This window comes from Saimiri boliviensis, chromosome 9 (genome assembly GCF_048565385.1).
Source record: "Saimiri boliviensis isolate mSaiBol1 chromosome 9, mSaiBol1.pri, whole genome shotgun sequence".
Taxonomy (NCBI): Eukaryota; Metazoa; Chordata; class Mammalia; order Primates; family Cebidae; genus Saimiri; species Saimiri boliviensis.
The window spans coordinates 112,793,357-113,080,945 of NC_133457.1; the positions used below are offsets into that span (position 1 = coordinate 112,793,357).

A 287,589-nucleotide genomic window follows, 5' to 3' on the forward strand; every position below is an offset into this window, starting at 1 on the left:
TTTATTGAGGGACATTGAGGTTGATGTCAACCTTTTGATATTACAGTGAAACAGCAAATAATCTTGCATTCATGTTTTCCTGCACACACATGCCTCTCTCAGTAAAGATTCCTGAATCAAAAGATATGTGCTTTTGTCATGTAAAATTTTTTACTTATTCATTTCCTTTTGAGACAGGGTTTTGTGGTGTCACCCAGGCTGGATTTCAGTGGCACAATCATGGCTTATTGTAGCTTGACTTCCCAGGCTAAAGTGATCCTCCCATCTCAGCCTCCCAAGTAGCTGGGACCACAGGTGTGTGCCGCCATGCCTGGCCAATTTTTAAATTTTATTTTTAGTAGTGACAGCGTCTTCCTATGGTGCCCAGGCTGGTCTCAAACTTCTGGGCTCAAGCAATCCTCCTGCCTCAGCCTCCCAAAGTACTGGTGTTATGGGCCGTGCTTTTGTAATTTTAATAGGTTTGGACAAACTGAGACTATTGACGTGCTTGTTAGCAGACTTCATACTTAAGTGCCCCTTTCCCTACACCTTCCCCAGTTCTATCCAAAGAAAAATTAACATGTTTGATCTCTGCTGTGGAATTGGTAAGAAATATATCTCTGTACTTTTACATTTGAAATATATTCTTCGGAGATTGAGCATCTTCATATGCTTAATTGTCATGGCAACCACTTCTAGCCTTTGTAGTGATTTCTTCTATTGTTTATTTCTATCAAGCTAAATAATGTTTGCATGCAGCCATTCATTGATTTATCAGCATTAGACATTATCTATTGATTTTTGCTCCAATACGTGAGGATTTAGTTCACTTACAGTGTCATCCTTGCACCTCCTCTGTCTTTCTGCTCCTCCTTCCTTCTTTTTTTTTTTTTTTTTTTGAGATGGAGTCTTGCTTGGTGCCCAGGTTGGAATGTAGTGGCGTGATCTTGGCTCACTGCAACCTTTGCCTCCCAGGTTCCCAGGTTCAAGTGATTCTCCTACCACAGCCTTCCGATAGCTGGGATGACAGGTGCCCACCACCACACCCAACTAATTTTTGTATTTTTAGTAGAGACAGGGTTTCACCATATTGGCCAGGCTGGTGTCAAACTGCTGACCTCAGGTGATTCGCCTGCCTTGGACTCCCAAAGTGCTGGCATTATAGGCGTGAGCCACCATGCCTGGTGTCTTTATGAAAAATTTTACTGGCTTTCCATTTGTGGTAGTGATATCTTTTTTTCTTTTCTTATTAAAATAGACTTTATTTTTTAGAGAAGTTTTAGGTTCACAGTAATAAACAGAAAGCTTAGAGTTCTCATATATTCCCTGCTCCGTCCCCCTCCGCCCTTCAGTGTTCTCTACTGTCAATGTCCTATGCCAGTGGTACATTTGTTACAATCGATGAACCTTCACTGATACATTGTTACCATCCAAAGCCATAGTTTTCTTTAGGGTTCACTTTTGGCGTTGCACATTCTAATGGTTCAGACAAACGTACAATGTCATGTATCCACCATCATAGTGTCACGCAGAATAGTTTCACTGCCCCCAAAATCCTCTGTGCTCCAACTATTCATCCCTCCCTCCAGCCAAACCCCAGGACACCGCTGATCATTTTACTGTCTTCATGGTTTTACTTTTTCCAGAATGTCATATAGTTGGAATCGTACAGTATATACCCTTTTTCAGGTTGTCTTCTTTCACTTAATAAAATGCACTTAGGTTTCTTCTATGTCTTTTTGTGGTTTGATAGCTTATTTCTTTTCAGTTCTGAGTAATATTCCATTGCCTGGATGTACCACAATATATTTATCCAGTCACCTCCTGAAGGACACCTTGGCTGCTCCCAAGTTTGGGCAATCATTAATAAAGCTGCTATGAACATCTGTGTGGGGGTCTTTGTATGGACATAAATTTTCAACCCATTTGGGTAAATACCATGGAAGAGCTGGGTCTGATTCTGAGTCTTCTAGCTCCTTGCTGCCAAGAGTCACCAACGTTGGAAAATCAGGCAGTGGTGAGATGTAATTTTGGATGTGGTGCCTTCTCAAGCCATAGGCAAGTAAGAACTTCCAGATTAAATTTAAGGAAGGACTGCCTGGGAGTGCTTTTGTACAGGTTGATGTCCCCACTTAACGTGTTTCCTGTAGAGTTAGTACTCTTAGAGTTGTGACACAATTTAACTTAAACTAACAAGGACATTTATTGGCTCACGTAACTGAAAGACAACCCAGGGATTCTGGAGCTTCAGGCATGACTGGATTCAGGGGCACCAAGGATGTCATCAGGACTCTATCTCTTTTCATTCTTTGGCTTTTCTTGTGTTAACTTCTTTCACAGGCACGCTGTCACCAAGTGGTAGCAAAGATAGTACTCAAAGATATTAGCTCTAAACTGCCATCCCTAGTGGATTGAGGGAGCATCTTTCCCCAGTTCCAGCCAAAATCCCAAGGCTGGTTCTCATGGGCCCAGTTTGGATTAAATGCTCATTGCTGACCCAATCAATCACTGAGCCTAGGGAGAAGGAATCTATTAACTGGCCATGTCGGGGTCACATGCTTCATACTAGGAATGAGCGGGTGAGATCAGCCCCATCCAAACCATGTGGATTGAGAGCAGGGAGGGTTTGGGTCCTCAAAAGAAAACTGAGGTGGTGTTACCAGAAGCAGGGGAAAGGAGGCTGGGAGGGTATTACTGAGCTGTAGGAGACCTCGTGCTTTGGGAAACTTTGGGTAAAGTGTGCTGAGACAGTGAATAGGAGGAGGGCGCAGTAAATAACTGTGGATGAGTGGCAGGAAAATCTAGATTTTGAGGCGCTGAGCTTGGGGCGTCTCCATCTATAATCCACTATCAAAAAAGGCCTTTTGGGCCGGGCGCGGTGGCTCAAGCCTGTAATCCCAGCACTTTGGGAGGCCAAGGCGGGTGGATCACGAGGTCAAGAGATGGAGACCATCCTGGTCAACATGGTGAAACCCCGTCTCTACTAAAAATACAAAAAGTTAGCTGGGCATGGTGGCACGTGCCTGTAATCCCAGCTACTCAGGAGGCTGAGGCAGGAGAATTGCCTGAGCCCAGGAGGCGGAGGTTGCGGTGAGCCCATATTGCGCCATTGCACTCCAGCCTGGGTAACAAGAGCGAAACTCCGTCTCAAAAAAAAAAAAAAAAAAAGGCCTTTTGCAAACCCCCCAATAATTGATGGAAACCACTGAGGGATTTCAGGGGACAGGCCAGAAATGTATTCTAGAAAATCCTTTTGGTAGACAATGAGGAGGGCAGATGATAAGGGGGCTGGGCAGTGAGGTTCGGAGGAGAAAGTGGGGTTTGGATAATGCAGAAAGACATTCCTTGCCTGGGCACGGTGGCTCACGCCTGTGATCTCAGCACTTTGGGAGGTCGAGGTGGGCGGATCACAAGGTCAGGAGTTTGAGACCAGCCTGGTCAACATAGTGAAACCAGTCTCTACTAAAAATACGAAAATTAGCCGGGTGTGGTGGCACGTGCCTGTAGTCCCAGCTACGCAGGAGGCTGAGGTAGGAGAATTGCTTGAACCTGGGAGGTAGAGGTTGCAGTGAACTGAGACTGCGCCATTGCACTCCAGCCTGGGCAACAGAGTGAGACTCCATCTCAAAAAAAAAAAGAAAGAAAACAAAAGATGTTCCTTGATGGGCCTGGGCCATCAGGGTGGGGTGCAGCGAGGGAAATGTGGTTGGACTGAGGCAGGCTCAGCTGGCATGATGTTATCTGGGTATTGAGGGTTCAGTGAGCAGCCTTTAATACCCCCTCCCCTTTCAGTAAGACAGGGAAGCTAGAATTTCTCCGTTAGGAAAAGGGGGCCGGGCTTTGCTTTGAGAAACACCGCTATCTGGTGGTGCCTCTTTGCAATGTCAGCCTGTGGTTGTATTTCCTTTGTTGTTGCCAAGGCAAGATTTGCTCACTCAGTGTTCACTGGCACGTCACTTTCTGAGTTGCTGTGTGCCAGGCCCCGTGCTTGGTGATGGGACACAGCAGGGAACACGATAAATGAGGAGCCCATTGCTGTGGAGCTGATGCTCTAGTGGAGGAGGCAGACACGGCGCCAGTAACCACAGATGTCCAGAGTTTGTGATCCTGGGCCTATGTGAGGGGTGACAATGGTCCCCTCTCACGTGCGTGCTGTCGGTGAGATGGGCAGAATATGTGCAGTGTGGTGTCTGCCTACTTATCTCAAACTCTTTCACCTGCCTGGTGGGCAGCGCAGGAGATTGTGGTGGACTTCGGGGCTCCCTCTTGGTCCAGCTGTCCAGCTAGTGCCTGAATCTGGTCTGCAATCGTCCTGCCAGGCTTTTTAGACACTTTGTGAATTCTTCCAGTGACGCAAAACTCATTCTTCTAGCAGCTTGTTCTACTGTAGATAAAATCCTTTCTCTACTGGGAAACCGCAGGGGCCATCATGTTTCTGCCCTCCCCCCCGACTCAGATGGACAGGCAGCCATCCCTTTGAAACCTTTGGTGTGACCATGTCACTCCTCTGCCCAGAACTCAGCAATGGCTTTTCATCAGGCAAAGAATGAAATCTGAACTCCAGGCTGGGCGCGGTGGCTCACACCTGTAATCCTAGCACTTTGGGAGACCAAGGTGGGTGAATCATGTGAGGTCAGAGGTTTGAGACCAGCCTGGCCAACATGGTGAACCCCCATCTCTATTAAAAATTCAAAAAAATTAGGCGTGGTGGCAGGTGCTGGTAATCCCAGCCACTGGAAGGCTGAGGCAGGAGAATTGCTTGAACCCAGGAGGTGGAGGTTGCAGTGAGCCAAGATTGCACCACTGCACTCCAGCATGGGTGACTGAGCGAGACTCCGTCTAAAAAAAAACACAAAAAACTGAACTCCTTACAACAGTCACCAAGGCCCTGAATGCTGTCTCTGTCCCCTCCCTGTCTGATGTCACTCCTATCAGTTTCCCTCTGGCTTATTTTCCTGCAGTTACACTGGCCTCCTCACCGTCCCTCTGATATCCTACCTTGACCCTGCCTCAGCGACTTTGCACTGCCTGTTCTCTGTGCCCAGAATACTTTCCCTGAGATTTCTACCTGGCTCCCTTCATCACCTCCTTGGGGTCTCTGTTCAGATGTCCTTTGTCCTGGAGGACTTCCTTGACTCTGCCTAAAATAGTTTCTTATTACCCCACCCTTGCCACTCTTCGTTTTTTTTTTTTCCCTGCCTCTCCCCCAACCCTTGCCACTCTTACCCTGCTGTTTTTCCTCAAAGCACGGATCACTAGTTGAAATTACATGGATACATGTTATTGTTTATTGTCTGTTTCCCCCACTGAATGTCAGCTCCTCGAAAGCAGGGGCTGTACCTGCTTTGCTCATCTGTGTTCCCAGCACCCAGCCCAGTGCTCTACACATAGTAGGTCCTAAATTGTTGTTGAATGAATGTATAAAGACCGCTGTACTGAGCATTTACAATATGGCCAGTGCTTTGCATTCACCATTGCAACAACTTCGAGACAGTGGTTTGAATTCAGGTTATCTTGGATCAATTTAGGGATTCTGCCTTTTTTTTTTTTTTTTTTTTTTTTTGCTTTTATTGCCCAGGCTGGAGTGCAATGGCCCCATCTCAGCTCACTGCAACCTCTGCGTCCCAGGTTCAAGCGATTCTCCTGCTTGATTACAAGCAGGAGTAATCTCCTGAGTAGCTGCGATGATAGGCATGTGCCACCACGCCCGGCTAATTTTGTATTTTTAGTAGAGATAGGGTTTCTCCACATTGGTCAGGCTGGTCTCGAACTCCTAACCTCAGGTGATCTGCCTGCCTCGGCCTCCCAGAGTGTTGGGATTACAGGCATGAACCACCATGCCTGGCCAGGGGATTCTGCCTCTTAACCCCCAGCGGGCTCATCCCTGAGCTGAGTTTGACAATGGTGCAAACACATTAGGAGTTGAGCTCCTGGCAAGTGACTGATGGTACCCCCAGAAGGGCATAATGGAAAACAAGCGCTCTATTCACAGAGGTGGGGGCAGCAGTATAGCACAGGAGGAAATGGTGTAATGGAGCCAGTGAGAGCAGGATCCACAGCCAAGGGTCCCCTTCCCCAAAATGAGGGACGATAAACAGCTTGGCTGCACTCTTCTCCTGCCCTCTGTCCCTCTCATCCCTGCTGGTGTTCCTTACTGGTTCAGTGCTATTGGCAGCCAGGGAGAGGCTGGGAGAGGCACAGGCTTGATGAGGGCTGAGTACAAATAGGGAGTGCAGAGCTTCGGAAGACTGTTGTGAGAATCAAATGAAGTCATGTATGTGACTTGCTTGGTTTAGCAGCCAAAGCACAATGAGTGGGGTTATTAGATGGATGATGAAAGCAATTGATCATTCTTAGGTTGTCGCACACTGGATTTCTTCCTCCCTCCTCCTTCCTGCCCTCCCTCTTTCTGTTTCCTTTCTTCTCTTGTTTACCTTCCTTCCTTTTTCCTTCCTTCCCTCTGAGCATTTCAATTCTGCTAAGATGGGCAGATTGAAGGATTGTTTGCTCCAAGAAAAATATTTTAAACCTCTGAGATTTATGCAAAGAATATGTGACTTCCTGACATGCCAGAGGCTCTGCTGCTTGACTTCAGCACAATAATGCTGTTCCTTCATCAACGATGCACACGATTTTTCCCCTCTTCTCATTTTCAAGTTGCTGAACTAGGACATGCCTCATAGCTGGGAGTGCTTTTCTTGGAGACAGATCTCATCTTTCTTGTTAAACGCGGTGTCTCCAGCACCCAAGACAGTGCTGGGCTCTATGCAGACGCTCGGTAAATGTTTGGGGAATGAATTAATTCTGACAGTGGTAGCCGCCTTGCATGTGCAGGAAATGTGTGTGTGCCGCTGCCGCTGACAAAACTTGCTGGCACATCCGTAGAAAGTCTCTCATCTCACTGGGGAGGTGCCCAGATGGCGTTTCTGCCAGACCGCCTTTCCCTGTCTGATTTCCTCCAGTCCTGACTTGGAATGAAGAAGTGGCGCTCCCAGGGGTGACATCAGAAAATACCGCCTGTGGTAGACACGTGGAGCGCCCCAAGGATGGGGGACCCCAGCATCTATCTTCCTTTTGTGATGATGAAATATTTCAGACATACACCAACGTAGAGGGATAATACAACAAACTCTCAGGAAAGGCTAAGAAACAGACCTTTGCAATTGCCGCTGGAGTGCTTGTTCCCTCCCGCAGTCACCTTCCCCACTCTCCCCAGAGATAACCACAGTGTTGAATTTGACATTTAGACTTCGTGTGCATATATGGATGTGTGTGTGTTTAGGTACATAAATATACACAGTACATTCTTTTTTTTTTTTTTTTTTTTTTTTTGACACAGAGTCTCGGTCTGTCACCCAGGCTGGAGTGCAGTGGCGTGATCTTGGCTCACTGCAACCTCTATCTCCCAGGCTCAATCGATCCTTCTGCTTCAGTCTCCCTAGTAGCTGGGACTACAGGCGTGTACCACCATGCCTGGCTAGTTTTTGCATTTTTCTTTTTTGATAGAGATGGGATTTCACTATGTTGTCCAGGCTGGTCTCAAACTCCTGGGCTCAAGTGATCCTTCTGCCTCAGCCTCCGAAAGTGCTGGGATTATAGGTGTGAGTGATGGTGCCTGGCTACAGGACATTCTTGTGAGTCACAGTAGTTATGTTCTGTAAAGTTGCCATTAATACTAAATTAACCAATGGTCCCTATGAGAAATATGTACACACATATCTCACATAGATTATACTTTTTTTTTTTTTTCAAGATGGAGTCTCCTCCGGCCACTCAGGCTAGAGTGCAATGGCACGATCTCGGCTCACTGCAACCTCTGCCTCGTGGGTTCAAACGATTCTCCTGCCTTAGCCTCCTGAGTAGCTGGGATTGCAGGCACACGCCACCATGTCCAGCTAAATTTTGTATTTTTAGTAGAGATGGGGTTTCACCATGTTGCCCAGGTCGGTCTTGAACTCCTGACCTCGTGATCCACCCACCTTGGCCTTCCAAAGTGTTGGGATTACAGGCATGAGCCACCACACTGGCCAGGTTATGCTTTAGATCCTGAAAACAACTCATCCTGGTCAGTTCCATTTTCTTCATTTTACAAAAGAGTGTTAGGAAGTGTTAAGGGACTCCCAGAGGCTGCCCCATTAACAGGTGCTGGAGTTGGGATTCAAACCCCAGCCAACTGGCCCAGGGCTGGAGCTTCTTGCACTACAGAGACCTGCCCCTACGGTCTCTGTCTGCTTATAATGTCCTTATGAGACTGGAACAAGAAGACAGAGTGGGGCCCTGTTTGACTTCAGCTTGGAATGTGCACATTGAGTAACTCACATTTTCCGCTAATCTCTGCTTGTCTGTGAGTAACTACAAATGTGTTTCAAGTATTGATTTTAGGGTTAAAATAATTTTAACAAATAAGCGAAGTAGCAAATACAGAATCTGAATAATGAGGACTGGCTGCATATGTATGTATTTACTATACCTGTAATGAATGCCTAAATACTTTATAGTACCCTTTTACAGGTTTAAAAACTGTATATAGACTGGGTGTGGCACTCACAGCTGTAATCCCAGCACTTTGAGGGGCTGAGGTGGGTGGATCACTTGAGATCAGGAGTTTGAAACCAGCCTGGCTAACATGGAGAAACCCTGTTTCTGCTAAAAATACAATGAATTAGCCAAGCACGGTGGTGGGTGCCTGTAATCCCAGCTATTCAGGAGGCTGAGGCAGAAGAATTGTTTGAACCCGGGAGGCAGAAGTTGCAGTGAGCCGAGATTGCACCACTGCACTCCAGCTTGGGTGACAGAGCCAGACACCATCACAAACAAACAAACAAACAAGACTGTATATAAAAAGCATCACATTAGACAGTTGAGTCCTTTTACAAGTGATTTATTTCCTCTCCAGGTTATTGACAGTGTAGCTGTGGTTCATTTTCACTGCTGTAGAGGAATAGTGCTTATTAAGCAGCTGCTATGTTCCAGGAACAAATACTTTATATTTCATATTTGGTTGAACCTTTAATGCCCCTTCCCAATCAGTTAGATACTATTTTTATTCCCATTTGACAAAAGAAGAAATTGAGGCATCAGTTGCCCTAAGTGCTTAGGAAATGTTTATTGAAGAAATGAGTGATGGAGGCGACCTAAGTGATCATCAATAGGATGATTGGATCAATGTGGAATACTAAGTTTAGGTGGACATACGAACAGCTGTCATAGGGAAACTTTCAAGGAAGGCGTAGACTCAGGTTTGCAAGAGTTTTTAGCACTGGGTGTGGTGTTCTGGGGATTCAGCTTGTGGGGAAGGTGGAGAAGACCTGGATGCTGGCCAGCTAAACCCCACAGAGGTCTCACTTGAAGACACCACCTTCTCTTCCAGCGGTCCCCTGCGCTGTATCAGAGTGGAGTGGCTGGAGTCGCTGTGTGAAGCCCTGCCAGGCCTCCTACCATGTATGCCGGAGGCGTGTCCTGCAGGAGCCAAGGAACGGGGGTGTCCCCTGCCCCCCGCTGGAAGAGCAGGTGGGCAGTGTGGAGTACTGGAGCCACTAGGGAGTGGAGTGCCAGCAGTCCTTGAGTGAGTGGGGGTGGGGCCCAGGGGTGGCTTTCAGTGGGAACAGTCAGGCTGGACTGCAGGGCCCTCCACGAATTCCTGGGCAGGGTCTGAGTTTGGGGTGGGGCTTTGCCTGCCTTTGCCCTGATCCCCCTTCTCTTTTTGTGAATGAGTTCAGAAGCTCTGACCTCCACTGGGCTTCTCAGTCTTCCTTCTGCTTCTCTTCCTGTGTGAATAAGTCAGGACTTTGGATGCAGGTGACCGGAGACTCAACTTAATCTGAACTGAGCAAACATGGGTGGCTCCTGTAACTAAGATTCCAAGGACTGCATTCAGGCATGGCTGGATCCAGGAGCTCAAACAATGTTGCCAGGAATCTCTCTCCATATCTTAGCTCTGTTTTCCTCTCAGTTGGCCTCATTCTCAGGCAGACTTTTCCCTCTAATGGTCTTTGACAGCTTCAGGCTTCCCTCGAACCAGCCTAGCAGCTGAAGAGAAGACCCCTTTCCCCATAGTTCCAGCAAATATCCTAGGATAGAGTCTCATGGATAAAGTGCTCCCTTTGAAGCTGCAAAGGGGACTCAGCCCCACCTGAATGAGAGTAGAGAAGGGGTGTTCTTACAGGACAATCGTGGAGAATGGCTGCCTGGAAGGGAAAACAACAGATGCCCGCTACATTGCTCACGCTGATCAAGGTCACTACAAAAAATAGGCTGCTATTTTTATCGCTACAAAAAGTGGTGATGCCCATTTTATTTTATTTTTAAATTATTTATTTATTTTTGAGACAGAGTCTTGCTCTGTTACCCAGGCTGGAGTGTACTGGTGTGATCTCAGCTCACTGCAACCTCCGCCTCCCAGGTTCAAGAGATTCTCCTGCCTCAGCCTCCCAAGTAGCTGGGACTACAGGTGTGTGGCGTGTACCACCACGCCTGGCCAATTTTTTTGTATTTTTAGTAGAGACAGGGTTTCACTGTGTGATCCAGGATGGTCTCCATCTCCTGACTTTGTGATCCACCCGCCTCAGCCTTCCAAAGTGCTGGGATTACAGGCATGACCACTGCACCTGGCCACTGATGCCCATTTTATAGCTGAAGACATTGACCAAGAGAATGAAAGTGATTTTCTTAAGGGGTAGAAGACAAGCAATAGGACTAAAATGTCCTTTTCCAATCTCTTCCCATGCTTCAGCCTGGTGAGGAGGGAAGGCTGTTCTGAAACACTCTCCTAAGTTCTTCAGTAGCTGCCCATTGTCCTCTGGCTGAAACCCAAGCTCCTCATGGGGCATATAGAGTCTACGTGTGCTGGCTGTTGCCTTCTGAGACCTGGTTTCCCTGCTCATTCTGCCTGTGTTTTAAAGGATCAGGCTGGGTGTGGTGGTGAGCACACCTGTAGTCCCAGCTACTCGGGATGCTGAGGCTGGAGGATCACTTGAGGCCGGAAGTTTGAGGTTTAGTGAACTATGATTGCACTACGAGACGAGATATTGTCTCTAAAATCAATCAACTAACCAACCAATCAATCATAGGGTCATTCTGGCTGTTATGTGGACAGCAGACTGAAAGAGGTCAGAGGGAATCAGGAACTCCAGGGAAGAGATGGCTGCAATGGTTCAGGCAAGAGATTATGGTGGCTGAACTAGGGAGGTGGCAGTGGGGTGATGAAAAGTGGGAATATCATTTCCTCGGCCTGAAATGTTTCTCCCTACCCCCTGCCACCCCCATCCAGTCATTCCTGGATCATCAGTTCCTGTAAAGATGTCAGTTTCCCCCAGGAAGATCGGAAAGATCACCCTGACTTGCTAGTATGTGCCAAGTACCTCACCACATGACCTGACTCTGTGAGGTCAGTGTTACTATTCTCTTCTTACAGACAGGGAAACTGAGGCTCAAGAAGGCTACGAACCCTGTCCAAGTCACATGACTATTGACCAGAGAACCAGGATCCTCCCATCCTGATCATCTACCTACAATCTTTTGTTGTATTGTTCTTTTTTTTTTGAGACAGGGTCTTGCTTGTTGCCCAGGCTGGAGTGCAATGGTGTGATCTCTGCTCACTGCAACTTCTGCCTCCTGGGTTCAAGCAATTCTTCTGGCTCAGCCTCTCGGGGGGCTGGGATTACAGGCATGCACCACCACACCCAGCTGATTTTTGTATTTTCAGTAGAGACGGGGGTTTCACCCTGTTGGCCAGGGTGATCTCAAACTCCTGACCTCAGGTGATCCTCCTGCCTTGGCCTCCCAAAGTGCTGTCAGAATGTAATAAGATGATATATGATGAGCACCTGGTTCATAAGTGCTCAATAAACAGCAGCTGAATTATTTTCCTTGTTCGCTATTCCAGCCACGAGGCTCTGATCTTTATAACTGATCCCTCGAACCTGCTTTCAAAACATCTCACCTCTGTATCTGAGTGCTTGTCCCTTCACCATAGCAGGAGTCATAGCTGAATCACAGTAGCTAACAATGTCAAGCAAATTACAAAGGGAAGAAACACTGGCTCAGCACCTGCCTTGTGCCAGACCCTCGACCAATGTTGTGTTACATTCTGACAGTCACCCCAGGATGTAGGTACTAATATTACCTGCATTTTGCTGATAAGGCAAATGAGGCTCAAAGAGGTGCAGAAACTTGATCCAGGTCACTTAGCTATAACAAGAGGAGCTGGGACTCGAACCTGGGCTTAGCCGGGGCCCTCCTTACTGCTCTAGGTGACACCGAAAGTACCACGACAGCCGTTGGGAGAGGGAAGGGAGGCTGTGTGTTAGGCATTCCTAAGGAATCACCAACCTCTTGTGAACTGATTATCAATTATCCTCTTCTGTGTTCTCCTCTGTTTGAACTAGAAAGGAAGAAACTTGGAAGCTGGCCCACTGAAATAATTTTATTTATTCATCTATCCATCAATCCACCCCCCATACCTCCTTTCTCCCATCTTTCCATTGTTCCATTCACTCATTCATCTGTTCTCCCATCCATCCATCCGTCTATGCCTCTACTCATCCATCTAGCCATTCCCACTCATCTCTCTTCACATCCCTTCTTCCATTTTTCTATCTTCCCATCCATCCAGCCATCCATCTATCCATCCATTTCTTTATTCATTCACCTATCCATTCACCGTCAACTCTCCATCCATCCTTTCCATTCACCCTCTCTTTCACCCATCCATTATTCTACTCATCTCTCACTCTCCTTTCTTCCATCCCCCCATTTTCCCACTTATCTACCTTTTTTTTTTTTTTTTTTTTTTTTGAGGCGTAGTTTCGCTCTTGTTACCCAGGCTGGAGTGCAATGGCGCGATCTCGGCTCACCACAACCTCCGCCTCCTGGGCTCAGGCAATTCTCCTGCCTCAGCCTCCTGAGTAGCTGGGATTACAGGCACATGCCACCATGCCCAGCTACTTTTTTTGTATTTTTAGTAGAGACAGGGTTTCACCATGTTGACCAGGATGGTTTCGATCTCTTGACCTCATGATCCACCTGCCTCGGCCTCCCAAAGTGCTGGGATTACAGGCGTGAGCCACCGCGCCCGGCCGTTATCTACCTTTTAAAATCCATTCTTTCTTTCTTCCATCATTTCAGCTATCCATCCATTTATTAATTCAATCCTTGACTTTAAACATTTTATTTTCTTCTTTTTAAATTATTTAATTTTTTGCCTTTCCTATGGTGCTGATAGTTATTGATTATTTTATTTTATTTTATTTTGAGATCGAGTTTCGCTCTTGTTGCCCAGGCTGGAGTGCAATGGTGCAATCTTGGCTCACTGCAACCTCCACCTCCTGGGTTCAAGCAATTCTGCCTCAGCCTCTCAAGTAGCTGGGATTACAGGCATGCACCACCATGCCTGGCTAATTTTGTATTTTTAGTAGAAAAGGGGTTTCTCCATGTTGGCCAGGTTGGTCTCAAACTCCTGACCTCAGGTGATCTGCAGGCCTCGGCCTCCCCGAGTGCTGGGATTACAGGTGTGAGCCACTGTGTCCAGCCTATGGTAGGGACTTTAGCAGAGGAGTGACACAAACTGACTTAGGTCTTTGTAGGATTCCTTGGGATCCCACTTGGAGAATGGAATAGAGGAGAAGCAGGGGGGTCACTCGGGAGACCAATGAGGAGGCAAGGGCAGTGGTCCAGGTGAAGGAAGAAGGTGGTTTGGACCAGGGTGGTTTTGGCGTACCTCGTGAAGGATGGATTGTGTGGACTGGCGACAGATCAGCGTGTTGCAGGATCGCAGAGCTGAGGTCAAGCTTCCAGGACAGCGCCTGGCACATGATAGGTACTCAGTAAATATCAGTTGAAAGAATAAGGTCTGAACTAAGTCAGTGGCAATGGAGATGGACAGGAGAACTAAATGAGATAGGATTCTTTGGATTGCAAGTGACAGGAACTTAGCTCAGATCGCATCAAGTGAAAAGGAGAAGTATTGGTTCAGATAACTGGGAGGGAGGTTCTGAAATGACATTACTTCAAGCTGGGCTGGCCCCAAGAGTGCATGTAAGGCTGTCAGAGCTGGCTCTTGTCCCCTCTCTTTCTGTCACTTGCTCTATGGGTTGGCTTTATTCTTAAGCAGGCTCTTTCTCTGTGGTGGTCAAGATGAGCATCTTGGAGACGTTGTGGGGATAAGCAGCCCCACGTCCTCCCAGTTCAGTAACCCCAAAGGTGCCCTCTCGGAAGTCTCCGTGGATCATGTCTGGAGGAGACCCTGATTGGAACTGCTTGGATCCTGGGCCCATCCCTGAACCAGTCGTCGTGGCCAGGAGGATGGGGAACTCTGGCCGCTCAACTCTAATCATGTGTCTGCCTTAGTGGCAGCTGTGGGAGCCACAGCCAGGCTGGCTGAGTGATGACCCCTCCAAGACCGTAGAGCGATGGCAAGAATTTTCCAAACAAACTGCCAAAAGGGGAAGAGAAATTGTGTGTGGAAGACGCAATTTTCAGTGATCACAGGCATCTGGTAGGACACAGATACCCGAGGGGCTATAGGGGCAGATCAGAGAGGAAGGGACTAGGGACCGGCTTTGCGCGGCACCTGGAAGAAAACCGTGGGGCCCTCTGGCCACCAGGAGGCAGCAGCTTCGCATAGAGTCATTCCCGAGTCCTTGACATGCGGCGTCTCTTCCAGCAGGGGATGCTATTTACTGCTCCTTGTAGAAAAAGTTGGGTAGAAGTATAATTTTGGCAAATTCTGGGTCTTATTTCAGATACCCTTGAATGGGGAGCTTCTCTTTTAAATAATTCTCATTGCAAATCTTTTTTTTCTTTTTTTTTTTTTGAGACTGAATGTCACTCTGTTGCACACACAACACATGTGCAGTGGCATGATCTCAGCTCACTGTAACCTCTGCCTCCCAGGTTCAAGCAATTCTCCTGCCTCAGCCTGCCGAGTAGCTGGGACTACAGGTGTGAGCCATCATGCCTGGTGAAGTTTTGTAATTTTAGTAGAGACGGGGTTTCACTATGTTGGTCAGGTTGGTATCGAACTCCTGACCTCAGGTGATTTGCCAGCTTCGGCCTCCCAAAGTGCTGGAATTACAGGCCACTACAGTGAGCCATTGTGTCTGGGCCTTGATTTTTTTCTTTTTTTTGGAGGCAAATCTTTTTAATAAAATAGGATCTTTTGAAAAAACGCAGTGGGGTGCTTAAGAGCATCCCTTTAGGCTTATTTTCAGAAGAGATGGTTCCATTTTCGGTCCCACTGCTGATTAGCTGTGTGACTTTGGGCGAGCTATGTCTCTGATCTTCAGTTTCCTAATCTGTAAACTAGGGGAAACACCGACCTTGCTGGTGTTCCATATTCCGTTGGTCTCAAAGATTTGTTTAACATTTGAAAAATTGAGCTGGATATAATTCTAGGAGTTGGACCTAACAATAAAGAAAACAGATGAACATTCCTGGAATTGTGGAGCCAGCGTTCTAATGGGGAAGACAGAGGAAAAATAAAACATTCAGTCTTTTGGATAAAGTGCTTAGAACAGGGTACATGGTAAACCCTCCATAATGTTAACTTAAAAAGCAGGAGCTGAGTCTTGCTGTATGCAACTTGTTGAGGTCAATTGGGTTACACAAGGTTTCTGTATCAGGGAGAAATTGTACCACCTGGGCCTGAGAAAGGGCTAGGCACACACTAGGTGCTTCATAAATGCTCATGGGTGCTTGGGGTGGTATCTCCATGTGTCGCTGCACGTATCGTGTCCAGTTCCAGTTGGGGTCCATTCCAGGGAGCTGCAGGCAGGTGAGGGCACCTCATGCCCAGTGGACAAGGCATCTGACAAAGGGCAACACAGTCTGCGTGAGGTATGAATGGCCCACCCAGGACGCCGGGAGCCAGCGCTGCTACGGGGACGGCGGTGGGGCTCAAGGGTGAGCAACGGGACTCGGGCATGGGCAAATGTGGCTATAGAGCCCGGGGCATCTCTGCTGTCTGAGACAGCACCCCGGGAGAGAGAAGCTGCTCTCTGGTCAGGGCAGGGCCCAGCAGGGTCCCAAGCCCAGTGTCCCAGGAGACCAGCCAGTTAGGAGCTGGGTCCTGCCACTTCCAGTGGTGTAAACTTGGGCAAATCTTATCACCTCTCGGATCACTAAGTGCCTCATCTGAAGAGGCAAGATAATGAGAGGAATTCCCCCTTGGGCAGGGGCAGGGCTAAGTGAGCCCGTGCAAGATGAGGACCTAGGACAGCTTGTGACATCCAGAAGGTAGCCAAGAAAAGGAAGCTCACATGGTTCTTGAACCCTCACAAGTCCCTTAAAGGCCAAGTTTAGTTACTCTCATTTTTTTTTTTTTTTTTTTTTTTTGAGATGGAGTCTCATTCTGTCGTTCAGGCTGGAGTGCAGTGGCACAATCTCGGCTCACTGCAACTTCTGCTGCCTGAGTTGAAGCAATTCTCCTGCCTCAGCCTCTTGAGTAGCTGGGATGACAGGCAACTGTCATCCCAGCTACTTGCCACCGTGCCTGGCTCATTTTTGTAGTTTTTAGTAGAGACGGGGTTTCACTATGTTTGCCAGGCTGGTCTTGAACTCCTGACCTTGTAATCCACCCACCTTGGCCTCCCAAAAGTGCTGGGATTATAGGTGTGAGCCATTGCGCTCGGCCTAGTTGCTCTCATTTTATGGATGGGCAAACTAACTCAGAGAGGCAGTGTGACTTAGTCAAGGTCACACAGCAGGGTTTGACCCAGATTTGGCTTACATTATCCCTCTAGACTGCCTCCCACCGGGGCAGGGTATCTTGGAAAGCACTTCACGCATTCTAATTATAATACTGGTTTACACTGATCAAGTGCTTCCTATGAGCTGAGAATTATTCCAGGCTCTTTATACTCCATTCATTCCGTGCTGAGCATGTGCCAGGCACTGTTCTGGGCACTGGCGAGTCTGCAGTGAAGAAAACAGCCCCGGTGCCTTCAGTTCTGCCAGGAGGAGATGGGCACTGGACAAGTGCATCTACAGTCTGTCAGATGGGAGACTGGTGTTAGGAGAGGGAGCAGAGTGAGGGCGATGTCCTGGGCGTGTTAATTTGTTTTTCTTTTTTGGATCTTGCCCTGTTGCCCAGGCTGGAGTGCAGTGGTGTAATCGCAGCTCACTGCAGTCTCAACCTCCTGGGCTCACCTCAGATCCTCTCACCTCAGCCTCCCAAGTAGCTGGGACTACAGGATGCACCATGATGCTTGGCTAATTTTTATATTTTTTGTAGAGACAGGGTTTCACCATGTTGCCCATGCTGGTCTCGAACACCTTGGCTCAAGCGATCTGCCTGTCTCAGCCTCCCAAAATGCTGGGATTATGGGTGTGAGCCACCGTGTCCGGCCATTATTTTTAAAAGCCTGTTCATGGAGGGCAACAGAAAGGAGGTGATATTTGGGTGGACATCCGAAGGAAATGAGGGCGGGACCATGTGGCTCTCTGGAGGAAGAGCTTTGCAGGCAGAGGGACAGCGAATTCAAGGACACTGAGGAGAAGAGGCCACTGTGGCAGGAGCAGAGTGAATGAGGCGGAGTGTGGAAGGAGGTGAGGTCACACTAACATACACACAGAATGCCACTGAAACACTGCAAGAATCTATCACGGATACTTTTAGAATTTCTGCTTTCCAGACGAGTGGACTGAGATACAAAGAGGTGCCCAAGGTCACATACGTAGCAAATGGCAGAAACGAGATTTGACCCTGAACTGCTCAGACCCCACAAACCAAGCTCTAAAATCTAGTCTAGAGTGTTTCTCATTGAACGTGCTTTTCCAGTGCAGGGATTATTATACTGTTGGAATGTGAGCTGTCTTGGGGTCTGTGCAGGGAGTTCTAAACATTTCTTTTAAACATTTTTTTTTTAAACATTAAGCAGTCCTGCTCACTCTAAACTCAGAGCGAGGAGTGCTGAGGCCAGTTAGGGTGTTAGGGACAGATGCATCTGGACAGGACGCATTGGGGCCACACAGATCTGGGTTCAGATTCCACCTCTGGCCCTAACTGGCTGTGTGACTCTGGGTAAACCCTGAACATGACCCTGACAGTCACCACCACATATGATTGTAGGGAGGGTCCTGAGCCCTTTGCACAGCACCTGACCCCTATTAGATACCCACTAGTGGGGGCTGCTGTCATTATGTCTAATCTGCAGAATAGATATAATAAGACCTATTTTGTGAAAATGAGATGTAATGGATGTGATGAACCTGGCACATAGTAGGTGCCCAGTAAATACATGCGCAACAATATTATCACACTAGAGGGTGGCCCTTCCTGCCAGCCTCCCTTCTAACCTCCCTCCCACTTACCTGTCCTAGACCTGAGATTCCTCTGTTAGAGATTCATTCTTTGGGATAGACTCTCACATTTTAGAGCTTCCATTTATCCATCAGTCTTTGGAGAAGCCTTTCTAGCCTTAAGACTGATTAACCCCAAATTTCTCTTTCTGGACACAAATCCTCTGGGATATGAAACATGTACTTTGGCAAGGCTGAGATGTGGGTCCCAGGAGCCATAGTCCCCACCAGGAATGGGAAGGGACAGAAAGGAGAGTCAGGGCTGTGTCCGAGACAGGCGTCTCTCCACACTCCCCACCTGGGGCCAGGCTGGCAGAGCAGGTGACAGAAGGTCTGATGGGGGCATGAGCTCACCAGGAAGGACTGGCAGAGCAGGGAGATCCAAGCGAGGAGAGGCATGAGCCGTCAGCCAGATTCTTTCCGCGGGCAGCTGTGGGAGCGGGTGTGCCAAGGGCATGGGCCAGGAGAGGGATTAGCCTGTCAGTTGGGAATTTTTGGAGGGTTTATTTAGCGTGAGAAGTGTCCCTGAGTTTGGGTCAAGCATAAGGAACACCTGCCATGAGCCACTCACCTACTGCGCGCTGGGTACCAAGCAGGTGTGATGGCCTCGATCTCTTGACCTTGTGATCTGCCTGCCTTGGCCTCCCAAAGTGCTGGGATTACAGGCGTGAACCACTGCGCCAGGCTTATTTTGCATTTTTTGTAGAGTTGGATTATATCTACAGAAAATTGGCTTAAAACTGTATGAGCAGGTTCACAAATGTTTGGGAAGGTCATCCACCTTGATAGACACCGGCCAGGCAAGGAACAGAGCCTGGCCAGCACCCCCAGACCTGCACATGCACCCCCCCAGCCCCTCCCTCCTTGTAAAGGAGGCCACCACCCTGACTTCTCTGGTGATCCATTGTGCGGCTTCCTTTCAAGCTTTACAAGCCTCAGTGTGGAGCCCTAAACACCATAGTCCCATTTCATTTCGTTTTGTTTTGTTTCTTTCCAACTTTACATCAGTGAAAACACGCAGGATGTGCTCTTTGGAATTCGACTGCCTTTGTCCCACATAAGGTTACCAAGGTTCATCCACGTGCCTGCACTTGCAACATTAGCTGGCTCATTCTTGTTGCTGAAATAGTTAGCTGCTGTTATTATTATTGTTATTATTATTATTATTATTATTTTGAGACAGAGTCTTGCTCTGTCGCCCAGGTGGAGTGCAATGGCGTGATCTCAGCTCACTGCAACCTCTACCTCCTGGGTTCGAGATTCTTATGCCTCAGCTCCCCAAGTAGCTGGATTGCAGGGAAGTGCCACCATATGCCCAGCTGATTTTTGTTATTTTTAGTAGAGATGGGGTTTCATTCTGTTGGCCAGGATGGTCTTGAACTCCTGACCTCAAGCAATCTACCCACCTCAGCCTCCCAAAGTGCTGGGATGACAGGCATGAGCCACCGAGCCCAGCTGGTTCTCTGTTATTATGATCCTTTTTGTTTTCCTGGTACACAGCATCTGACGACCTCCCTACCAGTATCTCAGAGGGGCAAAGATGATTGATATCCCATCTTCCACTGAGGAGAGGGAGGCTCCTGGGAGCCAGGTCCCAAACCCCACCTGATTCCGGAGCCTGTGTTCTTAGCCACTCCCCGGTGTGGCCTCTCAACAGAGGAGGGAAAGGGGGCACAGAGCAGTTAAGCAACTTGCCTGGGTTTGCCCAGCAGGGATGTGATGGAGCTACCTCCCCAGACCTTTGGAGCTGACGCTGGAATGCCCCTGTGGCCTCCGAGGGTTGCTGGCTCTGTGGCCATCCCAAGGGTGATTTATGAGAGCTCAGGGCCCATACACTTTTAGGGCCCACAGAGACATTTTAATTTTAATTTCTTTTAAAACCAGAAGGAAAAAACTGCTGATACAATAACAATAATCATAGCAGATCACAAATCCAGCCTGGATTTTACTCATCTTTATACAGGGCAGTCACAAGCTAGGTGGAAGGGCCCCCGAAAGCAAATGTCCCTCGAGTCTACGAAAGCCATCTTTCCACTGAGCCAGCCTCATCCATCTCTTGCAGGAACAAGATGTTGCTGTGGCGAGCGGCCGGCCACCCCCGGTGCGGAGGGACCTGGGAGAAGCTGGAACAGCTCCGGCCTTGTTCCTGCCCTGTGGTCCACAGCCTTGTCTCCATCCAGCATCCACGCCCCCTAACCATCCGGAACCCCTCTTTCCAAAGCCTCTGGGATGGCAGGGCGACTGCAGGGCTTGGGATCCCACAGGACCAAAAAGTCTGCAATTTTGAGACTGAAGGAACAAGGCTCGTCGTTATGTTGACACTGAAAATAGCTTTATGCTTCCACTCAGTGCCAGCTGAGTCACAGCCCTACCGACATCTCCGCCCTTCAGGGCTTCCCAAATTTCATTTCCCAAACACACGCTCCTGGCCTTTGCCCTGTCTTCTCCTTATCGTCTCCTTGATTTTTTAATGAACTCTCTATTCCTTCCCGCCCTTCCTCCCTCCCTCCTTCCTTTCTTCTTTTTTTGGATGGAATTTCACTATCGTTGCCCAGTCTGGAGTGCAGTGGTGCAATCTTTGCTCACTGTAACTTCCACCTCCACCTCAAGTGATTCTCCTGACTCAGTCTCCCTAGTAGCTGGGATTACAGGTGTGCACCACCACACCTGGCTAATTTTTGTATTTTTAGTAGATACAAGGTTTCACCCCATTTACCAGGCTGGTCTTGAACGAACTCACTCCCTTCCTTCCTTCCTTCCTTCCTTCCTTCCTTCCTTCCTTCCTTCCTTCCTTTTCTTTCTTTCTTCCTTCCTACCTACCTTCCTACCTACAGGCAGTGGCTCATGCCTGTAATCCCAGCAGTTTGGGAGGTCGAGGCAGTGGATCACTTGAGGTCGGGAGTTCAAGACCATCCTGGCCGACATAATGAAACTCTGTCTCTCAGCTAAAATTAGGTTTTGAAATAAAAAGAAGGAAAGAAAAAAAACCAAATCCTGTCTCTACTAAAAACACAAAAATGAGCCAAGCATGGTAGCGGGCACCTGTAATCCTAGCTACTCGGGAGGCTGAGGCAGGAGAATTGCTTGAAGCTGGGAGGCGGAGGTTGCAGTGAGCTAAGATGGAACCACTGTACTCCAGCCTGGATGACAAAGTGAGACTCTGTCTCCAAAAACAACAACAACAAAAACAATAAAAAAAATAAATACAGTGGAAACCAAGGAAGTCCACTGTTGCCTGCTCAAGATGCTGAGCATGAAGCCTGCTCTCCTGATTCCAACAAGAAACTAGCAAGTGTAGAGTGACAGGAAGAACACACTCATAGCCAATGGAGATTTGTTCCTTGACAAATTAGAAAAATTATCCTGGAATCCCGGCACTTTGGGAGGCCTAGGTGAGTAGATTGCTTAAGCCCAAGAGTTTGGGACCAGCCTGGGCAACATGGCAAAACCTCATCTCTTAAAAAAAAAAAAAATACAGAAGTTAGCTGGGTGTGGTGGTGGGTGCCTGTAACCTCAGCAATTCAGGGGGCTGAGGTGGGAGGATCACCTGTGCCTGGAGGCGGAGGTTGCAGTGAGCCAAGATCCCGCCATCGCATTCCAGCCTGAGCAACAGAGGGAAACCCTGCTTCAAAAAATAAAATAAAATAAAATAAATGAAGAAATAAAATAAAAGACTTAAAAGGGTGCTAATTTTCTTCCTTTAGGAGTCAGTTGTCATAAATATTTTTTAACAGCAAATTCACGTACCACGCTATTCACCTATTTAAAGTGTACAGTTCAATTGATTTCAGCATATACAAAAAATTGTACCACCATTACCGCAGTGTAATTTAGAGCATTTTTGTCCCTCTCTGAAGAACCCTGTACTCACTAGCAGTCTCTCCTTGCTCCGACCCCTCTAGCCCTCAGCAACCACTCATCTTTTTTTGTCTTTATGGATTTGCCTATTCTGGACATTTCATATAAATGGAATCGCACATTATGTGGTCTTTCGTGACTAGCTGCTTTCACTTGGCAGAATGTTTTCAAGGTTCTCCCATTTTGTAGCATGGATCGGTACCGGAGTCAGTTATTTAATGCTGCATCCTGAGTTTGGGTAAAACCACCTAAAATATGAGTCCCCCACTTCAGGAAGTGCCACCGCAATGAATAAAGAACCTTTTTGGGAGAATCGTAGCTCAGTATCTTGCTAGTTCCAAGCGGGCTGGTTCAGGCTTCCCTGCCATGGTGTTGGGGGAGGAGGTTTATCTTTCAGCTGTCCTTGGGACTGGGCAGGAACTGGTTCAAATGTTACTGCTACTCTATCCTCCTTCCTAAATCAGGACTCTGGGCGCTCCTGGGAATCACTGTCTGTTCCTGCTCTCTGGGAGTGCGAATGAGTCACTGGGTGAGCATGTCAGCAGCACCTGTGTGTGCTGGTCTGGGGTGAGAAGCCTGGGCCAAGGGGCAATGGAGGGGAGAAAGAAGCAGATGGCCACGAGGTCAGCAAAGGGCTGCTCGACTCGTAGCCCGCAGCCAGCATTCCCTGCCTCTACCCTTACCCTTGTTTTGGCTGCAGGAAGCTGTTTTCGGTGGAAATTGTTTGATATGTGCAGGGGCTGTCTTCCCAAACACACTGCGCTCAATGATTGCCCCAGCTCTGCAGTATATACTTTTTGTAGTTCTTGGTAGCTACCAATGTTTTCAGCCCCTAAATAATGTAGTACTTGTTTTAATCCGATCATGGATTGTGGGAGGTAGGTGACCTTTTCCCCATTCACAGATGGGAAACTGAGCCTCAGGATGGTCACATGACTTGTCCAAGGCCTTATGATTAGGAATCGTTGGGGCTGGGATTTGAACTGGAGTGCAAAGCCTGTGCTCTTGACCAAATAGGGAGGCAGAGGCTGTGGTGGGGAGCAGCCTGGTTATGGATACCCAGAAGTCTCTTGTGTACCGTGAAATGGGACATTTACCTTGGGTACTCCCTTTGGCGTGTGTTACCGGACTTGAGCAGAGACTTCGGGAATCTTCTGGGGATGAGGCCAGTAATGTGCTGGGAACACTCATGGAGATGAGGAACACTCAGTGTTATCTTTTGGAGCCTTGCCCTATACCCGAGGACCTCCAAGTCTTTCTATTAGTCAAGACCCTTTGGGAAATGAGTGAAAGAACTCAACTCAACCAACTTGAACAAGGAGAATTGATCGACTCATGTAAAGAAAATATCCAGGATAAGACTGCCTTCAGGTATGGCTGGATCCAGGGGTTTAAAGGTTGAAGCTGCTGCTTCACCTCACAACCCTGGTTCATATTCCTGAATCAATTGGGGGGTAGCGTAGGGGAATGCTCTGTTTTGATTGGCTGGTGCTGGGTCAGATGCATATCCTTGGAAGTGGAGGCATGGTCAGTCCTACTTGAACCACATAAACCAAGAAGAAAACCTGGGGTCCTTGCCTCAGAAGCAGTGGAAATGGATGCTGAGCAGGTTTCAGACCACAGGCATCCTCCTCGTGGGTGGTAGAGAAGCCACCATTCACCTCTCTGGCGTTGCTGCCAACTTGCCTTGGGACCTTGAGCAAGCTGCTTCTCTTCTCTGAGTCTCAGTTTCCCCATCTGAACAGTGGTGATCTTTAAGGGCTCATAGAGCTCTGAACTTCTGAGGCCAACAGGTTTTGTCTAGCCAACAGCTTGGCATCCTAGCTTGACAGATCCAAGCTATGACTTAGGAATGCCTGGCCTTCAGAAACGCTGGGGTCGGACCTGGGGCCAGGCGCCTGGCCTCCTGTTCTTGCCCATCCTGGCAGGGTACAGCCTGTGATGTGGGAGGGAAGGGTTCTGAGGAGGGTTCTTTGCACATCCCCAGCATTCTCCATCTATACTTGGCTCCAAATGAAATGATCTCATCCCTGAACACTGAGGAAGAAAGGGTGGGGGTGAAACAGCTCGCTGGCAGCATCTGACATAGTTTGTGACTAACGCCCTTCCCTCCTGAGGCAGGGAGAGACTGTCCGCTCTCTCGAAGACAATGTACAATTTTGAGAAAAAAAAAAAACAAAAAACAAAAAAAAAACAAAACACAAAGTTTCGGTCAATAGATTGAGGAGGCTCTAGCCTCTTGAGCTTTTGGGAGGTCCAAGGCATCTCTCCTCTCTGCCCAAACCAGGTGTCTTTTTGACCCCGGCTCACAAGTCAACCTGACCCATGCTATTACCATACCCCAGACTTTTCCCTGGCCGGGAAGGTTGTGAGTGTAGCCAGTCCACCAAGCCATTTGTCCCTTATGGATTCTCGATTGAGTTTTGTGGCCGGCTGAAGCTTGTTTAAATGCCCATACATTAATTTTGAAAGATGAGCTCCTAATCAACTTTTAAAAAGCTTGTCACAGCACCATCTGTTTGGCGTTTGTCACTATTGCATTACATAAGAGGAAAGACATTTTTAAAGAATGCGGCTACATTTAGTAATTGGATCGCCGGAGAGGAGCCAAGCCGGGGCGGATGGCACCGTGATTCAGAAATGCCACGGGCCCTTCTCTGGGGTGTGGCGGCCTCCCCAAATTCCACGCGGTCTTGGCGGAGACCTGAGTGCAGCCCAGCTTGGGAGACAGGCTTGGGGTGGCTTCCCTTCCTCTTGCCTTGGTCTCCCTCTCATTTTTTCCATTTGTTCTCCCTCACCCCTTGCCACCCCAGTAATTAGCTGTGACCAAGTGGCTTCACTTCCCTGAGTCCCAGTTTCCTCATCTGGAAAACGGGATTCACAAGAGCACCATCTTACAGCGCTGGTGTGACGTTTAGATGCATTACTGCCTACGGTGCCTTGCACGTGGTGAGTGCTTTATAAGTATTGCTATTTTATAAAGCTATGTCTGATGCATAGTAGGTGCTGTATAGGTGTTCATTTTCCTTCATTTCCCCCTTCTTTCCATTTGGTTATTTATTTAGAGACAGGGTCTTGCTCCGTTGCCTAGGCTGGAGCACAGTGGTGCAAGCTCGGCTCACTGCAGCCTTCATCTCCCGGGTTCAAGTGACTCTCCCACCTCAGCCTCCTGAGTAGCTGGGACTACAGGTGTGCACCACCATTTTTTTTTTTTTTTTTTTTTTGTATTTTTTGGTAGTCACAGGGTTTCACCATGTTGGCCAGGCTGGTCTGGAACTCCAGCGTGGTCTGGAACTCAAGTCATCCGTCTGCCTCGGCCTACCAAAGTGCTGGGATTACAGGCGTAAGCCACTGCGCCCGACCCCTTCCTTCCACTTAATTCAACAAGTTCTTAGGAAGTGCCCACGTTTGAGGCAGAGCTGGCTTCGTGCTTATGCAAGGCCATTTGCACAGGGCCCCAGCATGCTTTGCACTCAGAAGCAACCTGAGCTTGGTTTATTGTTCTGCTGTCACTGGCTTGACATTCTTAACTTTTGAACAAGGGGCCCTGCATTTTCATTTTTCATTGGACCCCGCAAATTATGTAACCGGTCCCATCTGGAGGTCTAGAATGATATCATGTCTCATTTGACCATCCGATATTGAAAATAACAATGGAGTCAACATTTTAAAATCAGGAGAGTTCACACAGCAGTCTGGCTTATTTTAGAAAATTAGAACATGTTGCCACTGTGAGTCTGCATTCCCACACACTGCCACACGGGCTGGAGCTGGAGTCCTCTACGCAGGCCACATCCGCCACTGTCCCCACCACTCCTGGAGGCTTTGGACTAAGTCTCTTTGCCCATTTACAGAGCTTCCAGCATGATGGCTGGGATGATGGGCTTTGCAGCCAGGTATGTATTCAGCTTTACACTACTATTCAATCATCTCAGTAACCTCTCTCTTAGGGTAGTGAGGATCAAACTAGTTAATATATGCAAAGCATCCGGAATACGCTGTACTGTTACCACCACTGTTCTGCCCTATCCTGGTGCAGAAGCTCAGACCCCAAGTCTGAGAGCTGCCCCTCCAGGGGCCGGAAGCTGCACTCGGCCGCTGGCTGTGAGAGCATCTCCACCAGCCATCCCACGTGGCATCCGTCAGTGTTCACTTTCTTTCCCTCTACCTGCAGCACCAGAGTTCACGCCTTGGGCCCACCCTCCTAGCATTATTTTGAGGGAAGGGCCTTGGATCCTGTAAATAGGCTGGGTCATCCCTGCCTCAGGGCCTTTGCACCCGCTGCACTTGCCTCCTAGAATACTTCTTTTCCCATAGCTTTGCTTGGCCGTCTTGTTATTTTGGTCTAGCTCAAATGGTACTTCCTCAGGGAGCCTTTTCCTGATCACCTAAGAAAAGTAGCCCTGTCCTCTTTCCCCTGTCACACACATGCTCCTATATGATTTTCTTCCCAGAATTGGTTTGTCATGTATCTCCCAGAGGACCAGGTCTTCCTTGGTCACTGCTGTGTCACCAACACTTAGGCCATTGCCTGGCACATGGAAGGTGTTCGATGATTATCTGTTGAATGAATGAAGGAAGGAAGAAAAGAACTCATCAACTCCTCATGACTACCCTGTAAAGTAGGGACAAGAGACCTGAGTCATGGAGAAGGGACTCCTCAAGGTCACGCAGCCGAGAAGGGGCAGGAAGGGCAGTGAGAACTCAGGTTTGCTGCTTCCACATCTCCTGTTCCCCCAACCCCCCAGGTGGGAAGCAGGATGGATGTTTTGGATCTTTGGCTCGCCCAGCCACCCAGAACGGGTCAAGTGTGCAGCAAGGTCCGGGACACAGCGTCTGAGGGTGGTGAGAGCGAGTCAGTCAGGCAGCCAGGAGGCAAGACTGTTTACAGGGACTGGCGGCTGTTGCCATGACAACCGGTCAGCCTACAGCTTCCTGCGTCACCAGGGACGCAGGTTTGCTCTTGGCTGGGATGCAGTGGGGACAATGGAGGGGGGCGGGAAACACGGGGACCCTAAACACTCAGTCTGGGGGAAGGGGGTTCTCATTTCTGGTTTTCTTTTTTTGAGATGGAGTCTCACTCTGTCGCCCAGGCTGGAGTGTAGTGGTGCGATCTTGGCTCACTGCAACCTCTGCCTCCAGGGTTCAAGTGATTCTCCTGCCTCAGCCTCCTGAGTAGCTGGGATTACAGGTGTGTGCTACCACAGCCAGCTGATTTTTGCATTTGTAGTAGAGATGGGGTTTCACCATGTTGCCCAGGCTGGTCTGGAACTCTTGACCTCAAGTGATCCACTCAATTCAGCCCCCCAAAGTGCTGGGATTACAGGTGTTAGCCACGGTGCCCAGCCAGGAGTTCTCATTTCTGAGAATTGTTTGAAGGCTGGGAGGGCCTGGTGAGGCAACGTGTGTGTATGTGTGTATGTGTGTGTGTGTGTGTGTGTGTGTGTGTGTGGTGTGTGGTGTGTGTGTGTGGGGTGTGTGTGTGTGGTGTGTGTGTGGTATATATGTGTGTGTGTTGTGTGTGATGTGTGTGTGGTGTGTGTGTGGGGTGTGTGTGGTGTGTGTGTGTGGTGTGTGTGTGTGGTGTGTGTGTGGTGTGGATGTATGTGTGGTGTGGGTGTGTGTGGTGTGTGTGTGGTGTGTGTGTGGTGTGGATGTGTGTGTGGTGTGGGTGTGTGTGGTGTGTGTGTGGTGTGTGTGTGTGGTGTGTGGTGTGTGGTGTGTGTGGTGTGGGGGGTGTGTGTGTGTGGTGTGTGTGTGGGGTGTGTGTGTGGGGTGTGTGTGTGTGGTGTGTGTTGTGTGTGTATGTGTGTATGTGTTGTGTGTTGTGTGTTGTGTGTGTGTGTTGTGTGTGTGTAGTGTGTGGTGTGTGTGTGGTGTGTGGTGTGTGTGGTGTGGTGTGTGTTGTGTGTGTGTTGTGTGTGTTGTGTGTGTGTGTATGTGTGTGTGTGGTGTGTGGTGTGTGTGTGGTGTGTGTGTGTGTCTGTGTTGTGTGTGTTGTGTGTGTGTGGTGTGGTATGTGTGTGTGGTGCGTGTGGTGTGGTGTGTGTGTGTGGTGTGTGTGTGTGGGGTGTGTGTGTGGTGTGTGTGTGGTGCGTGTGTGTGGTGTGTGTGTGTGTGTGGGGGGGGGGGTGTGTGTGTGTGTGTGTGTGGTGTCTGGGCTGTGTGGAGTCAGGCTGCCTGGGTTTGAGTCTCAGCTTTGCCTCTTCTGTGCTGTGACATATGGGCAAGTGAGTTCACCTCTAAGTGCCTTAGTTCCCTCTAATGTAAAATGAGGTGAATGGTAATACCTCATAGGACCGTTATGAGGATTAAATGAGATAATATTCTCATGGCACTTACCATGTACCTTGCATTGTTCCTTAATTCTTGGCATCAATCTGCATCTGACTCTGGGTTGCCCTCCTGCTGGCGTAGTGGGAAATTTGGTCTCAGTCATCCTTAGGGATCCCCACTTCCCTGGCCTTTTTCATTCATTCAACAGATACTTTTTGGTTGAATACCTATTCATGCTGTCATGCTGCAACAATCCTGTGTGCCAGGTATTGTTCTAAAGGCTGAGACCATAGCAGTGAACAAAGCAAGCAAAAAATCCCTGCAAGAGTAGAGCTGATGCTCTAGTGAGGTAGAGATATCAAATATGCCATCAAGGAAAATAGCTATTATATCAGATGATAATAAGTACTAAGAAGGAAAGGAAAGCAGGGCTGGGAGGTTCCAGCCGTAAGGGGGATGTTGCAATTTTAGAAAGCAGTGGGGTTGTGAGTGTGTTAGGGAAGGCCTCAGTGAGAAAGTGACCTTTGAGGACAACTTGAAGGAGGTAAAAGAGGGAGTTACGTGGTGATTTGCAGCAACTGCAAAGGCCCTGAGGCAGGAGCACGAACACGTATGTGGCTGTGTCGTGTAGTCAAATCTCTCGGCGTGTCCGTGTGTGTGATGTTATGTGGCACACATTAGTGGCATAGAGGTGGTTATGCCTGGGCACATGGCTGGCAATGCACATACATGTTTCTTCGTGTACAGGTTTGCTGTGTTCAATCACAGAGGCTGTGCCTGCACCATTCGGGGAGTGCCATTCACACAGACTGCAATGAAATGTCACCTCCTGGAGCTGTGCAGCACAGTGGCCCTGAGCACAGATATAAGTAAATTGATGTAAAATGTCTGTGAAAATGTTCATATGTGTATGTGTCTGGATATTTAAATATAAGTGGCATGCAAATATGTGTATATGGATGTCTCTACTTAAAATGTTGATATTTCATTCCTCAGGGACTTTTGCTTGAATATAGATTTTTAAAAATATTGCATTAGATATTATTTCTCTTGATTACTCAGTTTTTGGGTGCATCTTACATTTGCATCAGAGGTGAGTGTCTCACTCTCTTTACGGTGGTCCTCACCCTGCCCGGGGCTGGGCAGTGAATGTGCAGGAGGCAGGGATGAGGCAAAGGAAGTCTCTCCTTCTGGCTCCTTCCAGCGTCTGGGCTCATCAGCACACGACTAGAATCCAAACCCAATCTGAGCACATTTTGTTCCTTTAAAACAATATTTATTGAGTGCTGACTGTGTGCCAGGGACTCTGCATACATTATTTTATTTTATCCTTACCACCATATCTGGGGCTAGATATTTGCTCATTCAACTGAACAGACATTTGCTTAGGACCTACTATGTGCCAAGGGTACAGGCTGGCATTTGTGCTGGTCTGGAAGCACTCGCAATTTTTCTGGTAACAGCACCCCGGTTTTCCTTTGCGGAACCTAACCTCTTCCCTTTACTGTTCAAGTGGTTCCACTGGGCCTTCTGTGCCCGTCCCTCAGATTCCAGGGGTGGGTGTGTGGTCCAGGTCACCCAATCAGCATACTCCATCCTTCTTGCTCCTATAACTAGAGATTAGTTATAGGATGAGTATCTGACTGAAGCTGGTCCAGTCAGAGTGAATCCTGGAATTTTTGCTGCCCTGTTGGGAAAAAGAGCTCCCTTTCCATCAGGATTTCTGGCCGTAAGAATTCCATAACCCTGAATTCCCAGTGAGAGTCTACTACAAGGAGAGAGAGAGGAAAAACTCATCCCTTATGATATCTTTAGAGGCCCTGGATCCAGCCACACCTGAAGTCAGTTGCCTTACGATTTTTCAATTCTGCGAGTTTATACTCGTTTTTCTTTTTAAAAAACAGTTTGAGAGGGTTTGAAATCCTGAAAAGCTGAAATCCTGCGCTTGACATCTTGGTGCATTATCTCCTTTAATTCAGAGATGAATCTCGTGGCGAAGGGGCTGTGACTGTAAAAGAACTGATCCTCAGGGAAGGAAGTGACTTATCCAAGGTCACACAGCAGGTTAGTAGTTGGAGCTTGAATTCAAGCCTAGGTCACTACTCCTGAGCCTTTCTGCCATTCCACACGGTCTCAGCTCTGGACAAGAGGGTCTGTGTGAGTATTAGTGAAATAGACCTGAGTCCTGTTATGGCCACTGTTTTGCTCTGTGACCTTGATCAAGTCATTTCGCCATTATGAGCCTTAGCTTCCCATCTGGAAAAACGCTTACTCCATCATGTTGTCATGAGATGATCCATGTAAGTAAAGTACTCAGAACAGGGCTAGATACGTAGCAAGGAACATAAACTATTATCACCATGGCTCTCTTTTATTTAGATTTTCTTTTTAATTTCATAGTTTTTGGGGGGAATAGGTGGTGGTATTTGGTTACATGAGTAAGTTCTTCAGTGATGATTTGTGAAATGTTGGTGCACCCATCACCCGAGCAGTATACGCTTCACCCACGCAGTATACGCTTCACCCACGCAGTATACGCTTCACCCACGCAGTATACGCTTCACCTACGCAGTATATGCTGAACCCAGTTTGTAGTTTTTTATCCCTCACCCCCTTCCCACCTTTTCCCCCGAGTTCCCAAAGTTTATTGTATCATTCTTTTTTTTTTTTCTTTTCTTTTCTTTTTTTTTTTTTTTTTGAGATGGAGTCTCACTCTGTCACCCAGGCTGGAGTGCAATGGCACAATCTTGGCTCACTGCAACCTCTCCCTCCTAGGTTCAAGTGATTCTCTTGCCTCAGCCTCCCAAGTAGCTGGGATTACAGGTGTGTGCCACCAAACCTGGCTAATTTTTGCATTTTTAGTAGAGACAGGATTTCACCATGTTGGCCAGCCTGGTCTCGAATTCCTGACCTCAGGTGATCTGCCCACCTTGGCCTCTCAAAGCTCCGGGATGAGCCACTGCCCCCGGCCCATGGTATAATTCTTATGCCTTTGCATCCTCATAGCTTAGCTCCCACTTATGACTGAGAACATAATGTTGGTTTTCCATTCATGCCATGGCTCCCTCTTTGAGGGAAGAAAGGGGATCCAGGGGGTTCCCTAGCCACCCCTCTTCCATCCTTCCTGGTGGCCACAGGCTCCCAGCAGCCCTTGATGGCACCTTCATCCATCTTCTGCCAGACACACAGAACTGGCTCGCTTACCCGGGATGCAGGCACTTAAAGAGGTACTTCCCCGGTTTCTCTTTTAATTTTCGTTACATAAATTTCACATTTCCTGGAATAGAGAACTTGAACGTCTGGACTCATTTGGAAATTGAGTCAGCAAAGGGCCTCATTTATATTAATGGGGCCTCGAATCTGACTTGAGACAACGCAGAGACAAGGATGGATGGCAGCGGTTCCCAGGCTGAGTCCTCCAGGCTGAGCTCAGACGCTGCCTTGAGAAGCAGATGCCTCCAGATTCAGGCTGGGACTGTTCCCATTGTGTGTGGGGTTCCTGGATACAAGGGCAGTGTTGACACACCTCTCCCACTGAAACTTTCCCAATGGCTGCTCACTGCTGCCAGGGGGAACTCCAGCCTGCTTGTCCTGCTTGACAAGGGGCTGCATGATGGACCCCTGCTAGCCTCCCTGCTCCTGCCCACCATTCTGCTCCCTCATCCTTCTTTAGCCCTGCTGGCCTCCTGAGAGCATTCCTGCCTCAGGGCCTTTGCGCTTGCTGTGCGTTCTGCCTGAAAGGTTGTTATCCCAGCTCTTCCCACGGCTAGCTCCTTCCATGTCTTGTCTCACAGTCACCATCTCAGGGAGGCCTTCCTTGATTGCCCATCTGGAGGAACAATTTCTCTGCATCATACCCATTTCATTTTCTCCATCACAATAAGCAATAGCTTCTATTTTCTTGTTTACTTATTTGACTATTTATTTATTGGCTGTCTTTCACATGAGGGTATAAACCGCATGAGAGCACAGACTGCATGTCTCATTCACCTTTGTCCCCCTAGGATCTGGCTCAGAGAGACAGATTTCTTAAACACCTTGATAAATATTTGTGGAATGAATGTTCGCGCTCATTCAGCAAACCCTTTCTGAGTACCTGCCTGGTGCCAGGCTCTATTCTAGGCGCTGGGAACACAGGTAAGAAAAAGACAAGAGGCCAGGTTCAGTGACTTACGCCTGTAATCCCAGTACTTTGGGAGGCCAAGGCAGGTGGATCACTTGAGGTCAGGAGATGAAGACCAGCCTGGCCAACATGGTGAAACTCTGTCTCTACTAAGGATGCTGGGTGTGGTGGCATGCACCTATAATCCCAGCTACTCAGAATTGCTTGAACCTGGGAGGTAGAGGTTACAGTGAGCTGAGATCATGCCACTACACTCCAGCCTGAGTGTCAGAGCAAGACTCTGTCTCAATTAAAAAAAAAAAAAAAAAAAAAAAGACAAGATTGTTGCCTGCATGGAACTTGTGGTCTGGCGCAGAGAGGAAAACACCATAGTAACGAACATTTATTAAGCGTGACAAGGATTTTACAAAGAGACATCACATTTCATCCTGACTACAGCCCTCAGAACTGTTACTCATACCAGTTCATGAAGCACAGAGAGGTGAAATAACTTGCTCAAGGTCAGACAGCTAGAAAGCAGGAGCCAAGACTGTGGCCGGGCTATCCAGCTCCCCGCTCTGCGGAGTTAACCAGCTCACTGAAGCCACTGGGAGTTAAAGCCTTGTGCTGTGAAACCTGTAACGGGGGAGGCTCTGGGGGTTGTGGGAGCTCAGAAAAAGCACCTGATCTATTAGGTTGGTGCACAAGGAATTGCAGTTCTTGTCATTGAAAGTGATAGCAAGAATCACAATTGCTTTTCACAACCTAATAGCTTTTGACAGGGGGAAAGATGAGCAAAGCCTCCTGAAAGATGCAGTGCCTTAGCTGTGTCTAGAACTTATTATTTATTTTTAACTTTACATTACAGCTTAAGAACTTTTAATATCTCCACACTGTCCACAGTTAAAATTTTAAGTAATGCATATTATTCCAGTAAGAGGCAGCATCATCCATCATTGTTGGGGAGTTTTGTGCTTGCAATTTTCAGGTTCTCTTTAATACTTTGAGGACCAACTTCCTGGCTTACTGGAGTAATGTAGCGCTCAGGTTTCAGCTCCTTCCTTTACTTGGCTCTGAGGATTCTACATTCCTGGAACAAAGGGCATCTCCAAAGTCACCAACATGGGACATAATGGATAACTAGAAGTCCCTGCCCCCTCCTCCATCCCTGCCTTGATGCCAGGTGAGATCCCCACCCCAAGAAGGGCTGAGCTTACATTATCTCCAGCTCAGCGGGTCCTTGGAAATTAGATTGTTTTAAGGAAATAAAGAAATGTGATATTTCTTTTTTCTTTTTTCTTTTTTTTTGAGACGGAGTTTCGCTCTCGTTACCCAGGCTGGAGTGCAATGGCGCGATCTCGGCTCACCGCAACCTCTGCCTCCTGGGCTCAGGCAATTCTCCTGCCTCAGCCTCCTAAGTAGCTGGGATTACAGGCACGCGCCACCATGCCCAGCTAGTTTTTTGTATTTTTAGTAGAGACGGGATTTCACTATGTTGACCAGGATGGTCTCGATCTCTCGACCTCGTGATCCACCCGCCTCGGCCTCCCAAAGTGCTGGGATTACAGGCTTGAGCCACTGCGCCCGGCAGAAATGTGATATTTCAACCAGACACTAGGAACAGCGGTTGCCTCTGCAGAGGGAAACTGGGTGGCCAAAGGATAGGTAAGAAGGAAATTTTCAGGCCAGGCTGGTGATTTACACTTGCAATCCCAGGACTTTGGGAGACGGAGGTGAGAGGATCCCTTGAACTCAGTCCAGGAGTTTGAGACCAGCCTGGACAACATGGGAAAACCCTGTCTCAAAAACAAAAACAACAACAACAAAAACCACAAAAATTAGCTGGGTGTGGTGGTGCATGCCTGTCGTCCCAACTACTCAGGAGGCTGAGGTTGGAGGATTACCTGAGCCTGAGTGTTTGAGGCTGCAGTGAGCTGTGGTTGTGCCACTGAACTCCAGCCTGGGTGACAGAGGGAGACCCTGTCTCAAAGGATAAAAGAAAAGAAGGAGATTTTCTTTCAGATCCTTTTATATGTTTCCCATTGGACACCACGTGAAATTATTACTGAGTAAAAAAATTAAAACATTGAAAAACAAAATGTAGAAGAAGTTAATGTGTTATTTCTGCATATCAGTCTGTGGACTAAGCTTTATACGATGCATTCATTTTCTTTATGTACTTCAACAATGTGGGAAGTAGCTATTATTGCCTCTGCCTGACCACTAAAGAAATGGAGGGCTGGAGAGGTTCACATGGTGTATTAGCGCCAGAACCGAGACTCCACTGGGTGCAGTGGTTCACGCCTGTCGCCTCAGTACTTTGAGAAGCTGAGGCAGGTAGATTGCTTGAGCCCAGGAGTTTGAAACCAGCCTGGGCAACATGATGAGACCCCATTTCTATTAAAATAAAAAATATAACGATTAGCCAGGCGTGGTGGTACACACCTGTAGTCCCAGCTACTTGGGAGGCTGAGGCGGGAGAATCGCTTGAACCCCAGAGGTGGAGGTTGCAGTGAGCCGAGATCTCACCACTACACTCCAGCCTGGGTGACACAGTGAGACTCTGTCTCAATTGAAAAAAAAAAAAAAAAAAAAAAGAATCAAGAGTCTACTCCAGGCCTTCTAACCCGTCCAGGGAGTCTCCACTTCTCCACGTACCTCTTCCTTCATTGGCGGAAGCCATGCCGAGGTGTGGACCGAAGGGCGGGGATACTTCTGTAGTCATCACCTACAGTAGTGTGGTCACATGTCGCACTGGTGTTATGCAATCTGGGCACAAATCCTGGGGCTGTCCCTGGCCTGCTGCGTGACCTCAGGTAAATCACGAAACCTCCTGGGCCTTGGCTCTGTGGCAGCTGACCCCCAAGATGGCTCCAGTGACTCTTACCTTCCGGCGTTCACTCCTTTGTGTGGGCCTCTTCGGCAGTGAATAGGGCTGACCTGTGGGACCAACAAGGTATTTTGGAAGTGATAGTATGTGTGACTTCCATGGCTAGATAAGAAAAGGATATTCTAACAATGGAATATTATTCAGCTTTAAAAAGGAAAGACATTCTGGCATATGCTACAACATAGATGAACATTATACTCTGTGAAATAAGCCAGCCACAAAAGGTTGCACATTATATGATTCCATTTATATGAGATACCCAGAATAATCAAGTTCATGGAGACAGAAAGTGGAGTGGTGGTTGCCAGGGGCTGGGGGGAGGAGGAGTAGAGAGTTACTGTCTAATGGATATGAAGTTTCAGTCTGGGAACATAAAAAAGTTGTGGAAATGGATGGTGCTGCTATTTGCCAAAAATGTGAACACACTCAAGATCATGGAAGTGCACAGTTAAAAATGGTAAAATGATAAATTTTATGACATGTGTATTTTACTGCAATAAAAATCTTTGGGGAAAAAGACATTATGGCTCCTCTCTTTCTCTTGATCTCTCATTCTGGGGGAAGCCAGCATCTACGTTGTAAGGACACTCAAGAAACTCTGTTGACCTTTGGGGAGAAAAAAAAAAAAAAAAAAAGAAACTCTGTGGAGAGATTCATGTGCCGAAGAGTCGAGGCCTCCTGCCATACCTCCGCAGCAATTTGCCAGCATGTGAGGGAGCCATCTCAGAGGCAGCCCCTGCAGCCCAGTAAGCCCCCAGAGGATGTCACCCCTGGCTGACATTTTTTTTTTAAGAGATGGAATCTTGCTCTGTTGCCCAAGCTGGAGTGCAGTGGCACACTCTCAGCTCACTGCAGCCTTGAACTTCTTGGCTCAAGCCATCCTCCCGCCCCAGCTTTCCAAGTAGCTGGGACTCCAGGCATGTACCACCGTGACCGGCTAATTTTATTTTTATTTTTGTAGAGATGGGGTCTCACTATGTTTCCCAGGTTGGTCTCAAACTCCTGACCTCAAGCGATCCTCCTGCCTCAGCCTCCCAAAGTGCTGGGATTACAGGCATAAACCACCGCTCCTGGCCCTGGCTGATGTCTGTCTTGACTGCAACTTTGCAAGAGAGTCCGTACAGGAATCATCCATCTAAGCCACTCTCAAACACCTGTGCCAAAGAAACTGTGTGAAATGTAAGTGTTGATTGTTGTTTTAAGCTGCTAAGTGTTAGGATACTTTGTTACACAGCAATGGGTAACGAATACAGTTCGTCATCTGTAAACTAAGGATTGTGGTAATTTCACAGTTTCATCGGTGATGATAATTTCATGGTGACTCCTCTGATGATGACTTCATAGTTTGTATTTCTTAGGGTTGTTGCTAAGACATTAGCAAATGCTAATTAGTGCTTGGAGCAGTGTCTGGAACCTAGTAAATGCTGAATAAATATTAACTGGTTTGATTTTATGTTCTTTGTGATTTCTGGTGCTGTGAGATGCTGAGCCTGAACAGTAGATTCCCCCCACCCCCCCTTTTTTTTTTATTTGGACAGAGTCTCACTCTTGTCACCCAGGCTGGAATACAATGGCATGATCTCAGCTCACTGCAATGTTTGCCTCCCAGGTTCAAGCAATTCTCCTGCCTCAGTCTCCCAAGTAGCTGGGATCACAGGCATACACCACCATGCCTGGCTAGTTTTTGTATTATTAGCAGAGACAGGGTTTCACCATGTTGGTCAGGCTGATCTCGAACGCCTAACCTTAGGTGATCCTGTCTCAGCCTTCCAAAGTGCTGGGCTTACAGGCGTGAGCCACTGTGCCTGGCCTAGATCCCCATTAAGGAACACAGCTAGGCCCCAGGCTGCAGTGGGATAATAGAGATGGTTACAATGAGAGCTACTGTTATTGAACACTCCCTCAATGCCTGTTCATAAACCCTTCATAACCTTCCATTGAAGCTTCAGCAGCAGCCCCCTGAAGTAGATGCTATTATTTCCCCATTTGATAGACTAGAAAATCAAGGTCCAGAGAGAGAAAATGACTGGCCCTAAATCACACAGAAAAGAAGTGGGGTAGCCAGGATCTGAACTCAGATGTTTCAGACCCTGAAGTTTCTACCGTGAACCACTAGGCTGAACTGCAGCTTGACTCCCCACCCCCGACCCCCACTCGCAATGCAAAGCTCATCCTTTCAATTTACCAATTTCTTGCTTATTAATACAAAGTTTATTGCCCACACATCTGAATGGAATTATTTGTTCCTTCACTTCCCATCTGCAGAGTGTCAAACTCCTTTGCATTTGAGAGGCTGGAGAGTAGATTCCCTTAGAAGTTTGTTGTTGTGATTCAGGTGCCCTCTCCCAGGCTATCCCCTTCAATAGCTAGGATTGAGAATAAGAGTGCACACATGTACAGAAAAGTGCAGAAACATCTGTCCGGCCTTAGTTCCCTGCAGTGTCTCATCAGAGGTGGTTCCATTAGCCCCAAGCCTTTAACAGCCTGGCACCTTCAGACCTGCCACCAGCTGGCTTTCCTAATATTTGCTGTGGGGCCATGTGGTCCTCAGGGGGGCCAGGTCCTCAAACAGGCGATGAGCTCAGGACATGGGCATCGCCGCACCTGCTCCTCTCCCCAAGGACGGGGGAAAGCTGTGCAGCCACTGACAACATAGCCTTTTATGAGCTTGAATCTGGTGTGCATACTTGTGTGTGGGCAGGAGAGCAGACGGGGACCCAGCCAAGGCTGACGGGGGTCAGAGGGAAGGGCAGGGGTGTTTGCGGGTGCCTGTGATGTGGCAGTGGCTGAGCTGGGCCTGTGTGCCTGCACATCACTGTGTTTCAAGTATTTTTGACCGTTCAGTTGCAGGAAGAAGTATATTTTGCAACATTACCTGTAATATGCACACACAATTGACATGAAAGTTTCATGAATCTGTATTACCTTTTATGAGCAATGCATGTTGACCTCGATTCCATTCTAGTTTATTCTGCTTCAGTCTATTTTATTTTTCATTACAAAATTGCTGGTCATGACCCATGAAACATATGTCAAAACCCCCAAATGCAGGGGCTCATGATCTGGGTCTACAAATTTGTATAGAATAAAACTATATAATTTTATTTTCACTGACATCTAGTTGAAGTATAGCACTTCCTTTAGGTATGACTATAGGCAACAAATCATAGTAATGTGTTCCAGTGACATTGTCACATACACAAAAATCACAGGCTGGGAGTGGTGGTATGTACCTGCTGTCCCAGCTACTCAGGAGGCTGAGGTGGGAGGATCGCTTGAGCTCAGGAGTTCAAGGCTGCAGTGAACTATGATCATGCACCTCAGCTGGAGCAACAGAGTAAGATCTTGTCTCTAGAAGAAAAATCACAGATTGTTTTGTATCTCATTACGGTTGTTGCAGATGTCTTAAAATAACATACTCTTCACGACCTCAAAATTGTGGTCGTTACTATACTTATTGCTAGATCTTTTTATTTATTTATTTGAGACAGGGTCTTGCTCTGTTATCCAGGCTGGAGTTCAGTGGCTCAGTCATAACTCACTGGAGACTTGAACTCCTGGCCTCAAGTGATCCTCCTGCCTCAGCCTCCCAAAGTGCTAGGATTACAGGTGTGAGCACCAGGCCTGGTTATTTAATTTGTTAATAAAGAAGCACTTGTATTACTACATCACACATCTAAAATATTTTGATAATTGCATTTCAGTAGGTTTCCTCTGCAACCTATGTATTTGGCTAAGTGCAGTGGCTCCTGCCTATAATCCCAGCACTTTGGGAGACCAAGACAGGAAAATTGCTTGAGGCCAGGAGTTCGGAGACCAGCTTGGGCAACATAGTGAGACCCTGTCTCTACAAAAATTATTAAGAGACCCATCTCTAAAAAAAAAAAAAAAAAAATAACTGGGTATGGTGTTGTGCGCCTGTAGTCCCTGCTACTTAGGAGGCTGAGGTGGGAGGGTAACTTGAACCAGGCAGATCGAGACTACAGTGAGCCATGATCGTGCCGCTGCACTCCGCCTGGGTGACAGAGTAAGATCCATCTCTGAGAGAGAGAGAGAGAGAGAGAGAGAGAGAGAGAGAGAGAGGAAAATTCCTTATGTATTGACATTTAAGTATTTTTCTGAGTCTGAGAAGGGGGTGTGGGTTTCATCAGACTTGTGAGAGGGTCCATGACGCACAGAGTTGGGGAGCTGTTGCCCAGTGGGTCCTGATAAACAGTTCATGAAATGCTGCCCCATGCCAAAAGCTCCTGGGGGGCAGAGCTCTGGAGTCTTGAACCTCGAGCCCAGTGTGGAAATCACATAGGTGGCCAATGTTTCCATAGCACATATGGTGCCAGCCTGTGTACGAGGCCCTTCGCATGGATTATTTCTTTTAATCTTTACACCAACTCTTGTGCGAGGGGTACTATTCTTAGCCCCATGTCTCTGTCTCTTTACCCAACTTCATTTTTCTTCTTAGCACCAGAAGTGTCATATATTTTTATCTGTTTATTGGCAGCCTCCCCCACTGGGATGTGTGTCTCTTGAAGGCAGGGATTTGCCTTGCTCAGTGCTTCATCTCCAAAATATCAAAATATGCAAGACTTAAGGGGATACCAAACACGCAGGAATCATGCCATGTCACATAACATGTTCACACACACAAAACCTCAGAAATCAAAATAAGGAATATTTTACTGCCTTTTTTTTTTTTTTTTTTTTTTTTTTTAGTAGGGGAACAGGGTCTCGATCTGTCACCCAGGCTGGAGTACATTGGTGTGACGATGGCTCACTGCAGCCTTGAATTCCTAGGCTCAAATGATCCTCCTGCCTCAGCCTCCCACGTAGCTGAGACTACAGGCACACGCCACCGCACCCAGCTGAGTTTTGTATTTTTTGTAGAGTTGGGGTTTAACCACGTTGCCCAGGCTGGTCTCCAACTCCTGGGCTCAAGTGAGCCTCCTGCCTTGGCCTGCAAAGTTCTGGGATTACAGGCATGAACCACTGTGCCCTGTCTGGTAATATTTTAAAAAATAAAAATTAATGCCAAAAATCCATGAACAAAATATCAAAATTTCAAATAGAGTTAGGATCCAATCCCCCATGTGTGTACATTACTGCCTGGATCTCCTTACCCTATTCCTTGTCCTAAGGGGCTTAAAACCTAACGGTTGCTAAAGTGAATTAGCCTCATTCTGCAGATGGGGACATTGAAACAAGGAGGCTAGAGACTTCCTCAGTCGGTGCCAAGAGCCAATAAGTGGAGCAGTCAGGATTTTGAACTCAGGCGATCTAGTTCCAGACCCAGCTTTCTTCAACCCTGCACAGCCAGCCCTGTGAATTATCATGCTTGATCCTTTTGGTAGTGCTAGTAACCTGGTAAAATCAGATAGATTTGAGTTAAAACCCCAATTTTGGCCAGGTGCAGTGGCTCACACCTGTAATCTCAGCACTTTGGGAGGCCGAGGTGGGTGGATCACTTGAGGTCAAGAGTTTGAGGTCAGCCTAACTAACATGGCAGAATCCCATCTGTACTAAAAATACAAGTGGACGTTGCAGTGAGCCAAGATCATGCCACTGCACTCCAGCCTGGATGAGAGCGAGACCGTGTCTCAAAAGAAAAATCCCAGTTTTGCCCCTTCCTAGCTGGGTGAACTTGGGCAAGTCACCTCAGTGCTCTGTGCACAGATTAAAGAGGGTAGAGGGGACCGGAAGGGGATCAGAATGGGGCTAGATCATTTGGTGGGCCCACAGTGGGTGCGTTTGAGGAAGAGCAGAGGATTGGAATGTTAGAGCACAGCACCCTTGGGTGAGAGCAGTAGGAGATGAAACAGAGACGCAGGCAGAAGCCAGTGTATGTAAGGATTTGCAGACCAAGCCAGGGACTTTGGACTTTATTTGATGTGTGACGAAAAGACTTTGGAAGGTTTGACAGCCAAGTGACATGATCAGACTGACAGCTTGACAGGATCCCTCTGGCCATTATGTTGAGAAGACCCTGAAAGATCAAGGGCAGAAATGGGGAAGCCAGTCTGGACACGGCTGCTGCAATACGAAGGCAATAGACAACTGTGGTGTGGCCCCAAGTTGGCGCAGCGGAGGAGGGAGAAATGCAGATCCCAGATCTATTTTGAAGGCAGAGCCCAGAGGAACGGCTGACAGGCCATTCATTTCAGCACTGTTGGTTTCAGCAAAAGTTGAAAGCAACTTGAATGTTCAGGAGTAGGAGACTGGTAATTACCAAGTACAATAGAACACGACACAGGCTTATGAAAGAGTGAGGAGGCTCTTGGTGTATTAGTACAGAATGATTTCCAAGATACATTAAAAGAAAAAGGCCAGATGCAGAGCAGTATATATGGCACTCTTACTATTTGTATGGGGTAAAATAAAACAAAGCAAAACAAAACAACACATACACGCTCATATGTATGTGTGTATGTTTGCAAAAATGATCTCTGGAAGGCTACATGAGAAACTGGTAGCAGTAATTGCCTCCAGGGAAAGGGGGACGGGGGTCTGGGGTGTAAGGGAAATTTCACTTTTCATTGCACCTTTTGGATTTGAGATTTTGTATATCTTCTCAACTGGAGATGATTGTAATCCCCAGGGACATCCGGCAATTTCTGGAAGCATATTTGGTTGTTGAAACTTGGGGGAGGTGTTATTGGCATCTGGTGGGTAGAGGTCAGAGATGTTGCTAAACACCCTACAGTGCCCAGGACAGACCCCACAACAGAGAATGAGCTGGCCCTAAATGTCAGTAGTGCTGAGTTTGAAAAGCTCTGATTTAATAAAAATAGATAAGGCCAGGTGCGGTGCCTCACGCCTATGATCTCAGCACTTTGGGAGGGTGAGGCAGATGGATCACCTGAGGTCAGGAGTTCGAGACCAGCCTGGCCAGCATGGTGAAACCCCCTCTACCAAAAATACAAAAATTAGCCGGATGTGGTGGCGGGCACTTGTAATCCTAGCTGCTCGAGGCTGAGGCAGGAGAATTGCTTGAACCCGGGAGGCGGAGGTTGCGGTGAGCCAAGATCTTGCCACTGCACTCCATTCTGGGCAACAGAGTGAGACTCAGTCTAAAAAAAAAGAAAAAAGAAGAACAAGTCTTTTTTTTTTTTTTTTTTTTTTTTAGGATGATCTTTATTCTGAGATTGTATATTTTATGGGTTTGAAATATCCTTTGTTTTACTAAGATAATGTGTAGTACATGATAGTCACTTTTTCAACATCTTTACTTGGCAAAATAAAATGTCAGGAAGGCTTATACACTTCCCTAAGCTGAATAAAAAATTAGCTGGGCATGCTGGTAGGCACCTGTAGTCCAAGCTACTTGGAAGGCCAAGGTGGGAGGGTGGCTTGAGCCCAGGAGTTGGAGGCTGTAGCTATGATTGCACCACTGTGCTCAGCCTGAGCTTCAGAGTAATACCACATCTCTAGACAAATATGAATATAACATTTTTTTTTTACTGGGCTATGAAATCCTAAAGTCTGGAAATTACCCTTTTCATTTAATGGGCTTTGAAAGGTAATGATTTAAAATACGTCCACAAAATATTTGATCCTTTTTCCCCAAGAGGCAGAATTCCCTCTCTCTAAGGGTGACCTGGATTTGGTGACTCACTGCTAACAAATAGATTTGGTGTGAGTGATGGTTTCTGATTTCTGAGACTAGGCCACAAGACGCATGGTGCCTTTCTCCTAACCCCTCTGTCTTGGACCACTGCCTCTGGGGGTTCGCCAGCTTCTGTGTTCTGAGGCCATTTAAGAGCCCTGTGGAGAAGTCAGCATGGTGAACAACTGAGGCCTCCCAGCAACAGCCAGGAAGGAACTGAGGTCAGCAGAGCTACCTTAGAGGCAGGTCTTCTATCCCAGTCAAGCAGAGGACTACAGCTGGTGTCTTGATTGCATATCTTGTGAGAGACCCCCAGCCAGAACCACTCAGCTAAAGATGCTCCTGAATGAGATAATAAATGTTTCAACTTGCTAGAGTTTGGGGGGGTAATTTGTTACATAGCATTAGATAACAAATACAGAAGGTTGGGCATGGTGGCTCATGCCTGTAATCTCAGCACCCTGAGAGGCTGAGGCAGGCGTATCACTTGAGGCTAGGAGTTCAAGACCAGCGTGGTCAACATGGCGAAAACATCTCTATTAAAAAACACAAAAATTAGCCAGGCGTGGTGACACATGCCTATAATCTCAGCTACTCTGGAGGCTGAGGCACGAGAATTGCTTGAACCCCGGAGGTGAAGGCTGCAGTAAGCAGAGATGGCACCACTGCACTCCAGCCTGGGTGAGAGAGTGAGACTACGTTTCAAAAACGACAACTAAAAATCCCCTCAAAACAAATGCAGAAATTGTCAAGCCCTATCAGTAAATCGGAGATCACAGAAAGGCAGCCTGTGGGCTGTGGTCTGCAGTCTGCCTACAGATGGATTTCATTCGGCCAGTATAGGACTAGAAAAAATGGAATTAGTTGCTAACATTTATTTATTTTTATTTTTTATTTATTTTATTTTTTAGCAGAGACAGGATTTTGCTGTGTTGGCCAGGCTGGTCTCAAACTCTGCCTCGGCCTCCCAGAATGCTAGGATTACAGATGTGAGCCGCGTGCTTAGCTATAGTTGCTAACATTTAAAAGTTGAGTATTTCCCATAAAAATCCAGATTTCTGACTTCTCTTGGAAAGATCTAGTATTGCTGGGCCCACATCCCTGGGGGTAAGAACCAGTTGGAGATAAACGGCTTTAGACAGGGTACGTGTTCTCTTGTTTACCATACTCACGACCACTCCCTTATGTCTCTTAGTTAGATCGCTTTACTTATTTATGCTACCTGCTCTGCCCCAGTAGTCATTTGAGCTTATATCTTCTACTGTGAGACACCTTTTAATGAGATGCCCAGGCACAGTTGACATGAGAACCAAATGACCAGAGTTGGAGCTTTGATTCATAAATATCATGTAGGGTGGGTTACCACTGGCTTGCATAGTTGGGTTGACAAGCCAGTTATCTTTTCCTGTCCTCCTTCCAGGGGGAAGAGAAGAAGTTGATGCTGCCTGGGGACAGGCTCCCTGATTCAAATCCCCTTACAGCGCTTCCTGCCTCACCCCCTGTGTCCTCCAAAAAATAAAACAAACTGCACCAGGCTTCTTTTTTCCATACCTTTTATTGAACTCTGCAGACTTCATTAAGGGACCATTTGCTTAGAAATTCTTAAACATTTGAACATATTTTACACGACAGGACAGCAGCTGGAGGTCACACAAAGATCACAATTTCATCTCACCACATGCATAAAAAGACACTGGGATTTTTGTTGGTGTGTGTTTGTGTGTGTGTGTATGTGTGTATTGCGCAAACGCGCAACGCTCATTTTCACCTTTACGGGAAGGACTAGAGACGTTAACTGACGAGAGATGAACAGGACCCACGAATGCACCCCCGAGAAAAGAGTGGCTGGGGACATTGGTCATTTATGGCTAATGTGATTGGCTTGGCCCCTGTCAAGGGTGGGGTGATCAGAATGGCTTTGCTGGCAGAAAAGCCCCAACCTCACACCGTGGGTTCCTCGGAGGGAAAGGGTCGTAGCTGATGGGATCTCATGGCATGCTGTCATAGCGGCTTTGGGGCTCAGAAAGGAGGTATTCGGCTCTAAAAGCTGGAGGGCAGGCTGGCCTTGATATCCAGCGGGACTCCCATGGCTCGGGGAATGCGATCCAGTTTCCAGACGTTGGCTTCCAGACGTTTCTGCCCCAGCAATTCCCAGATCAAGGGAAATCTCAACTTCGAACCCTTGGCTTAGTCCATCAGAAACCACTTGATGGTCCCTCCGTGGGCTGTACGTGAGCTAAAATACAACACGAGGCTGAGAAACGCAGGGTAGGGGAAGAGGAAGGAGGCTGAAGCTGCCCTGCGGGCCCCCAGGAAGTGTGGCTGTGAGAGGGCTGTGGCCCTTATCAGCTTGGGGCCTACAAGCATCAAATAGAAATGTCATCTTGAGTCAAAGAGCAGATGACTTTGATGGGGCAGTTATGGTTTCAGTGGGAGAGGGGCTCCTCATTTTTCTTCCCTTCACTGTTAGGTAGGGATTCATTCACTCCCCCATTCATTCACTCACACGTTCACTCGTCCAGTCATCCACTCAGAGGTCGACCATTCACGCATTCACTCACTCACAAAAATACAGGTTGGATGACCGTCAGGTGCCAAGGGCATATGTTGGGGGTAACCCTGAGTTCCTGGTGCAGAAAACAAGGTTCTCAATTTTTGACCTTGGATTGAAGTCAAGATAGGTCTGGAGAATCCCCCCTGTCCCCACCCACTCAGGCACACTCAGCTCATCCAAGAGAGATACCCAAATCCCAGTGAAGCCCAAGGGGCATGAGCCAAGCTGTAGAGATGTCAGAGTTTCTTGGGCATCTTCTCTGCTGCTTGCCTCTTTCCAATCTTGGTTCAGCTCAGGGAAGCAGGAAGTATGGGAAGATCCCTGCATGGCCCTTGAGGGCATCCTAGCGGGACAGATTTGGGAGTTTCCTACATGTTCTTGAATTGTCCTATTGTTGCAGCTTTGTGCTGTTGCAGCTTGAGTGATTCCACAGGGCAGAGCCTCCAGTGAGGAGTTGGGAGGGAATCTTGAACGCTGGTTTTTATGTTATTTTGGCTTCAGAGGAAGGCGGCTGCTCATTCTGCTCATTGAAACATACCATCCTGTTCACCTCATGCTAGAACAACAGAAGACCAACCGGTCTTGGGTTCACCATGAAGCTGAAGTCTCACTTCCTCTCAATCCACTATACATAAACTCTCCCTTGTCAAAGGCTTTCCTTGGAGAATGCAGTATGCAGGCTGATTTGGGAAGGAGGCTACAGCTGCAGGAGAGTGGGCATTCTGCTTGAAGGCAGCCAGAACCCGGTTTTGCTGTGAAACTGGATTAAAAGCTGCCTTTCTCTTTTGATCCTTCTGGATTTTTTTTTTTTTCATGGCGGGGGGAGTTTGAAAGGTCTTGAGTGGGATCTCTTGTTTGATTTACCAGAAAAACAAGCCCTTTTGGAACGGAGCCATTTGCTATTGCCTGGGCAGTTGTTCATTGTGGGGCTGGCCAGTAGGGAACAGATATCATGCATCTTTTGTACGGAAAGCCCCAGGCTCATGAGGGCACAGGAGCTGGGCGGAGGGGCTGAAGCACCATAAGACAGCCAGCCAGGGACAGGGGACAGCATGGATTGCTCCTTGGCTGGCCTGGGGAAGGGTAGCATGAGTCTCATCCCAATGTGGTACCTGGTAGGCCACTGGGGATGGGTTGGATTGGTGACTGACAGTCATTAAAATGTTCTAAGACAGGGAGCTGGAAGGAAGCAGACTTGTCTCTTAGGCACCCGCTCTGATAGCTCCAAAGCCCAGAAGCTGCATTCCTGCTAATTGTGCTGCATGCTTTTGCCTCAGTAGCTTGAGCTTGTGCCCAGAATGTTCAAACCACCTACACACACACACACACACACACACACACACACACACGCACCAAGAAACAAAGGGGGAATTTCTGTGGATGGTCAGCCCAGTTTCCATGCAATGCTAGGGCCCCTCTGCAGTGCCCATTTTGTATATCATCTAGCCAGCCTCTTTCAACACCTGTGGTATAAGGGAGCTCACTGCCTACCGTGGCATTGAGTTCCATAGTCAGACAACCCAGCCTATTAGGAGAGCTTCCTTAATTTGAGCTGAAATTGACCCTATCCCTTTCATACAATAGAAATTTTTGGAGAACTTGCATATAGCCATCTGGCAGTTAAGTGGTTTCTTCTTCAGATGCACTGCCCTACTCCACCCCATCCTGGCCAGCCTTTAGGAGATCTTTTCAGGATCTTTGGAAGGAGGAACAGATAATTCGGTTTGTAAGTGAAGATGAGGGTTCCCTCGATTCAGAGCCCCACTCAAATTCAAGGTGGCATTTGGAGAAGTTCAGGAGAAAATCTAAGTTAAGTTAAAATCGGGGAGAGTGAATGGAAATGCAAACTATAGAGCCTTTTTCTTGATGAAAACAGCCACAGCCATAGGCAAGGATGTTTGCTTATCTGGGCATCAAACCTAGGAAACTACTGGGGACAATTTTTTTGTTTTTGTTGGTCTTGTGCCATGGTTAAAAAAAATCTAGTCTGTTTTATTTGACTCTGGTTCAAACCAGACTATCAGAGGTCTGTGGGGTGGGAGAACTCTGATTATTGTCCTACTCCAGAATAAAAAATTCATATTTGAGTTGGCTCCCTCTTGGGAGTTATCTGATGGGAAGGCTCACTGCCATTTGAGGGTCCTGGTTTGGCTCAAATTTCTGATTCTAGGCAGAGCTCTGAGCCCTGCAGCTGACTGCGAGGCAGGTGGGATAACAAAACCTAAACGAATGCAAGCTGGAGATTATCTGGGCTTTCTTCATCTTACTGTGTGAGCTGATGGATGGAGAATCACTTTCTGCTGAAGATCCTGCATAGTGAGATGTCCTCTGCCTACCCAGGGCTGAAAACTGCCTCGTGGAATTAATTGTCAGGACAGTCCGAAAACTCCCGCAGGCATGGGTAGGTGGAAGCCAGAAATGTACCCCTGTCCTCGCCACGTACCTCCTGCTCTATGGAGCTAGGCAGCTGACAAGGGAAGGGGAGATGAGCTAGCAGATTTGGGGACATCTCTTCTCAGGGTTTGGCTGCAGGGTTTCTAGCCACTGTTTTTTGGTGAGGCTGTTAGAAATGGATTGAAATGGGCTGGGCACAGTGGCTCACGCCTATAATCCCAGCACTTTTGGAGGCCGAGGCAACCGGATCACCTGAGGTCAGGAATTCGAGGCCAGCCTGGCCAACATGACAAAACCCTGTCTCTACTAAAAATACAAAAATTAGCCGGGCTTGGTGGTACACTCCTGCAATCCCAGCTACTCAGGATGCTGAGACATGAGAATCACTCGAACTTGGGTGGTGGATGTTGCAGTGAGCCAAGATTGTGCCATTGCACTGCAGCCTGGGCAACAGAACAAGACTCTGTCTAAAAAAAAAAAAAAAAAAAAAAAGGATTGAAATGAGAAACTGATAAACAAGGTGATGAGGAACTGATAAACAAGTCGATGAGATGTGAGGCCCAGTATGTTCTTGTGAGGTTCACGAGAACCTGAAAAAGCTCTGGACTTCAGATCTGATGAATGTTACAGACCCACAGGGTGCTGGACATGGGAGCAGCCCAGCCAGGAGGAGCTTCTATGTGTTCTGAATCTCAGAAATGCCAGTGATGAGTTTGCTTGCATGAGATTTTTGGTTCCAAGATCTCTGGGGATGAGAAAACTTAGTCCCTTCAGATCCCTAGAGGGGTGTGGGATATAAGTGAAACCAGCCCACATCCCATCCTGATTTTGAGGGCCATCTGTAACTCTGCTTCCCTGGGTCTCATTCCTGCATTCATGCCCTGAATTCTTAAGAACAACGAATGGGAGAAACACACAGAACTGAATGAGAAAAGTAACAGCATTGACGGACGCTAGGCCTAGTGTCAAGAAATGCCTACACGAGGAATTCAGACCCCAAAGTCTTTCCCTACCCCCAAGAAATCAGAATCAAAGGGAATAAAACCAAAACAGCCCACGAGACAATGGTAGGGACTGCAAAAGACCAGAAAACATCAGCTATGATAATGACCAACAATGAAACTCCTATGATATTGTTCTGTATTACAAAAGAAGAAATTAGACTCAATTGCCCTATTATAAATTTGCTAAAAATACATATATATATATATATATATATATTTTTAATCTGAACAGAAAAATAGACTACTCTGAGATGCGTGGACATTCTATGACATAGTCGCGCATCAGATACTTCTAGAGCCAGAAAAATGGCAACAGAAAATGCAGAGGTAACTCTTATTTCTGGGTGTAGCCAGGACTGGTTTGGGTGGCCTGGGCTGAATGACATGAAAGCATCTGGATGCTGTCCTATAAGCAGTGATAGGCGAGGAAACATCAGCTCTGGGCTGGAAGCATTCCATTGTCCTGCTGGGGTCTCAGGGGGGCCCTTTCTCCCTCCTGCCCACTCTGCAGCTACAGGAAGAGTCCTTTCCCAAAGAAGCATGTCCGGAGGCTTTTTGCCTTGCCCTCTTTTGATTCGAAGTTACTTGAATTGAGGCTGAAAAAAAGCCTGGGGTATTGTTACTTGAGATTAGTTGGTAGAGAAATGAGATCAGGAGAGAGATTAGAGATAGAGACCTGGCTTTAGTGGCCCTTGTCCGTGGTGGTGAATTTTGAACATCCCCTTGTCCATGAACTGGACACTCCAGCTGGGACTGGAGCAAGACAGAAATATACAATAGTTACAAATATCAACAATACATTACAATTTTACAGAAGAGAATACTGTTTTGTTTTTCTCCTTAGAAACATGGATCTTATTAGGAGAAAGGGCAGAGACGAGGCTACAGTTACCAAGACACATGGAGAAGCTGGGAGTCAGTTTGAAAAAGTTTGTATCACCAGCAGTTTTCAGGGGCAAGCTGGGTGGGTTAAAAGAAACGGCCTCCTCAGGATTTTGTTGTTTTTCCTTCTTACTCTTCTTCCTTCTTGATCCCCAGTCCTTTGGAGAAAGGGACTTCACGGGAACAAATGTTCTCTCCTCCTTTTTTTCTTTCCCCTTGAAGTGTGCTTAAGATAGAATTCCTAAAGAAGGCACTGAGAAATCTACTGCACCAAAGTCCTGTTGTTTTCTTTTACCCAAAGATAAAAAGGTGAATCTACTGTCTCCTCCCAAGTTTCCCCACCTCTCTCACGGCCAGTGGCAGATGCTCCCCCGTGTGACACACAACTACCTGGTCCCTAGCCCTTTCTGATAATGGTGGAAGTTGGAACGCAAGTTCAGCTGGGTTCTTGATGAGTTTCATTGAATTCGCCAAACTGACCAGCATCCGTTTGCCGTGTCCAGCCCCTAGTTTACTTGTTTGGGTTGACTTGTTTCTTTCTGCTCTCATTGGTTCAGGAATGAATGGGAAATGGACTGCCAAGTTAAAACAGGATTTGCCTTTAGACTATTGCTTTCCTATTCTCTATCAGGACCTTCCTATCAAGTGAATTTCTCAGTGAAGACTCTTAGGTAGATTTCCCAGTGCGTGTATATTCATGTACATGGGTACAGGTTGGGTGTATACATATTAAAATCTGGATATGATCCTTTTTAGTGAGTGGAGGGGCTGGGAAAACTTAAAATACTCTATTTCGAATTGAACACAGAACAAAAGCTATATTCCCCCAATACATACACACACAAGTAAAAGAAAAAAGACCCAATCAAACCCAAACGGAATACTTTCTAAGCATAGTATATGCTGAATTGCAATTATTCTGTTTCTATAAGAACTCTATAGGACTCTGGCTATGAAGCCTGAAAAGGTAGGTTCTTAATGATACTTCTGAATTCGTCCTTCAAAAGTGACTCAATAAAATGCTACTTTAAGGTCAGACAAAATACACAAGGAAGGAAGGGCCAGGTCCTACATGACCACAGAAGGCAGAAAGGGCCTTTGGTTACAAGGAGAGTTGCACCAATTGGTTTGCATTTAAAAAAACAAAGAAATCATTTTCAATCTGTACACTTCTCATCTGCTTCAACCAACAAATGAAATGCCTTGATTGGAAGAAGTGGTGGTAAGTTCCTTCTCGATATATATGGCTATATTGAAACATGTTCACTTTCCTGATATGTAAAATAGACTATATTATTATTATTATTATTAATTTTTACAGATAGCATTAGCTCTAAAAATATCTGAATTGGAAATCACAACTATTTACTTTTATCAAAAAGCATTTTTTTTTCCCTGAATTTTCACATTTGTGCTGATGGTGGACATTAATGGTGCTGAAAACAAAGAAGAGACATGTGAGATGGTCAGCGGAGAACTGTCCCATAGTCATTCCTCAAGAGGCCCCCAGCTCAGGCTGTGTGTTCGGCAAAGTGTTTTGGGAGTGCCACTGCATACTCTGCCTGGTGCGCCAGCTGGCACGGAATGACCTCACACTCTCCCTGCCCCTAAGTCCCTTTGCAGTTGGTGTGTGAATACTCTGAAGATACCTAGGAAGAGGGACGTTCTTGTTTTCTCTGTTAATGCAGCAAGAACAGGACTGCACCCTCTTGGGGGGATCTACAGTCTCTGGAGATGCTGAGAAGTGTTATGAGTTGGGTTTGTGTACAGCAGAGAATACGCGTTTTTTAAGGGTGGTGGAATGATCCCATCCCATCATATGTGCGGCAGGTGGCTCAACCTTATGCCATCGTACGAAGGGCAGGCAGAACAGCTCCATGAGATTTCGTGTACTGAGAGGTGGATCACACCATTGCACTAACAGGCAGACCAGCAACAGGTGAAATGAAGACTGAAGACTAGGTGAACCAATGCCACATCTTTCTTCCTCTGGGAAGACATATGCCTGTTACTGTATTGAGGATAGGAAGAACTACACTACTGTACTTGGGACATCGTCCATCAACATTACATTAAGAGAACAACATTGTTCCATTGAACTACAGACAGGTAGACCAATAACATGTCGTCTTTACTGACAGGTGAGCCAACACCATAGCATTGTATTAATCAGTGGTTCAAACCCAATGCCAGTGTACTGAGGCAGGACTAACAACACCACGCTGTTGGACTAAAAGCAGGCAGGACAATGCCAGGTCATCAAACTAGGACGGGAAAACCAACACCAAGAAATACACCAGAACCACTCAAGATGCACACAAATACTTATTGCTTTTGTCTGTACTGGCTGCACTGATGGCTGCAGGAAGGAGAATTGAGCTTTTAGTACAGACAGTGACACTGAAAAACCAATAGCTGGTTGACAAGAAAGAGAACAGAGTAAAACACCCAATGTCCAACTGTCACTGTGTCCTTTTGAGATGTGCATGTCTCCTGTATACTTGACTTCATGAGAGGCCCCATCCAAGGGGCAAGAACCCCTCCTGACCCATGAGGGTTAAGGGAAGGCTTCAGAGGGGCAGGGAAGGAGCCCACAGACTTTGATATGGCAGACAGTAATACCAGCACAGTATTACCCATGGTGGCCAGAAACAGGCAGGTAGCAACAATCCAACTACAGTCCCAACAACTGGCCCACGGGAAATGGTGCTTGTTTTAAAGTGCAAGATGTGGACACTGTCCCTGGCAGAACTTATTTTTGAAAAACATAAAGTGCTTTTTATTTTAACTTTTTTTTTTTAGCTTGAAAACCACAGAAAACAAAACAGAATTTCTATTATAATAGGTACTTTCCTTGCTGCAGCAGGAATTATTCAGTCTGAACTAGACATTTCAATGCAGGGTATTGCGGGGTATTTTTTTTCCTTTCATTTTTGCAAGTAAAAAAAAAATCATATTTTTATGCGGTTCTTCAGTAACACACAGTCTCCTTGAATAAACTATTTCTTTTGCATATTTGACACTTGCGTACCTTTTGAGTCTACACTAGTGATGTAAAGAAAGCGTGTTCCTCCTCCAACCCTAAAGCAATGCTCTGAGTTCATGCTGTTGGCTGGGTGCCCACCTTCTGAACCCTTCCCAGATTGCCAGGGGGCAATTAGAATTGAGTACAAATGGTGCAACTCACCCTGATGATATCTCAAAATAAAAATCTCAGGTACTATGGAATACTGAAGTCAATGAAGACATTTGAATAAGGGTTTTGCGCTGGGATCGTGGCTTATGGCGCAGAGACTTCCCCGTGAACAATCATTCCCTGTAGCCGTCTAACAGTGAAATCCATCCAGGAGGTGATGGACAGGTGTTCCTAGGGGTGGCCGGGTAACATCCAATACCAAATTGGTCAACCCACTCTTTCAATACCAGCCACTCGTTCCTGCATCCTTCTCCAGCTGAAGCCAGGAGGACTAGAAATGTTGCCCTCCGAGACTGAGATGGACAGCCATGAGAGAAGAATGGTGAGTATGTGGCCTCGGTCCTGTCTAGAATGGTAGTAGCGGTGGCTGTGAGTTCCACTCATGTCATCTCCCAAAGAGGGCAATAGAGTTGTTACAAGGAGGCGCTGTGCCCGATGGCTTGGCCAACTTCATGCTGATGGACCGGTCATGGCTCTCAAGGTCTTAGGGAGCCTTCTCTGGAGTTTTTCTTCTCTCTGAGGGCTTTACGGAGCCTTTCTGTTTCAGAGTTCATGCAGAAAAGCTCTGTGGCAGGTAAGCTGAACAGCTCTCCTCTTTGGACCTCACCCAAAAGTCTCTCCTCCAAGGCAGGGCAGTTCAGATGCTCTGATCTCGTGTGCTGCCGTGGGCTCCTCCCCCTGGCAATACACGGACATCAGGGGAGATGTGGTTCTCGAGTTTGCACTTTTCCTGACCACCGGGGCCTTTTCCAGTCAATGCTTCTGTGGAGTAAATACAGTTCTGCCTTAAGAACTTAGGGGAGGTGGGTAAAGGGGAGCTTTCAAAGTGGTTTTTCTCTGATCTTGTCCCCATGCTGAACTTCGGACTGGTGCTCCCAGGGAGGCTTTTGGGGGGGCTGGAGTCCACACTGTAGAGGAGCTGCCCCTCATCATCTGTGTCTGCGTCAATGTATTGGTGGACACCCGCCTCGAAGTTGAACGCTATTGCTGTGTGTTTCTCAGGAGACCGGGGGGGTGTCTTAGCACTTGCTGTGGTGTAGATGGAGGACTCTGGGCTGAGCACAGCCTTGTCCAAAAGCGTGGCACACTCCAGTCCAGCGACAGCAGCCGCAGCACTCCCCCGGTTCCTAAGAGGGTCGTGGTACATCCCCAGAACGGGGAGGAGTGGACTGGGGTCACCCTCCATGAAGTTGACTTTAAGTGCTCGGAGCTTCAAGGGGTTGTTGGTTTTCATGGAACTCTTGGGGCTCTCGATGAAGAAACTAGAGTGCTGGCTGGCATCAGGGCTGGGGTTGGCCTCCACAAACCTACCACCACTGGCACCCAGAGCTCCCCGCCAGCCCACTTCTGGAGCTGTGCTGCCCCCAGTCTTGCTGGGGAGTGATGTCAAAGGGCTGTGGGAGAATCTGGTGGCCTCAGGGAAGTCTGTGGCACAGCTAATGAAGCTATCAATGCTAGACATACTTCGCATGTCGATGACCCCTTCTGTGCGAGTGGGCAGAGGGGCTACGGGGCTAGGGATACTCTCCATTTCAAGTTCTTCCTTTGGTTTGCTCTGTGCTGCTGACTCCTTGGTATTGAGGATGGGTTGGGATTGGGTCTTGGCCATCTTATTGTACATGTCTTCCAACTGCTGAACATTCAGGTGCTGAGGACTAGAAGATGATCTGGCTTTCTCAGGGGATCCCTGCTCCTTGGTTTCAAAGGACTTACTTGAGCTGGTTTCAGACAGTGTCCTCTTTGTCCATTTCCATTTGTTAGGAGACAAGTGGTTATCTTGCACTTTGTCTTTCTTACCCATATTCTCCCCATTTTTCTCAACCACAATGTCCATCATCTCAATGCTCCGGGCGAAAGCATCCTTCATGTTCATGGACACGATGCTGCCATTCCTCTTGGCTCTCTCCAGAGCCTCTCGCCGCTTGATGGCTTTCTCCTGTCTCTTCTGCTCCTTGTAGAACTCAGAGAAGTTATTGACGATGATGGGAATGGGAAGAGCAATCACCAGGACTCCTGCGATGCAGCAGAGTCCCCCAACAATTTTCCCCAGGAGAGTCTTGGGGTAGATGTCTCCATACCCAACAGTTGTCATGGTGATGGTGGCCCACCAGAAAGAGGCTGGGATGCTTTTGAACTTGGTGTCATCCTCATCCTTCTCAGCAAAAAAGACAAGGCTGGAGAAGATCATGATGCCCATGGCGAGGAAGAGGATGAGCAAGCCCAACTCGTTGTAGCTCCTCCGCAAAGTGAAGCCCAGGGACTGGAGGCCAGTGGAGTGGCGTGCAAGCTTAAGGATGCGAAGAATTCGCATGATGCGGAAGATCTGGACCACGCGGCGGACATTTTGGAATTGCAGGACACTCTTGTTGGATTCGGTGAGGAAAATGGTGACATAGTATGGCAGAATGGCCAACAAGTCAATGGCATTGAGTGGACCCTTGAAGAACTTCCACTTCTTGGGCGAGGAGAGGAAGCGCAGCAGGTACTCCATGGTGAACCATGCGATGCACACGGCCTCCACGTGGGCCAGCTGGGGGTTGTCTGTGGACTGACCGAACTCATCGAGGCTCTGTAGCTCAGGCAGCGTGTTGAGGGACAGGGCAATGGTGGAGAGGACGATGAACATGATGGAAATTATGGCAAGGATCTGTGAGGAGAAGAGAGTGGGATTTAGTTATTAACTGCCCCACGGGATTATCAGCACACAGGGCACTCCTCAATGTTCAAGAGCATTTTCACATCTCACTAGCCATTTAATGACTGAATGGGACGAAAAGAGAATTTATATTAATCCATTTATTGTCCAGATGTGGAAACCAAGGCCCAGAGAAATAAAATGTTTTAAAGCTCTCAGCAAGCCCGGGGTTCAAGCGTACTTTTTCAGATAGTAACCGTTTTCTAGGCCCTGAAACCCTGCCTTCTCCATTGCAACAACTCAACTCTGCAGCTGCAGCATGAAAGCAACCTTGGATAACACATAAGTGAATGCGCATAGCTGTGTTTCAATAAAACGTTATTTATAAAAACAGGCAGTGGACTGAATTTGGCCTGTGAACCCTAATTTGCTGATTTCTGATCTAGATCGGTGGCTCACACTGGGTGGGGAACTACCTTCACAGAGATGATACGAATGATGATAGCTAACCTTTATTGAGTGTTGGCTGTAGGCTAGGCACTTTCCATGCGATAGTTCATTTCATTCTTATAATAACCCTGTTCAGTGCTATTAGCTCCATTGAACAGATGTGGACACTTGGGTTTCCACAGCTAGTAAGTGGAAGATCCAGCATTTTAACCCAGGTCTGTATGACCCAAGAACATGAGCTCTTAAGGCTGCTGGATATGGTGCCTCACGTCTGTAATCCCAGCACTTTGGGAAGCCTAGGTAGGAGGATCATTTGAGGCTAAGAGTTCGATTCTAGCCTGGGCAACATAGTGAGACCCTGTCCCTATAAAAGAACAAAAGGAAAAAAAAAAATCAGATGAAAGCTAACCTTTTGTTAGAAAAATGCCTAGACACTCAAGATTTTGCAGGTAATTCCCAGGGAGGCACAGACATTCTGGGCTCATATTAATTCCTGATTGGAACTATGTGTTTGGAGGCTAAAGACCTTGACTTAACTATCTTTGAGTCCCCTGGATCAGAAGAGAGCTTGGCCCAGAGAAAGGGCTCAAAGAATATACACTGAAATTAATGGAATCTAGGCCAGTCTACAGTCTGTGCAGAAAAGCAAATAGATGTAATAAATTGCTCTGTGGTTCTTTTTTTTTTCTTCCCCCAACAATACAAATCCAATCACATTACTTCTTTGCTTAATAAATCTCCAGGACTCCTCATGAAAAAATCCAAGCCCCCAGATCTGTCTATTGGGTCCCCTATACCCATCTCCCTTTTGGAGATTTCCCTTTCTCTTCCTCTGCCCCTGTTATGTGGGAAGGGGAGCCTGGTCACCATGACTGTATCATTTGATCCTTGCTGCCACTGATCAGAGCACCAAGGTTGGATAGAAAATCTAGGCTGAGCCAATCTGTACACTGGGGCTTAGCCAACCTACCTTTGAGAATTTGAGCTCATGAACTCAGGTGGTAAGTGGGTTATGGGAGGGTGAGTCCCTGAATTAAATGTTAAGTAGAATCTAGGCTTGAATCAGTTTCAACCCTCAAGCAACTATCTTCCAAATATAGGGGACAGAGATGCCATGAAAACATCAGAGAAAGCTAAACTTTAGTCTAGGCATGGTGGCTCACACTTGTACTCCCAGCACTTTGGGAGGTTGAGGTGGGGGGATTGCTTGAGCCCAGGAGTTCAAGACTAGCCTGGGCAATACAGTGAGATTCCATCTCTACAAAAAGTAAAACATTTGCTGGGCGTGGTGGTACATGCCTATAGTCCCAGCTACTTGGAAGGCTGAGGCAGGAGAATCTCTTGAGCCCAAGGAGGTTGAGGCTGTGGTGAGCCTTGACTGCACCATTATACCCCAGCCTAGGTGACAGAGAGAGACCCTGTCCGGAAAGAAAAGAAAAAGGAAAAAAAGAAAAAAAGAAAGAAATGAAATTAGCCAGGCATAGTGGTGGCGCCAACAATCCCAGCTATTGGGAGGTGAGGCAGGAGAATCACATGAACCCGGGAGGTAGAGGCTGCAGTGAGCCGAGATCATACCACTGCACTCCAGCCTGGGCAACAGAGCAAGACTCCATCTCAAAACAAACACACACACAAACAAACAAATAAAACAAAGAAATGAAAGAAAAAGACAAAGAAAGCTGAACCTTGAAGAGAAGCCAGAGAATGAAGGGAAGATGCAGAGGAAGGAGAAGCGGGGAGCGCAGGAGGGTCACAGCAGGTGCGGAGGGCAGCAGTTAAAGTGGGGGGGGCTCTGGTGTCAGCCTGCCTGAGGTTCAAGCCTCAGCTCTGCCATTTCCTTGCAATGAGCAAGTTCTTCAACCTCTCTGAGCCCGTTTCCTTATCTAGAAAATAGGCTGATAATAACAGTATCTATCTACCTCAGAGAACTGCTGTGTAAATTAAATGTGTTAGTACAAAGTGCTAGAACAGCTTCCAGCCACACACGGTGAGTGTCTAACAGATGCCAGCCATCATAACAGGGGAAATCTCAGTGCACATCACCCGTCCGCTCAGATCACCCAGCGTCGGGGTGGCCTGGTCTCCATCTTTGCCTCCTGTCCTTGTTCTGATGCTGCCTGCTGTATCCTATAAGTAAACCCAATTGCTGCATGGGTCAGTGTGAGAGGTTTCTGGCCCTGCAGTGAATCCCCAGTAAGGGCATGGTTGTCATGTTGACTCTGACCCCTCTCTCTGGCCACTCTTGCCATGGGGTCTCAAAATTCACACTCCTCTAGCCGCACGCTATCTTTGGTCAATTCATCATGTCCGAGCTTCTTGCTCCCGATCTGGTGAACTCCAATCCATCTTTCCAAATCCAGCCCATGCGACGTCTTCCCTCTGGAGTTCTCCCTGCTTTCTCCAGGCAGGGTTGATGGCTCCATCTTTGGGCTTCCCTCACCATTTTAACATACCTTGGGGATGCTTACCACACATATCCCATCACAGGCACACATGTGCGTGTGTGTATGTGTGTGTGTGCATGCGTGTGTAGTGTGTGCATGTGTAGTATGTGAGTGTACGTGTGCATGCATATGTAGTGTGTGCGTGTATGTGTGCAGTGTGTGTGTGTGTGCGCGTGTGCGTGCATGTGAGCGAGTGTGCTTATTGCCGCCCAGAATCTGTGAGCACTGGGAAGATGGGGATGGATTCTGAGGTTTTTCTCTGTGCCTCCAGCACCTAACCCACGGTGGGACATCTGACAGGTGCACCCCACGTATTTGTTGGCTGTTGCTCAAGTTCATAAAACTAGAAGAGTCAGGACCAGAATTCAGTTTTTTTGTTTTGTTTTCTTTTTAAAGACAGGGTCTTTCTCTGTTGCCCAAGCTAGAGTGCAATGCTGCGATCACAGTTTATTCCAGCCTCAAACTCCTATGCTCAAGCAGTTCTCTCACCTTAGCTTCCCAAGTAGCTAGGACTACAGGACAGCACAATCAAGCCCAACTAATTTTTAACATTTTTGTAATGATGGGGTCTCACTATGTTGCCCAGGCTGGTCTTGAACTCCTTGGCTCAAGCTATCCTCCCACCTTGGCCTCCTGAAACACTGGGATTACAGGTGTGAAACACTGTACCGGTCTGGGAAATATTTCTTGGTCATCTACTCTGTGTGAGGCACTAGGCTAGACATGGGGTGCCACGGGGGCAAGAGAGTGCCCGTGCCCTGATGGGCCAGCTCTGGCACTTTCCTAGCCTCAGGGGTTCTATAACTTCCTGATTTTTTAAAAATATAGTCAAGCCTGACACATGCCATGTTTAAAAAAAAATAGGTTTTGAGTTTCTTGATTTACACCCACTGAAAAAGAAAAATTCTGTAATACTTTATAAAATGAAATGTTTGAGGCTGGGTGTGGTGGTTCATGCCTGTAGTTCCAGCACTTTGGAAGGGTGAGGCAGGCGGATCACCTGAGGTCAGGAGTTCAAGACCAGCTTGGCCAACATGATGAAACCCCGTCTCTATTAAAAATACAAAATATTAGCCAGGTGTGGTGGCAGGTGCCTGTAATACCAGCTACTCTGGAGGCTGAGGCAGGTAAATCACTTGAACCCAGGGTGTGGGGGTGGCAGTGAGCTGAGATCATGCCATTGCACTCCAGCCTGGGCAAAAAGAGCAAAACTCTGTCTCAAAAATAAAATAAAATGTTAGATATATACAAAAGTAGATCCAATTTTTATATAATTTATGAACCATAATCAAATGAATACCTAGAACTTACCACCCAAATGGAGACACAGAGCAGGCAGCAGTGACACTGACACTTTCCGTGTGTCCTTCCCACTCCAGAGATAACCTCTGTGTGCAGCTTTTCATCCCTTTGTTTCTCTGTATGATTTTCAATAAGAATGCATGGGTCCCTAAATTGTCATTTTGTTGCACTTTTTTTGTTTTTTAAAGGAATAGAGTCTCGGCCGGGCGCGGTGGCTCACGCCTGTAATCCCAGCACTTTGGGAGGCCGAGGCGGGTGGATCACAAGGTCGAGAGATCGAGACCATCCTGGTCAACATGGTGAAACCCAGTCTCTACTAAAAATACAAAAAATCAGCTGGGCATGGTGGCGCGTGCCTATAATCCCAGCTACTCAGGAGGCTGAGGCAGGAGAATTGTCTGAACCCAGGAGGCGGAGGTTGCGGTGAGCCGAGATCGCGCCATTGCACTCCAGCCTGGGTAACAAGAGCGAAACTCCGTCTCAAAAAAAAAAAAAAAAAAAAGAAAAAAAAAAAGAAAGAAGTAGAGTCTCATTCTGTGGCCCAGGCTGGAGTGCAGTGGTGCAATCATAGCTTGAATGCCGAGGCTCAAACGATCCTCCTGCCTTAGCCTCCCAAGTAGCTTGGATTATAGGCGCATGCTACCACGCCTGGCTATATTATGTAGAGATGGGGTCTTACTATGTTGCCCAGGCTGGCCTTGAGCTCCTGGCCTCAAGCAATCCTCCCACCAGGGCCCCAGAGTGCTGGGATTCCAAGTGTGAGCCACTGCACCTGGACTTGGCTCAGTTTTGACAGTATGCCGCATATACTTTGCCACTTGTACTACTCCTTCCTTAATGGTAAAAACAAAAAATCAAAAAGCCCACTCACCTTCTTTATTTTATTTTAGCTTTATTCTAAGAAATAATATGCAAAATTGCTGATTTTTCATGCCAGGGCTATATGTATTAAATATTCATCAAAATAAAGATGTGATTGTTGGAATAACATCTTGGCAGCACACTTTAGGTTAGGAGTGTGGGTCCTGAGGTTGGAATTCTAGCTCTTGCCATTCATTGGTGAAATGGCCTTGGGCATCCAAATGTTCACTGCCTCAGTTTCCTTATTTGTAAAATGAGGACATACTAGTGGTTTTTAACAGGATGATTTTTACTCCTGGGGACACTCGGCAATTTTGGCAGAAATTTTTGGTCGTGACAACTGATTGGGGGTGCTCCTGACATCTTGTGGGTGGAGATCAGGGATGCCACGAAACACCCTGCAGAGCACAGGACAGCCCCCACAGCAAAGAATGATCCAGGCTGCAATGTCAGTAGTACCGAGGTTGAGACACTCTGGGATACACCAGTAGTGAGCTGCTCACAATTGTGGAGTTGGGGACACAGAGTGGGTCAGAGTGGGCAGCCAGTGGGCTTTAAGCTGAGCCCTACGAGAAGCTGCTCTCATCTTGTGACTCCAGGTAGCAGGGCACCGGCACAGGGAGGAACAGGTTCCTGGGGAGTCTGTTCCTTTAAGAGCTGGGAGGTCCTATTTCCCCCAGAGGCTAGCAGGGGAAGCCTGTTCCAGTCTCTAACCCCCCAGACAACTCCAGGGAAGGCCCGCATAATTGATGTTCTGCTGACAGCTGCATGAATTATGCACCCAGCTATTGTTACAGACCATGGGGCCTGTTATTCTAAGGCAGGCATCCCTTTTGTACCTGAGATTGTACCCTCCTCCCGTTCAGCTCAATGAGGCCTAGAAAAGGAGCAGAGCAGGGGCAGAGGCCCCGCTGGATCCCAAGGTTGCGGGGTGGGGGCAGTGCCTGCTGCTCAGGGTTGCGTTGGGAGGGTTGGAGTGCACCCAGTGTCTGTCTGCGTGAAAGTGCATCACACAGCATGTGTGGTAAGGCAGCACTGGGGGTCTCCCCTGCCCCATCCCTCCTGGCCCCCCCTGCAAGATCTTTTTCTTTTCCAGACTCAATGAAGCCCTTAGAGTCAGAGCCACACTTCCTATCTGTGAGTTACGCCCTCTGTGCCTCAGTTTCCCCCTCTGTGCCTCAGTTTCCCCACCTGTAAGACAGGGATCACTGCAAGATTGCAATGAGAATTCAATTAAATCAAAATGCCCTTAGCTAGTGGCACAGTCACTCTTAACTTTTACTGTATTTATTTCTCCACAGCTTTACATTTATTTATAAGCTGATTTTGGACTTGGGTTTGAGTCCCAGGGCTATTGTTCCCCAGCTGCGTGGCCTTGGACAAGTCACTCCCCCTCTCTGAGCCTCTATTTCCTTTTTTCTAAAATGAAGATGAAGGTAACTCAGCACTTGCCATCTAACAGCCACTTAATATATACTGTTAGTAAATTATTATTCAGGGCTGTGTACGGTGGCTCACACCTGTAATCCCAACACTTTGGGAGGCCAAGGCAGGTGGATCACCTGAAGTCAGGAGTTCGAGACCAGCCTGGCCAACATGGTGAAATCCATCTCTACTAAATATACGAAAATTAGCTAGGCGTGGTGGTGGACGCCTTTAATCCCAGCTACTTGGGAGGCTGAGGCAGGAGAATTGCTTGAATGCAGGAGATGGAGGCTGCAGTGAGCTGGGATCGAGCCACTGCACTCCAGCCTGGGCGACAAGAGGGAAACTCCATGTCAAATAAATAAATATTCAGATAATTTATGGTCAAACCCACCCCAACCCTTGTACTGGTTGCTTCTGGAAACTAGGAGTAGGAGTGGAGACCCCCAGTGACTGCCTAAGGCAGCAGGCATCCTCTCAACAGCTCGTGGACCCAGATGGACTGTGTTGATTTGGTTTCTGGGATAAGCCCCAGGAGTAGGGAACCAGCCACCACCTGGGAGTCCTCCAGCCCCAGCTCAGGCCTGGACAGGCCTCTGCTTTTCTGGGATCTGAGCCCAATTGGCTTTGGCAGAACTCCAGGAACCCGGGGGCAGAGGCAGGAGCCAGCACCAGAGACAGGGAGGCTGTCCCCACATTCCCTGTGCAGAGGTTCTAGATTCTGGAGCCTACCTGTCTGCACCAGATGGTAGAGGGGGCTTTGGTCCTCTGGGAGAAGAGACTGGCAGGTGCGGATCCCTAGGGTGAAATTCAGGAGTGCTGGAGCCAGGCTTTCCTCATCCTAATTGTCAGCTCCGGCTGTTGATCACAGAGAGGCCTAGAGACTGTCTATTGTGGCCTCTGCACACTTCCCTGCTGTTCCAGGAATGTGGATGAGGCACAGACTGTCCATGCAGAAAAGGGCTCAAGCTCCTCGCTGGGAAGATGGGGAGACTCAAGCAGAGAAGGGAAGCGACATGCCCATGGTCACACAGCCCACTGCGGTCAACACTGTTCAGTACCGCTGGAAGCTCTCGCAAGCTGGAAGCTGCACCTAGTGCTGAGGGCTTGCAAATTGCTCTTCATAAACATGCAGATTTATAGCAGCACTGTTCATTATAGCTCCAAAGTGGAAACAGCCCAAATGTCCATCAACTGATGAATGGATGGACAAAATACAGCTATCCGTACAATGGAATATTCTTCATCCATAAAAAGGAATGAAGTACTGATATATGCTACAACACAGATGAACCATGAAAACATTACGGTAAGTGAGAGAAGTCAGACACAGAAAGCCATGTACTATATGATTCCATTTATATGAAAGGTCCAGATAAAGCAAATCTATGGAGACGGAAAGTGGGTTAGTCGTTGCCAGGGTGGGGATAGGGATTAACAGTTAATGAGCACAAAGAATGGCATTGGGATGAAAGTGTTCTAAAAACTAATTTAGGGCAAAGGCTGCACAACTTGATAATATTTGCTAAAAATTATCAAATTGTATGCTGGACATGGGTGCATTATATGATATATAAAATGAAGCTCAATAAAATTATATAAAAATTGTTTTCCATCTTTCCATAAAGGGCAGCCCATTGCTTTTCTTTCTTTCTCTCTTTTTTCCTCTCTCTCTTTCTCTCTCTATCTTTTTTGTTGTTGTCGTTGAGGTGGCATCTTGCTCTATCACCCGGGTGGAGTGCAGTGGAATGATCTTGGCTCACTGCAACCTCCACCTCCCGGGTTCAAGCAATTCTTGTGTCTCAGCCTCCCATGTAGCTGGGATTACAGACACCTGCCACCACGTCCAGCTAATTTTTTAGTAGAGACGGGGTTTCACCATGTTGGCTAGGCTGGTCTCAAACTCTTGACCTCAGGTGATCCACCTGCCTCGGCCTCCCAAAGTGTTGGAATTACAGGCGTGAGCCACCGCACTCGGCCTTTTGTTTTTTCTTTTTGAGACAGGATCTCACTCTGTTGCCCAGGCTGGAGTGCCGGGGTGTGATCTTGGCTAACTGCAGCCTCCGCCTCCCTTTTTGTATTTTTTGTAGAGATGGGGTTTCGCCACGTTGCCCATGCTAGCCCATTGCTTTCCATCCCCCTAACATAGTGATAGTTCACAGGAGAGAAGAAACTGAACAAGCCACAGAGCTGCTGAGAGTCCTGCAGTGACTCCCCATTCTCCCAGTTAAGTTCCAATTTCTGTGCATTTAGTTGGGATGTGCTTATTGAGCACTTACTAAGTGCTATGCTAGTTGTTGAGTGTGCTGCATGAATAAGAAAGATAATTTCCTAGCCTCACAGAACAGGTAGTGAGAGGCAGACCAGAAAACCCAGAAATATAAACCAGGAAAGAGGCAAGGTGACATCAGATAGTGTTATGTGCTGTGAGTTGTTGAGAAAAGCAAACCACGGGGACTGATGAAGAAGCACTAGGGGTGTCCATAGAAGGCTGCGCGCTCATGGCAGGCTTTTCTTAGGAGGTGTCTGGTTGCTGACACTTAAAGATAAGGAATGTGTGCCATTCAAAGATGCAAATATTCGGGCTGGGCATAGTGGCTCATGCCTGTAATCCCAGCACTTTGGGAGGCCGAGGTGGGCGGATCACGAGGTGAGGAGATGGAGACATCCTGGCTAACACAGTGAAACCCCGTCTCTACTAAAAATACAAAAAATTAGCCGGGCATGGTGGTGCGTGCCTGCAGTCCCAGCTACTCGGGAGGCTGAGACAGAAGAACGCTGAACCCAGGAGGCACAGGTTGCAGTGAGCTGAGATCGTGCCATTGGACTCCAGCCTGGGTGACAGAATGAGACTCTGTCTCAAAAAAAAGATGCGAATATTCCAGGCAGAAGGCGCAGCACATACGAAAGCCTTGGGGTGGGAACAAGCCTGGTATATCAAGCAACACAAAGAAGCTCAGCGTGGCTGGGGCTGCGGAGCGAGAGGGGAGAGTGGGGCGGGCCTGAAGAGGCGTGATGAAGAGATCTGGATTTTATATTAAGATCACCTTTCTTCTCTCCTGACCATTTCCCCTGTTTCCCACTTTATTCCACACCGAATCCTGAAGAAACTACTTACAATTCCCAAACTGCACCACCGTGGGCGCTTGCACCTCCAGACCTTTGCTGTTCCCTCTGCCTGGAGTGCCCTTCCTCTTACTGCAAACCCCCTTCTCCTGGCTGGTTCCTACTGCCTATTCAGGCCTCAGCTTTGGGGCTACTTGCCCCAGTGAGCCCTCTCTGGGCCTCTGGTCTGGACTGGGTATGCCAGTTCTCTGGGTTCCCACAGCCCCTGCGCACCTCTGATCACAGCCCTGGTGCTGCTGAGCTGAAATTGTTTCCTCCTCTCTGTCCCACACTAAAGTGTCAGCTCCAGGAGGGCCTGGACTGGGTCAGTCTTGTTCACTGCCATGTCCTCTCCTGAAACAGTGCTTGGTACCGATGGGTGCTTCCTATATAGCTGACAAATGAATGAACAAGCAAATAAAGGAAACCGAGACTCAGAGAATGAAGTGACTTTTCCAGAGTCACGCAACTTGTAAGCGGTAGTTCCAGACCCACAGACTTGATCTCAGGTCTGTGGGTTTCCCCAAGACATTTTCAAGGACGTAGGAGGAGGCGGCTGCTGGCCCATCAAACCTTCGGTCCTTTTATGGTGCTTCCGGCTTCCCCCAGCTTTAAGTGGGGATTACAGCTAGGGAGTTTTAATTAGAAGGGTCACTGGTACAGATCCAATTAAGGGGATTGGGAACAGGCTGATGGGGTTGCCCGCATCCCCTACAGTAGGCAGGGGCCCCTGGCAGAGGCTTGGTGAGACATTGGAGTCAGGAGCCTGCAGGGGGCGCTCGTGGGCACAAAGGGACAGGAATCCCGTGCTTGTACAACAAAGGATGAAGGCAGAGGCCTTCCCCATGGGAAGAAAACAGTCACAATGATGGAAAGAGGACGGAGGGCCACCGCGGAGGGCGCCCTAGCCATTATAACCCAGGGGCTTTGCTGCTGAGTTTATTTTTACTTGGTTGACCGAGCTTCAAAATTGGGAGATTTTACATAAAAATCCAGATTCTCAGATTCTTTTCACTCAACCTGCATTCCCAGTGGCAACCACTGGCTGGAGCTAAGGAACAGCAACCCCTTGGGACAGGAACCGGCTCCCCAGAGTGCCACAGGCCTTTCACCTGTTTTGTGATCCGTCTCTGCAGGCAGCTGGGTTTGCTGTCACCCACCCACATGATGCAATAATGAAGACAACACCTGCCAAAGGGTATGAAGAACTTTCCAGACAAGATCTGCCTTGGACTGCACAAGCCAGGAACACGGGGGTCACATTTGCTATATCCTGCCCTATCCCGTTTCCCCATACCCGGTCCATTGTCATTGCCAAGTCTTACCGATTCGAGTTCACCACTGTGTGTGCCTCTGTTCCATTCTCTCCACCTGCACAGTCCCCACCGTTCCCCATCAGGACTTCTTTCTGGCCTCCCCAAAACCACTCTCTGGCCTGCTATTGTGAAGACCGCTAGCTGTCACCAATATCTATTCTTTCCCTCTTCCATTGTCATAGAGTTTAGCTGGACCCAGGGCTACCCAGAATAAAGACTGCATTTCCCAGCTTCCCTTGCAGTTAGATGTGGACATGTGATTGACATTGGCCAATGGAAGGTGGGCAGAAACAATACAAGCTCTGTCTCCTTTTCCTCCTTGCTGGCTGGGAGGCAGATGTGCTGGGCAGAGCTGGAGCAACTGTCTTGGATCTGAGATGTAAGACTGGCCCTTTATAGAGAATGTTTGCCAGCTCCTGGTCTATCTCATAACATCCATCTTGTTTAAGCCGCTCACTGTATTTTGGGGTCCCATTGTTACAGCTGCTTAGACTCTCCCTGCCTGACTAACTCTCCAGCCTTCTCTTGTTCCATGCTGCTCTCTGCCCTCTCATTTCAGGCACATTAACCAGTAACCTTCCTTTGGTCACTCATAGTCTCCACTGTCTTCTGACCACTGGGCCTTTCCCACACTGTTCCTTCTGTCTGGAATGCTTTACCCTCCACTCTGCCTGGTTACTTCCTACTCATTCTTCTTGGCTCCAGATCAAATCCCCAATCGCAGACTCTCATAGTACCATGTCCTCTTCATAACACTGTCCAAGTTGCAATTTTGCAGTAATGTCCACCTCTGCAGACTGTAAGCAGTGTGAAGGCTGGGGTTATATCTGATTTTTCTCAATCTTGAATCCTTAGAGCACGTAGTAGGTGCTCAATACATATGTATGGAACAAAGGATCTCATTTCGTCCTGATAACAATCCTATAGGTCCTGTTTTATAATTGGGGAAACTGAGGCTTGGAGAACAAATGTCCAGAGGAACAATTAAGAAAATAGTAGACGGTTGGGCATGGTGGCATGGGCCTGTAATCCCATCACTTTGGGAGGCTGAGGTGGGCAGATCACTTGAGGTCAGGAGTTTGAGACCAGCCTGGCCAACAAGGTGAAAACTTGTCTCTACTAGAAATACAAAAATTAGCTGGGTATGGTGGCACACACCTGTAATCCCAGCTACTCAGGAGGCTGAAGTAGGAGGATCACTTGAGCTCGGGAGGTGGAGGTTACAGTGAGCTGAGATCACGCCACTGTACTCCAGTCTGGGCAACAGAGCAAGACTCTGTCTCAAAAAAAAAAAAAAAAAAAAAAGATAAAAGAAGAAAGTAGTAGTAGAGAGAGAGTTTAAACTGATGTCTACTAGACTATGATGCCCTTCTTTATTTAAAAAGATACATATATACCTGGGACTTTTCTTATCCTAGTATCCTGGGGTCTGGTTTTTAACTTAGGTGTTCACTTCAACCATCTCCCTGAGGTAACTGCACTCCTCTTAACAAGCCCTGGGTTGGGCAACATCTTTCTAAAAGGCCAGCCAGGCTCCCACGAGCCTCTCCAAAGGCAGAAATTCTGGAAGGTGGTGACGTCATCATCTGCTGCCCACCTGAGGACAATGGCCTCTGGTGGAGGAGGAGGAGAGACTGGAAACTGATCCCTGCAGAAGGAGGAGGAGATGAGGAGGCTTGTCTCTGGAGGGGAGAAATGCAGGACAATGTCCTCCCCGCCTGGGTGATTGCCAATTCCCTATATTTGCTGAGGGCATGAGCAGGTGAGGGAGGAACTGTCCGTGTTAACCGTGATGAATGGCATGGGTCCATCCCTGTTGTAGAAAGCAATGTATTGAATGAAAAATGAGAAGCACAGGAAGTGTTAGGCAAGGACAGTGTCCTCGGGTTCTGCCAGCCACAAACCAGTTCCCTTGTCCCCTGAGTCTGGCAGGAGGGGGACTGGAGAGGGTAGTCTCTGAGAGCTTGACCGGGTGGCTGAGGTTGCTAATGGAAGCTAATTATGTGAGCAGAAAGATGCTGGGATTAGGTACCACTCTGGCTAATGTCAGAATAATGGCTCTGTGAGTGGTCTTTTTTTGACAATAGCCAGATTTATTGGTTAATGTCCAATCTACTTTTTGAAAGAGGCATTTGGGTGGCTTAACAATAGATCTGTCTCATCTATTATGAAATTATAGCAGTTTAGTCTTACTAGAGATTCATATTGAGGTGAAATGGACATGTGGGTAGTTGGAAGACCTACTTTTAATTCTGGCTGGGCATCCTGAGGCAAGTGTCATCACGTCTCTGATCTTTCTCCACTGAGAGTCTAACGGGTCTCCAGTATAGTTTCTTTCTGGGTGGTGACTCAAGGATCTAGTGGCTCTGTCATCTCAATAGGTGGCCTCCAATCTTGCCAAGGCAGAGAAGGGACAATGTGGACATGTCACACTTGTTCTTAAATGCCTGCACCCAAAAGTGATACACATCATTCCCTTCCTCAGCAGTGAGGCCTCTGGTCTCTTCCAGGGGGACACAGTAAGTGTTTTGAAACCTACAAAATGCTTTATAACAGGCTAAGGAGATGGTCCCCAATATGAGTGTGTGCACAATATGATACACTGGAGTGCAGAAACAACTGACTGGCATTTCTAGCTTTTACTGTAAAAAAACAAGAAATCAAGTTTTACTGATGTTTAGTCCATGAGTTAACATCAGCATCCCCGTTTACTCTGTATGTCAGACAGCCATGGAGAAAGGAGAGATACACTGGGGGGAGTTGGGGTGCTTCAGCTTAGGGGGGTTGGCAAGGAAGCCCTCATATCTTTGTTTGATGGCCGCAATGCCGTGTATGTATGTCTGTGGTGAAGAGACTAGCACTCACAGGTATCTGGCTCCAGTCTTCTTCCTGGGCATAATGTCCATTTCCTTGAGGCAATCTGGTTCTGCATGGACTCTGTGTAGATACTGGCAGAGGCATTTAAGAGTGGGTGTGAGTTCTCTTAAAACTTTGATAGGTAAAGTCAAAAGACTGTGGATTTGTTCATTACTGTAGCACAATCTAGCATCTTCCCACTAATTCATCTGGTTGAGTCAGGTTACAGATTCTATTCTCTGGTTTTAAGTTAACTAGTTCTCTCAGACAAGGACGAATGGCTTACAAAGATCTGGGAAAATGGGCGTGATGGCTCACACCTATGATCCCAGCACTTTGGGAGGCTGAGGTGGGAGGATCATTTAAGGCCAGGAGTTCGAAACAAGTCTGGGGAATATAGTGTGAGACACCCCACCCTGCCATGATCCTGCCATCTCTAAAAAAAAAAAAAAAAACAAAAAACATAAAGATCCTGGTAAAACCACAAGGGCTTGGGGGTAGTATTAGTAATGGAAACACAGATGACCATCACGACAATGGCTGTACTGATGCTTTCCCTCCGTGGTCCGAGCCCTTTGTCAGTGACAACACAAAGTTAAAAATAATGATGATCTCATCAGATCTGACAAGAGGTTGGCCAGAAAAGGGTTGAAATGATCAGGAAGAGTCTTTGTATGTGAATTTTCATCTACTCTCTTTTACAGTGAGCCCTATTCTCATTCATTCATCAAAGACAGAAAGAAGGCAGGATAAATGAAATTTGATAAGGAATGAATGAGCCAGATCCAGGGGGAGGGAAGCACTAGAATGTGTTGGTTAAGAACCAGGACTTGCATTTTATTCTGTTTCCCAATTTTCCAGCTGTGAGGCCTTGGACAAGTTTCTTTTTTTTTTTTTTTTTTGACATGGAGTCTTGCTGTGTTGCCCAGGCTGGAGTGCAGTGGTGAAATCTTGGCCCACTGCAACCTCTGCCCCCCAGGTTCAAGCAATTCTCCTGCCTCGGCCTCTCAAGTAGCTGGGACTGCAGGCGCCCACCACCATGCCCAGCTAATTTTTGTATTTTTGGTAGAGACAGGGTTTCACCATGTTGGCCAGGATGATCTCGAACTCTTGACCTTATGATCTGCCTGCCTGGGCCTCCCAAAGTGCTAGGATTACAGGAGTGAGCCACCGCCCCTAGCCGGACACGTTTCATAACCTCCCTGAGCCTCAGTTTATTCATCTGTGCAATGGGGATCACCAGAGTTCCTACCTCACAGGGTTGTCATGTGGGAAATCAATGAGATAATGCACATAGTGCCTGGCCTCAATGAATGTTAGGTGTTCGTTTGTTTTAAAGCCTTGAGGAAAACTTCACCTTGATATAAGGAAGACTGTGTTAATGGTGAGAGCTGTTACAATGAGCTGTTATGATTATTCATTGGAAGGAGGCCAAACAGAAGGGTGGAATCAGCAAGACCTGGGTGCAAATCTTGCCCCTGACATTTACTGGCTGTTTGAATTTACACAAGGAACTTCATCTCTCTGAGCTTCAGTTTCCTCATCTATAAAAAGGGAATAGTAATACCTACATGGTCAGGTTCTTATAAGGATTTACCTCATTCATTCATTCATTCATTCATTCATGTGGGGATGTGCCAGGTAATCTTTTAGGCCCTGGTGAGATAGCAGTGAACAATCCAGGCAAAAATCCCAGTTTGCAAGGAGCTGATGATCTTGTAGAGGGAAGGGGCTCACAGTGAACACTCACAAGTAAACACGATCATTTCAGGCTATGATAATTGCTATGAAAGAATGAAGCTGGTCAGGGGAAAGAGAATGACTATGAGATAGTTTACTTTAGCTGGGGTGGTCAAGGAGGGCCTCCTTGTGGAGGTAACATTTAAGCTGAGACCTGAATGATAAGGAGAAGCTGGCCACATGACCATCAATGGGAAAAGCATTCCAGGGAGACAAACGAGATAAGAACGTGTTTGGCAAGTGTGGCTGAAGTAGGGTAAGTGGAGGGGAGAATAACAGGAAAGTGGTGGATGGGCGCAGTGGCTATGCCTGTAATCCCAGCACTTTGGGAGGCCAAGATGGGCAGATCACGAGGTCAGGAGTTTGAGACCAAATCTGGCCAACATAGTAAAACCCCATATCTACTAAAAATACAAAAAATTAGCTGGGTGTGGTAGTGTGCATCTGTAATCCCAGCTACTCGAGAGGCTGAGGCAGGGAAATTGCGTGAACCCTGGAGGCGGAGGTTGCCGTGAGCCGAGATCGCGCCATTGGACTCAAGCCCAGGTGATGGTACAAGACTCAATCTCAAAAAAAAAAAAAAAAAAAAAAAAAAAAAAAAAGAGAAAAGAAAAGAGGAAAGTGGTAACGGGGGCAGAGCTTAGAGCGCCTCCAGGCTACACACGGTGGGTGCAGAACATGCTGTTATTGGTAGCATCAGCAGCAGCGGTCTTCCTCTGACTCCTTTTTTCATCCCCCACTAAGGACCTGCTTTGGAAAATAAGGACATCCATTCTTGTTCTCCCGGGAGATCCCTTCCATTATTCAGCTGTCCCACATGAAACCATTCAGAGCAGCAACACTCCAAGTCCTTGGTCTGGTTGTTGAAAGGGAGGCTGACTCAGTGTAAGGAGTAATGGCATTAACTGTGCAGGAAAGTGACAAGGAGGTGACTCCGGTCATGCAATGTTGAGCTTTGGCTTGAATCCTTGGGGGTCTTGCCCTGCCACCTCCCAGTCTCTCAATTCTTGAGGCTCAGGGGTGAGATCTCTGTGAGCCTCGGGACACTTTGAGGAAAGCCACGTGTGCAAGAGACAAGTATCCATATTCTACTTTTCTACAGAATCCTGATCTTCAACTGGCTTACATGACTACTTTGCTTAAAGACCACACTGCCCAGCCTCCCCTGCAGCTAGATGGAGGTCACGTGCTTGGGTCTGGTCAATAAGATGGGAGTGGGAGTGTTGTGTGGGACTTCCAGGTTTTTTTTTTTTTTTTTTTTTTTTTTTTTAAATGGTGTCTCACTCTGTCGCCCAGGCTGGAGTGTAGTGGCACGATCTTGGCTCACTGCAACCTCCAACTCCCAGGCTCAAGCAATTCTCCGCCTCAGCCTCCCGAGTGGCTGGGATTACAGGCGTGTACCATCACGTCCGGCTAATTTTTTTTGTATTTTAGTAGAGATGGGGTTTCACCATGTTGCCCAAGGTGTTTTTTAACGCCTGAGCTCAGGCAATCTGCCTGCCTTGGCCTCCCAAAGTGCTGGGATTACAGGCGTGAGCCACCCCGCCCAGCTCCAGAATCTCATTAAAGCAGGGAAGGCTGCCTCTTTTTAGATCTTCCGCCATCCTGCTGCCAGGGATGATTACATGATGGTTGGAACTCTAGCAGCCACTGAGAGTCGTGAGACTGAAAACCTCAGTCTGGGAAAAGGAGAGCAGAAAGCTGGAATGAGCCTGGAGGCATGATAACTATAGAGCCATGGTACTAGTCCGGGGCTATTTTCATCTGAACTGATGAGAGAAATATACTTCTCTCCCTGAGTCTTTCTTTGTTATAGCAGCCAGGCCTAGATTCTGATCAGCACAGCAGTGGTTAGCCCAGTAATTCTCCAGCACATGGAGCATATGGAGTATAACTTACACATGGGCTGCCAACCCATCTGAGAGTAACACAGGCAAAAAGACACCAGTTGCCCAGAATAACCTAGCGATGGACTGGGAACAAGTTGGTCTGAAAACAACTCCATTCCAAGGGACTCGAGTAGTTCCCTACATGCTTAACCGGCTCCACTCCACGCCCTTTATTCCTCCCTTTTCTGGACTCTCAGTAGCCTCCCATTTTCCTGTACTAAGAGGAAGGTCAACAGAGACCTCAGCCCCTCCTTTTGCTGTTCCCTAAGGCTGGCCTAGAGAGAACTTTTTTCTGCTACCTCCCCTGCCCCTTCACCAACTGGCTTTCTCCCTTCTTTCAGGACTCAGTAGCAACATCACCAGCTTTTCCTAGACTGAATTAAGCTGAGTCAGCCCTTCCATTACCCTGTCACAGCAGGCTTTGTGAGGTAGAAATCAGGTTTAATCACTCTCCTTCTTAAAGTCCTCCAGTGGCGTCCTGAAGCAAGGTCCAAACTCTTATGGAGGCTGCACAGCCCCGCCTGACTCGACCCATGTTGACCTCTCTGATCTCTTTTCCTCTGCGCTCTCCCACATGGTCACTCCCTTCCAGCCACACTGGCCAGCTATCTGCTCTTCCACATGCCAAGCCCATGTGGCCTCAGGACCTTTGCACTTGCTGTCTCTCTGTAGAACGTTCTCTTCCCAAATGTTTTGTGACTGGCTCCTTCTTGTCCTTCACATTCTCTTCTTAGAGAGGCTGTCCCTCACTCCCTGATTAAAAATAACCTCTTCCTCAGTCACTCACTCTTGCTGCACTGTTTTTACCTCCTTGGTGATTTGTCACAATCTGCAGTCATTTTGTTTTAGACAGGGTCTCAGAAGGGTGCAGTGGTGTGATGATGGCTCACTGCATCCTCGACCTCCCAGCCTCCAGCCGTCCTCCCACCTCAGCCTCCCAAGTAGCTGGGACCACAGATGCAGGTCACAATGCCTGGCTATTTTTTTTTTTTTTTTTTTTAAAGATGAGGTCTCTCTGTGTCACCCCGGCTGGTCTCAAACTCTTGGGTTCAAGTAATCATCCTGTCTCAGCCTCCCAAAGGGATGGGATTATAGGTGTGAGCCACCATGCCTGGCCAAGTCATTTTGTTTACTTGTTTGTTTACTCATTTATTTTCTGCTCCTCCATCAACCCAGGCTAGCACATCGAGGGCAGGTACTGTGCCTATTTCACAAGGCTGGATCCCCACTGCCCCGCACAGAGCCAGGTATAGGGTTTGCACTCAGCAAATACTGGTGCCTTAAATGACTGCCTGAATGAATGAAGAGGTGAATGGTTTGTCGGTTGGTCAGTCGGATGGAGGGATGTGTGGATGGCTGGATCGCTGGATGGATGGATGGATGGATTGATGGATGGGTTTAGAAGCCATGACCCGAACCAGACTACCCAAATGCCATATATTTATTGAGCACCCCTCCTATGCAATGCACTATCGAAAAACACAAGCTTGAATTAGCAGCTGAATGCCTGATACTAATGATATAATAACAGCTGATATTTATTGATTTCTCACTAAATCGGGCACTGCGCCAACTGCATTGCATGACCAATCTCATTTACTTCTTAAATCAACCCCAGGAGGTGGATACTCTCATAATTCCTGTTTTGCATTTGTGAAAACCAAGTCTCAAAAAGGTGAGGCTCAGTTGGAGGAGGAATCATTTGGGCTGAGGCTTGAAGGCTAGAGATGGATTCCAGCAGGCAGAGATGGGAGTAGGGGGTGTTCTAGGCAGAGATAACTACATATTCAAAGGCTTGGAGGTGGGGAGCAATAGTCAATCCAGATTGACTCGGGCAGGTGTGCACAGAGAGAGAAAACTGACAGGAGGGGAAGCCACCATTTACTGCATGCCTGCTGCATGGACGATACCAAAGCATTTACTCACCATCCCCCCAGGAAGTAGCTCCTCTTATCACCTTCATTTTTCAGAGGATGGATCTGAGGCTTGGAGCCACTAAATAACAAGCCCAGAGCCACACAACAGGATTAGGGCTTGAATTCACGCCTGTCTGACTCTGAGGCTGGATCAGAGATGGATAGTCAGGGGTTCAGGAGGGAGTTGACAAGGCTAGTTATGGAGTAATCAAGCATGCGCTAGGAGCCAGGTACAACATATTGTCTCATTTAATCCTTACAAGTACTTAGGAGGTAGGTATTTTTGTGGTATGATTTTGGACAGTTTAGCAGCATTTTTTTGGGGACTAGTTCCTTTGTAATAATCATGTATTAAGTGAAGTTGATCCTATTCCTCAGTTTCAGGGGGTAAGAGTGAGAGCCAAGCTTACCAGTTAGGATAATTCATCCCCCTGGCCACGAAGATTACATTAGTAGTGTGGGCATGACTCAAACTGGTCAATCAGGGTTCCTCTTGGAACTTTTTCTCAAATTATTGGGAAAGAGGTGGTCTCTTTCATCAGGGGTTGTTGAGTTGACAATATATTAACCAGAAGGGGCTGGAGGGTCAACTCTGGTCCTCTGGGGAAAAAAAAATATGCCCAAGAATGTAGCCAAAGCAGAGGGACTCTGTGCAAAGACACAAAGACAAGTTTCTAATGACATTATTTGAGCACCTGGATCCAGCCATCCCTGAAGCCATCACCTTGGATTTTCCAACAATTTGAACTGAGGAATGCTCTTTTTTGATTAGGCCAGTTGGGCTGGATTTCTTACCCTGGCAAATAAAAAGTGATCTGGCTGGGTGTGGTGGCTCACGCCTGTAATCCCAGCATTTTGGGAAGCCAAGGTAGGCAGATCACGAGGTCAGGAGATTAAGACCATTCTGGCTAACATAGTGAAACCCTGTCTCTACTAAAAATACAAAAGTATTATCTGGGCTTGGTGGCATGTGCCTGTAATTCCAGCTACTTGGGAGGCTGGCAGGAGAATCACCTAGACCCAGGAGATGGAGGTTGCAGTGAGCTGAGATGGCACAACCACACTCCAGCCTGGGCAATAGAGCGAGACTCTGTCTCAAAAAAAAAAAAAAAAAAAAAAAAAAGAGTGATCTGACTGAGGCAAAAAAAAAAAAAAAAAAAAAAGAGAGAGAGACTTGCTTTAGGATCCACAGGAAGGAAGGGGCTGAATCACACTGAGATATCACAAAGAGTGTGTGGCACCTGACAGGTCCTCAAGAAATGCCAGTGCCCTTCTTCCGTAGAGCAAGGAGTGGTGGACAGAAGCATGGGAGGAGATAAACCCACTGGTGGAAACTCCCATGTGAGCTCCAGGCTGCTGGGCAGATTCTAGATTGCATCTGGAATCCTCCAAGCTTTCTCTCTCCCAGCCTGCAATGGGGTCTGGCAGGAGCAGGAACCAAAGCCCAGGAGTTGACACATAAAGTGAATCAGCTGCCAGATGTCAGCATTTTAACAAAATCCCTGAGGATCCCACCCTCTCCAAAAAAGTGTCATCCAAGGGTCCTGGCTGCAACTCCGAGTTTCCACAGAAGGGCTTCTCAGAAGTCCTAGCACTTCTCAGGAGCTTACACTTAGTAGCAGCTTGTACAGATAATCGTTTCAGTACCACCAAGGATTCTGTGGTCACTTGAACTTCTCAAAGCTCCTTCATATTGGAACTGGACAGAGGTCAACAGTTTAGCCTACAAACTTTGACTTCAGACAAAGTTGGGTTCCAATCCTGGCCCTAGCCAGCTGGGCGACTTTCGGGACATAACTTAACCTCTCTGAGTCTCCTGTGTGAAACAGGCAGAATTGGAAGATGAAATCAGAAAAATCAGGTAGACACTCTTACAGAGTTTGGAACCTTTTCAGCTTTTGGGCAAGTGGATGAGTTCTAGATATTCTCTGAGCCTCAGCTTCCTCATCTGTAAAATGGGGCACAGGTGGTTGTCAGGCAGCAATGAAGTCAGGCATGGAAAATGCCTACCTCAGGGCACCCAGCCAGCAGGAGGAACCCCCCTCATCCCCTGGCAGGGAGTTTTGGCCCACACGGTGAATTTGTTGCCAACATTTATTTTCCCTATAAATTCACATTCGAGCTTCTCAGGAAAAATCTGAAGCTCTGGGTGTTCTTGGTCCACGCTGCTCCGTGGTAACCCCAGGCTGTCACTGCACAGTGTCAAGTCCAGTCCTGCACTCTAAAATCTCACATGCACCCTGTGCATGTTGTTTATGAGGCCTGCTTGGCTTCTGCAGGAATCTGGGTTTGGGAGCCCAGGAATAAATCATTAGAAGTGTGGCCAGCGATGAGGGAAAAGATTAAACAGTGCCAGGGAAGCAGTCACGGGTTCCTTAGGGAATGCTGGGCCAAGAGCTGGGCCCATGAGGCGCTCTGGATCAGGAATATGGCGATGGAATCCCTGCCTGGGTCAGCCCCTCGCCCATCCGTATATGGCTGCAGAGAAGCCATGTTGCTGCTTCCTTAGAGCCCCCGGCTGCACTTTCTCCTTGTCTCTCCTGCTCCTAGACTGCTCTGAAGCCCCTCCCAGTCCCCACCACTCATCCTCTCACACCTCAGTAAAGCAGAATTATAGCATAAAGAATGATGGGCAGGAGACACGGGACTCCTGCAGCTCAGGTGGCTTTGGAGGGCCTCGGTGAGGAGGTACCGCGTGAGTGGAGATCTGAGGAATGCAAAGGAGCCAGCTCACAAAGATCTGGGGAAAGGCGGGTCCGGGCAGCCGCCACAGCAAGTGAAGGGTCCTGGGGCAGGGAAGACATCGGCAGGAAGAGGTGGAGAAAGGCGACCAGTGTTCCTGGTGCTAGGGAGGAAGGCAAAGGGCATGAGAGATGAGATTGAAGAGAGAAAGAAGGCAGGCCTTGAAGACCTAATAGGATGTTTTTAACCTGAGAATCCTGGGAGCCACAGGGCCATGGCCTAATGTAGTTTAAAAATCCCCCAGCTCTGGCTGGGCGCAATGGCTCACACCTGTAATCCCCACACGTTGGGAGACCAAGGCAGGCAGATCACCTAAGTTCAGGAGTTCAAGACCAGCCTGGCCAACATGGTGAAACCCCATATCTACTAAAAGTACAAAAATTCACCGGGCGTGGTGGCGGGCACCTATAATCCCAGTTAGTCGGCAGGCTGAGGCAGCTGGGGCTGAGGCAGCTGGGTCGCTTGAACCTGGGAGGCGGAGGTTAGGGTGAGCAGAGCCGAGATTGTGCCATTGCACTGCAGCCTGGGCAACAAGGGTGAAACTTGGTTTCAAAAAGTAATAAAATAAAATAAAGGCCTCCCAGCTGCATCTACAACAGCCTGCAGGGGGACTGGAATAGAAGCAGGAATCAAAGTGAGGAGGCTGGGGTAGGTGTCCAGGCAGGAGATGGCGGCTGTTCACAACAGAGAAGACAAATTCAACATGTATTTTGGAGGTGAAATCAACCAAACCGCTGATGGCTCAGATGTGGGGGGTGAGGGGGAAGAGTCAAGGTGGAATCCCAGGTTTCGTCCTGAGCAACTGGGAGGATAGTGGTGGTGTTTCCTGAGATGGAGAGGAATCGGAGGAACACCTGGGGCCAGGTCACGGGGGCACTGCGGACGACAGCTGAGGAGTCTGGACGCGACCCTGCAGACAATGGGGAGCTTGGGAAGGCTTCTGAGCAACAGCAGAATATTCATTCAGTCATTCAACAAACATTGGTGGGAAAAGCTTGTTCATATTCTGCTCTCTCACAGACGGCAAAGCTCCCCACAACCAGCCATAGGTGATGGGCCACAAGCATCCTTCCTGGGCCTAGAGTGCACGGTAAAGCTCTACTGGCCCACCCTCAGTTTCCCTTCCTGCCTCCTTCACCTCTGGCTGGAGGAGCTGAAGGGCACTTAAAAAATATTTATGGCCAGGTGCAGTGGCTCTTGCCTGTAATCCCAGCACTTTGGGAGGCCGAGACAGGCAGATTGCCTGAGTTCAGGAGTTTGAAACCAGCCTGGGCAGCATGGCAAAACCCTATCTCTACAAAAAATATAAAAATTAGGCGAGTGTGGTGGTATGCACCTGTAGTCCCAGCTACTTGGGAGACTGAGGTGGGAGGATTGCTTGAGCCTGGGAGGTTCAGGCCGCAGTGAGCTATGTCATGCCACTGCACTCCAGCCTGAGTGGCAGAGCAAGCCTGCCTCTCTAAAACATTTAAAAAATTTAAAAACGAAGATATTTATTTATGCCCTGCCTGTCTTTTCCTCTAAAACCTGCATGAAAGCAGGGACCATCTTCATAACTTCAGGATCTCACATGCCTACTCCTGTGTCTGGTACCTAGTAGGTGCTTAATAACGATTGAGGAACTGAATGTTCAAAATAAATAAATGAGCCGTAGTCTGCCAGACTGAAGGGCTGATTGGGAGTCTGTGAAGTGCCCCGTTCAGGGCCTGGTACACAGCAGACATTCAATAAACGGGAATGAAGATACACAGAAAATAGAGCCACTCTGTCAAGCCTCTGGCGGGTCTTGAGGCTTCCCCAGGGTAGCAAGGGCCTGAGGAGTAGGAGGGAGAGGCGGTTTGTGACTCACCCTCTCGGGGCCCCTGTCTTGGGCCTGGGCCCGTGGGCGTGGAGTCTGCACTAATCCCGGCTAAGCAGCCGGATGTGCAAGGGGTGTGTAATCCCAGGCCTGCTGGCTTTGGCCTGACCTTGGCTAGGATGACTCAAGTGAAGAAGAACAGTCCTGCCCCTTGGACCACCCAGAGCTGAGACCCTCTAGACAACCCGGGACAGGGACCTAAGAGAGCCCTTCTTGGGGGACAGAGGGCGGCAGACTTACCTAGGTCTCCCCGGAAAGCCCAACCCCAGCTATTTGGGGTGTACAGCTCTGCACCCCTCCCCCACTGCTACATCTTTGCCCCAGCGTCCTCCCTGATGGGCGATGCAGCACAGAAACGTTATCTGGGAAGAGAAGGGGCATTCATTCATTCATTCATTTATTCAACAAACATTTATGGAGCCAAGCTATGTGCCAAACACTTTTCCAGATCCTGAGGACACTGCAGAGATCAAGACAGATTCCATCTTCAGGGAACTCACATTTGGGTGGGGGAAGCAGACCTCAAATGAGGAAACAGGAAAATTAACAAGGATCTCCTTAAGGTGCTATGAAGACAAGAAAATGGGCTAATGGGATAGAGAGTGATTGGGTGTAGGGACATCCGTCATCAGTTTTGGTAGTCAGGGAGGGCTTCTCTGAGGAGGTAACGTCTGAGCTGAGACCCAAAATTGGAGGATAGAGCTGTATGACAATCTGGGAAAGAAGCATCTAGGTGGAGGGAAGAGCTTTTAATCCCAGTGAGTCATACAAGTTGGCACCATCACGTCCACTGAACAGATAATGAACATAATAACTAACATTTACTGAGCACCTACAATGCGCAAGGCTCTCCTCTAAACACTTGGCATGCAACAACTTAATACTCAAAACAATCCATCATTATTATCCCATTTTACAGATGAAGAAAGCAAGCCACAGAGAGGTCAAGTGCCTTGCCCAAGGCCACACAGCTAACAAGTAGCAGAGCTGAGATTTGAGCCCAGGGCTGCTCTACCCCACAACCGATGGGTTGTTCCCTATCCTTATAGCACATTAATGTTTTACGATGAAAAACATTAATTGTTGAGCATCACCAGGCATCGGGTCCTGGGACCCATGTCATCTTTAACTGGCCCTACCCACTGGTCCTCTGTCCTGTACCTCTCTCTCACCCTCCTCTGATGTCTCTATTCTGAGGCCACCTCCAGCTCCAGAAGTGGCTCAGCCTGGTCCAATCAGCATAGAACAACCCTCCCAGCCTTCATGAATGACGGATGGGCATGTGACACATGGCTCCATGAGACTGGATCTTGGAACTTTGCAACCACGGGGGAGGAGGAGTTTCTCTCTCTCTCTCTCTCTCTCTCTCTCTCTCTCTCTCTCTCTCTCTCTCTCTCTCTCTCTCCCATTTTCTTTTCTTTTCTTTTTTTTCTTTTTTTTGAGATGGCGTCTCGCTCTGTTGCCCAGACTGGAATGCAGTGGTGCAATCTCGGCTCACCGCCACCTCTGCCTTCCTAGTTCAAGCAATTCTCCTGCCTCAGCTTCTCGAGTAGCTGGGACTATAGGCATGTGTCACTACACCTAGCTAATTTTTTGTGTTTTTAGTAGAGATGGGGTTTCACTGTGTTAGCCAGGATGGTCTTGATCTCCTGACCTCATGATCCACCCACCTTGGCTTCTCTAAGTGCTGAGATTACAGGTGTGAGCCACTGTGCCCGGCCAGGAGTTCTCTTCTGAGGGAAACTGTCTAGCTGGGAGATAGGAAGCCTGGGAGCCCAAAGAGCTTGCTTGAGAGTGAAGCCCTCATAGCGGAGGGTAGAGACAAAAGATGGAGAGAGACTGAGGTGCAATGACAGCCCTGATGGGATTGTCTGAGGGCCTGTGCATCTGGGTTGGAGCCAGAACCACTTCAGAACTTCGCAGTTGCATCACCTCTCCCATTCATTTCAAGCTTAAGCCAATTTGAATTGGCTTTCTGTCTCTTGTAACTGCAATCAGAACCTTGTTTTCTTCCTGGAATGTTCTTCCTTCTCTTCTCTCCTGCTACTCTTTTTTTTAAAAAAATTATTTTTTTAAGGTGGAGTCTTGTTCTGTCACTCAGGATAGAGTGCAGTGGTGTGATCTCGGCTCATTGCAATCTCCGCCTCTTGGGGTTCAAGCGATTCTCCAGCCTCAGCCTCCCAAGTAGCTGGGACTACGGGAGTGCGCCACCACGCCCGGCTAATTTTTGTATTTTTAGTAGAGACTGGGTTTCACCATGTTGGCCAGGCTGGTCTCGAACTCCTGACCTCAGAAGATCTGCCTGTCTTGGCCACCCAAAGTGCTGGGATTACCGCATGAGCTACTGGGCCCAGCCCCAGTAATGTTATTCTTATGACCACCATTAATATGACCATCACTGCCATTGCCAGTCCAGTGACTTTTCTCATGAATACTTGTATTACCACTGCCAGGAATGGCAGCATCATCCTACTTTTAACACAGTGACCACAGGGGCCATTATTGCTACATGGCCGATGCTGTTTCCACTACTCTTTCTGCTATTAGCATCGCACTTCCCATTTGTAAACCTCTCCTGAATATGCAAAGTACTTTCAAAATCCTGTCTGGTTCTCTTCTAAACCTCACCACACCCCCATGAGTGGGGCCAGGTGGCTAGTGTTAGTTTCATTGTAGGGGCAGGGGAACCCAGGTTGTAGAAGTGACGGGAACAGCCTGCAGCCACAGCCAATGGGACTCAGACCCTCCTACTCATTCATTTATTGAAGAGGTGTCACTGAACACCTTCAGTATGAGGACAGACTCTGCTAGTTGCTGGGACGCAGCAGTGAACAACACAGACATGGTTCCTGCCCTCGCTGAGCTGCCCTTTGGGTGGGCTCCAGAACATTCTAAGAGCCTCTCTCACAGGCCCCACACGAAGCCAGGCCAGGATCGTTCTGTCCTTCTCAGAGTTCTGAGACCAGAGTGGAGAAGCCCAGTTTGTGAGCAGAACTGAAGCACTGCTGTGGATTTTACTTCTTGCCTGAGCTGCTTTGGGCAACAGACTCAGCCTTTGAGACTTCCAACCAGACAGTGAATTCCTTGGCAAGGAGGGTCCTGACTTGACTTTTCTGTCTCTGCCACAGTGCCTAGCACGGGGCCGGGTACAGAGCAGGCACTCTGTAAATGCTATTAATGGGTTGTTGCTCAGAGGCAGAACTAGGCCTTCTTCTATCCACCCAGCTTTCCATTCTTCCATTTGTCTAGCATCTATCAATTTCCTTGCTTCTATTCATCCATCCGTCCACCTACCTACCCATCCATCTGTCCATCCATGCATTTTCCTACCTTGCTTCCTCCCTCTTTCCTTCCATTCATCCGTCCATTTCCTCGCTCCATCCCTTCCTTCCATTTCCCTTTTCTCTTTCTTTCCTTCTCCCAAACTTTTCCCTCCATTCTTTCTTTCCACCCATCCTCCATTCTTCTATTTATCCCTCTTCCATCCACTTATCCAGAATCTAGCATCTCTTAGTCTCCCATCACCCATCCTCTCCTTCCCCAATTCCTTTGTTGTATTTATCTTTCTTTCCATCAATTATTTATTGATCCCTCACAGCCTGTGTCAGCTGCTATGAATAAAGTGACCGTCACTGGACTCCTTCCTCAAAGAGAGCATGTTTGAATCAATCTGTGGCTGTTTAGGACCAGGACTCCTTTCCCTGTCCCTCAACCTCTCCCAATTCCCTCAAGGAACCCAACTCTCATGTAGGTACACAAAGCTCTTCAGCCATTTTTTTCTTGTCTGTGTCTGAACTCCACCCCCAACCCTCAAGTTCAAGTCCACAGACCAAGCAGAAACTGACCACCACTTTCTCTAGCTGTTCCTGGAACTGTCCCCAACTCCTGCCTTCAGGGAACACAGCCTGGGCTTGGCTAAAATGCTACACAGCTCTGTGATTACAAAAAGTGCTTGAGCACTTATGTATACTGGCATAATGGAGGATGTAATGAAAAAGACAACCTGAAATTTCTGAGCCTGAACACTTTTTCCTGGCCCCACCCTCTCCTTTTACCCATTCTGGTTTGAGAGGCTGGGAACCAGCCAGAGTGGGAGTGACTAGTCAAGGTGACTAGTTGCAGCAAATCTAGGACTGGATTTAGGGTCTCCTGAGCTGATTCCCTCTCTCTTACCTGACTCTCCCTGTCCCTCCCCTGTTCTCCTTGGGCAATGAAGAATTAGTCCAGCTTCCAGGTTTTTGTTCCTGCTGTGCTGCTGAGAAGGCTCGTTCCCCAGGATGTTAACATTTTCTTGGCTCTTAGTAATTTGCAAAGAGCTTGGGAGATTGAACAAACAAACAAAAGCCTGATTCTCGCAACCACCTTTTTTTTTTTTTTTTTTTTTTTTTTTGAGAGGGAGTCTCACTCTGTTACCCAGGCTGGAGTGCAGTGGTGCGATCTCTGCTCAATGCAACCTGCACCTCCTGGGTTTAAGCAATTCTCCTGCTTCAGCCTCCTGAATAGCTGGGATGACAGGCATACGCCACCATGCCTGACTAATTGTTGTATTTTTAGTAGAGACAGGGTTTCACCATGTTGGTCAGGCTGGTCTTGAACTTCTGACCTTGTGATCTGCCCGCCTCGGCCTGCCAAAGTGCTAGGATTACAAGGGTGAGCCACCGAGCCCAGCCCAAGATAAATAATATTTTAATGTAACATTTACAAAAATAAAACAATGTAAAAACCCCCATGATGAACAAAATATCTACATTTTAGATAAAGACAGGATCAGTAACAGTGGTGTGCTAAGCCATACGGGAGTGTAAGGAAGAAGGAAAAATTAATACTAATCTTAGATTTTTTTTTTTTTTTTGAGACAGAGTCTTGCTTTGTTGCCTAGGCTGGAGTGCAGTGGCGTGATCTCCGCTCACAGCAGGCAACCTAGGCCTCCTGAGTTGAAGTGATTCTCCTGCCTCAGCCTCCCGAGTAGCTATGATTATAGGCATTCGCCACCATGCCCAGCTAATTTTTTTTTTCTTTTGCATTTTTAGTAGAGACAGGGTTTCACCATGTTTGCCAGGCTGGTCTTGAACTTCTGACCTTAGGTGATCTGCCAGCCTCAGCCTCCCAGAGTGCTGAGATCACAGGCATGAGCCACGGTGCCTGGCCTGATCTTGGATTTTTGTGCTCGAGGTGAGCGGGTACCTTGATTCACTTTAGTCCTGTCCCTGAGTGGCAGAGTAGTGATTTGAACCCAAGGCCGTGCTAATGATATCTGTCCCAATCTCACCAGCCTCAATAAGACATGGGGAGTCCATTCTTCCACCCCCAGTGCTCCAGGACTTCAGCAGGAATGGTAAAATTATAGGCTCCAGAAAGCCATGATTTGTAAAACAGAAGACAGACAGGCGTTTAATTAGAGCCAGGCGGGTGGATGGCCGGCTAATAGTAAGTTCGTTCCATAATACTAAGTTCTGTAATAAGCACTGTATTATTGAATTCACTGGCTTGATCACACACATTCTGGAGGCATCTTTGGAAATCTGTTCATAGAAAATAGGGTAAACAGCTATTTCTACCCTGAGAGAAGGAAAATGACTTTATAGTGCGGTGGCTGTGACAAGGGTGTGCTCTGGGGGCGGCTGATCTGGGACAAACCCCACTCTACCACTCAGGCAGTGCGGGGCTGAGCAAGTCGCAGCCCTCTCTGAGCTTCTGCTTTCTCATCTGTAATGGGAATGAGAACATTACCTTGTAGGTGACGGGGAAGATGAACATCATATCCTCATGGGTTTGGTTCCAACGATAACTACGTAAGATGAATATCTATCACCTACTTTTGAAAATCCCTACCTTTATAGTGTGAGGACCTGAAAACTGGGAACTCAGAAGCCAAGCAATGATGCATTTTATCCCAGATGTGGCCTCTCTGAGGCAGAAAGGTAACCAGCTAATGCAGAGGGTGGCATAGGGGACGGTTAGGGAGAGGCCAACAGGTGAAGGAGAAAATAAAGGAATTTTTCTCTATCTCTCTTCCTTCTCAGGTCTCATACTCAGATGCGAAACTCTGTTCTAGCTAAGAGTCTCTGGCTTGTAGAAGAGCTTGTTCTGGTCCAGGTTCCAAGGAACAATCGGCAGGGGTTCCAGACAGCACAGATTGCCGGTTTCTGGCGGTCTTCACACCTGGGAGCTGGCTAATGTCCACGGAGTCAGGCAGGAGTGGCCAAGACAATCACTGTGGATTCAGCCAGGGGCTGCTGCCTTGGGAGTCTTTATTTGTGCTTGTGTTGGCTTCTCTGCTTCCAAGGATAATTACCAGGGATCTGCACAAATTGGAGGCAAAGACAAGCCACTCATAGTGTGCAAAGGACCCTGATCATGACAGTGTAAGTAAACAAACCCTTAGGAATGTGAAGATTAACAGATAAACAAGATCTTCCGAGCAGGGGCCACTGTTAGCTGGAGGTTGGATCCAGTCATTCTCAGCAGGGTGGCTTTGCCCATAAGGGCGTGCTCTGAAAATGTGTGAGGTTGTCACAAGGGTGAGAGAGGATGCCACAGGCAGGAAGTGAGCAGAGGCCGGGGACACCGGGTGACCGGCAATGACCGAGGCAGCCCTGTTCATCGATAACCTTCTCTTGTCCTGCTCAGGATTGGAATGTCCCAGTGGATACTCAGGTAGGTGAACAATAACTGGTTCGAATTAATTGTAGACGTGAACTCCATTTTATATATACACCCACCGAATATCTTTTGCTAATGTTTTCATCTATGCTGAATCTTCCAGAAATAGCAAAGCTTGGTAAAGCAAGGGAAGAATTGGACTTTTCTTCTGTTCAGAACTTTACCAGGAGGTATTCATCATATTGGAAAAGTCACGCAGCTGATGGCAGTGCCACTTGTGATAGCAGAGCTGCCAGCACACCTGTACCTCTCTATTTTTGTCACGGTCATACTCATGGCGCTTGTATGTATAGTGGAAGCATCTAACAACCTCACGGTGTTTTCTGGTGTCATCGTCGTTACCAGGTATTTGCATACTGAAACACATACGAGTTTAATACAGACGTCCTTGTAATTATTCATTCTACTAAAGGTGGGAATTATGTTGATTTTTTTTGAAGTTACGTGTATAGTGTATTATCTACGAATTTCATTTTAGAGTACGAAGCGGTGGGAGAACTTAACAAAACATGAATCATATCTAAAGGGGACTTGGGTTTTGGGAGTGGTGAACCATGACCCCGAAAGGTGCATGTGTTTGTAAGTCTCACCCACAGGGGACTTGGGTTTTGGGAGTGGTGAACCATGACCCCGAAAGGTGCATGTTTTTGTAAGTCTCACCCACACAAGGTGGCCTTCTTTGACTGGCTTCTATCTCTCTGATTAGGCTACAGCTCTCTGCTTATATTTTCAGAGAATCTGCGTGTTTTTTCTTTTCGGCACTTATCAGAACTGAAATGCACTTGCACCACCCTGAGAATGGGCTCCTCCTTCAATTTTACATCCTGAGCACCTCACTCTTCCACTCTCTTCTGGGCCTGTGAACTAGCTTTGGTTATTTGTAGAATTAGCTGGAAAGCCCATCTCCCCAACCAAGCTGGGTGCTCCAGTGCAGGGATTGTGTGTGCTGCATTTATTGCTGTATCTGCAGTGCCTAGTGTGGTGCCTGGTGTGTTTCAGTCACTGATTGAATGAGTGAAGGGTTGTATATTTCATACATATCCCAGGCAAATGAAAATGAATCCATTTTAACTTTATGGCAAGGATCAAAGATGATCAGCGCTGGGTCAGCACAGAGAGGGTCTGTGAATGCAAGTAAGACCTAGTCTTCCTCCATCTGGCAGTGGAGAGACAGATGCAAAGCTGAGAGGAAAAGGAGACAGGAATCCTCCCACTATTTGGGAGAAACACGTCTACCTTAACGGGGGCAGGTGAGGGAAGACTTCCTGCAGGAAGCACCACTTGAGTCTTGTGGGGGGAAGGGTTTGCCAAGCAACCACTGACCACATGCTCCAACCCATTATTTTAGACAGGGAACTGGGACTGGTTTAGGCCTGGCTCTGCCACCGTCCCACTCTGTGACCTTGGCCAAGTCTTTCTACCTCTTTGGGCCTCAGTCTTTCCATCTTGACAATGAGATGATCTCTAGGGTCAGCCTCACCTCCTGGAACAGAAGTTTCAAACTGGCAGCTCCTGGGCTGAATTCTCCTGCTTCTGGTTGTTACCCGCCAGAGGCCAGGAGTGTTTGAGCTGCTCATGTATGTCTGAGGCTTGTGTGAAGGTTACTTACTTTGTAAATTAGATGCCAGAATTTCAGGTGCCACCTAAAAGCAGTGATTCTCGACCAGGGGCAATTTTGCCCCTCAGGGGACATTTGGCAATGTTTGGAAACATTTTCCGTTGTCACACTGGGTGTGGGGTTGTGTGTGGGGTTGGTAGTGGCCTCTAATGAGTAGAGGCCGGGGATGCTGCCAAACTCCCGACAATCACAGGATGACCCCACAGCAGAGAACTCTCCAGCCCCAAATGTCACGAGTGCCGAGGCTGAGTAGCCCCACCTAAAAGTCAAGTCCTTCTGGGCCACTCTGTGGTCTTTGTACTTGGTGACTGATCTCCAGCTGTCCTGCGCTATCTGGAGCTGTCCTCTGACTGCACCGTCACCAGGCTTTCTCCCCACTAGGCCCTGGCTCCCTCTAGCCTCTGCTTCCCAGGGCAAGGCCTGCCTCTCCAGCTCACATTTTGACTTTTCTGGATCAAACCTCACAGCACCCTGGACATAGGTGCCTGTCTGTTAAGACCCCTGTTTTCCACAATTGCAGACAGATGCACAGAGAGTGTCACTAGCTTGATCAAAGTCACACAGCAAAGGGAGTGCTGGGGCTGGGATTTGAACCCAGGTACCCTGACCCCCACCCTCCCCGGTCCATTCCCTGCAGTTTTGTTTCTGACGATTGACTTCCTTTGGGTCTGGGTTTTCTAGACCTGCTCTTCTCAACATTCAAGTCTTCCTGGTTTGAACTGAGCCACGAAGTTATGTCGGAAATGGAAACAGAAGCTGTCTTTGAGATTGTCTCCCTTGGTGATGTGCGGCGGGTTTGAGTCAGATCTCAGAAGGACTTTCTGACAAAGTCACACTAGGGAGGTTGGAAGAATGGTATGAATGGTCGGAAATGAGGTGACAGCCACAACGCAATGGTGGAACAATGGGCTCTGCACTGGGTACCAGCATTGGAGTTTCACTCTAGACCCATGACAAATTCCTTCACCGCTCCAGGCCTCACTTTCCCCGTCTGCAGTGGGGGACAGTGAGACTTCCTTAATCATGGAACTGCAAATATTTGATGGGAACATGGATGTGGAGGGCTGGCCCAGGGCTTGTTCAATGAGGGGACCTGGGGTGGCCATTAGCTCCTGGGTCCGTGGAGGCAGGGGATGCCCTGTGGATTCCAGAAGGTGACAGTGTGCTCCCCTCTCTGGAGGGCGGATGAAGGCGCACCTCTCTGACTGCCTTGTTTTATCTTTGGAGAATTCTCCCCAGTGCACCTCTGCCCACTTTCAGGCCTTTGTAATCCCAAGCCTTTAACCAGCGGCCCCTGGGTGTTGAGTATGTAACCAGGAGGGAAGGCCAGAGCCTCTGTTCAGCCCTTCTCTGCCTTAGACACGCTTCACATTCCATGTCCATTCAGTCGCCACGTCCTGAGTGCTTTCTGTGTGCCAGGCATTGTGCTGGGCTCTGGGAGTCACTGTCCCCAAGACAGCAAAGGAGCCATCAAACAGATTAAATGGCGGGGAGGGAATTAGTGGGTAATGGAGAGAGTGCCAGTGGGAGAGGGGCAGCGGGTTAAGAAAGCCCCTCTGAGGATGCCTGCTAAGCAGAGGTCTGAGGCCCAGCACCATGGGGCAGAGGAAACAGTGTGTGCGAAGGCCCTGAGATTAGAATGATTGTGTTTGGGCACCAGAAAGGAGGCCAGTGTGGCCAGTGTGGAAGAAGCAAAGGAAAGCGGTTAGAGACAATAATGGAGAGGCAGGTGGGTGGCAGATCAGGCAGCGCTTTGAAGGCCGGGGTGAGGAGCTTGCAATTTATTTTAAGGACCTAGAGGGAGAGGAGGCTCTGGGCCCTGAGAGGATGAGCTGCCTTACTTCTTGGGAGCACCAGGGCTCATGGGAGAATACAACCATCACCCAACCCCCGAAACCTGGCTGGCTTCTCTGCAGCCTGTCCCTGCATCAGGAGGGGCCAAGTGATACCTCACTACACACAGCAGCCTCATTCCTGTCTCCCTCTCTTTGCTTGGGCAGGATCCCCTGCTCGGAGTGGCCTCTCCTCTCCCTGATTTGCCCACTGTTCCTCAGGAAGCCTTCTCTGGCAGCGAGAGCCTATGGGGCCCTCCTCCTCCCAACCACTCTCCTGGCATGGAAATCCACTGGGGTGGTTTGCTAGCAGTGAAGATGCCAGGGCCTTCCACAGACATAATGATTCAGGAGGTCTGTGCTAGGACCCAGGAGTCCACATCTTTACAAACTCTTCCACGTGATTCCTCTGCCCAGCATTGGAGAGACACAGCTGCTGGCATGTTCCCAGAGCTATTTCAGGCAGCAGGGCACGCAGTATGTGTGAGAAGCAGGGGGTGGGCTCCGTGGAATCAGAAGGCCCTGGGTTCGAATCTCAGCTGTAACCCTTACTCAGCTGGGCAATTGTGGGCAAATCAGGCAGAGCTTTGAAGGCCAGGGTAAGGAGCTTCCACCACCTCTTAGAGCCTCTGTTTCCACCTCCGCCTCGCCTCCGCCTCGCCTCCGCCTCGCCCTCTTCTTTTCTTTTTCGAGACAGAGTCTTGCTTTGTCACCCAGGCTGGAGTGCAGTGGCATGATTATGCTCACTGCAACCTCCACTTTCTGGGTTCAAGCCATTCTCCTGCCTCAGCCTCCTAAATAGCTGGGATTACAGGTGACCATCACCACGCAGGCTAATTTTTTGTATTTTCCATAGAGATGGGGTTTCACCATGTTGGCCAGGCTGGTCTTGAACTCCTGACCTCAGGTGATCCACTCGCCTCGGCCTCCCAAAGTGCTGGGATTACAGATGTGAGTCACTGCTCCCGGCTGAGCCTCAGTTTCTTCATCTGTAAGGTGGGGATAGTCACACCAACCTCAGAGTATTGTAAAAGGGATGAAAAATGTAATGTGCCTAATCCAAGGGGTGGCCCACAGTTAATGCATAATAAATGCAGCCCGGTCTCCACACCACACTTGCTTCCCTAAGGGCATGAATAAGGGAATGCTCTCTAAACCAGGGCTCAGCAAACTTTTTCTGTAAAAGGGTCACACAGTAAATATTTTAGGCTTCGGGGGCCGCATGGTCTCTGTCACAACCCATCGACTCTGCAGGGCAGCACAGACACAGCCGTAGATAAACAGAAATGAGTTTGTGAGTTAACGGCGATGTTCCAAAAAACCCTGATAGTTCTGAAATTTAAATTTTATATGGTTTTCACATATCAAGAAATAATATTCTTCTTTGGATGTTTTTCAGCCACTTGAAAATGTAAAAACTGTTCTTAGCTTTAGGGCTGTACCAAAACAGGGGGTGGGCTAGATATAGCCCCCAGGCCCTGGATGGCTGGCCCCACGACTCCAGAGGTTTTACATGTCTTAGCTCAAAGGACCCTGATGAGATAGGTAGCCCTACGTTCAGATGGAGAAATGGAGTCTCAGAGAGACTGGGATCCTTGGACAAGGTCCCAGAGCAGAAATAGTAGATATTTTAGTCTTTGTGGACCATTTGGTCTCTGTTGCAAGAGATCTGAACTCAGGCAGAGCTGGGTTCAGAGCCTCTGTTATTAATCACAGTATATTGTCTCTTGGAAGCCACACAGGCCACAGATATACTACATTTCAGAATGAGTGACCTCATCTTTTAAAACCAGAATCTCTTTGCCTCCATACGAGCCCAGGTGGGAAAGGCTGGGTTGGTCAGGCAGGAAAGACAGTTTTTTGAGCCTAGAGGGTGGAAGGGGACTTCTAGGGCCCATTAGCCTCCTGAGCCGCAGCCCTGGACAGGCTTTGCAGTCCCCTTTCCGGCACTGACCCTGTCTGGTAGGGGTGAGCCTGCCTGAGTAATTAGGTCTGACTGCTGCGGGCCCGCTGAGGACCTTCACCTTCCCAATGTTCTCCTCCGTCTTATTCATGTTTGGTATTTTTATTACATTATTTTGACATGACATTCCCTAAGTGACATTCAGCTAAACTGTATTTTTGTAGAATAGGGACTTGCCACCCTCTCGGCACTGCCGCATTCATGATGACAGCCACATGTCTGACATCTCCCCAAGGGTGCCATTATATGTTGACAAAAGAAAAATCTGAAAAAATTTAGTGTGGAAGGAAAAAGCTGAAGCTGCCTTAATTAATTAATTAATTATTTCCATTCATTTGTACTGTTGGAGATACAGTGGTGAACATGATAGTCAAGATTCCTTAGCACGATGAAGCTTACTTTCTAGTAGAGGAGATAGACAATAAACAAATACACAGGATAATAGCAGATTGTGATGAGTGCTATGAAGGAAAAAAAATACTGAGATAGGATATTAAATGGGGCAGAGCATGTCTCTGTTATCCAGCCTCTCCTTTTCTTTCTTTCTTTTTTTTTTTTTTTTTTTTTTGAGACGGAGTTTCGCTCTTGTTACCCAGGCTGGAGTGCAATGGCGCGATCTCAGCTCACCGCAACCTCCGCCTCCCGGGTTCAGGCGATTCTCTTGCCTCAGCCTCCTGAGTAGCTGGGATTACAGGCACGCGCCACCATACCCAGCTAATTTTTTGTATTTTTAGTAGAGACGGGGTTTCACCATGTTGACCAGGATAGTCTCGATCTCTTGACCTCGTGATCCACCCGCCTTGGCCTCCCAAAGTGCTGGGATTACAGGTTTGAGCCACCGCGCCCGGCCATCCTCTCCTTTACTTAGGGATGTAGATCCACTGATGTGTATTGGAAAACGTGCTGCCCAGAATAAAGACTGTTTCCAGCCTCCCTTGCAGCTAGGTATGGCCAATGGATATGGCAGAAGTGAGCCGCTGGCTGGGGCTTTACGTGTCCACAGGCACAGAAGGGTGTGCCTGACACCTGCTCTTTCCCTCTTCCACCAGACAGAAATCCTTTCTCTTACATCTCCCTTATATCTCTTTTCCTACTCCATCCATCCGTCTACTTATGTACCATCTATATGTTCATTAATCTATCCATTTGTTCACATGTTATTCATCTATTCATCCATCCATCCATCCATCCATCCATCCATCCATCCATCCATCCTTCCATCCATCCATCCATTTGGCAAGCATTTATGGAGAGCTTGTGGCAGATTCTGGGGATATAAAAACTAAGTAAACTCAATCTACCCCCTCAAGAAGCCCAGAGCCCCTTTGGCAGAAGGAGTGAAATTTGAACTCTATGATTTCTGTTATGTTTAAGTTGTTTTATGAAACATAACAGAAATCATAGAGTTCAAATTCCACTCTGCCACTTTGCTCATGTGATGATAGTGACTACCTCTCTGAACCTTAACTTTCTCATGGGTACCACGGAGATGATGATCTCCGCCTCTGAGGATTCGATGAGATCAGAAAGGTAGAACACTTCTTAGAGAGCCCGGCACACAGTAAGCATTCAAAAGACGGTTCTTATTAGTCCATGCGGGAACTGGGAAGTTTCTTGGAGGCTTCTGGGCTTGATATAAAAGGACGAAAAGAATTTGGATGTGTGAGACTGGAATAGGAGAAAGGGAATTCTGGGCAGAGGGTACAGTAAGAGCAAAGGCAAAGGGACAGGGAAATTTGGGGTTCATGGAGGAGCCAGTGGGAGAGGAGTGCCCAGTTTCCCTCCATGAGCATTCTCCTGGCAGCAGGATGCAGAGACTGAAAAGGACAGGCCAGGGTGGGGTGGGGTGGAGGTGATGGACAGGCTCAGAGGGGTGAGGACCTGCAGTCCAGGTGACCCAAATAGCCAGAGGCAGACAGAACTGGGTCATGCGCATTAATCTCCACCACCAGGCAGGCTCCCCTCCGCCCTCTGTCTGGGCTCTCAGGCCTTGCTGGGTGGGAGGAGGTTCATTTTGACTCTTGGATGTCTCTCAGCCTTCTCAAACGTAACGGGGCCACATGTAGCTCTTACTCTCCCACTACCTGCTCTGTACTGAGTTTTGCCTCTTTTGGCAAATGGCGCCTCCATCCTCCCAGATCTTCAGGCCATGACCCAAGAGCCCTCCTCGACTCCTCTCTGTTCATGCGCAAATCCCATGGGCTCCACCTTCAGAATCGTCTGAGCACTTCTACCTGCCTCCCTGATCATCACCCTGGGCCGGGCGCCTACATCTCCCTCCAGGACTGTTGCAGCTGCCTCCTCACTGCTGGCCCTGTGTCCTCCCTCTGCCCTGCAGTCTGTTTTCTAATCAGAATGCTCTTTTGAAAGCATGCATCAATCCTGCCACTGCCTTCCTCAAAAGCCCCCAGTGGTGTTCCAGTGTGCCTGAAATGAAAGCCAGTGGCCTCACCCAGCCTTCAAGGCTCTGTCTGATCTGACCCTGGCTACTTCTCCCCGCTTGCCCCCACCAGCTGAGCTCACCCTGCTGTAGCCGCTGGCCTTGCTTCTCCTCCAATATCCCAGACTGGGTCCAGCCTCAGGGCCTTTGCACTGGCAGTTCCTGCCAGGAATGCTCCTCTCTTAGATCTCTGCGGGTCTTTCTGAATCTTTCGGTGCTCAGCTCATGTGTTATTCCCGGAGTGGCCTTCCTGGCCACCCTGGTAAAGTAGCCACTTTAATCTCATCTGTTATCCCATGACCCTCTTTCAGGGTTTTGGGAACACTCGTCATTTCCTTCTTGACTTGGTAATTTGTCTCATTCACTAGAATGAAGATTCCCTGAGAAGACAGGGACTATGTCTGCCTTGATCCCTCATGCAACCCTAGCTGTCTGTGATACAGTAGGTACTCAATAAATGTTTGCTGGGTGAATGAGTACACAATGCCTTCCCTAGTGGGGATTTTGAAGACACCTCTCAGAACTAGAAACACAGACTCCATGGGAGCATTTTTGAGACATCTGAGTGGTGTGGCCCCTATAGGTCATGGGACCCACTGTACAGATGTGGAAGCTGAGGCCCAGAGGAGAGGGAAGGAGCTGGGTCCCAGGCACATAGACCTGCCATAGCAGAACCAAGGCTGGGACTCAGACTTCCTGTCCCGCAGCCTCTCAGCCAGGCACTGGTTCTCAGTCCCTGCCTCATGGAATCTTCCTTAAAGTCCCGGAGGTTTGCAGATCTGCCCTGCTTCAGCCGCTCATTTTCCCCTGCCCTATGTGGAGAGCTCTTCCAGATGGGTTGGCTTCTGGAAAGCCCAAGAGGAAGCAAGGAAATGCAGCCTTTCCCCTTGGTAACTGTGGGGTGTGGGATGTGGGCAGGTGGAGGTATTGGGAAGTGAAGTCTCCAGGGTAGGGCTTTATGCTGCCTCCAGGGCCACGGCCAAGGGTAGCCCAGCTCCAGAGCCTCCTACCCAGCTCTGCCCTGTGTCCTGGGCTGCTCGGAACTCTCATTACGCCATTGGCAGCCACATAACTCTCCCTTGACTTCAGGAAGATTCTGGATGGGAGTCCAGGCCATATTTAGGCAGGGTCAGGCCATAGTTCACAGCTCAGGGTGGTCATGTAGCTTTGGGATGGCTGCTTCTCTCTCTGAGCCTCAGTCTCCCCATGAGTAAGACAGAGCAAAACCCAATCACATTGCAGGGAAATAAAAAAGAAAATCTTTTCTTGCTACCGCAAGCAATATCAGCAAACCCAGTTTGAGCACCTGCTGCATGCGCTTTCCTAAGTACTTTAATAGTAGCTTTCAAGCCTTCCGGACTGGGGACCAGAGTAATAAATATAGTTCTAGAAAAACCCCAGCGAGTACACATACCCTGAAATAAATGCTCCACCCGCAAGATGTGTCCTCATGATAATGCACTCTGATACTTTCTGTTCTTGGTTTTTCAATGGTGGTTGTGATCCCTTAGATTGATTTTATGACCATCAGTTTGAAAGGCACTGTGTTCACTCATTTAAACCTCACAAAACCCTATAAGAGAACTATTATTAACCACATTTTATAGATGAGAAAGCGGCTTCAGAGTTTGCGTCACTCTCCCAGTAAGTGACGGAGCCCAGAGGCCACCGCAGCGCTCATATCCTTAAGCGCAGTGCGCGGCTGCCCCTTTAAGTGTTGGACCTGGATGAGAGGGGCCCCTCTGCCACAGGGCAGATGGAAACCTTTCCACGATCCTCTGGCAACTTCCCTTTCTTGGCTCTGGGCAACTCCTCTTTTGATTTTCCTAAGCAAGCTGTCAGTTTAGTAAAACAGATCCCGGAGTTTAATTAAAATAATGAGTGGTACAAGACGAAGGGCGCCAGGGCCAGCCAGAGGGTGAAGATGAGTTACAGTTTTGTTCATGAAAGGTGGAGGGAGAGGCGAGCAGAGGGGGAGAGTCTCTCTGACTCTAGAAAGGCAATAAGGTTTCCATTTGGTTTTGCTCTCACTCTTGTCTCCTCTGACTCCTCCCTCCAGAGAATCCCAAGGATCTTTCTATAAGATCTAATCTTGTCAATGCTCTGCTTTAGAGCCTTCGGAGTAAATCCACACTTCCCACTCAGGTTCGAAGGCTCTATGGGATCTGAGTCCCACTAACAGCACCCCGTTGCCACACAGCTCCCTGCTGCCCACACCAGTCCGATACTGGGGATCTCACATGGGCTGTGTTCTCTCCCTGCTCCTCTTGCCTGGGCTAACTCTAGCTCTTCCTTGAAGGCCTGTTTAAATATCACTTGGGGCATGGAGCTGAACCCAAATGATAATACACGCTTCCTATGCTCACGGTTCAGAGGGGAGACAGACAACACATGTATAAATGCATAAAAGGAAAGATCGGCTGGGCACCGTGGCTCATGCCTGTGATCCCAGCACATTGAGAGGTCAAGGCAGGAGGATTTCTTGAGGCCACAAGTTTGAGACCAGCCTAGGTAACACAGCGAGAGCCCATTTCTAGAAACAAAACAAAACGAACAAACAAAAACTTAGCCAGGTGTAGTGGCACATACTCATGGTCCTAGCTACTTGGCAGGCCGATTCAGGAGGATCACCTGGGCCCAGAAGTTTGAGGTTGCAGTGAGCTATAATTGCATCACTGCACTCCAGTCTGGGCAACACAGTGAGACCCCGTCTCTATTAAAAAACAAAGACAGATCATTTAAGACAGGGATCAGCACCAGGTGGAAAAGCAAACGACTAAGCCTTTTGAGGACCATCTGCCCGGTGCTGTTCAGAATGGCTTGCATGCATTTACCTGTTGAATCTTGCTCCAGCCTGAGAGGTGGAAGCTCTATCACCTTCGCCCCATGAGGGAACAAGCTGGAAAGCGGGTTGCTCACAGCTTCTCCTGGTTCCGCTGGAGCAGCCTGGCTTTGGTTCTCAAGCTGTTAACCATCGTGCTTCACGGTGGCTCCAAACATCCAGGGGAAGGGCAGGCTGGGTAGGTGGTGGCAGGGAGAAGGTGGGGATGCAACTTGATATTCAGTGGCCTGAGAAGGTGACCTGTGAGCTGAGACAAGGGGTCTGGCCATGCAAGGACTGAGGGAGGAATAAGGGTAGCAGCAGATGCCTTGGGAATGTAAATACAGCAAGGAGGCCAAGGGAACTGGAGTGCTGGCCCCTCGAGTTCCCATCCATCTAAAATGGGATTGGCCCGGGCCAGCATGGGTATTGCGAGAGACCAGAGCCAAGTCCACAGAAGGAAGCTATTGGGGTGTTGCAGGGGGTGAGCGTTGTGAGCCCCAGCCTGTGGTGGCTCTTTCCTCTCTGTGGGTGATGCTGGGGAAAGGTCTAGGGGACCCAGCAGGGGAGGGGCTGCCAGGCTTTCCAGTAACCAAGAATCAGGGGAGGACCAGGCTGTCTCTTGGAATATCATGTCTTTTCACTTACTCTGTTGGAGGCTTCATTCATTCATTAATTCCCCTCTCACCATGGCTCACCTGTCCCCCCAAAGGCTTCTGTAACCCCATCCCTCCTCACATGGTCCCATGCAGCCACCATAGCCTTCTTGCTGTTCTCCCATATACTGAGCTCATTTCTACCCCAGGCCTTTGCATGGTGGCTCCCTCTGCCTGGAATGCTCTTCCCCGACTCTGTGACTGCCCTCCTCATTCAAACCTCAGCTCCCAGGAAGGGGTTAGGGGTGGGCAAAAGGGAGTGCCATTCCTTGCAGACCTCACAATCCCTAAGGATCTTTATTTTATTACTGTTATTTTTAGAGGCAGGATCTCACTCTGTCACCCAGGATGGAATGCAGTGGCACAATCATAGCTCACTGCAGCCTCGAACTCCTGGGCTTAAGAAAACCTCCTGCCTCAGCCTCCCGAGTAGCTGGGACTATAGGCATGACCTATGTGCTGGCTTCTAAGGATCTTAATCAAGAGTTTTCATGATGTAGGGATAGGATTATTCACTACAGCATTGTTTGGAAACAACCTCAATGTCCATCAACAGGGAAAATGTTAACTCAACAGAGGGTCATTTACATGCAGCTGCAAGTAGGAATACTATGCAGCTGTAAAAAAGAACAGGGAAGGCTCAATATGCATAAATAGGGAACAGTCCCCAAGGTATGCTGTCAGCAAGCAAAGCACCATGAGAACAGAATGTATAACAAACTTCCTTTTCAATAAAATGAGGAAAAAAGAATATGCACATATATGCGTTCACTTATACATGGACGTGTTATTTGTGGAAGGGACAACAGGAAATTGGCAGCAGTGGCTGCTTCTGGGGAGGAGGACAGGGTGGCTGGGGGACAGGGAGGGAGAGAACTTTTCGCTGTGTGCCCTTTTGAATGCTTTGACTTTCACACTGGGGAAACATAGTACCTATTCAGAAAACTGGCCTTCCAGTATTTTTAGAATTCTGACCTTATCTCTAAGTGGGTTATGTACACAAACAGGGACAGAATGATAACAATGAAAAAACAGTGCATTCCTCAAACAACGTATACTGAACCACTGCTAAGGAACACCGGGGGTTTCAAATAGGAATATAGAAACAAATCGAATACATCCCGGGGTTGTCTTGGGAGTCTCACATTTACGGGACCTTGCCATTTTGTGCAGGTTCTCACAATTTGTTCAATGTTACATCTTAAAGGTACCACAACTTCAGGGATGTCTTCATTTTGTTGTTTTCTTTATAAATTAATATTCCAGGAGTCTCAAAAAATAAAAATCTTCCAGGCTTTTCTCCTCAGGAGGGACCCTGTCCTGTTTCCCCTTAGGGAGCGAGAGACACAGGGAGGCCCGAGAACAGGGACAGGAAACCCAAGTTCTCAGGAGGAACAGCAGCCCACAGTCCCAATTTAGGTGCTCCCAGGGGATCGGACAGGTTCACCAGGGCACAGAGGCAGGGCCACGCCTCCCCCTGGGGATGTAGTTCTGCTGAAAATGGGCAAGAGAGAATTCCCAGCCTGTGAAGCGGGTCTTGTTGCGGACTGGAGGGAAGGTCTGTGGTTTTTAGCTGCCTCCTCTGGAAACAGCATCTCACAGCGCCGAGCTAGGAGACCTACAACAACTCCAGAGACCAGGATTTTTAGCCACTAAATCAAAGTGAGAGATGTTGACTTAGCGTGGCCATGGCCTGATCTGAATCAAGGTTAAAGTTTCCCAACAGCCCACGAGAAGGTGGAAAGGATGAAGTGATACTATTAATAATGTACACACACTTAACCTATTCACGAGCATCCCCCTTCGCTGTCGTAAAACCCTGTGCCCAGTCTGCCTCTCACCGGATTCTCCCAGCCACCCTAGGAGGTAGCAGTGTTGGTTTCATTATTCCCATTTTACAGACAGGAAAGCTGAGATTCCAAGTCGGGAAGGAACTTATCTAAGGCCACAGAGCTCAGGCGTGTCACGCACAGAGTAAAAGTCTCCAATCCAGAGCTCCCTCTGATTCCCCTCCTGGGGAAGTCCAGGGTGGGGCTAGCGTGGTGCCTCTGTGCCCAGGGCATGGATGGGAGAGGCCCCTCATCACCAGGCAGGCAGAATGCAGGGCAGAGGCAGATGGCTCTAGTCTAGACTGTCCTGCTGAGGCTGGTGATGGGGGAGGCTCACTGAGCCACCAGCCACAGGGAGTCTCAGAATATCTACCACATGAGCAAGAGCTGCCAGATGTGCCTGCAGGAGGCACCTGCAGCATGCCCACCTCTCACCACCCCTGGAGATCTGCCCGGGGCCAGGCCATGCCCCATGCCCTCTTCTACCTGAATGATTGCAGTTGCCTTGTCACTATCTTCCTGCTTCCATGCTGGTGCCTACGATAAAACACAGTCCATGCTCCACGTTCGTCCACACGGATCCTGTTAGAACCTAAGCCAGACTGGGGCACTTTTCTTTGCTCAAAACACCTCCCTGTCTCCCAGTATAGTCAGGACAACAGCCAAAGCCCTTAAAACAGCCCACAAGGCCCTGCAGAGCCTGGCCCCTCCGCATCTCTCCGGCCTTACCCCCTCTAACCCTCCCCTTGCTCACTCCCCTCCATGCTGGCCTCCCCTCTGCTCCTGGAGCACAACAGCCATGGTCCGGCCTCCGGGCCTTTGCACTCACACCCCATCAATACCAGTCCCCTTACTCCTGACATTTTACATACATGCATAGATATTATATATTTGTCTTCTTATTTATTTAGTATTATTCTCTTCCTTCTAGAATGCAAGCTTCAGGAGCCACAGGTCTTTGTTCTTTTTCTTGGTTGCTGTGTTCTCACGCCTAGCAAGGGGCTGGCATATAGTACATACTAACTAAAGAATAAGCAAAGGAGTTCCAGGTCTCCATACAGACTCCTCAGGACTCCGGGCCAACAGAGAGTCCTCTGAAACGTCTCATGAATCTCTCCCTCCATGAAAGGCAAACCCAGCATTCCACCATGGGTTGGCTAGTTTATGGCCACATGTCCAGGTGGCTGTAGCAACAATACCCATTAGTCAGTGTATTTTTGGGGCCGAAGGCAAGGTACACTCTGTTTCCTCAAGGTAGTGAAACAAACACCATGAGAACTCTGCGGAGCTCAAAGGAAACTGTGAGCTCCAAACGTTCCTGCCAGAAAAGGAAACCAAGACCAAGAGAAGTGAAACCCTTTGCCTAACGTCTCACACCCCTAAGAGGAGAAGCAGTCCTCAGACTCGGGTCTTCTCACCCTGAATCCAAGAAAAGATCCTCAAAGGACACTGGCACTGGTAATTTGTTGCTAAGACAACCATGCAGATAAGCACAGGTCTGCTGGCCAGGGCCTGGAAAAAACAGGGACTCTAGGTCTCTCAAATGACAAAGGTGACCAGTCATGCAGCAGCATGAGTTCAGGCTGAGGTTACAGCTCACTGTCAGTGTGTTCCTGGAAGACATCCAGAGAGCTCTGGCCATTTTCTCCTAAAAGCTTTGGTGAGAGGCAAGGGAAGACGTGTTTGGAAACGCTCTCTGGATTCCATTAAAGCAGGTGCTCTCGGGACCCAGAGCTGCCATGTGCATGGTGCCCTGCAGACTCACCTGTGGGTCTCCCCAGTTCTGAGAAAACACGTGCCAAGGCTGGGCAAGAAGGGCTGGATTTCCTGCATCGCTCCTCAAGAGGGTGGGGGCTAAGGACACTGGCCTGAGGACAGCGAATGGACAAGCTGGGGAACCCTTCACACTTGGCCTGCTAGGCAACATGACATTTGGCCCAAACCAACTTTGGCCAATGTGAAGTTCTAAGACTCATCTTGCTCTGGGATGAGCCCTTATGGTGTAATAGTTTTCTCAAACCTTCTGACCTACTGACATGCCATGGACTTGCCAGCTATGTGAGTCTCGAAACATAATCCCCATATTCTTTGACACTCCTCCATCAAGAGACAAGGCTTTTGTCTCTTCCCCTTGAGTCTGGGCTCTGCAATTGCTTGTTCAGTAGAATATAGCAGAAATGACACAGTGCCAGTTTCAGGACCCAGACCTTGAGAAACTGGTATCTTCCACTTCCTCCTTCTTGGTATAATCACTCTTGGTATGATCACTCCTGGAACCCACATGCCGCCTGTGAGAAAGCTCAAGCCACCAGATAGCGACATCTTTCCAGCCCTGCGAGCAAGTGAGCTCCAGTGGAGCCGCCCCAGGGGAGGCTGTGTCAGAGCAGCAATGAAGCAGCCCTGCCCATCCCTGTCCACACTGCAGATTCATGAGCAAATAAATGTTTTGTTTTAAGACACTAAGTTTCGGAGGGTGGCGTGTTATGTGGCTATAGAGAAATAGAATATCTTCCCAACTTGGAAAGAATTTCCTGGGCCCTGTGGGAACCCAAAATCCAGATGTAGGATTTTAATAATAACAGAAAGACCTGGGAGTTATTTTAAGGAAGGCCAATAAATCAGGTCAGAAAACATCATCTGCTGACTTCCCTCTGGCACTCTCTACCCTTGCCAGTGAGAATAGCTGAGAAGAGTCTAGGAGTCTTCCCTATTTGAGATAGAATCCTCTGCTAATCAAACACACCTCCAGTTCCTCTATGGCCAGGGTGGAGGTGGCAAAAGTGGAGAACAGATGTTTTCCATTAATTCGGGATCTTATATATTTTTCACGGAACATGGAATTACCTGGTGGCTATCGTCCTACTTGGAATATCAAAGGAAGTAAGGCCGCTCTATAGGCAAGCATCAGAAACCTCTCCTTCTGTTCCTTTCCTGTTTTATTTATTGTGTGGGGCTGCCATGGAGATGGAGCTGGGAAGAGAGAGGGGAAGTTCAGCCTACAAAATCTTTGTGAAGCTGCGTGCAGTGGCGCATGCCTGTAGCCCCAGCTATTTGGGATGCTGACGTGGGAGGGTTTCTTGAGCCCAGGAGATCAAGGCTGCTGTGAGCTCTGTTTGCATCACTGCACTCCAGCCTGGGTAGCAGAATGAGATCCTATCTCTTTTTTTTTCTTCTTCTTCTTTTTTCAATCTTTGTGCTCTTTATCAGAAATGGAGTATGAAGTTGAGACCTTATTTCTTAAAAAAAACTATGAATGCCTCTTTTTTTTGTTGGAGTAAGGTTTGGACTGGTTTTTTGCTTGCTTTTCATGGAAGTGGGGTTGTTATGTGATTTTAAAAGTCTCTAAAACTCTGCCTGTCAAATCTCTCTGTCTTATTTTACATTAGCTACAACAGCCCAAGGGGCCAGGATGGCAGGACAAGCTCCAAGGGGTGATGTCAATGTCTGCTCTACGCCTGACGGTGCATAAGAGCTTTTATCATCATGATCTTGGAAAATCCTTTCAGGAATCCAGTGACAGTGACAGGGCAAAAACTAGAGTCTGCCCATACAAAAGAATACTACTCAGCAATAAAATGGAATGAGCTACTGATCCATACTACACCATGGATGAACCTCAAAACCATGATGCTGAGTGAAGGCTACCAGATGCAAAAGGCCACATATTGTGTGGTGCCATTTACGTGAAATGTCCCAAAGAGACAAAGCCGTAGAGAAAGAAAGAAGCTTGGTGGTTGCCTGGGCCTGGGTGAAAGGAGTGTAGGGAGTGAATGCAAATTGGCATGGGGTTTCTTTTGGAAATATTCTGAAATTGGACTGTAGCGATGGCTGCAAAATGCTGTAAATTTACTAAAAAATTATTGAATTGCACACTTAAAATGAATGAATTTTATGGTGTATAAATTATACCTCCATAAAGCTGTTTAGCAAAAAAGAATAGAGGAGAGTCAGAGGGAAGAGACAAGAGGTGGAGGGTGGGGCTGTTAGAGCATCGTGGGGCATAGGAGATAAATGGGTATGTACTGGCTGGAAAGGATAGAAGCTGTGATTTTCTTAATCACCTAACTGGGGAAATCCCGGAACAGGAGGCCTCTGAGTTCCTACTAGCTGAGAAGCGATAAAAGCTGAGAGTAATAATGACAACTGCTAACGCTGATTAAGTGCCAGGCACATGCCAGGCAACGATGCAAAGCATCTTACAGGTACGAACCCACCGGCTCCTCCAAGATGCCCTTTGAAGTGGTATTGGGAGGCAATTCTCCATAGGTATCTTCAGTGTCTTCAGCATGACTTCAGGTCAAAAGACACTGAGAGCTTTGTTCTAGACCATCTTCTCAAGGACATCTATCTGTATAGCAAACATACTCATACTTGGAGGACAGAGACATTACCTCTCTTTGGAGCAGAAGGAAGAGGATCGAGTTGTTTCCCAACCAGTACAATAATGTCTCCATCTGAGGCAAAGGCTAGACAGATTTGCCAATAGACCCCTTATAAGATTGCAGGTTTCGTAAGCTCTGGGATCCTCCATTGTGACACAGATCTGCTGCTGTGTGTGCAGAATACATGTGGGTTGTTTTGCATTGCTCTCATGGAACTTGGGAGACAATTAGAACTGGCACAAATATGAAGCTTGTGCTGCCTGCCGTATTGTGACTAATGAAGTCCTTTGTCTCTGACCCAGGATCTCATGTCTTCTGCCGTCATGTATGGAATTGTGGCAGGCTAATTCATTAGCTTGTGAGCAGTGCAAAATCTCAGACCCTTCACAGTTCTTCAGTCATATTCACATCACCCCCATTTGGCAGATGAGGACTCTGAGGCCCAGAGAATGGAAACTTCTTGTTCAAGATCACATAGCTAACAAGTAACAAAGCTAGGATGGATACCCAGACTGAGTGGGAAAGGCAGGAGATATGAGAGGGGATTGGAGGAGCGAACCGCTGGAAATGACAGGAGCCGAAGGCCCTGAAGGTACACAGAAGGTCGTGCCTCTCAGCTTCCCAAACCCACACACCCCCAGATGCTGCCTGTCCCTACATCCGGCTGCTGGGGCTGAGCAGCCAATTTGGGACGACCGCGATATATTTAACGGTGAGTCACGCTCTCCCCCAGCAATCAGCAGTGGCAGGCTTGGGAGGATGCAGGGAGCATCTCTGGAAATCCGTGCCCGAGGGTCGCCATGGCAACCCCATCTGAGTCGCTTGCCAGCAGCTGGGATGCCAGTGCCTGAAACGAGGCACAAAATAGTCTCACAGGCTGAGTGCGGCCGAGGACAGGAGCAGGCCCCCTGCACGGCATCCCCGATGGGTCGGCCAGGGATTGATGGGAGGGGCATGAGGACTTGGTGAAAAGGGAGATTCATGGGCTCACTCGAGGTCACAATCCTCTATGGAAGCCTGGGGTCCCTGGCTGGTGGGGATGAGCACACTTGGCATGATGGGTATTTTGGTAAGCACCATCTCTTTCTGCCTTAGCTCCTCTTCATTTGCCTGTCTCTCTCACAGTCGATCTCCCAGAGACTTCTCCCCAGGTGCCATCACAACCTCTGAAGCCTGACAGCAACTCGGAAATGTTCATCCAAGATCATCTTCCAAGATAATTCTGATAACTTCAGAACCTGGGGCAAACCAGCCACACCCACACACTAACACCAAACACGAATATCCCATGAAAGCAGTTTGGAATCCATTCATTCATTCATAAATCCGTTCATCAATGTGTCCTTGCAGTTGTTCATTCTAAATTAAAATCAGGGTCCTATAGGCCCTGTGTAAAAGTGAACTTGGTTATTCCTGGCCTCGTCTCCTTTCAGTCCCCCTCCCTTATTCCACTCTAGCTCACTAGTTTTACTGCTGTTCCTCAAACATACAAGCGCTTTCCTGCCTCAGGGCCTTTGCTCTTGCTCCTCCATCTGCCTGGAAAGCTCCTCCCCCAGAAGGGAAGCTCTCCCTTTAAGTTTCTGCTCACATGTGCCCTTCGCAGAGACATACTATTAAGACCACTCTAGGAGAAACCACCTAATTCAGCCTGAGTGACCATATATATATATCTATCTCCACACACTATAACGTATATCTGTGACAGTTTCCCCCATCTGTATGTAGCAAAGAGAGACAGGCTGAAAATTGGTGGCCTGTAAGTTGAATCTAACCCACAGATCTGTTTTGTTTGGTCTAAATAGTGTTTCAAGAATTGAAGCAGTTGCTAACATTTATAAAATTGAGAGATTTTGTTTTAGAATGCTAATTTTCTATTTATCTTGAAAACTGAAGGCTGGGTGTGGTGGTTCATGCCTGTAATCCTAGCACTCTGGGAGGCTGAGGAGGGTGGACCACTGGAGCCCAAGGAGTTCGAGACCAGCCTGGCCAATGGGGCAAAACCCCATCTCTACAAAAAAATACAAAAATTAGCTGGCTGTGGGGGCGTGCAACTGTAGTCCCAGCTACTCGGAAGGCTGAGGTGGGAGGATCACTTGCGGCTGGGAGGTTGAACCTGCAGTAAGCTATGATTGTGCTACCGCACTCCATCTTGGGAGACAGAATGGGACCCTGCCTCAAAGAAAAAAAAGAAAAAAAAAATTAAGCAGCACATTCTGCATCTGTAACAGCAACTGGCCGGGGCATGAGCGTTCCAGCTCCAAAGGCCCTATGTGGCCCTCTTCATTCATTTATGTGGCTACGTTCACCTATGGGAGTCTTTGTGCTTGCAGCCCAGGTCTCTAATCCGAGGTCTCTAAGGCTCTTTGGTTTGGGATGGAGAGTGCAGCATAGCACTCTCCATTAAGAGGCATCCATTAAGAGGCAGGCAGATGGGGCTGCAATCCTCACTCATATCAGTGATCACAGCTTCGGTTTCCTCACGTGCAGTATGGAATCTCAGAGAGTTAATGTGCAAACTGAACAAAAACAATGTCCCTGGAGAAGTGCTTAACACAGATCCTAGAAAATAGAACACAATGATTGGAAACCTAAAAACAAGCTTTTTCTGGTCTTTAATGACAGTCCATTCCTTGATCTGACTCACCAGGTCTCTTCCATCAGAAACTGGGGAGACAGGGAAGGGCTGTTTTGATGCAATTCACTTAATGTCAAAGCAGGAAACACCTGGGACACAGCTTCAAGTCTAACCTTTTTCTCGGGTGAGTAAACCAAGACCAGAGGATGAGTCTTGCCCACAAGAGCTTCTAACCATTCCTTCCCTGGGTTTTTGTTGCCTGGTAAAATTTGCTTAAAGTTGGAATTGGCTGAGTGTGGACCAGAGCTATGGGCATTGCTGTGGACACCTGTTGTTGCTCTCAGCATTGACTCGCCCTTTAACTGTAACAGCTTCCTGATTTTCCCCTGGCACCATCCCTCCTCTGATCCCCAGGAAATGGCTCCAGGTGTGGGCATGTGGTTTGTGACCACAGCGGCTGGCTCAGAGGTGGCCACATGACACAATCCAGGTCAATGCATGTGAACCACAGAGCCCTTAGGAACTACTGGTTCCCACTGGAGCTGCCGGGCTCACTGGATGCCAGCCTGGGGCTGCTGAGAGCCATTTTTGCTATGACTTGAGGGAGCTTCCTGAGAGGATACCAATACAAAGGAAAAAAGGTCCAGGTAATGGAGGAAAACAGAAACCTTAGAACATAATTTGAGCACCTTGATTCAGCCAAGCCTGAAGCCATGTACCTCTGGGTTTTTCAGCTGCACGAGCCGATCGATCCCCTCTGCCTTCCTCCTTGTTTTGCTTCAATCAGTTAGAATTAAAGTTCTGGACTCATCCAGGCATGCTAGGTGAAGGCATTGGGTAAGCAAAGGCCCAGAGGCATGAAAATGCAGAACAAAGTTTTAAGATTTCCAGTAAATAGTCTGGAGTGGGAAGAAGCCAGAAAAGTCACTTGAAGCCAGAACCTGGGGAAGTTTTGAAGGTCTTGTTAATTCACTTTCACTTTCTCCTAAGGTTAATTGGGAGCCATAGAAGATTCAGAGGAAGGGAAAGGACCTGCCGGAGTTGGCAGTGGTGTTAGGCAGTGGGAGTGAGGATTATTCTGGATAGTAAGTCTGGTTCCAGGTTCTCCTGGGATCCAACTCCAGCCCAGAGAGCATGCAGCGGTGAGAGCCGTAGCGTCTTCTGCCAGCACCCGTAGCGCCCAGTCCCTCCTGACTATCTCATAATAACAGTGTTTTCAATGTAGACCTTCTGGGTTCCCTGCCGCGAATCACTCAGCCACCCTTCCAGGGAGAAAACAAAAAGCAGTGTTTTTCCGTGTCTATTTTAGGCTGCTGCCTACATCTTTGTTCTTCGTGAGGAACACACACTCCCGGGGGGCCCTTTTCTCAGCTGTGGCCCAGCAGCCAGGTCTGGACCACCAGGCTGGGTTTCGTTATGGGAAAGAACCAGCAGATGCAATGGAATCATGCCAATTAGGCCAGGAGCTGCGTGGGGATGATGTTATCATCAAGTTCCAGAAGACGCGGAGGTGAGGGGGAAGGTAGCTCATCCCGGTCCACATGTCCATCCCAGACGGATCACCTTTTTTTTGATCTGCCCTCTTCGACTATCCTGAGCAGCTAGGAAGAGCCCACCCTTGCGATCCCCTGAGGGATAGAATCTGGAAGTCTGCAATGTGTAAGACACTGTGCTCATTTTACTGTTGGGGTGAAAGCAGAAGTAGAGATTCTATTGCAAATGGGTGGATCCAGGCCACCCATTTTACAGATGGTAAAACTGAGGCCTGAAGAGGAAGCATAGTTTGTTCAGGATTATAGACCATTTGGCTGCAATCTATGACCACAAAGACCAGAACATAAAATCTCAGAGAGCATGTACCTTGTCTGTCTCGGTCAACATCGTGTCCCATCACAGAACACAGTACATGACAAATAATAGACCCTTGATAAATATACGTAGGATGAATGAACAACATCTCCACTGCTGTTTTCAGCTTTCACAAAGAATTCTCACACACATTCCCTCATTTTGACTGTCATGATTGTCTTTGCAGCCAAGAGTTGCTTTTGTCCTTATTTTGCAGGTGAAGGAACGGGAGTTCAGAGAGGTTTAGTTGCCTATCTACTCATAAAACCTAGGTAGAGACTGAATTTGAATCCATGTCTTCCTGACACAGGCTGGGACATCCCTTAACCTTTGGTAGAGGAAGAGACATTGGAAATATCCAGCTGGGAAGTAAAAGCCTTGGTCTACAAGGACAACTCTGATCTTAATTACACGGCAACATTTGGGGTGAAGGGACCAAGAGAGCAGGTCCTCAAAAATGTTAGAGTTACCATACAACCTAGCCAGTCCACCTCTAGGTATATATCCAAGAGAATTGAAAACCTACGTCCATACAAAAAAATTATACGTGAATATGCATAGCAGCTTTATTCATAATAACCAAAAAGTAGAAACACCCCAAATGTTTCAGCTGATGAAGGATAAATAAAATGTGTCTATCCATACAATGAAGTAGTATTCATCCATAAAAAGCAACGAAAATGGATACATGCTGCACTGTGGGCCAGCCTTGAAAACATTTTGCTAAGCGAAAGAAGTTAGTCACAAAAGGCCACATATTGCATGATTCCATTTATGAGAAATGCCCATAATAGGTAGATCTAAACAGACAGAAAGTATAGATTAGTGCCAGGGGATGAGTGGAGGAAAGAATGGGGGGGTGACCATTAATGGGTACAGGGTTTCTTTTTGGGGTGATTAGAATGTTCTGAAATTAGTCATGATGATGGCTGCACAACTTTCTGAATATGCTAAAAACTATTGGATTATACATTTTAAATAGGTAAATTTTATGGCATTTGATTTATAGCCCAATCAAACCCTTAAAAAAAAAGACCAAGAGGAACATTTCGATGGCAAGAAAGTTTTAGACAGGGGAACACACAAATGAGGGAGGGTCCCCACCACGGACAGCTCCATGCTGTCTTCTTGGATGTCCCAGGAAGAAATTTCAGGAAAGTATTTCAACCCCAAGCGCTAAGGATTCACCCGAGCGCCTGTTCCTATGGAGTTGGCAATCTGTAGGACACCTCCTCTAGGTAGCTCTTCCAGATATCCCAACCAGAGACAAGAAAATAAACTCGTTATAATAACTGGGAACCACTCAGTGCCTCGGGGCTCTGCTTGTGCTATCTCACTGAAGTCATGCAACAACCTTGCTCAATGTGAGTAGTACTCTCACCCTTATTATCCAGGTGAAGAAATGGAAGCTCAGAGAGATAAAATGACTTGTCCATGGTCACACAGCTCTTGGCTTTCTCAGCTACATCATAGTACATGGGACATACCCAGAGTAAGGCCTGAGGCCACTTTCTGAGGGAAAGTTCCTTGACCACCGTGGGCCTTGGCTTCCCCATGTGTTCCATGAAATCCCAGCTTACTCCTTCATTGTCCTGGTAGGGACTTCAGCCAGAGCATCGCCACCTGCTTCTGATGTAATGGTGCTTCACGTTTCACCGGATTTCATTTGAACAAAGCCAAACACCTTTTCTCAGCGCCCCAGCTGCCCAAGGGATCCTAGTCCACATCTCTGCTGTTTTTTGCCACTCTGTCCTTCCAGTGCTTGGCACACCACACCACTCCTCAAAAAACCCTGAAATTGCCTGCCATGGGGTTCAAAGCAGATGATGTGATTTCTTTTTTTTTTCTTTTCTTTCTTTTTTTTTTTTTTGAGATGGAGTTCCACTCTTGTTACCCAGGCTGGAGTGCAATGGCACAATCTCAGCTCACTGCAACCTCCGCCTCCTGGGTTCAAGCAATTCTCCTGCCTCAGCCTCCCAAGTCACTGGGACTACAGGCGTGCGCCACCATGCCCAGCTAATTTTTGTATTTTTAGTAGAGACAGGGTTTCACCATGTTGACCAGGATGGTCTCGATCTCTTGACCTCGTGATTCACTCGCCTTGGCCTCCCGAAGTGCTGGGATTATAGGTGTGAGTCACCGCGCCCGGCCCGTGATTTCTTTTTCAGCACTAATTCGGGTGCTTTTGTGGGTGCTTTCCTTTAATTCTGAAGCTTTAGGTTCAACTTTGGAGTTTGTAGACTTGCAGAGAATTTTCTATCAAAGTGTACAGGCAGAGATGCAAACATACACCCTTTTATATCTCCATCCATTTATTCATCCATCTATCTATCCATCTACTCACTCACCCACCCATCCATTCATTTACTCACCCATCCATCCATCCATCCATCCATCCACTCACCCATCCATTTATCATCCATCCATCCACTCATCCACTTATCCATTTATCCACCCATTCATCCAGCCATGCAGTCATCCATCCAGCCACCCACCCATCCATCCATCCACCCAACCATTCATTCATTCATCTATCCACTCATATATCCATTAAATCGTATATTCATCTACTCATCCATCCACCCATTCATTTATTTTTCCATTTGCTTTATTCATTCATTAATTCAACAAATATTTACCAAAAGCCTACTGTATGCCAGGCACTGTGTTGGCCAATGGATACAGTGGAAGAAAAGACAAAACAAGGTCCTTCTCATGGAGCTCACAGTCCACTGAAGGGAGATGGGCCTCAATAGACACACAAAATGTAAGCATAAATTGAGATGAATGCTACCAAAAAAAGTCCAGAATAATAAGGGTGCCTAATTTCCACTCGGAGATGGGGGAGGCTTTTCTGAGAAAGTTGACATTTAAGATGAGATCTGAAGTATGATTTATGATTTATCAGTTAGGAATGCTCTTGGTTCAAGAAGTAGAAAATGCTAACCAAAAGAGGCTCCAGCGGTTAGGGGTGTTTATGATCCCACACACCCAAAAGTCCTGAAATAGGGTTACCCCATCACTGAGGGACTTGACAACATTGTCAAGGATCCGGACTCTCTACCATCTACTCTACCACCCTCAGAGGACTGGCTTCATTCCCAGGCCGTTTACTTCATGGACACAAGATAGCTGCCTCTGCCCTGGCCATCAGGTGAAGACACGACCACATTCACACTGAGACCATCATGAGCAAAAGGAAGGGGCCACTGTGATTGTGTCAGACCAGCTGTTTGCAACTGGGCATAATTTTGCTCTCCAAGGAACATTTAGAGACATCAGCAGCAGCATAAGTATGTGTGTGTGTGTGTTGGGGGGGTCACTGCTGGCATCTTGTGGGTAGAAGCCAGGGATGTTGCTAAACATTCCACAGTGCACAGTACAGACCCCACAACAGATCATCATTCAGATGTCAATAGTGCCTGCTTTAGACTAGCAAGAACAAAATCCTGAGTCATGGGGGCACATGGTTGAAAGGGGTAGGGGAATTGGTTAAGAAAGGTTTCCCGGATGATATAACAGCTCAGCTGAGCCTTGAAAGATGGACACTGGCTAAATCAATCCAGGTAATAAGTCAATCTAACCAGCAGGCCACATGGATGAACGAAAATGCACATGAGCCCTTCCCTCTTTTCTGCCTCTTCTAGTGGGTGTGAGCCCCATTTAGTCAGGGACCTCACCTGTCCCATTCACTTCTCTATCCCCATTCCCATGCAATGCCCATTACCACAGTTGTTCAACACATTGTTGTAAAGAAGAAGGGACTAAAATGGGGAAGGAATCCCTCTCTGGAGACTGAAGCCCCAACCCTGAAAATTCCTGGGAGTCACACAGAGTGAATTCTGGGGACAATGAATCTGGAATAAGCCAAGGAGGATATCAGTCAACATGAGGAAACCCCAAGAAAACATCTGGTTCAATCTTATCATTGTACAGATGGGGAGACTAAGGCACACGGAAGGGGAGAAAATGATTCAGGGTCACAGAGAAAACTGGGGCAGACACAGCCGGAACCCACATGCCCCTTTCCTTCCCTCCCTCCCTCCCTCTCTCCTTCCTTTCTTCCTTTCTTTCTCTCTCTCTCTTTCTTTCCTTTTTTATTTTTGCTCCTTCTTTTTCTTTCTTTCTGTCCCTTTCTCCCTCCCTTCCTCCCTTCTTTCTCTTTTTCTTTCTTTTTTTTTTTTTTGAGATGGAGTTTTGCCCTTTTTGCCCAGGCTGGAGTGCAATGGCACGATCTCGGCTCACTGAAACCTCTGCCTCCACCTCCTGGGTTCAAGCGATTCTCCTGTCTCAGCTTCCCAAGTAGCTGGGATTATAGGTGTGCACCACTAAACCCAAATATTTTTGTATTTTTAGTAGAGACGGGGTTTCTCCATGTTGGTCAGGCTGGTCTCGAACTCCCAGCTTTAAGTGATCTGCCCACCTCAGCCTCCCAAAGTGCTGGGATTACAGACGTGAGCCACCACACCCAGGGGCCATGTACCCCTTTCTTAACTCAAGATCAACATCAACTGGTGGGTCCTGAACAATGTTTAGAGACTCCAATTCAGGTAAGCACAGTTCCAGTTCCAAGTTTCTGAATTTGGGAATTTGAGCGATTCCCACCTCTTATCTTCTTAGAAAGCTTTCTTCCTAAATTCACTTACCTTGGGACCCCAGAGGGCTGCTGAGTGGGGCCACCTTCTGTGAGTGTGTACCCTGCTCAGATGACAAAATAGGTACCACACCAGCCAACCGAAACGGCCGTCCACAGACACGTTTTTTTGGCCCATGTTTGTTTAATTCTCAAATGAAAATTATCATTTTCATTTTTTGCCAGCAATAAAAATAATTGGGACAGTGTGCCTATAATCCAGATTTCTCACTTCTTTTTGGCAATCAGAAGGTTTGCCAGCACTGTGCTCATGTGCTCATTTTTCGGCATGGCAGCTATTTACTGAAGCTGGGCAGTGGCTGCCCCTTTTGTCAGGACACAAGTGCCCCGTTTCACCCCAGTGCCCTCCTGGCTACATCACTCTCGTACAGGCCTGCCTGGCCCCCAAGAAACAGTCTCAGATTGCAGCCCAGCCCCAGCTGATGGGGCACAGGTGTGAGTGGGTGAGGCCATGCAGAGACCACAAACAGGACACTCTCCCTCTCTCTTGCAAGGAATCACCTTGGTTACCATGGCAACATGCTGCTGTTTGTAACACATCTTCCACCTGAAAAGGAGAGGAGATGACAAGTACATCTCTCTTCTCAGCCCAGGCAACATCAGCTCCTGGCACCCCCCAAAACCTAAGAGTGAGAAGGGGGAGTGTGATCTGTCTTCTCCAATCTGGGCCCCAAATGCAGATGCCCCAAACACCCCCATTTGTTCAACCAACCCAGAGATGGGGCGTTGGGAGGGGTTGATTTAGATTCCATCTTATATAAAAAGACCAGAACATTTTTGATTAGAGATGGAGGAAGGTGTGGGAGTCTGAGACAGTGCTTTGTTTCTGGGCAAATGTACACATTCCCTGATGCCTCTCTTCTCTCCACGTCCTCTAAGCAGAAGCACACTCCCTCCCCTGGCCACTCCTCACTGCCAAATTCCCCTCAGCCAGGACCCCAGTCCTTTCCCAACACCCAGGAGCCCCCAGGGCAGCAGGCATGTTTCTAGGCTGCCTACAGAACATGAAGGAAGTAAGGGAATGAAATAAGAGAATCAGCCAGAAATAAGGAGGTATTTTCCTTTGAAACTAAGAGGCTGAAAGCTGGAACAGCATCGGAAATCAGAAGAAATCTCATTGAGAAAAGAGGCACAGAGAGGAGGGCCAATTAGCACCCAGGTCCCCTCCTGGGAATGTCAATCCATAAATATTAATGACCGTAATCATCCGGTATTAGTTATAATGCCTTGTAAATTAAGGTCATTTTCCATGGAGTAAATAGCCGCGTTAATGGCAGCAAAAGGTAACGGCGCCACTGGCTGCGTGCCAGTTGATGGCTGCCAGGATGACGGTATAAATCAGGATGGACAGGTCCAATCTGTGAAGAGGCAGTGGCATGGGGGCAGGTGGAGTGACGGGCAGAGTGTGGTCACAGTCCCACATCCCGTGCAAGGCCCTTGGGCAGATCTGATCTAACAGGGACCGGCTTTGGACAGGTGATGTCTGGGGCAGATGAAGCTCCCCGGGTTACTAGGTGTAGGCAGAGTGGAGAGATGGGGCCGGGTGGCTAGGGAGAGGGCGTCTCAGGGGGTGGTGGCACCAAAACTTGAAACACCTGGGTTAAGAGGAGAGAGCCATGCTTTGAGCTGCGGCCGGTGGCATTTCACTGCAGACCTTGGCGCCTTTGCTAAGCGACGCAGCCCTTCTCTTCTTCCTCTGCCTCCTTTTCCCCTCCTCTCCTCCTGCCAGGGCTGACTTCTCCATCAGGCCCAATTGACACAGCCTGGTGTTCACAGTACCTCTAGGACCCCTTCTCCAATGTTTTTATTTCTTTTATAATTAGAAGAAAAAAACTTTCGGCCGGAAGAAAATGTAATACCGTATGTGATGTTAATATATTCATCTTTACACCAGTGCAGCCGTAACGTAGAATGCTTGAATTCTTTTTCATGGAGAGAGGTATAAGTGCCCAGGGCCCACGAAATTCATCATATGGCCCTAATTTCTACTCCCAGCTCCCCACTTCCCCTCCTCCCACTAACCGTGGGACCCTAAGCAATTAGCATTGCCTTACAGGAGGCTTGGTTTCATCCTCTGCAAACGGGCCCGTCCAAGCAGGAGGAAGTAAAATAATATCGGAAAAAGCTTTGGCCACAAAGTGGTGTTTGCCTCCTTTTCAGGGGGCTCTGGGATCCTGGGAGTCAGGCAGCTGAGGTATTTGAAAATCTCAATGGATAGAGTCCCAGGTAATGCTCCCCACAGCCCCCCCAAGCTAAATGCACCAACAGGCCCTTCTCTGTCCCGTCTTCCTGGACTCCCTGGTTTCTCTAAAGAGCAAATGCTTTTCTTGACCCTCTGAGAAAACTCACAAGGCACTTGATTAAACTAGATGGATCAAATGATGCCTCTAAATTCCAATGGAAAGAAAGCAGCCATTATGACGGGCTCCAGCAAGGGTAGGGAGCTGGGGACCTCCTTGTTCCTTTACTGCTGGGACCAGGCACACTGGGTTTTGCAATACCCTGTGCAAAATGAAAATGCGGGGCGCCCTGTTCAAAAATTATGAATTTCATGACAGTGACAGCAGAGCTTCAAACAAAGTATGGGGCCCTTCTGAGCATGGCGTCTGGTGCTACTGCACTGGCTACACATCCATGACAAAGCCTGTTGTCAGCTGGGAGCTGGGAGGATGGGCGTGGCAGTGGCCGGGGATGCTGTGTGATTTTCCCCAGCTCCACCTTTGCCTAGCACAGTGCCTGGTATGTTGTAGGTGCCCAAGAAGTACTAGTTCACTCATCCCCCTAGTGCAGGGCCTACCATGGCTGATGAGGCCTGTCCTCACCAGGGTGGAAGCTGGACCACTGGGCCTGGCTTGGTGCCTGGAGGGTGAGAACGATCCCTCCCCAGGGGGCGGTGCCCTGGATCCTCTCTCTCTTCCCTCCTCCAGCGTCCCCCAGACAGAGTGATCCTTTATTTTGCTCCTGGCCTATGGTTTTGGGATTGGCAGAAGTGGAGGTGCTTATGGGCAGCATAGCCTCCAAGCTAAACACTGCAGAAGTACTGAGTATTATTATTATTATCTAAATTTGCAGTCTCCACCCTCTCCTATCACTCAGCTCCTCCCTTTTCATCTTTACTTTCTCCACTGTCCTTGTCCCTTCCTGATATTATAGTACATATCTCTCTACCTGTGTGCCGTCTGCCTCCCCCGCCAGAGGGTGGACTCCATGAGGACAGGGACTTTGTCTTAGTCACTCTGGAACCCCAAAGTTAGCACAGGGCTTGGCACATCAAAGGCACTCAATAGTTATTTGTAGAATAAATACACAAATCTCGGAAAGGTGGGCAGTGATGCTGTGTGTCCTGGGGCCAGTAAGCCACCTCTCTGAGTCCTCCTTTCCTCAGCTGTAAAAAAAAAAAAGGTAAGAGCAGTTCTTGCAAAGGCTGAGGAGCAGGTGAAAGGAGGCCACACTCTGCAAAGGTACCGTGAGCTGGGGAGGGAGTGCAGCGATATCACAGTTCCTAGAGCTCAGCCTGCAAAGTTGGCCACAGCTGCCAGTCAACAGCCCAGGCTCCGCTGAGGGTGCCATAACTTGGTGCCCCCCTGGGAGGCTCACACCCAGCTGGCGACTGGCCACCAGACGACATAGAGGGTTAGTCCAACCACCTGGCCTGATCTGGAAGGCTGCCCAGCCTCAGAGAACATCCTTCCTAGGGACCACCTGGGCTTCAGACCTCAGCCTGCTCCTGGCCCGGAGGGCATAGAGGGTGCTCAGCCATTCAGACACCTGTGTGGACTCTCTCCTGACAGCATGTCATTCAATCCACTCCTTCAAGAAATACTATGATAACCATCAGGGAAATGCAAACCAAAATCACAGTGAAATACCACTTCACACCCACTAGGACGGCTAGAATGAAAAAGACAGAACAAGTGCTGGCGAGGAAGTAGAGGACTGAAACTCTCATATTCAGCTGGAGGAAATGTAAAATGGCAAAGTCACTTTGGAAAACAGCCTAACTCTAAAGGTTAAACAGAGAATTACCATATGATCCAGCAGTTACACTTCTAGGTATATACTGAGAGAAAGAAAAACATATGTCCACATAAAAAATTTGTACACAAATGTTCATAGCAGCATTATTCATGAAAGCCCAAAGCAGAAACAATCCAAATATCCATCAACTGATGAGTGGATAAACAAAATGTGGCATATCCACATAATGGAATATTATTCAGCTATAAAAAGAAATGAAGTCCGGACGCATGCTGGAACACAGATCTAAAATGTTGAAAACATTATGCTGAGCAAAAGAAGCCAGACACAAAAGGTCATTTACTGTATGATTTCATTTACGTGAAATGTCTGGAAATAAGAGAATGTAGAGAGATAACAATTAGGTTAGTGGCTTCCCAGGGCTGGGATGAAGGTGTGGAGAGACGGAGGGTTTCTTCTTGGGATGATAAAAACGTTCTGTAATTGATTACGGTGATGGTTGCACAACTCTGTGTATGCACTAAAAACCATTGAGTTGTACACTTTTTGGGAGTGAGTTGTAGCTTTAATTTAATGGGTGAATTGTACATCTCAATAATATCTCAGTAAAGCTGTTATATGTGTACGTGTGTATACATATAAATAAAACATATTTATAGGGCATCTAATATGGGCTAAGTGAACAGCATAAAATCCCTGCTTGCTCAGGAAGCTAACCATGAAGAGACAAGGGAACACATGAAAGTGCAGTTTGACTTGAAATATGAAAAGTACAATTTAACTTTAAGAAAAATAAAGCAGGCTGGGTTAGGGTTAGCCAGAACTGGAGTCGCTTTAGTTGGAGGAGAGGCACTGTGGTCCGAGGAAGCCACTCTGAGGAGGTAGCTTTTGAATAGAGACCTGAATGAAGAGATAGAGGTTGGGAGGATGGGCACAGAAATTGGGTGGAAAAGCATTTGCAACCGGAGAAATAGCAAGTGCAAAGGCCCTGGGGTGGGAGCACTGAAGAGCCAGAGGAAGCTAAGAGGAAAGGAGGAAGAACTGCTTTGGGCTAGATCCTGGAGGGCCAGGGAGGTCCTTCTGAGACCTGTGGCTTGGTTCTAAGTGAAGTGGGAGCCATGGAGGGCTCTGAGGAGAAGACGGATGTGCCTGATCCCTCTGGCTGTGAGTGGAGAATGGACTGGGAGGTGGACGTGGGCAGGATGGAAGCCTGGAGACCAGTAACAAGGCTACTGAAATAGACCAAGCGAGAGACGAAGGGGGCTCGGCCCGGGGGTGGAGGCAGAGGTGTGAAGTGGTCAGATGCTAGTTGTGGACTAGTAATTTAATCCATGGAACCTCCATTTGCAGAGATTTTTATTGCCGTAAATGCTGTCTTAGCCTCCGTCATCAATTTCCATGAGAAACTCAACCCATCAAACATGTTATCATTCTGGCAGACTTAACTGAAGACTCAATAGTAGTAAACACCTTGTAAGATTCTTCTCCAGGTTACATGAGTTAATGCATGTAAAAGCACCTAGAACAGTGCCTGACACATGGTTGGCACTCAGTGAATGTTCACTTCTATTATTCATTTATTTGAGATTCAGGGGGTACATGTGTAGGTTTGTTACATGGGTTTTTTTTGTTTTTGTTTTGAGATGGAGTTTCACTCTTGTTGCCCAGGCTGGAGTGCAATGGTACGATCTCAGCTCACTGCAACCTCTACCTCCCAGGTTCAAGTGATTCTCCTGCCTCAGCCTCCCAAGTAGCTGGGATTATAGGTTCCTGCCACCATGCTCAGCTAATTTTTGTATTTTTGGTAGATACCGAGTTTCATCATGTTGGCTAGGCGGGTATTAAACTCCTGACCTCTGTTGATCCAGCCACCTCAGCCTCCCAAAGTGGTGGGATTACAGGCGTAAGCCACTGGGCCTACAAGGGTATATTTTGTGATGCAGAGGTTCGGGCTTCTAGCGGTCCCATTGCCCAAGTAGTGAACACGGTGCACAGTAGGTAGCTTTTCAGCCCTCGTCCCCCTGTCTCTCCCTTTTCCCTTTTTCTGGACTTCCCAGTGTTTATTGTTCCCATCTTTGTGTCTGTATATACCCAATGTTCAGCTCTCACTTATAAGTGAGACCATGTGGTATTTGGTTTTCTGTTTCTGCATTAATACGCTTGGGATAATGGCCTCCAGCTGCATCCATGTTGCTGGAAAGGATGTAATCTCGTTTTTTTTTTTTTTTTTTTTTTTTTTTTATGGCTGCAGATTGTTATTCTTTTAGAGACGATCTCGCTCTGTCATCCAGGCTGGAGTGCAGTGGCATGATTATAGCTCATTGCAGCCTTGAACTCCTGAGCTCAATCCATCTTCCCACCTCAGCCCCCTGAGTAGCTGGGGCTACAGGCACACACCACCATGCCCAGCTAAATTTTAGGGTTTGTTGTTGTTGTTTGTAGAGATGGAGTCTTGTGATATTGCCCAGGTTGGCTTCAAACTCCTGGCTTCAAGTAATACTCCTGCCTCAGTCTCCCAAAGTTCTGGGCTTACAGGTGAGAGCCACCATGCCCCGTCCTGGCTCCATTATTATCATGTGGCTAGTATAAGGGGTATTAGGTAGGTAGCTCCCTTTCTGGGAAACACTGGCCTCACCCATCCACATCCCATGGGGCTCTCCCATTTCAACAGGCCTTAAGAAGCCATCTCCCCAGCAAAAGTGGGCCCCAGGGAGGAATTCTCCTGCCAGCCACTAAAACAGTATGCTTGACCTGCATCTCATGACACAAGCAGGAGGAAACAGAAGCCCGGAAAGTTGGAGAAATAGGCCCGAGGTCACAACTGAGATGTAGCAGAGCTGAGAATTCAATCTGCATTTGATGCTAAGCCAGGTGACGAAAGAAGGAAAGCCAGTTTTACTGAGTGCATATTATGCTCCAGGCATCTTTGCATGCATTTCGTTATTTATTTATTTATTTGTTTATTTGAGGCAGAATCTCACTCTGCCACCCAAGCTGGAGTGCAGGGGCACATTCTTGGCTCACTGCAACCTCCGCCTCCCAGGTTCAAACGATTCTCGTGCCTAAGCCTCCCAAGTAGCTAGGATTACAGACATGTGCTACTACACCCAGCTAATTTTCGCATTTTTAGTAGAGATGGGGGTTTCACCATGCTGGCCAGGCTGAACTTGAACTCCCAACCTCAGGTGATCTGCCCACCTCGACATCTGAAAGTGCTGGGATTACAGGTGTGAGCCACCACACCCATCCTGTATTGCGTTTTTTAAAATTACATTGTTAAAATAAATTGTATTAATTTTGAAGGGCAGTACCTGCATATAGTTTGAACATCGAAAAGGTACAAAAGGGTACAGAGTTAAAAGGGGGATCTCCTCCCACCCCTGTCCCCTGTCAACCAGCTCCCTGCCTCAGAAGTGACTACTATTCTGCTTCTTAGGGAACTTTCCAGTGATGGACTAGGAATGGCAGACCCCACTAGTTGCCCACCCCTTATCCATCCTCCACCTCCTCCCTGCTAACAGAACCCCAGTTTTGCTCACAGGTGGCCACATGCCCAGATAAAAACGCTCACATTCCCAACTCCGTTGCGGTTAGCGGCAGCCATTCTACCCAGTCCCGTACAACAAGATGCAGGTGGAAGCCCCTAGGAAGGGCATTTCTTTTCACTCCCTCAAAAGTCAAAGGGCCTGGAAAACAAGACATCGGTGTTTTTGTTTTACTTTTGCCCTTTTAAAAAAATTTCTTGCCTGGAATGTGGACTTGATGCCTGGAGGTGGAGGAGCAGCCACCTTGAGACGGTAAGGATCAGAGACACGGACTTAGAATGGGGGAAAAGAAAGCAAGATGCCGGAGTGGCCTTCAGCAGCTGCACTGGCGCTGGGCTGCCCAGCTCTGGACTTACTGTGCTTGTTTAAGCCATCTTTTTTAAAAAAAATACATACATTTTATTGCACTTTAGGTTCTGGGGTACATGCGCAAAACATGCAGGATTGTTGCAGAGGTACACACATGGCAATGTGGTTTGCTGCCTTCATTCCCCGTCACCTATATTTGGCATTTCTCCCCCTGTTATCCCTCCCCAACCTCCCTACCCCCGCTGTCCCTCCCCTATTCTCCCCCAACAGACCCCAGTGTGTGATGCTCCCCTCCCTGTGTCCCTGTGTTCTCATTGTTCAACACCCGCCTATGAGTGAGAACATGCGGTGTTTGTTTTTCTGTTCTTGTGTCAGTTTGCTGAGAATGATGGTTTCCAGATTCATCCATGTCCCTACAAAGGACACAAACTCATCATTTTTTTATGGTGTTCAAGCCATCACTTGCTGGATTTTTCTCATTCTTGCAGATACACACTTTCTTAACTGAAGTGCTATGCCGACATAAGCATTTGGATATATTGATGTTCTTTCTTTCCCACTAAAATGGTAGCATATACTCCACTTACCCTTCAGGATCTTACATCTTCACTTAATATATCTTGGAGGTTGTTACAAATAGGTACACACAGAGCTGCCCTGAGCTTTTAAATGAATGTGTCTAAGACCTTGTACAGATGCTCCCTAGAGCCTTCAACCAGGCCCCTCTTGGTGTGGCTCGTTCTCAACTTCCTGCTATCTCAGCTAATACTACAGAGACAAACCAGGCACGTTGTTCATGTCTTGCATGTGAGGGTTTAGCTACAGAAGGAGGATTGCTGAATGCCTGGGTAGATGCTTTTTCGATGTTCTTAGAGTTTGTCAAATTTCCCTGAAAAGAGGTCTGGCTGATGTGCATTCCACCAGCAATGTGGGAGTGTACCCACACATTGTCTCTAATCCTTTCCACAGCAAACGATGATGGTGTTGATTTTACTGAGGCTCGGAGCATGTGCACGGCCTGCCCAAAGTCAGCATGGGCCACTGGCGGGATGGGAATTTGTACCGGGGTCTGTCTGATGTCAAAGCTGTGCTTTAAACACTTCGAGGACATTGCTTGTCGGGCAGGCTGGATTCCAGAGACTCTCAGAAAAGAGGGAAGAATGAATCTGATCCAGGTGCTGGTCTGTGCCTGAGAAGGGCCTTTGGGCTGAGCTGTGGGGAGGCCGGTGTTTGTCCTAGGCTGCATCCCCACTCGGATCTGTCACAATCTTGCTGTGTGAGCAAGCCCTGCCCCCTACCTTCTCTGTGGGCCTCAGTCTCCCCATCTGTCAAATGGATGGCTTGGTTCCTAAAATCCTTTAATACTAGGCTTCTTGAAAATCCCAGTGTCTGAGGGTCTCTTGGGAGCTGCTTTTCAGACCTCAAAATGGAAACAGCCTTCTGAGTGATTTTTCCTCTATTCCTGACTGAACAGAGGTCGGCAGCGTCAGGAGCTTCTATTTCTATCTGTGGACTGAGGTCACATTCCCTGGGGAGGCTGGGCCGTGGCGAGGAAACAGGCCACTGCCGTGTTTTCTCTGTAGGGCACATCTTCTCCCAGCTCTGACACCCAGATTCTGGGGGCAAATATTCCAGTTATGGTCTCATATACTGAGTGTTTTCCGAAGTGATTTACATATCTAGTCTGGAAGAGAGGGACTATTCTTATCCACATTTTACAGATAAGGAAATGGGGCACAGAGAAATTGATCAACTTGCCTGAGGTCATTCAGCCAATAAGTGGCAGCCAGGTTTTGGCCGCAGGAAGTCTGGTGCCAACATCTGTGCCCTACACCCAGCGTTTCTCAACCTCAACCTGTTGGCATTTTGGGTTGGCTCACTCAGGTGCATTCTGGGATGGTTAGCAGCATCTCTGGCCTCCACCCACTAGATGCCCCCTAGGTTTGACAACCAAAATGACCCAGACATTGTCAAGTGTCCCCTAGGGGTTAAAATCACCTCCAGTTGAGAACCATTGCCTTAACACAGCTCTGGAGATGTGGATTCTAGGCCCATCTGGAATTTACCCTTCTAGGTTTTTTTGAGAAAGAGTCTTGCTCTGCTGTTCAGGCTGGAGTGCAGTGGTGTGATCTTGGCTCACTGCAACCTCCACCTCCTGGGTTCAAACGATTCTCGTGTCTCACCCTCCCAAGTAGCTGGGATTATAGGCATGCAACCCCACGCCTGGCTAATTTTTCAAATTTTTGGTAGAGACGGGGTTTTGCCATGTTGGCCAGGCTAGTCTTAAACTCCTGGACTCAAGCGATCTACCTACCTTGGCCTCCCGAAGTGCTGGGCTTACAGACTTGAGCCACTACACCCAGCTGACTCTTAACCCTTCTGAGCCTGGTTGTAGCCTCTGCCTCCCAAGTTCAAGCTATTCTCCCGCCTCAGCCTCCCGAGTAGCTGGGATTACAGGTATATTGTCACCCAGCTAATTTTTTTGTATTTTCAGTAATGGCAGGACTTCACCATGTTGGCCAAGCTGGTTTCGAACTCCTGACCTCAAGTGATCCACCCACCTCAGCTTCCCAGAGTGCTGAGATTACAGGTGCGAGCCACCGCACCCGGCTGAATGCATTTATTTTAATGATCAGTTTTTAAAAGATTGGATTAAAAAAAAATGGGAGTGAAGGCAAAGAGCAGTGTTTGGCTCAATGCAAATAGTTGCTTTTATGATTATCACAATAATAAAACATTTATCAATTGCCTTTTGAGTACCTACTGCGTGCCAGGTGCTCTGCTAGGTGCTTAAGATATGTAGTGAGCAAGAAAGATAAAACACTGGTCCTCAGGAAGCAGGTGCTCTAGCTGCGGGGGACACAGGAATCAGAGAAGTAACTGCAAAGGTCATTAGTGTTACAATGACAACAGCCGGAGATTAAGGGGGCATCGGCACCTAACAGTGGAGAGGCTTGCAGGTCTAGGGAGTTGGCTGGGGGTCAGAGCCTGGGCTCCAGCCCTCTCTTTCCAAGCCTGGGCGGTTCACAAGGTGGGACCTCTCCATGGGTTCAGAGCAAATAAAAACAGCTAAAATGGACTGAGCCAACAGGTACACTGTCAGTAATATACATGCATTAACTTACTTAAAATCCTTACTACAAGTCTAAGGATACTATTTTTATGCCCATTCTAGAGACGAGAGAGTCAAGGCATAGAGAGATTGAGTAACTTGCTGAAGGTCACACAGCTAATAAATTGCAGAACCAGAATTCAAACTCAGGTATTCTGCTACAGATGCCATGCTTGTAACTACTTCCTTTCATGGCTTTCTTCTTCCCCTTCACTGCCCTGCTTGTCAGAGCTAGTCCTCTGCCTCTATGTCCTCCCTTAGACATGAGAATGACCCTCTGGCCCCAGCTGCAGCAGAACCTGTAAGGATTGGAGGACACTCTTCAATCTTTCCCTGTCCCAGGGGCTCCTAAGGTGTCCTGGTTTTGCCCTCAGAGCCCAAGTGGGAGAGGGGATGGGGTGAGCAGGAAGCAGCCAGTTGCATGCTGGTTTCCTGTCTGCCTGTCCTTCAGCCGTAAGGATCTGGGTTCCTCCTAGAGCCCAAGTGTCCAGATTGAATCTAATTCCAGCCCCTGAATGAGCCACAAACTGAGTCCTAACCTTGGTCACACTGAATCTTGACCCTGGCTACACATTCCTTCAGAACCCTGGTCTTGGGCTAAGCCTTGACCCTGGTCACACACTGATCCCTGACCCTAGTTACATACTGATCCCTGACTTTGATCACAGACTAACTCCTAGTGTGATCTATGACCTAGGTCACATATTGACCTCAGTCTCAGACTGAACCCTGATCCTTGTCAAGAGTAAGCCCTGACCCTCATCACACACTGAGTCCTGACCCTGCTCATTGGTTGAGCTCTGACCTAGGACACAGACTGAGCCTGGATCCTGGACACACACTGAGCCCTGGTCCTCATCACTGACTGATCCCTGATCCTGGTCATAGAATCAACCATAATTTGGCTCTAGTGTGAGCCATGACCTTGGTCACATATTGATCTCTGATCCTGGTCATACACTAAGTTCAGCTCTGGCCTCAGATGCTCAGCCGTCTCCAACTGCTGCTGTCTACTGCCCAGGGGTCCAGAGACTCCCAGAATGCCCTCTTCCCACCTTACCCCAGAGCTTGGACCAGTGATTCCACTGGCCTGTGCAGGGGTCACCCAGACTGTCACCCCCAGGGACCATCTGGGGGATCTAGATAGAGGGCTCCAAAAAAAAAAAAAAAAGACAGGAAAGGCATGATTTAGAGCTAAATTCTCAAGAGGCCACTTTCCATCTAGAGGCTCCCAAACTCTTCCTATTTCTCTCTGTCCTCTCTCTTCACCTATTATTCACATACATGTTTCTCCTGAACCAAAATTCAATCAGCAAATTCTGTCTTTAAGGAAAGGAGGTCAGACAGCAGCTGGCCCAGCAGCTGGGCAGAATTTTATTATCAGGAGGAAGTGTGGCCATCAGGAAGGACCGTGCCCTCCCTCTTGGCAAAGTGTTACTCCCCCAAGATTGGCTTCCTTCTGAAGGGCCGTGGAGTTCCTGACAGCTGGTGGATGTCTGCTGATGCTGACCAGGGAGCCCGTCCTCCTGCTGGTGGCTGGCTGCCCTAGACCTGGCTCCTGTCCTGAGAATCTGCCCCAGTATCTGAACAACACAGAGGTGAAGAATTTGAAACGGTTCTCCAAGGTGCTCTCCAGGATCGCAAGGCCCAGGCAGGGCCTCACATGTTGGGAGAGTCCTTGTGGCCTCTTCGAGGAAGGATGTTTCCCCCCTAAGACCCCTGAAAACAGGGGTGTGGGATGGGATGAGGAAGACAGGGCTCACCCTCCACCCCTATCTTCAGACAGTACAAACACGTGAAACCGGGAACACATGGGCGGGCCTTGAGGTTTCCACTCAGTTCCCCCTTCCTGCTCTGGCAGGAAAATGACTTTTGCTCCTCTGGGCCAGGGAGCCCTGGATTGGGGGGGAGAGGTGTGGGTGCTGAGGCTGGGTGGGGGCTTCCAGATGGGTGTCACCCAAGCCCTTCTGACCACCTAGGACAGCCTGGAGTTGTGTCTGGTCAGGAGGGTTGAGAGTCAAGTATCCAGTGAGCTGGTCATTGGGACACCAAGGTGGGAAACAGGTAGGTCAGCCTGAGAGCCATCTTGTCTACCAGACACCGAGACAGGCAGATGGGCAGGTGCCACTCAGCCGTTCCATCAGGCCTGCAGTTAGAAAGCCAGGCTGCCAGGTGGATGGTCAGTCAGTTAGAGGAGGAGATGAACAGACAGGCTTCTTCATCTATCAGTCAGATACAACAGACACCCAGCAGACAGACAGACAGACAGACAGACAGACACCATCTTGTCAGCCATCTTGTCCGTCAGCTGTGGAGACAGCTAGTCAGTCAGTCAGACTGATGGACAGCTAGGCTTAGTTACTCATCTAATTACAGCCAGGCAAACACCTGGAAAGACAGACAGTCAGCAGATCAGACATGGGGACAGGCAGATTGTCAGTCATCAGTCATCTATTTGGTGAGACACCCGGGCAGGCAGACAGACACTCGGAAAGGCATTGGAATGAGGAGATGGAGAGAAAGACCATTCGTTTTGCATCTAATTAGTCAGGTACAAGAGCTGCAGCTGGGTAGACAGAGAGATAGTCTGTCTCAGAGAGACATTCAGTCAGACATGGAGACAGGCAGGCACAGCCATTCACCCAGTCAGTCAACTATCCTGTCAGTCAGGCCCTCAGACGTGCGGGTGGACAAGTCAGTCAGAGAGTGTCCGTTGGACCCAACGCGTCCCCTGGCCGGTGATGCAGCTGACCATTATGCCAGATGCCCAGGCTGGGCAGAGATAAGAGCTGGATGCTAAGAGGGATGTGAAGAAATGGGACTGGGGGTCCTGAGCTCACAGACTAACTGGGGATCCCAACACCTCTCTCAAGAGCCTGACACGGCCCCTCACCAATGAGGGAAGGCATCCTGGAAGAGGACAGAGGAGGCCCAGCCTCAACAGACAAGAGCGAAGCATTCTGGGTGGGCTAGGTGCCCACCCTGCGTCAGGACTTGAGTCTCCCCTCTCTCTGGCCCCAGTCCTCTTCCAGCTGTGGGGACGGTGTCCACACATCTGCCCCACCCACCTCACCAGCCCCCACCCCACCCCAAGAGCCATCCCCCAGCTCCAGCTGAAGCACCTGGCCTACCTCTACGAGCCATAGGCCTAGAGAAGGAGCTGCGGGGGTGTGTGTGTGTCTCAGCTCTGCCAAGTTCTCCCTGCCACCCTCCTCCACTGGAGTGGGGGTTGGGCGGCCCTCCCAGGCCACTTCCCATTTTGGGAATTGGGCTGAGAACTATGCAAGAGACAGAAATAATTCCTTTTTCGAGCCTGGCTAGGGCTGTAGCAGCCCAAACATTGGCACAAAACCAGTGCTGGGGAGGGGCCCAAGAAGGGGCAGCCAGGGGTGGGACGGAGCCCTGGGGCCCAGGGAGACAAAGGCCTGGGCAGCTCCAGGAAAAACCTCCTCATCCAGTCCCAGGGCTGAGTACCAGGTGCCTGGAAGATTGGAGGCTCTTAGTGGAGCTGCCAGGCCAGAAAATGTTCGGGGTCGGGGAGGGGACCAGGTTACAGAAAGAAAGAAAGAACAAGAAAGAAGTCATAGAGGCCCAGCTGGCAAAGACAACTTGAAAAATAGACCATTTCTGGTGGCCGAGAAGGGGTCCCTGACATCTCCTGAGAACACATCCCATCCTATGGGCAGACCTACTGACCATTCAAGCAAGAGATGGTGGCCTGGGAAGCACCTAGCACACAGTAGGTGCATACGAAATCATACAGAGCCAGCTTTGCAGCCCTGTGGCACTGCTTCCTGGGGTGTGACTCCAGGCAAGTCACCTCAGCTCTCCCAGCCTCACATTTCCCTTCTGTAAACCGGGAGTCACGGCAGAACCCGCTTCCCAGGGTGGCTACAAGGATTAAATGACACGACACGTGCAGAAAATCTAGGACCTAGTGGGTCTGCGATCTATTTGAGTCCTTCCTTCCTTCCTTCCTTCCTTTCTCCCTCCCTCCCTCTCTCTCTTTCTCTCTTTCTCAAAGCATTATTTTCATCTCACTGGAGTCTTACAGCAATCAGCCAAAGGCAGATCTTGATTGTCATTTTCCGAGTGACACCCTCCTGAAATCAGCCGCTCTCTCTGAGCCTCAGTGGCCCCCTTGTGTAAAATGATAGCTCTGGACAGGAGATGTCCAGAGAGCCCTTTCAGAGCCTCAGCACGAGTCCCTGGTGATCTTCAACACTCGATTACATCATTCCCAGCATGTAGGTGCCCTTCCCAACTACTCTCTCAGGATCCCTGTGGTTCTGAGGAAGCTGATACTGCCTCCTGCCCCAGGGATAAGCCAGTCAGCATGTGGCATCCTCCAGCTAGAGAGCTTGCTGAGTGGGGCATGTGACTCAAGCTGGGACAATATATTGACTTCTGAGCTTTGGCTGGGAATGCTGGGAGTTCCCATCTCTTCTGGATGACATGGTGTGCATGTGTGAAGCCTAGAAATGCTGCAGCCTTTGGGATTCCCATGCAGAGGAGCTAGCCCAAGAGCAAAACTGGCTCACAGAGGACAAAGCAGAGTAAAGCCTTGACACAACGATGGCATCATGATCCTTTCCCTACCCCTGCAACAAACTGTCTGGGCTTTTCAGCTGCACTATGCAATAAATGCCCTTTATTGTCCATGCCAGTTTCATTTGACTTTCAGTTTCTTGCACCCAAATACACCCCAAAAGATCCAAATACACCCCAACAGTCTTTTTTACTGAAGACTTTTCGTCAGTTTTAATCCTCAGTATGACTCTTCTAAATAGATACTATTGTTCTTCCCATATTAGAGATGAGGAGACTGAGGCTCAGAGAATGAAGTGACTTGTTCGAAATCACACAGCCAGAAACTGTCAGTGCTGGGATTTGAACCTCGAAATGCCTCATGCTCTTCTCACCACGCTGTAAGACCTTCCCTTTTCTCATCTATCTCTGGGCAAATGGGAGGGAGAAAAACAGTTAACAGCCATCATCAAACTCCAGTAATAATCATTCCAGGGAAGACCAATCACATAACAACAAAACCTGGAAGAAACGTAGAGATGATTCAGAGCAACCCTCCATTTCACAAATGGGGAGACTGAGGACCAGAGGGAGGAAGAGACACAGGGAGCAGGAGGCAGATTGGGAGCCAGAGCCTGGGACAGCAAGAGGAGATTGTTCTGCAAGGGCAGAGGAGTTACCTGCTGCGCATATCTGGGGGAAGAGGGGTTTCTTTTTGGTAAGAAACCGGCTCACCCTTTGGTGGAACTATCCATTAGCCTCACCGCTGACTCCAGGTCTGGCCAATCAGAACTGTGCATTCTCCTGGCAACCACCATTGGCCGAGTCTGGGCATGTGACCCCAATCAAGCCAATCAGAGTGAACCCTGGGACTTGTCCTGGGAACACCCGGAAAGAGATGCTCCAGGATCCTAACTGAGCTCCACCTTCAGCACAGGTAAGGGCAGGCTCCAGGCTCAGAGCTGCCAGTTCGAGTTTAATAACCTAGTTTATTCCCGTGGTATTCATTTTAAAACCTGTGTTCAATTTAAGGTGACCAACTCCATCCGGTGTGCCAGAAACATCCAGGTTTTAAAACTGAAAGTTCACAGGTAAATGGAGGCAGGGGCGGTTGGTCACCCCTGCTTCAACTTACGGGTATAGGATACCCGTTTTCCATGAATGGCAGGTTCCTTTTAAAATAAACACTTAAATTTAAAAAGGAACCGGACGCGGTGGCTCATGCCTGTAATCCCAGCATTTTGGGAGGCCTAGACAGGCAGATCACTTGAGGCCAGGAGTTCGAGACCAGCCTGGCCAACGTGGCAAAACCCCGTTTGTACTAAAAATACAAAAATTAGCTGGGCTTGGTGGTGCGCATCTGTAATCCCAGCTACTTGGGAAGCTGAGGCAGGAGAATCGCTTGAACCCAGGAGGAAGAGGTTGCAGTGAGCCGAGATCGTGCCACTGCAGCCCAGCCTGGGCGACAGAGCAAGACTCTGTCTCAAAATAACCATCATAAAACAAAACAATTTAAAAATTTTTGAAAGGGAGCCACTTGAAGGAAAATACTAAGAAACTAATAGTACCTTTGGTGAAAAGAAATGGCAAAAATATTGTGAAAGCTGCGTCGTGTGAGCGAGTGATGGTGTTGAGAAATGATCACTGCCTGCAAGTCTGGAAACCCAAGCTCGGTTGCTGGGTTGGTGGCCCATTGGCTGTTTGACTCTACAAAGTTGCTCGCCCTCTCTGAGCCTCCACAATCTCCCGAGGTCGCAAGGCCAACCATCCTCAGAGCGGGTGGAGAGGTCAGAGGCGGGGCTGGTGTGGGCAGGCAGGCTCTGTTCACCTTTATCGTCTCTTAAGGTGTGAGCTCCTCCCAGTGCAAAAGCTGGCACCAACAGCAGCAACTCACGAATCTTTGGAGAGACCCGGCATTCCCCACTCAGCGACTGCTGAGTTTGGCTGATGGGGCCATTTGTCTGCAAATTAGCTACCATTCAGCAGAGACACCCTTTAGAGATGCTAATTGCCCGGTGCTCATGCTTTCCCACCCCTCCCTGGCACAGGCGGCTGGCTGTCGATCCCCTGCCATTATTGTCTGATAACAGTGCTTGATTTGTCTACACAGACCAGGGCCCCTGCATGCATGCTGTTAGCATCTAACTGCCAGCCAGCACGGTGCATGAAGCACGGTTCATTAATGCTCTTGAGGGGAGCAAACAGGTGCTGGCAGAAATGTATTCCCATGGACAGATTTGTGGACACGTGCACCCTCATACACGCCCACTTAGCCCCCAAGTATAGGAATGAATCAGTGTCGCGTGTGCACATGCGTTCTGTGAACCACTCATACGTCAGCTAAAAAGCAGCCTCAGATACATACACACAGGATGGGGTACATGCATGTACATGACAGGCATGCTACATGGGGTTGTATTAGGATTACATTACAGAACACCTGTAAGGCGTCTAGAACAGTGCCTGGCACGTGGTGAATTACTCCTCAGTAAATTAGATTTCTCAATATTTTTTTTCCCCAGTACTCTTTTATTTTTTGAGGTATAACTTACAAATAATAAAATGCGCAAGTTTTAAGTGTTTAGTGCAATGCCTTTTGATAAATAGATAACTGAGGTGTACCCACCACCTCAGCTAAGGTACAGAACATTTCCATCATCCAGAAAGTTCTCTTGGGTTTTCTTCCAGTCAATACCTCCAAAGGCAATCACTGTTCTGATTTCTCTCACTATGGTTGAGTTTTGTTTGTTCTTGAGTCTCATATAAAGGGATCATATGGTGTGTCCTTCTTGGCGATGCCTATTATGGATGCTCAGATGTGTGCACAACCACGCACACTTACACACATGTGCATGGATACTCAGACACATTCAGAAATGGGGATTTCTGAACTGTAAATCCCTTGGCCTCAGCTTGCAGCTCAGCTAAACCTCTCTGAGTCCAGGGGGCTAAAGGAGGTGGGGAGAGCCCCTGATACTGGGTTCAGCCGCTGTCGGGGGCTCCTTTCACATCTACTTTAGCATCCCTTGCTGAGTGGCTTCAGACGAGAACTGAAAATCTGTTTTCTCCTCTATGAAATGGAATGAATAATAAAAACATACAGCTCACAATTCTCCTGTATTTACTGAGTGCTTATGATGCAGTCGGCATTGTTCTAAGGGCTGTGCAGATTCTAGTCCACTCTGTCCTCCCAGCAACCCTATAATTCAGGTATCGTCATTACCTGTCTTATGGGAAAGGATCCTGAGGCACAGAGAGGTCTAGCAGCTTGTCTGAGATCACACAAGAAGGGGCAGAACTGGGATTTGGACCCAGTCCAGCTCCAGAGCCTTCACCTGCCACCATTATCCCTCCTTATGAGGGGATTATGAGAGTTACTGATTACGTCCATGCCTTGGAACCCAGTAGATGCTCAGTAAGTATTGCATACTGTTACTACCAAGAACACTTATATCCACTATCTCACTGATGCTCAGAACAGCCCCATTTTACAGATGAGACTGAGGCCCTGAAGTCAGTAGCAAAAGATTCAGGTCTTCTGACTCTAAATCCCACATTCTTTCCATTCCACCAACGAGGGATCTTCTACTCCACAAGGCAGATGCTTTGTTTTGTTTACTGCTATGTCCTTAGCACCTAGAAGAGTGCCTGGCACATACTTGACACTAAATAAATGTTTTCCAATGAGAAAGCACAACAAGGAACTGGGAGGAATCACCCAGTCCAGCGCCCTCCCATTACAGCTGGGGGACCCCAGGCCTAGAGAGAGTGTGACTTGTCCAAGGTCACACAGCATCTTAATGCCTTTGAAGCTGTTGTTTTCTCCCTTGCCTGGCTCACCTCCTCTACCCTCAGACCTGAGCAAGCCAAAAGATTTGGGAGCCCCTGAGGCTCTCTCCAAGGCCATGTTAATGGGGAGCTGGCATGGAGCCTCTTCCAACTTCATTAAGCCATCCAAGGTCGGCACGGATGGCTGCCAAGCTAACCCTCAGAAAACGCCGGCTGAGAGGAAACAAGGCTTGCCAGAGCGTTTGCGCCGGGATGGGGAGCATTCCTGGCAAAGACGGTGGGGAGGGAGGACCAGGCCAGCCTTTCAAAGCCCTTCGTGAACAAATACTTGGACTGCAGCCCACTCTGGTCATTGTCCCCTCCAAGTCAGCAGAAACAGCCAAGCTGTTCAGCCCAGCAGGGACAATGGAAAATGGCCTGGGGTCTGTGGGTGTGGGAACAGTGCCAATGAGAGGCCACCCTAAAAATGGAGGAGAAAAGGCAGGAAGATGGTTAAGCTAGGTTGGGGGAGACCATCCCAGCCTGAGGTTCCCTCTTGGTTGCCAGTCACTAGCCCCTGGGCATAAGGGTCAGTTTTAAATAACACCGATCACCTCCCTTCATGTCAGGGTGTCCCTAGAAGCAGAGCCTGAGACAGGGATTCTTAGGCACATGATTCACTGAGGAAGTACCTTTAGGAGATGGGGGAGAGACAGAAGCAGGACAGGACAGGGAAGGCGCTAAGCCAGGATGTAGCCTCAGCTGAGATCTAGCTTTGGCCTGAATTGTACGGAGTGTTGATCCCACTTGCAGAAAGAGGGCTGAGCTTTTGTACCCCTGACTCATTGTGTCCACAGCTGCCTGGTGGGAGGAGGGGAGAGCTGCCACAGGTTGAAATCCCCTGGCAGGAGACGCCTATGGGCCAAGGGCAATTGTGAGAGGCGGGAGTCGTGAGAAGTGGGCAGTGGCGAGCTGCTGGCAGTGGGCACTGACAAAAGCCGGGGTGTGGGTGCACCAGCTTGTAAATGGAGTGGAGGTGAGGAACTCACAGTGTCCACCACACTGGCTGTCCTCTTTCTTTTAAGTTTAAAATGTGTATATTTTTATTTTTGTGGGTACTTTGTAGGAGTATCTCTGGGGTACATGAAATGTTTTGATACAGGCGTGCAATGCCTCATAACCACATTGTGGAGAATGGGGTACCCATCCCCTCAAACATTTATTCTTTGTGTTATAAACAATCCAATTACACTCTTTTAGTTATTTTAAAATGTTGGCTGTCCTCCCTCTGTCGCCCAGGCTGGAGCACAGTGGTGTGATCTCGGCTCACTGCAACTTCTGCCTCCCAGTTTCAAGAGATTCTCCTGCCTCAGCCTCCTGAGTAGCTGGGATTACAAGTGCGTGCCACCATGCCTGGCTAATTTTTGTTTGTTTGTTTGTATTTTTAGTAGAGACGAGGTTTCACCATATTAGCCAGGATGGTCTCAATCTCCTGACCTCATGATCCACCCACCTCAGCCTCCCAAAGTGCTAGGATTACAGGTGTGAGCTACTGCTCCTGGTCAGCTGTTTTCTTACTGTATTAATTAATCACTATCTAAACCTCCCAAACTTAGGGTCAACCCATAGAAAAAAAGGGAAAGACTGAATTGAACTAAGATTCAGTTTCAAGCACCCTCCGTCACAGACCACTGCATCCAGTGTATGAACAGAACAACAGCCCTGCTCACACGCTGAGGCTCACAGCATGCAAGCTATACCTATTCCGGTTGTAGGACTCTAGCGCCTTCAAGACACCGAGGGCAGAACTTCAGAATTGTAGCTTCCAGCCTCTCTGAGCTGATGTACCCACACAGGGGACCTCTCCAGGGGAAGACAGAATGGGTCCTGGCTCGAGGACCAGGCTGGGCAGATGCAGTTACAAGGTGAGGAAAGACAAGGTGGCTTGACCAAGTCTCATGGGAGGCCGTGGAGGGGATGGTGCGACCCGAGACTGTGAGAAGGTGCAGGAGACGAGGTGCCAGTGGAGGAGCTTCGGTGTAGGTGAGGGCCTGGCCACAGCCCCGACCCCAGCTGCTAAAGGACCTGGATGCTTTGGCTCTGAGCAGGGCTTAGAGCAGGGTCACACTTCAACACCACCCATGCCAAGTTGAGCCCCCTCACCCGGGCACAGCACTCTACAGTGAGCAAACAACCTACTAGCTCAGCATCTGGAGGTGCGTGAGTTGGGGGCTAAATTCGACACGGGGAAACTGAGGCCTAGAGAAGTGCACTAACTTCATTCATTAGCAAATGCTGATGAAGCACCTACTCTGTGCCAGGCACTAATTCAGGTCTTGAGATACTTCAGTAAACAGAAGAGAAACCCCTGCCCACAGGGAGCACATATTTAGGTGGGCCAGGAATGGGGAGGGGAAGGAGGTAATAATTGCTGTGGGAAAAAAAGAATGAAGCAGGGAAGGTATATAAGAAGGCAGGGGGACCGGGCACAGTGGCTCACGCCTGTGATCCCAATACTTTGGGAGGCCAATGCGGGCAGATCACTTGAGGCCAGCCTGGTCAACATGGCGAAATCTCATCTCTACTAAAAATACAAAAAATTCAGCTGGGGCATGGTGGCGCGTGCCTGTAATCCCAGCTGCTCAGGAGGCTGAGGCACGAGAATCGCTTGAACCTGAGAGGCAGAGGTTGCAGTAAGCCGAGATTGCAACACTGCACTCCAGCTGGGGCGACAGAGTAAGACTCTGTCTCAAAAAAAAAAAAAAAAAAAAAAAGGAAGTAAGTGGGTGGAAACTGCCATTTGAAAACGGAGGGTCAGAGAAGGTGTCACTTCCTAAAGAGATGATGCTAGAATAAGAACGTGGAGTTCTTACTCTTTCATTTTCATCCAGGCTGGAATGCAGTGGTGCAATCATGGATTACTACAGCCTTGACCACCTGGGCCAGCGTGATCCTCCCATCTTAGACTCTCAGGTAGCTGGGACTACAGGCCATGCCACCGTGCCCAGCTAATTTTTTGAAATTATTTTTGTAGAGATGGGGTCTCACTATGTTGCCCAGGCTGGTCTTGAACCTCTGGGCTCAAGTGATCCTCCTGCCTCAGCTTCCCAAAGTGCTGGGATTACAAGCATGAGCTACCATGCCTGGCTCTAAAGTGGAGTTTCTCACCTTCAGCACTATCATCATTTGGGGCTGAATAAATGTTTGTTGCTGGGTTGTCCTATACACTATAGGATGTTTAGCAACATCCCTGGCATCTACCCACTAGGTGCCAATAGTGCCATTCCACCTGGTATGATAGCAAAAAATGTCTCCAGACAATGCCAAATGTACTCTTGAGGGGCAAAAATTGCCCCCAGTTGAGAAGCTCTAGTCTGGAGCAGGAGTCAGCCAATGATGGCTCACAGGCCAAATGCAACCTGCCACCTGCTTGTACAACCTGCAAGCTGAGAGCAGATTTCACATTTTTAAATGGTTCCGTTTTAAGTGATTATGTCAGCACCTACAGAATATCCTTAATTTTGCCTCCCGGACTGCAAACCTGAAATGTTTACTATTGGCCCTTTAAGGAAACGTGTGCTGACTCCTGGTCAAGAGTGTTAATGGGGATAATGAGAAGGGGTTGGAGCCTGATACACTTTTTGAAAGCAGGGTCCTGGGATTTATGCAGAGGCCCCACACGCAGTGTGAACGAAGGAGCCATGAGTAGCTCCTAGGGTTTTGGCCTCTGTGCCTGGAAAGAGATACTGAGATGGGGGGAAATGGGCAGGAGCAAGTTTCCAGTGGGAGGACGTGGGGCTTAGTTTTGGAGATATTAGGTTAGCGGAATGTCGCATAGACAAGGGAAGGACACCAGCTTTGGAGTTAGGCAGGGTGAGTGTCTGAATCCCAGCTCTGACATGGACTCACTGCAGAACCCTGGGTGAAGGACTTGCCTCTCTGAGCCTCAGTTTCCTCACCTGCAAAAAGGAGGGCATGTTTCGTACGGGCTGGATCTCTGGATAAGGGGCTTTTATGGTGAACACCAAGGCATGAGCAACGTGCTTTTAAAGTGTTTTGAGGACCGCCTGCATCAGAATCAACTGAGATCCTTGTTAGGGATACAGATCCTGGGCTACCTCTAGAGACTTTGATTCTGTGGTCTGGACGATGGACCCGGAATCTGAACTGCCTGGGGTTTGAGAACTGACCCAGGGCTTGGGTGTCAGTTAAGGAGCCTATGGCTGCCTTTTAAGACTCGCAGGCTCCTGAGTGGAAATGCCCTTCAAGATCATAGAGCCCAGCAGCCTGCCCCCATCATGCAAATGAGAAACCTAAAGACCAGAGAAGCTGAGTGCCTTGCCCAAGGCCACACAGCTGGCAAGCAGCAGAGCTAGGTCTGGGACTGTTAATGGACAGATGGAAAGGTAACAAGAGCTGCTTCAGGTAACAAGCAGTTGGATCCAGACAGTGGGGGTAGGATCCAGGTTAGATTTGAATTTCAGTTGGGGATCAAATCCTTCTGGACTTGGGAGATAGAAAAGTGTTTTCTTCCCATTTGAGAGTGTTAAATGACTCTCCCTGATTCTTGTTCAGCTAACACTTTGGAGAAACAGGAGCTCATTCTCTGTGACACTCTTTGGCCAGCCAGGGCACCCCAGTCTCCAATAAGCCCCTTCCTGCAGCCCAATGGACTTGCTGAACCCTTGTGGGTAGCGATGTGGGGCGCATACCACCAGTATTAGGTGCATTGAAATCTGGATTTCTCAACCTTGGCTACACAGTGGAATCACCTTGTGAGCTTTGAAAAATATCAATCCCTGGGCCCCATCCCTAGAGATCTCAATTTAACAGATTTGGGGGACGATCTGACATTGGGATTTTTCAGAGATCCTCAGCTGATTCTCAAGCACAGCCAAGACTGGTTTAGCTGCCCGGGGGCAAGACATCAGAAGAATTACATTGATTCTCAGAGGGAGAAAGTGCTGCCCTTTCCAGTCGTCTCCAGACCTCCAGACTCCCTGAAGGGGAAAGTCCCATTATGAAGCTATGACACTTTAACACCTCTCTAACACACATCTTCCCTTTTAACCCAGAGAGTAGGTGTCAGGCTTCAGCATCTGGCTGGAATTTTATGACATGATTTATGGCAAATGGCACCAGTTCTTCATGATATCAATTTCCTATTAAAACAACTTAATTCGGTAAAATTAATGACTTAATCTCAAGAAGACTATTAAGCAAATCCTATTTCAGGTATTTCCCCTGGACCTAATGGTGGCCTCTGACCCAAGCTGGTCCCCTTACTCGTGACCCCTTCTGGCCACAGGGATTGGTTCAGGAATGATCATGTGACTCAAGTCTGTCCAGTCAGAGCTAGTCTTGGGACTTTCATGGGAAGAGCCAGGAAAAAGCGGCCATTTTCTCCGCTGGTCTTCATGCTGGGAGGATGGAATCTGGAAGAAATGTCAGCTGAGATGGGGAATGACTTGCCAAGGCCACAGGCATTAGTGGTGGAGCAGTGATTTGAACCAGGCCGACCTGCCCATAAAGGTAGTACAACTTCCTGCTAAACTGCATTTCTGGTGAATTCCCTAGGATTCTTCATTTTAAAATCTCCCTCAGAACTTCTGTTTCCTGGATTTTGAGTCTTCATATGCAGGGTTTACTCAAGTAAAATGTAATGGCACCTCATAAACTGTAACCCAAATAGGCACCTTTGAAAAGCTGAGAGAAGACCCTGTAATGATCATTCGACACATTCTGGGTACCAGAGAATATACTTGGCTACTTGTAAAGAATTTGGTGCCCTGTTGCTTTCAGTGGTTGATAAGAAACTCTGGCTAGAGTTTGAGCTGGACATTTCAGATCATCTCACCACTCCACAACCAAAGAAAGGTGATATGTGCTTTCTGCTAGCTTTGACCAACCTTGGAATGCATCCATCCATTCATCCAAGAACACTTTATGGAAGATTTTCATGGAGGTAGGCAGAGTGCTAGGTGCAGGAGAAGACGTGCCTACAGCAGACAAGGTCCTACTATTGGGAAGCTCACAGCCCATATGGGGAGGCAAGCACTAATTAGATCATTGCTTAAACCTATGTGAAATGACAGTTGGAACGGAGGCCACCCAAGAGAGACGCAGAGAACTTTGAAAATCCGTAACTGGGGGATTTGACCTATTGAAAGATCAGGAAAGTCTTGCAGGAGGAGCTGGCATTCTGTCTGGGAGCTTTAGGGTGAGGAGGCAAATAACTGGGTGAAGAAGAGAGGAACAGTATTCCAGGAAGAAGGAAAAGCATGTGCAGAGACCCAAGGCAGGGAGGAATTTATAACAGTAAGTATGAAATCAGCATGGCTGGACGCAAGGAGGCAGGAGATGGTAGCAGAAGATGAAGTCAGAGGTAGACAGCCTGGCCTCATGGAGTCTTACAGGCCACTGTGAGGAAATTTACCCTCTCCTCCCACCCCATTCTGCAGCAAATCAAACAGAAAACTCCCACCTTTTCCATCCACTCTTGCTTATGTCATAAAGATGTGAAAAAATTCCACTGCTCTTAGGATTTTTGCAATTTGAAAAATAGAACAATGCATCCATACAATGGGTGTTGTTAATAACTTGAGGAGTTTGCGTTACTTAAGGAGAAAAGGAAGAAAAGCAAAGAGAAAGGCAGGGAGACTAAGGAAGAAGCAAGTGAGGAGAAGGCCGTGGTGAAGAAAAGGGGAGGGCAGAGGAGGGGGCTGTGGTGGTTCAGGACCTGGGCTCTGGGCGTAACCACTGGGGTTCAAATGCTACCCTGCCACCTCTTAGCTGCACCCTTGCATGTGTTACTTAACCTCTCTGGGACTCAGTTACCACATCTGTAAAATGGGGATAATAATAATGATACCTTCCTTATAGGATGTCATGAGGGTTAAATGAGGCGATGCGTATAAAACGTGATATATGAGTGTTAGCTATTTTGCAGTTGTCTTTAGAGGCTAGATTACATCCTCTAAACTCCGCAGTGTCCTGGGGGAAGCCCTAGACTTAGCCTGGACAGCTGGAAGGTGAGAGGAAACAAGAGAACCCCACTGTGATGGAGCCAGTGTGGGATAGGCTTTGTGGGGCCAGCCAAGAAATTTTCCTGGGAGACCAAAACTCCTCCCCGCTAGAGCGAGAATGCCTCATTTCTGGGAAGAGGAGCAAGTTTCTGCATTTCTCTTAGTGAAAGGGAAAGGGCTCTGACTACCTCCGTCATAAGGAACCTCCAGTTCAGGGAAGATTTATCCCCACAGTGATGAACACTGCAACGCAAAAGCAGTGACCAAGGGGATCTGTGGATAAACTCTTGCAAGAAATACTAGGGCCTATCGTGGAGGGACTGACATCATGTTCCAGAAGTTAGGGGTGGATATTTAGGTAGAGCCCTGGAGCATGAGTAAGGGAGTCCAAGGGAGCCAGGGTGGGGGCCACAAGATCATCCTAATCAGATGGCAGCATGTGCAAAGGCCCTGAGGTGCGACTCAGCACCACGTGCTGAGGCTCTGAGAAAGCTATCCAGCGTAGCTGGGAGAAAAAAGGGGCAAGATAATGGGCATGTGATATGAAGGTAGGGTGGTAGACCTTCCAGGGCCATGGTGGCCAGAAAAAGATTTTGGAAGTTATCCCGAGAGCAACAAGAAGCCATGGAGTGACTAATTCTTCTTCCTCCTGCCATTTCTCCTCACCCCAGCCACAAAATCTGGAGACAGACAGAACAGGCGTGAAGGTAAGCTCTGCATGAAATGATGTGGGAGCTCAGAAAACATTCTAATACTGTCTCTGAAGGAGTAATAATCATCCATCCATCCGTTCATTCATTCATTCATTCATCCACTCGACAAATACTTATTACTTGCTATATGCGAGGCACAGTTTTGGGCACTGGGGAGTTAGCGGTAAAACTTGACCACGTCCCTTTCTAATGGAGCGGATATTGTAGCGAGATGAGACAGATAAGAGCCAAATAAACCTATAATATACCATGTGGCAAAAAGGGCTATGAAAAAAAATAAAGGAAGGACAAGAAATGGAGCACAAAGGTAGGGAGGGGAGGTGTGTTACAACCACTTCCTTGGGTACGTGACTCAGTGAATCCCTCCTGCCTGCCCTTATTCTGCTGAGCACTCATTATTTGCACCATCATAAATACAGTATAAAGATTATTTTTTAGGCCCCTCCACCCCATGAGCAATAAGACTCCTTCCCCAGTTGGCACCAACAGTGCATTTGTGGTGACCGCAGTGACCAACAAACTGTTCCACTTCCCGACGTTCTGCTGCCAGCCCATCTCCCAGGCTGGGAAGCCACAAGCCCTTGGCACTGTGTTCTGCCCCTCGCCTGACACCGTTTGCCTTTCTCTGGATGATGGAGCAGTGAGATCACCCAGGTGCCCCCCAAGGGCTTGGCAGAGCTGCTTCCTTGGATCTGGCCCAAATCAGCCAACAAGATGGGTTTTAAGGGAGGATTTAAACAGAGTTGACAACAGGCTCCAGGGAGGGGTGGGGCAGGGGGACCACACATTGGTCACCTTCCTGAGGATCCTGTCACCTTTATCAGCACGACCTGAGTGGATGGTCATCGGGCTAAGAGAGAGAGGCCTAAATATCAGGACCCCGCTGGCTAAATGGGAGTTTGGGGATCTTCTGTGGTTTGCATTTCTTCAATTTAACTGCTGCCAGGAGGATGGATGATGAAGGGTTAAAGACACACGGAAGGGATGAGACTCCCAATATAACAAGCAGGGAATAGGAGTTCTGACTCCGGCCAGGCTCGGTGGCTCAAGCCTGTAATCCCAGCACTTTGGGAGGCCGAGGCGGGTGGATCACGAGGTCAAGAGATCGAGACCATCCTGGTCAACATGGTGAAACCCCGTCTCTACTAAAAATACAAAAAACTAGCTGGGCGTGGTGGCGCGTGCCTGTAATCCCAGCTGCTCAGGAGGCTGAGGCAGGAGAATTGCCTGAACCCAGGAGGCGGAGGTTGCGGTGAGCCGAGATCGCGCCATTGCACTCCAGCCTGGGTAACAAGAGCGAAACTCCGTCTCAAAAAAAAAAAAAAAAAAAAAAAAAGAGTTCTGACTCCAAACGTCAGACTCCAAACACCAGCCTTCTGAATGTGCCTGCCAGAATTCGGATCATGAACACTGCTAAAGTGTTCTGACCTTGAACTTCAGAATTCCAACTCCGTACGTGAGTTCCAACCTGGGACATAGGCATTGTGACCTTGCCAGCTAGATTTTAATTACGAAGAGCAATGCTCTAGCCATGGACTCCTTGGCACCAATGATGGCTTAGAGGATACTGACCTTGGATGGCAGTTGTCTGACCTTGAACCTCAGAGTTGTGACCTTGAATGATGGTGCTACAATATTGGACACAACAGCAGCAATCTTGAGCACCAGAATCCCAATCCTGGGCCCCCTAATCTCTACTGAATCTCTGAATGCCCAGGCTTTCCAGCCTGAAATAGTAGAGCTGACATTACTCCACAGGATGCAGAGTTTAATTCTGCACAAGAAACTTTCCCACAGGCCCACAGCCCCTAGAAATGAGCCAAATGCTTCGATGATGATGATGAAACTAACAACACAAATAACACTGGCTCACATCTGTTGCACATCGACACTTTGCTGCACACTTGACATGTTTCATCTTATCCATCCTCTGGGTCACCCCTTGTTGTTCCAATTTTACAGATTAGGAACCTGAGGCCTGGAGCCAGTTCAATTTGCTGACTGAACATCGAGTGCTTTTTCTAGTCATTGCAGTAGCTTTTTCATGCTGCTCTTGTTGGAGATTGGGTGTGGGGCGTTCTAACTCATTAGCTAACCAATTTACAATTTGCCCAAGAATTTTCCCAACTTGTGTTGGCCTCCATCGGGCATGAACTGCCTTGATTTTTGGAGCCAAGTCCCGCCTTGTGGGGGATAGTCATTGATTCAGCAAAGATTTGCCGCCCTAGATTGTGCTTGATGCCAGAAATAGGAAGAGGGAAGCGGGGATATGATGGTTAATTTTATGTGTGAATCTGACTGCGACATGGGGTGGCTAGATTAAACATTCATTTGTGTGTCTGTGCAGGTGTTTCTGGATGAGATTAGCATTTCAATCGGTGGACTCGGAAAAGTACCTACCCCTCCCCAATGTCCGTGGGCATTATCCAAGCCTCTGAGGGCCTGAATAGCACAAAAAGAGGCTGAGGAAGGAGGAATTTGCCCCTTTTGCTTCCTGCCTGCCTTCTGAGCTGGGACATTGGTCTTTTCCTGCCCTGCACTGGGATTTATACCATCGGCTTCTCTGGTTCTCAGGCGTTGGGACTAAGACCGAATTACATCACCAGCTTTCTCCTGAATGTTCAGATTGTGGAACTTCTCAGCTTCCGTACTTGTATGAGCCAGCTTCTCAGAATAAATGTCTTACTGGGGAGCTGGGCATGGGGGCTCACACCTGTAACCTAACTATTCTGGAGGTCAAGGTGGAAGGATTGCTTGAGGCCAGGAGTTCAAGGCTGCCATGAGCTATAATTGTGCCACAGCATTCCAGCCTGGATGACAGAGCAAGGCCCTCAAATAAATAAATAAACAAACAAATCTCTTAGTGATTCCGTTTCTCTGGAGAATCCTAACTAATACAGGGGAACTATTGCTTCTGTCATCCAAGCTCTGTCCCTTTCCTCTCTTCCAGGTGGGGGTCTCATACGCAAGAAATGTCCCCCACCAACATTTCTAGCCACTCGAAGGCTCTATTCTCCAAGGGTCAAATATTGGAGCCAGAAGGACTGCATATGGTTCCAAACATATTCTGTTTGGCCCACTGAAAGGGTTTTTATTTTTTATTTTTTGAGACAAGAAGACAATGGAGCTTCCTGATGTGACAATGATGCTATGTTCACTCAACAAGCAAAAGGTACTCGCTTCACTCTTCATTTTAAAATAGAAATTGAAACCATACCGAGATACTGGCTTCTATCTGTTAGAGTGACCAAAAAAATCAGAAAGTTCACAATACACGGTGCTGACAAAGTTGTGGGGAAACAGGCACCCTCATACATTGTTGATGGGAGAACAAATTGGCACAATGTCTACAAAGTGCAATTTTGTCATATGAATCCATATGTGAAATGCACAAATCTATTCTAAAATCTGACTTCCAGAGATTTCTCCCACAGGTATACTCACACACAGATGTTACGTGCAAAGTCAGTTGTCACAGTCTCATTGGGATTTTTGTTGTTGTTTTGAGATAGGGTCTTGCTCTGTCACCCAGGATGGAGAGCAATGGTACAATCATGTCTCACTGCAGCCTTGACCCCCTGGGCTCAAGCAATCCTCCCACCTCAAGCTCCTGAGTAGCTGGGACCACAGGCACATGCCACCACATCTGGCTATTTTTTGTAGAGATGGGTTCTCATTGTATTGCCAGGCTGGTCTCAAACTCCTGGGCTCAAGGGATCCTCCCTCCTTGGCCTCCGTAAGTGCTGGGATTACAGGCATGAGACACTGCACTTGGGCATGTTTTTGATTTTTAAAAATCATTTACCAACATTGAAAAATTGGGACATCTCCCATAAAAATTAAAATTTCTGGCTAAGCCCAGACCCACCCTGGAGCTGAATGGCTGCTGCCTCCTCAGGTGGGTCTGTGCTCCAGTTCACCACTAGCCCCCTCCACTCCCTGCCTGAGAAGTGGCTGGGCATGGAATAGGCACACTAGGCTGGGTGTTGACTGGTGTCCTCATTGAACTTGCCTTGTTACAGTTCTTCCAGCAAGTGCTTCACCGGGCGACAAGGCCTACCTAGCTCCGGTAGCCATCGGAGTCTGAGGCCCCAGCTCTTGCCTAGGCAGGGAGGTTAAGGCCTTCTCCTCCCAACCCATAAGGTCCTCTGAATCATTCTGCCCCGCTGGGCAGGGCTGGCTTCATGGGTGTGCAGCACGCACAGTTGCACAGGGCCCTACGCTCACAAGGGTTCCCTGCTTGGTTTGCGACTCTGCTATCACCATCTAAAATTATTTCTTACTTTTGAACAAGGGGACTGCCTTTTTTATATTGTATTGAACCCCACAAATTCTGTAGCTGGCCCTGCCAGTAGGTCACTTGGTCATTAGGGACACCCAGTCCCCCATACACCCTGCCCCCAAGGACTGCTCTCATCCGTCTGGAAAAACCACCTCTTTGGATTGGCCAATTCTCCCAGGCATGAGGCTAGCACGGCCCCAAATTTTTATGCAAGAGGGACCTGGGGGGACAGTAACCTGGGTTGGGGAGGGGAGCAAGGGGACTCTCCTTGGGTTGCATTTGCATAGACCTTTATGCAACATGGACGCTCCATCAGAGAACGGGGGAGTGTGATGGGGCTTCGGGGTGGGGAGGAGGAAGAGTATCTTAACACTTCATCTCCAGCCATTCCTTGACGCAGCCATTGCAGGAAGGGCTCGAGCAGGCAAGGGTGTCATCAGGGGTTGGACTAAAGCAAGGTTAGAGGTAGACTCTCTTGAGGAAAAGGAGGAGGGAAGAAAAAACAGCTTAACCTGAATGAAGCGCTGTGCTCACCCCGGCCCCGCGCTGGGCTCACCCCGGCCCCGCGCTGGGCTCTCTGGCACAGGTGAGTACCTTGCCTTTCCAGTAGCCTTGCTTGGTAAGGTCACCACGCCCATTTTCCAGCCAAGGAAATGGAAACTTAGAGAGACGAAGGGGCTGCCCAGAGTCTCATTGCTCATATGTTGGGACTATGAACTAAGACCTCCAGAATTCCAAACCAGGGCTCTTTCTGCCGACCTTACCAGGGAGATGGCATATAAGAGGAGAAGAAACACTGGTGCAGAGAAAGGGAAAGCTGCCCCCCCCTCCGCCTGCCAAGTGGGCCTAATCTTAAAATAAAGCAGAGAAACACGTTATCATGGGAAGACTGTAAGCATTACCAAGTCCAAACTGTCCATTCAAGGTCAGGGAGGGCCTCTCTGAAGAGGGGACCTATGAGCTGAGATCTGAAGAATGAGAAGGGGCTGGCTGGCACTGCAAGATGAAGCCAGAGGCCCAGAGAAATTAAGTGATTCACTCAAGGTCACACGGCTAGCTTGCATCTTCCCTCCCACCCACAAACACCCTATAAGCCTCTCTTCTGCCCCAGGCCCTGATGCAACTTCAGAACACAGGTCAGCAAACTTTGTCTAAAAAGGGTTATATAATAAATGCATTTTAGACTATATAATAAATGCATTTAGGTTATATAATAGATGCATATGGCCACCGTAAAGGTGGCCATACATCCAAAAGCAGCTTTACATGACAGGTGAATAAATAGGCTTGGCGGTGCTCCATTAAAACTTTATTTACAAAACAGGCAGCCCACCCACCCTGTTTTAGAACACAGAAGTGAGTAAGGCACAGTCCTAGACTTTGAGAACATCCTGTTTTATCTGGAGAGATGAAACAAGTTAAGAAAATAGAATGCGAGAGAGAGCACACTCAACATTGCAGGAGAGGTGGAATGGGGACTTCACAGAAGGATCACTCTTGCAGATCAGCAGGACCAACATCAAGTTCAGGTTCCCAGAAAAGGTCACATACACTGAGAAGCCCTCTTTGACTTTGCCCCATTAGTCTCTATCAGAACACCTTGTTTCTCTCCTTCCAACAGACATATTACACTTAGTGTAATTATTCTTCCATTTAATTTTTAATTTGTTTAATGCCAATCTCCCTCAGGTGGGTTACAAATTCTATGATGGCCATGGGTTATTTCTGCTGGTTTACATTTATTCTCCCCTCTATTGGCAAGAGGACTTCAGTTTTGCTTTGGGAAACCACTTCTTTCCCATTCTCAATCCCATCCCAGCGCCAGCCCTTGACATGTGATCCAGATGTGGCTATGTGATTGGCTCAGGGCTGGGCCAATGAAAATCAGCCGTGGGATTTTTGCTGGGCTTATTGGAAAAGAGATTTGCATTTCCCCAGGAGGGAAGCCTGGAAGTGAGGGAGCCATCTTTCCAGCCATGTTCCTATACTCTGCTGAGAAGCCAAGACAAAGCAGACTAGAGCTTAGAGATGTAGGAGACTAAGTCCTGATGATATATTTAATCCAACCTTGCTGGAAACCTTACCCATCCCAAGCCTTTTCTTTTCTTTTTTACATTTTGCTTAAGTCCATTGGAGCTGCCTTTCTGTCACCTGCAACTAGAAGAACCCTAACAAATAGATACATATGTGCTTCTCAAGCACCTAGCCTGGCACACAGTAACATGCACTAAATGTTTCACACAAAAAACAGGTGGGATTGAAACAGGTTCTCAAAGCGTGCACATACTTCCACCTAAAGTTAGAAGGACCAGAGAGGCCTAGAAAGGAAGCCAACTTGAAACCGAAAGAACTATCTCAGAAACAGGAGGAATGACTGAGTCAAATTACAGTCACTATTTCAAGGAACAATAAAGGATGTGCAAATGTACCACTGAAAAGAGAGAAAAGAAACTTGATCCATTCATAGAGACAGTGGGACTTCCAGACAAGTGACAAGCAAATGAAAGGCTGGTTCAACCTCATCTTGTCTCTATCTTTCCTTTTGCCTCTCCTATGTCCCTGAGAGGGCAATCATCAGCTGCCACTTCGGCACAACTGAGTCTACAAAGACTCTGAGAGGTGGGGCTGGCTAAGCTCAAGGGTTCCAAGGATCACACAAAGCCTTAGAAAGACTCAGGGATGGCCTATAGGGAGCAATCAGTGGCAATTGATGGTCTGTTTTTAGAAACTGTTTGGTTCTAGACCCATTACCTGGTGGATTTAAGTGATGGTGTGGAATTGGCAAATGCAACATTATTCTCTAAAAGACAGTGTCTGTCTGCCAGGCCATGGTAGAAACCAGTTGTGGGGCAGTTGTGGTAGAAACCAGTCTCATTTCAGAGCAAAAGTGGAGCAGCTGCCAGGCATAGTGGCTCATGCTTGTCCCAACACTTCGAGAGGCCAAGATGGGAGGATTGCCTGAGCCCAAGAGTTTGAGACTGGCCTGGGTAACATAGGGAGACCCTGTCTCTACAAAAAAAAAAAGTACAAAAATTAGCTGGGTGTGCTGGTGGTGCATACCTGTAGTCCCAGCTAGTCACGGGGCTGAAGTGGGAGGATCACTTGAACCCAAGAGGTCAAGGCTACAGTGAGCCATGATTGCGCCACTGCACTCCAGCCTGGGCAATAGAGCAAGGCCTTGTCTCAAAACCAAACAAAACCCAAAGTGGAGCAGCCAGGGTGTGAGGGAACATTTCAGGTGTCTAACTTAACTGTGCGCCTCCATTCTGTAAATGGAAAGCAAAAGACCACTTCTTTCTGCAGGCAGGTAGAGAGACAAGAAAGGTAGAAGGAGTGGGGTGTACCTGCGAGACTCTTACCTTTTAGGGAAGATCCCCTGATCAGTCATCACAAAATCATGCATATTTGCTCATTTATTCACTCAACAAACATTTACTAACACTTACCTGCAATAACAATAGTAATAATGAAGTATACTGAACACTTGCTGAGTGCCACAGGCACGGCTCGAGTGTTTCATATAGAATTTGCCCAACAACCCTGGTTGTTGAGGCTTTCCAAATTATGGATAAGGACGTTGAAACCCAGAGAAGTTACATCATTCTCCAGAAGGCACACAGTACAAAAGTGGCTGAGCTGGGATTTGAACCCAGGCAGTCAGGCTGCACAGCCTGCATGCTTAAGCCTCCCTGTCTCTCTGTGGGCCAGGCCTGGCATCCATAGAACAACCCACAAGTGAATCTTCACAACGTTTTCTGCGAGGAAGGTATGAACGTCAGGTTTCCGGTGCACAGAGGAGGGAGCAGTCAGTGCCGCCTGAAGGGAAGTGTAGGTGGTGGTAGGGGGGCGGGGGGTGGTTAAAGAAGGCTTCACAGAGGAGGTGGTGGGGAAGCTGAGCCTTGAAGGTGTAGAGAGAGAGGCTGCAGGCAGAGGAGAGAAAGAAAGGGGTGAAAGGCAGAGAAACAGCTTGGGCAAGAGGGTGACTAGCACTGAGGACGGCTGGAGTATTTGGGGAAGGCAGAAGCGTCAGTGTGGCGATTGCAGAAGGTGTCTGGAGAAGGGACAGGGAGGAGATGAAGGCGGAGAGGTGAGCTGGGAGCCTGAAAGCCAGGCTAAGAGCGTGGAGTATCCCGGGGGCACTGGGACCTATGGAAGTTTTGGGTAGGGGATGATTAAGGTAAGCAGGCTGCATTTGACAAAGATGTCTCCGGCTGCTCTGCAGAGGTTGGACTGGATAGAAAAGGCTGGAAGCAGGGAGCCCATGTTGGGAACTCAGAGACTCCCAGGAAAGGTCAGAGTTCAGCAATGATCCACAAGGTCGCACCTCTGATCTCACCTCCTACTCTCCTACCTCCGGCACACTCTGCTCCAACCACATTGACACCTGGATCAGGCACGCTCCTGTCCCAGGGCTTTAGCACTGCTTTTCTCCCCACCCAGAACACTCTTCCCCCACACGCCCGCCCGCATGCCTGTCTCCCTCCCTCTCTGCAGGTCTTCGCTTACTTAGCACCTTCTCCTTTCTTGACCAGCCTGGTTAAGCCCCAGCACTCCCCTCCGTCCCTGCAGAACTTTCTCCACAATGTCTTCCAAAATATTCTATCACGCTGGGCACAGTGGCTCACGCCTGTAATCCCAGCACTTTGGGAGGCTGAGGTGGGTGGATCACTTGAGGTCAGGAGCTCGAGACCAGCCTGTCCAACATGGTGAAACCCCATCTCTACTAAAAATACAAAAAATTAGTTGGGTGTGGTGGCGAGTGCCTGTAATCCCAGCTACCCAGGTGGCTGATGAAGGAGAATTGCTTGAACCCGGGAGGTGGAGGTTACAGTGAGCCAAGATCGCACCACTGCCCTCCAGCCTGGGTGACAAAGAAAGACTCGTCTCAAAAAAAAAAAAAAAAAGACATCATGATTTGATCTTGTCATTTCATCCATAAACACTTCAGTATGTGTTTCTAAAAGATAAAGATTTTAAAACATAGTCATAATGGCATTGTGACACCTAAAAAACAACACTTGTTCCTCAATAACATCAAATAGTTAGCATTCATCTTTCCTTCCCTGATTGTCTTACAGTCTCATGATTTCTTTCTCACGGTTGTTTTGGTCTAATCTGTATCTATGCTCTTTTGCCTACTGGAATATCAGTGCCATGAGAGCTGGGATCTTTGTTTTGATCTCTGCTGTGTCCCCAGCACAGTGCTCAGCACATAGTAGGTGCTCAATAAATTCTACTGAATGAACATACACAGTGAATTATGATAATAAAAGCTTATTATTGACCTGTTGGGCATTATGTGTCTGTTACTGTTCTTTGCCATAATTATCTCATTGAATCCTTACAATTTCCTTATGAGGTAGGTGCTGTGATTAGGTGCATTTTACAGATGAGGAAACAGTGATGTGACCTAAGGACTCACAGCTGGGGGGAAAAAAAAGGCCAAGGCTTAAGATCCATTGCACGGCCTGGGTGTCTGTGACCACTGGTGGAGGCAGAGGGGTTGTGGCTTCCCAGAAGCAGCCTCCACACTTTATATCCAGAGTCCAGCCACTTTTCACCGACTTCCCTGCCACCACCTTCTTCCGGGCTATCCTCTTTCTTCTCTTGCCTGGAATAATGCAATATTCTCCTAGTATCGGCTCATCCCTTCTTTCTTGAATGCCCATTCTCCAAAAGACATCCAGTGGATGGAGGCCAGGGACACTGCTAAGCACCCTGCAATGCACAGGACAGCCCCACAGCAAAGAATTCTCCATCCCCAAAGATCAGTAGCACTAAGGTTGAGAAAATGGACTCTGGTTGAAAAACCAGACACATTCTTCATCCAGAGCCTGGCAGAAGCAGTTGAGAGTCAGACTTCTAGCAATGTGTTAGTAATAAGAGTGAAAGGCCCAAAGTTTGTGAACAAATTCCTTTTTCATCAATTAGTATTCCCAGTTAGCTCTAGGATAACATCATTCATTCATTTATTCAATGGATATATTTCACGCCAGCTCTATGGTAGGCACTGAAGATACAACAGTGACCAAAACACACAAAACCCTTGCCCTTTGAAGCTTATATCAAAGTGGGGGAGAGAGAAAGGAATCATGCAATTAAATAATTATACCTCAGGTCGAGATAAATAAAGCAGCCGCAGGGAATGAATAGTGCTATTTTATATATCGTGGTCAGGGATGGCCTTGCTGAGATGACGTTTCAACTGAGACTTGAACAATGTTGAAGGGTGAGTCTTGTGGCATCTGCAGGAAGACCATACCAGGCAGAAGGGAGGGACAGTAAGTGCAAGGGCCCTGAGGCGAGAGGGTCCCTAGAACAGCAAGAAGGGCACTGTGGGTGCAACAGAGTGATAGGGAGAGTGATGGGGAAGGAGGCTGTGAGCATCCTGGGAAAAGGGAGAAGATGCCAGATCATGGGCCCTATGAGTGGGACTGAGGACTTTTTCTCTGAGTGAGGCAGGAGCCATAGGCGGGTTTTGAGCAGGGGCGTGAGTTGTTGTATGTGTAGACCAGGCTGGGGATGCGAGGCTGGAGGCAGCAGATGGAACTGGAGGCTCCTGCAATGGTCTGGGAGGGAGAGGATGGGGTCAGGAAGACAGCGGTGGGGTGGCAAGAAGTGGCCACAACCTGGACACGTGTCACTCACACGTGCATCTCACTGTCTCTCACTCGCATTCTGCGAAGCTGCACAGAGTGGAAGAGGAAGGGGTGAGCCATGCTGGGTGTGTCACAGATCGCCCCTTATCCCAGCAACAATAACAGCAGTTGCTCCAGACGGCGACTCCCTCCGTTCCCAGCACTGTACACAGTACGCCACATCTTAGCACCTCTGATTCCCGCCATCCCATGTTGTCTTCTGCGGCTGAGCTTCCTGGCCCTTCCTGGCCCTTCCCACAAATGGTGTGGGGAACATGGGGATATCCCCATGCAACGGATGAAGCTGGTTCCTTATCTTACATACCACATGCGAAGACCTAAAAGTGAGACCTACAACTATCAAACTCTCAGAAGAAAATAGGGGGAAAGCTTTATGATTTTCCCCCTACTGCCAAAATTTCCTTAAGTCTAATACCAAAACATAGGCAACGAAAGTAAAAACAGACAGCAAAATGAAAGACTTCTGTGTATTGAAGGACAAAATCAATAGAGGACAAAGACAATCAATGGAATGGGAGAAGATATTTGCAAATCGTATAGCTTCTTAGGGATTAATATCCAGAACATACAAAGAATTCTTACAATTCAATAACAACAGCAAAAAAAAAAAAAACCCAATTTTAAAATAGGCAAAGTACTTGAGTAGACATTTCTCCAAAGAAAACACAGTAATCTCCCCTTATCAGCAATATCACTTTCCAAGGTTTCAGTTACCTGCAGCCAGCTGCGGACCAAAAATATTACAGACAATAAGATATTTTGAGAAAGAGATCACTTTCACATAAATTTTATTATAGTATTTTGTTGTAATCCATTTTATTATTAGTTATTGTTGTTGATCTCTTACCTTGCCTAATTTACAAATAAAACTTTATCATAGGTATTATGTGTAGGATATATAGTGTTTGGTGCTATCTGAGGTTTAGGCATCCTGAAAAGGGGGTGCAAGTATATAGAAATGGCCAAAAAACACACGAAAAGATGCTCAGCATCACTAATCATTAGGGAAATGCAAACCAAGACTGCAATGAGTTACCACCTCATGCCCATTTGGATAGCTATTAAAAAATAAATAAAGTGTACACAAACAAATAGCAAGCATTGACAAGGATGTTGATGTAGTGGCTATTTGTCCCTTCCAAATTTCATGTTGAAATGTGATCCCCAGTGTTGAAAGAGGGGCCTGCCTAGTGGGAGGCCTTTGGGTCATGGGGGGTGTATCCCTCATGGATGGCTTGATGCGCTCCCTACGGTAATGAGTTCATTTGAGATCTGCTGGTTTAAGAACCTGGCTTCTCTCTTGCTCTCTCTCCCTTTATGTGACACACATGCTCCCCCTTTGCCTTCTGCATGACTGTAAGCTTCTTGAGGCCCATCAGAAGCAGATGCCAGCACTGTGCTTCTGGTACCATCAGCAGAACTGTGAATGTATAAAGAACTCTCTTCTTATAAGTTACCCAGCCTCTGGTTTTTCTTAATAGCAATGGGCTAATACAGATATGGAGAAATTGGAACCCATGTACACCACTGATGGAAATGTAGAATGGTACAGCCACTATGAAAAACAGTACGGCAGTTCTTCAAAACATTCAGAATGGAATTACCGTATGATTCAGTAATTCTACTTCTGGGTATATACCCAAAAGAAGTTTTAAAAATTCTAGTCGGTCTCTGCTTATCCAAACCCGGAAGAATTGAAACTATGAACTCTAAGAGATATCTGAACCCCCTGTGAATAGCAGCATTATTCACAATAGCCAAGAGGCTGAAGCAACCAAGTGTCTGTCGATGGATGAATGGGTAAACAGAATGTAGTGTATATATACAGTGGAAAATTATTCAGTCTTTAAAAGGAAGGAAATTTTGACACACTACAACATGGACAAAGCTGGAGGGCATGATGATAAGTGAAATAAGCCAGTCACGAAAGGACAAATACTGTATGATTCCACTTATATGAGGTACCTAGAGCAGTTCAGTTCAAAGGGACGGAAAGTAGAAGGGGGGTTCCCAGGGCCTAGGAGGTAGCCCTGGGAGACAGCATTTAATGGCCACAGTTTCAGTTTTGCAAAATGAAAAAGTTCTGGAGATTGATTGCACAGCAATGTGAATATATTTTACTGAACTATACATTTAAAAATGGTTAAGATGGCAAATTTCATGTTATGTGTATTTTACCAGAACTAAAAAGAAACCACTTAGGGGGTGTGTTTCAATTGTGGGGCCTAGGCACGAGTATTTTGCAAATTCCAGGTGATCCCGATGTTTAGCCAGCATGGAGAAGTGCTATGTGTGAGGTGCCCCACGTATTATCCCGCCTCCCAGTCTGAGAGGTGAGATGCCTTGGAGGCTCATATAGCCAGGAAGCAGAGGAGGTGGGATTTGAATCGAGGCCCACAGAAGTGTGTCTCACATGGCAACGTTATATCTTGTTTGTTATTTATGTCATCAGAGAAAACATTTAAAGAGAATTGGCACCCTGGATATTAACATGAGAATTCCAGCTCCCACCCCACCCACTACCAATACGGAGGCCTGAGAGATTCCTCCCAGTCTCCGGCCCCACCTAGTCATGCCCACTCCTGCCAGAGAAACCAAAATCACGATGGCTTCACCTCAGGGAAAAGGTAGGACCGTATGCATCTACTAACATAATGCTTAGTGCTAAATCTGTGTCTCCGATAGTTCCATCCAGGAGCTTTTTGGGGTAAAGTCATCCTAGACCCAGAGCTAGGAACACTCTCAAGTTATCTGATTCTGGAAAAATCTCTTACCTCTCAGCATTGCCCCAGCATGAGAAGGGAACACTGGGATCTTGCTTCTCACTTTCTGAAGGTCACTCATACAACACAGAGGTCAAAGTCGTGGGCTGGGCAGTCAGGGAGTCCTGGGTGGGATCTGTCCCAGCCTTCTATTCACTGTGTGACCCTGGGCCAGACGCTTCCCCTCTCTGAGCCTCAGTTTCCATGGCTGTCAGATGAAGATAGTTATCCCTCCCTTATGAGGGGGCTGTGAAAATCAGATGTGATGGGCATTTATTGCCCTTTGCACTGTGCCAGGCAAGCACATTGTAAGCACTCAGTGTTAGCTGTTGCTGCCACTGCTGTGCTTTTCATTTTATCCAAGAGACGGAGATGAGGCTGACTGTGCCCTGCCAGACCTAGAATCTCTTCTTTTATGACAACCCCCAAGAGAAGTTGTCTCTATCGGGGACTGTCTCTAATACAGCAGCAGGCCATTCTGAATAAATGAGGTATCCCACAGAGCTTTGGTTGGTTTCCCCAGAACCAGACCCTAAGACAAGATTCTGAGTACAAGTGGCTTATATGATAAGTGATCCCAGAAAACTCTAAAGGGGAGAGGGAACATGAGACAGGGATGGGAAAGAGGTCAAACCGGGTCTGTTATCAAGCAAGTAATTGCTGTGAGCAAGTAGAGCTGCTCTGGGGGCCAGTGTAGAACAGACACCTCTGAGTTATACCCCCAGCCAGGGGAGAAGCATATACACATCTTCCCCATCAGCCAGGAGGTGATAGCCCATTAGTTCCTGCTGGGGTGTTAGCACCCTGACTTTACTGGACTCCAGAGGCCAGAGAAAGCCTCTAGCCTTACAATGAGCAGGTATCATTTTATAAGAGCGATTTTTTGGAAAAAGAGCTTATTTATCTTGTAGGATTTTCCGGAGGATTACATGAGAGGACAATAAAAAAAAAAAAAAACAAAATGAAAAATCCCAACCGTTATTGAGGGCTTTCTATGTGCCAGGCTCTAGCGTAAGAGCTTTGTATACATTAACTCATTTAACTCAATCCAGTGAGGGAGGCACAGTGATTGGCCCAAAATTGCTGTTGGCTGAAGGAAGCGGGACCCAGAAAGCTGCAATAGTTGACCCAGATCACACGGTTAGTGAGAAGAGGAGCCAGACTCTGAACTTGGGCAATCCAGCACTAAGGTCAAGCGCTTCCCATCCTGATGATGTTATCGAGTATGGGAAGTATGCAACGTGCTGGGTATGGAGTTGGCGCCTAATGCATGCTTGCTCTCTTCCAGTTAATTTAAGCTTTGGCCAACCTGCTTATTTGACCAGCTCTTTTTCTTTCTAAGCATTTCACATTCACACAGCAAGTCGGTGAAAGATCAGGGGCCATTCTCAGGCCTTTCTAGCCCCGTCACCAGTGCCCACTGATGCTCAGGAATCTTTCTGTTACTTCAGGTGTGGACCAGGATCATCTCTTGGCAGCTGGTCTCTCAGGGGGTCTGAAAGACAATGATGGTCTGTGTGGTCCCAGGGAGGTCGCTGGAGCATCCTGGGCCTCTGGGTTTCTTTTATCGAGTGGGGATGCAGGATTTATCAGGTACAGCTTCAATACTCATCATCACTATCCTTCATCCTTCAGACAACCCTGTGGAACGGTCTTTATTGTCACCCTCACTTACAGATTAGGAATGGAAGTGATGAGAGGTGAAGCAAACCGGCCAAAGTCCGCAGCTAGGACAAGACTGGGCTGCGATTCAAAGCCAGGTCTGTGGGACCCCACAGTTGGGATCCAGAATCGCTGGCATATTATCTGCCAGGATAAAAGCAGGCATCTGGGTTGACCAAGCTGGGGCCAGCAAGAGCCTAAGCAGATGATGCGTCACACTGAAGGGGCCCCATGGATTCTGAGTTGGTTCCTTCATTTCTTTTGATGATAATACACAGATCTTTGTGGCTCAGGTCAAGGAATCTGGAACCGCATTACACTAGAGATGTGTAGCTGGAGCACAGGAATTCAGTGATGACACTAATAATCGTTGCTGCCACTTAACTGAATGCTCCCCGTGAGTTGGGTGCTGGGCTAGGCTCTTGGCATTAGGGACGTCTCCTAATGGCCCATCAAGGTTGCCTCCATTATAATTCTCCTTTCCTAGATAAGGAAACTGACACTCAGAGAAGGAAAGGGGTTTGCCCAAGGTCATATTCATGGTAAGCAATGGCGACAAGAAATCAGCCGCGTATGTTGGACTCCAGAGCTGATTCTTAATCAAGTCTGTGACAGAAAAAATATTTACCACTGTTCCTAAACAAAGGCGACTCTAAGCTGGGCATGATGGTTCCGACCATTAATCCCAGTGCTTTGGGAGGATTAGATGGGAGGATCGCTTGAGCCCAGGAGTTTGAGACCAGCCAGGGCAATGTAGTAAAACCCTGTCTATACCAAAAAAAAATTTTAATGTAGCTGGGAATGATGGTGTGCACCTGTAGTCCCAGTTACTCAGGAGGCTGAGGCAAGAGGATCACTTGAGCCCAGGAGTTTGAGGTTACAGTGAGCTATGACTGCACCACTGCACTCCAGCCTGGGTGACAGAGTGAGACCCTGTCTCTAAAAAAAAAAAGAGAAAAAAGTCAAATAATCAAAAGTAAATAAATAAAGGCCACTCCCCCTTTTGAATACAGTAATAATTCATGCTTATCAAATACTTTCCATTTACAAATTACATTCACATCAGAAATCTGATTGAATCATCAAAACAGCCCTGAAACGGAGCCATGACTATTATTACCATCGGGCAGATGAACTCACTAAAGCTCAGAGAGCTAAAATGATCCACCCAAGGTCCCAGGATTTAGAAACACAGGTTTAGGGACCAGACCAACTTGAGTTCAAACCTTGGTTCTGCCATTTTCATTCATTCAACAACCATTTACTGAGAATGTAGCTGTGTGGGCTCAGGCAAGTGACTTCACCTCTGAGCCTCCATTTCCTCTTCTATGAAAGAGTCTTTGTACCACTCATCAAATTCGTTCCTTCCCTCATCTGAAAATGCCAGACACTTGCTTTCTCAGGTTCCCCCATAGCTAGAGCATGAGCATGTGACCTGTCCTGGCCAATGGGATTTTAAAAGAAATCTGCTGGGGTGCTCCTGGGAAAGGGTTTCCTCTCAGAAAAAAAGAGAAAGTGGGCCAGGCACTGTGGCTCACACCTGTAATCCCAGCACTATGGGAGGCTAAGGTGGGCAGATCACTTGAGGTCAGGAATTTGAGACCAGCCTGGCCAACATGGGTGGAACTCCGTCTCTAATAAAAATCAAAAAATTAGCTGAGCATGGGGGTGCATGCCTGCAATCCCCAGCTACTCAGTAAGAGGCTGAGGCAAGACAATTGCTTGAACCCAGGAGGCAGAGGTTACAGTGAGCTGAGATCACGCCACTGCACTCCAGCCTGGGTGACAAAGTGAGACTCCATTTAAAAAAGAAAAAGAAAAAGAAAAGAAAGTGAAGCATAGGAGAAAATGCCTCCCTTCATGGGTTAAACATCACTGAATTTACATCTGAGAGCTGGAAGTGGGCAGCCATCTTGTGATATGAAGCATCAAGCATGAGGATCAAGCCACTTGCAGGGGTCAGGGAACAGAGGAGCAGAGAGATGAAATAATCTAGAATCCTGGTGGCATCATTGAGCCATTAACTCAATCAAAAACCAGCTATCTTAGAAATTCATATTATGTTAAATGATGCATCTTCCTCCTTACTGAAGCTGCTTTGAGTTTTCTATTCTGCTACTTGCTGCCCAAAGCATCCCTAACCGGCATACTAACTGGTTGTATTGTTGGAGGCATTTCAATGAGATAGCAGAAATAAAGTACCACTAATCAGTACTAAGCACAACAAACATCAGCTGCTCGGGAAATTAGGAAGTTATCTCAGGGCTTTAACCCAGGGATCACAGATATGCCTGAGCTGGCAAATCAGTTCCCCGTCTCTCTTACTGAGAAAAGCCTGTCAAGTTTTCCAAGAAAGCCAAAACTCCTTGGTAGCCCCAGCACCGCAACCCTATCACCCTGATGGGGCTGACCCCTTCTTCTAAACAAGAATCAATCACACTGCCTTTTGCCTAATGGGTTTTGATTTTCACTCCCCTGATGGCAAAGCCTGGGGCCTGTGCTTCGGTTTGCCTCCAAGTTGCCAGAACACCCCATCAATTATTAACAGCGTCAGCTCAGTCTCCCTGGCACTGCTGCTATCAGAAGGAAAGGGTTTGCAGCAACTCGGCCCACCCAGCCCTAGAAAAAGGACTCTTTTCCTTAGCATTTATAAAAACAGTCCCCACCTGCTATGTGCTAGGCTCTGAGCAAAATTTTGACAAATGCGATTTCATGAAGACCCTACAAGGTGAGCCTTTTATCTCCATTTTACAGGTGGAGGGTTGGGACTTGGAAAGTTGGAGAAACTGTCTAAAGCCAAAAACTAGGGATGTGGGGAGCGGTGCAGAACCAGATCCGTCCTTGCTCTTCAGCAGATGAGATACGGCCACTTTTGTGCCTTACAACCACCCGGAAATGAGCCTCCATTTGGTCCTGTCAGTCTGTGAGTGCTAAGAAATTCCCACAGGCCTTGCTTGTTTTGACAAGCAAGGCATCCAAGCTGGGGGGATGGGTGGGGATGTGGTCGGCAAAGTGCAGATGACTCAAAGGCGGCCAGAGGCACAGGGACCTGGGTTGCAGGTAGGCAGTGAGAAGGGGTGACAGGTCCCCAAACCCTGAATGACTGACTGATTGCTTGCTTCATTCATTCATTCATTCATTTCACATGCAGTTATTTGGAGCTCCTTAGTGCCAGGCACCATGATGGGTGCTGGGAATCAAGCAGTGAATCAATTCATGGCACTCAAATTCTTGTGGGTGTGAAACAGAGAAACACAAAGAAGCAGATATAATTTCAGATGACGCTTAAGGCCTCTGCAGGAAAGACAACGCATGATGCAATAGAGAGTGAGAGGAGGGAAACTGTTTTGAACAGCGGTCAAGAAAGGTCTGTCTGAGGAGGGGACACGTGAGCAGGGACCTGCTCAAATGAGAAAGGGGAGGAAGGGGTGGACCAAGCGGGAATCTGGGGAAGAGCATTCCAGGCAGCAGGAACAGCACGTGCAATGGTCCTGAGGCCAGATAAACCCTGGCCTGTTTATGGAACAGCAAGGCCAGTGGGGCTGGAGCCGAGTGAACCAGAGATCAAAAGAGATGAGCTCAGAGAGGTCGTGGGGGCCAGATTCTGCCAGGGCCTTGTATGCCAGGATGAAAAGTCTGGATTTTATTTTGAGTGTGATGGGAAACTTCTGGAGGATCTTAAGCAGATGAATAATGTGATCCAATTTACATTTTGAAAAGCTCACTTTGGCTGCTATATGGGGAATGGATTGCAGGGGCAAAAGTGGAAGCAGAGAGACTGGGGAGAAGGCTGCGGCACTTGATCATTATGGAAAGAACACCCGGGTTTGGATTTCTGGCTACTCCTGTCTGCCTGTGGTGTGACCTTAGGCAAGTTACTTAACCTCTTTGAGCCTCGCTGTTTGCGAAAGGTGGGATGATAGCAGAGTTGTGTTGTTAGACTCCATACACGGTAGGTGTTTGATCAATGGCAGCCAGGATTTCTATTCTGAGGGCCAGTGAGCCTGCCTGCCTCCCCATTTCAGCTCTGGCTGCAGAAAATCCTAGATGGTCCATCTGCCAGGAACGTGAGCCAGCAGCCCCAGACTGGGATCATGGAGAGGTCACGAGGCTGTCCCTGCTAGAAGATTAACCCAAGGGAAAGGAGAGCTGTTATTCCCAAACAGCGCCTCTTACAAGTCCCAGCTCCTGGGTCTTGCTGCCAGACCCAAACATGGCCCTGTGCCTGCTTCTTCTCCAGGAGGGCAAATCATCCAGTTCCCTGTACCTTGTTCTCATGTCTTAGGGACAAGACAGGGAGGGAGACTCATGTTTGGGCCTAAATGGGGTGTGGAGTGGGAGAACCTGTGTCATGCCTGGAAATAGCAAAATAAGTCTGTTGATCCTAAGCTGATTAAGGGTGAGTGACTCTGTCTTAAGAGGAGGCTTTTTGGACACAAAATCGGGGGCGGAATTATGGAGAGAGACGGCCCACAGCCTCAGAGGAGGAAGCCAGGCCCCGGAACCTCTGCATCCTTGTTAGGGCCAACAGGGAAATGAAAAACACACGTGGGCCTCCCTCCCCCACTCTTACCAGCCACCCCTTCTCCATCCACTTTCAGGGGCCTTTTCTTGGGTGGCCAGATCTGGAGGAGGGACCTCACGGAGTCCCCCTTCAAACTGGACCTGCAGATGGGCCTTCAGTGAGCCAGAGACTGAGCCAGACACCCCACAGTGAGAGGCCAGGCTGGAGAGGAGCCAGCTTACCTAGTAAAACACGGCTGGATATGTACTTTCCTGTTTCTTTTGCCACAAATCTATGTACCTGACCCCTTTTTTAGACCCCACACTCAGTTACATTCTCCCCATGTTTCCCAATTTGGTCTTGTTGGATTTCAACATCAACACCTCTCTTTTCTGGGTTCCTCGTGAACCTCACACAACCTCTTTTGTAGCCTTGCACACACGGTTTTGTCATTTGCTCCCAGCACCCAGCACTTTGGGCACATGAAGACAGGCCCCATCTCTCCCAGGCAACCCAGAATCTCAGTCTGACGCGGAGAAGTTGCTGATCAACCAATGCCCTCCCGCCCTGCCTTGGCCCACACCCCAAGCCTTCCTCAGTCCCCTACAGCCCCTGCCATTACCCAGCAGCACCAAGGACTCTCTGGCCCACTCTGTGTGTTCAAACTCATTCCTGCCTCCTCCTCCTCCTCCTTTATTTTTCACATTGCCTCATTTTTCTCTCCTATTTTGAAATTTACATTTTGTTCCAAGAGCTGAAGCATCTTTACAAGCTGCACCAAACCATTCTTGAAATAAACCCACCAAATAAATAAGTAACCAGTGGGTGACCCTTGCCCACAAGCATCCACAACCAAAACTGCATGTGTCATGCGGGTCCACACCCACCCCTCAGGGTGCCTTCCTACTTATGTTTAAACTACCTGACAGTATCTCAATGTCCTGTAAGCCTGTCTTTAAGCTGCTTTTATTCCTTTCCTGGGGCGAAGTGAGGTTATAAATATGGAGATATTAAAATCACAGGGTGACCCAATCCAGCCTAGGTCTGGGACTTCACAGGGAACCAAACTCTACTCCACCCAGCAAGCCTCTGTTGTCTCTCTGTGCCCTCTCTCTTATTCGTCAGTGTCCATCTTCTTGCTGTGGCTTTTTAAGGGTCCCTGTAAAACCCTCTCTCAACAAAGTAGGAGTATAACAGTATTGGATAATAAAAAGATGGAGTGGCCAGTGCCACATGGGAAAGGTCTGAGGGAGTCGGTCCTCTGGAGACGCAGTCCTGGCCCCTTCCCATTACTAATCTTCATCCTTGGGAACTAAGCCAGAGCCCTCCAGCCCTAGTCCTCAATCTGGGGATGCAGGCAGATCCCCCCAGTCCAGAAGCCCCCAGATCCCAGACTTACCTTGGCAGCCACAGAGGAATTGGGCTTCTCCAGTAGGTCCCAGAGTTTTTTCCTCTTCTCTGCGCAGCACGTGTTATCGAACTCCTCGCCTTCCCGCTCCCGTAGGGTCTCAGCCTCACGCTTGAGCTCCTCGTTCATCTGCTCCTTCTTCTGGTGGTAGCGGGCCTGGCAGCAGGACTCCAGGTAGATCTCGTCGATGCCCCAGTAATCGAGCTCTTGGCTGAAGCTGAGCGCGCACATCTCCTCCATCATGTGCAGTCGTCCGGTGCGGTAGAAGTTGAGGATGGAGGTAAAGGCGCCCGGGTGGCGATCAAAGAAGTACTCGTTGTCGTCGAGGCTGTAGTCGTCGCACACCTCGAGCAGCGAGTCATGCGTGTTGCAGTCACGGAGCTTGCCCAGCCGCGTGCGGGGCAGGCGGTCCAGGGTACGCCAGAGCACCTCGTGTGCCAGCCCCCCGACGTTGAGGCGGACCCGCCGAGAGCACGCCTTGCTGCGCACGATCTCCATGGGCTCGGGCGGCAGCGAGCTGGTGGAGCGGGAGCCATGCTTCGTCATGCCCGCCGGCATCGCTGTTCCGGCTGCCCCCGCCCCCCCTGCCCCCCCAGGCCGCTGTCACTCGACGGCAAGGCCCGCTGCTGCAGGGGAGGGGGGCAGGGAGCGCTATGGGCTGCTGGGGGTGCAGGGGGCCGCGCGGGCGCGCGTCACGACCGTCTTCTCACCTCCATCCCGACGGCTGCGAGGCAGAAAGTGAAAGCGGACGCGGGTCAGCAAACGGGGAGCTGGGCATGCTGCCCCCCCAACCTGTCCACCAGGCTCCCAGCCGGCCTTGACCTTCCCCGCGCTTAAGCGGCTCAGTGGAGTAGGACGGATGGGCGCTGTCCCTCCCGCCGGTGCTGAAGTCCGCCCCACCCCATGGATGCAGGGAGGGGCCGCCCCTCAGGGCGGGAAGAGGGCCCCAAGAGATGCCCCTGGAGCCCGGCAGCCCCACCCCGGGCTTCCGCGGCCCAGGCGCAAACCCGCCGCCTGGGGCGCTGTCCGCCCTTTACAGTGCTGAAACTTGCTTCTCTATAGGGCTCTTGATCGAATCCCGAACCTGGCCCCGCCAAGGGGACAGAGGGGGAGCTGCATGAAAACTTTATCTTTCTTTCTTCTTTTTTTAAAAGGAGTTCTCATCGTTTCCTTCCCCTGCTCGATATAATCACGATTTGGGGGATGGGGGAATGGCAGTGAGCTTCTTTTTAAATCTTAAAAGATCTGGGAGAATTCTGGGGTTCCAGGTGCCCACCTGTCCAAGATCACAACAGACGGGGTGTTCGTAACAGCCCCTCTGCCCTGGAGCGACCCCTTTCCCCAAACACCGGAGCATCTCCTGAGGTCTCTCCAGCTACGAGGTGAGCTGCGAGGAGGAAAACGCCCCTCCCTCTGTGCCCCCAACCCTACCGCAGGAGAGGCGGGCAGAGCCCTCGGGATCCGCCTGCTCTGTCCTCCCCTTGTTCCTTCCCCGCCCCCTTCCCCCCCTCCTCCTCCTCCTTCTCTTCTCCTCTCTCCTCCTCCTCCTCCTCCTCCTCCTCCTCCTCCTCCTCCTCCTCCTCCTCCTCCTCCCTCCTCCTCTCCTCCTCGCTCCTCTCCTGAGAAGGCTTTTTATAACTCCGGGTTCTGCGCCTTTCCCCGGGCTTGGAAGGGAAGGGGTGGGGGAGGTGGGAGGCGGGGAAATGAGCTAAATTTTCTGGCCTTTTCAAAACGTGCCCTCCTCCTACCGCGCACTGGTGATTTCGGGGGGTTTCCCTGAGCACCGCCTGCATGCAGGGCTCACGCCTTCACCCCAGAATGGGGATCGCGCCCCCTCCCCAGCCTCAGCCCTTGTCTGCCCCCAACGCGCTCCCCTCCAGCCTGGATCCACGGAGCCTGGGCAGACCAACAGGCCGAGCTGCGGCAGGCAAGCCCCCCGCCCGTGTCCCCAAGCACCCCCACGGAAGGCCGTACGCCCCAACACTCACCCCCAGGGCGGCCGCCTCCCGGGGCCAGGGACCGCGCATCGTCCCGGCCTCCCGGGCGCCCCCGCCCGTGGGCAGCGGCGGTCCCGGGGCCGGGCTGGGCCGGGCCTACCCCGGCCGGGCAGGCGACGCGCCCGGGCTGCAGGCGACGCGGGGCCGGGACGCGCTCTTGGAGGCGGGGGGCGCGGGCGGGCGCCGGGGGCGCGGGGGCAGGACCGCGGCCGCGCGGCGCCTCCTCCACCTCCTCCTCCTGCTCGCTCGGCGGCGGCGGTGGCTGCCTGGGCGAAATCAACAAGTCGGGCTGAGCTTCGGCTCCGCGCTCGCTGCGATTCTGTCCCGCACTTCGGAGCGCCCGGAGCCGGGCACCGAGGCGGGACGGCGCCACCTGCGGGTCGGAAGCGCGCGCGCGGCTTAACTCCTGCCTGCCCGGCCCCGCCTGCCGGGGAGGCCGGGGGCGGGCTCCGGTCTCCGGCAAAGGAGACACGCGTGGCCGTGCATCCCTTTCCACCCGGGCCACCTGCACAGCCGGCCTCGAGATCTTGCCTTTCTTCGTCCCGTCAACAACGTGGGTTGAACGCCTCCCCGGCGCGAGGCGCGGTGCAGGGCACTGTGACAGGCGTCTGAAATACAGCTGTGAATCAAACACAAACATCCGGCCCTCGTGGAGCTGGTTGGAAACAGATCATAAACAAAAAAGCAAAAGGATATATGAGGTGGTGACAAGCGCCGGGGGAAATAATGAAGCAGTAGGGAGGGTCAGAGGGTTGGAGGGGGCAGATCCGAACTGTAAATCGCCTTTGCTTTCATGAGCTTCCATTCTAAATTTTAATGGGGGGTGCGGGGGGGGAGGGACAATGATCACATCAGTACATATGCAATGTGGCAGGTGGTGATAATCGCTAAGAAGAAAAATAAAGCGAGGTGGGAGGAAGAGTGAGGAGTGAGCTGGCTTATATAGTCTGGTGATTCATTCATTCATTCATTCATTTATTCATGTTAAGTTGGACATCTGGTTATTGACAGCTTCCTATGTGCAAGCAGAATGCCAGGCTCTGTGAAGGAAAAGTCTTCCCCCTGGAGCTCCCTATCCAGTGGGGGAGGCAAACCCATCAGATAATCCCAGAAATGAATATAGAACTGGAGGAGGTACCTGGAGAGGCTGGCAAGGGTTTCCTAAGGATGCCACAGTTGGGCCTTGTAATCTCAGCTCTTTGGGAGGCTGAGGCAGGAGGAGGATGGCTTGAGCCCAGGAGTTGGAGACCAGCCTGGGCAACATAGTGAGACCCCATCTCTGCCCAAAACTAAGAAATTAGCTGGGCATGGTGGTGCGTACCTGTGGTCTCAGCTACTCAGGAGGCTGAGACAGGAGGATCATTTGAGCCCAGGAGGTCGAAACTGCAGTAAGCTGTGATTGCACCTCTGGATAACAGAGTGAGACCTTGCCTCAAAAAAAAAAAAAAAAAAAAAAAAAAAGTGCCAGAGCTCCCTGCCTTGGAGGGCGAAAACTGAACAAGATACAGGTCCCAACAAGGGTTCCTCTCTGGCACTTTTCTTCATTTCCAAAATTAAGGGGTTTGTTTCCATAGAGCTGCACATAATATTATTATATATTTTTAACCTGTCCACTTATCATCCCCATCATCATGACCCTTGCCCAATGTACCATCGTCTTGTCTCCCTGCAACCTGGCCTTCCCGGTCTTGCCTTGGTCTCCTACAGTTTATTCTCCCCATGGCCACTGGAACAACTGCTACATTTCATAAATTGGACCATGTTTCTCATCTGCTTAAAACTTTCCCAGGACTTTCCCTTGCTTTATACTAAAACCTAAACTTCTGACCTATTGCCCTAATTCAGCCCTGCCCCCTTCTCTGAGCTTGTAGACCAGTGGAGGAAGACAAGCAACTAAAAAGGTGAATTTTTAAAACGAGCGAGTTTCAGCCTATGCTGAGTGTTATAAAGGAAATGGAGCATCATGATGGCGTGGAAAGGGACCAAGCTGCTAGCTTTACACAGGGTGGTTAGGGAGGGTGTCTCAGAGGAGATGAATAGAGACTTGAAAGATAAGAAGGGACTAGCCACAGAGAAAATGAGGAAAGGGCATGCCAGGTGGAGGAAACAGCAAGAGCAGATGCCCTGGGCTGGAAAGGGGAATGAGCTATGTTTAAGGAACAGCAAGGCAACCAGAGCGGTTGGAACAGAGGAGGCAGGAGGGACCATGATGGTGGGGCAGGAACTATGCAGGCTTATATGGGCCATGGCAAGAGCTTTGGCTTTTATTCCGGGAAAGTCACTGGAAGTTTTGAGCAGAGTGACTTAAGTTAGACTCAGGACACTCTGGAGAACAGACAGTGGGGAGCAGGAGTAGGAGTGGGGAGACCAGCAAGGAAGCTGTTGTAGTTGCCCAGGCAAGAGATGATGGTGGCTTGCAGGTTGGCGTTCCTAGGGTCAGAAAGGGTCCTCAGCTTGCCCCTCTGTAAGTCTAAGCTGCGGAAGGGAACCTTTCCCCAGAGATCTGGGCATTCCCACAGAAGGCTGCAGAAAACAGTAAATCCTTCCTGATGAGACGAAAAAAATGACTCTACAATGATGAAATTTTCATTCCAATTTCCAGTGGTGAAATTGCAGGCATCACTGCAGGCATTACTGTGCCTTACAGGTACAGCTAAAGTAACACCTAGAAGTGCAGTTCTTCTTCAATCCATATAGCCAAGGAGTGGGGATGAATTTTTGTTGGGCACCTACTACAAAGAGTCCTCTGAAGATATAACATCAGTCAGCATCCACATCTGTAAATAACAGAGGAGGTTATTTATAGATGTGGAAGCTGAAGCTCCTAGAGAAGGTGCCTTGCCCAATATCTTGCTGGCGAGTGCTGGCACAACCAGATATGGGAATCTCTTGTTTGACTCCAAAATCAACAGGCTATCCAAATGCCAGAGCATCCTCTCTGCAAAGCCCTTTCTCCATCAATTCATTTACTGATTAATGGAATCATTCTAGATGTTTACTGAGCATCTACTATGTGCCTCAGCATGGGTGTTGGTGCTGGGAATTGAGGATGAATAACTGACATGGTCTCTGACCTCATGGAGCTACACACCTCTCTTGCCAAGGCCAGGAACAGACAGAAAAGGTGATACTTGTTTTTCTTCTGTATTGTTTTATTCATTTTAAAATTCCCTTTTATCTGCATTCCCCTCCTGCTACCCTTTCTAGCCCATAGGAAATGATTGTCATGTGTCAGTCACATATTGTTTTGTTTGGGCTTCTTTTTGTTTTTGCTCGTGGAGATGGGAACTCACTCTGTCATCCAAGTTGGAGTGCAGTGGCATGATCATGGCTCACTGCAACCTAAAACTCCTGGGCTCCAGTAAACCTGCCCTGGTCTCCCAGTGTTGGGATTACAGGTGTGAGCCACTGTGCCCAGGCTGTATGTTGCTTTGTTTGTATGTATGAGTTGTTGAAAACTGTGTTTGGTGTTTTTGCGCATTTTAAAACTTACATACATGGTTTGTGTTATACATCACATTCTATTTGTTTTTCTCTAAGATCTATCCATGTTGCTGGGGGTACACACCCAGCCTGCTGCTCCTAATAGCTGCACAGTTATTCACAATGACACAATGTCCCCTCTCCACTGTCTACCCTCTATGTGGTCACCCAGATGACCTCCAACTCCCACCACCGCAACGAATACGTTCATGGACATCCTCCCATGTGTCTGTTTATGAGCTAGTGTGATGATTTTTTAAAAAACATTTCCTGCAGATTTAGAATGGACACATCACAGAGTATGTATGCACTTAATTTAACTAAGCACATCCAAGTCTCCCGAAAGATGTCTGTTCCAGGCTGCATCTCACCAGCAGTGTTGGGAGTTCCTACAGCTCCACATCGCAGCCAACATTTGTTATTATCCAGATATCTAGGTTTTGACAGTCTAACATGTACAAAGTAATATCTCAGCGTATTTAAATTTGCATTTCTCTGATTACTAATGAGTCCGAGACTCTTCATATGCTTGTTGTTCTCTTGTATAAGTCACCTGTGCACATAGTGGCCCATTTTTCTATCAGGATTCCTGTTTTTTTTTTTTTTTTCTTGATGATTTGCAGGATTCCTTTGTATAATGTAGATTTTAAGTCCCTTGTGGATTTTTAGACATTGCAAAACTCTTCTTCCGCTCTGTCACCTATCTATTGACTTTGTCTATGGTGTTTTTTATTAAGCAGAAATCCTTTTAATGTGATCAAGATAATCTATTTTTGGCTATATGGTTTGTGCTTTTAAAGTTTTTGTTTGAGTCCTCCCCGCCCCTAAGTTGCAAACATTTTTGTTTATTAATTTTATATTTTTATTTTTTACTTTAGGTCTTTAATCAGTTGTGTGTGTGTGTGTGTGTGTGTGTGTGTTATTTGGTAGGGAGCCAACTTCATTAATTCCCTATAGTTGGCTAGTTTGCTGAAAACTACCTGTGAAATAACCTGTCCTTTCCCCAGCTGATCTGAGGGTCGCCTTTGTCATTTGAAGCCTCCTATACGCCCCACTCTGCTCTGTTGGGCTACTTGTGCTTATGCACCTGGTCCTGTTTTTATTATTATGGCTTTATAGTGTGCTTTAGTGCCTGTAGCCCTTGTATCTCTTCTTTGTTCTTTTTTTAGGGCAGACTTAGCTATTTATGGGCCTTTAATACTCTCTACAAACTTTTTAGTAAGTTTATTAAGGGATAGTTTCTCTTCCCTTGCCCTCATCTCCTAATCCTGATCACCAATCTGTCACCAAAGCACACCTACAGATCTACTGCCCGGTGAAACCCTAAGCAATGTGGTCATGATTAATACTAAGTGTCAACTTGATTGGATTGAAGGATGCAAAATGCTGCTCCTCGGTGTGTCTGTGAGGGTGTTGCCAAAGGAGATTAACATTTGAGTCAGTGGACTGGGAGAGGCAGACCCACCCTCAATGTGGGTGGGCACCATCTGATCAATTGCCAGCATGGCCAGAATGGAGCAGACGGGGGAAGATGGGAGAAGCTGACTTGCTGAGTCTTCTGGCCTTCATCTTTCTCCCGTGCTGGATGCTTCCTGTCCTGCAACATTGGACTCCAAGTTCTTGGACTCTTGGACTTACATCAGTGGCTCTCAGGCCTTTTATCACAGACTGAAGGCTGCACTGTCAGCTACTCCACTTTTGAGGTTTGGGAACTTGGATTGAGCCACTACTGGCTTCCTTGCTCCTCAACTTGCAGACAGCCTATTGTGGGACTTCACCGTGTGAGTGTGTGAGTCAATTCTCCTTAATAAACTCCCTTCATATATACATCTATCCTATTAGTTCTGTCCCTCTGAGGAACCCTGACTAATGCAAGTGTGGACAGACAGATCCCTGGAAAGAAACCTAGGGCCAATCTTCCAATCAGCTGGAAAGCCAAGCCATGAACTGCCTGTCTGGGATTGTATTTTCAGGGTTAAGGGGGGAATTTGAGTTTTTTTCTCATTGTAATGGGAAGCCACGGTTTGAAGCAAAGAAGTCCCATGCACTGATAACGTTTTGAGGTGTGGCTCCAGCTGCTGTGTGCACTGTGAAGTATTTGAGGACAAAAGATGGTGGCAGGAAAACCCACAATGAGACTTTTCCAATTGTCCAAGGCAAAGGTAATGGGATTTGGACTGGGATGATAGTGGCAAGGATGACTGGGCAATTTCACAGCCACAAGTCTCTGATCGGAAACTGGTATCTAGCAGGTGGGGGCCAGGGATGTTGCTAAACACCATGCAATGCTTGGCACAGCCCCCCACTATAAAGAATTCTTGGCCAGGTGCGGTGGCTCATGCCTGTAATCCCAGCACTTTCGGGGGCTGAGGCAGGCAGATCACTTGAGTTCAGGAGTTTGAAGCCAGCCTGTCCAATATGGTGAAACCCCGTCTCTACTAAAAACACAAATAGCCAAGTGTGGCAGCACGTGCCTGTAGTCCCAGATACTCAGAAGGCTGAGGCAGGAGAATTGCTTGAACTCAGGAAGCAGAGGCTGCAGTGAGTCAAGATCACGCCACTGTGCTCCAGCCTGGATGACAGGAGAGACTCTGTGTCAAAAAAGAAAAAAAATTTCCAGCCCCAAATGTCAATAATGGCAAGCTTGAGAAACCTTAGTTTAATTAAACAGAAGGTAAAGGTCCCCAAGCCCAAGACCAGTGCTAGATATTTCACATCATTCAGATTCTTCCCCACTAGTGGCCCAGTTTTTACAAAGTATGGCGCCAGATTCAGATAAAGAACATCTGGGTACACCTGGAGCTTGCAACTGCAGGCAGTGGGAATGGCTCTGTCACTTTTCAGCTAACAAACAGCCCTGTTGCGACTACTTGTCCATTCATTTACTCAACAAGGATTTGGTGCAAAATGGCTCAGGATGGCAGTGTGACCTGTGGCTCAGAGGAGGATTTTGGAGTCAGAATGGTGCCATTACTTACGTGCAGAGTGACTTTGGGCAAGTGCCCTAACCTCGCCGAGCCTCAATGTTCTCATAAGAAATATAGGGTGATAATAAAGAGTGCTGGCTCTATAGGGTTATTATGAGGAATTTGTAGAAAGCACTTAATCATCACTAGCTGTCATTGTCTGGTAACTGTAGGCCACCTAAGGGCAGGAGCTGGTCTGTCTTGCTCATCTCAAGTAACAGAATGCTTAATTAATAGATGCTTAGAGAATGCAGATATTTACTTATCTCTCATAAAAAGTTAAGAGGAGGATGGTATGAGAGTTGATTCAGCAGCTCAACTAGGTTATTAAGGACCCAGGTTTCTTCCACCCTTTTGCTCTCCCTCCCTATATACGTGGGCTTTTTGTGCCCAGGCTTGTTACCTCATAGCTACAAAATGGCTGCTAAAAAACCAGGCATCAATCTTCATAAAACTATATTGAAAGGCGGGAAGAAGGAGGTGACAAGGATGGCCAAGAAAACTCTCATTTCTCTCACTCTCTCTTTTTTTGTAGTCCTGCCACCTACTGCCAGCTTCCCCTACTATCTCATTGGTCAGAACTGGGTCATAGCCACCTCTAGACTGATCACTAGCAGAGGAAACAGGATTCACCCCGTAGGATGAGATTGTTTCTGTATTAACAAAATTCAAGTTCCTTTAATAAGGAAGAAGTAAAGACAGAAGTTGGATGGGCAGCCAACAGTGTCTGCCATACTGCTCCTCAGTGCCCAGCACAAGCCCTATTACAAAGTAACTGTTGGACAAATGTTTTTGAATGAATAAATAAACCATCTTATTTGAGGGCATGTAAGAAGCTTATGGAGCAATTTGGAGGTTCCTCAAGAAAACTAAAAATTGAGCTACCATATGATCTAGCAAAGCTATTGTTGGGTATATACCTCCCCCAAAAAAGGAAATTAGTATATCAAAGAGATATACGCTCTTATGTTTATTGCAGCACTGTTTATAATAGCTAAGATTTGGAAGTAACCTAAGCATCCATCAACAGATGAGTGAATAAAGGCCATGTAGTACATATACACAATGGAGTACTATTCAGCCATAAAAAAGAATGAGATCCTGTCATTCGCAACAACATGGGTAGAACTGGAGATCATTGTGTTAAGTGAAATAAACCAGGCACAGAAAGGTAAACATCACATGTTCTCACTTATTGGTGGGATCTAAACATCAAAACAATTGACCTCATGGACATAGAGAGTAGAAGGATGGTTCCTAAAGGCTGGGAAGGGGAGTGAGAACTTGGGGAGGGGGAGGTGGGGATGGTTAATGGATTAAAAAAATTAAAAAGAATGAATGGGACCTACTATGTGATAGCACAACAGGGTGACTATAGTCAATAATAACTTAAGTGGCCGGGCGTGGTGGCTCACGCCTGTAATCCCAGCACTTTGGGAGGCCGAGGCGGGTGGATCACGAGGTCAAGAGATCGAGACCATCCTGGTCAACATGGTGAAACCCCGTCTCTACTAAAAATACAAACAATTAGCTAGGCATGGTGGCACGTGCCTGTAATCCCAGCTACTCAGGAGGCTGAGGCAGGAGAATTGCCTGAACCCAGGAGGCGGAGGTTGCGGTGAGCCAAGACCGCGCCATTGCACTCCAGCCTGGGTAACAAGAGCGAAACTCCGTCTCAAAAAAAAAAAATAAAAATAATAATAATAATAATAATAATAACTTAAGTGAACATTTAAAAATAAAGAGTGTAGTTGGATTGTTTGTAACTTGAAAGCTAAAATGCTTGAGGGAATGGGTATCCCATCCTCCATGATGTGCTTATTTCACTTTGCATGCCTGTATCAAAACATCTCATGCACCCCATAAATATATACACTTACTATGTACCCATAAAAATTAAAAATAAGAGCCGGGCGCCGTGGATCACACCTGTAATCCCAGCACTTTGGGATGCTGAGGCGGGAGGATCATGAGGTCAGGAGATCGAGACCATCCTGACCAGCATGGTGAAACCCCGTCTCTACTAAAAATACAAAAAACATTAGCAAGGCATGGTGGTGCATGCCGGTAGTCCCAACTATTCAGGAGGCTGAGGCAGGAGAATTGCTTGAACCCAGGAGGCAGAGATTGCAGTGAGTCGAGATCGCGCCCCTGCACTGCAGCCTGGGTGACAATGCGAGATTTCATCTCAAAAAATAAAAATAAAAATAAAACAAATAAAGAAGTTTATGAATAAGACACATCTCTGACCTCAGGGGTATCCAATTCTATTAGTTGGGATAAGGTACAGAGAAATAAATTTGGCAGTGATATCTCTTATTGGCCCTTTCCCCAGCTCCAAGGCTTTGATGAGGAGACACCCTGAGATCATTTAAGATCCCAATATCTCGCCGGGCGCGGTGGCTCAAGCCTGTAATCCCAGCACTTTGGGAGGCTGAGGCGGGTGGATCACGAGGTCAAGAGATCGAGACCATCCTGGTCAACATGGTGAAACCCCGTCTCTACTAAAAATACAAAAAAATGAGCTGGGCGTGGTGGCGCGTGCCTGTAATCCCAGCTACTTAGGAGGCTGAGGCAGGAGAATTGCCTGAGCCCAGGAGGCGGAGGTTGCGGTGAACCGAGATCGCGCCATTGCACTCCAGCCTGGGTAACAAGAGCGAAACTCCGTCTCAAAAAAAAAAAAAAAAAGAAAAAAAAAAAAAGATCCCAATATCTCAACTGACATTTGTATATATCTTTAAAAAAAAAAAAAGGCTATTCTGCAAAAGTTACTGGGGGAAATAAAAACCAGAAATGACTGGTACGTAAGCGATGTTGCAGCCCTCTAGGCAATCCCTCTTCCAAATAGCAGAGGGCATGAGCTGGTGGACTGTGGAATTGTGTTGTTTGGCCATCATGGTATTTTTAAAAATTTGAATCAGTATTGAAACATCAGAGGAGTTTACATAAAATATGGATTTATAACATTACCTGAAAAATTAAAGGATCTGATTAACACTGGAACTACATTCTTGCATGGTATGGCAATTATGGCTGGCACAGGGTACTGGCTGCCCTTGGGTCACAGTTGCTCCATTAAAGCAGGACATGCTCTCCTGTTTGCTACAGTCTCCACCTCTCCCTAAAGCCCCTCACTCAAGTCTCCTATCTTCCCTCCCTCCCTCCCTCCCTCTCTCTCTCCCTTTCTTTCTTTCTTCTTTCCTTGGCAGAGTCTTACTCTGTCACCCAGGCTGGAGTGCAACGGTGTGATCTCAGCTCACTGCAACCTCCGCCTCCTGAGCTCAGGAGATTCTCCTGCCTTATCCTCCCAAGTAGCTGGGATTACAGGCGCGTGACACCAAGACTGGCTAATTTTGTGTTTTTAGTAGAGACAGAGTTTCACCATGTTTGCCAGGCTGGTCTCAAACTCCTGACCTCAAGTGATCCACCTGCCTCGGTCTCCCAAAGTGCTGGGATTACAGGCGTGAGCCACGGCACCCGACCTCGCTTTTCTTATTTACGTTACCTACCTGATCCTGGTATAAATTTGAGTCTGTGCTTCTTGCATGCAAAAGCCAAGGGACTCCCAAGAGGTCGTCTTGCCTCTCTCTGTTTTCCCAGACTGCACGGTGCCTGATTTAGAATTTTCATTTTCTGAATAAAAAGACTATAAGTTATTTGAAGGTACAGAGCCTTCATTTCTAACAATTTTCTGCCATCATAAGAAGAGAGACTACCTGGAAATAAAGCCATTACAGGGAAAGGTTGGGTGCCACTGGATTTTCCAGTTATGTGAGCTTGTAAATTCTCCTTTTTACCTAAGCCAAGTTGAGTTGTGATTGCGTCATCTATATCCAGAAGAGCTCAGCTGATATAATCCTCTTTCCAGTGACCAGAAGGTTATAATCTACTTTTTCTCAGACAAGGTCTCACTCTGTCACCCAGGCTGGAGTGCAGTGACATCATCACCACAGCCTTGACCTCCTGGGCTCAAGCAATCCTCCCACCTCAGCCTCCTGAGTAGCTGGGATCACAGGCATAAACCACCATGCCTAGCAAATTTTTGTATTTTTAGAATAATAGAGATGCAGTTTCACCATATTGGCCAGGCTGATCTTGAACTCGTGGGCTCAAGACATCTGCCCACCTCTGCCTCCCAAAGTGCTGGGATTGCAGGCATGAGCCACTGTGCTCGGCCAGCTGTAATCTACTTGAGCCCTATATATACTTATAAGAAACAGGGCAAAAAGAGTAATAAAAAGCAGAATATTCTATAGAGAAGGGACACCCCACCCCAATGAGATCTTAAGTACATTCTGGTTGTGGTGGCACACATCTATAATACCAACACTCTGGGAGGCCGAGGTGGGCAGATGGCTGAGCTGAGGAGTTTGAGACCAGCCTGGGCAATATGGTGAAACACGTCGCTACAAAAAAGCAAGAATTAGTCAGGTGTGGTGGTATATGGCTGTAGTCCCAGCTACTTGGAAGGCTGAGGTGGGAGGATCACTTGAACCCAGGAGGCTGAGGTTGCAGTGAGTGGAGACTGCACCACTGTACTCTAGCCTGGGCGACAGAACGAGACTGTCTCAAAAAACAAAAATAAAATAAAATAAAAGATCTCAAGTACAGCCATTCATTTAAAGATGGGGAAATAGGGCCGGGCGCAGTGGCTCACGCCTGTAATCCCAGCACTTTGGGAGGCTGAGGCGGGTGGATCACGAGGTCAAGAGATCGAGACCATCCTGGTCAACATGGTGAAACCCCGTCTCTACTAAAAATACAAAAATTAGCTGGGCATGGTGGCGCGTGCCTGTAATCCCAGCTACTCAGGAGGCTGAGGCAGGAGAATTGCCTGAACCCAGGAGACGGAGGTTGCGGTGAGCCGAGATCGCGCCATTGCACTCCAGCCTGGGTAACAAAAGCGAAACTCCGTCTCAAAGAAAAAGAAAAAGAAAAAAAGATGGGGAAATAAAAAGCTGATTTAAGGGAACAGGATCCCAGTGGGCAGCCAGCGAGTGGGCAGGCAAGTACCAACACCGAGCACCCGACTCCCAGGTTAATGCCCTCTCAAAATGCTTTCGGCTCAATCCTCTCTGCAGACGTCCTCTGCTGAGAAGCGTTGAGACTTTTTCCTTAGAGGCTGAGTGAGGTCAAGTCAACCCAATTCGTCCATGTAAATACAAGTGATATCCCCTTTAAAAGATGCTGGCAAGGGACGTGTTCACTTGAAGTCAGGTTTTTTCCTTTCTCTTGGACTCTGTAATACCTGTCATCATTTATTCATAATCCCACTGAGTCTCCTACTCAGGTTTTTTGGCACATCTTGGCACTGAGAAAGGCTAATTAATCCCCCTTCCCCCATGAATTCCTGGGTAAGAATAATTGCTTTATGAGGGTAGTTATAGGGGTACCCAAAGCCTCAAGGAAAATCATTACATCTCTGAGTGGATGTCACTCAGGACAACTGCTCTTTGCTGTGGCCTTGCCCAGACAGAGCTCCAGCAGCCTGAGGGAATTTTCCATCAGCTTGGACTCCAGTCTTCTTACCCATCTCTCTTTTGTCACACCCCAAAATAATAAACATAATCAGGAGCAAAAACGGGATGATGATGGAATCTTCCTCTCAGGGTTGCTGAAAGAAGTAAAAAGATAATGCATAGAAAGTGTTTCGCACCTTGCCTGAGTAGTAAGTACTCATTAAGAGAAGTGTAGTAGCAATGCTAGCAACCGTAATATCAGCTAACATTTACTGAGCGCTTACTGCATACCAGGCCCTGCTCTAAATGCTTTGCATGTGTCTGATCTCATTTAAGATTCTTTCTAGCTCTTTCACTCTCTGGCTGAATATTCTGATATAAACAAGACCTATTAGCTGTTAGATGATACTTGAGTGAACAGATGTCTGATTCTAGTGTCTGTTCTATTTTCTGCTAGCTTGATTGTCTTTATTAAGCCCTGGGTTTCCTGGCCCAAGTTCCCGGTAAATGGATGAACTTGGTTTTCTTTTCTTTCTTCATTTTCATTTTCTAAATTAAATAAAATTTGTTTTAGAGATGGAGTCTCTCTATGTTGCCCAGGCTGGCCTTGAAGTCTTGGTTCAAATGATCCTCCCACCTCAGCCTCTCAAGTACGTGGAATTACAGGCACATACCCAGTGTGCCTGGCTAAGCCTAGTTTTCTGACCAACCTAAACATTTGTCCATCTCTCCTTCCTTTCTTTTGCCTATCACCTATCCGTCAACTTAATCATCCCCTCATCCATCCATATACTCAGCAACCAAATTATTCAACTACACACTCACCCATTCATCTACTCACTTACTCATCTATTCATTCACTCACCCACTTACCCATCCATCTTTCTTTTTATTCATCCACATATTCCATCCACTGTCCATCTTTCTAACTACTCATCCACCTACCTATCCATTTATCCATCTATTCACCCATCCATATGCCATCTGTCTTTCCACTCATCCAACTATCTTCCCACTCACCCACCCACACATCCAGTCCCTCATCGACCCCAAATATTTATGCATCTCTCCACCACTCACTCCCCACTCATCCATCCTTCTAATCCATCCAGGTATCTATCCGCCCACCCAGCCATCTTCACCTATCTACCACTTAATATTTACAGTAATGCTCTGTGCTAATCCATAGTCTGTTGTTTTGGGCTCCCTCCCTGGGAGGAAAGGTGGGTGCCATCAGAGGGTTCCCACAGAGGAAGACAGGCAAGCCTGCGTGAAGTCCAGTGTGGCTCTTTGTGGCCAGGACCTTCAAAGCCACTGACTTCCAGGATCTGTGGCCAAACAATGATGAAATGCGAGGTGGAGATGGATGGAGGCACACGCTTCCAGCAGAGCAATTAGAGGTAAACCAATATCTCTTTCCCACAGAGGAGCCTGGGAACTCCAAGACGCGATAGAAAAGAGACGAGTCAGCAAAAGGAGGAAATCAAAGCCACAGAGATCAAGAGCTAATTAACTGATCCTCCTCAGATAATATTTCATTAAAATCCAGTTCTTCTGCCCTTTGGGGATTGATATCTCTCCTACCACCTGTCCATTGCCCTTTTCCCACTCATTCCTGATCTCATCTGCCTCTGCTCTGATCCTTCCCAAAGTCTTATCCCTCCTCCAGTCCAACTTCCGCACAGCTACTAGGGTAGACTTTTCAAGGCACAGTTCTGACCATGTCACTCCCTGTTCATAAGTCTTCACGACTCATTGCCCAAAACAAAGGGCAAACTCTCAAGTCGAGGCAAAGGCCATTCATTCCTTTAACACAGATTTCCTCAGAGAGCTCCCTCACAAGCTTGGGGATGGCAGGGCACAGAGGCGAGTTTCTGACCCTTGCCTTGTTTCTCCAGATTCCTCACCTGCCACTCCTTTCCACATTCCTGCATTTCAACAAAGACTTTCCAACCTCTGGCCCAAGGGTAGCCAGTCCCCGGGGAAGGTGCCCTCAGTATCCACGCTTTACTCAGCTCACTTCCACGTTGGCTCTGGGCTGGGTTTTGTGACTTGCATTTACCAGTGGAATGTGCAGTGATGCCAGTTCCAGGCCTAAGCCTTGAAAGGGTCAGGCGGCTTCTGCTTTCAGGCTCTTGGGAGCTCTGAGCCACTGTGTAGGCAGCCAGGCTACCCCCCTGGAAGGGACCGTGAGGAAAAACTGTGAAAAATGAGAAACCCTACAATTACATGGAAAGAGACAGACGTTTAGCCCTCCCAATGTTACAGCTGAATGCAGCCTTCCAGCCATCTCTACCAAGGCACCAGACATGTGAGTGAAGTCGTTGTGGACGTCCCAGTTCCATCTGACATCTGACTGCAGCTGCATGAGAGACCCCCAAGTGAGAGCAGCAGCAGAACCAACTAGTTAGAAGTCCCATTCTTATTCTACTAGTTCTTAGGAAAGCTATTCGGTCTCTTGAGCTTTTTTAAAAGTGCCAACCTGACTGGGCACAGTGGCTCACGCCTGTAATCCCAGCACTTTGGGGGGCTAAGATGGGTGGAGGATCACTTGAGGTCAGGAGTTTGAGACCAGCTTGACCAACATGGTAAAACCCCACCTCTCCTCTACTAAAAAAAAAGAAAAAAAAAACACAAAAATTATCCAGGTGTGGTGACAGGCATCTGTAACCTCAGCTACTCAGGAGGCGAATTGCTTGAACCCAGAAGGTGGAGGTTATAGTGAGCTGAGATCATGCCACTGCACTCCAGCCTGGGCAACAGAGTGAGACTCCATCTCAAAAAACAAAACAAACAAAAAGCACCAAGCCACAAAGCCATGATAAATAACGAGATCGTTTGGTGTCAGGTTACTACATCTGGGGGTTGTTTGTTACACAGCACTGGATATCTGATACAGCAGCCTTGCTCCTGCTATTTCCATGGCTTAGATTGTCTCTTTCCTCTGGGAAACTGTGAGACTAACCTACAATACTCATTTTTCCTTCTCCTCCACTGACTATGAATGACGATATTTACTCAGGCAATGCTCACAAGAACCCTATGAGGGAGATGGTGTCATTATCCATTATACCGTTTTACAGGTGAAGAAGCTGGGGCACAGAGAAATGCCCCCAGATCACCCTGGTATTAAGTGGCTCAGCAGAGATTTAAGCCCATCCAGAGCCCACGCTCTTGTCCACTATGGCTTCTAAGTAAAGTATAACAAAGTTATGACATTGATTGGTCTCATTTTAACACAAAATCCAGAAGCAGGTGATGCCAGGATCTGTCCCAGCAGCAGCCTAGCTGTCTCAAGGTTCTTGCTTGATTTCTGCGAGAGTTTCTTGTCCACGTAATCACAAAATGGCTGCCATGCTCAGCCTCTCACATGACAACTCCCAGAGCGGGAGGCAGAAAGAACATCTCCCATCTTTTTGAAGTTCCCCACTGATTTTCCCAGCCATTTCATTGGCCAGCACTGGATCGCATGACCACCACTAGCCCAGTTACTGGCAAGGGAAGCCTGATACCGTGTTTGGCTTGGCCCTGTCTTGATTTAGAGGTTGGGCCCACTTCCTTTGAGCACAAGACTGCCTAATATCTGAAGAAAGCCAGGGTTTCTTCTAGTGAGGAAGTTGGCCAACTAATTAGTGACTCTTCCGCAGTGGTCGGCTCTCAGAACACCTGACATAAAGTCACGTACAGACCCTGCTCATTTCAAGGATCCAGATGCCCCAAAGGTCACTCTCCCCGGTTTGCATAACGTGGGTAGTCTTAGTCCATTTGTATTGCTATAAGGAATACCTAAGGCTCGGTAATTTCTAAAGAATAGAGGCTTATTTGGCTCAATGTTCTGCAGGCTGTACCAGATGTGGCACCAGCATCTGCTTCTGGTGAGGGCCTCATGCTACTTCCACTCATGGTGAAAGGGGAGGGGCAGCCTGTGTGTTCAGAGATCTCATGGCAAGAAGGGGAAGCAAGAAAGAGATGAGGGAGGTATCAGGCTCTTTTCAACAACCAGCTCCTGCAGGAACTTGCAGGAATAGAGTAAGAACACACTTATTACCAATGGGAAGGGCACCAAGCCTTTCATGAGGGATCCACTGCCATGACCCATACCCTTCCCATTAGTTCACATCTCCAACACCGGGAATCGAATTTCAACATGAGCTTTGCAAAGGTCGAACATCCTAACTATCGCATGGGTGCACCTGCCTTGTCTTTTCCAGGCTACTGGGAAGCTCCCCTGAAGGTCCTGGGGCCATAAGATCGCAAGCTGCCAGCTCTTCCCCAACTCATCAGACTCCCGTCCTTGCAGACACAGCTCTCAACCACGTCCCAAATGGCCATGACTCCCAAATGCCAGACCAATAATGTGTTTTCATTTTCACTGGCCCATCATGTAATGAATGAGAAAAATAGGGACAATGGAATGAGATTTGTATAAAGCTAAATTGATTCCATTTAAAGGATGGTGGTTTACTTTCCTACTTAAACTCCCTAATGGCTTCCCAAGGCACTTAGCATAATGCCCAGCCTCCTTTCCTGATGAGGTCTGTGCCCAGAGCGGCTCATGCCACACCTCCCTCAGGCTCAGCCTCCCTGCGATGCTGTTTCTCCAGCACACCAAACCCTTTGCCTCTTTAGGGTTCTTTGGACATGTAGTCTCTTTCTCCTGGAATGTTCCTCCCTAGTTCTTCACAAAGCTGCTCTCTCATCTTCACCTCACCTCATATTGCCGCCTGCCTGGAGACTTTTTCTGACTGCCTCCAAGGCCATGGGCATATCCACCTCTATTCCGTATCCATCACGTCCTGCTGTTTGCTTGTCTTCAGAGCCCTCCTCAGCACTTGACACTGTATTTATGCTGATTTGTTTCTTCACTGGGTGGTCTCTGCTGCCCAAATGTGAAACCTATGAGGGCGGAGACCTTGCCCAGACCGGTGCAGTCTCTTCCTCCCTGGTCTCCAGCTTCCCACTCCTCGGCATGCGTGGTGAGATGGATCCTGCTACAATATAAGTTAAACCATGGCTCTTCTCTACCCGGAGCCTTCTGCGGCTGCTGGCCACGCCACACTGCCTCACTCCTTCTCCCGGAACCTGCCCCGGAGCTGCCCATCTTCACATTTGCCATTGCCTCTCTCCGGAACATTCTTGCCTCAGACGCCCCAAGGTTTGCTCCGCTCTTTGCCATCGAGCTTCTGTTCAAAGCTCCCCCAGGGAGGCCATTCCTGCCCCCTCTTTAAAACTGCACTTCCCATCCCCTGATGTCTTTATTCTTCTCCAAAGTGCTTATTTCCATTTACCTGCTTTATATTTTACTATTTACCTCATTTGTTATGGTCTCTCCCATGAGTGTGTCCTTGCTGTGAAGACAGAGATACAGCTTGTGTGTGTGTGTGTGTGTGTGTGTGTGTGTGTGTGTGTGTGTTACTCACTGCCAGGTCCTGTTTTCTAGAACAGTGCCTGGTACAATGAGAGGTGCTCAAAATATTTACTTAAAAAATGCACAACAGCTTTCCTGAGGTGTCATTCATATGTCATCAAATCTGCCCACATGGCCAAGCACAGTGGTTCACACCTATCATCCCAGCACTTTGCGAGGCCAAGGCGGGAGGATCACTTGAGACCAGAAGTTTGAGACCAGCCTGGGCAATATGATGAAACCCTGTCTCTACAAAAATATACAAAAACAAAAGTGAGCCAGGCAGGAATGGTGGCTCTTGCGTATAATCCCAGCTACTCAGGAGGCTGAGGTGGGAGGATCACTGCAGCCCAGGATGCAGAGGTTGCAGGGAGCTGAGATCGCACCACTGCACTCCAGCCTGGGTGACAGAGAGTGACCCCTGTCTCAAAAAAAAATTTGCCCACTTAAAAGTATATTCAGAGTTTTACAACCATCATAGTCATGGTGACTCACTATTTCTCCCTATTTCTCCATCCCTGGCAACCACTAGCCCACTTCATGACTCTATAGATTTGCCGATTCTGGACGTTTCATATACATTCAGTCCTATAATAAGTGGCCTTTTGTGACTGGCTTCTTTCACTTAGCATAATGTTTTCAAGGCTCATTTGTGTTGTAGCATATATCAGTACTTGATTCCTTTTTATTGACAAATAAGAGTCCATTGGAATGGGGGCTATACCACATTTTGCTTTTATCCATTTATCAGTTGGTGAACATTTGGATTGTTTCCACCTCTTGGGCTATTCAGTATAGACTTTCGAGTGAGTGGTTGTGTTAATTCTAATATGAAACCTACCTTTCTGCTTTAGGGGTATTAAAATATCCTTTCATAAACTGACAGTAGGAGTAAATGTATTTCTTAGTGTCCTTAACTGGCAAGATAAAACACTGGGTCTTTCTGTTGACCGTAATGGTACAAGGGTATGAAAGGCCAAAAAGTCTTGGAGCTGCAGATCACTAGGACCCAGGCTGTAACAAAGGCTGGGTCAGTGGCTCAGGGTAGCCAAGCCCTGGACCTCTGGCCTTGCCATGTGGTTCAGACCATGACTGGTAAACAGGAGAGCATAATGTAGCACTTCTCAAACTTGGGTATGGTACCTCTCTGAGGGCACACACTGATGTCCTGATGAGAAAGACTGCATTTCCCAGACTCCTGTCCGTCCAACAAGACATGATCATGTGATTGACTTCTGACCAATGGGATGAATGCAAGAGATTTTTCTCTTCTTTGCTTCACTCTTCTTCCTGCTGGGTGGAATATGGACAAAATAGCTGGAGCTCAAGCAGCCATATCAACCCCTGAGGCGAAAACCACTGGTTACAGATGCTAGAGGGTCCAGAAGGAGGGACCTGGTGATTGTGGAGATGCCACACCACCTCTGGCTTCCTGTATCTGCTTGAGGGAGAGAGAAAAAAAATGTGGCTGGGGACAGTGGCTCATGGCTGTAATCCCAGCATTTTGGGAGGCCAAGGTGGGTGGATCACTTGAGGTCAAGCATTCGAGACCAGCCTGGCCAATATGATGAAACCCTGTCTCTACTAAAAGTACAAAAATTAGCTGGGTGTGGTGGCACATGCCTGTAATCCCAGCTACACAGGAGGCTGAGGCAGGAGAATGGCTTGAACCCGGGAGGTGGAGGCTGCAGTGAGCCGAGATCACCCCACTGCACCACTGCACTCCAGCCTGGGAGACAGAGCAAGACTCCATCTCAAAAAAAAAAAAAAAAGAAAAAGAAAAAAGAAAAAAGCCTGAGGTCTTGAATGCTTGCAGTCTGGAATGAAAGCATGCTAATGTATCACATGTTGCTGCGTTACTGTGAGAAGTCTGTCACTCACCGCCAAATCCAGTCCCACCTGATGTGCCTCCATGACCTCCTCCTCACAGATGAGGAAACTGATGTGAGAGACATCTGCCCTGGGACATTATTTCTATACAAAGATTTGAGATAAACAACAAATTTCCCTTTTTATTTTCCCCAAGGCTTATTTTAATCCATTTCACCCCTTCCGTTTTATATTAAAACAAATGCACACATTCTGGGGAAGCATGGAGACCATCCAGTAAATTTTAAAGAAAGCTTTTGTGTTGTCCGCTTGTTCCCAAGGTCTGCCCCAAGGCCCTCTAATGCAGCAGTCCCCTGCCTTTTTGACACCAGGGACTGATTTCATAGAAGATAATTTTTTCACGGACCCAGGGGTGGAGGAGGGGATGGTTTCAGGATGGTTCAAGTGCATTACATTCATGGTACGCTTTAATTATATTATTATTACATTGTTTAAAACAGTGAAATTATACAACCCACCATATGCAGAATCAGTGGGAGCCCTCAGCTGGTTTTCCTGCAAATAGACGATCCCATCTGGGGTGATGGGAGACAGTGACAGATCATCAGGCATTAGATTCTCATAAGGAGTGAGCAGCTGAGATCCCCCGCATGCGCAGTTCACAACAGGGTTCGAGCTCCTATGAGAATCTAGTGCCACCACTGTGAGGCGGAGCTCAGGCGGTCGTGTGAGCGATGGGGAGTGGCTGTCAATACAGGTGAAGCTTTGCTCACTCGCCATTCACCTCCTACTGTGCAGCCCAGTTCCTAACAGGCCAAGGACCTGTACTGATCTGTGGCCCAGGGGTTGTGGTTGTGGACCCCTGCTCTAATGGGTACCCGGCCCCTCTGCTGCCAGCAGGAGGACGGCTGAAAGAAAGATCCTGAACACTGTCTCAGGCAGCAGAGGAGCCTGCATTTAAATGAATCCCATATCTACTACTTCTTAGCCACGTGTTCTTGGGCAAACCACTTCACCTCTCTGACCCTCAGTTTCTTCCTCTGTCAAAATGGGGATACTCATGTATGCCTTGGAGGGTAGGTAAAGGTGTGACTCGATTCTGTCTGTGAGCGGCCCGGGCCCAGAACAAGGCACAGAGTAGATGCTCTGTGTTCCTGTCCCAGGCTCACCATTCCAGGCACAGCCAGTGGCCTCTGTCAGAATCACACTCAGAGACAGTTCTACAAACAAGATGGTTTAATAGATTTCAGCATGCTTCCACTTGACAGTGTTATATGAAAATAGAATCTTTATTAAAACAGCAAAGTACAACAATCACTGCTACTCAGAAAACGCCATCTTTATTGTTCTTAATGATCAAAATCAATGACTTTAGGCAAGACCTGTGAACTCTCCGAGCCTGTTTCTCCCTCTGGAGGACAGGCAGGTAGAACATTGCCAGCTCCCTGTGGGTGGGAGCCACTGGTGGGAGGACATGGCCCTGGTGGCCCATGTGATGAGCAACTCACTCCTCTTTCTGTCCCTGGAGAAGGTCAGGGAGATGCCAGGTGGCCTTAAGGCAATTGTAACACTTGCTTATCTCGTTTTGTAACAGAGAAGAGACAGCCCTGAGCCTTGGCCAACCAGCATGGAGCCCCCTCCCCAGTAAATTTATTTTTCACGGTCACTTTCTATTCTTGGCAGTGAGTGATACATGTTATCCACTATCGGCAGCAATAGAAAAGTTCCTTTTTAAAACAAATTTAAATTTAAAAAGCGAGTCTGTTTAAAGGAGAATATTTGGTAAACAACAATATTAAAATATAGCAAATAATAGTAATAATAATCATAATGGTAAGGAAACACTTCATTAGGTCAACTTAAGAGTATTTCATTCTTGCCACTGAGCTTTAAAAAAAAAAAGAATGTTCCTTACATATGTCCAGCAATTTTGATTCTTTTTTGGCGGGGGGTGGGGGGGCCTAGTCTCACTGTTGCCCAGTCTGGAGTGCAGTGGTGCAATCACGGCTCACCACAACCTCTGACTCCTGGGTTCGAGTGATTCTTCCGCCTCAGCCTCCCGAGTAGCTGGGACTACAGGCACGCCACCATGCCCGGCTAATGTTTGCATTTTTAGTAGAGACGGGGTTTTACTGTGTTGGCCGGGCTGGTCTCGAACTCCTGACCTTGCCATTCTCCCGTCTTGGTCTCCCAAAGTGCTGGGATTATAGGCGTGAGCCACAGCGCTGGTCCAGCCATTTTTATTCTTAAGCAAAGGATGAAGGAATACAATGGCATCCACGTACCTTCCTAACTAGCACGTGGCAGGTAGCTAACCCACTCATCTCTCCCTCTTTTCTTTCTGGCTTCTATTTTTTTTTTTTTTTAAAGAGAAAAAGACAGAAAGAAAAATAACGATTAAAACAAGGGCAGCTTTAAATCATCAGCTCCTGAGCTGCACTTCAGTATCTCAGGTAACAGCTGGAGCTGCCTTGTGCCCCGCAGGTCTTTTCCTTGAGTGTAATTCACTAATGATCGTGGCTTCAAGGAGGCGCGACCTTTAAAGGGAATTGGCCCTTCTTTGAAGGCAGGTGAGAATCTAGTCTCAGTGACAACCCAGCCTGATTTGGAAGGGGGAAGTCATAAGGGTTTTCCCCCAGCACACCAGGGTTGCAGCCTGCGCGAGACCTTCCACAGCTATTTCTGCCGGCTTGCTTCCTTCCTTCCCAGCCACGATGAGGCAGCTGAGGGTTGCCACGGAAACCGGCTCTGTCCTCCCACTGGAGGCTGCCAGCTCTGATTTCCTGCAGAGTTAAGAAGGAGGCGGCAGCGGGGGTCACCCAGGCGTGAAGATGGGTTTCCCTGGGGATATCCCGCCTCCTGCCAATCACAGTGTCTCTCTGGGAATCCTGGGGGTGCCTGGAGGCTGAGGTCCAGGGAAGCCCCCAAACCCCAGTGCTGCTCTGAGAAGAGACTAGGCTCTGGGACATTCAGAGATCTGGGGTTCTTTTCTCTCCCTCCAGCTAAAGCTAGAGGGACCTCATCATGTGACTTACGAGCTGTCCCCATGTTTAGGTGCCTCTGGCTCTGTCAGCTCTCTGTAGTTGAAAAGAATTGCCCCCTCACCATCTCCCTTGAGCCCAAGGAGCAGGAGTCGCCCATCCGGCATTTGCTCCCGGGACAGTCAATCTGCCTGCGGAGTTCTACAGCTGATGAGCCATGCGGCCCCGGCAAGGCATCTCTCCTCTCGGTTTTCTCATCTACAAAGCAGGCACAGCCCTCCTTCTCTTCACAGAAACGCTGTGTTTCTAGAAATGCTGTCGAAAGGGCCTATCGCAGGCATGTGAAGGGTCTCAATAAACAGGACCTAATATTAATATAAATATTTAGCATCTAAAAAAGGTTTGTAGGCCATTTTCCTCTTTAAGCTGTATTTTGTTTTATTTATTGAGACAGAGTCTCATTCTGTCACCCAGGCTGGAGTGCCATGGCACAATCTCAGCTCACTGCAACCTCCACCTCCTGGATTCAAGCGACACTTGTGCCTCAGCCTCCTGAGTAGCTGGGATCACAGGCGTGCACCACCACACCTGGCTAATTTTTGTATTTTTAGTAGAGATGGGGTTTCACCATGTTGACCAGGCTGGCCTTGAACTCCCAGCCTCAAGTGATCCGCCCACCTCAGCCTCCCAAAGTGCTGGAATTACAGGCATGAGCCGCTGTGCCTGGCATAGGCTTTTTGTTCTAAAGCTGGGGCAAAGGCAGGTTTTCATCACTGTTACATTTGTTCAAAGGATGGTGCACTCAGGCTGGGTTGGACCAATTAGCTGGTCCCCACCACCTCTTGTCATGTCACTTCTACGAGTTAGAGCAGGATCTCACACTCAGATGCCTTCAGGGCCAGGAGGCACTGTGAATGCAGAAGCAGACTGGGTCAGAACTGCAGTGAAGCAGAGAGCACATGTCCTGCATAAGGGAGGTGGCTGCCATTCGGCTCTGGCCAAGAGTTACCCTTGGGAATGTGAGCCCAGTGTGGTCAGATATACCATGTTTCCAAGAGAAGCTGGACATTTTGAATGAACTCTCCCAAAGATGATAACAACTAAGGTAATTTTCTTTAAGTACAGTCCAAACAAAGCACATCTGCAGACTGGATCGTGACCACAGTTTGAGCTTCTGCACTAGAATGCATGAGAGCAGCACCTTCTTTTTTGGTTTGAACGGTCTAAGGAGTCCTGGGTGGCTTCTTCCAGCCATCTCGTCTGGGCTGTGTCTTCCTTAGCTCCCTACCTAAGTGCTGACATTGGGAAAACCCATCCCATCTGGTGCCTGTCACTCTAGAACAGAAAACTCCACTCCTCAGAGCCCTGTGTTTGGACGGTGCCCCTGTTCCGTACCTGGAACGCATCAGCCTTGGGGAAAGCGCTCCTGCATTTTCTCAAGTAGTGTGAGCAATGAGGGAAGTGTCTGGTAAATGGGGCATCCAGGGAAGCAGATATTCTAAGGACTCCTTCGGCTTTAGCTGGTTTAAGGATAATTGCGGGACTGACTGCTGAATGACATCAATGGACACACTGCTAGGTCCTGAGTGGCCTTTCTGTGGCAAGTATCTGCTTTGACTGGATAAGGCCTGGACCATGAAAGCTGCTAGGAACAGGGAAGGTGGCCCTCCGGGAGTTGGGGGCAGAGCAATGAGGACTCCCGGTTCTGCCTTGTCTGTCTTCACAGCGCCTCCTGGCCCTGAAGAAATCGGAATGATGAATGAGGTGAGTTGGGAGCAGATAAGGCCTGATTTTGGAAAGAAAACTTTGCAGCAGATAATCCATAGAGCTTTGGATGTCTTTTCTTTGTTCACCGTCTCTTGGCTTTTCCCTCCCCTGGACCCAGCCTTCTGGGAGAAAAGCAGGGACGTGGTAATGCTGGCCCCTGCACCCAGGCCAACTGTGCACGCAGAAAGCTGGGAGGCTGGCGCAGGCTGGGCAGAGGCAAGCACGTGGCTCCGTCTGCTCCCTGTGTCACGGCCGGATGCGGTAGCGGATGGGCACGTCTTGTTCCGGCTGCATCAGACCGAAGCCATACCTGCTGAGGTCAAACTCGGGGATTTCCACATCTCTGTTGATCAGCTCCAGGTCCAAGTGCACCAGCACGAGGAACACAAATCTGCAGAGAGACGGCATGGAAGGTGTGAGGAAGAGGGATAGGGCGAGGTGCCAACAGGAGTAAGGCAGGGCGGCCATGGCTGCCTCCTGAGTCTGGCTTCGACTTTGGGAAAAGTGAGAACAGAGGAACGAGGAAACAGAACAAAGACATTTGCTGCTCACCGCATTTGCCAGCCCCCTGTAAGGTTAGTCAGGCCCGTGGATGAGTTCTGGTGAGTGGACTGTGTGCAGAAGTGGCCTGTGTCATTCCTGTGTCAAAGCATTCATGAGCCAGTGTGTGGCTCTCCAGCTGTGCCTCCTGCCTAGCAGCCATGCAGGCTTCACCTTGAGATAGTGGAGCCAGAAGAGGAAAAGAGCCTGGCCCGAGTCTCTGCACAGAGTGGGGAGGCCCCCAAACCCACAGCTGATACCATGAGTGGAACTAAACCCCTGTTGGTTAAAGCCACTGAGGCTCAGCAGGTGCAGAGCTGAGCCTATGCTGATTAATACAGACTCCTCTGGATCCTTCAGCCCACACCCTTCTCCACCTTTCTCCAAACTCCTGGAACCCTCACTGTCTATCCTGGCCAGGGCTGCTGCTCTTAGGTGTCTTTGTTAGGTTAGAAACAGGCATCGCTCTCCCAAGACATTTTACTGCCGTCTGCGAGAACATTGTCCTGATAGACCAACTTTGCAAGAGCAATTGCTCTCTACTGCCATCTTCTGGGAAAACTGTCATAATAAATATTCGAAGCTGCCATGCCTATGATGTAATCAGTGCCCCGGTAAATGTGGAGCCAGCCCTACAGATGTCAGCAGTTGCTGCCTGTCTGCCTCATCTTACCACTGCCTGTGTTCATAAGGGGCAGAGAATATCTTATGACTCTTTTCCCACCATTATTCCCTACCCAGACCCAGGTGCCCGATGCAGGACTGAGCACATGGCAGGGATTCTTTTATCTTACTGAAGGAATGAAGAAGGGGGAAGATGAGGAGAGAGGGAAGTTAATACTCTGGAAAGAAGACCTGGGCTGTGCTGCTTATGGGGATGTGGCCCTCGCCAAGTTCTTTCTCACTCTGGGTCTCAGTTCTCCCATCTGGTCAAAGAGGGGAAAGACAGGATGAGTCTCTTCAAGCTCTGAGGCTGTAAAATACTAGAGGGTGAGTTTCTATGGGATGGCAGTTTTGTGCTCACCCCTGGATTTGAACCTGGTGCTTCCACTTCCCAGGAACATGACCACAGCAAATGGGCTACCTGTCGAGACAGTTTTAGACGGACCAGCAGGGTTGTCATGACAATTCAGTGAGATAAAAATAACAACAAATTAGCTAATTTATTGGAACACTGTGCGCTACACACCAGCTAAGCATTTAGTATCTATTGTCTCTTTTTATCTGTCCAAAAACTTGATGAAATAGGAACGCCAGTCGGTTCTGCTCTACACTTGTTTTGAACAGGTGAATTTGTTCCAGTAGGATTGATATATTAGGGCACAATTTGAGTATAATGCAAGTTTCACATTTGTTCATATGCAATTTCACTTGTGAGAAACATGAGATGAATACAAAAAACTGTACCCAGCTGAACCCTGGCTGTGCAGAAATCCATAAAACATACACACGCACACAGCTGAGCATCCATCTACAGCCAGTTACTACAGTACTTACACAGGTCTTAGCCATGTAACATGCATAAAACTTTACTACCATTTTTTACTGGGTGGTTCTTTTTTTTTTTTTTTTAATGTGTCACTGATGAGGTTTTTGAGTTCTGGGCACAGTCCCTCTTTTCCTCTAATCCCTGCAGTTTTGTTCGTTTGTTTGCTTGGTTGGGTTTTTTTTTTTTTTTTTTTTTTTTTTTTTTGAGACAGAGCCTCACTCTGTCACCCAGGCTGGAGTGCAATGGTGCGATCTCAGCTCACTGCAACCTCCAACCCCTGGGGTTCAAGAGATTCTCCTGCCTCAGCCTCCTGAGTAGCTGGGATTACAGACATGCTCCACCACGCCTGGCTAATTTTTGTATTTTTAGTAGAGATGGGGTTTCATCATGCTGGCCAGGCTGGTCTCAAACTCCTGACTTCAAATGATCTGCCCACTTTGGCCTCCTAAAGCCCTGGGATTACAGGCATAAATCCTTGCAGTTTTTGTTGCATGATTTCATACAGCAAAGTGGTTTTTAGGAATGCATATGAACTGTATTATGCTCATAATCAACTCCATTTTCTTGAGGAAACTGAGGCCAAAGGTTAATGTAATGTGCCCATTCACTTAGCATAATGCATGCACATTAATAATAATTATTATTATGATAATAATTAACATTTATCAAATGCCTACAATGAGCCAGGCAGTGGGCTAAGAACTTAGAAAGATCCAATTCATTTATCCTGATACCCCTGGGGTGCAGTTATAATCAGAACCCTTGTTTTACAGTTGAGGAAACAGAGGCTCAGAAGGTCACCCAGCTTATGATTGCACAGGGGCTGGACAGGAGGACAGGGTAGATGTCATAACCCTGGTCCAATCTGTCTGTGAACTTGGTGGCCAAGGCTCCTGGAGTTCAGGGGAGAAAATTTATGAGGCTCTTGGCCCCCACAGGCATTAAAATAACCAAGCGGGAACAGTGAAGTTCGATCAGTTCTGAACACGAGGTTCTGAACACGCAGCAGCAGCTGCAGACGGACAGCTACGGTCAGCTGAAAGGAATGTCCAGTATCTGGAATTTGGACACCAGTCTTGGAGAGAAGAACCTGCTGCCAGATCTGATTATTTCAAAAGAAATCCAAAATCTGGCTTTTTTTTTTTTTTTTTTTTTTGAGACGGAATCTCACTCTGTCGCCCAGGCTGGAGTGCAGTGGCATGATCTTGGCTTACTGCAACCTCTGCTTCCGGGGTTCAAGTGATTCTCCTGCCTCAATCTCCCAAGTAGCTGGAACTCCATATGCCCACGACCACACCCAGCCAATTTTTGTATTATTTAGTAGAGACAGGGTTTCACCATATTGGCTAAGCTGGTCTTGAACTCCTGACCTGCCCACCTCAGCTGCCCAAAGTGTTGGGATTTCAGGCGTGAGCCACTGCGCCCGGGGCCTGAAATCTGGCTTTGAAAAGTAAGCTCTTCTGATTTTTAAAAGCGCATAGTTGAAAAACCACAAATAAATGATGGCTCACAGGCTGTCCGTGTGGAGCTTCTGCCAAACCATTCTCCTGGCTGACCCCTCAGTCCCAGGAGAGAAGGGCGCGTGCCAACCCGGCGGTCAGGAGCCACCCTAGCCCCACCCTGGCCCTCCACGTACTGTTTGATGCTGTTGACTGCGTAACTCCTCCCTAGGCAGTGATTGTGCCCCGCCCCCCACGGCATGTTGTAATTCTTCAGCCGTTTCCCATCCTTGTAAAAGTCTTTCTTCTCTGATCCGTCAGGGTTCAGGAATCGGTTGTATTTAAATACCTGAAAGAGGAAAAAGGTCCATTTCTGACCCCACTCCCAGAACAAGACTGCACCAAGAAAAATATATGAGGATGGTCATGACAGTCATGTTTGTAAGAGGGAAAAACTGGAAACCATATACAGGTCAATTGACAGGAGATTGGTTAAAAAATTATGGCGAAAGATCTGTGTGTACTGACATGGAAAGAATTTTTACAATTGGTTGTTGAGAGAAAAAAGCAAGTTTTAGAATAGTATACACTGTAAGATCCTATACACACTGATCTTTTCGTGGCGTGTGAATGTGCTCTGTGTATGCCTGTAAAGCCATGAAAACAATTCGCAAGGCACACTCCAAACCACAGTTAGAGAACTCTGTAGAACTGGAGAAGAAGGGAAATATATATTTTTTACTTTTAAGTATGTATTTCTCCATATTTCTTTATACTTCATGATAAGTATATATTACTTTCATAATGTAAAATAAAAGAAATTTAAATAATTTTTAAAAAAGAAAATGCCAGTTTCCTTTCATTATATTGCACAGTGGTAAGGCAAGGGTTGTACCTGAGCACATGGCTTGGCATGGAGTAGCTGCTGACTGAAAGATGGGTGGAAGGATAGGTGAATGGACCAGTGGATAGACTAAGAGATGGAAATGTGGATGGAACAATGGATGAATGGAGGGATGGATGAATGGATGGGTAGATGGGGTGGATGGATGGATATATGGATGAATGAATGGGTAGACTGATGGATGGGTGGATGAATGGATGAATGGACAAATGGATGGAAGGATGAGTAGATAGGTGGATAGATAGATGGATGGGTGGATAAGTAGAAGAATGGGTGGATGAATATATGAGTGAGAGGGTACATAAATGGGTGGGTGGATGGATAAATGAGTAGATAGATGAATGGACAGATGGATAGATGGATGAATTCACAGGTATGTGGGTGGATAAAAGGGTAGCTTGGTAGGTGAATGGATGGATGGATGGGTGGATGGGTAGAAGAATGGATAGATGGGTGGTTGGGTGGATGGATAGATTAATGGATGGATGGGTGAGTTTGTGGATGGATGAATGGATAGATGGATATATGGGTAGATGGGTGGATGGATGGATAGATGAGTAGATGGGTGCTGGATGGATAAACGAATGGGTAGATGGGTGAATGAAAGGGTAAATTGGTGGGTGGATGGATGGATAGATGATTGGATAGGTAAATAGGTGAGTGTATAGATGGATGGATAAATGGATAGATGGGTGCATGAGTAGATGGGTAGACAGATGAATGAATGGATGGATGAGCATGTAGTTTAGAGTCTGACACACAGTAAGAACACAATCTGTTAGCAATTGTGAAAGTCTGCTTCATCTCAAAGTCTGGGGAGAGGGAAGTGTTGGGAAACTGACCTTATAACGTTCTGAAATAAGGAAAATGGCTCAGCTATCACAAAGCACTCAGTGTGAATGAACATCCCCTCATGTTCAAGGGTTCCTCAGAGACCCTTGAACATGAGGGGATCTGGGTCTAACTCGAAGAGAAGCTGTGAAAAAAGGTAGGAGCCAGAGAGGTATCAGAAGGCTGGGGAGAGAGGGGGGCCATCAGTATCTGCTTCTGCATGATCCCATTTCATCTTCCTTTCTACCTCATGAGGCAGGTGCTATTATAAGGTCCATTTCACAGGTGAGGAAGCAAACACAGAGAGGTAAAGCAATCTGGGCAATGTCGCATAGCAAACAAGGAGCAGAGGCAGGCTGCCACTCGGATCTGGCTCATCCCAAAATCATTGATTTTTCTCCCACAGACTCCATATGACCAGGCACCCCTGGCATTTACCTCTGGGTCTGTGTAGATTTCCGGGTCTCTCTGGGGGCTCAGGAAGGGGAAGAGGAGGAGGCGGTCACCACGTCGCAGGTTGAATTCTCGCCCGTCTGCCATGGGCATGGCCAGGTCCACCACGACCTCACGGGTGATGAAGGGAGCAGCCGTAAGCCTGAGGCTCTCACTCAGCACGCTGTCTGCATGGAACAGGTGCAAGGAAGGGTCAGCAGGCTGTCCCTTCACCTGCTCATATGCCACCCCCAGCTCTTATTTTACAGAGGAAGATGAAAAGGCTCAGAGAGGGTGCCTGCCTTGCCTACAGTCACACAGCAAGGTGGAAAAGGCCAAATTGATGAAATATTGTCTCTGTGGTCCTTCAGAGACCCTTGATGAGGGAGAGACCCCAGGAGAAGTTGTGAGGGAAAGTAGGAACTAGGAAGGTATCAGAAGGCTGGGGAGAGAGTGGGGCCATCGAGCTCTGTTTCTGCCTGCCCGGCATATATTTCTCTTCTGGAAACGGGCCCCTGATTTTCCTCTAGGGTCCACCCGCTCTCACTCTCAGGGGTTAGACTGCTGATTCTGTGCTCAACTACTGGGATGGGGCTGTGACTGGCCAATCAGAGCATCCCTCTGAGCCCTGGGACTGGTTCAGGGTGGATACATGACCCAAAGAAAGCCAATGAAACACAGTCTTAGGATTCTTAATGGGACCATTGTAAGAGATACAGAATCTCACAGAGACACGAGGAAGTCAGTCTTGAGCTGCCAATAGCTACTGCCAGCCTGAGACTGCAGGAAACAGTGGGAAACAGGGCTGAGAGGTGGAGAGGAACTGAGTGGTCCTGATGACATTGTTAAAGTGCCTGGGTCTACCTGTGCCTCAGGCCAGTCCTCTGGACTTTTTAGTGACATTTCTCAAAATGTCTTTTCACCCCAGCCAATTGAAGTTAGGTTTTCCGTCCTGTGCCTCCTAGCTGAGACTGGAGTATGGAGATGGCAGGTGTGTAAAGATAGGAGGCTCAGGGAGACCCTAGGTTGGGACACTGATGGACCATGGAAGACAGGAACCCATGTTGGGGAGAGTTTTGGGGTCCATGATGATGCAGTCTTAGGGGCTATCTTGGAGGGTCTGACCATCTCACCAAGCACAGGTGTGCTGTCTAGAACCTTCTGTGGGAGGGTGGTCATCTGTGAGACAGGCTGCTCTGCTGGCCAAAGGATACTCTCGAGCTCACCGCGGACAGCAGCCAGGGCTTCAGGATTCTTGAGAAGGAAGAGCAGGAGCCAGAAGGCAGCAGGGCCCATATTCCCCTGCAAGGAGAAGGGCCCCTGTTATGCCACTGTGAGGGCAGAGCTGACTCGTCTCTGCCGGGGACACAGCCCAGGCCAAGACAGAGGGGCCAGTAGGCCTGGGCTCCCACTGCTGCCAAATACCTGAGCATGGCCAGTGTCTATCTCCAGCCTCAGGACGTGTCCAAAACTGCTCCGTGGCCCAAAATACCGACTTTAAGCCCACTCGTGGCATCCCTGCCTGTGAGCAAAGTCATGAATCCTGGGTCACACAGGTCATCTTCATAGCTAATCAGCAAGACGGTGTCAGTAATAGGAACAGGCTGTCCCAGTTAAGACCGTTGACATCTGGGAATGATCACGTTGTTGGCCCCAACTCTTCACCAATCCCAGAATCTATGCTCCTTACCATGTGACTTCGCTGTTCCTCCCATTAAAGAGCAAGAGTGTCTTTCCCCTGCCCTTTGAATTTAGGCTCAGCTATGGACTTACTTTGTCCAATAGAAGAGGCGGAATTGACAGAACACCCACTCTACACCTAAGCCGTGAGAGACTGTGTGTTTCCACTTGCCTGGCAAGCCCAGTGATTCCAAGAGGAGGATGAGAGACTCGTGGACAGAGCTGAGCTGCCCCATTGAGCCAGACCCACAGGCCTGTGAGTTAAATAAATGCTGATAGGTATATGCCACTGAGTTGTGGATGTTTGTTATGCAACAATAGCTAACTGGTGCGATATCTAAAGATTTGCTTCCAAATACAATCATTCTCGATGTAGTCTGGGATTCAAAAGTTCCTTATATGCTTTGTATGTTTAAATTCTATAGTCACTTGAATAAATGTGTGTGTTGTGTATGTATAAAACAAAGCTGCCATCATCATTGATGACTGTGAAAGCTATGAATAAAAATTATTTAAACTTCTTAACAGGTAAACACTTAGGAAAATGGAATTTCTTGCTTCAAGCTTTCAGTCTTAGCTGAATATTTTCATACACATTTTAACCTCAGCTCTTTGGTATGTGGCTAAAATGTGTACATGGCACCCTTTAGTGATCCAGAGATGGGTGGAATGCCAACTAATTTCAATTTGGGATAAGGTTTTTGTCTGCCCTGACTATCCTATTCAATCATAATAATGGAATATTAAATCATCATCAAATATCATGTTTACCCAGTAATTTCATTACAGACATAATCGCACATGGGCAAAAGGACATATGCACGAAGATAATGATTGCAGTGCTCATATAACAGCAAAAAGCTGGAAGCCACCTCCATGTCTATCAAGAGGGGGCCAATGAGATGAATGAAGATCCATCCATGAGCTGATGATGCCTGAAGTCATTAGGAAGACGCTGGCTCTGTGTGTACTGATGTGAGACTGAAACCAAGACACACAGAAGCATGTGAACCCAGCAAGGTGCAGGGTGGCGGCTCAGCATGCTGCCATTTGTGTGTTTGTTTAAAGAGAAACATACATGAAGAAGCACAGACCATTGCTTTTTTTTTGAGATAGGGTCGCGCTCTGTCACTCAGGCTGGAATTCAGTGGCACAATCATAGCTCACTGTAGCCTTGACCTCCTAGGCTCAAGTGATCCTCCTGCCTTAGCCTCCCAAGGAGCTGGGGCCACAGGCAAGTGATACCCGACTAAGTTTGTTTTTGTTTGGTAGAGATGGGGGTCTCCCTATGTAGCCCAGGCTGATCTCAAACTCCTCCTGGCCTCGAGCAATCCTCCTGCCACAGCCTCCCAAATACAGACCTCTAAGAGACACCAGAAACTGGTAACTGAGGTTGCCTTGGAACAGAACCTGGGAAGACAAGAGCATAGGGCGGAAGGAGACTGACTTTCCTTGCAAATACCCTTTCACACTGTTCAGCATTTTTAAACGGACACATTAATTTTAAATGAAACAGAAGACCCCTAGGCTGGAGTGCAGTGGCGTGATCATGGCTCACTGCAGCCTCCACCTCCTGGGCTCAAGTGCTCCTCCTACCTCAACCTCCCAAGTAGCTGAGACTACAAACATGCACCACCATGCCTGGCTAATCTATTTTTTTTGTAAAGATAAGGACTCACTGTGTTTCCCAGGCTGTATCCAAATGATTTCTATAGTGATGTACAATGTAATGAGAAATGTTCATGTTACAATATTAAACCAAATAGAAGGTTAGATTAAAACAGCTGCATGAGCTTAACCACAGAAGAAAAGCATACGGGGAAAGGCTGGAAAGCAATGCACCCAGGCATCAATGATGGTGAGACAGATTTTGTCTTCTTTAGTGCCCATGAGGCCATGAGGCCCCACACTCCTCCGCTCAACACTTCCATCGCGCAGGCGCCATTATTAGGCCTTTGACTGAAAAGGAAAACGAAGCATTCCCTGGTGGCTACCCACTGCCCACCATGTAATGGAGGCTCACTGGTATTTGTCAAATAAACATCTGTGTCCCTTTAGACCAGGGGTGGAGCCCTAAGACAGCCTGGGAGGTGGGTTGGAAAATCCCTGGACTGAGACCAGACAGAAGTGGCTTCAAATCCCAGCTCCCCACTTTCTGTGACTGTGGGCAGGTCACATCCCCCTTTGGGTCTCAACACTGGGGGTAACACTGCCATCTCCTGGGTGACCGCAAGGGTCCAGTGAGGCTGAAGCGATCCCACATGTGCTGCGGCCAGAGTAGGTGCTCAGAAGTGGTTACCCCTTTCCCACCGGCCCCTACCCTGAATTTGAGAACAAGTCGGTGGGGGGGGGGGGGCTCGGGCCCTTTCTGAGAGTTCTGCCAGCACCTCAGGTCCAGCTGAGACAGCAAGGTCACTTGCTGTCCATCACTTAAATAGCCAAGCGAATGCAGGTGATAAATAATTCAGCACTGGGTTAGCTCAGTGCCAAGGCCATTTTATCTGGCCCAGATGGTCAGATGGGTGCCACCACTCACTAATTACCAAGCAGGAGTGGAACACATGGGTGCCTGGCTATCTCTGCTTGCAGGAAAAAGCTGTGGCAAGTTAAGGAGGTGACCAAGACCACCTTCCACCCAACTGCACAGATGTGAGTGTGAGCGTGCGTGTGCATGCACACAGCCATAAGAGATACTGAATTCGCCACCCTGGAATTTGAGCTCTCGCCCATGGAGCCTTGCCTCTGTTTACTCAGGAAGTTTCTCGTTTGTCCTCATTCCCTCCTACTGCAGCCAAAGGCCATGACCCAGCAGCGTTACCTCCTGTTCTAGCTTTCTTGTGAATGGCGGTGGCTGACCTCTGGGAGGCACTTCCCGTGGGCCAGAACACACCCTTGGCGACTCGCATGCTCCGTCTTATTACCTACTGACCACACAGCCCACCAGTGGGAGTAGGGGACACCCATTGCCTGAGTCTGCCCTGCACCTGTAACAGCACCCTGCTTTCCTTCACAGAACCACCTCCTCTTAAATCCAAGTCTGTGTGGGTCATCCAGGGCTGACTCATCCTTCCAGACTTCAAGTGTGGCCATGGGACCCAGGCAGAGACACTGAGTGATCCACGCAGAGGGGGCGTGTGAGTGAGCTGGGCCGGTGAGTATCAGGCTTGGGAGCTGTACTGGAATATAGGGGAAGAGGAGCCCTCCTTCACAGGGATTGCTAAATTGCCTGGAGCTGCTGGAAGGTATCATAGCCACCCCCCAGGGCAAGCCCTCTCAAGGTGCAGCCCAGCAGAAGGGAGAGCTGAGGGATGGGGTCACGGATGGTGTTTCTTTTAATTTTTGTGATTTGACAAATTCCAAGGGAATAAAAGAATATGTGATAACAACATGTTAGTTTAGGTCATAAATTGTAACAAATGTGCCACTCTGCTGAGGGCACTGGCGATAGAGACGGAGGCATTGGGAGGAGGGGGATGGGGAAATCCCTGCAGCTTTCCTGCAATTTTGCTGTGAACCTAAAGCTGCTTTAAAAATAGAGTCTATTTAAAACGAACAAAAGCCCTCCGCACAGCGTGGGGTCCTGGATTGGCTCCTGGAAGAGAAATAGGATATTAGTGGGAAAACGGGGGAAATGGGAATAAAGTGTGGACTTTAGGTACTAACGGTGTTCCAGTGCTGATTCTTAGTCTTGATGAACGTATTGCGGTTATGTAACATCAGGGAAAGCTGGGTGAAGGGCATCTGGGAACTCCCGTACTATCTTTGCGACACTTTTATAATCTAAAATTATTTCAAGATAAAACTACTGATGAAGGAGAAAAAAAAAAAAAAAAAAAAACACCCAACCCTCTTTACAGATGGTGAAACTGAAGCCCAGAAAAGAGACTTGTTTGAGGTCACACAACTAGTTTAGTGGCAGGTGCGAGATTCCAACCAAGTCGGTCTGACTCTAAATACTGCCATCTTGCTTTCCACTCTGTTATCAAATGCCTCAAGGATTCTTCCTGATGATCACTATCTCAGTGCGGCTATCTGCAGGCCCAGCAGCTCCCACGCTCCCCTCCCTTACCTCTCAGGACCACCCAGGAGTTTCCAGGGCTGTGTGGCTGTGGCTGCTGAGGATGTGTTGGAGTGAAGGCCAAGCCAGATATGGGGAAGGAAGAGAAGGACAGGATGTGACTGATGGAGCTGAGGGAGTCAAGCATCATGACTCTCAGTCCTGGCATTACCAGCATCAGTGAGCTCAGAGCTGGGAGGGAAACCTGTCCTGTTTGGAAACTCTCCTCCATCTGCCCCCCACCACCCCATCCCACCTTCCCTCAGAGCCTCCTGGTCTCCCTGCCTGGGCCTTAGGTCTCCGCCCACAGGGTCCTCCCTGGATGCCCAAGCCTCCCTCTGCTCCTTCTGTCACTCTAGCTTCTATGCTCCGGGTTTCTGGATTCATGGAGCTGCTGTGAAGATCCTAGAGATAAAGCTTGCAAAGTGCTCAACAGGATGCTTGGGCCAGGGTAACTGCTCTGTATCTTTTGAAATTATTATTCCTGACTCATCATCTCTGACCTTACAGCAGCGATCACGGCTGCCATTTCTCAGCCTCTCAGCAGCATCTGACTCAGCTTCCCACGCCTGCCTCTCCCCTGCCCTCCCTGGCCCCTTCCTCCTCCCCTTTCTCAACATTGGAGAGCCCCGGGGATGCCCCCTTCTCCACCCACCCTCACCCCCAGTATCTCCTTCAGTCCTGAGGCTTTAAACTTCTCTCTGCTGACGACTCCCAAAGGTACATCTCAGCCCGGACCTCAGACTCCAACTCCAGACTCTCTTCTCCAAGTGTCCACTCCTCTTTCTCCGTCTCAAATTCAACACACCCAAAGCCAAACCCCCAATCTTCTCCCCGAAACTTGCTCCTCCCGCCATGTTCCTCAGCTGCCCATGGCCTTGCCATCCCTCCTTTCGCTCAGGCCCAAACCTGGAGTCATCCTTGATGGCTTCCCCCACGGTCCCATCCAACACCGGACCCTGTTGGCTCTACTTTGGAATATGTTCAGAATCAAACTGCCCCCTGGCCCAGCACCACACGCTCTTGCCTGGATCCTGCAGTGGCCTCCTCCCTGCTCTCCCTGCCTCTGCTCCCCCCCACTACAGTCTTTGTCACTGCTGCAGCCAGAATGATCCCTCTAAAGCATAAGACAGACCAGGTTTTTCCTCTGCTCAGAGCCCTCAGCAGGCACCTCTCTCACTCAAAGTAAAAGGCAAAGCCCTCCGCAAGGACTACAGGGCCCAGTGCGGTCCAGCAGCTCTACGTCCCACCATGTCACCCTCAGTCCTGCCTCAGGGCCTTTGCACTTGCTGCCCCTGCCTGCGAGCCTTCACTCCATGTATTTACATGGCCCGCCTCTCACTTCCTTCAGTCTCTGCTCAGATGTCACCTATCAGTGAGGCCTTCCTGGACCACCCTATTTAAAATAGCCCCTCCTCACTCCCCTCTGCCGTTCCTTGCTCCTGCTGCACCTCTTCTCCATAGAACACATTACCTCTAATCCTTGTTTTGTTTTTCTGAGATGGAGTCTTGCTCTGTTGCCCAGGCTGGAGTGTAGTGGTGCGGTCTCAGCTCACTGCAATCTCTGCCTCCCGGGTTCAAGTGATTCTCCTGCCTCAGTCTCCCGAATAGCTGCCAACACAGGCGCCCTTCACCATGCCCAGCTAATTTTTGTATTTTTAGTAGAGACGGGGTTTCACCATGTTGGCCAGGCTGGTCTCGAACTCCTGACCTTATGATCTGCCCACCTAAGCCTCCTGAAGTGCTGCGATTACAGGCATGAGCCATTGTGACTGACCTAATACATTTTTTTTTTTTTTTTGAGACAGAGTCTCACTCTGTTGCCCAGCCTGGAGTGCAGTGGTGCCATCTCAGCTCATTGCAACCTCCACCTCCCCGGTCCAGGTGATTTTCATGGCTGAGCCTCCTGAGTAGCTGGGATTACTGGCATCTGCCACCATGCCTGGCTAATTTTTGTATTTCTAGTAGGGTCAGGATTTCACCATGTTGGCTAGGCTGGTCTCAAACTCCTGATCTCCAGTGATCAGGCCGCCTCAGCCTCTCAAAGTACTAGGAATACAGGTGTGAGCCACTATGGCTGGCCTCTAATACATTTCAGATGCTTACTTGTTTAATTAATTATTTATTATTTTTTAAGACGGGGGTCTCACTATGTCACGCAAGCTGGAGTGCAGTGGCACAATCATGGCTCACAGCAGTGCTCCTACCTCAGCCTCCCAAGTAGCTGGGATTATAGGTGCGTACCACCATGTCCAGCTTGTCTACAAAAAGTGAAGTATTTTTTGTAGAGATGGGGTATTGTTATGTTGCCCAGGCTGGTCTTGAACTCCTGGCCTCAAATGATGTTCCTGCCTAGCCTCCGAAAGCATTGGGATTACAGCTATGTGTTTATTAATTGTCTGTCTTCTCCCACCAAAATGCCAGCTCCCTAAGGGCAGAGATTTTTGTCTGTTTTGCTCACTGCTCTATCCCCAGCTTCTAGAATGAGGCTTGGCACACAGTAGGTGCTCTAAATGTTTGTTGAAGATGTTTACTGAGCACTTATTACCTGCAAGGCATAGTTACAAAACTGCACATGTATCATGGCTTCCTCCTTTCATCTTCACAAGCGTGTCTTGAAGCGGGTGCTGCCATCCCCATTTTACAGATGAGTAAACCGAGGTGCTCAGAGGTTAAGTGACTGACTTGCCAGGAAGTGTCAAAGTCAGGACTCAAATCCAGGCAGGGAGGTCACGGAGCCTGCGCCAGAAACTCCTGGGCCAAGTGCCCTCTTGGCTCTGCTCCCAAAAGGCTCTTGAAAAGTTTACCCACCTGCCTGAATTCTGGACGCTGTCAACTACTCAACCTCAGAGGACATCTTGTCCCCAGCTCCTGTCCAGCTCTCCTGACCCTGCCAAAGGCTGTTCCCTGGCCTTAATGCCACTCAAGCCCCTCAGCCAGCATCCGGTTTTGCTGACACGGGTCATTTCCACAAGGAGTTCTGGGGACAGTCTGGAGCTCCGAGTCACCTCTGCACATAAATATGTTATTAGGCACCGATGTGGGGGCAACTGCCAGTTAGTCCCAGCCCCCACCCCTTGCCGGTCTCTGCCTGCAAGGACAGTTAATGGCTCTGAGAGGAAACTAAAAATAAACTGCAAGTCGATGGGAAAGGAATTACCCAGCAACGTCAGCCTGTGCAACTGTCACTGTCGAAGTGGGGCCAAGAGGAAGATGGGGGGCTTGGAGAGCGGGAGTGAGGCGGGAGCCGGGCCTGGAGCCCTGCCCCATCCAAGGCTGCCCGCTTTCCTTCACGCCAATATCTGGCCCAGGACCAAGTCCACGGGCTCTGTCTTCCTGAAATGTCCAAAATCTATCCACTTCCTCACCACCTCCGTGGCCGCCACCTGACCCTGTCACCGCCATTTCCTCCTTGGTGACCTGTCCCTCCCCTGCTCGGAACTCTCCTGGGCCCCCCTCCCACCCAGAGAAAAATCCCAAGTCCTCACTTATGAGGACCCACCAGGCCCTCATATCACAACCACACATGCACACTTGCACGCACCCCCTCGCACACTCACGCCCACCTGTGTGGCCCACAGCTGCAGCACCAGGGCCCGTGCCTGCATCTCCTCTGACACACCCATCTCCTCCAGGTGCAGCAGGTAACTCTCCAGCCATTTGCTTCGGTGGGCCCTCGTGGCCAGCCTGGCTGGGGACAGCAGCTTCCACAGGTGACTTTTGACACTGGACATATGGTCCTTGTCTCCTGCAGGGGCAGAGCACAGAGTAGGGGTTACAGATTTAACATAACACCCAGGGCTGGCCAGGCATGACCTCCTATGAGGCCAAGGGTCTTCTGAATGTCACTCCTTGAGGTTGGGGAATTCCTGTGGGAAAGAAGCTGTCCGAACAGGCTCGCAGTGGGAAGCCCTTTCAATACCAACTTGCTTATTATCTGTCTTACTCCCAGCATAAGGCAGCAAGGGGTCTTGTCTGCTGCAGGTGGAAGCCCTATTTCAATCACCTCTATGTCCCCAGCACCGGCCTGTAGCAGGTGTTCAATAAATAAATATGCATTGTATTAGTCTGTTTTCATGCTGCTAATAAAGACATACCTGAGACTGGGTAATTCATTTATTTATTTATTTATTTTTAAAAGTGGTTTAATGGACTCAGAGTTCCAGGTGGCTGGGAAGGTCTCGTAATCATGGTGGAAGGTGAAAGGCACATCTTACATGGCGGCAGGCCAGAGAAAATGAGAGCCAAGCAGAGGGAACACCACTTATAAAATCATCAGATCTCATGAGACTTATTCACTACCAGAAGAACAGTATGGGGAACCACCTCTAGACTAAATTATCTCCTGCCAGGTCGTTCTCATTATATGTGAGAATTACGGGAGCTACAATTCAACACGAGATCTAACTGGGGAAACAACCAAACCACATCATACATTAAGTAAATGGCATTTCTTTCCAGGGCAGGGGAAGGAACACGAAACCCTGAGCAGCATTCTCCCTCCCCAGGGTCCAACTCCAGAGCAATGCCAGCCCATGTGTGGGAGGAGGAGGCCATCGTGAGCAGGCTCAGCACAGCAGCAATCACGGAAAGACAGCAGCAATCACGGAAAGACAGCAGCAACAACCTAACTGACCCTCCAGAGAGGGCAGATGGGGCTGGAGTCTCAAACTCAACTCACTCCAGTGAAAACAAATCAAGTAAAAGAGAGAGGGGGCCAGAAAGGGGCCATGGTACTTAGCCCACCGACCAGCCCCCGGCAGGAGAGAGAGACTCACCCCAGCATGGCCAGAGGACCTGCGCTTTCAAAGAAAGCTAACAATCCAGACAATTATGTATACATAACCTTCTGATGTTTTTTAAGGTTAACATCCAAGTAAAAAGTTTTTAATCACTGTGCAGACCACAAAAGCATCTCTGAAGGTCAACTTTGGCCCACAGTTCACTAGTGTGCAATCACCATGAAACAGACAATGGTGTGTATACGTTCTGGAAAAACCATACAGCGGTGAAAGTGAATTAGCTCATTTTACCTACAGACACAGAGACTTCCCAAGGGCAGACTGGCAAGGGGATAAAGCCAGGCACTGAAGAATGATATTATTTAGATACTGTTTTCATTTCTTTTTTAAAAAATATTTTTGTGAACGATACATGAGACAGTATATATTGTTTTTAAAACTCCAAGGTAATCCTATTTATATGCATAAATATAAAGTTTAAAATAAAAATATAAAATATAGAATTTGGTTTTCTCCAAAGTCACCCCTTGGAAAAGTGAGTCACCTTGGATTGCTCCAAAGTTTCAAAGTACTAGAAACTCCCTCACTGACTCTTTTGAACCACAAGCCGTGATTCAGGAAGACTCGCCCCACCAGTGATTCTAAACCTGGCTGCACATCACAGGGCGTTTGAAAGGATGGGAAATGTAGGCTATGGTTTTTTTTTTTTTTTTTAAGTATCTTGGCTTCATTTTCAAACAATATGCTGAATATGTTAAACTTTGAGACTTCAACTTAAGTTCAATTGTTTTACATTAAAATGAATGTCACCATTTCGGGTGACATTTCAATGTATGAGCTTAAGTGTTCAACTGAAATACATTATCTTCCTGTGTTCCCCAACTTTTCAGGCTCTCTGAAGAACTATCTGTGAGCTCTTAAATCTCTGGATGCCCAGGTGCCAACCCCTGGGCAGACTGATCATGTCAGAATCATGTAGGTGGAAACTGAGCATCCGGAGATTTAAACAGGTGCCTGCAGGGCACAGGCAGTGTTAAAACCACCTCAGTTGATGCAAGCTCTGGATACTTCTAAGCATGATCTGATGAGATGGTTAAAAAAAAAGAGGCAAAGAAATTTAACACAGCTTTAGAAATAACTGGCATTCTTTGAGGTCTGACCACACAGCTGCAATCTTGAGTATCACTGTAAACATAGTGTTTGAGGATGACTTTAAAAAGCAAGGCAGGACCATTCTCCACTTCTCCCCGTTCCTAGAGCAGTTCTGAGTACACAGGAGGTACTCAGTATTTGCAGAATAAATGAACAATGAAACAAAAAAAGGTAATGCAGTATGAAAATATAGCTGACAGAATGTGAGAAAATATTTGCAAATAATATATCTGATAAGGGTCTAGCACCCAAAACATATAAAAGAACTCATACAACTCAGCAGCAATTAAAAAAAACCTGATTCAAAAATGGGCAAAGGACTTGAACAGATTCTTCTCCAAGGAAGAGATACAAACGATTGATCGACACATGAAAGATGCTCAACACCATTAGTCATTAGAAAAATGCATATGAAAGCCACGGTGCGATACCACTCACAACCATGAGCATGGCTGCTAGTTAAAAAACAGAAAATAAGTGATGCTGAGCACCCAGAGAAACTGGGCCCCTCATGCATTTCTGGTGGGAATGTCAAAAACTGCAGTTACTGTGAAAAAGAGTTTAGCAGTTCCTCAGAAAGTGAAAGAAAGAATCGCCATATGATCCAGGAATTCCGATTCTAGGTATGTAACCCAAAGAACTGAAACCAGAGACACAGACACTCAAGCACTGGTGCTCACAGCAGCATTATTCACAGTTGCCAAAAGGTGGAAACAACTCACGTGTTCGTTGATAGGTGAATGGATAAACAGAATGCAATATATACATGCAACGTATTATTATTCAGCCTTAAAAAGGAATGAAATTCTGACCCATATGCCAGGCTCAGTGGCTCACACCTGTAATCCTAACACTTTGGGAGGCCAAGGTGGAGAGATTTCCTGAGCTCAGGCGTTGGAGACCAGCCTGGGCAACATGGCGAAACCCTGTCTCTACTAAACTACCAAAAAAAAAAAAAAAAAAAAAAAAAAAAGCTGGGCATGGTGGCACGTACCTGTAATCCCAGCTACTCAGAAGGGTGAGGCAGGAGAATTGCTTGAACCCAGGGTGTGGAGGTTGCAGTGAGCCGAGATCACACCACTGCACAGCCTGGGTGACAGAGCAAGACTCTGTCTCCCCCAGCCCAAAAAAAAAGAAAAGAAAAGAAAGGGAAACAAGAAAAGAAATTCTGACAACACTACAACATGAATGAACCTTGAAAATATTACGCTAAGTGAAATAAGCAGGCACAAAAGGACAAATATTGCATGATGTCCCTTATATGAGATTCCTAGAGCAAGAAATTCAGAGACAGAAGAGAAGATACAATGGGCTGGGAGGAGAGGCAGGTGGGGAATTATGGTTTAATGGGCACAAAGCTTTTGTTTAGGATCATGAAAAGTTTCTGGAAATAGATAATGGCATGGTTATGCAACTTTGTGAATGTATTTACTGCCACTGAATTGTACAATTAAAATTGTTAAAATAGTATATCTTATGTTATATATTATTTTACCACAATTTTTAAAAAAAGGTCAAATGAACATCATTTGGCAAATGAGGTAGTGTTGTATAAGAAAGAATTTGAATTCTGGTTGGGCACGGTGGCTCACCCCTGTAATCCCAGCATTTTGGGAGACCAAGGTGAGCAGATCACCTGAGGTCAGGAGTTCGAAACCAGCCTGGCCAACATGATGAAACCCTGTCTCTATTAAAATACAAAATATTAGCCTGGCGTGGTGGTGGGCACCTGTAATCCCAGTTACTCTGGAGGCTGAGGCAGGAGAATCACTTGAACCCAGGAGGTGGAGGTTGCAGTGAGCTGAGATGGAGCCACTGCACCCTTATCCCAGCCTGGGTGACGGAGTGAGAGGCCATCAAAACAAAACAAAAAGAATTTGAACTCCAAGGTTTCAGTTACCCATGGTCAACCATGGTCCAAAAATATTAAATGAAAAATTCTGGACATAAACAGTCATAAGTTTTAAATTACATGCTCTCCTGAGTAGTGTGTTGAAATCTTGTGTCATCCTGCTCTGTCCTACCTGGCAAAAAACGCAGGATAAAAATATAGCAGTGGGCAGGGTGCAGTGGCTCACTCCTGTAATCCCAGCACTTTGGGAGGCCAAGATGGGCAGATTACCTGAGGTCAGGGGTTTGAGACCAGCCTGGCCAACATGGTGAAACCCATCTCTACCAAAAATACAAAAATTAGCTGGGCATGGTGGCAGGCACCTGTAGTCCCAGCTACTCAGGAGGCTGAAGCAAGAGATCATTTGAACCCAGGAGGCGGAGGTTGTGGTGAGCTGAGATTACACCACTGCACTCCAGCCTAGACAACAGAGCAAGACTCTGTCTCAAAGACAAAAAATATATAGCAGTGATTAGATTGTGGATCAAATCAGTTTACATTTGTAGGTCCCTTAGAGCAGTTCAGGGGACACACTAAGTTACTTACCCAAGATTTATCTATTGCTATGATGTATTGTTAGGACAAAGCAAAGTACCAGCAACCACGTGTTTAGTGCATTTGTGGAAAAAGAGAAAAATAAGAATATAGTCACATTCACTTGCACTTGCATGAATCAACTCTGGAAGAATCCATTCGAAACTAATAAAACTAGTCAATTATGAGCAGTGGGAATTGGTGGAAGGGGTGTGACAAGAAAAGGAAGATTTACCGCTGTTATTAACGTTTTCCAGCCTAACTGAGGTATAATTGACAACTGAAAATTCTAAGTTGTACAACATGATATTTTGATGTACACATATGGTGTGAAACGATTGTCACAATCGAACTAATTAGTATATCCATCACCTCACATAGATGCACACTGGTGAGTGTGTGTAACTTAAGATCCACTCTGTCAGTAAATTTCAAGTATACAATACATTGTTATTAACTGTGGTCACCATTTTGTATATTAGGTCTTCAGAACGTATTCATCTTGTAACTCAGAGTTTATAGCCTCAACCAGCATGTCCCCATTTCCCCACCTCCTGAGCCCTGGTAACCACTATTCTACTCTGTTTTTCTGAATTTGACTTTTTTTTAGCTCCCACATATCGATGACATCATGCAGTATTTGATTTTCTATGTCTGGCTTATTTCACTTACAATAATGTCCTCCAAATTCATTCATATTGTTACAAATGGCAGGATTCTCCTTTTTATGGCTGAATAACATTCGATCATGTATTTACACACACAGCAGTCCTGTCTTAGCCACAGTTTCACTTTCCAAGGTTTATTTCCATTCTTAATTATTTCAAGACTGAAGTTGACCAAAAAAATCAAAAAAAGACAAAATTTTAAAAACCTTCCCACTGGGAAAACAGAGGCTTGCCATCTACTTTGGATTCCAGTACAGTTTGCTGTTTGGTTGGTTTTTTTCCTTTTGAGACAAGGTCTCGCTCTGTCACCCAGGCTGGGGTGCAATGGCGTAGTCCTGGCTTACTGCAGCCTCAACCTCTTGGGCTCAAGTGATCCTGCCACCTCAGCTTCCTGAGTAGTTGAAACTACAGGTGTAAGCCACCACGCCTGGCTAACCTTTTAAATTTTTTTTTTTTTTTTTTTTTTTTTTTTTTTTTGTAGAGACAAGGTCTCTTTATATTGCTTAGACTAGCCTCAAACTCCTGAACGAAAGTGATCTTCCTGCTTTGGTCTCCCAAAGTGCCAAAGTGCTGGGTTACAGGCGTGAGCCACTGTGTGCAGCCTCATGCTGTATTTTAACGCGTGCATAAAGGCCAAGTGTTGCCCTAAGCAACAGAGTGGCCACAAGCCCCAGGAGGTTACAGAGCATTTGAAATGGGGCTGACTTGAATGCAGCCATGTTTAATATAGGGTAAGGTAGACTGGATTCCAGAGTCAGCATGAGAAACACAGTGTAAAATATCTCATTAATAATTTTTAACACTGGTTGCCTGCTGAAATGCTAATAACATTTTAGATATATTGACTTAAATAAAATGCATTATTAAAATCTATTTCACCTCCGTATTTTTCCTTTTTTAATGTGTCTAATAGAAAAATTTTAATTACAAATGTGATTCACATGATATGTCTATGTACAGCAATGTTCTAGAAGGATAACACCAAACTGATAGCCATAGATTACCTGGGGATAGATTTAGAGGGAATGTAGTCAAAGGGAATCTTCCTTTTTGTAATATTTGACTTTTTTTTTTTTTTTTACAAAAGTCAGGCGAGCCAGAGTGCCTGACCTTGAACAAGTCACCTCACCTCTCAGCACCTCAGTTTTCTTGCTTGTAAACTAACTAGGATAATAAAAGTACCCACCACACAGGGTAATATACAGATCGAATGCATTAGCATTTAAAGCACAGAGATGCCTGACACAGACCTAATAAACAGCTATATTATTAAATAACAAATCTTGCCAAATGTTAGCCAAGTATTAGCCCAAGGAGAACATGCTCATGAATAGCTTCTGTAATTAAGAAATAATAATAAATTGTGAAATACAGAGCACAAAGTTTGAAGACAGAGAGAAACCCAGGTTGAAATCCCAGCTCTTCCCTTCCTAGTAAGAAGAACTTGGCCAAGTCACTTTGCATCTCCGAGCCTCAATTTCCCCCATGTGTAAAATGAGGGCCATCTGGCTCACAGGATTGTTAGGAGGATTCAGACAGATCACACACAGAACACATTGGTATTGGTAGAGGTTTGTAAAATACTACTTGCTACATTCTTGCCATTATTTTGAGATATTATTTATTGGTGCAATGACTCAATCCCATGAATCAGGGGTGCCAGGCCCACGGTGATTGGCAGCCCACCAATTTAAGTCAGTTTGGTGTATCCAGTTTAAATCCCAGAGTCCCCATGCCATGTGGCCTTGGCTGGGCCCCTGCTCATCTCTGGACCTCAGTCTCCTCATCCAAAAAACAAGGACCCAGACTTGAGTACCTCTCGAGTTTTTTCTGGGAAACCCGTCTGGGCCCTCCAGATCTGGGGGCATAGTAGAGAGGCCCCCAGTAGAGACATGTCTCTGAAGTTTTGGGTTTTACCTTTGAATTGCATTAGAGTTTTGCATCAGACTCTGTGAATCTTTGATATAAGGATGCCTTTTTTTCCCAAAACAATATTCAAATAAACAGTCCTCAAAACAATCCAGTAAAATAAATGTTCTAGATGGAAGCACTATGCTTAACTTGGGGGTCTGTTTAACTGTCCCCTGTCCCCAACTACCTACTGTGTGAGAAACACCAGACTCAATGGTCTAAGGGTTCTCAAAGGATTTTCTTTTAAAATATGTTTTTTTAAAGAAAATTTTTAAAATGTATTTGTGGTAAGGAGTTCGAGACCAGCCTGGCCAACATGGAGAAACCCCAGCTCTACTGAAAAGTACAGAAAAATTATCTGGGTGTGGTGGTACATGCCTGTAATCCCAACTACTCAGGAGACTGAGGCAGGAGAATTGCTTGAACCCGGGAGGCAGAAGTTGCAGTGAGCTGAGATCGTGCCACTGCACTCTGGCCTGGGCATCACAGCAAGACTCAATTAAAAAAAATATATATATACACACACACACACACACACACATATACACATATATATGGCATATATATGTATATGCACATATATACATATATATGCTAAAGGAAAGCAAAAGGAAATGCCATATGTGTGTGTGTGTGTGTGTGTGTGTGTGTGTGTGTGTGTATATATATATATATATATATAGAGAGAGAGAGAGAGAGAGAGAGAGAGAGAGTGAGTGACATAGTCTACCCACTGCCTGCACCTTGCTCTTTTTTTGTAACTGTAGATTTCATTCACTACCAGTGTGTCCCACTCTGTTTTAGATGCATAGTTGGCCTGTAGGTGAATGCATAATTTATTTAATCAGCCCTTACTTGTGGACTTTTAAATTGTTTCTAGCATTTGCAATTATAAGCAATGTGACAATGAATATGTTTGTGTATCTGCAGACATGTGCAAGCATTTCTGTAGGATAAATTCCTAGAAGTGGAAGTACAGAATCAAAGGAATGTGCATTTTATTTTGTGTTTTGGCAGGTTCTGCCAAAAGAGGCTGCAATGCTTCCACACCCCACAGCAACGTTCGGGGGTTGCTTTGCCCACCTGCCTCTGGTCCCAACTAAGATGAGAAATTGTCCTCCCACATTGCCACCTGCTGCTCATATTGAGAAATGCAGCCTTCCTCTACCCAGCCCAGGGCTGCTCCCAGAGTGATGGTGGTGGGGAGTTCCTCCGCGTCTAACCAGACTCCTCTGGAGCATCTGCAAGGTGGAAAGGGTAGTGGAGAAACCCAATTTTTCCTGGGGAACCCATCAGTACTAGGATGTGACAGGTGCTTTATGCACAGGACTTTGCAATCAAACAGACCAAGTTTCTACCTACCAGCTGCCTGTCTATGACAAGTGATCTCACCTCCCTGAGCCTCAGTTTCCTTATCTGCAACAAGGGTATGTTAATACCAACCTTCCAGCATGGATGGCAAAATTCAATAAGATCAAATGAGTTGCTCTAAAAAGATGATAAAGGACACAAACAGCCGACTCACAAAGAGGAAATGCAAAAGGGTACCGAAACACAGAAAATATAAAAGTCAGCCCGGTGCAATGGCACAAGCCTGTAGTCCCAGCTGCTCAGAAGGCTGAGTTGGGAGGATCGCTTGAGGCTGGAAGATCAAGATTGCATGAGCCAAGATCTCACCACTGCACTCCAGTCTGTGTGACAGAGCAAGACTCTGTTTCAAAATAACAACAACAACAAAACAAACAAAACACACACACACAAAAGATGTTTGATCACAGTCATCAGGCAAATGCCACAGAGAGCCAGATGTCCTTTCTTGCCCATCAGATGGGCAATGATTTAAAGATTGATAACTGCATGTTGGCAAGGTTGTGGTAACATGCAAATTAAAACAATAAGTTACCCATCTCTGCCCATCAAATTAGCAAACAAATGGAAAGACTGATGGCATCTGGTGGAGCAGATTTCTTCCCTTTAGGTAGGTGGATGAATTGCTCCATGGTTTTGGAAATGATGTGACAGATGCAGATAAAAATGTGAATGTATCGCTTCTCGGCCTTTTGGCTAAGATCAAGGGTAAAAATGTTAATGTATATGGCCTTTGACCTGGCAAAACCATTTCCAGGAAGTGGGCCGACAGAAATGAAATCACCACATGGTAGAACAGATACAAGTACAATGAAATACTATAAAAACAAAAAGAAAGAAAGAATATTGGCATCTATCAGAGGGAAATGGCTAACTACTGAAACAGCCATTTGAGGGCTAAAAAAAGTCTTGGTTTTTCATTTTTGTTATTGTTTTGAGATGGAGTCTTGAGCTGTCGCCCAGGCTGGAGTGCAGCGGCGTGATCTTGGCTCGCTGGAACCTCTGTCTCCCAGTCTCAAGTGATCCTCTCACCTCAGCCTCCTGAGTAGTTGGGATTACAGGCATGTGCCACCACGCCCAGCTAATTTTTTGTATTTGTGGTAGAGACAGGGTTTTACCATGTTGGCCAGGCTGGCATTGAACTCCTGACCTCAGGTGATTTACCCACCTCAGCCTCCCAAAGTACTAGGATTACAGGCAAGAGCCACCGTGCCCAGCCAGATGTCTTGTATTTTTTATGTTAATTTCATATCCTTCTACTTTGTTGGATTCAATTATTGCTGGAGTTCATTTAATTATTAATTTTCTGGGGTTATCCAGGTACAGTATCAGATCATCTGCAAATATGAATAGTTTTACTTTTTCTTTACCCATTCTTATGTCTATAATTAGTTTATCTTGTTTAATTGCATTGGATAATACCTCTAAAAGATGTTTATATCAACAGAGGAGAATGTACAGCTATATTGTTAAGTTAAAAACAGGTTACAAATAATAGAATTCCTCTTTGTAAACACAGATATGAATATTTGTCTCTAGTTGTGCGAACACAGAAAATACTGTGAAGGGCTACACACCATCATGCTAACATCGGTTTCACAGGAAGCTGGGCTTGGAAAAAGGGGTATTATACTTTATACTACCTATAACTCTGAATTGTTAAACATAAGATTATGTTTCTCTCATGTAAACAAAATCGATAATGTGTTAAAGTTTTGGCTTTTAAAAACACCTAAGCAAAAGGAAATGGGCAATGAAGTGTTTGAGCATTGACTTTGACAATGTTTAACCTCATGTCTGGCACATGATAAGTGCTCAGCAAACAGTGCTTTTTCTTTTTCTTTTTTTAGACAATGTCTCACTCTGTTACCCAGGCTGGAGTGCAGTGGCACAATCTCGGCTCACTGCAACCTCTGACCCTGGGGTTCTAGAGATTCTCCTACCTCAGCTTCCTGAGTAGCTAGGATTATAGGCGCCAGCCACCACACCTGGCTAATTTTTTTGTATTTTTAGTAGAGACAGGGTTTTGCTGTTAGCCAGGCTGGTCTTGAAGTCTTGACCTCAGGTAATCCACCTGCCTTGGCCTCCCAAAGTGCTGGGATTACAGGCGTGAGCCACCACGCCCAGCCATAGTGCTTTGCCTTGTTACCTCAGCCAGTTCTAACAGCCGCCCCCTGGGAAGATCCTGCTGTTTCCCCCATTTTACAGATGGCTGAGATCACAGAGAGAACTGAGGCACAGAGAGAACACACAGATGCGGGGAGTGGGAGCTGGTAGAGCTCTTCCAGTCCTGAGAGCTCAGACTCTGTCTTCGTTACTGCCTTCCACAGTCCCTCCAGAGAAAGGAGCTGGAGCAAGCAGAAATAACTTGCTCTGAGTCACCAGCAAGGAAGCAGCAGAGCAGGAATTTGAATCCAGGCCTCTGCTGTAAGTGTCCGAGCCCAGCACACATAGCGCTTCCCAACCTTCCCAGGGCGCTTGTCAGACAGGCAGTTTTCCAGGCTGTCCCCTGGGGATCTGGATTCCTATGGACCTGGATGGGGCTCAAGAACTATGTTATGAACAATGCTCATCCGGGAAGTTTAGGGTACATGACCCAGGGGATGGCGCAGCCCAGTGGTTCCTACAGCTCCTGCACACGGAAATAGCCAGGACACTCTTTATCAACACTGAGTCTGCTGTACAGCCAAAAATAAATGAGGTAGATTCTTACAAATCGATGTGGAAATACTGTAGACACGGAGTTGAGTGAAATATCTAAGTGGTAGAACAATTCTTCTAGTGTGATATACCTAAGTTATAAAAGTACAGGCCAGGCCAGGCACAGTGGCTCACACCTCTAATCCCAGCACTTTGGGAGGCTGAGGTGGACGGATCACTTGAGGTCAGGAGTTTAAGACCAGCCGGGCAACATGGCAAAACCCCGTCTCTACTAAAAAACACAAAAATTAGCCGGGGGTGGTGGTGCCTGCCTGTAATCACAGCTACTCAGGAGGCTGAGGCAGGAGAATTGCATGAATACAGGAGGCGGAGGTTGCAGTGAGCTGAGATTGTGTCACTGTACTCCAGCCTGGGCAACAGGGCGAGACTCCATCTCAAAAAAAAAAAAAAAAAAAAAGCACAACAAACTCTTCCTAACAGCTCCAAACTGGGGACTACTCAAATGTCTATCAACCAGGAATGGATAAACAAATCGTGGTATATTACTCTAGTGAAATACTATACAGCAATAAAAAGAGCAAGCTGTTGGCCAGGCACAGTGGCTCACATCTGTAATCCCAACACTTTGGGAGGCCAAGGTGGGAGGATTGCTTCAGCTCAGGAGTTGGAGACCAGCCGGGGAAACAGTGAGACCCCATCTCTACAAAAAATTTAAAAATTAGCCAGGCATAGTGGCACACGCCTATAGTCCCAGCTACTCAAGAGGCTGAGGTGGGAGGATCACCTGAGCCCAGGAGATTGAGGCTGCAGTGAGCCAAGGTTGCACCACTGAGCTCCAGGCTGGGTGACAGAGTGAGAAAAATAAAAAAATAAAAAAGCATAGTAGCTCACTCCTGTAATCTCAGCACTTTGGGAGGCCAAGGCAGGAGGACTGCTTGAGCTCAGAAGTTCAAGACCAGTATAGGTAACACAGCAAGACCCCATCTCAAAAAAAAATAAATAAATAAAAATAAATTGTTTTTAAGACAAAAAAATAAAAACTGAACTATTGATCCATACAGCAACCTGGACGAATCTCCCAACATTAAGTTGAGTGAAAGAAGCCGGACATAAAAGGCCACATCCTGTGTGATTCCATTTCTAGGAAGTTGAAGAACTGTCAAAACTAATTGGAGGTAAAAGAAACCAGTACAGTGGCCACCTGGGGACGGGGTGAATAATGGCTGGGAAAGAGCATAAAATGTTTAGATGTACCTCTCAGTGCATTTATTTATTTATTTATTTATGATGGAATCTGACTCTGTCACCAGGCTAGAGTGCAGTGGCGTGATATTGGCTCACTGCAACCTCAACCTCTCGGGTTCAAGCGATTCTCCTGCCTCAGCCCCCTGAGTAGCTGGGATTACAGGTGCCTGCCACCATGCTTGGCTAATTTTTGTATTTTTAGTAGAGATGGGGTTTCACCATGTTGATCAAGTTGGTCTCGATCTCCTGACCTCCAGTGATCCACCCACCTCGGCCTCCCAAAGTGCTGAGATTACAGGCGTGAGCCACCATGCCTGGCCTCTCAGTGCATTTAGATATGTGTGCTTTCTTGTATATAAATTATACCTCAGGAAAAAAAAAAAAAAAGTAGAAAACAATAAAAATAACACACAACTGTGTGTCTGTTTAGAGAAAGTGCTCCCAGGATGTACTCCAAGCTAGTGATGGTGGTTGCCTCTGTAGAGGGAAGTGGTGGGCTGACGCTGGGGAGAAAGTGGAGAGCTCTTTTATTCTTCCGTCTAAATTATTCTGTAGAGCTTGAATTTTTTATAATGAGCATGAGCTACTTGTAAAAACCTTTAAAGCAACTCAAACCTTAAAACAAAAAAAAGGAACACACACACCCAGAGATTCTCAGGCCCCACTCCGAATGTGCTGATTGGAATTTCCACCAGGAACCCAAGCTCTGGTCCAAGCCCCGGCTCCCCGTCATTGCGCTTTCGCATACCCCCAGTGACGAGGGTCTTACTGCCTCGCAGGACACTGGCTGTTCTTCCGCCTGTGTTGCCGCCTTGAGTTGGGCTCCCCCTCTGGGTCTTTCCATCCTCCCCACCACTCACTGGGGCCCCCATGGTGCTCACCCACTGACAGGGAGCCACGGGCCAGTTTGGGGAGCAGTTGGTCAAGCTGGCGGAAGGTGTGGAAGACATCAGCTGAGTGGATGCGGTCCTCAGCCCGGCTCTGATGGGTGCGTGGCAGCGCCTCAATTCCGTAAAGAGTCAGGTAGCCGGCTCTGGGGTGGTAGACAGAGGGTCAGAGGTTCTTAGAAGCTTCATTCATACATCCAGTGAGCACCTACTAATCCTAGTGTACGCTAGGGACTGTTCTGGGCACTGAACAGTCGGCAGTGAAAAAAACAAAAATCCCTGTCCTCAAGGAGCTAACCCCTCAGCACAGGGAGACAGACAACAGACAAGAGGATGAGTAAAATGAGTAATGTGCCAGCTGGTGCCCTGTGGCACTGTCAGACACTAAGCTGGGTAGCAGGATGGGAGGGCAGGGTCTTGGTGTCAGGTGCCAGGTGAGGGAGGGGCTGGCATTAAGCTGACAGCTGAAGGCTGAGAAGAAGCCAGCCATGGGCAGAGCAGAGAGAGGGGCCGGAAGCAGAGCAAGCCCCAGGTACAACGTCCTTAGGCAGGAGGAAGCCCGGTGCTGGGAGCGGCAAGGAGGCTGATGAGGCTGCAGCGGAGAGCTCGAGGGGACTATGCTGAGACGGGGGCATGGAGAAGGGGAGGAGACGCCTGCTCCCAGGGAGGGATTCAGGGCAGACTTCCTAGAGGAGGCAGTTTTTGAGCTGAGACCTGCAGGATGGTGGGGGAAGCAGAAGAGGAACGTGTTCGGGCAACAGGCACAGCCTGTGCAAAGGCCCAGAGCTGAGGGTGCAGCCGTGCCTGGTGGGAGAGGTGCCAGGTGTGGCTGGTGCAGGCCCTGGAGCTGGGTGTGAGGCAGAGGGTGGGAGGGCCTGGGGCTGTCGGGGCAGCCACGCAGGGCAGCGCATTTGCAACAGCGGGGAGGCTGCGCTGGACCTGAGGGGCTCTGGGAGGCTCAAGAAGGAGGACAGGGCCTGGTCAGGTGTGAAGAAGGGTAAGACATGGGAGCTAGCATGTGCTCTCACTGAGGCACGGGGACACACACACACACACACACACACACACACACACACGACCACACTCAGAGGACGCGCCTTCACCTCCAGCCCACTTTAAATACTCCAGAGGTCCAGCCCCTCCCCAGTCCGCTGACCTCAGTCCTGGGAGAGAAGCTGCAGGTTTTCATTCTGTCCACGAGGTGGGTAGGGCTGGGGCCTCAGCAGAGAGACGCAACCAAAGCCCCGAGGCCTCGCCCTCTCACCCTCCCCTTGAGCTCCTGGGTCCCTGTGCAGACCAGGGACCAGGATCTCCCAGGAGAGGGGTTTCCCCAGATGAGGATGAGAGAGTGGAAGCAGGAATGAGGGGGGGGGGGGGGGCCGGAGAGGCCTGTGCAGTCCCTGCCCTGTCCCTCGCCTGCCCAGTGATGGCAGAAGTTGTAAAGGGGCAGCCCACGAACTGGAGTCACTCCACAAGTGTGTTTATCAAGGGAGTTTTCCGAAAAACAAACTAAAGCTACCTTCAAACATTTGGGGAAACTCACAAAATCTGGATTTCCCCCTCATCTCATCTTGAAAAAGGAATCCAGCTGGCCTGCAATCCCAGCTGGCAACCCCCCTTTTCAGACAGACACGCGCTCGCCAGGCCACCTCAGTCCCCACGAGGCCCTGTGGTCTCAGCGGTGCTGCCGTTGACAGTAGTTGTCATTTATCTTCACACTCGCACTGTTGTTTTTTCCTAACTCAGAGAACCATTTCCCTGTACATATATTTTTACCAAAGCAGGCAATGAAAAAGAAACCAAAAAATACACCCTGCCGGGCACGGTGGCTCACACCTGTAATCCTAGCACTTTGGGAGGCTGAGGCAGGTGTATCACCTGAGGTCAGAAGTTCGAGACCAGCCTGGCCAACACGGAGAAACCGCCTCTCTACTAAAAATATGAAAATGTGCTGGGCGTGATGTCACATGCCTGTAATCCCAGCTACTTGGGAGGCTGAGATGGGAGAATCGCTTGAACTTGGGAGGTGGAGGTTGCAGTAAGCAGAGATTGAGCCATTGCAACAGCCTGGGCAAGCGAAACTATGTCTTTAAAAAAAAAAAAAAAGTAAACTCAGGGGACCACAAGGTTTTGCACTGTGGCAGTGAAGACCCCTCCTCCAGCAGCTCTGTATCAAAACAGCCTGGCTGAAGACTGGATAATCCCATGTGTAAATACACACACCACCCACAGACGGCGCTAGAGCCATAAAGAAAAGGAAAGCTCAACCCAGCTGCGTCAGGGGAGAGGGCCATCACGAAACTGGGACTCAGGAAAGACCTTTCTGAGCAGGTGGCGCTCGAGATGAGACTTGAACGAAGTTGTGTGGGAGCCATGCAGATGTGTGGGGAACAGCATCCCCAGGCGAAGGAACAGAAACCACAAAGGCTACAAAGAGAGAGTGTGCCTGGCCTGTTCAAGGCGCAGCAGGGAGGCAGGTGGGAGGAGGGGAGGCCAGGGCTACAGGGTGAGGATAGAGGAGAGCTTCGGGTGCGACCTGGTGAGGCCAGGGCCAGGTGTAGGAGGCGGCACCTCCCGGTTTGGGCTGCCTGAATCTGCAGCTCCTTCACATCTGTGTCCTTGCCATCCAACTTGTCCATTCCCTTTCTATTTCAGGGGCTGCAGATGGCGGTGAAAAGGCCCACAGCTGCCAAGCCAGGTGGCAGGTGCTCCAGCCCAGGCTTCAGGCCCTAAAGACACAGTTACTGATTTACAGGTATGGATTTACGTCTGATTCCCCCTGAGCTGATTCCCCCATGCCTGCCGTACCACAGAGCCTAGCCAGACCCAGCTGTCCCCCAAGCCTGCCTCTCCCAGCGCTTCAGCTTTCTCAGTGGCTTCTTTGTCTGCACAGGGACCCAGGAGCCAGGAGACCCGGGAGAACCCCTACTGTGAACTTGCTGGGCCATTTCGGCTGCCCCTCTCTGGACCTCAGTCCCCTCATACAATGGCAGGGTGGACCAGACCAACATCACCCACAGTAATTATAATTGTAATTGGTGGACCAGCCAATTACAGCCCTTGACACTGTTTGCATCACCTCAGGGTGAAACAAAAAGAATGGGGACTGTCCCCGTGCACAGGGCTGTGGCTGAGAATGCAGGCTCTGGGGGCCAGCCCTGCCCTGACCCCAACACAGGCCTCTGGGCAAATGACTCGGGCTCTCCAGGTCTCAGTTTTCTCATCTGTCCAATGGAGCATGTAAAGTGCCAGGCTCCTAGAGTGATTGTGAGCATTCAATGAGCGGAGACACACTGAGTCTACACACGTCATTTGCACACACACGTCATAATGTCATAATTGTACCCACGTGCCTGTATGTGTCAGCAAATGGCTGCCCTTTATCCTAGAACTACATGGTTCTAATTTCTTGGACAGGTTGAAATGTCTTTTTTTTTTTTTAATTAAATGCTGGTGGGTTAACGGCACCACTAAAAATCAGGGAGCCATTCCTAACACTGCTATATTGCCCCCCCACACACACACCCATGATTCCCCATCCCCACCGCTGCCCTAGTCAAATCTCCCAGCAGAGCCAGTGAACTTCATCTCCAAAAGCTACCCAAATTCTCATCACCCCCCTGGGCCGCCACCATTCTCAGTGACACCTGGCAGCCTCCTGCTGGGTCCCCTTTCCTCCCTCTCCATCCCTGCCCACCCCTACAGTCCACCCCCCATCCAGCAGCCAGAGGGGCTTTAAAACTAAGTCAGATCATGTCTTACCCCAGTGCAAACCCCTGATGTCACCTGATCTTCCTCAGCACAATTTCCAAAGCCTTCCCTGGCCTCCAGCTCCCTGAGTTCTGCTGCTGCCCCCATCTCTGCCCTCCTCTCCGCTGTCCCTCCTTGGCTCTTTATGCTGCAGCCACACTGGTCCTCTCGCCGAGCTTCCTCCCACCTCTGGGCCTTTGCACCTGCTGTTTCCCCTGCGTAGAGTCTTGGGTGGTGGGCACTTTGCAGGTAGGTCTTGGCTCTGAAGCCAGACCCCCAGAGTGTGACCCTGCCTTGTTGGTCTGCGGAAGAAAGCCCCCCAGCTGCTGTCACCCCGCCATGAATCTCTGTCATTGTATTTATCACTCTCTGACATAACCTGATTCAGCCTCCTCCACTGGAGTGTCAGCACGTGAATTTGGGGACTTCATCTGTCCGGTTCCCTCTTGTATCCCAGAGCCCGGAATAGTGCCCAGCACGGCTGAAGGAAGGAACATTCTGTTGTACAGGTTTTAACATACATTTACAAGATCGGATAAAGGGTTAGGTCCCAAGTTGGTCTCCCAAACATTCTGTTTTTCTGTTCTGTAAAATTCCAAAGTCTGGAAGCCACAGGACAAGATGGCCTTGTTACATACAGTGAACTCCAAGTTTCTCTTCAAAGAATCAATATAGCAGTCTGCTCAGGTTGCTTACTCTTTAATTCCCCATTTTAAAGTTTAATGTCCTTGTAGTTTCAGTAACAACCTTTTCCATCAGTTCTAATCAGTAGTTCACATCTGTTCCCCCAGTCCCTTGCTCAGTCCTGACTCATCCTGGTTACCTGCTCCAGTCACCTGCTCTCACCTGCCGGTAACCATCCTTCCCATCAAACTACCCAGCCCGCCACTCTGGCTCATACTCCTGCTCCCTTTAAAATAGCCAATCAGAATTAGACTAGACTGTGCGGTCTAACCCTAGCCAATAAGGGAATGACAGCAGTAGGGGACTACCGTCAGGCATAAATATCCCTTCCCCTCCCTTGTCCAGGCGTGTGCTCACCATTGTTCCATCTGTGAGCTGCACCCTTCCATAGCGGTAAATTGCCTTGCTGAGGAAATTTGTATTTGAGTGCTATTTCTTTTGTGGCACCGAAAATGTTACTTATAACAGCCTCTGGAGTCTTGCTCTGAAACTTCCTTTCTGAATGCCCTGCAAGGTCTCATCTCCAGCCAGGGTCTCCTTTGAAAGTTCATGAGCCAGGTCAGATGAACACCTGGGGCCCTGGTGCACGGGGTCTTTTCCTGCAGTCTTTGCTTTGGGCATCTCAAATCGCTTCCCCCACCCACAGAGTCCTCACGGTTCCCTTGGCCACTGCTCACGGCTGACACAGGTCAAAGTGCAGGGTCCCAGAAGGAGGGAGGGGGCTACACAGCCTCACCTGAGCAGGAAGTTGTAGGAGAAGTCGAAGAGACCCATCTCGTGCCAGCCACTGCCTGCCTCCGTAGCGTCGTCCAACAGTACCGTGCAGAGGTTGGCATACATGGCTTCCGTGAGTGCCTGCAGCTCTCTGTGGAGGAGAGTCCTGACACAGGAAAAAAAAAAAACATGAACATTCAGCTTCCAAAGGGAAATATACACCTGCAGGCATTTCCCTCCCCTAACCTCAGGGTCCCAGAGCTGTTTGAGTTCTCAAGACGAAATGTTTTTACTGGACACTTGCTTTGCAGCCAGGCGTGACTTGGGCCACATGGGTAGCATTGAGTTGCCCACCCTGGCCCACCCCCAGATGCCATCTCCAGCCACTCACGGTTTCATCCTGGCCTTTTCATCACTGGGGCTGTAATGTGGAAGCTGCACATCAAAAATCCTCTCCATGAGGAAGACGGCATAGGCATGGAAGTCGAACCTGGTGCGAGGCTCCCACACCACCGCGTCATAGGAATGTGGGTCCAGGAGGATGGTGACATACCTGCCCCCAACCAGTATCTGTGGGAAGTTGGCAGGGATAGAATGAGGAGTGTCCCTGTGAATGGCAGCTGCTCTCAATGGTCAGGGGCTTACCACGTGCCAGGCACTGCCCCACTCAGCAGTAACAGACTATGTTCTCTTATCTATAACTCACCACCACCCTGTGAGGTAAGGACCATCACTCATCTATTCATTGCTGAAAAAAATAAGACTTAGAAAACAGATGAAATGTGCCCAAGATCTCATAACTGAGAAGTGACAGTGTTGGGACTGGAATTTGGGAATATGGTGCTTTTTAAAATCAAAGGCTGTGTTCTTCACCACCTCACTCTTAAGCACCTGCCATGACGATCTTGGCTATTGCCATATCTCCAGCAGCCAGGAGAGAAGGCAGCAGATGGATCCTGTGCACATCACGGATTGATGAACAGATGAAAGAATGGATGGATGGAAGGAAGGATAGATGGATAAGTGGGTGGATGGATGGAAGGAAGAAAGGAAGGAAGGATGAATAGATGGATGGATGAATGTATGGATGGATGGATCGATGGTTGGATGAATGGATGGAAGGATGCTGTTGGGTAAATTCCAGTAGGTGGATTGTAGAAGAGTAAATGGGAAAATGGATGGATAGGTGGATGGGTAAATGAATGGAAGGAAGGAAGGAAGGAGGGAGGGAGGGAGGGAGGGAGGGAGGGAGGGAGGGAGGGGAGGAAGGAAGGAAACTGCTGGGTATTACTTGTGGATAGAATGTCAGATAGGTGGATAAATGGAAGGATAAATCAATGAATCTATGTTGGATGGAAAGATGGATGGAAGGGCAGCTGGAGGTTCATTGGAAACCAAAACAAATAAATGTTGGGTACATGAATGAGAGAATGCTAGGTAGCTACTGGGTAAAGTGAAGGATGAATGTTGATTGGATGGAAGTTGGAAGGATACATGGAAGGTGGGTGAGTGGGTAGTGGTCATTTGAATAGATGTAAGGATGTATGGATGAGATATAAATAGATGCATATCCAGTGGAGAGACATGGAATACTGAATATAGCTGAGTGTTGGTTGGGTAGTGGCAGATGAATAGAAACATGCGTAGATAAATAGAAAAGTGAAAGTTAGTGGAAACTGACTAGCTATCCCTCAGTATCCATGGAGGATTGGTTCCAGGACTTTCTGCAGATACCAAAATCTATGGATGCTCAAGTCCCATATAACTAACATGCATCCTTCCTTATACTTTAATTCATCTCTAGATTACTTATACTACCTAACACAATGTAAATGCTATATAAATAGTTGTTATATTATATTTTTAGGAAAGAATTACAAGAAAAAAGTCTCTAAAAGTTTAATACCAATGCATTTTCCCCCAAATATTTTCAATTCATGGCTGGCTGAATCCAGAGGTATGGAACCCATGGACAAAGAGGGCCAGCTATATACGGATGAAAGTTGGATGGATGTTGGATTCATGAGTGGAAGAACGCTAGGTAGATCTGGGTGGACAGATGAAGGGATAGAAGATGGATAAATGAATTGACAGATGTTGGGTGAATCTATAGAAAGACTGATGGGTGGATAGATGGAGGTTGACAAATAAATGCTGGGTGGATATAAGAATGGAAGGATGCTGGGTAGACGCTAGGTGGACAGGCAGAAGAATAGAATGGGAAGATGGATGTTGAACAGATGGAAATAGAATGGATGGATGAAGGTCAGCTGCATGGATATACAAGTACTGGATAGAGACTGAGTGACTGCATAACTCCACGCCGGGAAGAGCGAGAGGGAGACTGAAGGGATGATGTTAGGTCAGTGTTGGGTGTACAGCTGGACACGCAGCTGGAGAGAAAATTGGCTCGACCACCAGGATGGATGATGGATGCGGGGAGTTAGCATAGGGACAGACGTTGAAGGAATCAGCAGAAACCAGATATGAGGCCCCGCCGCTCATCTCCAGCCCTCCCGAGGCACAGGAGGCACTTACAGTAAAGATGTCACCATGCTTCTCCTTCATCCTCGTGAGGAAGCCGGCAGCATCTTTTCCAAAGTCCAAGGCATAGCCCAACCAGGGGATGCTGCCCAGGTCCAGGGGAGGCTCGCCGGGTCGCCTACAGAAGCCATGACACTTGTCACCATTTGGTAAGACAAGAAAGGAGATAAAGAGTGTAGGTTGTAAGGTGTGATTTTGAATGGAGCAGCTGGGGACATCATTTGGCTCAGGTTTTACAGGATCTTTTTGGCTGTGGTGCACAGAATGGACTGTGGTGGGTGGGAGCAGAGGCTGGGGGGGGCCAGGTCATGTCTGGTACATGGCATGGGCTCTGGTAGAGGTGGTCATCTCTCTGCAGGTATAAGGACAGAATTGTCTGTGTGAGCCAACCTGGCCAACCTGGACCAGGGTTTGGGTCACCCCACACTCCCTGTTTTGCCCACAGAGAAAGGATGAGACTGGAGGGCACAGTTGGGTGGCAGAAGGCAGTGAAGGCGCCAGCTTCATCACCGCCCCCGACCACCCTCTAGGCTCAGAAGCTGAGGTCCCTCAGGTGGCAAGAGGCCAGGCCATATCCTGTGGAGATGTCCCCAGAGCACAAGCTAGGTCAGCACAGGGGGTGAGCCGGGTATGTATGTAATCATCAAGGTCAGGGTCATCTGTGAAAGCAGAGGAACTCCTTTGAGAACATAAGAACAGTATTTCCAGCTCACTGAGGTAGGCAGAACCCACAGTGAACCACACCCTTGTATAATCCCTTCCACTGAGTAGGGGATAGATGGTCCAGTTCACATTAAGAAAAAAGTATTCTCCTTAGTGGGCCTGACCTAACAGGTGGCAGGGGGCAGGGCCTAAGAGAGACAAGGTTCTTCCTGGCAAAAGAGATTCAAAGTACGAGAGGGACTGGACGTATGGGAGAATCTCTCTCTCTACTGGCTTTGAAGGTGGAAGGGGCAATGTGGCAAGGAATCCAGGCAGCCTCTAGAGCTATGAGGGGACCCTGGCTGATGGCAGGCAAGGAGATGGGGACCTCAGGACCTCAGTCCTGCAACTGCAGGCAAATGCATTCAGCCAGATTCCTCCCGAAAACTTTCTGGCAGGAAGACAGCCTGGAAAACACCTTGATTTCAGCCTTGTAAGTTTCTTTCTCTCTCTCTTTCCTTCTTTTCTTCCCTTCTTTGTTGCCCAGGCTGGAGTGTGTGGGGCCATCTTAGCTCACTACAACCTCCGCCTTCTGGGTTCACTCCTGCCTCAGCCTCCTGAGTAGCTGGGAATTTGGGCATGCACCACCATGCCCAGCTAAAAATTTTTTTAAAAAAATATTTAGTGGAGACAGGGTTTCGCCATGTTGGCCAGGCTGATCTTTTTTTTTTCTGAGACGGAGTTTCGCTCTTGTTACCCAGGCTGGAGTGCAATGGCGCGATCTCGGCTCACCGCAACCTTCGCCTCCTGGGTTCAGGCAATTCTCCTGCCTCAGCCTCCTGAGTAGCTGGGATTACAGGCATGCGCCACCATGCCCAGCTAATTTTTTGTATTTTTAGTAGAGACGGGGTTTCACCATGTTGACCAGGTTGGTCTCGATCTCTCGACCTTGTGATCCACCCGCCTCGGCCTCCCAAAGTGCTGGGATTACAGGCTTGAGCCACCGCGCCCGGCTGGCCAGGCTGATCTTGAACTCCTGGGCTCAAGTGATCCACCTGCCTTGGCCTCCCAAAGTGCCAGGATTACAGGCTTGAGCCACCGTACCCAGCCTCAGCCTTGTAAGTTTCTAACCAAAGAACCCTGTCACCCAGTGCTGGTCTTCTGATCCACCGAACTGAGAGCTAATAAGTAGGGGCTGTTTGAGGCTGCTTCATGTATGATATCTTGTTATGCAGCAATGAACAACAAACGCATGCAAACTCCCAGCCAGCTCTGCCCTGAGATAAGCCTCACCTCACACTCATCTGCCACCCTCTGCGGGAGGGGCTGTCAGCTAATGAGAGCTGCAGTCGGGATCATGAAATAAGCCTCACAATATTCTAGGGCTGGTGATTACAGTGGGCCTTTTAGAGGTCCCCAGACCCAGGTTAGGATCTCTGTCAGAGCTGCAGGGATGCAGAAAGCTCCCAGATACACCTCTGCTAAGTGAATGAATAAATGATAAATGAATGCCTGAGTCACCATATTTCTTCTTCTCACTACGGATTCATTCGCTGACTCACCAAACATTAACTACGAAGCAGGAACTGTTCTGGGTATTGGAGAGATAGCAGGGAACAGGGCAGACAGGATCCCTGACCTCATGGGGCTTAGCTACTAATAAGGGAAGACAGACAAAAAATTTAAAAAGCAAGATCATGTCAGAGAGTGAGAACTGTGATAAAGAAAAAAAAAAGAGAGATACAGCCCAACAATGGGAACACAAATAACCTAGTTTTAAAATGCACAAGGAATGTGAATGGGCAGTTCTCCAAAGAATATATACAAATGGCCAATAGGGCCAGACATGGTGGCTCATGCCTGTAGTCTCAACATTTTGGGAGGCCGAGGCAGGAGGATTGCTTGACACCAGGAGTTCAAGACCAACATAGTGAGATTCTGTCTCTACCAAAAAAAAATTTTTTTTTATTTAGCTGGGTATGGTGGCACCCACTTATAGTCCTAGCTACATGGAAGGCTGAGGTGGGAAGATTGCTTGAGCCCAGGACTTGGAGGCTGCAGTGAGCCATGATCGCACCACTGCATTCCAGCCTGAGCAACAGAGCAACACCCTCTCTCTTTAAAAAAAAAAAAAAAAAGCAGGGGGCAGGGGGGCCAGGCTTGGCATGGTGGCTGATGCCTGTAATCCCAGTAGTTTGGGAGACTGAGGTGGGTGAATCACCTGAGGTCAGGAGTTTGAGACCAGCCTGGCCAACATGGTGAAACCCTGTCTTCTACCAAAAATACAAAAATTAGCAGGGTGTGGTGTGGGCGCCTGTAATCTCAGCTACTAAGGAGGCTAAGGAAGGAGAATCACTTGAACCGGGGAGGTGGAGGCTGCAGTGATCCACTGCCTTCCAGCCTCCACTACTGCCTTCCAGCCTGGGCAACAGAGCAAGACTCCATCTCAAAAAAAAAAAAAAAGGTGGGGGGGTGAGGGTACCAATAAGCACAGGCAAAGATGCTCAATACTATCAGTCATGGGGGAAATGCTAATCAAAACCACAATGAGGTATACAAAAGGAAAATAAATGTCAGAACCCCAGTTCACTATGCCAAAAGGAACAAATTAAGCTGAAACTGAGTCATGCAAGAAACTGCCTTTCCTTTTGCTCCTAAGCAGAGAGCTACAGATAAAAGGTTTAATATCTCCATGGGCAGCTACACACCTTATCTTACATAAAGTGCCCATTTACTGAGCATGAGATGAATGCATCGTTGACTATTGTCCCATCTGCTCTTTTTCTCTTGGAACATGTGATTGATCATACCCTTCCTCTTTCCCCTCCAGCCCACTTTTCTCCCTTTGAATACTGAAACCCTCAAAGTCATCTTTGAAGAAAGGCACAGACCACGCTGTTTCTGAGATTCTGTGGTTTTTCTTCTCCCTGGCATTGCCCTTAACATTGGTAAAATAAACATCTAAATTGACTGAGACCTAGCTTAGATGTTTTTTAGTTTACAAATTGGCAACCATGAAGGGACTCCTGGTCTTTGACAAATCTCCTGTTGGTGCTCGATAACAGCCTAGTATCTGCCTTTATTGCTCAAACCAGTAGTACAATTTGGTGAGGGCTGGGGGCTTCCTGCTGCAGAGAATCCCTGATCTCTGAAAATTTGAGATCTAAGAGAGCTGAAATCTGAGAGCTAAGTTTTATTTCGCTGAAAAACTCCTTTTCTGGAGTTTTACTTGCTTCCATCAAGGAAGGCAAGTTTTCCTGCTTCCATGATGATGGAGAGCAGGTAAAACTCCTTTCTGGAGTTTCAACTCACTTCCAACAGGGAAGGCAAGTGTGAAGTTTTTTTTCCTGCCTCTTAGATGGTAAAGTGCAGGCCAGGCACTTAATGACACCTGTAATCCCAGCACTTTCAGAAGCCAAGGCAGGTGGATCACCTGAGGTCAGGAGTTCGAGACCAGCCTGGCCATTACGGTGAAACCTCATCTCTACTAAAAATACAAAAATTAGCCTGGCGTGGTGGTGCATGCCTGTAGTCCCAGCTACTCGGGAGGCTGAGGCAGGAAATCACTTGAACCCAGGAGGAGGAAGTTGCATGAGCCGAGATCATACCACTGTACTCCAGCCTGGACAACAGAGCAAGACTCTGTCTCAAAAAAATAAAATTTAACCTGGTGGGAAGTGGGGGTTGGACATGTCGCATTATAGCCTCCAGCACTAATATCAACACAGATCTTAAGTCTGATAAGAAACCTTTACGCTCTATTCTCTCTGAAGCCTGCTACCCAGAGGCTTCATCTGCATGGGAAAACTTTGGTCTTCACAACCTGTTACTGTAACTCAGACATTTCTTTCTATTGATAATAACTCTTTCAACCAATTGCCAATCAGAAAGTTTTAAGATCCACCCATAACCTGGAAGCACTCCCCACATCAAGTTGTCCTGTCTCTCTGGACTGGACCAACGCATGTCTTCAATGAGTTTGACCGATGTTTCATGTCTCGCTAAAATGTATAAACCAAGCTGTGCCTCGACTACCTTGAGCACATGTGCTCAGGCTCTCTTGAGGGCTGTATCACAGGCCATGGTCACTCATATTTGGCTCAGAATAAATCTCCTCAAATATTTCACAAAGTTTGACTCTCTTCATCCACAGTGTGTGTGTATGTATATATGTATGTATGTGTGTGTGTGCATGTGTGTATTTGTGTGTAGTATGTGTGTGTGTATTTATGTGTGTATGCCTTTATGGTTTCTTTTTTCTCTCCTAAGTTCTTATTTTTTGAGAAAAAAATTTTTTTCTTCCCAGTCGACTGAATTCTGTTTTCTCCATTTACTCCTGCCTGTCTCTCCTTCCTCTTGCCACACTCTGCTGCATGAGGGACCTAAAATAATTTCTAACAGCCTGGGATTCCTTAAAGAAAACAGAGAAGGCGCCAGACTCCTTCTGGGGATAAACCTCTGTTTTTCCTTATGGAACCCCGAGAGTGTAAACAGACAAGTTCCTCCTCTTAAACTGATTGTTCCTGTATTTCATTACCTGATTTTTTAAAAAACTGAAATAGTTATTACTACAGGGGCTACTCTTGTATGTCTAAGATAAGAAAGGGAGTGGTTTAAACACTTAGAGAAATGTCTTTGTAACAAAGTGCACTGTAAAAGCATTACATGGCGTAGTCTCATGAGATCTCTCTCCTTTTGGAGATCCAGGATTCAGTGTGGGCTCTGCCCAGAGCTCAGAGGTCCAGTTAAAAGACAGAGACTAAATTTAAAACTACCTATCTAAATAAAATTGGCCTCCTCATAAATTCCTACAGCAGATTCCTATAATTTTATGCTTGGCTTGTGGCTTGGCATCCATTTTTAATCTCCTTCTAACAGACCCAGCCTCTCTCTCTCTCTCTCTCTCTCTCTCTCTCTCTCTCTCCCTCTCTTTTTACTTAGAGATGTACATTTCCCTATCTGATTTTCACCCAACAGTTGTTCGTTTAGTATGCAAGTTGAGCTGACAATTGCCAGTTTTAAAAAGGGAGAGCCCGTATGGCAATGATTAGTCTTGCTGCACTTTATGCAAATAATCAAGCCAAGTGTAATAGAACTAAAACCTATTTTACAAATGAGTTGATCCTACAATGATTTGGTCTTTAATAAAATTGGGGAATAGGAGAGAGAAAAGTCATGTTTCAAAATTAACTATAATTAACTATAGTATACCTGTTACTAGATTCTAGCCTTGTCTAATGTTTTTCAATTTTTACTGTTTTTTTACATTTTGGACTGAATTCGAAAACTTCTCCTGGCTACAAGTCTCCAAAATAACGTGTTCAGTGTTTTCCCTTCTTTCTTTTCTTTCTCCTCCCTCATTTTTCCTGATGTGAAACCACTAAAAGTTAAGCTGTGCTTTTCTTAAAGCCTTATAAACTGAACTTAAACTTTGGAAGAAAATAAAAGCAATCTCTTTATACACACAAATCATTTTCATTCCTGCCTACTGATACATGGACCTGAGAGTAATATGGCCTCTATCAGTTTTCCAGGCTTGTTCTTTCTTTGTTGTTTCTCTGTTTATTTCCTTATTTTTCCTGTTTTTTTTTCTCTCTCCCTTACCCTACATTTTCTTTGTACAATGTGAGACTTCAGAACCTACTAAAAATGAGCTTTCCTAACAATATGGGACCTATTCGTCTAGAAATAAACTATCCTAGACATGAGAGATCAGACAAAACCTGAGACCAGAGACTCACTTTCTTCTAAAATGCTTTCTCAAAAAGATTTTAAATAGAAAAGGGAGGCATACACACACAGTGATTCATGCATATAATTCCAGCACTTTAGGAGGCTGAGACAGGAGGATCACTTTAGCCCAGGAGTTGAAGACCAGCCTAGGAAACACAGCGAGACCCTATCTCTACTGAAAAATTTTTTAAAATAGCCCAGCATGGTAGCACATGCCTGTAGTCCCAGCTACTAAGGAGGCTGAGGCAGGAGGATCATTTGAGTCTGGAAGGTTGAAGCTGCAGAGCAAAAACCCTATAGAAAGAAAAAAGAAAAGAAGAGACGAGAAGAAGAAAAGAGACCCAGGTAGAAAAGAAAAGAAAACTGGAGAGAAAGGAAAATAAAAACTCAGGACACGAATTTACTCCGCCATAAGGAAAAAAAATTAAGTTGAAAGTTTCCTTTTGTTCCCAAGCAGCTGGCTACAGATAAAATGTTCCATAGCTCCACAGGTAGCTAATCCATGCCCACTTTATGTAAAGTGCCGATTTACTGAGCATGAGACGAATACACCATTGACTACTGCCCTACCTGCTCCTTTTCTCTTGTAACATGTGGATTACCATATCCTCCCTCTTTCCCTTAGAGCCCACCTTTCCCCCATTAAATATTGAAACCCTCAAAGCCATCTTTGGTGAAAGGCACAGACCTCTCTCCTGGGCATGTCCTTAACCTTGGAAAAATAAACATCTAAATTGATTGAGACCTGTCTCAGACACTTTTTGGTTTATGGGTACCACTTCACCCACCAGGATGGCCATATAAAAATAAAAAATTTTTTAAAAGGAAATTAAGGCTGGGCACGGTGACTCATGCCTATAATCCCAACACTTTGGGAGGCCAAAGTGGGAGGATCACTTGAGCCGAGGAGCTCAAGACCAGGATAGGCAACGTGGTAAGATGCCTGGGCAACATGGCGAGACCCCGTCTCTACAAAAAACCACAAAAATTAGCCAGGCGTGGTGGTGTGCAACTGTAGTCCCAGCTATTCAAAAGGCTGAGGTGTGGGGATCACTTGTGCCCAGGCAGTGAAGGCTATATTGGGCTGTGACTGTGCCACTGCACTACAGCCTAAGCAAGAGAAAGAGACCCTGTCCCCACCACCAGCAAAAGGAAGAAAATAAGTGATAGAATGAGAACCTCATACATGGCTGGTGGGAATGCAAAATCACGCCGTCCGGCAGTTCCTCAAAACGTCACACATAGACTTACTATACAACCCAGCAATATACCCCAAAGATTGAAAACACTTGATCTTATGCAAATGTATACACTGTTACTCATAGTAGTGTCAGAGGCGTTTAAATCAGAGAGACTCCATCTTGAATAAGAGCTGGGTAAAATGAGGCTGTGACCTGCTGGGCTGCAATCCCAGGAAAAAGTTGTTTATTATTTTTTTTTTGAGATGGAGTTTTGCTCTTGTTGCCCAAACTGGAGTGCAATGGCACGATCTCAGCTCTCTGCAACCTCCGCCTCCTGGGTTCAAGCGATTCTCCCGACTCAACCTCCAAAGTAGCCGGGATTCCAGGCATGAGCTGCCATGCCCGGCTAATTCTGTATTTTTTTTTTTTTTTTTTTTTTTTGAGACGGAGTTTCGCTCTTGTTACCCAGGCTGGAGTGCAATGGCGCGATCTCGGCTCACCGCAACCTCCGCCTCCTGGGCTCAGGCAATTCTCCTGCCTCAGCCTCCTGAGTAGCTGGGATTACAGGCACGCGCCACCATGCCCAGCTAATTTTTTTTTGCACTTTTAGTAGAGACGGGGTTTCACCATGTTGACCAGGATGGTCTCGATCTCTCGACCTCGTGATCCACCCGCCTCGGCCTCCCAAAGTGCTGGGATTACAGGCTTGAGCCACCGCGCCCGGCTAATTCTGTATTTTTAATAGAGACAGGGTTTCATCATGTTGGTCAGGCTGGTCTCAAACTCCTGACCTGAGGTGATCCACCAGCATCGGCCTCACCAAATGCTGGGATTACAGGCTTGAGCCACTGGGTCCAGCCAGAAAGCTAGACATTCTTAATCCCAGGATGTTTACGATGAAGGGAACAGGTTAATCATGTTTACCCAACAGACCCAGGACTTAACAGATCCAGGACTCAACAGACCCAGGAAACCTCCCAATGTTCCGATATTTTATGAACAAGAGTTTTCTTAGTTTAAGAATAAGTTTTGCTTTAAAGATAATAATACAGATAATTCTTATGGAAGACAGTAGGTAACCATCCTTTGTTCACCAGCCCTTGTGGTAGAGCACATCTCCCCCAGGATTTTTATCTTATATATAAACGAGAAGAACTGTACCTAAGGCAGACACATGCCTCCTCTTGCCTTCGGGAATGCCCTGCTCTGTATATGGCACGGCCACTCTCGTTCCTGTACCTTCTTTTTTTTTTTTTTTTTTTTGAGACGGAGTTTCGCCCTTGTTACCCAGGCTGGAGTGCAATGGCGCGATCTCGGCTCACCGCAACCTCCGCCTCCTGGGCTCAGGCAATTCTCCTGCCTCAGCCTCCTGAGTAGCTGGGATTACAGGCACGTGCCACCATGCCCAGCTAATTTTTTGCACTTTTTAGAAGAGACGGGGTTTCACCATGTTGACCAGGATGGTCTCGATCTCTCGACCTCGTGATCCACCCGCCTCGGCCTCCCAAAGTGCTGGGATTACAGGCTTGAGCCACCGCGCCCGGCCCTGTACCTTCTTAATGAATTCGCCTTCACTTTACTCTGTGGACTCGCTCTAAATTCCTTCTTGCATGGGGTCCAACAACCCGCTCTCGGGGTCTGGATCAGGACCACTTTTGGGTGACAACAGCATTATTCATAATAGCGGAAAAGTGAAAACAGCCCAAGTGTTCACTGAGTGACGAATGGCTGAACAGAATGTGATGTGTGCGTGCCATGGAACGCTACTCAGCCGCAAAAAGGAACAAAGTACTGACTCACGCTACTATGTGGGTGAACCTTAAAACGCTAAGCCCAATGAAAGAAGCCAGACACAAAAGGCCACATATTGTATTAATTCATTTGTATGAACTGTCCAGAGTTGGGAAATCAATAGAGAACAGAAAGGAGATTAGCAGTTGCCCAGGGCTGGAGGAAGGAAAAACGGGGTGTGACTACTAATGGATTTTTTAAGGGGTGATGAAAATATTCTGGAATTAGATGATGGTGATGATTGCACAACCCAGTGGATATACTAAAAACCATTGAATTATACACGTTAAAAGGTTATTATTTTTTTTAAGAGACAGGGTCTTGCTCTGTTACCCAGGCTGGAGTGCAGCGTCATGATCATAGTTCACTATAACCTCAAATGCCTGGGCTCAAATGACCCTCCAGCCTCAGCTTCCCGAGTAGCTGGCCCTATAGACACATGCCATCACACCTGACTTTTTTTTTTTTTTATAGAGACAGGGTCTTGCTGTGTCACCTAGGTTGATCTTCACTCCTGGGTTCAAACACTCCCTGTCTTGGCCTCCCATAGTGCTGGGATTTACCGGCATGAGCCACTACGCCCAGCCCAAAAAGGTGAATTTAATGGGATATGAATTATATCCCACGGAAGAAAAAAGAAAGCAGGGTGGTATGAGACAGTGAGGGGGACTAGTTTACAGAAGGTGGTCAAGGAAAGCCTCCTTGGGAGATGCCACATGAACAAAGACCAGAAGGACGAGAAGGGAGTGCTCTGGGAAGAACAGAGAGAAGAGTGTTACAAGCAGAGGTGACAGCAAGTGCAAAGGCCCTGGGGTGGGAGCATGCTTGGTGAGGTTTTTTTTTTTTGAGACGGAGTTTCACTCTTGTTACCCAGGCTGGAGTGCAATGGCACGATCTCGGCTCACCGCAACCTCCGCCTCCTGGGTTCAGGCAATTCTCCTGCCTCAGCCTCCTGAGTAGCTGGGATTACAGGCACGCACCACCATGCCCAGCTAGTTTTTTGTATTTTTAGTAGAGACGGGGTTTCACCATGTTGACCAGGATGGTCTCGATCTCTCGACCTCGTGATCCACCCGCCTCGGCCTCCCAAAGTGCTGGGATTACAGGCTTGAGCCACCGCGCCCGGCTTGGTGAGGTTTTCAAGACAGCAGGAGCCCGCGTGGCTGGAGTGGAGAATGTGGGGACAAGAGGTTGGTGATGATGCTGGAGATGACCCTGTGGACGATGAGGGCCAAGGCCAAGGTGACAGTCTGGCTCCTATGCCATGTTTGACAGGCATCACTGGAGGGTTTGGAGCAAGAGCCAATAAGTGATGTGACCACACTTTTTTTTTTTTTGAGACAGAGCCTCACTCTGTCACCCAGGCTGGAGTGCAGTGGCGTGATCTTGGCTCACTGCAACCTCCGCCTCCCAGGTTCAAGCAATTCTCCTGCCTCAGCCTCCTAAGTAGCTGGGATTACAGGCGCATGCCACCTCGCTTGGCTAATTTTTGTATTATTAGTAGAGACAGAATTTCACCATGTTGGTCAGGCTGGTCTCGAACTCCTGACCTCATGATCCACCCACCTTGGCTTCCCGAAGTGCTGGGATTACAGGTGTGAGCCACCGCGCCCGACCATGACCATGCTTTTAAAGGGTCAGAGAGAGACAAGAGGAAGGAAGGAGATGTGTGAGGGAACCACTGTGACCCCCTCAGGAACACAATGTGTGGAAGCAAAGGCCGTGGTCCCCGGAGAGCCAGGCCTAACATCGGAGTCTCCCATTTCCAGAAGGGGCTTTTGTTCCACCCTGGCAGTTCAGGGAAGCAGCCACTTCTCTTCATCCTTTCCCTTCCCTCTCTACCTCCCTCTGCCCCTGTTTCCTGCTCCCTCTCTCCCTCTATCTGGCTGCCCCCAATATAACCCGAAGGGTGGGACAAGTGGTGGACAGGCGTAAATGGCCAGATCTGAGGGCCGATGCTGGGAAAGATGGGAACAGAACCAAAGACGAAATCTGAGGTCCTAGGAAGTGACTCTCCCAGCCATTCCCTCCTCTCTCCAGCCCATTCCGGCTTCTCTAGTTGAAGAGCGGACGTGCAGATTTGAGCTCTGTGAGTCCAAGAAGGTGCAGGCCCTTTCCTTTTCCCTCATCTTTTTGTGAGCCCCTGGGCTAAGGCAACTTCTCCTGAAGCCTCCACATGTCACCTGCCCGAGTAGCCTTGGAATAACCGGTGCATGCCTGTCCCCTTCCAGCCCAGGCCAGAGCCCAGGGAGGCTAGCGCTGAGCAGTGATTTTTCCATAAGAGGCAGGAGGATGTGGTCATTATGAGCCCAGACTTTAGCACCACACCTCCTGGCTTCAAATCCCAGCCACGCTTCTTGCTGGCCATGTGACTTAGCTTCTCCGTGCCTCTCTTTCCTCATCTTTAAACGGGAGCAACAATGCTACTGACTGCATCGGGCTGTGCGGAGGATGAGGGGAGTTACAGGCACCTGGTGGCTGAGGGGCAGTGAGAAGCAGGACCAGTAAGATGCATGGGCACCATTTCCCTAGTGCCAACTACACATCAGGTGAGATACTTGGCATTTTCCAAATGTTTCCTTGCTTGGTAATAATGGCTAACATTTAATGAGCCCTGATGGTGAGGGAGACACCACACTGAGGATTTTATCCCATTAACTCAATGAATTATCTCCCTAACCTATGAGGAAGGAATTATTACTGCCAGGCCCATTTTACAGAGGAGGAAACTGAGGTGCAGAAGGCTAAGTCACACGCCAGAGGGCCCAGCACAGAGGACCTGGGTTTCTCTCCCTCCCTCCCTCCTTCCTTCCCTCCTTCCCTTCCTCCCTCCCTTCTTTTTTTTTTTTTTTTTTTTTGACCAAGTCTGCCTCTGTAGCCCAGGCTGGAGTGCAGTGGCCCAATCTCAGCTCACTGCAACCTCCGCCTCCCGGGTTCAAGCAATTCTCCTGCCTCAGCCTCCCAAGTAGCTGGGATTACAGGTACATGCCACTGTACCTGGCTAATTTTTTGTATTTTTTAGTAGAGATGGGGTTTCACCGTGTTGGCCGGGCTGGTCTTGAACTCCGGACCTCAGGTAATTTGCCCGCCTCAGCCTCCCAGAGTGCTAGGATTACAAACGTGAGCCACCATGCCTGGCCTAGAGGATGTGGGTTTCTAATCCAGGCAGGTCTTGCTGCAGTGCCCACCCTCTTGACACTACCCTGGCCTCCAGTCACCCTAAGTGGACATTTTCACCCCGATTTTGCAGGGAAATTTCAGAGATCTACCCAAAGGCAGACCCAACATTTTCTCCTGAAACATCTTTGCAGGTGGGAGCAGGCTTCCTTTCCCTGCCTTTCCCCTGGCTGCAGCCAGAACTCCCCAGCGAGCCAGGTGTTATTCCTAGCAGCTTTCCTCTTTCCCCACAAAAGTCTCAAGGAGGCGCAGACAAAGGCAGGAAGCCAGGAGCCCAGGCCCCTGACCCCTGATGCTGGCTCCTCCAGCGTTAGGCCATCAATCCGACTCAGGCTGTGGCCACATTCCAGGGTGACTCAACCTGTGGCCAGCCGGGACGAAGGAGGCTGTTTTGGGGCCTGCGGGCTCCAGCCTCACCCACGGACACTCTCACTTTTTTAAGGCACTACCAGGCCCTGGTGGGCAGGGCAATGGGCCCTGACTTTTCCATCCCCGGCTCCTGCCCACACCGCCCGTTTCCTGCCCACCCTGGGTCAGATGCCAAGGCATCTTTTCTGATTCCCTGCTGGAGCCCATCATGTGGGTTCCTCTAAAAACTGCCTAGTCCCCACTCACTGACCGCACCGCCACCTCTGCCGCCCGCCCTGGATCTCTCTCCCACTTGACCCTTTGTGAACCAGGGAAAGGAGTCAAGGATAGAATGTCACCTGCCTCTGTGCCCACGACGTATCACACCTTCACTAAATGGAAGCTCCATGAGGGCAGGAACGTGTTCACTCCAGCACTCAGAACAGTGCCTGGTCTGAATGAATCACGTATGTGGTAGGTGCTCAATGGACAGCACGTGCCTCCCAGAGTTGCTGAGAGGGATAGGAGCGCCAACATAGGTCAAGTGCCTGACACAGAGACCATCTTCTAGATTGCCCAGAGCAGAAGCAAGGATCGTTCAGCTGTGCAGCTTTGGGTAGACTGCCCAACCTCTCTGTTCAATCATTTCAACGCAATGCAAATCCTTAAGCTCTGGGAGGATTTGATGGGGAACAAAAGGGCGCTTAGTTGTCCAGCTGAGCTAGAGCAACCCGAAATTCTGTTTAACCTGCTGAACCCATTCTTCCCTAAGGGCTCACCCACAGGCCTCTAGGGTTTTCAGTCTGCCATTAACAGGGTTTCCATACCTGCCCCCTGCTGCTACCACTGTGCAGAAAAAGCACATGGCCTTGCCCTAGTTTTTGTTTTTTGGTTTTTGAAATAGACAAATTCACAGAATTATTTCTCAACAACAACAAAAAAAAGAGCAGACAAAGTCCAGTGGTAACTAGAGTAGCTGCACGTTGGAGAGGCAATAGGGAGGAGAGAGGACTGTGGCAAGGTTTAGAGAGGGCGCCACCACTGAGTGCCAGGAAAGAGTTGCTAGATCTTCTCATTTTTCACAAGAAGTTAGAGATCTAGATTTTTGGGTATAGAATCCCCCAATTTTCTTCCCTTGTCCCACACAGCACAAACCCAGCCATCCAGGGTGAATCTAGTCACAGACCACTGTTGGGTGACCTCTGGTTGGTGCATGTTAGAATGAGGCAGATTTATTTATGCCTAGAAATTCTGCATCCTGCAGGGGCCCAGACCAGCTGCTGGGCCACAAGGACACTCCCTGATGCCACTATTCCCTCTGGACCCCCGGAAAAGGGGCTCCCAACCAAGAGATCTCTCTCAATGCTCATTGTGGTGGTCACACAAGCCCAAAGAAAGAGATGCGGTGGTCTGGTGACGGGGTTGGGGCTTAAGAGACGACTGCCGTGGGCCATGTCAAAGTACAGATAAACTGAGGCCTGGACGCAAGAAGAATGTTTCCGATGCTCACAAGGCAAATCAATTAGCCTCAACGGGCACACAAGCGAGACTCCTAACTCTCAGCTCACCACCCTCATGTTCACCGACTGGGGCTTGACACTTCTTGCTGTAATTGCAGAAATTTGAATTTGAACTGGGAACTAGATGATATTAAGAATTATCTTTTTATATTCTCAGGCAAGAAAATGGAATTGTGGTTGCCATTTTGAAATGCATTCTAAAATATTCAAGGGTGAAATATGCCATCTCTTATTTTTTAAACAATGTTAATGACTCTCAGATCAAGGTATGGGTACATAGGGGTTCTTAAAGTACTCTTTCTCTTTTTCTGTATAGTTGAAATGTCTCCTAATTTAAACATTTTAAATTAAATTCCAGAGGTAAAACGGAGTTGCTCACTCCCAGAAGTAGTGGTTTCTTACTGGGATAAGCACGAATTTTGGAGCTACCTAGATGTGAAATATAATTTTTGTGTGATCCTGGGAAAGTCACTTCATCATTTTAAACCTCAGCTGTATAGGAGTGAATGGAAATTACCTTAGGGCTTGGTCAGGATAAAGAAATAAGACAAGGAAGCTGGAGAGCCTTGCTTATTTCATCCCAAACTAGAAGACCGTTCACACAGCATGAGGGTCACTCACTTGTTTCACTCATTTGTCCTTTAAGAATCTTTTGCTTGTAGTTGCATCTCTTATTATCTTAAGGTCACATGGTTCTAAGACTTTTGAGTGTTCGGATTACCAGTATAATGTGTGAAAAGTGAGAATTCATTCTTCCCGTGAATTACAAACTCTTGCAAGACCAGGCACAGTGGCTCACACCTGTAATTCCAGCACTTTGGGAGGCTGTGTTGGGAGAATCACCTGAGCTCAGGAGTTTAAGACCATCCTGGACCACACAGAAAGACCCCATCTCTACAAGATATTTAAAAATTAACTGGGCATGGTGGTGCACACGTGTAGTCCTAGCTACTCAGGAGACTAAGATGAGAGGATCACTTGAGACCAGGAGTTCAAGGCTCAAGTAAGCTATAATTGTACACTGCACTCCAGCCTGGGTGACAGTGTGAAACTCTCTCTCTCAAAATAAAAGCTAAACATTCTTGCAGCCCAGAATTTTAATCCAGACAGACCTGGAGCAAGTTGCTTAGCCTTTCTGAGCCTGTTTCCTCCTCTGTAAAATGGAGATAACCAGAGTGTCCCTAGCTGAGCTGGAAAGAGATTGAGATTAGGGATCTAAACTGAGGTTCCCAGGGTTCATGCACCTGCCCTCAAGCTGCCAGTGACCCTCATTCCCACACTTCTCCCCACTGCCCACTGTTGACCCTTCCAAGGAGCCCACAGGTACCTTAGAAGTCAAAGGCTTAGCGGAGCACAGTGACTTACACCTGTAATCCCAGCACTTTGGGAGGTCGAGGCAGGTGGATTACCTAAGATCAAAAGTTTGAGACCAGCCTGGCTAACATGGTGAAACCCCGTTCCTACTAAAAATACAAAAAATTAGCCGGGCATGGTGGTATGCACTTATAATCCCAGTTACTCACGAGGCTGAGGCAGGAGAATCAGTTGAACCCAGGAGGCAGAGGTTGCAGTGAGCCGAGATCTCGCCATTGCACTCCAGCTTGGGCAACAAGAGCGAAACTCCGTCTCAAAAAAAGGTTCACCCCCAAAGATAAATTTGCTCTCCAGACTGACAGTCAGCAAGAACTAGCCAAAAGAATTTAAAAACTGTCTCTGCCTCAGTTTCCCAATCTTTAAAATGGAGATTTTACTCAACTTGACCATATTTCCATAGGTTGGGAATTTTCACATGTCTAGAATGCCAGACCAGGCACGGAGATAGGCGGGGGAGCGGAGGGAGATGTGGAGGGCTGGGGGGTGATGGGGAGGAGGGGAGAAGGCCAGAAGGACACATCTGTAATCCCAGAACTTTGGGAGGCTGAGGTGGGCAAATCACTTCAAGTCAGGAGCTCAAGACCAGCCTGGCCAACACGGCGAAACCCTCCCCTATACTAACAATACAAAAGTTAGCTGGGCATGGTGGCACATGCCTGTAGTGCCAGCTACTTGGGAGGATGAGGCAGGAGGATCGCTGGAGCCTAAAAGGCAGAAGTTGCAGTGAGCGGAGATCACGCCACTGCACTCCAGCCCAAGTGAGAAGGCAGCACTCTGAAGTAGCAGAAAACACTGGAAACAACCTAAGAGTCCATCAAAAAGACAAAAGAAGCCACAACGTATTCACATGCTGGAAGACTCCAGAGAGGATCAAAAGAATGGATTTCATCTCCATGTAGCAAAAAGATCTTCTTACAGAAAAAAAGAACGATGTCAAAACTAAAATCTGGACCGGGTACCGTGGCTCACAGCTGTAATCCCAGCATTTTGGGAGTCTGAGGCGGGCAGATCACGAGGTCAAGAGATCAAGACCACCCTGGCCAATAAGGTGAAACCTTGTCTGTACTAAAAAATACAAAAATTAGCTGGGCGCGGTGGCACACCTCTGTAGTCCCAGCTACTAGGGAGGCTGAGGCAGGAAAATCGCTTGAACCCAGGAGGCAGAGGTTGCAGTGAGCCGAGATCGTGCCACTGCACTCCAGACTGGGTGACAGAACAAGTCTCCAAGAAAACAAACAAACAAACAAACAAATAAACAAAAAAACTAAACTAAAATCTGGAGTGGAAAGAACAAGCGTAATGTCTGAGAACATTTCTATACAGCATACTGAAAAAGTCTGACAACTCAGGAAAAATAATTCATTTCTTCATGGGGACATTTATTTACTGTTTTTCTTTACTTTTTTTTAAGGCAAATAATTGCATAGTTGTAAATTTCGGCTGAAAATGTGTCTGAAGGGTGAAGAAAAATACAGTGAGCTTATTGTTCGAAAAGTCAACTAACATATTGTTTAAAAATCAAAAAGTTCCCAACGTTTCCGGAATTTTCAGACACGAATGTAAACTAACTCTCTCTCTCACACGGCTCTGTATTAGCTACAAGCTCATGTCTATGGATGTAAGAGTAATTTTTAAAACGTCTGGGAGACTGAGGAGATGTGAAGACTAAAGGCAATGTGGTAACTTGGGGCCGGATCCTGGAACAAAAGAGGACAGTAATGGGCAAGTTGATAAAATCCCAATCAAGTTTGAAGTTTCGTTAAGTGTAATGGACCAGTGTTGGTTTTTTAGTGGGGACAAATGTCCCATAACGATGTACGATGTTAACCATAGGGAAAACAGGGTTAGCGAAATACAGGAATTTTGTACTATGTTTGCAACTTCCTGTAAATCCCAAACTAGTCTAAAATAAAAAGTATATGTATTTTTAAATCTGGAAGTTTCCACCCAGACTGGGCAACAGGAGAGGCCCAGAGAAGGGGAGACGACTAGACTTCAGGGGCTGGGGGAGGGCTAAGGAGCTTCCGTCTTACCTCTAACAGGGTAAATATTTGTTTTAAGTCCAACGTATTTAGCTATTCCTTGTGCTTTTCAAATTAATTTTTTAAGTATTTTATAAAAAGAAGAACTACAGCTCTCTCCTTGATTTGAGGCTGTGAGTCTTTACTTTTTCTTCTAAATCACAGCTGCTCAATGGAGCCAGAAAACCTTCAGGACCAGGAGGCTGTGACATCCGGCCCCGGCTCGCTCTGTCCAGGCTGTGGGACCTCAGGGGAAGGTAGACCCCTTCACACGTCTCAGTTTCTCCCTGACAAATGAAATTTCGGAGCCCACAGACTCCCCTCTTCTGGGAAGATGGTTCCAGGGCATGATAAGGACATCCCCCGGGGCTCTGCACTCCGCAGGCTCAACACTCCCATCTGTGTAATGGGTTGAGGAGCGAGGCTACCCCTATAGGGTGCCGAAAGCAAGGCCGGGTTTGACAGCGAGTGGGCGGGTGCCGAGTGCTGGCAGAGGCTGCAGAGTGGAGAGCGCTTCTTCCACCCGGGTCACGCCGAGGCTGTCCCCGCGCCGCTCCCCGCCCACAGACCCTCGGTCCTCACCTGAAACCCCCTCTCAGGTCCCCGCCGTCGCTAAGGGCCAGACCCGGATTTGTCCCGGTGGGCGATCCGCCCCGTGGGACGCACCGGCTCCCGCACCTCCCGCCTTGCGCGTTCTTGGCAGGGGTCACACACGGCCTGGCGCCCTCCCCCGGGTGCGGGGCCCCGGGACTCCCACCTCCGAGGGTCTCGCCCTGCTTGGGATACTGGGGCTGGACTCGGGCCAAGCCGGCCGCGGGCTCCGAAACCCCAGGGCTGCAGCCCGGGCGGGAACCGCCCCCTTTGTCCAGCGAGGCCGGGCGGAGCGGGGCACTCACCGCGTGCGGCGGCGGCTCAGCAGCAGCAGCAGCAGCAGCGCGGCCAGGAGGCCGAGGAGCGCAGCCCAGGACATCGCGGGGCTGGCGGGGCTGGCGGGGCTGGCGGGGCTGGCGGGGCTGGCGGGGCTGGCGGGGCTGGCTGCCTGGCCCACCCCCAGGTAAAGTTACCCGCCCCACCCGCCGCGCCCCTCCCACTCCGCCCACCCCGGCCAGCTTTGCTGCGGGATGGCGGGGGATGGGGCCCTCCGAGGTCCGCAGGGGTCCGCCCGCCCGGGGCTCTCTGGGAGAACCCCCCTTACCGCCCCCGCGCTCCTGCCGGGACGGAAAATGTGGGAGGGAGGGGAGGGCAGAGGGAGAGGAGTGGGGTGGAGGGGGTGTGGAGGGCTGGGGGGTGACCACGGGGAGAGGAGATAGGCGGGGGGGCGGAGGGAGATGTGGGGGGCTGGGGGGTGATGGAGGGGGCGGGGGAGAAAGACAGGATGTGCAGGAAGGAAGGGGTTGTAAGTGGGGAGGGAAGAGGGCTGGGAAAGATGGGAGGGGACTTTGAGGAAGGGAGGGGAGGGAATCTGGGAAGACCGAGGGGCCCTGGGGAAATAGTGAAGTAGGGGTTGGGAGGAAGGGGCAGTGTGGGGAGGAGAGAATGTGATAGACAGGGATGAACAGGGAGGAGTGTGGGGGTCAGGAGGGGCTTTCCCATCACATTCCACATTCCACCTAGACGGAGGGCACCCCCCCGCCCCGACCCTTCTTCGCCCCATCCCCCAGCCCAGGCGTGCTGGAGACCTGGAGCTCTCCATTCTGTGGTCTGGGTTGGGAGGGCTGCGCTGGATTATATCGCACCTTACAGTATCTTTGGTAACTACTGGGCAGGGGTGAAAGGACGCCTCAGGGAGTTCCCTCATCCTCACCTGCTTAGGGGACAGATGATGCTCGTGAAGCATGTGCCCTCTACCTGGTGCATGTTAGGGCCTCCGGATGTGGTGGCCCTTGTCACTGCTACCTGGTGCTTGGGGTGCCAGTCCCCTGTGCCCGAGCCTCTGCAAGGGACCACCCCAGGGTGCTTGTGAGAACTGGAGCTCCAGGCTAGTATACCTGGGCATCAATCCAACCTTGCTCTGCGCCCCTTCCTCTACCATCCCTATTCCCACCCTGGGAAGTCTTGGGCAGCTAGCTTAACCTCTCTGAGCCCACCTTCTTAGCAGAGTTGTGCTTACCTCTGGGGCTGTTGTGAGGAATTGACAATAAAAGGAATTGCAAACTGTTGAGTGCTTGGCACATGTCAGTTTTATGAAGCCATGGGCTGAACCTGAAGCTAAGACCCAGGAGGTCTGGTTCTAGTCCCGTATCCACCAGTTCAGTGCTGGGTGAGCTTAGGCACGTTTCATTCCATCTTCCCAGCAGAGCTCTGGAGAAGCTCTTGCTCCTCCCTGCTCTCCTGGCTTCTGTCCTTATCAGCCGGAGTCCTGACAATACCTTTCAAGAACCAGCGTGATTCGCCCTTTCTCACCTTTACCTCCCTGGCTTCATGCCCCCAACTCTCTCCCTCGCCCACTCTGCTCCAGCCACGCTGATCTCCCCATCTTTCCCTAGAGGTCCCACTGCAGGGCCTCTGTACATGCCGTTCCGTCTGCTCAGAGCATTCTTCCCTGGGAGACGTGCACAGCCCACTCTTTCCATCACGCCCCGGGTCCCTCTGCCTCTGCTCAGCTGTCACTGCAGAGAAGCCTATTTGACCACCTGGTCTAAAGCAATTGTCCCACCACGCTAGTGCTGTAACCTATTACTGATTTTTTGTTTGTTTTTTTTTGGTAGGGTGTTTTGTTTTGTTTTGTTTTTTGGCAGTACTTCACATGTCATGCTATCATCTTCAAGATTCATTTATTTGCCTGCTTAACGTCAGCCGTCAAGGCGGCCAGATGACCCCCCTGTGGCCTCAGCAGATTCCGAACAGCAAGAGGCAAAGGAGTTTCCTGAACCTCTTGTTTATTTTTCCAGCTTATCTGCCAGCGAAGCCAGCAATCCCAAAAAGGCTGCAGAATGGGCCCGGAGGATTTTCTCCAAATTTGGGGAGCTCTGCAGGGTCGTCTCCTAACAGTGGGGTTCACAGCTGGGCTTGGCCAATACTCAGCTGTGTGACCCCAGGCAGACTGCACCGTCTCTCCAAGCTGGGGCTCCTCATTGACAGAATGGGGAAAAGAGAACCCCATGGAGTTGAGGTAAGGAACAAACGACCTAGTCCATGGGACACGCCTGTGTGAGTGCCTGTCACACCATGAGCATCGGGGAAAGTTAACTGCCATTAGTACTTACACCAATTCAGCTCCTCTCCATTGTCTGTGATCAGTCTTGGTCTCGATTTTCTTATCTGAAAAATGGGAAGAACAGTTCCTTCTTCATGGGACTGCTGTGAGAACTGAATTAAATGGCAAGAGAATGAAATCAGCCAGCACAGGGTCTGGTATAAAATAGGTGCTCAATAAATATTAGCTCTTCTACTCCCCACCCCTGGCTTCAGTGCAGACCAGCATCATCTCAGTACAAATTTCTCTCCCAAGTATTCTCTTCCCTTCTCAACTCATAGACAAAATCCTCCCAGGGAGGGAGATGCAGCTGCTCACCCACCAAAGAGAGATGAATGTGAGTCTCTGGTTCTTCCTGGATTTGTTCAGGAGTTGGCAGGCGTGTAGGGTGGTGGCCAGGCCCTCTTCCCAGAGAATGACCTGCCATGGGTCTGTGCCAGTCCAGGAAATCCATCTTTGCTAGCGATTTGTCTGGAGGTGGGCACCTTCCGGACATCTGTTGGGGGCTTCTAGAAAAAAGTGTTTCCTTCTGATTTGCCTTCTCTTTTGCTTTGGGGGCCATTGTGTGAGAATGCGATTGGTGGGGGAGGTGTGGGGGTTTGTAGTGCTATGAGAGGCCAGGAAAACTGCAGACCCCAAACCAGAGCTGCAGAATCACCATCCTTGGAACCACCCACCTACAGACGTCTCGTTTAATGAGCTAACCACATGTCTGTGCTAAGACACCGTGACTCCGATTTTTCTATCACTTGCAGCCAAAGACATTCCCAACTGAGATGGCCTTCTAGGTGTGGCTGAGGGGAGGACCAAATGAGGTGATAATGCATCTGAAGCACCTCTGCAGGACTGGCCCATGTGTGAATTCAAAAATGTTGCTTTATCTTATTATTTTTACTTTTCTTACTGTGCAGGCTTTCTGTTCATCAGGCTATTAGAACATCCAACCCTCTGGCTATGGCATCTTGGAGGAACAGGCGGGCAACTCTCCCATTCCACCAAGACGCTGCTCTCTTCCCTGGCCACCGTGGGGTTGTGAGGATAATGTCAAGTCCCAACCCAATTAGAACACAGGTATTGGAAACAGATGTTTGGTCCTGCAAAGGAAAATCAGCACTGAGAGACAAAGGATCTTTTGGCAAGGCAATTTTACTTTCTGCAGAAAGGGTACTGCTCATTAGCAGGCTAGTCAGCAGAATTTTGCCTGGGAAAGGGAACTCTTCTGCCCTACACCCCTGCTTTCACTCTTCTGAGGATCTGGTCTGATTCATGTTTGCATCCTAAAGACTACAAATAAACTGTGTCAGGAAAGGAAAATAGTATGTGTATTGCCTTCTTCAAGGCTAAACATCAGTCCCAACAGAGAGGGGCAGTTTTAAATATATATTTTTTGTAACAATAGCTCTAACTGTAGTTGGTAATTTATGCCATTTGAAACACTTTTTCGTAACAATTTTATTTAATCCCCACAAAGACCCCATAAAATGGGTACTATTATTATTCCGAATTCACAGATGGTGAAAATGAGCTCCAGAAGGAGTCAGTTCACCCAAGGTCACATAATACTTCCTTTGATAAGCTAGGGCGTGGGAATTTGATGTCTTCTTAGGACAAGCTAACTTACTTGCTGGGGCTGCAAACACACCCTGGGCCTTCCTACCTCCATACCTTTGCTAGTGCTGTTGAGCTGCCTGGAAGCCTTCTCTTTCTCTTCCTTTTGGTTTTTCCAAATCTGTTATGGGTAGGTCCTCCGTGAGAGCCAAGGTGAGATGAGACATACTAAAGACTTATTGAGGAAGTGTCAGGGAGTGAAATGAAGAGGGAGCCAGAGGGGGCTGGGAGAAAGGAACAGAAAGAAGGAGGAAGAATGGGAGGAAGGGACACAGTAAAGAAGGGACCGTGGGCTGCAGTGCATTCTTAGAAAGTTCAAGGCTGGTCGGGTGTGGTGGCTCATGCCTGTAATCTAGCACTTCGGGACATTGAGGTGAGTGGATCATTTGAGGTCAGAAGTCTAAAACCAGCCTAGCCAACATGGTGAAACCCTATCTCTACTAAAAATACAAAAAATTAGCTGGATGTGATGGTGGGCGCCTGTAATCCCAGCTACTTGGGAGGCTGAGGCAGAAGAATCGCTTGAACCGGGGAGACGGAGGTTGCAGTGAGCGGAGACTGCGCCACTTCACTTCAGCCTGGGTGACAGAGTGACACTTTGTCTTGAAAAGAAAATAAAATATAAGGCTAACAGGTTGTCCTTGAGCCTCCTGAGGAGACCTGTGTCTCCCAAGAACAAGCCTGCCTCCCCTATGGCTGGGAGCAAACCCTGGGAAGCATGGCTTATCTATCAATCAGGCTCCCCCACTGGAGGTCCGAGAGGTGTGTTTTCATGACTGCTGCAGCCATGGAAGGAAGCACAGCTGCCGTCTAAAATTGGAACAATATAAGAATAAATTCTTCCACTTATAGAAGCTAAGAGAGGTTGAAAGGTGGAGGGGAAGGATAGACCCAAACTGCAACGTTTCTGGTATTTTTGTGCTGCTAAAGAGAGAGTGGTAAACTCAAGTCTTCAAGCAAGTATTGCAAATGAATGAAGTGAGCCAGTCACATCAGGAAGGCAACAGGGAAGAATGGCAACATTTGAAAACTGGAGAGGGCTGCCCCATCCAAAAGGAAGCAGCTTCCATCAGTTCCAGCCAGCTAAAGCCATGTAGAAATACATGCCCAGTGCGGCCAGATCTCCAGATTCAGGAGAAGCCAGAAATAATGGCTCAGATTATTTTAAAATACTGCATAGACCAACAACACACCCATGTCCCCTGATTTTTAGCCCTGGAGTCTAGTTGTGCCAAGGGCAAGTGGTTTAAACATTTGGGGTATGCAAAATAGGTTTGGAGTTTGGATGTTGAACAAAAGTGCTCTGTAGAATTAAGGAAGGACAACAGAGTTTTAGGGGAAGCCTGAAAGAGGACGCAAAGACAAGGCTGACTTGAGGGCAGATCGGGGGCCTGTTTACAAAATCAGCCAGTGTGACGTCCCCGTGGAATTAGGAGCCGATAAATTGATAAAGGACCATTTCTATTGGTAATGTGTCATAGTGAGTGTTTAGTTGTTTGCTGTCTTAGGCTGTGGGATAACCATACACTCATATACATACACACACATGTACACTACTCTCACACACACACGTTGCTCCATTTACCCCCAAAATATTCAGGAACAATCTGCTACACATGTCAGATGACCAGCACATCCTGGTTTGCCCAGACTTTCCCGGTTTTAGCACTGGGAAACCCCTTAGTCCTGGGTAAACCAGGAAGGTTGGTCATGCTATCACCACATCCCAGCATAGTGTGTGAGTGGCCAGAGATTGGGTCAGAGCTGTGGCAGCCACCTTGGAGCCTGAGGAGAGTCTTTGCTAAGTCACACAGTTAATTAGCCACCCCTGGAACTGCGCTGCAGTAGATTAGATCATAGTCTCCAATTCTTACCCACTCCCTGTATCAGAATTAGACATTCACGCCCTTGGCTGCAGGGCTGTGGGGCCTCCCACTATGAGCAGAGAATAATATCTCTTTGACCCGGTGATGGTGGACTTGGGTCTGTGACTCGATTTGACCAGTGGAGGATGAAGAAATGACCAGTTACCAGTTCTGAGTAGAGGTTTCATGAGGAATCACAGATTTCCACTTGACCTTGGTTTTTGCCTTGATCCATGACCCACAGAGCAAACCTGAGCTCAATCTGCAGCCTGAAGCAGAGAACCCCTAGCTGACCTGCAGAGGTCCGAGGAAGAAAGTGTACATGTGTTGTTACAGGTCATGGAGATTTTGGGACCTTCTTTTTTTTTTTTTTTTTTTTTTTTGAAGCAGAGTTTCGCTCTTGTTACCTAGGCTGGAGTGCAATGGCGCAATCTCAGCTTACCGCAACCTCTGCCTCTTGGGTTCAAGTAATTCTGCCTCAGCCTCCCGAGTAACCGGAACTACAAGCACACGCCACCACGCCCAGCTAATTTTGTATTTTTAGTAGAGATGGGGTTTCACCTTGTTGACCAGGATGATCTCGATCTCTTGACCTTGTGAGGGATCTTCTTAAGCAGCAAGAATTGACTAAGGTATACTTTATCTCTGGAATTCTTGGAATCCTTTTGGTTGAATAGTCTTTGTACCGGTTAAATAAGAATAGGCTGCTTTCTACTCTTGGAGCCTTGGTATTCTCATCTATATAGGAGGAGGATGATGACAGCCCCCCGCCCCCACCATGGTGGTTGGATGAATTCAAGAATATCTTGTATCTAGTGCATGCAGTAGACACTTAATAAAAGAGATGAAGCAAGGCTGGGTGCAGTGACTCATGCCTGTAATCCCAGCACTTTGGGAGGCTGAGGTGGGCAGATCACCTGAAGTCAGGAGTTCGAGACCAGCCTGGCCAACGTGGCAAAACCCTGTCTCTACTAAATATACAAAAATTATTCAGGCATGGTGGCGCACACCTGTAATCCCACTTACTCAGGGGGCTGAGGTGGGAGGATTGGTTGAACCCGGGAGGCAGAGGTTGCAGTGAGCCAAGATTATGCCACTGCACGCTAGCCTGGGCAACCAAGTGAGACCCTGTATCACAACGACCACCACAAAAACGAAAGAGTAAAGCACAATTGTTCCAGCACACAGCGCCAAGTATTTCTTTGCCAGCACTGTGCTGGCCTCTTTATCAAGAAATTAACAGAAGAAAGGAAAGACAGAAAACATTTTCACTTGGTTTTTTTTTTCATACGGGAAGAGAAAGCATGTCTGGATCAGAGGCAAAGGGTTGGAAGAAATGACCTCTTTTCTGCCATCCAGGCCTTGCTGCTGACTGTCTCTAAGAACGGGCACGTGCTGGGGCATTTGGAGATCTGAAGGTCTCTAAAGTGAGAGGATGCCAGCTGCACTGGAGCCATCCTCCAGCATCCTTCCCCAGGAGAGCCAGGATTATGTAGGGAAGGTCCTTGGCCGACAGGCCAGAGGTGGGGGCCGTTACCCAGATGCGAACAGCGCTGGGCTAGGCAGGCTCTGGTTCAGTGTTTCCAGCCTGATTCCACCTGGACATCATCTCAGCCTGGAGAGGATGTCTTGCCCCTCTTCCGAAACTATCTGCCAGAGGTGTGGGTGCTGCAGGAGAGGGACTCCAGCAAGCTTCGCATATTTTGGTTTCCCCAGGACAGGGGGACGGGCGGCCTCATGGCTCCCAACCAGCTGCCTTGGCACTTCGTAGTGGAAAAAATGATACATTCAGACCCAGTCTCCTCAGCTCTCCTCTGTCCTGCCTCGGAGCCAGCCTAGCATGGAAGACAAGGAGAAAAGAGACCCATGTTGTGCTGGCCCTCCTGCCACCCTGAAGCACCCCGGCAGCCTCAGAGCTTCTGGTTTCTCATATTGAAAATGGGACGGCAGTCATAGCTGCTTTACTTATTATGTCTCAGAGTTACTAAAGAGGATTCAGTTAGATAATGGGGGTAGAAAAACGGCTGACTAAGGCCACATTTACCCTCTCCTTCTAGAAATTATACCAGAGCATCAAGAAGAATGGAAAAACAAACAAAACCAAACCACAAACTCCATTTTTAGCAAAGACAGGAGAGACATATAATTCATTGGCTTCAGAGTATGAGTGAAGCAGCTCAGACAGGGCACAGGCCATGTGGGAGTGGTGAACGGGCTCAGTGATAGCAAATCTCAGAAACTATCAACAAAAATACACTTCCTAGGGATGAGGGCTTGCTCCGAGATGAAAGTTATGTTTCTTATTTATAAAAATGAATGTGGAAGCTTGAGTGAGTACTGTTAGCAGCAGAAGCTGTCCTGGATCTGGTTTGCTTCAGAGAAACAGGAGGTATAGCAAAGAATTACAGAGAGAAGACATATTTGCAGGACTGAAGACATATTTGCAGGACTATGACTCTTTCAGTCATAGTGCCCAGGAAACTATCCTAATTCTTCCCTACACCCATAGGAGCAATCAGCAAATAGCTGACCCAGGAAAACCAAGCCCTTCCAATGACAAGTTTTTTAAAACTGTAAAAGCCTTGATACAAAGATATTATGATATAGTATACAGAAAAGAGCAGGAAAATCTATCAATAGATGAAAATGTTAACACAAAATGAATGAAAACTGTATTCAAATTATATTGGTATAAATTCAAAAAAGAATTGAATGGAGGCCAGGCGTGGTGGCTCACGCCTGTAATCCCAGCACTTTGGGAGGCTGAGACGGGTGGATCACCTGAGCTCAGGAGTTCGAGGTCAGCCTAGTCAACACAGCGAAACTCTCTCTCTACTAAAAATACAAAAAAAAATTAGCCTGGAATGGTGGCAGGTGCCTGTAATCCCAGCTACTCCGGAGGCTGAGGCAGGAGAATCGCTTGAATATGGGAGGCGGAGTTTGCAGTGAGCTGAGACTGTGCCTTTGCACTCCAACCTGGGCAACAAGAGTGAAATTCCATCTCAAAAAAAAAAAAAGAAGAAGAAGAAGAAGAAGAAAGAAACGTCTTAGGAGAAATGAATGGAGCAACTACCTCTATGAAGGAGGACAATGAGGAAATGGATGAACTCAGAAAGAAGACACCAGGCAAAAGGAAGAAATGAACATGAAGGGTTAGCACTCAGGAAAGAAGTAGAAGGAAAAAAAAAAAATCTCAGAAACTAAGACAAAATTGGAAGGGAAGGAAATAGGCCCTGCAGGAAATACAGCAAGGACATGGTTAACAGATATGAAAAAGGAGAAAAAAATGAGACAAAAATAAAGCATTAGAAAGACCAGAAAGAAAATTGGCCAGGCTGGAGGCTCCTGCCTGTAATCTCAGCACTTTGGGAGGCTGAGGCAGGTGGATCACTTGTGGTCAGGAATTTGAGATCAGCCTGGCCAATATAGTGAAACCCCATCTCTACTAAAAATACAAATATATATATATATCATATATAAAGATTTGTATATATATTTGTATTTATGTATATATCTATCTATATAGATATAAAAACATTGTCTGGGTGCGGTGTCTCACAGCTGTAATCCCAGCACTTTGGGAGGCTGAGGCAGGCAGATTGCCTGAGGTCAGGAGTTCAAGACAAGCATGGCCAACATAGCGAAACCTCATCTCTATTAAAAGTACAAAAATTAGTTGGGGGTGGTGGCACACACTTGTAATCCCAGCTACTCTGGAGGCTGAGGCACAAGAATGGCTTGAATACCAGAGACAGAGGTTGCAGTGAGCCAAGATTGTGCCACTGCACTCCAGCCTAGGTGACAGAGCAAGACTCTGTCTCAAATAAATAAATAAAGGTGTGAGCATCCATGCACTGGATAACCCAGCAACAGATAATTATAGAGCAAGGACACTTTAAGTCACTGCTCTCAGCTCTTGAAATATGAAGAGAGAGAGAAAAAAAGGAAAGAGAAGCTCAAAATAACATAATGAACATTCACAAACACTGGCTACCTAATAAGCCACAAAGAATACTGCAATAAATTTTTTAAAGCAGAATAAAAGTACAATAGTCTCAGATCACAATGCAACAAGCCGTGTGACCCCCACTCCTCTCCTGCCCACCCCAGCACCTCCCCAGAGGGCAATAATCCTCCAGCCCCACTTCACCAGGCATCAGCTCCTGTGTCTGTTCTATATTCAATCTCATCTTAGCTGGGCACGGTGGCTCACACCTGTAATCGCAGCACTTTGGGAGGCTGAGGTGGGCGGACCACCTGAGGTCAGGAGTTCAAGACCAGCCTGGCCTACATGATAAAACCCTGTCTCAACTAAAAATACAAAAATTAGTTGGGTATGGTGGCGGGCACCTGTAATCCCAGCTACTCGGGAGGCTGAGTCAGGAGAACCTGGAAAGTGGAGGTTACAGCGAGCCGAGATTGTGCCACTGCACTCCAGCCTGAGCAACAGAGTGAGATGCTGTCTCAAAAAAAAATTTTTTTTTTAAATCTCATTTCAAACACACAAGCAAATATTCCACTGCTTGAAAAAAAAAAAATCGGAAAATCTTTGGTGGATGTTCAGCCATGCTTATGGTTCACAGCTCCAAATGTCCATGCCTGGACCATCACATAGCCCAAATGTCTGCATGCCCTGCATGTCCACAGAGGGCTAGAGTGTGACAGCCTGGGCTCCACAGCCAGACTGTGAACTCGAAACCTGTCACCCCCCACTTAAAAGGCCTCAGGCATGTTGCTGAACCTGTGTGTGCCTCCAGTTGGCCAGGTGTCAAATGGAGTTGGTTGTGAGGATGAAAAGAGTTCATCTCAGGAAGTATGGAAAGCCTTGGATAATAGGGGCCGCTTTTGCCTCTGCCTGGAGACATCCTGTCTGAGAATAAAACCAACTTACAGGGTAGCAGAACCAAGAGAGAGAGAGAAATATGATCTATTTAGTTATCATTTGAGCCCCTGGATTCAGCCATGCCTGAAGCCAGAATGCTCCTGACCTCATGAACCATTATTCTTGTTTGCTTTTTGAGCCAATTTGGGTTGAGTTTCTGTCACTTGCAAGATAAGGAAGTTCTCCATTTTGAAGACTGAATGAAGTAATACGTGAAGCTCCTCTTTCATACTTAGTGCTTAATGGATGAAACCTATTAAATTATTACATTCTCATTTTGTAAGGCTTCTCCAGTGCTTTCTGGGAGGCAACCAGATATGAATTAGAGTGATATGGCTTTCCACCCCTTGTTCAGCCCGAATAAGATGCCCCATTCACAGCAAGCTCTATGCAGTCAGGGCCAGCTTCATGGAACTCACATAGGGCCCTGCGCCCAGAATGGCCTCATGCTCGGCTTAGTGTGCTCCTGTCACCAGCTTGAAATTCTTTTTTTTTTTTTTTTTTTTTTGAGACAGAGTTTCACTCTTACCCAGGCTCGAGTGCAATGGCACGATCTCGGCTCACCGCAACCTCCGCCTCCTGAGTTCAGGCAATTCTCCTGCCTCAGCCTCCTGAGTAGCTGGGATTATAGGCACGCGCCACCATGCCCAGCTAATTTTTTGTATTTTTAGTAGAGACGGGGTTTCACCATGTTGACCAGGATGGTCTCGATCTCTTGACCTCGTGATCCACCCGCCTCGGCCTCCCAAAGTGCTGGGATTACAGGCTTGAACCACCGCGCCCGGCCTGAAATTCTTAATTATTTTTGAACAAGGGTCCCTAATTTTATTTTGCTCTGGGACCCAAAAAGTATATAGCTAGTCTATTTTTTTTTTTTTTTTTTTTTTTTTTTTTTTTTTTGAGACAGACTCTCACTCCGTCACCAGGCACCAGGCTGGAGTGCAACGGCGCGACCTCGGCTCACTGCAACCACCGCCTCCTGGGTTCAAGCAATTCTCCTGCCTCAGCTTCCTGAGTAGCTGGGACTACAAGTGCCTGACACCACGCCCAGCTAATTTTTTTGTATTTTTAGTAATACAGGGTTTCATCATGTTGGCCAGGATGGTCTCAATCTCTTGACCTCGTGATCCGCCCACCTCAGCCTCCCAAAATGCTGGGATTACAGGCGTGAGCCACCGCACTTGGCCTATAGCTAGTCTTAATACCAGTATCATCTCCATTTCCAGGTGAGGAAACTGAGGCTCAGAGAGGAGAAGCAAGCAGCCCAAGGTCACACAGCAAGAAAGGGGTGGAATCAAATTCTGATTCTGAGGCCTACGTTCATAACTGCGATGTGCCAGTGCCTGGACAATTCCTCAGTGTGTGGGTGGCACTTTACAGTTTATAATCTAGCACATAGCCTTTGACCCTCATACCAGCTTTAGAAGCAGAAATTGTCACGCTAGCATCAGGCAGAGTACTTCAGTTTATTGAAGCCTCAGAAACCAACCCTGGCTAATTTAAGAAAAAGAAAAGGTGAGGAAGAGTTATTGGAAGGAAAAGATGACCAGCTGGGTCTTGGAAAGGACAGGAATAAGCAGCTCCAGGAACATGGGGAGCAGGAGCCAGGGGTGTGTGGAGCAGGAACCAAAGGCCAGGTCTTCAGGGCTCCAGCTGTTTTCAATCTGAGCATTCATTCCCCTTCAGTTTCTGATTCTCCCACGAGAAGGTCTGATTGGCTGTGTTTGGGTCATGTGCCCGCCCACTGAATGGTCCACCAAACAAGGTGGGAAGGTCCTTGATGGTCCACCAAACAAGGTGGGAAGGATGATCCCCCAAAGGAGGGTTAGAAAGTGTTTGGGGATGGGGGAGGGTTGAAAGCTGGGCAGATGGCTGTGTACCCATTTTACAGATGAGGAATGGGAAGCCCAGACAGATGGCAAGGCCAGGGAACCGGAATGGTGGCATCTGGGCTCCAATCAGAGGCCCAGGCTGCCTCTCCCCTCCCAGGACTCCGGGCTGGCAGGGGAGCAGGAGGCCATTGTTCTCCCTGTCGGAGTGAATGGGGTCGAAGCCTCCTTCTCCCGAACTCCCCTTCAATGGACAGACCTCCCCCTTCAAATCCAGCTTCACTGCTCAGCTCCAGCCCTATGGGTTTTTAGAGCCCAGGGAAAAGGCTTATTCTTCCAATGTGCAGTTTTCTGATATGTAAGACACTACGTGGACCAAATATGTCCAGGCCTGGAAGCAGCCCAGGCATAGCTGGTTTATGAATCCTGGAATGCTCCTTCCTGCACTCAAAAATGAAGGGTCTGTTTACACAGAGATGCTGGTGTATCGGAGTTGAACTTTTCCTTTTCTTAGGAAAAGAGCTCAGATATGCAAAGAAAAATGAACCTTTTACATTTTCCATGAATATCATCTAGTTTGGCGATTAGGAGCAAGAGACAGGCTGGAACCCGAGGACCTAAGGTTTACATCTTGGCTTTGCCGCTATGTGACCTCAGGCAGGCCACTTAAACTCTGAGTCCCAGTTTCCTTTGAGAGACATATGGACACACGCGTGTGGCATTTACTAAACACACAAAAGTCCCTGCTACTGTTCCGTGTCCCTGATGTGATGTTGGTGATGAGCCCTCACGCTGGAGAAATAAAAAATCTTAAGCTAAGCAAATCATTTAAAGTGTGTTTTTAGGCAAGACAGGCTTCACCTGGGGTGTTTCAGGGACAAGCTCCATTGATCAGCTTCCCACCCTCCTCTGCTCCTCTTCAAGAAGGCTTCTGCCCAAACCCCACTTTGGTAAGAGAGAAACTGAGCTCCAATGATAGAGGTCAAGGTTAGGAAATGCCATTGAGCGAGTGCCCTCTCTGCACTAAGCATTATAGGTACACAAGCCCCTTGAATCCTCGTAACCATTCTGGGTGGAAAGAGTCATGACTCCCTTAACCAACATTGTGGAGCTTGCAAGTAACGGAGGCAGGATTAGACTCCAGGATGCCCAACTTCAAGCCTGTCTTTTCTTGGCTCCTATTAACAGTGTATTCCCATTCCTGGTCTTTTTCTTTTCTTTTCTTTTCTTTCTCAGAGAGAAAGAAAAAAGAATAGTAAGGAAACAAATAAAGAAGAGGAAGAAAGAGGAAGAGGGAGAGAGAATGGGGATATTGCTTTATTGCCTGGGCTAGAATGCAGTCTAAATATGGGTATCCATTCCTGGTCTTAAGACAAGATTCAGAGGTGTCTGTGCTGTGCTTAGCCATGGCATTTGATCCCGAAAGGAAAAACTCTCTCTCTCTCTCTCTCTCTCTCTCTCTCTCTCTCTCTACCTCATTGATTATAATAATAATAATAATAAATAATTTAATGGCTCAAGCACGGGAAGTCCAGTGGTGGGAAATCCTGGCTTCTGGGAGCTGGAAGGAAAAACAGCTTCAGGGATGGCAGGATCCAGGGGCTCCATGGATGCTGCCAGGACTCACTTCTCTCTATCCCTTAGCAATGCTTTCCTTTGTGTTGGCTTCTCCCTCGGGCAGTCTCTTCCTGTTTTGTGTCAAGATAGCCTTAGCAGCCCTTATGCCCTGGCAGCTTGGCAATGCCAGCAGAAGGAGACTCTGAGACTGACTCAGGTTGGCCTTACCAAAGTCAGATGCAGAGCCCTTCACTTCTTTCTTTAGCTCATATTGGTCAGGCCTGCGTCTCCTTCGCACTTCTAGAGCTGGAGGTGGAGACTACGGTCGTTTTCTCACATTGACGCCCTAATTATTGACCTCCCTGCACCCGAGCCCCTTGCAATGTGAGTTTATTTCCACATGATCTGAATCTGGGCTGGCCTTGAGACTTGCTCTGACCACTAGAATCCAAGGGAAATGATGCTGTGTCTGCTCCCAATCTAGGCTTCAGGAGTCTTCTTCATTTCTCCCGTCTCTGTTGGAACTCTGGATAGCTACCATGAAAACAAGCCTGGGCTGGTCAGCTGCAGGAGGCGAACCCATCTGAAAGACTGCCTGGTCCCCCAGCGGAGGCTAACCCCGGCACAGCAGCCAGCTGACCTACCGGAGTTTGCTTTTTGAGCCATCTCATCTACCTTCTTGCAGGACTAGGATGGACAGATGACCAAAAAACACAGTAAGGCACATCTGTAAAGCTGGAAATTGGAAGGTTCCCACGGTTCAAATCCTGGCTTGGCCACTTCCTAACTGTTAGGCTTAGTTTCCTGTGGCTGCCATAACACATTGCCACAAACTCGATGGTTCAAAACAACAGAAGTTTATTCGAACACAGTTCTGGAGGCCAGAGGGTGAATATCAGTTTCACTCAGCTGAAGTCAAGGGGTCAGCAGGACCATGCTCCCACAGGAAGCCCTGGGGGAGAAATCACTCCATGCCTCTTCCAGCTGCTGGTGGCTGCCAGCATCCCTTTGCTTGTAGCCACATCACTGCCATTTCTGCCTTGGTCTTCACGTTGTCTTCTTTTCTGTGCATCTGTCCACCCTCCCTCAGCCTTCCTCCTATGAAACATCTGACATGCATGCTTTTATCACATATAGAGCCCAGCAGGATAATCCCAGATAATATCCTCATCACAAAATCCTTAATTTGACCATATTTGCAAAGACTTTACCATGTAAGGTAACATTCACAGGCTCCTGGGATTAGGAGAACGTGATTTCTTAGAGGCCCACCACTCAGCCCACTACACTAGCATGTGGTCCCAGGTAAGTGTCAATCTCACTGTGCCTCAGTTTCCTTACCTGTAAAATGACAGCAGCCACCTCACTGGGTAATTATGAAGATTTAACAAGTACTTAGAATGGCGATCAGCACAGGATAAAAGCTTTGTAAATGTTAACCTTCAACAGTATCAAGGGTTGGTCAGGTACTGTGGCTCACACCGGCAATTCTAGCACTTTGGGAGGCAGAGGCAGGCAGATTGCTTGAGCCCAGGAGTTTGAGGCTAGCCTGGGCAACATGACAAAACCCAGTCTCTACGAAAAAACAAACAAACAAAAAAATTAGCCAGGCATGACAGCATGTGACTGTAGTCTCAGCTACTTGGGGTGCTGAGGCACAAGAATATCTTGAATCCAGGAGGTCGAGGCTGCAGTAAGCTGAGTTCACACCTCTGCACTCCAGCCTGGGAAACAGAGACTCTGTCTCTAAAAAAAAATCATCACAATAAAATTTGACCGTGACTAAAATTCCCACAGAAGCAAATCCCTTCTCTGTCCTGTTTGCTCACGCCTGTCTTCACAGCACCCACCGTGGAGACTTGCATCTGGTAGGTGCTCAGTAAACATTAAATGCACACAGACCACTGTATGGCTGTGTGGCTTTAGGCAAGTTGTTTCTCCTCTCTGGTTCTCAGTTTCCTTCTCCCTTCACGAAGAGGGAGGGAAAATCCACTCCTCTTTCTGGAAGGGTGTGTCCCCATCAGGGGTAGAAGGTTCAGGGATCAGGAGCCGGCCAAAACTGCTTTCTGTCTGAGTCACCAAATTTCTCAACTTCAGGCCAAGTGTCTAAATATTATGACTGAGCTAGTTAGAGATAAGACGGGGAAACATTGATTTGGCCCAAGAAGCTGCAGTCACAGCACCGGGGTTGAAGCTCCCTGGATCTTCTCAGCAGCATGAGTGAGTGTCTGGCACCTGCCAGGAACACAGGCTGCTGACCTGCAAACAGATGGGGAGGCCCAGAGGCCTGGCTTTGGCAGCAGGAGCCTGCGTTTGCTATCTCTGTTCACGCAGTCAACATCCGATCAAATCTCTGTGGCTCCAGTGGAGAAACTAAGGCACAAAGAGAGTGAAGGGTGTGTCCAGGGTTATGCTGGGAGACTGCCGTCCCATGAAGCTAAAACCCAGAAGTCCTAACTCCCAGCCCAGCACCTGTGGGAACCTACCAGGCACAGGAAGAAGGAAGGCTGGCAGGGTGTCACAGGCAGGCAGAGAGTCCGGGCAAATGCCCAGGGGTGAAAGACCAGATACAAGCTCAAAAACTAGAGTGAATGGGAGAAAGGGCTACGGACCCAGGACTTCGAACTCCATTCAGAGAAGAAAAGGGAACCACTGATGGTTTTAGGAAGAAGAGCAGCGGGATCTGAGAGGCTTTTTCCAAGTGCGTTCCATAGACCTCCAGCATCAGAGTCGCCTACAGCAGGAGCTGGGGGTGGCTGTCAAAATGCAGGTTCCTGGGGTCCACCCTAGATGTGGCTCCCCACTGTAACAGGCCCCCTCTGAGGGGACTCTGAGGCACACCCACTGTTGTAGTGAGTAGGAGATACAGCTCACATCCCAGTTATAAGGTCTAATCTCAGACAAACTTGGTTTCAAATCCCAGCTCTGCTACTTACTTGCTGTGTGATTTTAGGTCAGTTAAGGCACATTTCGGAGCCTGTTTTCTCTCCTCTGTAACGAAACAATCATAGTATTTGCCTCAAAGATCCTTTGCTCTAAGGATTAATAACATAATATAGGTAAGGCGCTCTACATAGATCCAGAGCCCTCCTAGCACTCACAAACACTGGTTTTTAGAGACTCCCTTGGGCAGAGGTGGGGAGAAAGCAATGGAGGAGGGCAGGCGTGGAGGCACCTGGCGGACTCCGGGGAGAGGTCTGTGGCTGGGGTGTGGATGTGGTGACAGGCAGAGTGGCTCCTTTGCACCGTGCGAGGTGGTGGCATTCTTGTGTACTCGATGGTGAAAGAGGCTCCCTGGACTTGGTCTAGGGCAGGAGAGAAGAGGATGAGTCAAAAGAGGTTGATCATAAGATCCGCATTCGCAGTCACGGTCTGGGTGCTTAGCGTGTGCCAGGCCCTGTGTCAGCTGCTTCCTGATCTTCACACTCACAACTACCCTACAGTGTGGGTAGCGCTTCATCAGGGGTTCTCCACCCTGACACTGGACACACTTGTACTGGGTAATTCCTTCATTAAGGGGCTGTGCTGTGCACCGTAAGGTATTCAGCAACCCCCTTGCACTCTACCCACTAGATGCCATCAACGCTCCCGCCTTCCAGTTGTGACAGCCAAAACGGTCTCCAGACATTACCAGACATTTCCCGGGGGGGTAAAATCACCCCTAGTTAAGAATCACTGCTTCATTCTCTTTTTACAGGGAGGGACTTGCAGGCTCAGAGAGCCAAAGCTCCTTGCCCACAGTCTCCCAGCTAAGAAGTGGCCGGATTTGGATTCAGAGCCCAGGATGTTAAGCTCTGCTGTGAGGGAGCCACATCTGTGCAGTGGCAGGCCCAGATGCTCTATATGGGGGCCCTGGGGACAGTGTTCTTTTCCAAAGAGGCAGCTGGAAGCACCTGCTAAGCAGATGGGCTGCATGAACATGGATTGCATGTTTATTCGGGATGACTGCAGAAGCAATGATGGGGATTATGAGGGAGCCAAATCCCCCTCTGGGGGCTACCACCACGTGCCCTGGACAGAGGGATCGAAGGAGATGGGATGTGGAGGGCAGGCCAGAAGGACCAAGGTGGCACTGTTAGGAGAAGCTGGGTGAGCTCAGCTGTGCCTAGAGCCTCCTTGCCAGGAGCCTCCCCAAACACTGTCCAAGACCTTTGGGCTAAATTTTCATCCTGCGAATGCTCTTTTCCTTCCTTCATGGGGAGTAGGGGCTTAGAGGTGGGTCCAAGAAATTTGGGGAGATGAAATCCAGAGAAAGAGGAAGGTGCTAGGCCATAGGTCAGAGGTCAGGAGAAAGTAGTCAGAGGCCAGGAATAGACACTTGTTCCCTTGGGGTTGACATCTAAAGCCTTCCAGAGTGAGCCCAACTGTCACCATAGCCATCTCCCTCAGGGAAGCATAGAATTCAAAATATGTTTTTGTTTTCTTAAGACATGGGGAATAAAATTATGGGTTTTTTTTGGTCCGGTCTTTTTTTTTTTTTTCTTTTTTGAGACGGAGTCTCACTGTGTCACCCAAACTGGAGTGCAGTGGAGAGATCTCAGCTCACTGCAACCTCTACCTCCAGGGTTCAAGCAATTCTTGTGCCTCAGACTCCTGAGTAGCTGGAATTACAGGTACCCACCACCACACCTGGCTAATTTTTGTATTTTTAGTAGAGATGGGGTTTCACCATTTGGCCAGGCTGGTCTTGAACTCCTGACCTCAGGTGATCTGCCCCCGTGGGCTTCCTAAAGTGCTGGGATTACAGGTGTGAGCCACCATGCCCCACCCAGTCTTGATCTTTTTAAGCAAGGGAATTGGAGGTGAAGGAAAAATTAAGTCAAAAAGTCTTATCCAGAGGCCCAGTGCAGTAGCTTACGCCTGTCCCAGCACTTTGGGAGGTCAAGGTGAGTGGATCACCAGAGGTCAGGAGTTCGAGACCAGCCTGGCCAACATGGTGAAACCCCATCTCTACTAAAAATACAAAAATTAGCCAGGTGCGGTGATGGGTTTCTGTAATCCAAGCTACTCAGGAAGCTGAGATAGAAGGCAGGAGAACTGCTTGAACCTAGGAGGCGGAGGTTGCAGTGAGCCAAGATTGAACCACTGTACTCCAGCCTGGGCAACAGAGCGAGACTCTGTCAAAAAAAGAAAAAAAAAAAAAAGACTGGGCACAGTGGCTCACACTTGTAATCCTAGCACTTTGGGAGGCTGAGGCAGGTGAATTGCTTGAGGTCAGGAGTTCGAGACCAGCCTGGACAACATGGTGAAACCCTGTCTCTACTAAAAAAAAAAAATTAGCCTGGCATGGTGGCACATGCCTGTAGTCCCAGCTATTTGGGAGGCTGAGACAAGAGAATTGCTTGAATCCAGGAGGCAGAGGCTGCAGTGAGCCGAAATCGCACCACTGCACTCTAGCCTAGGAAACAAAAGCAAAACTCCATCTCAAAAAAAAAAAAAAAAAAAAAAAAAAAAAAAAAAAAATCTTATCCAGAGAAGAAGTGATTTTTCTAGACCCAAGAATGCTTTGTTTATACAGATGGTTGCTATAAAAGGCCTGACTTTGTGCCAATAAAGACAGATTTATGGTGAAGACAGCCCTGAATGAGTTCAGTAATCAAAGGCAAGGTCCTGCCAGGTTAAGCTGCAGCAGGCTCCGCTCCCTATCAAAAATGACAGGCTGTCTGACGGGTTCTGCTGCAGATGATGGAACCGATAAGGGCATCATGCTGTCAAACGGTTTTACTGCCGAGACTGTCGTTTATGTGTCCAAAGCATCACATCTAACCTCTGGGCTACGATGACTCCAGAGCCTGCAAATCTTGGTGGGAGAATTGCACGGAGTATTAAGTATGTCTTTCGTCGGAAATGGTGCTCATTAAAGAAATACGTGTCTGTTAGCCATCACTTGAATTCTATGACATCGTTAATGTTGCATGTGTGTGTGGGTGCATGCACGCACACAGTTGTGTGTTTACATTTTCTTTTCCTTCTTTGTTCCTCCACCAAAGCAGAAAAAATGTTAGGAGATGTTCAAGAGAGATGTGAAGACAGAGGGAAATGCAATTCCATCCACTCTTCTCTCTTGTAAGATAAACATGTGGCCGGGCACGTTGGCTCACGCCTGTAATCCCAGCACTTTGGAAGGCCAAAGTGAGTGGATCTTGAAGTCAGGAGTTCGAGACCATCCTGGACAGCAAGGTGAAACCCCGTCTCTACTAAAAATACAAAAAAATTAACGGGGCGTGGTGGTGCATGCCTGTAATCCCAGCTACTCAGGAGGCTGAGGCAGGAGAATCACTTGAACCAGGGAGTCGAAAGTTGCAGTGAGCTGAGATTGCGCAACTGCACTCCAGCCCAGTGACAGAGTGAGACTCTGTCAAAAAAGGAAAGATAAAAATGATGTGTCTCTGGGTGTTTTTAGGCCAAAAGCCATTCTTTACCCGGAGGACTTGTGGGAAGGCTGATTCTGACTCAGTAAGTCTGGGGTGAACCCTGGGATGCCGCCTCTCCAGTGCGCTCCCAGGCAACGCTAAGACTAGTGGTCTGAGAGCCACATGGAGCCTTAGCAAGCAGTGTGTGTCCCTGCCTCTGGACGTCTCCTGCCATTCCTGCTCTTTCCTCCTGCTGCTAAGTCTCCCCTGGTCTCCCTGCCTTCTTAGAGATGGCGCTTCCTTTAGCAAGTGTTTGTTCCACTTAGGGATTCAGGGAACATCTGGGCTGGAGAGATGCTGCAGGCCATCTTGTCCAACTCTCTTCAGAGTTCCCAGGTGCCTTTGTGGCAAGAGCTAAAAACCCAGCTCAACCCACACACATTAATACAGACTTGTAGAAGATACAAAGGGCATTTTTTTTGGTGTGTTTTAAAATATAAATGATATCATATCATATGCGTCATTCTGTGCCTGTTTTTCTCCCTTAGTAACCAGTCTTGGAGGTATTTTAAGGTCAGCAGAGGCAAACCCCCCCATCAACAGTAGCCCAGGATATATTCCAGGATATAAGCTAACAGCAGTCTTGACATTACTGACATTTGCGGCTGGACAATTCTTTGTTAAGGAGCTGTCTTGTGCATTATAGGATGGTTTGCAACATCCCTACCTGTTAGTCCAGTAGCACCCCCCTGCGCCCACCAGTTGTGACAACCAAAATGGCATCAGTCATTGCTAAATGTGTCCGAGAGGCAAAACTGCCCTGGCTGAGAAGCATGGGGATAAGATCTGGAAGAGCAAATTTCAAAGAAGTAAGGTGAGTCACTTCCTGGGGCATAAGGAAGGACTGGAATAGGGACAGAGAGTTCTCATTCATTATGACTTCATTAATTCATCTATTTCATATGTATTTATTAAGCACCTGCTATGTGCCAGGCACCATGCCAGGTGCTAGGGATGCAGCAGAGACGAAAACAAACAAAAATCCTTCCTGTCGTGGCTCTACCATTCTCCCTGGGGAGACAGACAAGAAACTAGCAAATAAGACATCGTTTTGTATAAAAATGTTCCTTTTGTTGTTGCACAGAAAAATTAGTACTGGGACTAAGAATCTCTCAGCTGAGCAATTCCTTTTACTTCCTGCAGAAAGGGTACTCCCACTAGCAATCTTGCCACAAGAGTACGAGCAAAGGAAAGCAGACAGATTTATTTCTTACGTATTTGGGGTCGTCCTTACTGCTGTGTCTGATGTCTGTTGGCTGGAGCCAGACTTCACAATCTAAACTAAAACCCGACTGGCTAATAACTTGAAACTTTTCTAAACAGGTAAAAGCAATGGAGAGCAAAAAAAGGAATCCAAATAAGGAAAGGGCACAGGCTGTGAGCTGGGACATGCCTGTGAGCGCGTCCAGCTCAGATATCTTGGTTAAAGTACAAAGACATAGAATGTACTATGTGCCTGTCAGGACGTCTAACAGCTACGTAGGATAGGGCTTCTAGTAAAAAGGCAAGAAGGTTTTTGAAGAAAGTGTTTAAAACAAACTATTATTTCTAACATGTATGAATTTTTCTTAAACAAGAAAGAAAACTCTGAAAGGGAATCTTTTTTTTTTTTTTTTTTGGCTTCCTGCAGACATCAGTATGGAAGATGTGCTAAGAGCTGTGGGGAAAGTCCAGCAGGGGTGGGTCTGGAGTGCCGGGGCCCAGGTGGGACGGCCTCGAGTATGATGTTTTAAAGTATTAAAAGAATATCTCCATGAGTTATTTGCATGCTTTAAATATTTTTTATTACTTGAGCCTAGGAGTTTGAGACCAGCCTGGGCAGCATAGCAAGACCCCTCTCTACAAAAATGTTTTTTAAAAAATAGCCAGATGTGGTAGTGCACATCTGGAGTCCCAGGGACGTGGCTGAGGTGGGAGGATCACTTGAGCCCGGGAGGTGGAGGCTGCAGTGAGCCCTGGTGGTGCCACTGCACTCCAGCCTGGGAGACAGAAACCTTGTCTGAAAGAAAAAAAAAAAAAAAGTTTTAAGATGGGTGGGCTGAGCCGGTCTCAGGCTGGCTCCATGCAGCAAGAAGATCTTTTGAGGGGCGAACCCTGGCTCCTGGACAGCAGCTGGTCCCACCCCCCTCCCCATTCCTTCCTCCAAATGCCCTCGCTTAGAATGATAAACTCCTCCACAGGTACCCTCAGCCGCACTTGCATGGAGCTGCACCCCCATCCCAAGAGCTCATGGTGTGCTCCGGGGGCACCCTCTCTCCACCTGTGTGGGTTCCTCCAACCATTGTTAAAAGATAATAGTCACGTCTGAGATGTAAAAAAGTAATCCCCATGTTTCTCCCAGCCCTGGGCTTCCAGTTCCTGCTCCCGCTCTGACTTTTTCTCCTCCCACCCTACCCCAACTCACTCGACTCCAGCCACACTGCCTTTCTTTCTGCTCCTCCAGCATTCAGACTGGGTCCTGCCACTGGGCCTTTGCACCTGCTGTTCCTAATGGCAGCAGGCTCTCCCCAGGGTCTCCCCACAGCCAGCTTCTTATCAGCCAGGTCCCAGCTCAGATGTCGCTGCCACAGAGAGGACATCCCGATCACCCAGCCAAAGGAGGCCTTTTCTCCAAATCTCCTTACGTGCCTCCCTCATAGGTGTGTTTCTGTGACAGTCTGGATCTGTGTCCCTGCCCAAATCTCCTGTTCACTTGTAATCCCCAATGTTGGAGGGGGGCTTGGTGAGAGGCGATTGGATCAGGAGGATGGTTTCTCATGGTTTAACACCATCCCCCTTGGAGCTGTCATCTGATAGCGAGTTCTCACGAGATCTGGCTGTTTAAGTGTGCAGCCCCTCCCTGCTCTTCTGCCTCCTGCACCAGCCACGGGAAGATGCCTGCTGCCCCTTCCCCTTCTGCCATGAGTGAAAGCTCCCTGAGGCCTCCCCAGAAGCAAGTGCCACCATGCTTCCTGTAGAGCCAGCAGAGCCATGAGCCAATTACACCTCTTCTCTTTGTAAATTACCCAGCCTCAGGTGTTTCTTTATAGCAGTGTGAGAATGGACTAATAGTTTCCTTCACTGTACTTGTGACTTGATGAAATGATTTCATTTGATTCTTTGCCGGGCTGTCGTCAGCTCCATAAGAAGAGGACCTTACTTTGTTCTCTGTGTACAAACACATAGTAGGTTCTCCATAAATTCTTGTTGAACAAACATGTAAATAAATGAATGAATGAGAGCCAGTGTGATTTGGATGACTGCCTGCATGTGCTAAATAAACCTTTCTCCATTACCTCTGGGGTTTAAGTGTGTGTGTTCGGTCTGGTTTTTGCCACATCTGTATACCCTCTGTTCTATTACAACTTAGCCTTAAACTTACCTAAAGGAATCCTGACAATATCACCAGAAACGGAAAGCCAGTATCAGCATATACTTGCTATAAATAGAAAAAAAGAAAAGAAAAACCTATACAAATAAATTCCATGAAGGCATAAAAAAGTTATCAAATTCTCACAGGACACAATTGCTACTGTAGATTCTAAAAAAATTTTTTTAAGCCTGGGGCTGTTGTGTCTTTCTTAGAAAGGAGATTTGCAGGTGTCAGAGAGGTGTTCAAGACAAGCTAACCCCAACCCGAGGCTTTCTCAACGCTCTTTCTACAATTCATCCGAACATCTACTTGCAGCAGACCCTGTGGATGGCCCCAGGTCCAACCTCCCTTCCTGCCAACAACAGACGTCTGGGGAGATTTCCTTCCAGCTGAGCCACCCAAGGGCTCCTCCCCAGCCCTGATCTGTAGAATGGAAAAAATACTAACCCACAGCTCACAGATTAAGAGATCAGATGAGCTCATTTATAGAAACACATGGAACAATGACAAGAATGAAATAATCGTCACTGACGTTGACTGAGACTAACAGCATGTCATGCCGTGCCTCACGTCATCCCACAGTCTTCATAACAACCTTTATCTCATGGGTGTACTATTATCACCCTATTTGGCCAATGAAAAAGCAGAGGCCCAGAGAGGTGAAGTAAATTGCCCAAGGTCACACAGCAAGGAGGTAATGGAGCTGGGATTTGAACCCAGGTTGCCTGACTACAGGGCTGTACATAGCCAGATGTACAAACCCCACAGAGGATGGGGCTCTTGTTCATCCAGACCCATGGTCCCACGGGTCCTCTCATCCCTCACCTGCTGCCTTTGCACCTTGTACTTCACTGCTTCTGCCCTGAGGAGATTTCTCTCCCTAGAAATCCTTGGGCTTGAGGGAACCAGGAGGAGAGGAGACGAAGTTTGCCTGGCTAACTCTGTGGTCAGGATCCTAATGACCCAGTAATTTTCCTCCAAGTCCAGTATTCTCAAGATTCCGTTCTAATCATCCATCCATCCACCCACCCATCCATCCACCCACCCATCTATCCATCCACTCACACATCCATTCATTTACTCATTCATTCATCTTTTCTCCCATTCAACCATCCATCCACCTTCCCGCCATCCACCCACCCACCCACCCACCCACACTTCCACCTCATTTACCCACTCATTTCACTTTCTTCCATCCACCCATCTATCCACTCACCTATTTATCCATCTATCCACTCACCCATCCATCCATTCATCCATCCATCCACCCACACATCCATCCATCCATCCATCCACTCACCCATCTACTCATTAACCCAGTCATTTCACCTATTCTTCCATCCACCCATCTATCCACTCACCTATCTATCCATCCATCCACTCACCCACCCACCCATTCATCCATCCATCAATCCACTCAAACATCCACTCATTTACTATCTGTTCCCCCATCCACCCATTCTTCCACTCACCCACCATCCATTCATCCATCCATCCACCTACACATCCATCTATCCATCCACTCACCCATGTACTCATTAACCCAGTCATTTCACTTATTCTTCCATCCATCCATCTATTCATCCACCCTCTCACCCATCTACTCATTCACTCACCCATTCATCTATTCTCCCACTACCCCCATTCATCCACCAGTCCATCCATCCATCCATGCAACATTTATTAAAGTCTCACTACATGCCTGCAAGGTTCAGGTGAGGGACAGAGTGGGACCATATAGGCCTCTCTCAGCCTCCGGCCTAACTCATTCCTGCTTCCATCCTCTTTCGATCTGGGAAAATTCCTCTCCTGGGAGAGCCAGGGATGGCAGGGAGCAAAAGGTGGTCGGGTGAGGGTCGGGGCTTCAGCAGCATCTCTCTGCTGAGGCCCCAGCCCCTTCTCCACGTGGACAAAATGGAAACCTGTGGTTTTACTTACTGCATTGAACCAGCAGGCTGAACTGGAGCTGGACTCCTGGGACATTAAAAGGGGGTCAGAGGTGAAGATGTGTCTTCTAAGTGAGATCACGTGGGTGGTGTGCGTGTGTGTGTGTGTGTATGTGCGTGTGTGTGTGTGTGTGTGTGTGTGTGTATGTGTGTGGGTGGGTGGGTGTGGGTGTGATGAGGTGGAAGAAGAGGGGTCTGTGCCTCTCTGTCTCTGTCAGGCACACAGAGAATGGCAGTGGTGAGCCTGCAGTGTATTGGAAAGACATTGCTGTTTGCCTAGAAGTGGCCACAAACCCCAGCTTCTCCCTGCCAGGAGACTCTGGGTTCCGCGCTTCCAGACACAACCGTCTTCCCTCCCTTCATCCCTCCCATATTCCTCCCTCCTCCTCAAACCCTGGCCCAGGTGCCCCAGGGCTGGCTAGGTTCAGCCAGAGGATAGAGGACCACATATCAATCCCAGCCTCCACCAAGGTAGAGAATTCCTGCAGGGTAGAGTCAGCAGTTGGTTCAAATCCCACCATCATCCATGGGATCTGACCACACAGCACACGGCCGCTTTTTTACCTACCTATCACGTGCCCTACATCTCCCGACAGGGGATGGACGCACTCTGCCCTTCGGAGCCTCTCCCCAGTCCTCAGGGATCACAGCTCACTGTAGATCACAGCCCACTATGGAGGGACCTCCAGCTACGGCCCAGGTGACTCACTGACTAGAATTCATAATTCACATCCTGCCACCAATACCCCTGTGAGCTAGACACTGAAATTGACTCCATTTTACAGATTTGGAGACTGAGGCCCAGAGAGATTGAGTTCCCATCTAAGGTGGGATGGCGGGTGAGCAGCGGACACCCTGGCAGGCAGCCTGGCTCCTGAGCCATGTGTCACCACCGTCTTAGTGGAAAATCAGCCACAAGGAGGGATTCCCCTCCCAATCTCCTGGCCTTTGCCGAGGGTCCACACTGGACACCAGAGGAGGAAGGGAGTCCATGCCGGCTCTGGCCTCAGACTCTCACTCCTCAGGAAACCGCTGTAGCGTTGCCTCCTCTCTCCCTGTGGCCACCCCAGGTTGTATCTGCACCTTCCCAGCTAGCCCCGGTGTCATTGCATATTTATCTGTTGATCACTCAGCTCCAGGGACTGCAGTATTAGCCCAGGAAGGCAGGCTCTTGTCTGTCTTGTTAGGGGCTGTGGGCTGGCACTGGGCACATAGTCAGTATTCAATTAATTTTGGCCAAAGCCCTTTTGGATCCGTTGTCTATTGTCAGTGTGGCTCAGATGCAACCCCACTGATTACCGTGGGACTCTGGCAGGTCACACGGTATCTCTGAGCCTCCCTCCCATCATCTGTAAAATACACTTATCTCTGAGTCCTACACATACTAAACACTCAAAGGATTTCTACTGCATGAGTTAGTGAAATCTGAGCTGGAAGGGCCTTAAGAGGCCAGGGTTGCAAACTCAAAGACTCCAAGAGCCAGGCGGGAGTCAGAAACGGCCAAGGGAGCTGGGCGGGACTGAGGCAGCTGTTACTCAGCTCCACCCACCAGCACCCAGGTCTTCTGATTTCTCAAGGAAAGCCAGAAGTCTAGAGATTTACAAGAAGTTTCCCGATTTGTAAGTATTGGCAACTAATTTAAAACATTGAAGCACATCTGTGGACAGGATGTGGCTGCAGGCTGTTTCTTTGCAACTCATGATTCATCTAACTGCTCGTGGCACAGATGAGATCGAAGCCCAGAGAGGCCACCAGCCCCAAGTCACAGAGCACAGGAAGTAGAAACAGTGAGCTTTGTACTTCAGCTGCCACCCTGTTGCACAAGCTCAGGGCAATGGCTGGGCCCTGATCCCGAGGGAAGCAGTGCCTCCTTCTCCTCCAGGCCTGGCAGTTCCAGGGTGAGAGGAAGGTCACACTATCTCTGGGTGCACTGCAGCCTTCGCCTCCTGCCTGGACCAGGCGGTATCAGGCACTGGGATGGAGAAACATGCCAAGCAATGGGCTGGACTAGGAGGTAAGAGCTCGTGGCAGGGAGGGGGTGGGCACACCCTTTCCTTGCTTCAGGGATGTGCAAACCCCTTCAGTAGCCCTGGGCAGAGCTGGGAACAGGCCGGTTCAAGCCCTGCTTCTGGAGAAACGTGCTCTGCCATTAAGGCTGGGAGCTCTGGCCCTGAGTGGTTCTTAGGACCTTGGAATGCATTTATCCAACAGCTTCTGTATGCCAGGTCCTCATCTGACCCACACCCCCGAAACCTCTGTGCCCACCACTCCTCCCTCCCTCCCCCTTGCTCTGTCTGCCCAGGCACAATGGTGCCTGCTGTGCCCTGAACACGGCAGCCCTGCTCTGACCTCAGCGCCTTTGCACACGCTGTTCCCTCTGCCCGGCTCACTTCACTCATTATGCAGAGGGCTCATTTAGGCCTCTACTTGAATGCCACCTTCTCGGTGAGGTCCTCCCTACCTGTTCACTCTGTTAAAATTGCAAACATCCCCACACTCCCTAGCCTCCATCTGGTTTTCTTTTACCCTGTAGCGCTTATAACCCTGGGGCACGTGTGTTTCACGTGTTTCTTTGTGTTTCTCCTTCCTGTTGCTGCAGTAACAAATCCCCACAAACTTGGGAGCTAGAAATAACAGGAATGTGTGACCTTGCCGTTCTGGAGGGCTGAAGCCCACAGTGGGTCTCAGCAGGCTAAAATCAAGGTGGCCATGTTCTTTCTAGAGGCTCACAGGGAAAATCCATTTCTCCAGCTTCTCGAGGCCGCCTGTGTTCCTGGGCTCATGACTCCATCCTCCTCTTCAAAGCCAGCCATGGCAAGGCCCCAGGCCGTCTTTCCCAAGCTGCAGCCCTCTGCCTGCAGCACCCCTGCCTCCCTCCTGCACTGATAAGGCCCCTTGTGAGGACATTGGGTCACACTGTCCTCAGCTGGGTAATCCAGGGTCGTCCCCGCCAGGTCCAGGTCAGCTGTTCAGCAGCCTTTATTCCTCTTGGCCATGTAACCTAGTACATTCACAGGCTCCAGGGATGAAGACGTCTTGGAGGAAGGGGCTTGACTCTGCCCACGACACAGGCAAACACACCAGGCGTCGCCTCCAGGATGTCTGCCCAGTGCCTGGTGCACAGCAGGTCTCAGTAGACCCTTGGTGACTACGTGGGTGCCGGAGTAGCACATGGCCGCTGAGGGAAAGGGAGGCAGGAAAGGCGACTCAGCTACCCCAGGGGTCCTCCTTGTCTTACTGATGAGGAGTCTCGGGCAGACCTGACATGCTCAAGGGTGAGGAGCTGTCACTTAGTTCCTGTCCTTCCACACCCCCACACAGAGGGGTGGGCCCAAAGAGAAGGCCTGAGGTCTGGCAGCTTTAAAGGGGACAGTCCTGACCCAGAGCCCTCTCTCTGAGCACCCCTCACAACGCCCAAGATCTCCCCTCCCAAGGCTGGGCCAGCAGTGCCTGCACGGGGCTGCCCAGGCGTGGCCCGGCCATGTGGGACCTGCCTGCATGGCTCAGCGGGACCCAGATGAGTCACTGGACAGCTGGGTGCTCTCCCTCCAGCCCCACGTGTCTCCCTGGCTTCAAAGGAGACCAACTCAGGGCCCAAGTTTCCTCATGACTGAAAAATGTTCCACCCTAAAGGACATGAGCAACAGCTTGCCGAGAAAGAAAGAGGACTGAAACAAGCGGCTTTTGAGCACGGGGAGAGACGCTTGGCCACGCACAGCTACAGGCAGAGATCTGGGAAACAGACTGCCAGGAAACACAGGTGAGAAACAGGAGAACTTTTCTGCAAATCAGAACACTCATCATAAAATAATTCTGTTTGTTTCACAAGGACACATATACATCCAGGGACATGTGTCATGGGCCCCAGTATCGAGGCTCAAGGAGAAAATAAAACAGTGGACTGTCCTGACATGTGGCAGTGATGCTATGGGGATCTTTGGTTTTGTTTTTATTTTTAGATGGAGTCTCACTTTGTCACCCTATTGTCAGTGTGGCTCAGATGTAGCCCCTGCCACTGACCATGTGACTCTGGCAGGTCACACCCCCTCTCAGCCTCCCTTCCGTCACCTGTAAAATAGACTTATCTCTGAGTCCTACACATATTAAACACTCAAAAGATCTCACGATCCCGGCTCTCCTCTGCCTCCCAGGTTCAAGCGATTCTCCTGCCTCAGCCTCCCAAGTAGCTGGGAGTACAGGTGCGCGCCACCACGCTGGGCTAATTTTTGGTATTTTTAGTAGAGACAGGGTTTTGCCATGTTGGCCAGGCTGGTCTCTTGACCTCAGGTGATCTGCCAGCTTACATGAGATGGAGAAGGGCGGGGCACACCACTGAGCAAAATGGAGGTCCCTTCGCCCCAGAGTTGCGCACCCCACTCCCTCACTCCCGCTACCTCTCGGCCTCACTGCATGGATGGACAATGGCAATAACCACCTCCTGGGCCTCCCTGACTCTGCCCTTGCCTCCCCCCGCTTTCCCCCAAACTGTCCGTTCTCTATCCAGCAGCCGGAGCGATCTTCCTAAAATTCTAACCTCATCTTCCCTCGGCCTGCTCTCAGGCGGGGCCAGGGACGAGGTGAGGCCAGCAGGTGCCCGGGCCCGATGTCAGGAGACCCCACTCTCAGGCGAGCCCCTTCTCTGGCCTGAATCATAGCAAGGCCTCCTAATGTTGTGCACTCGGCATCCTCCTCACACAGACGGGAACAGTCTCTAGAATCCCCCCAGAGCCACGTTTGAAGTTTCCTTCCAGGCAGACAGGGCCTCGCCAGGCAGATGGCTTCTTCCATCCAGATGAGGGTGGAGACCTGGAGACCTGGCAGCTCTGGGCTGGCGGGATAATGTCCAGGGGAGAGGTTTCTGTTTTCTTGCAGTGGTTCTCTGGCCTATGCTGGCTGGATGGGGGTGTTGCTAAATCCTCCAGCTTCCTGGGCCCTGGGGAGGAGCAACCCTGAGGTGGACTCTGTACCCCCACCCAGAGGCCCCAGCAGGATGGAGCCCCGTTACCCAAGTGATAGCCTGCTCATCTACACACCCAGCAGTACCAGCTGCCCCCTCCCTTCTGCTCTCAGAGCTTCCCAGGATCAGCTCCCAGCTAAGCTGCCTGCGCTTGGACCCTCTAAGTGTCTGATTCTGGAGGAGACCCAAGCCAAGACCCAGGGAGATGGGTCAGCGGCTCAGGGCTGTGCGGCTTATGATATCTGCAGAATTCTCTCTGTGGCCTGGGTCTTCCTGTCTTCTGGGTGATCCCAGGTGATGAACAGGTCAAGACGTCAGTGGGCGGCTATGTGCAGTGGCCCATGTCTGTAATCCCAGCACTTTGGGAGGCCAAGGTCAGGAGTTCGAGACCAGCCTGGTCAACATGGTGAAACCCTGTCTCTACTAAAAATACAAAAATTAGCTGGGTGTGGTGGTGACAGGCACCTGTAATTCCAGCTACTTGGGAGGCTAAGGCAGGAGAATCACTTGAACCCAGGAGGCAGGGCAGAGGTTGCAGTGAGCCAAGACTGCACCATTGCACTCCAGCCTGGGCAATGAGAGCAAAACTCCATCTCAAAAAAAGCAACAACAAAAAAAGGCACATTGTACACATATGCAGAATACGCATCTAAAGAAAAATTGTAGGCTGAGCACAGTGGCTCATGCCTGTAATCCCAGCACTTTAGGAGGCCAAGGCAGGCATATCATGAGGCCGAGAGATCGAGACTATCCTGGCCAACATGGTGAAATCCCATCTCTACCAAAAATACAAATATTAGCTGGGCGTGGTGGTGCACACCTGTAGTCCCAGCTAATCAGGAGGCTGAGGCAGAACCGGGGAGGCAGAGGTCTCAGTGAGCCAAGATCACACCACTGCACACAGCCTCTCTCAACAAAATATAATCAAAATTAAAAAGTAAAAGCACACTGCACACACAAGAAACTCTTGCTGCATGCCAAGGGTCCTGAATGAAGTAACTCGTCAACTGGTCACAGGGATGTTACAGGTGGGTGTTCTCGTTATCCCATTTCTCCAGAAGGCCCAGACACGCTCCCAGGGCTGCAAAGCTGGGAAGCAGCAAAGCTGGGATTTTTTTTTTTTTTTTTTTTGAGACTGAGTCTCGCTCTGCTGCCCGGGCTGGAGTGCAATGGCGCGATCTTGGTTCACTGCAACCTCCGCCGCCCAGGTTCAAGCAAGTCTCCTGCCTCAGCCTCCCGAGTAGCTGGGATTACAGGTGCCCGCTACCACACCTGGCTAATTTTTTGTATTTTTAGTAGAGATGGGGTTTCACATGTTGGCCAGGCTGGTCTCAAACTCCTAACCTCATGATCCCTGCCTTGGCCTCCCAAAGTGCTGAGATTACAGGTGTGAGCCACCATGCCCAGCTTGAAGCTGTGATTTGACCCCAAGTAATGGATTCTCCAGATGAAAACAACAATGGCCCCGCTGATGACCCTGAAAGCCGTTTCCAATCCTTCTCTAGCACAAAAACATAATGCTGAGCAACCCCTCTGGTGCGTGTGTTTGTAAGCATGTGCTAGCCGGTTTGGGGGAATAGATTCTTAGAACTGAAACGGCCGTATCAAAAGACGGGTGTCGGGTGTACCGTTCTATTATTGTTAGGGCTGCCAAAAGGGAAAGACACTGCCTGTGTCCCCGCATCCATGCCAGGAGTGCGTGTTCTTGTTTTTGCCATTCTGGTGAGAGGCGCCCTTCCTCATGGCCCTAGGAAGGTGGCGGAGTTATATCCCAGCCCCAGGAAGGCAGCCTCCTTCCTGCAAGGGGTCATCCGGGGAGCACCCTGTGCCAGCCCACCTCTGGGCATCCTGTTGTCATGGAAACATTTCAGGGCCTGCTTTCATCCTGAACAGTAACTTCGGCGGAAAGAGAAGGCCTCTGTGATGGACTAAATTGTGTTCCTTCAAGATGCGTATGTTGAAGTCCCAACCCCCAAAACCTCAAAATGTCACTGCATTTAGAGGTAAGGTCTTTAAAGACGTGGTTGAGTAAAAATGAGGGTGTTAAGGTGGGCCCTAATCCAATCTGCCTTGTGTCCTTATAAGAAGAACAGACCCGGCCAGGCATGGTGGCTCACACCTGTAATCCCAGAACTTTGGGAGGCCAAGGGGGGTGGATCACGAGTTCAGGAGGTCAAGACGATCCTGGTTAACACAGTGAAATCCCAACTCTACTAAAAATACAAAAATAAACAAAAACAAAAAAACAATTAGCCGGGTGTGGTGGCACACACCTATAGTCTTAACTACTTGGGAGGCTGAGGCAGGAGAATTGCTTGAACGCAGGAGGTGGAGGTTGCAGTGAGCCAAGAACACACCACTGCACTCCAGCCTGGGCAACACAGTGAGATTCCGTCTAAAAAAAAAGAGGAAGAAGAACAGATCCCAGGATCGCTCCCGGACAGAGGGATGATCGCATGCAGAGGCAGCAAGAGGGCCGCCATCTGCAGACCAAGGAGAGAGGCCTTGATGGAAACCAACCCTGTCAGCTGGCACGGTGAGCTGGGACTTCCAGCCTCCAGCACTGTGAGAAAATAACTGTGCTGCCTAAGCCACAGCCTATGGTCTTTTGCTATGGCTGTTTCAGCAAACAAATATAGCCTCTTCCCTGCACACCTAAAGAGTTCCTGGGAAGAGGCCCATGTGCCTGGTGTGGGTCACGTCCCATCTGTTAGCAATTCCCGTGGCCACCAGATGCTGAGCCCTAATTGGCCAAGTGCTCGTATCTGGAGCTAGGGATGGCCTCAGCCCACCAACCTGGGTTCACTTTTCCTTGTTTGGTTAAAGACTTTAATTTAAAGCAAGTGAGGGCTGGATGCAGTGGTTCACTCCTATAATTCCAACCCTTTGAGAGGCTGAGATGGGAGGATTACTTTAGCCCAAGAGTTCGAGACCAGCCTGGGCAACATAGCAAAACCTCATCTCTACAAAAAGCGTTTAAAAATTAGCCAGGTGTGGTGGCACGCACCTGTGGTCCCAGCTACTTGGAAAGTGGAGGTGGGAAGATCACTCGAGTCTGGGAGAGCAAAGCTGCTGTGAGCTGGGACTGTGCCACTCCACGGCGCTCTTTCAGACAGAGCGAGATCCTGTCTAAAAAAATAAAAAAAGAAAGAAAGAAAGTGAAGTCAGGCCTGTGGCTACATGTTTTTTATTGTTGTTGTTGTATGTATGTTTTTTGAGACAGAGTCTCGCTCTGTCACCCAGGCTGGAGTGAAATGGTGTGATCTCGGCTCACTGCAAACTCGGCCTCCCAGGTGTAAGCAATTTTCCTGCCTCAGCCTCCTGAGTAACTGGAAGTACAGGCCCTGCCACCATGCCCGGTTAACTTTTTGTACTTTTGGTAGAGACAAGGTTTCATCATAATGACCCGGCTGGTCTTGAACTCCTGACCTTGTGATCTGCCTGCCTCTCCTTCCCAAAGTGCTGGGATTACAGGTGCGGGCCACTGAGTCCAGCCTTGTGGCTACATATTACAAGGGGATAATTTATATGTCTGAGCTCAAGTTCGGACGTAGAAGTTGGATTCTCTTTTCTTTTCTTTTTTGGGGGACAGGTACAGAGTCTCTGTTGCTGAGGCAGTAGCGTGATCTCAGCCCACTGCAACCTCTGCCACCCAGGTTCAAGCGATTCTCCTGCCTCAGCCTCTCAAGTAGCTGGGATTACAGGCACCTGCCACCATGACTGGCTAATTTTTGTATTTTTAGGAGAGGTAGAGTTTCATCATGTTGGCCAGGCTGGTCTTGAACTCCTGACCTCAAGTGCTTTGCCTGCCTCAGCCTCCCAAAGTGCTGGGTTTACAGACATCAGCCCCTGTGCCTGGCCATCAAAATTATAAGTCTTTTAAAAAGTTCCTTTGATCCTACCCATGGTGGGCAAACTCTACCTCTGGCATTGGGTCACACTACAATTTCCAACACATGGCTGCTTTTAGCCCCTGGAGATTTCATTTAAATCTTGTGAGCTCGGCCATCTATCCCCAAGACGCAGCTCCTCCAAGGTACCTGTCAGGTGTCCCAGCAGGACAGTGTCAGGGTTCTCTAACCTGGCCAGTGACTGAGCCTCTGGGCCCCGCGAAGACAGGCTGTCTCTCTCACTCACTGTTAGTCCAGCCCCTGGCACAGCCTTGGGGCTGGGCAAATATTTGCTGAATGAATAAACAGGCTGTGGCTTATAAGCTGCTTCAGATTCCAGCTCCCCACTCACTCCTCATGGAAGAACCATTTCAATCCTCCAAGCCTCCCGCCCCTTCTTCTTCTGCATGGGGGATATTGTGTTAGTGTTGTTTTTTAAACCTGAGGTTTTTTGAAAAATGGAACAGTTATAGATACAAAACACACACACACACACACACACACACACACACACACACACACACAGCATAAAACATCCCTTACTGATTTGTTATAAGGCAACTAAACATCCTTGTGACCCCCGCCAGGCCAAGAAATGTAACTTTGCCTGCTACCCCTAGAAGCCCCTGCAGAAACCCTGTCCTCACAAAGCCCTGCCCTCCTCCCAAAAGTCACCACAACCCTAAGTTTTGTGGATATCACTCGTGTTTCTTTCTCATTTTACCAACCCTGGGAGCCGCCATAGACACTGTATTTTATCTTGCCCACTTTTTACAAACTTGAGGTCTTTTAAGTCTCTCTTAGTTTCTATTCCTCCTCCAGCCCTTTCTTCTCCTTACGGTTTATCTGCTGCCGTTCCTGGGCCGTCTAACCTTCAGAGATCCCTGGGACTGGATTCGGCTGATGACGGTGCCGGGTCATGGTTCAGCATGTCCAGTGCTTGGGATTTTCTGCAAAATGGCAGCTGGATCCTGAGACTACACTTGGATATTTCCAAGCTTCTGCTCTCAGGGGTCATGGTGAAATTGAAGGGGGATGGGTGAGTGATATCGGCAAGCAGCCCCCAGATGTAGTCGTCAAGGCCATCGGGAGATGCCCACGAGGCCCGAACACTCACAGTCCAAGGGACATCCGTCTCAACCGTTCATCCTGGCTTCTCTCCCCAAGCCAGACCCACCCACCCCACTTCTGGAAAGTTCCAGGGCCGCCGCTGGCTGGTCCCAGGGGAGAGGGCAGCAGAATGGCCTGTAATCTTAGTTGTTCCTCTTCCCTAAAATTATTTCCCCTCTGGAAATGGTTTCCCAGCCCTGCCCAGGAAAGAGTTGGTGGTACAGGGAACATTTTTCTGTTAAAAACAAAACAAACAAAAAATAAAACCAGCCACCAAATGCTGACTCTCTGCAGCCCAGGCTCTGGAGCCCGTCTGAGCACCAGCTGTGTACCCTGCCTTGAGGGGCCTCTGCCAGCGAGGAGCAGAGGGTGAGAGGGCATGGCTCTGCCGCCGGCAGCCCCCCACCCGTCTGGTGCAAGGACAAGGACTCTGACCCAGGGCGTGGGACAGCCCCAGGCCAGCTGAGAAGAAGGATCAGGCCTGGGGCTGAGAGGCCTCCCCAGCTGCTGCCACACTTGAGGTCTGTGGGTTATTCTAGGTCCCCCCGGGCATGGAGTCACAGAGCAGAAGCTCTCCCTACAGGGATTCTCGTGCAGCTGCTCTGAGCACTTCAAGAAAAAATAATAATCCCTGCCGCTAACATCTCCCCATCACCTTGCTAACTCTCTTCTTTCTAACAAAATTCTCACAGGCCCTCGACTCCAGACTGCACAAGCAAGAGCATCTGGCAAGAATATCATGATATTTTTAGCATTTCTTGTGCTTATTTTCATAATTTTGTTTTTGAGACAGTCTCACTCTGCCGCCCAGGCTTGGGTGCAGTGGTGCTCTCTCAGCTTAACCTGCAACCTCTGCCTCCTGGTGATTCTCCAGCCTCCTGAGTAGCTGGGACTACAGGTGTATGCCACCATGCCTGGCTAAGTTTTGTATTTTTAGTAGAGACAGGGTTTCACCATGTTGGCCAGGCAGTCTTGAACTCCTGACCTCAGGTGATCTGCCTGCCTCGACCTCCTAAAGTGCTGGGATTACAGGAATAAACCACCTTGCCCAGCCTTTCTTTCCTTTTCTTTCTTTCTTTCTTTTTTTTTTTTTTTTTTTTTTGTGACAGAGTCTCACTTTGTTGCCCAGGCTGGAGTGTAGTGGTGCAATCTTGGCTCACTGCAACCTCTGCCTTCTGGGTTCAAGTGATTCTCCTGCCTCAGCCTCCTGAGTGCCCAGATAACTTTCTTATTTTTAGTAGAGAGGGGGTTTCACTATGTTGGTTGGGCTGGTCTCAAACTCCTGACCTTGTGATTCATCTGCCTTGGCCTCCCAAAGTGCTGGGATTACAGGGGTGAGCCACCGCACCTGGTGCCCAGCCTTATTTTCACGATAAATGAGACAGGTTTTCCATGTTTGCTAATGATAGAAAGTTTCCTCTGTGCAGAAACAGGTTTAGTTAAAGAAAAACGTGGCCAGAAAGTCCACTTAAAAGATCTTTTAAGGAAGACAAAACACAGATGGCACAAAATCCAAAGCTGCCCGGAGTCTGGGAGACTTAGGAACCACAGTGAAGAGGGCAGACTCCAGATCAGAGGGCTGGGTTTCCTTTCTGGCTGTGACTCTGTGGGCTCTGTGATTTTAGGCAAGTCACTTGCCTTCTCTGAGCTCTCTGCTTTATTTGTAAAAGAAAAGAAAATGATAACACCTCATTCCTATTGTGATTTCTGAGAATTCAATAAAACAATGCTGAGAAAACACTCAGCCCAGTGCCAGGCACATGAGTTTCATTTAAGGCTTTCAGAAGAAGATGTGTGCTACTTTTATTCCTGTTAGGAAGCTGAGGCCCAGAGATATCACCTAGCCCATCCAAGGTTACACAGCTTGTAGGTGGTGGAGGTGGAACCAGACCCACAAAGTTCTAATGTGAGGCTGGGATTTGTGCTCTTTAACCACTATGCTGCTATTGGCAGATCCATCCATCCACCCATCCATCCATCTACCCATCTATCCATCCACCCATCTATCCATCTGTCCACACATCCATCCATCCATCCATCCATCCATCCATCCATCCATCCATCCATCTATCCATCCATCCACACATCCATCCATCCATCCATCCACCCAACCATTCATCCATCCGTCTGTCCGTCCGTCCATCCATTCACCCATCTGTCCATTCGTCCATCTGTCCATCCATCCGTCCGTCCATCCATCCATCCATCCATTCATGCATCCATCCATCCACCCACCTATCCACCCACATATACATTCATTCAGTCAGTCAGAATTCACGGGCTTGTTCTGAGTTCATGGTGTTTTCTCAAAAAGCAGCAACGTGCGGAGGTTCCCAGAGCAGGTTTAAATCCCAACCTGCCATGTACAGGCCATCTGGGCAAGCTGTCCCACCTCTCTGAGCTTGCCCATCTGGAAGAGAGGAACACTGATAGCCATTTCAAGTTCCCGCAGGAGGTAGAAGACCATTATCTGGGACTTCACAGTGTCTTGCATGCCCTGCTCTGACCCCATGCTCTGCCTCTGCCTCTGCCTCTGCCTCTGCCAAGTCTCAGTGAATCAAGCCCCACCATATGTCTGCCTCATCCTGCCTCCCTCCTCCCTTTCACTCCACTTTAGTCAGACTCAGTACTGGGGTTCCCTGAACAGCCCCAGGGCCTTTGGATGCTTTTTTTTCTCCAGCCTAAAATGTCCTCCTACTTCCACCTGGTAGCCATGATTCCTCCCCAAAACATCAGGTGGGCTTCTCCCTCTGCCGCGGGCATATCCCCTGAGGCTGGACCAAATTCTCCCCTTCTGGGTTCCCCCAGTACCCCACTTCTCTGACATGGAGAGGCCACGGATGTAACAACTTAGACAAATTCTTATGCTTCGCCACAGTCCACCTTCTTGGTCACAAATGTCTGCTTCCCTTCTTTCATGCAGGTACATGCACCCCTCTGCAGATGAGACCACACACGTTTAACACAGTCGTTGCATGAGATCTGAAGGTGTGAGATCTGCCTTCCTGCCCCCAGCATGCAATGGTGAAACAGCATTGCCTCTGGCTGGTGACCTCCCCTGGACTCAGTTACCACCTCTGCAGAAAGGGGGCAGTAACAGAACCTGACGCACATCTGTTGTCATGAAGACCACCTGTGCTAATACACGTGGGAAGCCCTTAGCACAGCGCCTGGGAGAGCATAAACGCTCGATGCAAGGCAGAAGAAAGGCGTGTCCTGGAACGACAGGGCCCTTCCCACCAGGGCTGGTACTAAGGTGAGAGAAGCGAGGTGCCTACAGTGCAAAATGTAAGGCAGTGTTCACTCTCAGAGCAGCGCACCTGCAGCTGTTGGCGCTCTGTCAATGAATGTATCTAAGTTGCTTGCTGCTGAATCTACAGAGCCACAGAGCAGTCCCGCTCGCCCCCTGCTGGTCGCTCTGCAGAATGACATCCCTCCCTCTGCCCTCAGGGGTCCCTGAGCCTCCGTTTCACCTGTAGATATGGTGGGGGTAGGAGAATCTGCCCCTCAGTTTGCAGGGCAAACGGAAGGCATTCCTCAAACATCAGTGTCCTCCCCTCAAAGCCAGCACTTAATGAGCACCTACTATGTGCAAAGGACTGAAGATGACTGAGACATGACCCTTACCCTTCAGGGGTTTGGGGGTGGAGAGCGAAGGAGGAGAAAGGCCGGGAACAGTGACTAAAGTAAGACACTTGTCCCTATGCAGCACCTACTGCTTACCACAGAGCAGTCAGAATCACTGCCCTGGTGCCTGTTCATCTGCATATGTTTACTGAGCACCTACTGTGTGCCTGAGCCCAGGCTTAGCAGAGAGTTTACATGGATAAAGGTATTTAATGCTGTCAGAACACAAGATGGGCGCTCTTTCTATTTCTGTTAGCAAGCTGAGGCCCAGAGAGGTCACCTAGCCCATGCAAAGTTGCACAGCTTGTAGGTGGTGGAGGTGGAACCAGAACCCACAAAGTTTTAGTGTGAGTCTGGGATTTGTGCTCTTTAATTGCTCTGCTGCTATTGACAGATCCATCCATCCACCCATTCATCCATCTAACCATGCATCTAACCATCCATCCATCCATCCGTCCGTCTGTCCATCCATCCGTCCATCCATCCACCCATCCATCCATTCATCCAACAAATATTAGTTGAACACCTACTGAGTGCCAGACACAGTGCTGAGTGCTGGAGAGATGCCAGTGACCAGAAAGACAGCCTGTCCCTGCCCCCAGCAGCTGCTCACACGGAGGAGATGGGCAGTAAGCAAGACAAATAAGTAAAATGGCACTTGGTGATTCTTGCTATATATAAAAATAGAGTATAGGCTGTGCACAGTGTAAATAGAAAGAGTATAGGCTGTACACCTGTAATCCCAGCACTTTGGGAGGCTGAGGTAGGAGGATCACCTGATTGCAGGAGTTTGAGACCAGCCTGGGCAACATAGCAAGACCCTGTCTCCACTGAAAATACAAAAAATTAGCCAGGCATGGGGGCTCACGCCTGTAGTCCCACCTACTTAGGAGACTGAAATGGGAGGATTGCTTGAGCCTTGGAGTTCGAGGCTGCAGTGAGCCATGATTGTGTCACTGAACTCCAGCCTGGGTGACAGAGCAAGACCCTGTCTCAAAAAGGCTGGGCACGGTGGCTCACGCCTGTAATCCCAGCATTTTGGTTTGGGCGGCTGAGGCAGGCGAATCACTTGAGGTCAGGAATTTGAGACCAGCCTGGCCAACATGGTGGAACCCCATCTCTACTAAAAATACAAAAACTGGCTGGGCCTGGTGGTGTGCGCCTGTAATCTCAGCCACTCCAGAGGTTGAGGCATGAGAATCGCTTGAGCCCGGGAGGTGGAGGTTTCAGTGAGTGGAGATCGCACCACTGCACTCCAGCCTGGGTGACAGAGTGAGACCCTGTCTCAAAAAAAAAAAAAAAAGAAGGCACAGAAGAATGAAAGGGTGGGGCTGGCTGGATTGTGTTTCAATTTTAAATCATTGGGTGAGGCCTTGAGGGCCATTTAGGGACCTTGGTTCTCACTGCGAGTGAGGTGGGAGCCATGGAGGGTTCTGACCAGAGGAGGAGCGTGGCCTGACTTAGGCTCTTACAGGAGCACTCCACGAGGAGGCCAGACTTAGGACCCAGGGCGGAGGCGACTGCACGCAGGATGCCGGCTGGGCTTGGTGGGGCCGTGGAGTGGGGAAGACAGAGTTTGGATGTATCCCGAAGGTGGAACCGACAGGATTAGCTGGGGGATGGGACATGGGGGTGGCAGACAGCCTCTGGGGAGGGTGGAGCTGGCTGGCCTTAAGGCCACGCAGGCTGTGGGCAGGGCAGGTTTCTGGAGGAGGTAAGGACTAGGTTGCAGACGCATTCACCCTGAGTTGCCCGGCAGTGCGGACGTGGAGTTTGGGTTTACCCTCGTGCTGAGTGGCACACGCTCGCGGTGCGGTTATCACGCTGCTGGTGTCATCACCACGCAGGTGCTGCAGGAACGACCTTTCCCAAAGCCAGGCGCCTCATGACTGCTGCGATGCCCCGTGTGGCCGCCAGGGGGCGCCCCAGCCGCACCTGGGACTCGCAGGGACCGGGTCATCCTCGGGACGCTTGCTGCCTCCCTCCTTCCCCACCAGCGCCATGTGACAGCTAAACTGTCTCCAGACATCGCCAGGCGCCCCCTGGAGGGGAAAATCGCCCCCACGGCAGTCGGAACCATGGCCTAGTGAACCACATTCATTTACTGAGCGCCTACTGTGTGCCTGCGCCTACTGTGTCTGCGCCTACAGTGTGCCAGTGCCTACAGTGTGCCAGCGCCTACTGTGTGCCTGCGCCTACTGTGTCTGCGCCTACAGTGTGCCAGTGCCTACAGTGTGCCAGCGCCTACTGTGTGCCTGCGCCTACTGTGTCTGCGCCTACAGTGTGCCAGTGCCTACAGTGTGCCAGCGCCTACTGTGTGCCAGCGCCTACTGCATGCCAGCGCCTACAGTGTGCCTGCCCCTGGGCTCTGCAGGGGTTCACAGGGGTGGCTTGTCACCTGTCCCGAGCGACATGCACCAGCAGGAGTCATGCGCCCAGACAAAGCTGGCTCCCAGATGACCGCGAGGCAGCCACTCGGGACAGTAGAACACCAGAACCAAGTGCATCCACCCTACTGGGGAGGGGAGCCCCGGTGCCTCCAGGTTTGCCATTTATTAGCTGTGTGTCCTTGGGCAAGTCGCAAGAGCTCTCTGAGCCTCAGTTTCCCCATATGGAGAATGAGATAGGAGTCCATTTTGGAGCCAGGTGCCAAGATGGTGTCTGAGACTGAGCCAGGGCAAGACCACTGGTCCCTCCAGGGGGTCACAGGCTGGGCGAATAGCACCTCCGCATGAACATTGCCTGTGCCAAGCACACCTGAACCCCGACGTTTGCCAGCTTACATTTTCTCCATATCATGGCTGATATACTAATTATTTTACTCATTTCTCTGGTTGATCATCAGGCTCCCAAATCGAGAATGTGAGCTTCGCGAGGCCAGAGACTTAGGTCTAAATTGTTTGCTGCTGAATCTGCAGAGCCAGGAGTGCACCTGGAACACAGTGGCAGCTCCATCCGGTTGGACAAATAAATTTTGGGCTTCCCGTTTTGCCCCCATACAGTTCAACCTACATAAGATGATGCTGTGTCTTGGAGTTCTCCTCGCTCAGAGTCAAAGCTGAAGTTCCTCACAGGACCTGTAAGGCCCCACCTGATCTGTCCCTGTCCCGTCCCTGTCAGACCTCTCTCTCCCCACTCTTGCCCTCACTCACCCTGTGCAGACACACCAGCCCCTCATGGCGCCTCATACTCCTGCCTCAGGACCTTTGCACATGCTGATCCTATGGTTGGAACCCCCTTTCCCCCAGATATCGTATGTTTCTCCTCTTCATCCAGGTTTCTGTTCAAATATCACCACCTCCAGAAAGACCGTCCTAGACACGCTCTACTCAGTGACATGAAAGGATCTTGTTGAAATGTTAATTTATTACATTTTGGGGTTTTGTTTTGTTTCTTTTTTGTTTGTTTTGGAGACAAGGTCTCACTCTGTTACCCAGGCTGCAATGCAATGGCACAATCTTGGCTCACTATAGCCTCAATCTCCTGGGTTCAAGTGATCCTTCCACTCCAAGTAGCTTGGACCTCAGGTGTACACCCAGCTAAATTTTTTTTTTTTTTTAGTAGAGAAAGGGTTTCGCTATATTGCCCAGGCTAGTCTCAAACTCCTGGGTTCAAGTGATCATCCCGCCTCAGCCTCCCCAAGTGCTGGGATTATGCCACAAACCCTGCCCTCTTGGAGTGCACCTTCTAGTGAGCCAGATGAAGTGGTGGCGTTTGAGTTGTGCCTTGAGGGACAGATGCTGCTGATCACGGTGGAAATTGACGAAAGGTCTTCCTGGCAGAGGGAACAGGCAGCACAAAGGCCTAGGGGCTGCTCAAGTCCCTGCCTTAGAGCCCTTAGAGGGTCCTGCCTAGTAGGTGATGAGTCCCCAGGCTACACACAGCTCCCGGAAGAGTGCCCCAAGTCATCGGTAAGCCATGTGGTGTGGACAGGAGCTGGGCAGGCTGGACACACAAAGGCCCATTGACAGCCACATGGGAAGGGCCCAGGGCAGCCCGAGCCGGAAACCCAAGGCAGCTCCCTCTTGTCGATTCCCAAGGAGCTTTGGGTGGAGACAATAGAAAGGCCAGAACTTCTCAGGAGACTCAGGTTTCCCTGGGGTGGGGAGGAAACGCAGGCGGCTCGGTCACTGGGACATGCAGGCAGCCGTCTGAGGCTTTTGCAGTCCCCAGCCCTGATTCCAAGTCTAGCCCTGCCTCCCGCTAGCACAGTGGCCTTGGCCGTGTTATGCTCCCTCTCAGATCCTAAGTTCCCTCATCTCTAACACAGGGTGAAAGCCGGGCGCAGTGGCTCATGCCTGTAATCCCAGCACTTTGGGAGGCCAAAGTGAGGAGATCGCTTGAGTCCAGGAGTTTGAGACCAGCTGGACAACATGGTGAAACCTTGTCTCTACAAAAGATACAAAAATTAGCCGGGCATGGTGGTGCATGCCTGTAGTCCCAGCTACTCAGGAGGCTGAGGTGGGACAATCACTTGAGCTCAGGAGATCGAGGCTGCAGTGAGCCAAGATCTCGCCACTGCACTCAAGCCTGGGCAACAGAGCGACACTCAGTCTAAATAAATGAATGAATAAGTGAATGAATGAATAAACAAATTAATTAATTAAATGGGGTGAAACATAGAAGCAACCTTCCAGCGATGGTGTGAGACTGCCTGGGTAGAGTGGTGGGAAGCAGGCTCGACCCAGCAGGTGTTTAACAGCAGGTGGTCAGCTCCAGCGGGCAGCTATGGTGGCTGGCTGGAGTGGCCATCTGTGGTGGTCAGTAGCGGTGGTCGGCCACAGTAGTCAGCTTTCGTGGTCGGCTATCATGACAGTAAGCATGGAGATGCGCAGGTGAGCATGGGTGAGGTCAGACAGACCTGGGTTCCACAGATCTCCTGCTTTCCAGTGTGGGGTGGGTGCAATCTCCTTTGTCCAAGCCTCAGTTTCCCCATCCATCAGATGGGGATAATGAGAGCCCCACACAGGGTAGTGACTGCAAAGCACCCAGCACAGAGGCCCCAGCACGGAGATTACAGAATGTTCCAGGGCTTTGGAGGGCAGCCTGGGAAAAGCAGGTCAAAGAAGGCGCAGGCCTCCCAGCTCAAACAGCTCTGTGGAGCCAGCAGGGGAGGGGGGGCTGCAAACTAGCAGGAGCTGGGCCTCCCTACGTGGGCAGGTGGGAAGCATGAGGCATGTTCCCAGGCTGATAACAGGAAGCATTTCTGGAAAGGCCCAGCTGAATAGTGAAGACAGCAGAGCAGAAATGTGAAGAAGGCAGACCTGGGGTCAGCCTACGGGGCTCAACTTCCCTGTGCTAGCTATGTGTCCTTGGGCAAGTTACTTAACCTCTCTGTGCCTTGATTTCCTCATCTGTGAAACAGGAACGAGATCATCCCTACTAGTCTACAGAGCTGATGACGTCCTGATGGGAGACCATTTCTACAAAGAATGGCCCAGAGGCTGAGGGCTTGAAACAATGACGCAGGCCAGGCATGGTGGTGCGTGCCTGGAGTGCCAGCTACTCGGGAGGCTGAGGTAGGAGGATCGTTTGAGCCTGTGAGGTTGAGGCTACAGTGAGCCGAGATTGTACCACTGCACTCCAGCCTTGGTGACAGAGCAAGTGCCTGTCTTGAATAAGTAAATAAATGATGTTGGACTGAGAGAGCATCAACACCCACCCAAGCTCAGCAGGGAAGGTGGATGTGGGCAGGGCCAGGAAGAGTCAGGGGGAATCCTGGCAAGCCCTGCGTGTTTGTGTGAGTGCAGCCAGGTGTCAGGGTAGGGGAAGCAGGAGCAGAACCCTGAGAATATAAAACAACTCGGCAGCAGTGGCAGTAGCCTCCGGGACCCTGAGAGCTGCCAACAGCCAGCAGGACCCACGTAAGAACAAGCACTCTGAGATCAGAAGTGTGGACTTTGGCCTGGGGCAATAGGCAGCTATTGAAGGTTTGGAAGCCAAGAGTCAGAACCCGCCTACCCTGAGAGTTGCTATAACTAGGATACTCCACAGTTTCATCCCCAGCTCCTACCTTGGGGTCTGCCACAAAGTAGGTGCTCAGGGAAATAATTTTAAATGAAGAAATATATTAATGAGTGAATGAGAAACTGGCTAGTAAAAGCTGCTCTTATTTTGCCCTTCTTCACCCACACAGCACAGGGCACCTCAAGGGACTTGGACACCAGGGGACCAGCAAAGCTGAATGTCCGGAGTAGGAACGAGCTCAGGGAGACGGAGACACAGTGAGGAGGCCAGAGCGGCTGGGACAGAGAAAACAAAGGGAGAGTTGGGAGGGGAAGCCTCGTGGAGACGAGGCGGACTCCTCAAGGCCTTGCGGGCAGGGAATAGGGTTTTCTTCCAAGTGCAGAGGGAGCCTCCGGAGGGTTTAATGGTTCTTTTGCTTTTTTTTTTTTTTCTCCAGACAGGGTCTTGCTCTGTCGCCCAGGCTGGAGTGCAGTGGTGCAATCTCAGC

General features: G+C 48.4%; 2 protein-coding genes and 4 long non-coding RNA genes across 11 annotated transcripts; 3 read left to right on the forward strand and 3 right to left on the reverse strand.

The window, feature by feature from the left end:
- Window positions 1–5,583: 5,583 nt before the first annotated feature.
- LOC141585709 (uncharacterized) lies at window positions 5,584–22,258 on the forward strand. Its single transcript, XR_012519367.1, has 2 exons — window positions 5,584–9,489; window positions 20,339–22,258. It is a non-coding gene; the product is annotated as an uncharacterized LOC141585709 (long non-coding RNA).
- Window positions 22,259–41,002: 18,744 nt separating this feature from the next.
- On the reverse strand, window positions 41,003–163,453 carry KCNB1 (potassium voltage-gated channel subfamily B member 1). Of its 2 annotated transcripts, XR_012519368.1 has the most exons (4): window positions 163,092–163,453; window positions 161,095–161,827; window positions 53,021–55,676; window positions 41,003–42,463 (listed from the first exon to the last, which is right to left on the reverse strand). XR_012519368.1 is itself a non-coding variant. In XM_039479723.2 (3 exons), the coding sequence occupies exons 2-3, from the start codon at window positions 161,659–161,661 to the stop codon at window positions 53,667–53,669; spliced, it is 2,577 nt and encodes an 858-aa protein (XP_039335657.1). In that variant the 5' UTR covers window positions 161,662–161,827; window positions 163,092–163,453; the 3' UTR covers window positions 44,536–53,666. The 2 variants fall into 2 exon arrangements, 1 of the variants encoding a protein (XP_039335657.1); XM_039479723.2 differs by lacking the exon at window positions 41,003–42,463 and having other exon boundaries at window positions 44,536–55,676.
- A 20,010-nt stretch (window positions 163,454–183,463) lies between these two features.
- Window positions 183,464–241,934, reverse strand: PTGIS (prostaglandin I2 synthase). Its single transcript, XM_010343248.3, has 10 exons — window positions 241,800–241,934; window positions 223,111–223,234; window positions 220,964–221,142; window positions 220,595–220,738; window positions 215,419–215,570; window positions 201,932–202,113; window positions 193,762–193,930; window positions 192,635–192,816; window positions 190,659–190,810; window positions 183,464–187,384 (listed from the first exon to the last, which is right to left on the reverse strand). The coding sequence occupies exons 1-10, from the start codon at window positions 241,871–241,873 to the stop codon at window positions 187,240–187,242; spliced, it is 1,503 nt and encodes a 500-aa protein (XP_010341550.2). The 5' UTR covers window positions 241,874–241,934; the 3' UTR covers window positions 183,464–187,239.
- LOC120367923 (uncharacterized) lies at window positions 194,339–205,790 on the forward strand. Of its 5 annotated transcripts, none has more exons than XR_012519369.1 (3): window positions 194,339–194,564; window positions 195,098–197,459; window positions 202,827–205,790. It is a non-coding gene; the product is annotated as an uncharacterized LOC120367923 (long non-coding RNA). The 5 variants fall into 5 exon arrangements; XR_012519372.1 differs by having other exon boundaries at window positions 202,874–205,790; XR_012519370.1 differs by lacking the exon at window positions 202,827–205,790 and adding an exon at window positions 198,305–201,937.
- A 16,129-nt stretch (window positions 241,935–258,063) lies between the features above and the next one.
- Window positions 258,064–259,128, reverse strand: LOC141585541 (uncharacterized). The gene is made up of 3 exons (XR_012519086.1): window positions 259,016–259,128; window positions 258,777–258,831; window positions 258,064–258,213 (listed from the first exon to the last, which is right to left on the reverse strand). It is a non-coding gene; the product is annotated as an uncharacterized LOC141585541 (long non-coding RNA).
- Window positions 259,129–269,160: 10,032 nt separating this feature from the next.
- Window positions 269,161–283,264, forward strand: LOC141585710 (uncharacterized). The gene is made up of 3 exons (XR_012519373.1): window positions 269,161–269,565; window positions 271,185–271,311; window positions 280,432–283,264. It is a non-coding gene; the product is annotated as an uncharacterized LOC141585710 (long non-coding RNA).
- The last annotated feature ends 4,325 nt before the right edge of the window (window positions 283,265–287,589 follow it).

Bases quoted from the DNA above. Each gene is read 5' to 3' on its own strand.
- KCNB1 (XM_039479723.2), bottom strand. From the start codon at position 161,661: ATGCCGGCGGGCATGACGAAGCATGGCTCCCGCTCCACCAGCTCGCTG. The intron at 55,677-161,094 runs GTAAGTCTGGGA...TTCTCCTCACAG, and splicing joins ATTCCTCTGTGGCTGCCAAG to ATCCTTGCCATAATTTCCAT.
- PTGIS (XM_010343248.3), bottom strand. From the start codon at position 241,873: ATGTCCTGGGCTGCGCTCCTCGGCCTCCTGGCCGCGCTGCTGCTGCTG. The intron at 223,235-241,799 runs GTGAGTGCCCCG...TGGCTTCTGTAG, and splicing joins CTGAGCCGCCGCCGCACGCG to GCGACCCGGCGAGCCTCCCC. The intron at 190,811-192,634 runs GTAAATGCCAGG...TTCCTCTTTCAG, and splicing joins AAATCTACACAGACCCAGAG to GTATTTAAATACAACCGATT.